This window comes from Camelus bactrianus, chromosome 7 (genome assembly GCF_048773025.1).
Source record: "Camelus bactrianus isolate YW-2024 breed Bactrian camel chromosome 7, ASM4877302v1, whole genome shotgun sequence".
In the NCBI taxonomy this organism is placed as follows: domain Eukaryota; kingdom Metazoa; phylum Chordata; class Mammalia; order Artiodactyla; family Camelidae; genus Camelus; species Camelus bactrianus.
This window is the reverse complement of record NC_133545.1, coordinates 61956083-62244440: the sequence shown is the minus strand read 5'-3', so window position 1 is coordinate 62244440 and position 288358 is coordinate 61956083. Positions and strand designations below refer to the sequence as shown.

General features: G+C 35.8%; 3 protein-coding genes across 15 annotated transcripts; 1 reads left to right on the top strand and 2 right to left on the bottom strand.

The window, feature by feature from the left end:
- Positions 1-84127: 84127 nt before the first annotated feature.
- Positions 84128-124257, bottom strand: LOC105082993 (sterile alpha motif domain-containing protein 9-like). Of its 3 annotated transcripts, XM_074367486.1 has the most exons (5): positions 118163-124257; positions 116055-116314; positions 113790-113922; positions 105007-105101; positions 84128-89158 (listed from the first exon to the last, which is right to left on the bottom strand). In XM_074367486.1, the coding sequence occupies exon 5, from the start codon at positions 89148-89150 to the stop codon at positions 84420-84422; it is 4731 nt and encodes a 1576-aa protein (XP_074223587.1). In that variant the 5' UTR covers positions 89151-89158; positions 105007-105101; positions 113790-113922; positions 116055-116314; positions 118163-124257; the 3' UTR covers positions 84128-84419. The 3 variants fall into 3 exon arrangements, with proteins under 3 accessions (XP_074223587.1, XP_010971009.2, XP_045364786.2); XM_010972707.3 differs by lacking the exon at positions 116055-116314; XM_045508830.2 differs by lacking the exon at positions 116055-116314 and having other exon boundaries at positions 105007-105098.
- Positions 124258-134438: 10181 nt separating this feature from the next.
- On the bottom strand, positions 134439-180591 carry HEPACAM2 (HEPACAM family member 2). 10 transcript variants are annotated; one of them, XM_045508819.2, is made up of 10 exons: positions 180459-180591; positions 167597-167947; positions 163543-163827; positions 153175-153471; positions 142647-142772; positions 142536-142560; positions 142406-142443; positions 140810-140883; positions 137738-137847; positions 134439-134720 (listed from the first exon to the last, which is right to left on the bottom strand). In XM_045508819.2, exons 2-10 carry the CDS (start codon positions 167799-167801, stop codon positions 134705-134707), a joined length of 1176 nt encoding a protein of 391 aa, XP_045364775.2. In that variant the 5' UTR covers positions 167802-167947; positions 180459-180591; the 3' UTR covers positions 134439-134704. The 10 variants fall into 10 exon arrangements, with proteins under 10 accessions (XP_045364775.2, XP_045364773.2, XP_045364768.2 ...); XM_045508817.2 differs by having other exon boundaries at positions 167597-167950; positions 180459-180584; XM_045508812.2 differs by lacking the exon at positions 180459-180591 and adding an exon at positions 174825-175029 and having other exon boundaries at positions 134439-136246; positions 167597-167950.
- A 17-nt stretch (positions 180592-180608) lies between these two features.
- Positions 180609-286415, top strand: VPS50 (VPS50 subunit of EARP/GARPII complex). Of its 2 annotated transcripts, XM_010972686.3 has the most exons (28): positions 180609-180795; positions 188264-188332; positions 202098-202220; positions 203315-203386; positions 205493-205546; positions 206351-206421; positions 207186-207303; positions 207385-207420; positions 208563-208645; positions 218041-218083; positions 219710-219808; positions 221214-221354; positions 235144-235276; positions 238097-238188; positions 242988-243082; positions 243387-243485; positions 254849-254939; positions 257413-257589; positions 258681-258799; positions 260755-260861; positions 265371-265492; positions 270122-270202; positions 275588-275736; positions 276791-276887; positions 277951-278109; positions 281036-281157; positions 282998-283187; positions 285707-286415. In XM_010972686.3, the coding sequence occupies exons 1-28, from the start codon at positions 180763-180765 to the stop codon at positions 285824-285826; spliced, it is 2895 nt and encodes a 964-aa protein (XP_010970988.2). In that variant the 5' UTR covers positions 180609-180762; the 3' UTR covers positions 285827-286415. The 2 variants fall into 2 exon arrangements, with proteins under 2 accessions (XP_010970988.2, XP_074223582.1); XM_074367481.1 differs by lacking the exons at positions 180609-180795; positions 188264-188332; positions 202098-202220; ... (1 more) ...; positions 205493-205546; positions 207186-207303 and having other exon boundaries at positions 206400-206421.
- Positions 286416-288358: the final 1943 nt, after the last annotated feature.

The window sequence follows — 288358 nt, the reverse complement described above, 5'->3', positions numbered from 1 at the left end:
CTAGATATACCCATACAAAAAAATGAAATCGGACCTCTATCTTACACCACTCACAAAAATTAACTTGAAATGTTAAAGATTTAAATGTAAGACTGTAAAACTCCTAGGAGGAATCATAGGGAAAAAGCTCTTTAACATTGCTCTTGGCTATGAATTTTTGATAAATACACCAAAAGCACAAGCAACAAAAGCAAAAGGGTAGGGCTATATCACACTAAAAAGCTTCTGCACAGCAAAAGAAAATATCAACAAAATGAAAAGGCAACCTATGGAATGGCAAAGCATCTATCTGATAAGGGGTTAATATCTAAAATATGTAAGGAACTCTTACAGCTTAATAGCAAAAAAACCCCAAATAACCCAATTACATTATGAGCAGAGGATCTGAACAGATATTTTTCCACAGAAGGCAACCAGATGACCAACAGGTACATGAAAAGATGCTCAACATCACTAAACATCAGGGAAATGCAAATCAAAACCCCAATGATATTTACTATAAAAAAAAAAAAGAGATCTCCCTCACATACAAAAATAAACTCAAAATGATTTAAAGACCTAAATATAAAACATGACACCACAAAACGCCTGGTAGAGAACATAGGCAAAATATTCTCAGACATAAATCATAGCAATATTTTCTTAGATCAGTCTCCCAAGGCAAAAGAAATAAAAGCAAAAATAAACAAATGGGACCTAATCAAACTTAAAAGCTTTGGCACAAGGGAAACCATCAAAAAATAAAAGATAACATACAGAATGAGAGAAAATGTTTGCAAATGATGCGACTAACAAGGGGCTAGTATTTATACAAATAGCTCATACAATTCAAGAATATCAAAATATCAAATAATATCAAAATATCAAAAAATATTTTTTAAAAACCCAACAAACAACCCAATCAAAAATCAGTGAAGACCTGAATGGACGTTTCTCCAAAGAAGACATCCAGATAGCCAACAGGCACTTGAAAAGATACTCAACATTGCTAATTACTGGAGAAACACAAATCAAAACTACAATGAGGTGTCACTTCACACAGGTCAGAATGCCTATTATTAAAAAGTCAACAAATAATAAATGCTGGAGTGGGTGTGGAAAAAAGGGAACCCTCCTATACTGTTGGTGGCAATATAAATTGGTGCAACCGCTGTGGAAAACAGTATGGAGTTTCCTTAAAAAACTAAAGATAGAGATAGCATATGATCCAGCAATCCCACTCCTGGGCATAAATCTGGAAAAGACGAAAACTCTAATTCAAAAAGATACATGCACCTCAATGTTCATAGTAGCACTATGTACAATAGCTAAGATGTGGAAGCAACTGAAATGTCATCGACAGACGAATGGATAAAGATGTGGTATATGTATACAATGGAATATTACTCAGCCATAAAAAAGAATGAAATATTGCCATTTGCAGCAACATGGATGGACCTAGAGACTATTATACTAAGTGAAGTAAGTCAGACAGTGAAAGACAAATATTACATGATATCATATAAATATGGAATCTAAAATATAACAAATTAGCAAACATTTAGCTAATATTTGCCACAGACGCCCATCCTTTGAAATCTGTTGAGACTAATTTTGTGGCTTAGACAAGGACAGTATTTAACAATCTTTTATGTTTAATTGGAAATGATATATATTCTGCAATTGTTGGATACAGTGTTCTATAAATCTCTGTCAGATTTCAAAGAAAAAACCAAAAACCCAAAAAACAAGAGATAAGAGTTGGCAAGAATGTGGGGGAAAGGGTACTCTGTATACTGTTGGTGGGAATGTAAACAGGTAGAGAACTCTAAAAAACAGTATGGAGGTTCCTCAAAAACTTAAAAAAGACATAACTAGCATGTGATCTAGCAATCCCACTTGTGGGTGTATGTCTGAAAAAAATGAAACCAGGCTCTCAAAGAGGTATCTACACCCCTGTGTTCACTGCAGCATTATTCACAATAACTAAGACATGGAAACAGCCTAACTGTATATCAGTGTATGAATGGATAAAGAAAATGTGGGATGAAGGAATGGATATGGAAAATTGAAAAAAGAAGCCATAAAAAATAAGGAAATCCTGCCTTTTGTGACAACATGGATGGACCTTGAGACCATTATGCTAGGTGAGGTAAGTCAGAGAAAAATATCGTGTTTTCACTTATATGTTGAATCTGAAAAAGCCAAACACATAGAAATAGAGAGTAGAATGATGGTTATGGGAAAATATTGGGCAAAGGATACAAACTTCCAGTTATAAGATGAATAAATTCTGAGGATCTACTGTACATCATGGTGACTATATACTTGAAAGTTGTTGAGAGTAAATCTTAAATATTATCATCACAAAAAAGAAAAAATGGTAATTATACGAGGTAATGGATACGTTAACTAATCTTAATGAGGTAATCATTTCACAATTGCATTGTCATCAATTTGCACACCTTAAATTTACGTGTTATATGTCAATATTTCAATAAAGCTGGAAAAAAATGAATGTTATGAGTAATGCTCCAGTAGCTAAACATTTAATGTCTTCTTTATTTAATTAAGAAACTTTCTGAAAGTATAATTATTAGCATAAAAAGTCCGCATGGTTTTCTGATTTCCAATACATATTGCCAAACTCTTGCAGAAGGACTGAACAAGTCACACTTTGACATGAAGTACAGAAGGATGACTATTTCTTCAAATCCTTGTCAAGACTGAGAATTTCTATTCTTCCTATCTTTATCAGTTTGGTAGATTGAGGAATTACTGTTTTAATTTGAATTTCTTTGAATAATAATGAGGATAAACAGTTTTGTTTATAATCATGTATTTCTTCTTTGTATGGCTGTCAGTTCAAGCCAGTTCAAGCCTGACTCTTTAAAACACACACACACACACACACACACACACAGTTCCATGCCTCTCCCATCCTGTATTTGTACACAGTGTTTTGTATTTTTTTTTTTATGTGCCAGAGTGCAGGAACTTACATTTTCCCCTTTGTAATCATCTTGTTAAATTCAGCCAAATGTTTCAGCTTTTTGGCTCCTGATTCTCTCATCCTGTGTTTGCTGTCCTTTCTGGTTTGTTTTTAACTGCAAATATGATAAACTTGTAAAATACCTTTTTATTCTCTTTTAAAAAACGGTTAGCAGGACAGGGCTCTGCCCAGATTCTGTGGTGCTCCCTCAGGAACTGGCCCTGTCTAACATCAATCGGTTAATTAGATGGGTCTACAGGATCACCTCCCACTAGACAGAGCTGCCACCAACACCATGGATGATGTTGGAATCTCATCCAACAACAGAACATTCAAATGTTCTGTCAGCCTTAGGGCTGATCACTGCAACTGTGTGTTGAGGTCCACTGAAGCAGCAGGATTACAAAGTTTCGATTTCTTCTTTGGCTATAAACTTCTAAGAAGTTGGTGACAGTAGCTCACTCATCTCTTTATGTGTCTCCCGATCCCTCCCCCAGTTTCCTGTCCATAGTAGTCATTCAATGAAAGTGTATAAAATTGAATACAAACTTTCCCAGCTGCTTTGCGCATAGGGACAGATGATTCACCTCCTCTTCATACGTCCCTCTCCACACCCTAGTTAGGCCTATCAATCTGACATCAAAGCAGCAACATGTACACAGTAAAACTTAAATTGACTGAATTCCACCAAGAGAAACTTCTCTTGCTGAAAAAGGAGAGAAACTGCATTTTAAAAAATCCTTATACCTTATATTTTAAAAGTAATTTCTTTCTTGTTTTCCACAATTATGGATCTATAGAAAGAATTTATTACTGAAAGATGAACCTGAGGTACTGTCAGATTCTAGATCATAAAATAAAGATAAAATTGTACCAATACACTTAAAAAATATTTTCAAGGAGGCTTGAAACTTAAAAATAAATTTCTGGTTATTCAAAACAGCAGTCTCGGGGGGAGGGTATAGCTCAGTGGTAGAGTGCGTGCTTAGCAGGCTACAAGTCCTGGGTTCAATCCCCAGTACCTCCGTTAAAAATAAATAAGTAAGTAAATAAACCTAATTAACCCCTCCTGCAATAAAACCAGCAAAACAAAACACAGCAGCCTCAAACATTCTAGTCACTGGAGGCTTACTATGTTCTCTCCTCTCTGAAGTCCAGCTTCACTACAGTTTCTGATCATGAGCATTTTGATCATTAGTTATTTGCCCAAGTCTAAAATCTGCATTGCTTGCCTGAGCACTTTCCAAATGATCTCACTGAATCCTTACAACAAAGAAATGCACAGGACCTTTTTAGAGGAAAATAATTTACATAGGCTTCTAACGCTGAGGTCAACTATTTTTAATTCTATATTTATTTAATATGTATAGTGATAAAACAAGATTTACACTTATAATACTTAGAGCTCTGATGAAAATAAAGACAAATTTAGGAATCTAATACAAATATAATGGCAAAACAATGTAATTCAGATGAACAACATATGCTTGATGTGATGGATGGTCTTGTTTGAACTTTGGGTTAGATATGCGAAAAAATACTTTAAACTGATTTTAAGCATGATAAATCATGGATTGACCAACATTAGTTTCCCCCTTAATCAGTTGTCTTGTTTCTAATAGTGACCCAATCATTTGAATAATGCACTCCCAAAACAATACTAAAAAGTTTAAAAAGTTGTTTTATAACAAATCCTTCACTGTGGGTTTGCTATTACTCTTTCTGCTAATACCATACAAGACAGTAAGAACAAACCAGGACCCACAGTATAACCAGTGTTTTTAAGGTGGTCCTGATTGCTGTGGATCAGTTCTTTGAGTCTTGTTTTCCTTTATTACCAGACACTGTGTGATGGGTGGGTTTTCCCGCCACTTTTCTCTACTTATATGGCTCTGAACCTCCAATCTGTGCGATTAGCCTCGAGGCCTGTTGGCTTTTCATGTGGTGAGAATGAGGCTGTAAACATGAACAGAGCATGGGCACTAATATTATCTGGTGGTGGCTGATTATCTAGATAATCTCATCAAATATTTATATTACACTTAAAATTTTCATTGAAGTGAAAGTTCCACATTAAAAATTTCTAAGAAAATTTTACAGGGGTTTAACTTTTAAGAAATATTTTTACCAGCTTCATTAAGAAGTATAATTCATATATCATACTATTCCCCAATTTAAAATGTAAAATTCAGCGATTTTAGTATATTCACAGATACGTGCAATCACCACAATTTTAGAATATTTTAATCAGCTCCAAAAGAAACCCTGGACCCTTTAGTGATCACCATTTGATACCTCCATCTTCCCTCTGCCCCCTCCACCAGATGTAAGCAAACACTAATTTTCTTCCCGTCTCCATGGATTTCTCTAGCCTAGACTTTCATATGTGAGCAGAATCGTACAAAATGTGGTCTCTTGTGACTGGCTTTTTTCACTTAGTATAATGTTTTCAAGACACATCCATGTTGTAGCATGTATCAATCAGTACTTCATTCCCTTTTATGGCCAAATAATATCCCATTGCATGGGTATTCCACATTTTGTTTATCTGTTCATCAGCTGATGAACATTTGGGTTGGTTCCACTTTTTGGCTGGTATGAACAACGCTGCTGTAAACATTCTTGTACAAGTTTCTGTGTGGACATATGTTTTCATTTCTCTTAGGTACAGTCCTAGGAGTAGAATTACTGGCTCAAATGGTAACTCTATGTTTCATTGTTTGAGCAAGTGCCATACTATTCTCCAAAGTGTTGCACCATTTCACCTTACCACCAGCAGTGTACAAAGCCACCAATTTCTCCATGACCTTGCCAACACTTATTATCTGACTTTTTGATTTTAGTCATGTTTATTGGTTAAAAAGAATCTCATTGTGTGTGGTTCTATTTCTCTCTTAAACTGTGTTCAGTCCTAACTCTCTATGTCTATTTTTATTTCATCATTTCTTGCTCTTTTTTTTTTTAAAGGAAACCACTGTTTTTTGTTTGAACATTTTAAATTTACTTAAGTTTTCATCAGACTATTTCATAAATTATTTTCATCTGGAGTAAATTAACGGTCTAATTATTTAGTCATTCCTAGAATTATATTTCCTCAACTATTTTGTAATTTCAGTGTGTAGGCTCATTTTCAGTTGGAGATATTGTGCTCACAACCTATCCAACAGTTTGGTGGTGGCTTCACCTGGCTCATCATGTACCTCTATCCAGAATCAAAATTTATAATGGCATTTTGAGGACTCACCCTAAAAGGTGATACTGGGGATATTCCATATCCAGCTAGTGAGCCAGCCAGAGACTTCATCAGGAAGCTGTAATTGGTCTGTAGAGTTTCAACTTGTTAAAGGCATAGCCCTAAGTTGTTAATAAGTTTTTTCCAGTCCTCTTTCACAGGGCATAGGTCTTACAATCAGAGAGGCTGATAATTCAGAGGATTAAGAATGGAGTGGGAAGTGAGGAGAGAACCCAACTTACTCTTAACTTTACATACTGAAACTGTCATATGTCCACCAACGTCAGCTATGCTCAGATCTTTACATCTTTTGTTGTTTTTGGTCTACAAAGGTGTTTATATTTATATTCATTTTTTCCTATCTTATCTTTCCCTTTTTTTTTTTTTGAAACAGAAGGACTATATTAAAGCATGGACTCCCTGCATCATCTTGACTAGAAGTCTTGCTTTATTTAAGGAAAGAAAGCCAGGGGCTAGGATAATATTACAGCAGAAGCTAACAATTCTCCAGGTAAGGAAGGCGAATATTTTTTTCTTGCCTTCCCAGCATCCTTTCTCATATGAGATGAGAACCTTTGGGAACACCCCTCCCCTCTGATATTGGTCAGTATGATTTGAAGTTTGGCTCATCCTACCCCCAGAGCATCAGTATGTGACTCAAATCCTGGACCACAGTAACTGGCTCAGGGATCAGCAAATTACCCACGTTGCCCAATGAGATCTTCCCTGTTATTTTCCTACCAGGAAAGAAATCTACTTTTCTTATCTCTGGTTTCTAGAATCCTTACCTATTAAATGGGGGGGGGGTGCTGAATAATAATAATATCTGTTTCATAATGGAGTCAGGGACTAGGAATAAATGAAACAAGGCAAATAAGGCATTTAGCACAAAGCCCAGCACATGCTGGCTAGAATCATCATTGTTGTTATGATTCCATGCGAAATTTAGAGGAGGGAGAAATCACCTTGGACCAGTCTGGTCTAGGAGGGATTCATACAAAAGGTGGGATTTTAAGTGGATCTTTAAAGGATAAGTATGGGTTTGATGAGAGGCACAGAGAAAAAACACTACACAGAGGGAGAAGAGGACAATATGGCAGTGGGCTCCAAGGGACTGTGAGGAGGAGGGTGGGGTGAAAGCTGCAGGTGCATATGCAGAGGAGCCCACGTGGGGAGCTCGGGAGGCCTGGACCAATGAGCTGGGACTCTACTTCATAGGTAGCGGGAAACCAGGGAAGATTTCGGGTTGAAAAATAATATGACTGATGTGGGATGGCTAATAATGAAATACCTCTTCTATAGGCAGACAAGAAGTGAGCAATCACCCCACGTGCTCCTTCCCTGTAACCTCTTGAGGACTTAAAGCCCAAACACAAAGCCAAAGACACACATAGGAGATGGTCCAAGAGCATAAAGGAAGAAGGTGAAGCAGGCAAACATCCTCCCCCTCCTCCACTGGACTCAGAGCCCATGCTTCACTATTTCGTGTATTAACCAAGTCAGCTTTCCTTTCTCTCTTGGCCATGTACCAAGTGTGTGTGCATTTGTATGCCTATGGACATACATATGTATTTTCAGCAGTGTATACATCTGTACAAAATCACACTTTTCATACAAATTTGTGATTTGTACAAAATTACACAGCAACTTTAATGATTTATGAATTTATTATAGTGGTTGTGTCCACACCTTTTACTATTCTCTCCTTAAATAAATAGATCTTTGTGGGGACTCCAGCAAGATACAGGCAAACGAAACCTCACTTCCTTTGAAATATCTGAAGACACGGGATCAAACAACTAGAGTGGAGCAGTGATTGTTCCCTTTTAGGAAGAAATGTTCCTCCCTTTGCTACCGTTGTCATTTCTCCCTGTTATTTCCCAACCCTGAGCCTGTGTGTCAGAGGTGTTTATCATCACAATAGTGCTACTGTTTTGCTTCTACTTAGTTCCATACATTGATTTCCCCTCTCTACTTGGCCTCTGTGGGCATTTTAGCTTGTGACTCATGGACAAAACCAATTTTGATTTTTCCTGTCTGAAGTTGAATTTGTATAGGTATTTCTTCTAAGTAGTCTAAGACAAACTAAAAGCAGCATTAATTATCCTAAACAGTGAACAGCTGAGGTCAGGCCAATCCTTCAGTCTAGCTCATGTAAACCACCTTTCTTAGCCTGGCTAATTTTGAGCATTCAGTGAGAAAGAGGATCTGCCAGGAGTTGTTTTCTACCCGACAGCAGGCCAAGAGATGCTGTGAAATGCCAGCATATGCCAAGCTGTCACCTCAGCATCCCTGTTTACCAGGGACTTCATGGCACAAATCTCCTGTCTACTGTTATGTCATATTTACTTGCTCAGATAGATAATGGTCCACACCCAGATGGACACATTCTTGGGAAGGTGTTATTTTTACCCAATTCCCTAAACCCACACTTATTTCCATAGGATTAATGAATAGGTGTTTCAGTCTCCTCTGCCCTTATTAAATACTAGCTTTTTCTTTAATACTTGGAACTCTGTTGAATTTGTGGATGAGAAACATTTTCCATATATAATGAATCCAAAGACTTTTCAACCTATTAGATTTCATTGCATATATTGGTCACTCTTTTAAGAAACTATTTCTAATCTAACCAAGAAGCAAATAACCCAAGAACTTGGTACTTCTTCATTTAGAATATTTTCATATTTCTGAGTAACGTACATAGAGAATATTTCTTGATAAGATCAAGAATTGACCACGGGAATCATGTAGCTTTAGCCGTCATTGTTTTTATCATTTGCCAAAAAATTTCCTTAGCTCCATAGAAACCACATAGTAACCAAATGACTTGGTTTTCTTTCCACTTCTCTAGGCAACAAACCAATTTTTTTAGTTTCCATGGACACCCAGTTGAGCAACAGTAGTCAGATCTGTAAAAACTGCTATCTGACTTGGAGTCTGATGGTGACCTACCCATCAGCACTGATAGCAATTCAGGATTGGCTCTCTAAGGGACAAATACATACGAGATCGCACATGAGTGCCTGTGACATTGCCAAGTTACTGTCCCTGGTGCTTTTCCAGTTTCTTAATTTGTGGCAGCTCACAAATCATTACAAATCTTGTCTTGATATCTGGGTAGCTAGAAAGCTCCAAAATAAGGCAGTGGGAAATGGTAATAAAACAGGTCTAGCTGAAATAGATTTACTTTCCACTTGGTTAAGCAGGAGGCCTCAGATACTGATGGCTATGTTAACTCAGTTAAGAAATAGTACTTATTTGGAAATCTTTGTGGGAAGCCCAAAATATACTTGAAATGAGACAAGTCATAAACTTATTTAGTACATATGAAAAATGGCTTTGAATCTAGTTAGTAATTGAAAGTCTCCCCATTCAGGCTCAGCAGAAATATTAAAAAAATTGAACTGAATTGTCTTGTATCATTTACTAAACCCTTGAGGGAACCCTGTTCCCTCCTAGCCTAGGAGAGAACGAATAATTATTTGAAACGATTTATCTGGTTGTTCTTTGCTTTTGCTTGCATTGTGTAAAATCCTCCATTTCCCAGTGACTCCAAAATTAACCCTTTTAAAACTTAATCTTGCAGACCATTGATCAGTGTTGGAAATGTTGAAAAAGAAAGGCACTGAAAAATAGTGAAAACGATACTTTAATTGGCATTAGGGGACACAACTTTGCCATAAATATGCTGGACCATTAGAGGCATGTTATTTCTCTTTTCTTGGTCCCTGTTTCTTCATCCATAAAGGAAGGATATTCCTTCTAGCACAATGTTCTACTAAACAGTGAAAAATCAATGAATGGGAGATGAGGAAGAGGGAGGGGGTACTCTGTGATTTCTAGGAGGTTGGCTCAGAAGGGAAGGAAAGCTTTATCTGAAGAAAAACACAAAATGGAGAGAGATTTTGATCTTAAGCTGTAAGAATCTTAAACAGGTTTGGATGCAGAAAGAAAGGAGTCATTGGTTAGACAAGAACTGAAGATACAGGAAAGAGATAGATACTAGATGTCTACAGATTTAGAGGAGAAAGATGCAGCATCAAGGAGGCAGTGCTAGCCTCAGATAAGAAGAGGATTATGTGTTTCTTTTTACACAAGGCAGAGGGCGAGAGCATAGGTGAAGACGTAGATGTGTCTGTAAATTGGGGAAAAGAAGGCAGTAGAAATCACAACCGACAGATTGTTTTCTTGATGACATAAGAGGTAGATCATGTGCTGAGAGAAAGGAGAATGGGATGGGGGTGAAACAGGGTGGGGTAGAAAGTTTGAGGGAGAAAAGGCTTGAGGAAAAGAGCTAGAAGTGATCAAAGACCCGTGTCAGAATTGACATTTAAATCATCATCATCATCATCTGTTAACCATCTATTAATACAATTAATCTTTTATTTCTGAGGTGATCTTGAGTGCTTTGAATTGGAATGAGACAAAAAGGCAGAAATGTATCATTAAAGAAAGAATTTTTTAAGAACAAGCATTCTGAAGTACTCATCTGTGACTGAGAATCATCACTTTAGGTTAAACTTGATTGAAGATTTGAGAAATATACCAACCAGATTGAGCAAGGATATGAAAAGATGCTTAAAATTTTAGTCATTAGGGATGTAAAATAAAACCACAATGAGATACCACCATATACCTGTTAGAATATCTTAAAAAAAAAAAAAAAGGAACATACCAGGTGTTGGCAAGGATGTAGAGCAATTGGAACTCTTATGAACGGCTCATGGGAATGAAAATAGTTCAACCACTTTGGAAAACAGTTTGGCAGTTTCTTGGAAACACACACATTCGTGTCATATGACCAGAACTTTTTATCTTCAGAATCAAAACCATTTGTGTCTTTGTATAAACTATTCAAGAGAAAAAGAAATATATGGCTATACAAAGACACGCACAATGTTCATAGCAGTTGTATCTGTAACAGTCAAAAAACGGAAATAACAAAAATGCCCATCAACACGTGAATGGATAGATAAATGGTGGTATATCCATATAATGGAAGACTACTCAGCACTAAAAGTAAACTACTGATTGCATGGCCACACAGATGAATCTCAAAATCATGATGATGAGTGAAAGAAGTCAGACAAAAGGGAGTACATCATGTATTGTTCCATTCATGGAATGGTCTAGAAAATCCCAATGAATCTATGGTGACAGAAAATAGAACAGAAGTTACCAGGAGATGGGGGTGGGGTTATGGAAGGGCAGGAGGGAGAGATTACAAAAGAGCACAAGAAAACTCTCATGGGTGATGCACATGTTCATTATCTTGACTGTGATGATGTTTCACAGGTACAGTCATAGGTCATAACTCAGCAACTGAACACTTTAAATATGTGCAGTTTATTATTCTCTAATACAGCCATTACAACAAAAGAAATAAGCATATGTTCAAAAATTGGAGGATGATTTAGTTATGTTGTGTAACATTTACATTTTTTTGAACACCATCTTTTAAAAATCATGTTTTTGAAGAGTATTTAACATCATCAGAAAATACTCATGATATTGAGAGACAAGCACAGTTCTGATTTATAATGGTCCATAAACATTTGTTGAATGTCAAATAAATGATGCAGTGTTAAATGAAAAAATAAAGACACACAAAATGCATATAAATTTATTGTGATCCCAATTGTGGTAATTCTCTTGTCTCTCATGGTTGAAAGAAAATGCTTCAAAATGGGAACTTCAGGTATCTCTGTGAGGTAGAAGGACAGATGATTTTTATTTTCCTTCTTATGCTTTTGGGGCTTTTCTATAGTTGATCTTCCATTACTTTCACAAGCAGACAAAGACCCAATCTTCGCTCTCTTAAAAGATTCTTTCCCACATGGGGAACTCACTGGTGCAAATATTTTTAGAAAATGTATCAATCTAACCAGGGCTCATAGCATCTCTTCCCACCCTTCCTGCACGGGAACCTGCTCCCCATGCTGAGGGTGTTTGGTGTGCAACAGTGGTGGTCTGGAAAGAAAAGGAGTTAGACCAGCTCCAGCCTGCAGTTAGCTTGTGATGAGATACAGCCCAGAAACACCTACTTATAAATATGTTTCATGTAGACTCAGGAGTTCACATACCTTTTATCACTTCACTGTTAGCAGTCCCTTAATAAAACAAGGTCAAAGAAGGGGAGAATAAATACCATGGGCCACCCCCAGCACAGCTCCTTCAGGAAATGTTCACCAAGGATGTCCTGCTGAGAAAGAGGGAGCAGCTGTACATAGGTGTTCCTAGGAAATGTACCTAATTCTTCAGTCTTTTATCTTATCAATGGTGAGTCTTATGCATCTTTGACTTCTCTCTTCCTTGCGTCAAAAAGAAAAGAGCGCTAGGCTTAGGGGTGGGGGCAAAGGAGGAAGGCTTGTGAAAGTAAGGGCCCAAGATGGGGAGGAGCTGGGAGAACTCTCATGCACAAGATGTGTCTTTATTACCGGCCCCCACACCTGAGGCACATCTGCCCTGTGAGACTTCCACTTTGCTGCTTCTGCCCTGTGGAGAGGCGCACAACAGAGGGATGCTGTCTGCACTGAGGAGTGCTGTGCCGGGATGGGGTGGGGCTGGAATCTGAGGGAGAGATGTCAGTAAGGCTCAGGGGAGCCCTCACACCCCACTCTGCCAGGATGCTGGGACTGTACCCGCAGCGTGAAACATGAAAATTAAAAATAAAAGGGAGCTGGCACTTGAGGTGTGCAGGGCCAGAGACATGGCACACCTGGGGGCAGCTTAAAGGCCAGGAATAATACCTCTTCAAGTTGGCAATAAAAATGGCCTCCAAGAAAACTGCATTGCCAAACATGGGGAAGAAACAGGATGGAAAGGGGAAAACAGGAGAGGCAGAGCCAGAAGAACTGGCGGTGGAAGAAGCAAAAAACAGACAGGCAGTGAAGAGGAAGGTAGAGTGTTCCCGCAAGTGGAAGGGAGTACAGGTGCTGAGAATATTGAGAACCTGGAGACGTCTTAATTCTCAAACAGCTAGTAAAGAAAAAAGGCAGTACAAAAATAAAATCTTTATCTGGCAATGAATCTGATGAGAGCAAATCAAAGAAGAAGAGATGCTGCTGACAAACCAAGAGGCTTTGCCAGAGGACCCCATCCTGAACAAACACCTGGGGCCATGGACAGCAGGGGAGAACTGGTGTTTCTCATGAAATGGAAAGAGTCACATCAGGCAGGCTTGGTGCTGGCAAAGGAGACAAATATGAAGTGTTCTCAAATTGTATTTGCTTTTTATGAAGAGAGACTAACTTGGCATTCTTGACCAGAAAATGAAGCTCAACAATTGTGTGCATCACCATAGAGTATACACATATATAATATGATGTCTATAATAAAGTCTGGTCTTGGTGTTTGGTTTATTAGCGTGAAGAAAGCTCTAGATTCTAATGAAAATCAAGTTTGATATGTTCGTTTTGAAGTAGCAGTACGGGAGCTGGGGTATTTGTTTTTGTTTTTGTTTTGTTTTTGTTTTGAGTCTACAGTACTGGTTATATTGAACAAATAAATAAAGCTTTCTTCATTGCTTCCTTTATCAGAAAAGAACACTTGACACCATGATACATGATTTCCTCTGCATTAGAGAACAGCTTTTCTAAAATAGGGGACATCTCTATAGTCATTAATCAGATTTCGTATTTAACTCATATGTGCCTAAGGATCTTTCTGGTTTTTTGTTTGTTTGTTTGTGTGTGTGTGTGTGTGTGTGTGTGTGTGTATACATTAACTACATATGTTTTCTTTTCCTTCTTTGTTTTCTCTTTCTTTTCTTAAAACATTTACTGAGACAAAAATGCCATTTTACAACCATGGATAAGCATGTGTTTCTGGGATGCTATCACTCTGAGAAATTTAGGATATACATCACTTCAAGTTAAATTGAAAATTGTCCTGAAGTCTTAACTTTTAAGTTAAGAAGATGCTTCTGTAATTGGATAATTTAAATATAAACAACTTAAACTGGACAATAAAATCTATATAACTACAGTCATATAAATGTAAGTTTCTTTGCCAAACACCTGCTAGGAAAATGTTATCACTACCAACAACCTCCCCACCCAGATGAGAAAACTAAAAAAATTCTGGTGTGTTTTAATTAGCCACGCAAGACTTAGCTAAGTGGACATTTAAAGGTTCCTTCTAGTGAACCCTTTCTTTACTAGAAGTTGAAATCCCTGTGATGTGTTAACTAAGAGGTCAATGGGTAAGACTTTGCTCATGGAAATCTAATCAGTTGGTTAGAGATGTTGTCAATTTAGGACCTGCTGGAATAAATGGGTGAACAAACTTTTGAAACCTGAAGTATTGATCTGCATGTTTTTTATTTACCCCAACTCATTCCTTACATGTAGACATAATCTTTTCAGTCTCTGGGTTACCAGTTTAGCGGAAGCCTGGAAAAACAATAACTGCAGTAATCAGAATGCTATCCAACTGTATATTGTTTACTTTATTATAATTACTGGTGAACAATGGCCAATAAATCATTTTATATTAAGAAAAATAATAAAGTAGGTATGCAGACTTTCACTTTTGCAAATTATCAGCAGTTAAAACATTTTAGCTAATTTCTTCCTGTGTTAATTATTTAAAGAGTTATAAAGCAAGTGTGAAAATGTGTTTCTGCAAATACCTGGGACCTTTATGCTGTCTGAATAATCTCACCTTTTAATTTATCAGTTTGAAAATTTATCTTCAGGTACTTAGCTTAAGTATTCCATCCTCCCCCACCCCAGATTGCCCTAGAATTTTAAGCCGGACCGCTGGTCACTCCATCACAGCTCTTCAGCCTTCTGGAGTTTACCCTCAGCCTCTGCACCTCCTCGCCTGGATCATCAGGCCACAAAGGCTACATCACTGGGTAAAAACTATGGGAATCCAGGCCCTATTGCCAGCTTCCGGTCAGGGTTGGCAAGTGGAACAGGTAGTAAGGAGAGTCCTCTATGTAGGAGCAAAGTTCTAGGTATCACAGGCAAGAATTATACAAGCTTTTTTCCTTAGAAACATTGTCATACATGGGAATTAAGTTCTAGAATGTGATGGCAATGGTGTGTAACCACTTATTTGTGGTTAAATAAGTTTTAGTGGCTCACCTAGGCATAGAAATTCTTTGAAAGTTGATATGCAAGTGTGTGTATATATACGTTACAACCTATGATGTATTTATATATTTCTATATAAAAATTTTAAACCATTTATTTAACTTGAACCTTTGATTAAGCAGAACATGTTCCCCAATTACGCTTGATAATGGGATTTATCACATTTCAACTCGAAAAAATGAAATGATGTAGAAGAGTTATATGGTCACAGATTCCTTTTTTTATTTTATTTTTAAATTTTATTTTTAATTTTTTTTGTGGGATGAGGTAATTAGGTTTATTTATTTTTAATAGAGGTACTGGGGATTGAACCCAGGACCTTGTGCATGCTAAGCACACACTCTACCACTGAGCTCTACCCTCCCCCTCCATTGATTTCTTTTTAATCATGTCACCATTGTATACAATCTGGTCATGGATCTGAACTATCTCATTTTACAAATTGTTCCCTAACACTTAGTTGAACAATAGCTAACTCACAGTTCTCTCTACCACACTATTACAGAATCATTCAATTTTGTATGGGCAATAGTTATTTCATAAATAATTTAAGTCCATTCATTATTTTTAAAAAATGTTTTTGTACCCCAAGTGAATTCTACACATTTCTGAATAATCAGTGAAATTCTGAATGTGGTATTGATTAAAATATTGAGAGAATTTGAAGAATGATCTTGGTATATATCAGCATTCAAAAATGAGATATCCATAATTATTTTGAAGAGAGAATCTTTAAAAAGTCTGCGGTAAAAGCATTTAGGAACTCTGGAATGAAACCTGGCAATTTAGGTCTTGGGAATCAACTTTAGATTACATTTAAAATGCCATTTTCAACATGTAAGCCCCCAGATTTACTCTTCAAACTAAGGTATGCTTGTCAATAGGTCACTGTTCTTTTTAAACATAGTTTTAACTCAGGTGAGAAGTTGATTGTTGCACTAGTTTTTGAGTTCTGAGGATTACAGATATGTGACATTTACACTCTCTTGCACAGAGAAAAAAAGTCATTTTGAAACAGAAAAGTGCTTCATTCCATAAGCATGCCATTAATGCATGATTCAAGATGTCATGGTTTGGATGAGATAATCAAATTCCTTAGATGAATCAACTGAAAGCAGCTGCTTCATTTAGAAATGATTTAGAGATATGTAAATTATAAGACAGTAGATTGAAAAGGAGAGAAAAAGAGATAAGCGTCAACATATTACTAAAAATACGAAATGATTAAAAATTGTCATTATGACTTTTGGGCCAGTTAAAAAAAATTTTATGTTCATTCGTCTTTCAAGGAACTACCTCCAAATGAAAATACAGCTCTAGTGCTACTATTAACTAGTACATATTTGATACTGACAGACATACACACCATCATTTTGAGACTATGATTTGAAACCCTTGAGAATTATCATAGAACAAATGAACAAATATTCTTTGAAAATCCCAATCCAAGCAAGTTTATTCTTGATAATAATAAGAATTCATGTTTATAAGGTGCCTTTCATTCAACTTTTAAGACTCTGTGCATAGATGTGGTTAAATATGCATGGTCATATATCACTGTCTCCATACATCATAACCCAAATGTTTCAATTCCTTGGGCATAAAGTAACTCTTTATTTCATATATGAAAATACAATCTCTACCCTTGCCACACAAATTCTCTACAAATAGCACCTTCTCGTTTATGCTCCCATACTGCTTGTGCTGAAGGATTGTTAATGCAATCTTTTCTTAAAGCAATGTTTTAAAAATTCTTTAAAAACAAAACACCTGTGTTTTCTGGCAGGACAACAATGTATCAGCCAAAATAGCTTTATTTAATGACTGACTGTGGTTAGCTAGCGCCCCATAATTCATTTCATAATTGGAAAAAAATGTAACATTTGCTGACATCATCTGAGTGCTGATCTGGACCCACTGAACAGGGAGTTTTCCAACAAAAACGATTTAACTTTCCACTTCACAATTCAGGAAGAATTTCGAATTAGGGCATTTATGGAGCCTAGAAATGGTTTTCATTTTCAACATTTTAGCTCAAAATTTGAACAGGAAAGAAGACTGGACATAGTTTAATGTCCAAGACAAAATTTCATCTGTAAAATCTCACTTCTTATGCATATTGATACCAGTCCGAGATCAAAAATATTAATCTCTGAAGAGAAAATAGCCTTAGAAAGAAATCTAATGAGTGAAGACAGGTAGAGTTACCATCTGAAAGAGTTTCTTGAACAAATACGTATTCACCCGATTCTTGCCTACCTAGACCTCCAGTCTATTTGAAAGTCTGCAGGGCAAAATACATATGGATTGCATCAATGATTATTTAAAAGTAATGCACTACCAGTTGTAGCAGTATTGTTTGACAATGATACAATAATTGGTTCAAAAATTTATACACTTTACTGCAAAGATGGTTAAAGACTATCTACCCTAATCTTTCTTAAGAAAGCTCATCTTTATATATGATAGGAGACAGAGAAACTTATTTTTAAAGTTGCCATCATCAATATTTTTGCCTTTTCTCTTTTGTGCATACCCTTCATTCTCTATCTACTTCTCTTGGCTAGACTTGCCTCCAAAGTCATAACCTGGGTTAAATCCACCTGTCTGCTCACCTTGTGCCCACATCTGAGCAGCTGAAGGGACTCAGAAACAAAACAAAACAAAACAAAACAAAACAAAACAAAACAAAACAAAACAAAACAAAACAAAACAAAACACATGACCCATGTCCTGGTTTCTCTTTAAGTTCCACAGCTACAAATCTCAGGTGGGCACCCAACGTGTCTGGAATCTTACTAAACTATAATATTTTCACCATCCTTCTTACCTATCTTAGTCTGCTCAAGCTGCCATAACAAAATACCATAGACTGGGCGACTTATTAAACAGCAGAAATTTATTCCGCACAGTTTCATAGGTAGGGTAGTCCAAGATCATCAATGCTGTCCAATTCCACTTTCTGGTAAGGACCCTCTTCGTGACTTGCAGATGGCTGTGTTTTCACAATACAGAGGTATTTCTCTCCATCTTCTCCTTCCCCTCGCTCTCTCCCTCACTCCCTCGTTCTCTCCTTCTTCTAAGGCTACAGTCCTATCAGGGTAGGGCCCCACCTTTATGGCTTCATTTAACCCTTATTACCTCCTAAAGACTCTATCTCTAGATATAACACATTGGGAATTAGGGCTTCAACACACACATCTTAGGAAGACCACAGAAGTCCCCAAGTGATCATTTCACTTGCCTTTGAAACTCCTATTACTCAGCTTTTCCCCTACTCTCACTGCTTACTACAAGCAGATTATTTTATATTTATCAGGAAAGTAGCAGCAATTAGACAAGAACTCTGTCACCTTCCCCCATGAAAACTACCAGCCTATTCACATCACTCCTCCTCCTCTTCAACCTCCTTCTCATTACTACAGATGACGTGGCTTGGCCCAGGTCAGAAGACAATCTGATCAGGGCCTCCACTGTGTTCCCGCTCTTTCCCAGTGACTTGTTTCTAAAATTATCCCCAGTCTCTCAGATCCATATGTCCTTTGAATTGTTGTTCCTTTTCTCTGTTCCTCCTCATAAAAACCATCTTCAGAGTTATCTAGAGTTCCTGCCCTTCCTTTTTCAATTCACATTCTCTCCTAACCTACCTCAATCAAACATCGGTCCCTGAAATTCCATTGCCCCTGTTGTTCCTCTCTTGCTTAGCTTCTCAGCAGTATTCAAGAAAGTTGGTCACCTCTTCCTTCTTTTAAAAAATATTTATTAATTTTTTAAACTCTGGTAAGAACACTTAACATGAAATACACTTTCTTAAAAGATTTTCAAGTGTACAATATAGAATTATTATCTGTAGGCACAACGTTGCAGAGCAGATCCCTAGAACTTAACTCATCTTCTGTCTTGAAACAGTTCCTTTTCTTGAAGTCCACCGCACCATACTCTCCTGGTTTCCTTCTATTTCACTTGCTTCTGCTGGTTAGTCTGCCTCATGGGCTTTATCTTCTCCTCTGCCTGAATGAGGCAGGTATGAGACCTCCAGGGCTCTGACGTCTCCTCTGAGCTCCAAACTATATATCCAGGTCCCTATTTGACATCTTCACATTGACTTTAAATAGTATAGGGATCTCTAATTTAATGTGCCCAAAATACAACTTCTGTTTGTCATTCCCAAGTCCAGCCTTTATGGATTTTTCTCTCATCCATCCGGTCGCTTAAGCCAAAAACCTAGCAGTCAACATTAATTCCTCTTCCTTATTCATGCTTACATCTAAACCCTTAGTAAGTCCTGCTGACCTTGCCTCTAAAAGCATTCTGAAAACGTCTACTTTTCTGTTTCCACTACTATCTTTTAGTCTGAGCCACTGGAGATTCTCTTCCATAGTCAGCTAAGGATAGCAGGGTTCCCTCCAGTTCCCCACCCCCAGTACAAATGGAATCGCAATGGGATGGGTATGTGGTACCCAGAGACCTTTTTAAAAATAAAAATCAAATCATGACCCTCTCTTGCTTGAAATTCCTCTCATAACTTTTTGTCAAGATCAGAATAAAATCCAAAGTCTTGACCTAGAAAACTATAGGGCTTGCAGCATTTTCAACGTATTCTGTGAGGAAATTGAGCTCTGCAGAATAATTTCACCACTAAGTATAATGTTCGCTATGGGGTTTTCATAGATGTCCCTTATCAGGTTGGGGAAGTTCCCTTCTATTCTTAGTTTTATCCTGAAAGTGTTGAATTTTGCCAAATACTTTTTCTGCATCATTTGAGATAATCATGTGATTTTGTCCTTTATTCTATTAATTTGGTGTATTATATTGATTTTCATATGTTGAACCAAGCTGACTTTACTGGGATACATTCCAGTTGGTTGTGGTGTATACTCTTTTTTATATGTTGCTGGATTTGGTTTGCTGGTATTTTGTTGAGAAATTTTTTGTTTTCTCATGATGTCTTTGTCTAGTATTGGTAGTAGCATAATATTGACCTCATAGAATGAGTTTGGAAGTGTTTCCTCCTTTTCAATTTTTTTAAGTTTGTGAAAGACTGGTGATAATTCTTCTTAATGTTTGGTAGAACTCACCAGTGAAGCCATCTGGGCATGAGCTTATCTTTGTGAGATGTTTTTATTTATTATTAATTTAATCTCTTCCTTTGTTATAGGCCTAATCAGATTTTCTATTTCTTCTTGAGTCAATTTTGGCAGTTTGTATCCTTCCAGGTATTGGTCCATTTCAACTGGGTTATCTAATTTGTTGATATACACAATACTCCCTTACAATCTTTCTTATTTCTGTTAGATCAGAAGCTTATTACTTATTTTAAAATATTACTTATTTTCATCATTTGAGTCTTCTCTCTCTATTCTTGGTAGTTGAGCTAAAGGTTTGTCAATTTTGGTGATGTTTTCAAAGAACCAACTTTCATTGATTTTGTTTTCCTATTCTCTATTTCATTTATTTTTGACCTAATCATTATGATTTCCCTCTTTCTGCTTTCTTTGCATTTAGTTTTATCTTCTTTTTCTAGTTTCTTAAGGTGGAAAGTTAGATTACTAATCTGAGATTTTTCTTTTTCAATGGGCATTTATTGCTATAAGTTTCTCTCAAAGCACTACTTCAGCTGCATTTCATAAATTTTAGTACATTGTTTTCATTTTCATTCATCTTAAAGTATTTAATTTTGCTTTTCATTTAGTCTTTAACCTATTGATCATATAGGAGTGTGTTGTTCAATTTCCATATATTTGTGAATTTCCCAAATTTCCTTCTATTATGGATTTCTAATTTTAATCCATTGTGGTTAGAGATTATACTTTGTATTATTTCAATCTTTTTAAATTTATTTAGACTTGTCTTATGGCCTAACGTATGGTCTATTCTAGACAATGTTCCATGGGTCTTGAGAAGAATGTGTATTCTTTTGCTGTATAGAATGTTCTATAGATGTCTATTAGGTTTACTTGGTTTATAGTGTTGAGTCTTCTGTTTCCTTGTTGATCTTCTATCTAGTTGTTTTATCTATTATTTAAAGTAGGGTATTAAATTCTTTAATTATTATTGTCATCTTCAATTCTGTTTTGCTTCATGCATTCAGGGGCTCCGTTATTAGGTACATATATATTTTTAACATAGTTAAAAGTTATACCTGAAATGTGCCATTTTAGGTCAAGATAATAAGTCATTTCATATTAAATGCAATTATTTATAAAGTTTGAAAAAACACTATAAAAATTACAATACACCTTATTCTGTATAGCTGATCACCATAGTTTCCTATGGTTCACTTAATAAACTCTCAGAAAACAGTTATTAGTGGGTCATACAGCTTAAGTCTTACATTTCTATCCAAATTTGTAAACTTTGAGTTATTTTTCCATCTTATTTATTTTATTGTTGTCATTATGGGTTGTATTCTTCCTGAAAATAAACAACTAAAAAGTCACCTGGATCTAGGAATCTGAACAGGGTCATTTAGATTCATGCTCTTTCTTTCTCTTCTTTTTCCACTTATTCCATCTCTGTGCTAGCTTCTTTTTCAGGTGGATAGTTTCCTAAACCCAGAAGAGAGAGAGTTCCTCTTTCCAATGATTTCAACATTCCAGGATTGAGTTTCACACTATCTCTGAACCAGTCAGTGTGAGCAGAAGTATTGAATGTTTGATTACAATGATTGAACAGGCCTGCGACCTACACCCCCTATAATGCTGGTAGTAGAATCAGCCCCAACCACCCACAGGATCTGATAGTTGGGAAAGAGTACTTTCTCAAAAGAAAACCGAGGTGCTCTTATCAGAAGAAGGAAGAAATGTTGGGTAGCAAAAACAAGAGATGACTCATGTTCCTGATGTATCAGATCATAAGAATCACCAGAATGAGTGTTAAAAATAGAGATTCCTGGACCCTTCCCCATTCTTTTTGAATCAGAATCACTTAGAGGAGCTGTCCTAGAATTGGTGTCTTTAACAGAATTAATGACTGCTCCACTTAAGTCACTGATTCTGCTAAAATGTAAAGAAGTACTTGGAATATTCTTTCTCTATCCATCTCAAGATATACTTCCCACTTAAGTTATACATCCAAGCTAAAGAGAAATGAACAATCATTGACTACATTTAAGTTGTATAGATATGTACTTCAAATTGGTATGGGGATGATCTGAAATAGATACTAATATTTCTCTTAATCTTCAGGGAATTATTTACCCCTTTGACTTGTGCAGTGTAAAATCAATGACAAGTTTTATTCTAAATTAAAAAAAAAGGAAAAATGAAAACACAAACGTTTCAAATTCAACTTTTTTTCCTCCCAAAAGGCAAAAATAGATAATATGGCTTCACTCTGGATTTGTTAAAAGACCATCTTTTTCATGTCTTGAATTATATTCACACTCCTCATTACTAAATATCCATTTAGGCTTTATTGCTGGAAGAGAAGACATCCTCAGTATATTGAAAAGTGACAGTGAGCACCAACGAGTTACTTGCTGGTTATATGTTAGCTGTGTTGGCTGATTTAAATGTGTGATATGTGAAGTGGCTGTGAGAATGAAGGTTTACTGCCTGTTTGTGCTTTCACAAAGTTGTGTTGGCTTTTTTGGACTCTGTACCTTGTGGATCTGAGTTTTAAAGCCAATATGTACCACTGACAAAGGAATTTAAGCTGTAACCCATACATGTGTACAATTAGCACCATAAAACTCATTGTGCTTTGAAATATTGTTCAATAGCAATAACAATAACAGCAAAAAATGAAATTAAAAATAATCTTTATCTTTCTCACATATTTACTGTTGTATTAAACACATTAGATGAATAATCTCATTAAATCTTTACAGCAATCCTATGAGGTAGTTACTATTATTATCCCTATTTTATGATGAGGAAATGGAAGCACCAAATAATCCCTTTGAGTTCACACAGGCTATGAAATGGCTGAGACAAGTTTTAAATACAGTCTGTCTCCATCCACATCCACCTATCTTTTCCTCTTATTGACTAATGGATTTACAATGCCACTGGGATGTGTGCAGTGGCAATGTGTTCAGTGGACACAAAGGAGGACAAGATTAGCAGGTTCATCTTAGGTATGACTGAATCAATGACCTTGATGTCTTTAACTTGGTATTCCACTCAGAAAAATGAACTTATTTAGCACAAACTTGGGTGTTTTGAAATACTTGGAAGTGATTAAAGCCTTGCATCTGGATTGAAGGCTCTTGGGCCGAGAAAGAACAGGCATCAGAAGACCCTGCTGTCTGTTGCTATGGAATAAACAGATTAGATTCACAGAATAAAGACAAATGAACATGAAAGTAGAAACCCACAGCGTCTAAATTCAATGACAGCACGACCTGAACTCATTCATTTATGGCCACCACTAAGAAGTCCTCATTTATTCAACCCTTGTCTCTAAGGAAAATTTTAATTTTTTTTCATAAAAAATTCATCTATGTATTACTTCTTTAAAAATGAGGTGGACTGTTCAAAAGCTTTTCTTGTTTTTGTTTTTTTTTTTAAATTATCCTCTTGGAAAGTCAGAAGTCACCATGTGGTCTTCAAAATTGGTTTGAATTAGGTGTGTGATTATGAGTCCATCAGGTGGGAGAAACTCTCCAACAGCACTTTATCATCTTTTCTATAAAACAGTCAATCAATAAAAGAAAAAGGGGATGCCTGCCTCAACAGTCCTATGCAAAGAGCCTCCTTGTTTGTTTTTTCTTTCAATATTGTCAGTCCTTCAGAAATGTACATATCTGTTGCAATAAGCAGGAGTTGTGGCATGCTCTGTGAAGATGGGCCAAACCTCCTGCAGGACTGTGTGAATGGAATTCAGTATACATTGCAGCCTAAAAATATTGTAAGAGCATTCCATTCTTCTCATGTGACTTTTCTTTCTTTCTTGTTCAGCTGTAGTCAGAGCTCTGTGGGGAGCAAGTGAGAGTCTGTGGATTCAATGAAATGTAAAAGCAGTGGAAACTTCCAGAGAGCCTTCTTTCCATCCTTTAAGGCCTTCATTTGTTTACAATGCTTGATAGATCAGTTTAGTCCAGAATTCACTGGTATAGGAGAGATATTGACTTGCCCTATTGTGTAAACATAGAAAGCCCCAAATCAAAACCCCTGCCAGTGACCCCCAAGCCCCAAGCTCTAGGAACTCTGGGATTGAGACAAGAAATTGTGAGAGTCAACAATGGCACTGACAACCATACGTTATTGACTCAGACTGATTGGAAATTAAAGCACCAACCCCAGAGGAAAATCTGCAAAGAAATCAGGGAGTGCTCGGTGCTCTGTATTCTCAACCTCTTATCTTATTCTTTCCTTGACTGGATCATTATTAGCAAAGACAAGTAGAAAAAGTTCAAGATATTTTGTAAGCTCTTTTCCCTTTAAAAAAGTAGTCACTGACTAAGGTTCCATGTTTTCACATGGGATGGGGCTTGCGCAATTTTGTATATTAAATTTTCCCTCTACCTCTGAAGTGATGTCACTTTAAGGAATTCATAAAGTTGGCATAAAGACACTGGATGCCTCTATTTTTAAAACTTACCAAAAAATGAAATAATCATATCTTCTTCCTTCCTAATCCCCCAAGACAGCTATCAATCAGGCTATGGACAATGATATGTTTAATTTGGAGCGAAAAAGGCTCTGATGAAACTCAGGAGAATATTTTTTCCCTTACTGCTGTACTTTCCCTTTGTTAAGAATCAGTGTCGTTCTTTTGCATCCAACAGACAAGAGTCACACAGATATGTCCTGTCTTGTTCTTGTTATCTTCTCTCCAAAACATTATCAAGGATTTCACCAATAGGAAAGCGAAGTATGGGAGACTGGATTTGTCAGTTAACTGGTACTCCCTCTGCTGGTTGGATGGCTGGTATTTCTTTTTCCATAACTCCCAGGCTTTCAGATTAATTACTTAATAATTAACTTATTTATTTATTTTTCAGTAAAGTTGGAAATTATGTCTATTTTTTGGAGAGTGATCAATTTAGAATGAATTTGTGACGTTGTACGTTTTTCAGTATTTGGAAGAGCTGCTACTTTACTTAGCATAAATATAAAGGCCAGGTTACAAAACTAGGTTTTATCAAGGTGGTGTTATCAAGGGTGAGCAAATCTATCCAGCTCCAATTTTTTGATGATACATACAAATAAAGGCATAAGAAATACATACTTATCTGGTATCAGGTATCAACTATTGCCCTTAAAACACTGTAGGGTTAGTTCAGTGCACATGGCTGATAAAAGCAGCCAGAACCACTGAATACGTTTAAATTCATGGGTTCATAATAATATGGAAAAACCCCCAATCAGCCACCTTCAAATGACAATAAAGAATCAATTCAATATTTTGAACACTGGTTAATAAAAGGAAAGAATCAAGCAATTATTCTCTCTTCAGATGAATTATACTACTGAGTAATCTAAAGTAGACAAAAGAAGTCTTTATGTAAGTATTTCAGCTAATGAACGTTAAGGAAATGACAGAATTAGGATATCACCGTTTTGCAATGAATGAATGTATCTAGGCATCATTCATCAAAGGCTACAAATATCACATAAAGAGCTACATCATGTGCCTCCTGGTGAAAGAACACACCACCACTTAGACACTTGCCAAACGTGAGTCTGATCAAGGCTCTGGCTCCAGCTGCCAATTTGCTGGAAATACACAGAACAGAAGAAATGCAAAACTGCATCATGAATGTGCAATCAGCAAAATCCAGACTCTGGGAATCTCTACAGGTCAAACGCCCTAGGTTCTTAAACAGATAAATTGCAAAGTAAAGAAACAGAGAGGAAATCTCTAGAATAAAAATGACTTAAAAGAGATACTAATTTTTTTTTAATGGGGAAGTCTTAACCAGAGTGTCACAGGTGCTCCGTGGGGTGAGAAAACTAAGAAGAAACAGAAGGGATGATTACAATGCTCGTCAGGTTGGTGCTTACTTCTAGGAAGAGGGAAGGTGTTGAATTTGGAACGGTATGGATGGAGGTACTTCAAGGTCATTAGCAAAGTTCCACTTCTTGACTTAGGTGGTGGTTATAGGGTGCTCCCCTTATAATAATTTATTAAAGCTATGAATTTGTGTGTTTTTTGGTTTCTACAGTTTATTTTACCATAACCAGGAGGCTTTTAGCTGCCTTAGTCATCCCCCGACCCCGCCCCAACCCTGTTTCCTACATTTCTCTGCCCCTCTTCCCTGTCTCTCTCCTGCCATCAGAATTACTCTGCCTAGTTACCAGCCCTCAGCCACTCTTTGGACTGTAGCTTTTGGCACCTCCGTCATGTGGCTCTTTCAGATCCAAGTTGAAACTCTTGTCTGCTTGTTGGTTTTGGTGACTGCCTGTGCCTAGTCTCGTGTCCCAGCCAAGTGGGACAGCTGGGAAGGAAAAAGAGTCCAGAAATCTGCTTTTTTGGTGGTTTCCAAGCTGCTGCTAACCCGAATTTCATCAGAGCTCATGTCGTGTTGTTTCCTACTGTATATTTTTGTACATTTACATGATTTTATATTACTTTTAATCTGATTTATCTTCTCAGTTACTTATACATTTAACAGATTTAAATGGCAGACTTAAAAAGGATGAGTAAATATTTTAGACAAATGTGTTTAAGAAACAACTAATTAACTTTGTTGAGTACCTTCTAGAGGCCATTTGCCAGGTTACTTTGTCTTTACACGATTGGTAAAAATAAATAATAGCTACCATTCATTGAGCATCAACTGTATACTAGGCAGTTTACATATTTTAACTCTAATCCTGCAAAGGGTATATTATCCCTACAAAGCAGATATCATTATCTTTATTTTACAGATTAGGAATGTGAGGTCCTGAAGGGTAAAATGATTTGCTCAAAGTCACACAGATAGTTACTTGTGAAAATGAAACTGAATCTATGTACTTCTGGCTCCAGAGTTTGCTCTTTTCACCATGTATGGTGACTGAATATTGACATACAACATGGAAGTTTTCATTATACAGTTAAAGTGTCATATTTTTTGAGATTAACCTCATGATGAGGTACATACAGCCTTGGACCTGAGCTTCAGGATGAGCTATAAGATTTACTGTGGATTATGATGCTTTGGGGGTGGGGTCCTTTCTGTCACGAGTGTAAAGCAGAACTGTCATGGCAAATAGACAAAGTCAGATTTGAGTACTACCAATTAAAGCTAATTTTAGAGAAGAGCTCCTGACTGCCCTGCTGACTGCTGTCCTTCCTTTTCTACCTCTGGCATTGCCTCACTTCAGTTTTCCTCATTTCATTCATGATTTGCTTTTCTCTTGGTACAGTGTCATGGAGGCTTGACATGTGGCTAGAACACGGCTGATTTCTTGGTAAATCAATAGAAAATGACTTTTCTTCTGGACTACTAGATATTGATAAAGAACTGGAATCCTTATAAGGAGAACTGACTTCATATCATATTCAGTCTCAGAACTCTTTTACATTTGGACACACAGGAAACAAGATACAAGATCAGACTAAGAGAGAACATACTCACTTTATTACAAAATCGTTCTTCGTATGACTTAATCCTCACCTTGAAAAAAGCCATTTGATGTTGGGAGTTTTCCTATTTCGAGGATTTGCACACTCCAGTTTATTTATTGCATGGGAATAAATATGCATTGACAAGGTGGTAAGAACTTGACTGGCTTTCTTGATTAGTAGCAATCTTATGAGAAAAAACCTTTCATTTCATTAAGAAATTTTGACTTTAAAATTTCTCAAAATTTTTCAAATGGAATTTGAAATAGATTATAATTTTTTGAGGAGGGAGAGAATTGCTTTCTGGTTTGTTTAAGCATTAATGCAATCCCACTTCTGGGTATATATCCAGAGGGAACTCTAATTCAGAAACATAACATGCACCCCAATGTTCATGGCAGCACTATTTACAGTAGCCAAGACATGGAAGCAACCTAAATATCCATCAACAGATGACTGGATAAAGTTGTGGTATATTCATACAATGGAATACTACTCAATCATAAAAAAAGAATAAAATAATGCCATTTGCAGCAACATGGATAGACCTAGAAATTGTCATTCTAAGTGAAATAAGCCAGAAAGTGAAAGAAAAATACCATATGATATTACTTATATATGGAATCTAAAAAAAGGTTGGGGGGGGAAGGACACTAATGAACTCATCTACAAAACAGAAACAGACTTGCAGACAGTAAATAATTTTATGGTTACCAGGGAAAGGGGTGGGAAGGGATAAATTTGGGAGCTTGAGATTTGCAAATGTTAGCCACTATATATAAAAATAGATTAAAAAAAAAACAAGCTTCTTCTGTATAGCACAGGGAACTATATTCAATATCTTGTAATAACCTTCAATGAAAGGGAATATGAAAACAAATATATGTATATATATGCATGACTGGGACACTGGGCTATACCAGAAATTAACACATTGTAACTGACTGTACTTCAATCAAAAAAAAATTTTTTAAAGAAAGAAAAAACAGCAGAAAAGAAAAAGCATTAATGTATTGGCAGAATTTATTTAACTGATCTGCCACAATGCAGCAGAAGAAGCATTAACACATACTATACTTGTATGATTCTTACATTCATAAGGCTACATATTTTTCATATTTATAAAAGCATGAATATTGCTGATACTGTTTTTTTTAAAGAATCAATCTCTCTCTCTCACACACACACACACACAAACACACACAAATCAAACTAAAGCCTGGGTTTTTCTTTTTGAGTTTCTTCAAGAGGAAAAAACCCTCTAAAACCTGGGAATGAGGCTTTGGCTATTTTTTGTTTTTCATGCAACTAATGATAAATTTTTAAAGTGCTAAACATGGTCCTGAGAACTATTTGTATGTTAACACCTGGACTTACTGAATATTTTCAGAGCAATCTAGTTAAGTATCTTTCTTTTAAAGAACCTGGCTACCATCAGAGAAACTCAGAACCTTCCACAGACAAAGTAATGATATGTATACCTAAAGATCACTTAAAAAACAAGGAGTCTCAGGTTTCTGACCCTGCCACAAGAAGTCAAAGTTATTTGGCCAAGTAAGATGCTTACATTAGTGGGCTACAATAAAGAAAATCCTAAACAATTTTAGCAAAACTTTCTAAAAATCAGTCATCCCTCAATAGCCAGTGGCTCCTGACCCAGGAGGGAGTGTGTGAATGCTTTCAATAAAGGCTAGGCTTTCGATGTCTAGTCCTTTCCCTGGTCTCTAGGTGTGGATTACAGGCAGTGGTGTTTTTAAAAGCTCCCCAGATAATCTCAGTGTGAAGCCAGTGCTGAGAACCATACTCTACACGATAATTCCCAAGTACAATGCAAATTCTGGGGAAATGTGAAATTATTTAGTCCTTGATCAGGAGTCTGATTTAAACGTGGAAGACAATTAGCAGAATTTGCTCACTGGCAAATCCTTTATTTCATTTAGAAGGCACTGCTGCATGGGGGAATGGTGTGAATATTCCAAAGCTATTCTGCCAGACATTTGTGGCACCAAAGGGTGTGGGAACTTTCCAAAATGATACATTTCCAGGCTGAAGGTTTATTCACTCAGGACAGTGTGAAACAAGTGCTTTTAGGGGTCTGGGAGAGCTTTTTCCATAAGGGCATTTAAGGAAAGTGGGCCAGAAAAGCTTTCTCTCGTCTTCATTTTTATTTTCTCTAATGTGTCAGTGGTCCTGGATTAATCAAGGTGTAATGACAGTCATCTGAATGGCCCAGAGCGATGCTTCCTCTAATGAAGGGCAGTTTGGTAGAAGCCCAAAGATCAAACTGCACTGAAATCCTGATTTTCACGTTCTGCAAAGCTATCCTCATCGATGACAACTTTTAATTTCTTCTATACAGTGGGCCTTTTGCTACATTGGGAGGAATTTTTGTTTGCTCAGTTTATCTGATCTGAAAACAAAGGTGTTGTGTGAGATGGATTTGCTTTCTGGACACTGTGGCATTTCAAAAGACCAGCCTGGGTGGCTCATTCTAATTTATCAAAAGCTGCCAGGCTTGGCCTCACTGCAGCTCTAGCAATCTACTTCAATGTAAACATTTTAATTACTATTTCTAACATTTGGCTTTCATTAAAAGTTAGAGAAAAACTTAAAATTTTTTTCATAAAGTAAATACTGGAAAACCCCTTTAAAGAGCCATTCTCTCTCCATCTTATTTTCTCTCTCTTTCTCTCTCTCTCTCTCACACACACACACAGTTTTGATTTAAAAACAAAAAGAAAAAATCTATAAACAAAAGAGGAAAACCAAGAAGAACACGAAGAAGAATAGGAGAGGGAGAGAAGAAGGGAAGAAAGAAGGAGAAAAAGAAGGAAGGATGGATGATAGAAAGAAAAATAAGAAAGAAAAGAATGAATCCCTATCTTACACCACTCACAAAAATTACATATCTGATGAGGGGTTAACATCCAAAATATATAAAGAACTCATACAACTCAATAACAAAAAAACAAACAATGCAATTAAAAAGGGACAGAGGACCTAAACAGACATTTTTTCAAAGGCATCCACGTGGCCAACAGGTACATAAAAAGATGATCAATATCACTAATTATCTAGGAAATGCAAATCAAAACTACAATGAAATATACCTAACATCTGTTAGAATGGCTATCATCAAAAAACAGGAGATAACTAGTGTTAGCTAGGATATGAAGAAAATGGAACCCCTGCGCACTGCTGGTGGAGGTGAAAATTGGTTCAGCCATTATGAAAAACAGTGTGGAGATTCCACAAAAAAATTAAAAATACAACTACCACCTGATCCTGCAATCCCACTTCTGAGTATAGACCCAAAGGAAATGAAGACGGGAAATTGAAAAGAGATCTGCACTTCCATATTCATTGCAGCATTATTCACAATAGCCAAGATATGGAAACAACCTAAATTTCTGAAAGGAATAAACAGGTAAAGAAAATGTTGTATATATACAATGAAATATTATTCAGCCATGAGAAAGAAGGCTGAAAGAAATCCCGCCATTACTGACAATATGGATGGACCTTGAGGGTATTATATTTGGTGAGATAAGCCCATCAGAGAAGGACAAATACTGTATTGTATCACTTACACATGGAATCTAAAAAAGCTGAACGCATAGAAACAGAATAGAATGGTGATTGCCAGGGGTTGAGGGTGAAGGAATTGAGGTGATGTTAAAGGGTACAAATTTGTAAGTAGATGAATAAACTGGGAGCTCTAATGCACAGTAAAAACATTGTACTATATACTTCAAAATCGCTGAGACTAGATCTTAAATGTTCTTACCCCAAATGAAATTATAATTATGTGATGTGATAGAGATGTGAGTTAAAGCTACCATGGTAATCATACTGAAACATAAAAGTGCATCAAATCAACAAGTTGTATACTTTAAACTTGCACGCAGTTATATGTAAATTATATCTCAAAAAATGAAAAGTAAAATAAATAGAAAAAAAAAACCCCCAGCAACTCAATAACCTAAACTTGAAGGCAAAGTCTGGATCCTAAGAACATGAATAGAAAACAAGAAACCCTGAATTGGTTAGGAAATTCAGAAATATCTTTGGTAAAGGACTTTAAAATACATGATGCACGGTGAAGTTTCAAAATGTTTTGGAGCTGTATCTTCCTGCCCACTTTCACAAAGATTTATGATAGTTTATAAGGTGTACTACGGTGTAAACAGTACAATTAGCATTGAAAACAGTTACTTTTACAGCATCTTGTATCTGATACCTTTGAAGCCACGAGAGTCAGAAGGAAGATGGATCTTGAAGGAAAACAGAAAGAGTGTAACTTCACCACTTGGATTCTGGCTTTCTGTGCACAATTTCACTCAGCAATGGTTTACTAAACACCTACTCTGTGTTGGGAGCTGTGACTTGTGAATTGGGTTTTGTTATTGTTTTTGTTAAGTACAGTATATGAATTTCTTAAAATTAGAAAATAATTCTTTATTACTGCTACAATCAAGAATTCAAAGCAGCCACCATCAACAACAGAACTTCAGTAGAATTTAACTACAGGCAGATTTTTCACAGTGAAGTAAAATTATTCACTGAAATAGGATGTTAAAAGACAATCAACATGTTTGAAGAAAAGTCTTGCCCCCATATCTGACAAACAAATGGGTCTTCCTTACAGCAAAATACTTATGCATTACTTCTAAAAAATACTATAAAAATAGAAAAATAGATAAAATTTAAGAATTATTTAAATAAGAAATAAAAGTGGCTGATAAACATGAAAAACCCTGAATGTTATTAGTAATAAAAATTTTTACAATTGTAAATGATGACAAAATATTAATTTTTCCCATTAATTTTTCATAAACTGGGCTTTGAAACTTGCATAAGAGTTTTATCTACCCATCTATGAGATGAGTTGAATGTAAATTAACCAAGTGGACAAGAGGGTAAGTAAGGGCCTAAGAGGCAGGCACTCTGGAGGTCTGAAGCAGTACCCTGTGCTCAGAGACAAGTGAAAAGTTCAGCACTGCTAGAGATTATTATGAAAGAGGGAGAAGAGTACAGCGAGGCAAGGTGAGTAGGAAGGGTTAGGATTATGGAGCACACTGGGTAGGAAATGTTGAAGACCTGGGGCTGTCTTCTGAGGATGATCAGGAGTGAGTGAAGGACTTTCTACGGGGGAAATTCCAATTGAATTTGAGTTTTAATAAAAGTACTTTGACCCTGCAGGGAGAGTAAGGCTGAAGACATGATGACCACCCAAGCACTAAAGCAAGCCCAGAGATGGGAGAGTTTGAACCCAGCCAAGAAAGGCACTGGAGAGGAGAGCAATAGGCAGCTTCTGCGGCACCCCTCCCAGAGTTTATAGGGTTTAACTTCTGATAGACACTGACATCCAAAGGAAAACACCACCAAGGACACATTTAGCTTCTTTTCAATTTTAGCATAGCTTCATCTTCAAAGTTAAGATGCCCCTCCTTTTTGTTTCCAGGGGCGTATCTCTGGGGGGCGGGGAGAGGCTGTTAGCCTAGAGCTGGGTGTAGCCTGTGGTCAGTAAATTTGTGGGCTGCTTTCCGCATGTCACTGTGGTTAGCTGGTCCTCACCCTGGCTGGAGGTATGTGATAATGCAAGGATTTGGACCCAAGTTGGAGGTAACTCCTATCTTAAAGCTCCTGCCCAGACCCTTAGGGGAGTTTCCTGGAACCCTGAGATCAATTGCTAATACTCTAACTAGCTCTACTCAAAATGGCAACCAGGGAGAGACTTAGGCTCTGAGGAGAAAAGAACCCTACAAGTTTCAAGAAAGATGCAGAGGGTCTCCAAATTCTCACTTGGAATTGATTTTTTGCCTTTCCAGGAGCATAATACATCTGGTTGTTGCTCTTTTAATTTGTTCTGCAAATAGAGTGAGGGCAACAAACACAGCTTATAGCTAACCCTCCTCCATCAACTCACTTTTTTTTTTAAGAAAAAGAGTAGACAACTTCACAAGTTGACTAAAAAAAGTACAATTTCACATTTAAATTATAAATATACTTTTATGACTTAGGGAAAATTTATATGACTAAAATTTGTAAATTACAGAGAATAGTCAGTGGTTCTAAGTACAGTTAGGTTAGTGGATCTTTGTCAAATGTTCAGAAATGATATGAATATATCGCTGAAGTACTTTCTGTGGGGTTTAAGGTGAGCCTCTTGGAGTTAGTAAATGAGCAGATGAGTAGTAATTTAGCAAAAACTAAGAATCAAATACTGAAATGAAGTAAAAAGCAGTTCTTTGCTGGATGGTCGGGAACAAATGGGAAAACCCAAAGGCGGCAGGGTGGGCACTTCAGAGGCGAAGGTGTACGAAGTACAGACCTGAAGGGCAGGATGTGTTCTCTAGATATTTTACAGATAAAGAATCTGAAACCCAATGCAGTTAACTGCCTTGGCCAAGTCACACAGCTAGTTTGTGCAGAGCCTGGATGAACACTTACCTCTCTGAACTCAAAGTCCATTCTTTTTTCCAGTATCTCATGTTATTCTGTGATGAACTATGGAACTGGAGGTTTCCATGAATAAGGGTCCACTGGAGGACACAAGAATAGGAAGAGTGGGAAAACTACATGAGAAAATAGCAAAAACAGAGCTGCAGAACGACAATACTAAGTCCCATGAATCTTTCCAGGTTGTAAGAAGCAACAGTTGTCTCTCCAAGCATGGAGAAAGGAGGAAGGGGTGTTACTGGCAAAAAGGCACTCTGCGCCCTCATTTGGTGTTTAGCTCAAGACACTATGTAAGAACCCAACTTTAAGGAAAACCTTCAAGTGCTATTTTTCACACACACACACACACACACACACACAAATGGCAAAGGATGAAAAGGTCCAATTAAGGAGCTTATTCGATAGAAGACACATTGTTAAATAATTATATTGCCCTTCTAATTGCCAGGGAAGAGGGTGGAGAGCTGTTAGAAGGGCACAATAGACAAGGCACTGCAAGGGGTCCAGATAACAGCCAACAGAACTGGTTATAAAAAGATTAGAAGCACTTGAAGCCGACTAAACAGAAGGAGCAGATAACGCACATCTGCAGGTTCTAAAGGCGTCAGCGAGGGAACTGGTGAACCTTAGAAGTGAAAGGCTGAGTAAGAATCTGACTCACTCAGGTGTCAACCAAGATATTTTGGTAAAACAATTTTCTAAACAAAATTGGTCTGAATGACTGGTCCTCAATTTTGGGCAGTCTTCTGAAACTGAGTCACCAGACTTTTGTGACAGGTATAAAAAAGAACACTCTGGGGTTTTATGATTCATAAAACTTAAGTGTAGTGTTGTAAGTGGAAAATAAAAATGCAGATATTGAGCATCTCCTGTAACCAGGCACTCTGCCAGAGCCTTGATTCTCAGCCCCTACCAGCTTAGGTGACATTATCCCTATTGTATAGACCATGGAAAGGACTGATTAATTTGGAGGCCATTCCACTAATAAATAAATGATGAAGCAGGAATTATTCCTGATTGTGCCTGGTGCCTGCCCATGTCTCATGCCCCACAAAGTAGATCAATGGGAAGAGCTACAACTTCTCATTTTCTTTTCTGTCAAGGTTGGACCTGAGGGAATTGAAGGAGATGCTCAGAGGAGGTAGACTAGTTCATTCTGTGTTGGTTAATGTGTCCTTGACCCTAAAGGGAAATGATAAGCTACAGAATTTCCCAGGTAGTTTTTAGGGGAACTTAGAAATAGGCTGCCTGACTGTAAGCCCCAAATACTGTGTAGACAGCAATGGTTCTCCTCTAACTACAGGATAAAATTTAGATTTAGCATCCAAACTCTACACTCTGGCATTCAAGACCCTCACTAGGCTACCTCCAATCTAGCAATTTTGCTTAAACAGCTTTTATTGTGAACTATATCAAATACATAGAAAAGCATGTATAAGCATGTATGTACAGCTTAGGAAATAATTGCTAAGAGTAGCTGTTATATTCCAGGCACAGTGATTAGTGCTTTCTTCCTAATTATCATATTTTATCTTCACAAAAAGTTAAGGTGCTCTTAATGTAAGAAAAAAAAAAGGCAGAATTCAAAGCTAGGTGGGCGTGGAGGAGGTTGAGTATTTTACTCAAAGTCATACAGCCACAAGCTAGGGAGAGAGAGAGACTTGAATTTCAGCCCCTCCGACCAGAACTGTGCACTTCCTGTTTGGCAAAACGTGTCCTGACAAAGCTGTTTAGGCCCACCATCCTCATGAGCCTCAGGCTTGGCCACAGAGGCTGTTCCCAACAGCTGTCCTGATCTCAAGTGAGGAAAAATGTTCATGGGGAAGAAACGGTCTACACAATAGTGATAATGTCACCTATGCTGGTAGGGTCTTAGAATCAAGACCTCACAGGTTATCTTGTCCAATGTTTCAATTTTACAAATAAGAAACCTGGGTCCAAGGAGACTGAGTGTTTTGCTCAAGCTCACACAGGCAGAGTTGAAGTCCAACTTCTAGTTCACGGAGCTCTTTCTCCTAAAGTGCCTGCCCTCAGCTGGGAAGCCCCCAGAGCAGAGCCTGAGGGAGATGTGAGGGGGAGGAGAATTTTACTCTACACATTTAGGGCTCCCCGGACTCTTTGGCTTCTGGCTCTGTATTTGCTTTACCTATTTTCATTTGTTTTTGTACTTCAAGAATGAAAGGCAATGAGAAGCCTTTCTCTTTAGAGACTATGATTGCCAGATCTCACAGATAAAGTAACAGGGCACACATTTAGATTTGAATTTCAGATAAACGCACAAGTTTTTAGTCCCATGAAAGATATGAAACAGGCTTACACTGGCACCTTATCTGTCAACCCAGTCAGGGCCCAAACAATATGTGGTTCCCAACTACAAAGACTTCTTTTCGCCCTAAACCAAGTAAGCAGTGGCAAGCTGGTCACCATCTCGGCCTAAATCTTGGCTTCCTGACCATTTCTTCCCCATGATCGTTTTTCCTCACCTGAGATCAGGACAGCTGCTGGGAACAGCCTCTGTGGCCAAGCCTGAGGCTCATGAGGATGGTATCACCAAGAGCTATCTTTCAAGCACTGAAATCTGATGGCAGAAAGTTTCTGGCTCACTTTCAAGAGAAGTTCTTTAACTTCCATTGATAAGTAGTTCAGTTAAGGGGAGAAAAAAACTACAAATTTAACCAAATAGGAAATGTACATGAAAATTTTGTATGCAATACGCCTGTGTTGTGCTTCAATCCTACTTGTATTAAAGAGGCTAAATTCGGGCACATGAAATCATACAGTAGCAGGAAGCTGTTTGAACCTGGCTTCTTTCAGCCGTTACAATGCTCTTGAGGTTCACCTACACCTTTGTGTGTATCTGCAGTTTGCTCCTGGTTATTACTGAGTAGTAGTCTACTGCATGTGCCACAACTTGTTTATCCATTCAACAGCTACTGAGGTTGTTTCCAGCTTTTGGTGACGATGAATAAAGCTGTTATAAACATTTGTATTTTTGTATAGAGGTATGTCTCTATTTCCCTTGGGTAAATTCCTAGAAACAGAATTGCTACATTGTTTGGTAAGTTTATGTTTGATGTTTAACTGCTAAACTCTCTTAAATGTGGTTGTGCCATTTTACAATTCCACCAGCAATGTATGAGAGCCTGAAGGTACTCCACCTTCTCATCGATACTTGTTATTTTAAAATTTTAGCCTCTCTGATGAGTGTGTAATTGTATCATATCAGGATTCCAATTTGTATTTCCACAATGACTAGTTAATATTGAGCATCTTTTCTTGTGCTTATTTGCTATCTGTATATCTTCTTTAGTGAATTGTCTATTTAAATCTTTTGCCTATCTTTTTAAAAATTGGGTGGTTTGCTTTCTTACAAGTTTTGAGATTTCTTCTATCTATCTTGGATGTAAAATCTTTATCACATATGTGATTTGCAAGCATTTTCCCCAGTCAATGTCCTCCTCTTTATTTTTATTAACACTGACTTCTAAAGAACAGACATTTTTAATTTAAAGAAGTCCAATTTACCAATTTTTTCTTTCATGGTTTGTGATTTTCTATGTCCTAAGAAATCTTTGCCTAACCCAAGGTAATAAATATTACCTCCTATTCTTTATTTTTCCTAGAAGCTTTATAGTTCTAGCACTTATGTTTTATTCTGTGAGCCATTTTGAGTAAATTTTTGCATATGGTGGGAGAGACCAAGGTTTGTACTTTTTACAGAAGGATATTCATTTTTTCAGTACCATTTATTGAAAAGACTATTTTCCCCCACTGAACAAGCTTGGCATCTCTGTCAAAAATTAATCAGCTAAATATGTGTGAATCTATTTCTGACTCTCTTCCATGTTTATCCTATGCAAATACCACATTGCCTTAATTACTGTAGCTTTATACAAAATCTTGAAATCAGATGGTAGAGGACCTCCAACTTTCACTACATGCTTTATAAAGTGCTCAAATTTGGAAATACGGGGAAGGGATATTTCTTTCTCTCACATAAGCACTCTGACCACTTGTATATATTTTCGAAGCATCCCTTTGCTTCCTGTAATAATTTACATCAGTTGCTACTAAGCCTTAAGTATTCTAAGAGTTCATTATAAATTCTTGTGAATGAACCCCTTGAATGGATCACTTTATGTCCCTGATGTGTGTAATTTGTCATGGAGGTCACTAATATCAGGTCTCCAATACCAAGCACCGTGGGAGGCAAGGAGGGTGCCATTACTGAACAGCTCTACTTTTCAGACTGTCAAGTTATGCTGCTCCCTCCGGGTGTACAGGATGCACTTGAAATGGCAAAGGGCTAGCTTTTAAGTCGGGAATTTCAGGAAAAGTAGAATCTTTCACCAATTCAGTCCATGGAAATGAGGAATCAAAAACATTAGTCATGCAAACTCTTATGTCACAAATCAAGAGGATTTACACTGAAGACCGAGCCCAATCCTTGTCTTCTGAGTGCAGACACCCTCTCCTCTGTCACCAGAGGGAATCTGGGGACAGAAACATTCATTTGCTCTTTTCACAGTGGAAGAAGTGTGTATTATATCTCACTTACCCTTCTATAATTACTTCTCTATCTGTAATTTTCTCTCCCCAAACTAGTGGGGGACAAAACTTAGTAAATATGAGTTTAATGGTGAGAGACAAGTGTCTGCATAATAGTAGCTCATTTTTTTTAGCAATATTATTGAAGAAATGTAACAAAGTATCATCTAAAAAACTAAACCTTTTTTTTCTGAAATGAATTGTGTATTTCTTGTCTTTCATAATGAAATATGCTGAACAAATTTAATCTCACCAGTTAACTCAGGGACTACTCAGGATGTAGTGTTGTTTGCCCTGTATGAAATGGTTCTAAATTATTGCACTTTTTACTTCCTGTGTTCATTTAATAGCTTCCCTCCTCTCCTGTTGGTATGCTTTTTATTTTGCAATGAGATTACTGAACTGCTGTATTAGAAATGATAATTGAGCTTCCTGGAATTGTGAGAAAAGTAAGAGCATATGGGACCCAAGGGCTTCTCCTGGGGTTAAGAGAGAGTGTGTGTGTGTGTGTGTGAGGTGGGGGGTCTGGTGTGGTGTCTGTGTGCTAAATATGTGAGAGGTAACTACATGGATATATATATATATATAATATGTATTTTAAGTTCCAAAAGGGCTTCTCTATACATCTATATCTGCTATAATTAAAGCCCTCAATAACTGTTTGTTGAATGAATGAAAAAAATATAGACTTTGCTGCAATGTGGGAAATGTGTTATGTCCACAGGAATGATGCCCCAATTCCTTTTGGAAGAGATGGTTATTCTGATAGCACTGTTACCACTACTGGCCACACCAGCTTTGGGAACTAAACTTATAGGCAGCCAGCTGTGTGTAGAAGGGTGTTAATTGCTGTGTCCACCCAACTCAAAACCCCTTTCTAGGGATTAAGGACACCTTCAGTCTAATTTTCCTCAAAAAAGAAAGAGCAAATTTGCCACTTTCTAGTTAATGAAATGTTATCTTGAATATTGGTATCACCAAGATATTCATACTGGTTTTGGGTGAAGCGGAGTGAATTCTTTAACTGCTAAAGCTTAAAGAATCAAGTAAATAAAGCAGAATTTAATGATTTAGAAGGATTAACTGTATTTCCCTCTTGGAATCAACCCGTAAAACAGTTGTTCTGAGAGTGCAAAAACAGATATCAGACTCAACATCCCACAAATTTCATCTGATATAAATTAAAAATTTAGGACTAATAAGGGTTGGGCTGTCTCTACCATGAAGTAATGTATTTGATTTGACAGTCTTGCTTTAAAAATTGTTTTATTTTTTAAATGTTTTTAATGACATTTGGGGTTTACATCCAGGAAGGACCAGTTATTTCTAATGGTATCTTAATAATGTTCCTTTTAACGTTTATTAGATTGGTTTTACATTCATATCCTCTTCTAAATAATTCTAATATATCTTGATGCTTAAATGACTAGTTTAGATCTTTAAATTGCTTAAAGTTGACTTTGACTTTGAATCTACTTTACTTTACCCAACGACAGCAAGTCTTATCAGTAGGAAGTGAACATTTAGATCATACTGTAATCCCTAATGTAAAGATTACAGACAAGGAGAATGCAAAAGAATCTAGAATCTGATGAAAGACTCCAATGCAAAACCTCAATCTCTTTGTTCACTCAGGGGATCTGGTCTAGCACTCAAAAGCCCAAATCTGTATGCCCTTCTAATTGAGATAATCCTGAGATTATATCTGCTAGGGCTCAAATTCAAGATTAAGTTACCCACCCTGTCAGCTGGAAAGACATGATGAAGAGCTAACCTTATGATATGGAAATGTAAACATAAAATGAATCTCTGTAAAACTGTAATAGACATTCTCACCGCAGAGACAAAACCCTTCATTGGTTTGGGTATTGCACAACTGACAGAACTATACTCATACAGCCTTTATTTTGTAGGAAAAGGTACTGTTACCAGTGGTGGATGTATTGGGAAGCCAATGAAGCTTAAACTTCACTGCTCTTCACCCAAATGAATGCCTTAATAGATCTTCATATCCATGCACAAGTTTTTATTTGTTATTTTAAAGAAGTTTTCTTAAAGAAGGCCCCCAATAACATGTAAGTATCTGGCCCATAAGACCTGGCTTTGCCCAGTTATTAGGTTTCTACCTGTAGATGATGTGATGGAAAATGCTGATTTGTGAACAATGGTCTTTTCCATGGTGCACACATCTCAACATCATCCTCTTGTTTCTGCTGCTAATCCAGCTTGGTTTTGTTTTTAATTCTACCATGTTGCCTCACAGCTTGCATGAAGAGTCTGTCCAAAGAGCACTTTCCTAAATTTGAATTTCCCTTATTAGGCTGGTCTATCTGCCTCTTGTATTTTAGGGTAAGCCATGAATCCCTGCTGCAATCATGCTGCAGCCAGCAACTACTCAGGCATTCTGCACACATCTGGTCTGGTGCAGATAGGCAATAGTCAGCCTTGCTTGGGGTTTGGTAGGGGGCTGTTAAACGTGGGAGATGCGTGTGTATCTGCAAATCTCAGGTGCTTTTCATCCCTGAAGTTGTGTGTACCTGCTGCATGGGATTTGCAACTATTTTCTCTCCAGTTAACTGTCCCTCCAAATATTATCAAGTACATTGTTGGAAGCATTCTGTGTTTGAGTGTCATAGAATCTCTAGCACTATGGGATTTCTAGGGAAGGCAAAAGCTTGAAAATTCAGGGCACATTGTTTCATGATTACAGAAAGTCAAGATTTTTTTTTTTAAAATGAACATGTTCTTTCCTGGACTTGCCAAACCACCTTTCTTGGATAATTTTAAAAAGCTTGGGAGGTACTGATAGCTGTGCAAATATCTGAAAACTGTATCACCTTGTCTGAATTAAGGGAATTGTAACACGGTCCAGGTTGTATGAGCACTGATAAGATCGTAATTGCAGTGCTGTGATGCTGCCTGCAGCTTACAACCGTATTTTCCTACCTACCTGTTGGCCAGTTTCTGCACGGAGGCAAGGACTCGCTTCCACATCGCTTGGGCTCAGCACTCCCACAGTTGGCTTTTCAGTGTGCAGCTGAACGGAACACACTGTGGGAAAACCACAATCCCATGCTGAATTTCAAAGCCATTAGAAATGGTTGGAGTCCCTCTCCCTGCTTGGGAGGCTGTACAACAACATCCTTCTCACCAAAGCCACTGGCTTTGAAATACAGCCCTCTGGTTACAAGCTACAGGAAGTTTCTTGGAAATCCTAAATATGCTTTGTAGTTAGAGGGTCTGATGCTGCTGTCCCTTCTTAGACATAATGTCCCTTGACTTCAGTGGATATCCTGCATGTGGGAGGACTCTGGGATTTGCTCTGAAAGGAGTTTAACGTTTTAAGTTGTTAAGACTGGGGACTATCTATACATTCACTGAAAGGCTTCTTTTCTTTTCAGGCTCCTATGGAAATGTGAACGTCTATTATGGCCTAAGGATGGGGCAGCAAGTAATTATTAAAATAAACAATTTTATACAGGGAAGAATGATTATTTTTCCCCTCCATGCTCATGTATAGAGAACTCTTTCTGAGCCTCCATGGAACATCCTAATGCTCTTCTCTAAGAAAGACTAAGAATTTTAAGTTCCTTACCCTTCCCATCTGCTGCTTCTTCTTAAAAATGTTCTCAGGCTCTCTTTTTGTCACTTTTCCTGAGATCATGGCACAGACAAAAACTGACTTCAAAATAAGCATGTCAGTGCAAAGAAGTGAATAAAGAAAAAAGAATGGCGGCCTAAAAGAATGCAGAGGTTTACAGAAATGATGTACCTCCTGTAAAAATCTTAGCTGCTCAGAGAGTCTCGGTTTCATGGAATGCCTCTTTGGAATGATTTTTTTTTTTTTTTTCAGTGGCTGCAATACATAAAGGCCACCGAAACTTGCTGTTACCCTCCCCCTGCTTTTTATAACCCCTGAAGTTCGGGTCAGTTTTCATGCATCTAAGCCCGGGTGGCAACTCTGGTTTAAATGCCATTTCATGCCTGATAAAATTTCATTAGGCATTTTAACTTTTAATTTCTTTTATTGACTTATCGGGCAGATGGAGAGAAATGTTTAGAAAGGGAAAAAAAATTTAAACAGGGATTTACTGAAGTCATGTTTCAGTAAGGAAGGAAATACCATCGACTTTATTACAGCTGCCTAATGTTTTCCACAAACTGTAGAAATAATGCGTTGTATCTTGGTGACCTACAATAGCAGCTGACTGCTTGCACATGATGGAAATGCAATTTGGGTTTGCTAAAAATTAACTATTTAATGCCCTGGTGTCCAAGTCTCACTGTTTTCTTGTGTCTGGCTTGTTCTATATGCTCTTTTCAAGTTGTGGACCATCATCTGCTACAGGTCTGAATGCAGGTAGGCAGCTTCCTGAGAAGAAGCTGGGGTCCGACCGGGAGAGGCTACATTACATACCCATGTGCCTGTGTCTGCTGTCGGTACATGTCCTAAAAGTTGATGTGAAGATTTCTTCTGCCTTCTTCCTGTGCCCCCTTAACCTGCCCCACCACCCCCTAATAGCCCAACCCAGCCCAGAACCTACCCCTTCCTCCCTTCGCTGAGCCTTATCTGGTATGTTCAGTGATGCGATAAAACAAAAAGGGAAGTTTTTGATTGCACGAACACACCCTTTGGAGAGATTCCAGCTAGAGAAGAGTCTGTTAAGGAAAGTGAGAGCCGTGGAGGGAGGCCTAGGTGCCAGGAGCGAGGAAAATGCAAACTTAGGAGGAAAAAATAATAACATGCCAGAATGGCGGTGGTGGTTTTGAGAGGTCTGGTGGGTGGAGGGAGTTCAAAAAGGAACTTGCCTAATGAGGCCTGAAGATTTACTGCTGTGGCTGCTGCTGAGAAGAGGATCCGGAGAAAAGATGTTCTGCCTTGACTAGCTTCACAGGAAGTCAGGCAGGGCTTGTCTCCTCTGGCAGGCAGAGGAGAGCGACTGCTCAGCCAGCAGCATCGAGGGCCTGTCAGTTTAACTGTTTTTAAAGAGCCCCCTTCCACACACCATCTGTGACCCTTATACATATAGTTCTCCAGGCAGAAAACCAAATAGAGAAGCCATTCTGGACAAGAGCCATTCCTTAGTTTGTCCTGAGAATGACCACATCAGTTCCCGGGGGTACTATTTCCTTCCCTAACTGTACCTCTCCTGGAGTCCAGGGCTCATCCTGCAGTCATCAGCTTCTTGGCTGAGAAGATGCACCAGACAGACCATCCACGGAGTCTGGAACAATGTGTCTGTCCTTTACCCAGTGGAGTGGGGCCTGGCCTCTCCCCAGTTCCCCCTGCCGGACCTAAAGTCCCTCTTACTTCCAGGGACTGGAAGAGAAACTCTGCAGTGCAAATACCAGCGTGGAGGGTGGCCTGCACTCAAATAGTAATGCTCTCTTTTCTCTGAACGAGTTATGAGGATAAAATCACTGGTGGAAAATACGACCTTTCAGGTGCAAGAACTTCATCTCTCCATGTCTGAGGCAGATACAATCACTGCCATCTGACTTACGGGGAATTGAGGGTTTAGTGAGCAGAAGTGATTTGTCCACGGACACAGAAAGACACGGCCTTAGAACACTATGCCATCTGACCACTGGAGGACACATGCACCCGGCTCCTGCGGACCAGCTGATGTCATTTTGAGAGCTCATTCTGAGTAATAAACCAGAGGCCTTCAAGGGGAAGGAAAAAAATGGGGTTCTGGGTGTTTTCTCACTGAAGATAGGAAAGCAGCCCACCTGGTTCACCATGTAAATCACAGAAAGTGAGGCAGAAGACGGAAAAAGATCCAAAGTTCGGGATTCCGACCCCTTATCCTACAAACAGGCGAACTGGACTTGAATAAAGCGAATTCAACTCACCGGGAAGGCACAGGTAGATCCAAGAAAGGGCTGGGCGTAGCCTTGGCATGGGGAGAAGAGCAAAGGAATTCTGTATGGCGGAGCCTGGTTCTGTGCTCATTTACCTCAGACTGAGAGAAGAGCAGTGGGAGGAGTTGGGTTCCCCTTGCTCTCTCAGAGGTGTGTGCCGGCAGGTAGAACGCCGAGCCAGGGGAAGGCTGCTTGGGACAGCCGCAAGGGCACGTCGCGCGGGGACGTCGCGCGGGAGCCTGTCGCCAGCTTTTCAGTCAGCTTCAAGTGCCTTGGCTGCGTATGCGCGTGCGTGCACGTGCGCGTGCCCCTGCGTGCTTGCGTGCGCGCGCGGGCGCGACGGAGCCAGCGAGATTCAAGAACAGGCCGAACAGGGTGTTTCATAGCCATGCTTCTGCGTTCTGAGATGGGTAGGTGTTACAAAGATCTTGTCCCCGAGGAAACTTAAGCAGAAAATAACTTCATTAACATTTGTTTTTATAAAAAGATGGAGAGGACTTCTAGTTGCCTACTGGATATTTCCCCCTTTTCCTTCGTAACAAAACCCTAATTTTGGCGGGTAGGGGTGAGGCAGGTAGGTTGCCTATCTAAAGCTTTTATTTCTTTTCAACCTCCCTTGCTGCTAAGTTCTGGCCAGGAGGATGTAAAATAAATTTATTTGATGGAACATCTAGGAAAGTTCCTTAAAAGAAAAGCAGGGCAGCTCTCTTGTCATAGTAAAGTGCAAAGCTAGGTGCTGAGGATGTCATCAGAGCAGAAAGATTGAAGTAGCCTGTGTGTCTAATGTCGTCTTATTGGCTACATAAAGACCCTGGATTTTCTTTGCCAGATTTCTTTTACAAGAAAGAATAAATCCCTAATTTGTTTAAGCCACTGTGACAGGGTCTGTGTTACTAGCAGGCAAAGCCAGTTCCTAACTGATGCAGAAGGCAAGCTGCTTACTTTTTTTCTCAATACATGGGTAGTCCACATGACACAAAGAAGTGAATGCTCAAACTATAAGTCAGTAAATACAAGGAGTAGATTCTAACCCACCTTCAAATGTCAATGTCATAATCTTTAATGTCACAGACCCTTTTGAGAAACCATAGGAAGCTACAGACAATCTCCTTAGGGAAATGCATATATACATTTACATAGAAAATCTTCACATACCATCCCAAGCATTTTATGGAATCAGTGAAGCCCATCCACAGAACCCTTGTTAAGGATTTGTTTGGTTACAATTACTTCAAAAGTCAGAGAAGAAGGGACTAGATCTGGCTTGGCTAGTGGTCTGTGCACTTAGAGTCTTTTTCTGAGGAAAGCCCAGGACTGGCTTGGGTTACCTGGGTAGTCATATGTCTTTCCAGGAAACTTTTAGGAGAGCAACCTTTCAAGTTGGAGTTGTCTGGTGAGACCATTTAGTGAGGTAGAAATCAGATACCACTCCGAGGCCTGGCAGACCCAGAGACGGGACAGGCCATCACAGGAGCTTCAGGAGGCTTCTGAGGCTAGCTGTAGCCCACGGTGAAAACAAATAAACAAAGAAATCAGACAATTCACTCTGCAACTCTGAGCAAAAGATGCTGGGAAGGGCTTTGTGACTGAATGTAAACCATCTTTGGAGAAGTGTCTATTCTTGTTCATTGGATTTTAGTAGACTTTGAATAGTTTTACAGGACTGTGTATGTTTGTGTGATAACACTGACAAGACATTCTGAAGAGCTGGTTGGTTAATGAAAATGTAACAAGATACTTTACTTATAGAGCAGCTGTTCCAGTGTTTGGGCATTTCATTTCAAGCTATGAGCCGATCTAGTCCAAAGAGGCTTTAATGAAAGTATGTTGTAATAAACAGTGTCCATTGGGTGAATTTGCCTAAATAGTTTTTTGTGCATGATGTCTGTGGGAAAAGACATATGATATTTGGGAAGCTGTTTCGCTTTGACTTCCCAGCAAAGTAATCCTTCTCTCAAAGATTCTAATTGTATGACGCCACAGGACAGGCTTAATCCAGGTTGTAAAAATGTGAAGGTTCGACTGTCTTAATTCCCCTTTGGAAGACACGTGTAATTCACTTCCTTAGGTCTTTATCATGCATGCCTCCTCTTGAACTATCTGCGTATCTTTCACTCCTTTTAAACTAAACCTCACAAACAAAACAACAAATATTCTGATTCTATATATTTCAACTTCTGAGATTGCACGGAGAACATAACATAGTGTTTATGGAGCATTTTCTTATATTTTTATGGCAAACTAGAATATTCTAGGGCAGTTCTCAAATTTCAGTGTATAAAACTACCTGTGAGGTATATTAAAATGCAGGCTCCAAGGCCCCTCATGGCTCTCATTCAGGGGCCCGTGGCACGGTTGGCAGCTGTAGTGCTTTCAGACAGTGCATTAGAGAGACAAAGTCTCTTGATAAAAGGGTAAGATTATTGGTTTCTTTTATTTGACTCTTTCTATTTGAAGACCTTGGAAAGCTATGCCAAAATTTAAAAACACTCTTGTGCTAAGACAATAATGGGAATAGTGACATCAGGGAGGAACTAGGGGGAAAAAAGGAAGTTTGGTTCTCATAGCTGTTTTGCCCTGGGTAGGATAAAGGGTTACACTGAACAACATATGAGATGATGTCTATGCCAGGAACATAGTTGACGCTCAATCACTGGGGTGAATTCTGATGCACCCATCATTTCTATTCCTAAAAACTGTGTCATTTTAATATTTGAAAACAGCCTTCTCAGACTATTCAGTCACGACTGAATTGATGACAATATCAGGAAGAGAGACTTTTAAGCACTCCCTCAGATGCTGTTCCATCTGCTTCGTGTCATAAACCCACAGATGTTCTCTTCTCTCTTTAGGGGACTTCTAACATTCTTGTTTTACAATGTTAGGAATTATAATATATACAATATGCTTCTCTGAAAGTGTCATTTATGTTTGTAATATATTGTCCTTTAACCTAGAAGTATATATCATGTAAACCACAGATGTCTCTTTTTTTTGCATTTATGTAGAGAGTCTCAATTACCTGCTGTCTGCTTTCACTAAACCTTAGTGCTCAAAGAGTTTTTCTCTGTATGTTTGGCTCCACGTGTAAGACATAGGGCCAAGAAGTGGGGCTCCTCCTGAGAGGATCCTCCACTGAGTAGGGGTGGGGTAACTGTGGCAAGCAGAGGTCAGGAAAGAGAAAGGTCAAGTCAGGGGAAGCTCAATGCATCTATCATCAAAGAGAGTGGAGTGTGGATGGCCAGGAATGAGAGGAAGGCCAGGATGATAGGAGGGGGTGGGAGCTGATAAGAAAGGTAAGGAAGGAGTGAGAGGGTTCAGGCCATTGTTCCATGAGTAGGTCTGGAATTCTCAAAACTCATCTTTAGTGGCATAACATTCCATTTTCCAGACAATTGAAGCCTTTGTGTGTCACATATTAAGTAGTTATTCAAGGCATGTAGCTCTTTCATCTACCTCCAAACACAGAATCTATAGCAGCTTTGGAATCATACCTATTTATTCACAGAAGGCCTTGGGGTGTCTGGAGGCAACTCACACCCAGTTTACTGAAGTGATTTTGCTACAGCTTCTCTGTTGGCTTCAGGCACCCTTGACGGCATTAAATGGTACCACCATCCCACAGTGGGCACTGATGCCTTTGTCTGGTATGAAGGTCCCTTGATACCTTTCAAGCTGCCAATCCTTAACGCACCAGGGCACGACAGTATCTCCCAGAGCCTTCAAGGTGAGAATGCTACTGTGTCCAACTTCAGCACAACAGGGGAGCGTAGTTCTTTCTACCTGGCTGTCATACTTGGTCTCCAGGCCCCAAGCAGTGGGGCTCATACATCCTGCCTCCCAGAGTTCCTCAGGAAAACTCTTCCTTCAGTTTCTGTCTCCACAGGGCTTAGACATGACACCATGGGGCTGAGGTGAGAAACTAGAACACACAACACAAAGCACATTATTCTCTGCAATCTCCTTCTCAAAGCCCACTCCCTCTTCTGGTTCTTCAGACACAAACCCTTATGCAAACCAGTTCCTGGGACCAGCTCCCTGCATTCATTAGACATGCCTGGTGTGTCTACATCCCAGGGCACACAGTCACACCTCTCTGCTTCTGGGGTCCACTTCCCCATGTAGGCATTGGTTATCTTGGTTTGAAGCCTCAGAATCTCTGCAGACAGCATGGGACATACTGCACTCACTGCCCTACATACAAGTAGCTGGCCGGCATCTGTCACTGCTTTCTCAGAAGACGTGGCAGTAGCTGAGGTCTGAAGCTGAGTTAACTTCAGAGGTAGGGAACATAAGCATCTCATATCTTGGCTAAAATAGTTTTACATCTCAGGACCTGTGGCATTTTCTGCACATATTCCAGGATTTAGTTATGAGCCACCAAGGATGAACATGTTGTCTAATACCCTGGGTTACTCCAAGTGACTTTCAGTCGGAAAGAGTAAAGTTGGATAATTAAACTCTATGAGTATTAATTACCTTCTTGCCTGAGCAAAGCCTACGTTAAACAACCTTATGATGTAGATGAGATTGTTCTGGTAGCAATGCCACCTCACACTTCACTCTGCTTATACCCCCACCTCACTCTTTCCCCGGAACCCTCTGGACCACAGGGCAGTAAAGGCCAGAAGCATGGTGACCAGAGACAAGGCTTTGGGGTCAGAAGACTGTTTCAAAGCTTAACCTTGCCACCTATTAGCTGCATGACCTTGGGGAAGTTCCTTATTGTCCATAAACCTCAGTTTCTTTATCTGTCAATGGAAATAACCTCATGGTGCTGGTGTGAAGGTTAAATGTCTGTCCATAGTTAGGACTCAGTAAATGAAAGTCATTCTTATTAGTGGTTTTCCCTTTTATGAATCTCCCTCCCAAATGCCCTGTGTCACTGGACACATCTTTTCCCTCCCCTCAAACGAAACCTGCTCTCAGAAAAACATCAGAAAAATGATTTTTAAAAAATCATAGCTGCCAAATGCATAGTGCAGAAGGGACAAGCATGGTGTGGCACATAAAGGAGGTCTAAATACCTTGAATCAGTTATAGTTCTAGCAATGGCTGTGCAGACTATGTTATTACTGAGGTATTTGCATTATTAAATCATGATAAGAAACTTAAAAGATTTTCATTCACTCAACAAACTGTTACTGAGCACTGTTTCTGAGTTTCAGGCACTGTGCTATGTACATGCTACGTGTATAGTAACATTCCAAGTTGATAATGTACTACATTTGTACAACTTTGAATCTAACAAAGTTGATTGTTAGAATAATAAAATAAAATAAAAGATAATAGTGGGATTTCACATACTGGTGACTGTGTAAGGTGGGAAGTAAACTTCAGGCATCTTCCTACTCAAAAATTGCTGTATTTTATTTAATAGTTTGGTGGGAGCAATGGAGGAGAGAGTTTTAGGGGGATTAAGAGATTAGGAGGAATGGTGGGAAATAATGGGTTAAACAAGGAGAAACTTAAATGGACAATTTAAATTCTAACTAAAAGATAATTCTAACAGGATGAAAATAATCACCCAAACGGCCCTAATTTTAAATGGTCTGTTGATTGAGATTCAAGATTGCAGAATAGCTCCCCAAAATAGTTGGGAGTTGAATTCAGTAAAACATGCCTTTACAGCCTGAATCAAGACTGGAGTCATTCCATAAAAATGGATAATCTGGAAAAATGGAAATTGGCAGTTGTATTAGGACTTTTATTGAGAAAAATTATCTTCTCCAGCAACCAAATACATGTACTTCCTTTCCCTCTGTTAATAAATTAGGATATGCAAAGACCTAGTAAAATTACATAAACACAAAATTATTTAAATCTTTATTGGGTAATTTGCATAAAACCACCACATTTCACCTAAAATGGGACTATGTAAGAACAAAATCTTTTATTGTAAATAAAACAAAATCTTGGAAATTTGGAAGGCTAATAAATTTTGTGCAATATGTAGTTTTATTTTTCTCTAAATGCAATTTTTAAATAGGATTTAGAACTCATAAACACTAAGTGCCCCTCCTACAGGGGACCAGGCACATTCATAGAGATTTTCTTTGTTAATCTCATTTAATCACTGACATCACCATGTGAGGTGGGTTTTATGCTCATTTTACTGGCAGGAAACTGAGACTTAAGAGAGTTTAAGAGTGGCCCAAGGTTATCTATCCGGTAGGTGGGAGAACCAGCATTTGTACCTCCAGCCTAGAGCTTTTCCCAGTAACACAAGTCTCTATGGAGGACAATTGTGAAAGTTTAGATTTTGCCTTTTATCTGAAAATGGCTTATAGTTTATTCTCTGATTTATAATCTGCAAAGGATTGAGTTATTCCATGGAAGTGGTTTGTCTGGTCTTGAAGGGACTTTGAATCACCTTTGCATGACAAAACCACAAAATCCCTTAATGATCTGACTCCTGGGGTAGAAAAGAGGGGAAAGGTGGGCAAAGAGCTGCAAGGAAAGGGGAAAATAATAAGCTTTTGTTATAGGAGCAAGGAATAAGAGACTCTGATTCCCATGAGAAATTCCCAAATGAATGACAGACCCATGCTCAGTCCCTCAGGACCTGGTTACCTGCTTATTGTAGGCTCCTGAAGGCCCCATACATTTTTAAACTGAGAATGCTACTGGGATGGTATCAGGGCTGTTTACGCTGGGAAGAGACTGGGCATTAGAAGTCAGATACGTTTTAAAGAAGAAGGTTCACTGAAACTAACTTAATACTTTATATTCAGACTCATACACAAACTAAAATAGCTAAACACTGTAAAATTTTGGATGATTCCTGGAAATACATGACATTTGGTTTCAAGTATGTGCAGACAATAATCTGTTAATTTCCATTTCTATCCAGTACAGAAACAAATGTGATGGACCAGTTATATCTTAGATATATATATGTTCAAGACCTGTGTTGCATTCTAATAATGCCAAACATAATAAGAACCAGGAATAACTTAAGTTAAAACTTATTAAAGAGGTATTTGAAATCTGGAATCAGTATTTACAGTATAGATACAGTTCAGGCTCCTGCATGACAGGTGATGGACAGTTCAGTTTTAAAGACAGTACCCATTTTGGGCATATACACCTTCAAAGGAAAATATGGAATATAAATTTGAATTTGCTATGTTTAAATTATTAAAATTTCTAACAAAATCATTTAAACTATCCTTTTACTTCTGTAAATTTTTTGTAAAATGACTTAAAATATAAAAAATAAATGAATACAAAGGATTCATTGGCCCAGATGGTACGTGGTGATGACTTTGTCCTGGTATACTGAAGATTATTGAGCTCTAATATCTCTTGATGTATATCAGTCATTGAATGGGTAAAGGAATGACTCTATACCCAATTAATAAAGATGTGAGGGGATCTTCAGAAAGAATATACAATAAAAGAAGGTAAAATGGAGAGGAAATCAAACTGAAGGAAAAATAAATTTTAATTTTAATTCCAAGCCTTGAGAAATAAGGGGAAAATGGCCAGAGGCTGTAGTAACCTCTAAAATCTTTTTAGGTGCACAGAACTTTATGACAATTCTGTCCTCATTATTATTTCAAAGGTATATGGGAGATCTGATTCCACTCCCAGTTTAGTTACAAAGTTGGAGACAGAGCTTTACATATCTACAGGTGTGGTATCTGAAAGAAGATTTTGTGAGAGCAGAGTCTCATGACTGTGAAAAATAATACTTTACCCACCCAAATGCAACTTTTAATGAGTCTACTTTCTGTTTCTATAAGCCACTTGCAAACTCACTGTTTTGCAACTTGCAGCTTTATACTTGATGTGACACTGCTACTTCAATTCTTGCTGCCTCTGGCTGCTCAACTGATAGCTTCAGTTTCCACAGGGGGAACTGCATCTAACTACAATATGCTTAAAATTTATGATGTATATGCAAGGATGCTTATGGTAGCATTAGTTGTATTACTGAAAAATTGGGGATAAATCAAATGACCATAAATATAGGAAGGACTAAATAAACCACCATACATTGATATTCTGGAATATTATATACCCTGAGAAAGAATGTATATACTGGCATGAATGGTTGTCAATGATACATATTTTTGAATAAAAAGAAGGAAGTTATGGAACAATATATTTAACAAGATCTCATTACAAAGAATAAATCCTCTCTATATAGATATATTAATACATATTTCATTTATACATGCATATGTAATACATGCATACATATTACATATACACATATTTATTATAAATGTGTGTGTATAAAAAGCCTCAAAGGATACTCAAAGATTTGTAAGAGATCATTCCTGGGGAGTGGGAATGGGGTAATGTGTACTTTTTATTTTAAATATCCCTGTATTATATATTCTCTTTCTTTTTTACAAGAAAGTAATACATTTATAATTATTATTTTTTTATGTTAGAGCATATCTGCTATCAAGATTGTACTTCATAAGTGGATGCCCACTTTTTGGGTCTTTTCCAAAAATGAATTGTATTTAAAACTGGGTCTATAGTACCTGACTTTTAGTTCTTGGCTCAAATATATTTCCTTGAATATATTTCAAGGCTCTTGAATCTGCCATTATCATTTTCTATTTGAAGCACAGAAAAGATAGAGAAGCAAAATGATTTTTTTATCATCATCCAAGCTCTTGGTGCTGGAAGGTCTCATACTTTTTTTTTTTGTCATTCCAAGGACTACATCGGCCAGCAGGAGAACCTCTAGATCATCTTACCATTGAAACAAATGAACAAATCAAAAAGGAAGAATAACTCCCCCTGGACAACACAACCCCTCAACAAATAAATCAGAATCAATATTTTGATTAGCCACAGTGAAGTAATACCAAATTTTATTCTATGTGACAAATTGAAACTTCATGTCTGAGACAAACACAAATCAGGGACTGCTTGCAAGACTTCGCAGTCACTTCTGAGAAGTGCGGCTCTAAGACTGACTTGGGTTTTTCCATTCCCACTCTCATCCCCCAGACAACAGAGTTGTTGGGGAAAACGCAGAGCTGAATTTCAAAGTATTTTAGGGGACACTTTTTCTTTTTCCCTCCACCCACCTTCAACACAATCAAGGAGTGCTTTCTGGTTTGCTGGTTGCCTGACTGTAAGATATCTTCATGTAAATTCCCCAATAATGGAATCATGGATAGATATGTTATGACAACACACACGGGCCAGCCTGCTGCACTTTCTCAGACACTGGCTTTTTTCCTGAAATGCATCAGTTCTTCTACACTCTTTAAAAAAAACTCATTCATTTATGCATTCATGCATCCATTCATTCGTTTCTGCAAAGAGTGACCGCCTTTACGTAAGAACACACACATGACCGCGCGCACACATGGAAATACCCGGGACTCAGATGGTACAGCAGGCCCACGCAGTCAGCCATCTACTACTAAACAAATCTAGGCGGAAGGGAACTGTGGTCCTGTGCCCTACAAGGGAGCTCAGTGTGTGCATCCTGCAAGGAATTAGTGCAGGCAAACCGCTCCTGGAAGGGTGAAGGCTCATCTGTAAACTGATCGCACATCAGCTCCCCTGCTGCCGCAGCCGGCCAGGCAGAGACTCGGGAACATAAAACACATACCAGTGGTTGGCATCTGGGCGCGCAGCTCCCAAGCGCAGCCAGTGTGTGGCCTGGGGGGCCGCGGGGGCAGCGGGGCGGGCGGAGGCAGAGCAGGTCCCTCGCCAGGGCCTGTGGAAAGCGGCCCGCGGGCCAGTTTGGCTCTGCAGCCTCAGGCCTGGTTACTGAGAGCAGACAGTTTTATCTAGAAAGTGTGCTGCTGTGGGAGGTTGGAATCCCCCTGTGGGGCAAGGGGTGGGGAGTAATTCTGGCACTCCGGAGGCTATGCGGTGGGGGAGTACTCCCTGTACCTTTATGCTCCTGACTCAGGCCAGAGGGAAACCCCAGAATCACCACAAAGCCACCCCAATCCTGGCTTGGCATCACCCATCAACTGAAAGCCATTTTTGGAAGATGTTTTCATTTAGCACTTTGGAGTACGTGTTTGTGTCCAGTGTGCCTGCATACATAGGCATATTTTAAAGAATGAATTCTTCTCTCAATTGTCATCTCTGCATGTAGATGGGGGTGGGCGGGTGATGCCTATTAGAACTTCAAGGAGTTGGTTTTCACAAGAGCGAGCTTCAGAAAAGAGAAATGGTTGAAATTATCTGGTAGCAGTTTCTGAGGGACATTTACCACGGATTCACTTTTAAAATTTCAGTTCATTTGAAAGTCAGTATGGTTAAATTAACCAAAATCAAAAAAAAAAAAAAATTCCTCAATTCTTCCAGGCCTACTTCACATCATCAAACTAGACCCCGCTGGAGGCCCCATTAAAGTGGCAGCTCCCACTGAGACAGAGACAAAAGCTCCCTCTCTGAATGGGGATGCTGAAACAGTGATGGACTCTCAGAACTGCTTTTTTTTTTTAATCCATTAAAAAAAAAAAAAAGTTACCTCTGCATTGACTGTGAGAGAGTATTTATTTAGCTCTCCACACTGTGGGAAACAGAGGAGTTCTCCCTTATAAGGACACCCAGACCTCCTTGGGAGAGGAGAGAAATATGAATCCATAACATGGCTGAACAAATTCCTCCTCGCAACTGAGTTCATGGAATGTTTCGGACGTGAACAGCTTAATTTTGGTGTAGTCTGGGACAAATTACTATGACTCAAATCCCACCTCACACAGGAAGCTATTCCTGATGAAATGAGTGGGGGGAATACATTCACTTTCCTCAGAATTCTCTCAACAGTCATCTCTATCACATTTAAATGTGTCGCCCCAACCAGGGAGAAAAACTTTAAAAAGGAATAGAGAAAACAAGAACAAACTAAAAATATATCTAAAAAACCTAACTGTGCAAAGTGTTCAGCATATGTTTTTATGCAACAAAATAAAAACTCCTAGAGGGCAGTCCAGCACTTTGTATTTGGGGAGTAAATATAATAAACCCAATAATTACTCTTCCAGTGTTCCTCATGATGCCCGAGAACAGTTATTCCAACCACATAGGCTTAGGAACTCACAAGGAAATCTCATCCTCTTCTTCCAGAAGATGGACAAAGCTTTCCCCTTAATAACTAGTCAGACACTTCTGTTCCCTCACAGAAAGCTCAGTCTCTGTAGCAGTGAAGGACAATTACCTACAACTTAAAATGAACTTTGATGTCATCCTCTCCAGGATTAAATTTCTTTGCTTTTGCAAAGGGGGATTAATTACCACCACATATAGGAGTAGGTTCTAGAGGGAAAGCTACTGTAAGTATCAGATATGTGCTTTGGATTTAGGAACCCACTTGCAGACGGTTTGCACACATTACCTGTTTAGTTACCTCGTATGTCTAGAAGGGAGTAGTGAGAAAGACTACTTCTCGATGATCAATAATAGAAATCAGTTGTATTTGGCTTTGAATGCATCCTATGTTTATTCTGTCTGTAGATTTATGCATGTAATTATGTTCAGGTTCAGTTAGCGTTAGATTACTTTCCCTGAACAACTGATAATTGGGCTAGGTTCTGCAGGAAGGAATTTGGATTGTTAAGACGCTTAAGGGTAGAATGCCAGGCAAGATGTCATTTTCCAGATGCCCTTAGACTGATGTAACCAGATGAGGGTGGGAGGACTTAGGGACCATAAAATGTGGGCAACCAGCTGACACTACTACTCTGGGGGGGGGGGGGGGGACAGTGATAGTATGCAATCTAGGACAGCATTTCCATTCCAGATGATGCATCTGTAGTACATTGTTTCTCTATCAGAATAGTATTTTCATCAAGAATCAATAGGAGAGATATGTCATTTAGTGTCACTGATAAAAGCCTCTGAAAAATGTTTATCAGTAAGAGGTACAAATTTATGCATTCCTTTTTCATTACAAGAATTATAAGCCTTTGGAAGTAGAAGGAACATCCTTAAGAATGGGTTTTCAAGTACTTTTTCCTCCTAGTAATGGACCCTAAAATTTTTTTTTAGTAAAAAATAAAATAAAAATAAACACAAGCCTACATGTAATTCTAATATGTAAAATAATAGTAGGATATCTTATTGAACTGAGGGAACATTTAGGGTTCCAGGAACTTACTTTGAAAATCACTGTGCTTGTATGGTTTTTAAACTTCCTGAACAAGAAGCTGCACAAATCATCTGAGAATGCAAAGGGACAGTAACAAACATAGATGTCCTAAGACACCAGGGAAATGGGATCACTGTATCAGGAGAGCACCTACTTGATACACAGATAGAGAATAGGGTTTGCAGCAAGTAGCTAAAGGCTATGTATAGCTACTTTGTGACAAACTCAGGACCCAAATTCAAAAATTTTTTCCCACTTGCAAGTCACTATGTGATGATGTCTCTGAAGTCTGGAATCTTTTTGAAATCAGGCTGTATGACACTATAATCAATTTTAATGATCTAAATAAAGCTTTTAGAACTTGTTGAAAATTTTTACAGCAAAGAGCAACTTTTTACATTGTTCTGTGCCTCCATAAAACTGATCATGATTCTCAGGGACATTTTTATGTAGATAATAATCATTCCTTATATTTATTCAGTCTGAACCATTGCTTGCATTCTGGAGTTGGACGTAGGACATGACATCCCTGACCAGTAAATCCCTTGAATGAGTGCATTTTCCCCCTCTATGCATGTCTCCTTCTCGTCCATTGTCTGTCTCCTTTTCATGCCTGTCAGGCGGTGGCCATGACTGTGCACTTATAAAGGTCAGTGACCCAGCAGAGAGGGCAGGCCCTGCAGAAGGCGTGTTGATGAAGCATTTCAATGCACACTGAATTTGTTAGCTCTCTGGCTTACTCCCAGGGGCAGGCCACAATTGTTTCCTGTGTGGCATGGCACCCACCCGGAACTCTCATGGTATGGGCCATTCCAACCAGGAACTTCTAAACCTACAAAATAAACACTACATTCCCCAAAGCACCAAATTCTTTTTCCTTGCTCTCCTTCACTTAATTTATCCACGGTACTCAGTAAAACAAATTAAAACAGAGGTTTCCCTTATTTCCATAAATGATCAGTCCTGAGGATGTTTCAGGAGATGATTTGTAAAACTGGGAGGCCACATAGACAGTAAAATCACATCTTTCAAGCTGAAGCGTTTTAGAAGGCTGAGTCTCTCTCTGTTATAGATACTAAATTATACAAAAGCAGACGTGGCACTTCATTTGAAGTTGTCTCAAGAAACTACCTTTTAGTAAAGCATGATGATCTAGAAATAGAAGCCAGTGATTCAAAAAGGAAAGGCCTGCCCCCAAATTTCAAACAACCTTTGCTGCAAGTGTAGAAAGCAGCTATCACTTAGGTGAAATCAAATGAAAAAGTTAACTGTATATGTTGTGGTTCTAGTCATGATCGAGTAGCTTCTATCAGACTATGCTTCTTATAGATAGCAATTATAAACTCTGGGTAAAATATTACAAGACAGCTATTTAAATGTATTAGACAGATACCAAAGCAGGCAGAAACTGGAGGGAATTTGATCCTTGAAATAAGAAAACACACTGGGTAAGATCAATATGTTTATGAATTTTCCTGAGGGTACTCTATAGTCCACCTGTTACCAGAACTCAAGCAGAAAGCCACACACATTCTCACTGGCCTGAGAATTCAGAGGATGGAGTTTGGGGGTTATCACAGTGACTGGACATTCAGGGGTAAAAAATCCCAGAAGGAGAGATTACAGAGTAATCTGAAGTAGGCACTAAAATCTGCTTATATTATCCTCCCAAATCCCTGGCTGATTACTGAGCTGCACATGTGAAAGGGAGACCCAGAGGACTCAGTGGAAAACTGCAGGTGGGAGAATGAAAGAACAGAATAGAGATTTTAGCTCCTGTTCACTGCATGGAGACAGAGTTAGATTTTGAGTCCTGCCGTGTTTGGTAATTTTTTAAGATTTCCACTTAAACTCTAGAAGTCATGCCTTAGGAATAAAAACTAGATATTAAAAGATTTGTCTTAGGACTAATGACAAAACTGAAATAGACCCCCCCCAAAGCAACAAACCAAGACTCTATAATTTCAAGGTGATTAGTCAGTAACTTAACTGGCAGATAGAACAAAATTAAATACTGTTCAGAGGAAAATAACAGAAACTAGAACCTATAATATATTCTCTACAATGTCCAGTATACAATAAAGAATTACTAGACATGTGAAGAAACAGGAAAATGTGACCAAACAGTAAATGACCTGAGATAACTCAGATGCTACAAAGACTTTAATGAGGCCATAATATACTTGTGTAACGATGAAAGGATAAGATAATCATAATAAGCAGACAGATGGAGAATTGCAGCAAAGAAATGGAAACTATAAAAATGAGCCAAATGGAGATTCTAGAACTGAAAAGTACAATATTTAAAATAAAACTCACCAGGCTTAACAGCAGTATAAAGGGTCAGGAAATTTGAAGACATCAACAGAAACTAATCTGAAGAACGGGGACAAAAGTTTTACAAGTATGTGAAAAGAACTTCAGGTCCTGTGGGAAAATATCAAACACTCTAACATACATGTGATTCGCTTCCCAGAAGAAGAGAAGAGAAAAAATGAAAGAGAAAAAAAAAAAAATACATGAAAAATCCTCAAATTTGATGGAAACAATCAAATTACAGATTTAAGTAGATCAGCAAACCCCATGCAAAGAATGAACAAAGAAAACCACACCTTGGCACAGTTTAGCCAAATTTCTGAAAACCAATGATAAAGGGAAAATCCTGCAAAGTCTTCAGAGGAAAAGACATATAAAGGATCAATGATACAGATAACTAACTTTTCAACAAAAATATTGGAGACAGAGACAATGAAACAACATCATTAAAGTTGTTCAGTCCATCCAGAATTCTACATCCAGCAAAAATATTCTTTAAAAATGAAGGTAAAGGCTGACTTGCTAAAGATATGTTTAAGAAAAGTTTTCATGCTGAAAGGAAATTATAGCAGATGCAAACTCAGATCAACAGAAGGAATAAAAGTACCAGAAATGAGTATTTTTTTAAGTGGATAAATAAAAAAAATTTTGTCTTCCAATTAAAAAAAATCCATTCATTGATTGATAAATGGATAAAGAAGATGTGATACACACACAGAGAGAAATATTACTTAACCATAAAAAGGAATGAAATCTTGCCATTTGTGACAACATAATGGACCTGGAGGGTATTATTCTTAGTGAAATAAGTCAGACAGAGAAAGAGAAATACTATATGATTCCACTTATATGTGGAATCTAAAAACAAAACAAGTGAACAAACATAACTAAACAGAAACAGAGTCAGAGATACAGAGGAAAAACAGGTGATTGCCAAAGGGGAAAAGGGTTGGGAGAGGAGAAAAGTAGGTGAGGGAGAGTAAGAGGTATAAATTTTCAGTTACCGAATAAGTGAGTCCCTGGTATGAAGTGTACAGTGTGGGAATATAGTTAATAATTATGTAACATCTTTGTATGGTGACAAATTTAGGTAACTAGATTAACCATGATGATTGAAATGTAGAGAAATATCAAATCACTATGTTACATACCAGGCACTAACATAGTTTTGTAGGTCAATTATACTTCAAAAACAAAGAGAGACAGACAAACAAACTCAGAGAAAGAGATCAGATTTGTGGTTACCAGAGGTGAGGGTGGGGGTGAGGGGAGGGAGTGTTGGAGGAAGGTAGCCAAAAGGTAAAACTTATAGTTCTGAGATAAGTAAGTACTAGGGATGTAATACACAACATGATAAATAGAATTAACACTGCTGTATGTTATATATGAAAGTTGTTAAGAGAGTAACTCCTAAGAGTTCTCATCATAAGGAAAATTTTTTTTCTGTTTCTTTAATTTTATATCTATATGAGATAATGGATGTTCACTAAACTTAATGTGGTAATCATTTTATGATGTATATGAATCTTTCACAATACACCTTAAACTTATACAGTGATGTATGCCAATTACATCTCAATAAAACTGCAAGAAAAAAGAACTCACTGTTTAAAGTGAAATTTATAAAGCATTTTGGTATTTATAATATAGTGATATGTAATATGACTGGGTATTAATGGAATTTTGCTGTTGCTGGAGTTTTACATTTTACTTGAAGGGGCAAAATATCCAATGTAAGTAGGCTGTGGTAAGTTAAGGATGCATATTATAATACCTAGAGGAATTACTTAAATAATACAAAAAGATAGAGTTAAATCCACATGGAAATTAAGATGAATATTTCTAAAATGTGATTAACCCCAAAATAATGTCAGGAAGGAGAAACAGAGGAAAAAGATGAGGGAAACAGAAAAAAAAAATAGTAAAATGGGAAACCTAAATTTAACTGTATCAATGTTAAATGTAAATAAACTAAACACTAACTACAAGATAGATATTTCCAAATAGCATTTAAAAAGCAAGATTAAAACCTATGCAGTCTTTAACAAATGTATTTTAAATATAAAGAGACAGGTTGAAAATAGAAAGTTATACCATGCAAACAGTGAGCATAAGAAATATGGTGTGGCCATGTTAACCCAAGACAAATATGGACTTCAAGCAAAGGAACATTACTAGAATTTAAAGGCATTTCATATTGATAAAAAAAAAAGTTCCACTCAACAGAAAGACATAATCATAAATATGTATGGAGTTAATAACAGAGTTTCCAAATACGTGAAGCAGAAACTGGCAGAACTAAAAAGAGAATTAAATAAATTTATAATTATTGTCACACTTTAATATTACTCTTAGTAACTGATAGACTAACTAGATGAAAAATCAAGAATACAGAGGATTTGAACATTATTAGACATCTAGTTGACATTTATAGAATGCTATACCTAACAACTTTGGGATATATATTCTTTTTAAGTATACACAGAGTATGCATCAAGGTAGACCATATGCTGGGTAATAAAATGTCTCAAATTTCAAATGACTGAACAATTGTTTTCTTACATGGTTGAGTTAAATTAGGAATTAACAACAACAATATATCTTAAAGACTACTAAATAAACTATGAGTCAAAGAAGAAGTCACAAGGGAAATTAGAAACTACTTCAAAATGAATGATAATGAACATACAACATACCAAACTTTGTGGAATGTGGCTAAAGTCAGTACTTGGAATAAACTTTAAAAGCTTATATTTTATTTTATTATTTTTTAAGGTTTTTTTGGGGGGGGCAGGGTAATTAGGTTTATTTATTTATTTTTAGAGAAGGTACTGGGGATTGAACTCTGGACCTTGTGCATGCTAAGCATGTGCTCTGCCTCTTGAGCTATACCCTTCCCTAATGCTCATATTTTAACAAAAGAAAGATATAAAATTAATTATTTAAGTTTTCATTTTAAATTGTTATAAAAAATGAGTGGGGAAATTAAACCATATGCATATATATGGGCCAAAAAATAGTACTCAGAAAGTACAGATTCAGTGAATGAGCCTCAGCTCCTACCTCACACCAGACACAGAAATTAATTGAGATGAATTTTATATCTGAACCTAAAAGCTAAAACTGGAAAGTTTCTAGAAGAAAGCATAGGAGAATATCTTTAAGACCAGGGGTTGGCAAAGATTTCTTATGAGGAGACAAAAACACTAAACATAAAAGGAACATTTATAAAGTGGGCTTATCAAAATTTTAAAACTTCCACTTATTGAAAGGACCCATTAATAAAATAAAATGATAAGCCACAGACCATGAGAAAATATAATACACATATCTGAGAAAAGACTTATGTAGAGAATACATAAAGAACTCCTACAAATCAACAATTAAAAACCAAACAAGAATTTAAAAGTGGACAAAACATTTGAACAGATGCTTCACAAAAGAAAAGATATGTATAAGAATAAAAGCTCAAACATCACTGTCAGAAAACTGCAAATTAAAACCATGATAATATGTCATTTCATACCAAATGGCAAGACTCATCAATTGGTGAGACTGGGGACACCTAAAAATCTCATACAATGCTAGTGGGAATATAAAATAGTACCACCTGTGTGGTAATTTCTTCTGAAGTTAAATATACAACTATGCTATCACTCAGTAATTCTACTCCTAGGTATTTCCCTAAAGAAACTAAAAATATATCCACAAAAAGATGTGTGAATATTCACATGAGAATATTCATGGAATTTGGGATTTACTGGAAGAGGGTATAAGGGAGCTTCTGAGGTGATATAGTCTTAATTACATTTACTGAAACTCATTGACTTACACACTTTAGATATGTGAGCTTCACTGTATATGAATTTTACCTCAAAAAAAAAAAGCCAACATTATTAAGATGTCAGTTCTTCCCAAATTATCAATGCAATCCCACTCAAAGTTCCAGCAAGTTATTTTGTGGATATTGACAAACTAATTCTAAAGTATACATGGAGAGATAAAAGACCCAGATTAGCCAACACAATCCTAAAGAAGGAAAAATTGGAGGACAGATACTTCCTGACTTCAAGATTTACCATAAAGCTACAGTAATCAAGACACCATGGTTGCAGGGAGAGGGTATAGCTCAAGTGGTAGAGCACATGCTTAGCATACACAAGGTCCTAGGTTCAATCCCCAGTACCAACTCTAAAAATAAATAAATAAGTAAACCTAATTACCCCCCCCCAAATAAAAAATAAAAAGCCCTATTGGGGAAAAAAAAAAAGGACGATGTGGTACTGGCAACAAAATAGACAGATCAGTGTAACAGAATAGACAGCTCAGAATTAGACAACATAGAGAGTCAACTGATCTTTGACAAAGTAGCAAAGGCAATACAATGGAGAAAAGACAGTCTCTTTAACAAATGGTACTGGAACAACTGGACATCAACATGCAAAAAAATGAATCTAGACACAGACTTAAACCTTTGCAAAAATTAACTCAAAATGGATCATAGCCCTAAATGTAAAATACAAAACTATAAAACTAGAAGACAACATAGGAGAAAACTTAGATAACTTTGGGTATGGCAATGACTTTTTCCATACAACATCAAAAGCATGATCCTTAAAAAAAAAAAACTGATAAGCTAGACTTCATTAAAGTTAAAAACTTGTGCTCTGTAAAAAATAAAGTCAAGAGAATGAGAAAACCAGCCACAGAGTGGGAGAAAATACTTGGAAAAGACACATCAGATAAAGACTGATATCCTAAATATACAAAGAACCCTTAAAACTCAACAATAAGAAACCAACCTGAGTATAAAATGGGCCAAAGACTTTAACAGACATCTCAGCAAAGAAGATATACAGATGGCAAATAAGCATATGAAAAGATGCTCCACATCATATGTCATCAGAGAATTGCAAACTAAAATAACAGAGAGATACCTGTACATACCTATTAGAACCACCAAAATCCAGAACACTGACAACACCAAATGCTGATGAGGATGTGGAACAACAGGAACTTTCATTCATTGCTGGTGCAAATGCAAAATGGTACAGCCACTTCAGAAGACACTGTGGTGGTTTTTTACAAAATTTAACCTATTCTTACCATAAAATCTAGCAACCAGTCTCCTTGGTATTTATCCCAAAGAGCTGAAAACTTATGTCCACATAAAAACCTGCACAGAGATGTTTATAGAAGCTTTATTCATAACTTCCAAAACTTGGAAGCAACCGAGGTGTCTTTAAGCAGGTGAATGGATTAATAAACTATGGTACATCCATTTAATGAAATATTATTCAGCACTAATAATAGGGTAGGGAGGTCTTTCAAGCCATGAAAAGACATGGAGGAACCTTAAACGTATATTACTAAGTGAAAGAAATTAGTCTGAAATGGCTACACTGTATGATTCCAACTATATGATATTCAGGAAAAGGCAAAACCATAGTTTTTACCACAGTAAAACGATTAGTGGTTGCCAGGGTTGGGGAAGGGGGACAAATCAGTAGAGTACAGAGGATTTTCAGGGCAGTGAAAATGCTCTTCTAGTACAGTCTGATACTATAATGATGGACACAGGTCATTTTATACATTTTACCAATGTATCACACCAGGAGAGAACCCTACTGTAAACTGTGGTCTTTGGATGATTAGTGTGTTGATGAAGGTTCATCCATTGTAACAATTGTACTGCTGTGGTAGGGGATGTTGATAATGGGGGAGTTGTGGTGGGGAGGGGAAGGTAGATGATAGATTTCTGTACCTTTACTTCAATTTTGCTTTGAACCTAAAACTGCTCTTTAAAAAGTCTTAAAAAGGCCAAGAAATAAACCAACCTCATGCTTTCCACTTTTCCTCCTAAAATAAAGCAACAATTTCACAAAATATTGATAGAAGAATGTGGAAAGTATCCTTAAATGGTGATCCTGAAGCCTCCGTATATTCTCTATTCATCATTCCTATTATTTGCCTGTGTTGTGGAAGTTAAGAATGGTTTCTAATTTATGTGAAGAGTTTAAAAAAAAAAGGCTAAACATAATAACTGGCACACATGTAACTTCCTAGAGACTCTGAAGGACAATTTGAGAGGGCCTATCAAAACTCTTCTAATAGCTGAACCTTTGACTCAGCAAACCCTCTTGTAGAAACCTGTCCCTAGAAATATTCACATTAAGTGCATAGAGACACACAGGCAACGATTTCAGTGTAGCAAGGTTTGGAATAGGAACAAATTTAAGACACCTTGGCTATGGACAGGGGAATGGTTAACCAATTAAGGCAGATCTATGTTAACAAACACTGTGCAGCTGTTGAAAGAAAGTATACAATTAGATGTCTGTGAGATAGTTGTGTAAGAAGCAAGCAGCAGAACAATATGAACAATATTATCCTAGTTCTGTAAAAATAACTCCCTCCCTTCTCTTCCTTCTCTCTCTGCTTCTCTCCTTCCCTTCCCTTTGTAAATGCATAGAAAATGCCCTGATGGATAAACATCAAACTGTTACCAGTGGTTACCACCTGGAAAGAGGGGGTGGAGAGATGGCAAGTGAGAATTTTCAACTTTTAAACTTTCTATATGTCTATACTGTTTAATTTTTCTTCCTAATGAATGTATGCTGCAATGTAATTAAAATTTTCCCCCAGTTTTATTGAGATGGTATTGACATATACCATTGTATTAGTTAAGGTGTACAGTACTTGATGTATATCTCTGCAGCAAAATGATCATCACCACAGTAAGTTTGTTAACATCCATTACCTCATATAGTTGCAAATTTTTTCCTTGTGTTGAGAACTTTTAAGATACTCTCTTAGTAACTTTTAAGTATACAATAGAGTATTATTAACTATGGTCCATGCCGTACCTTACATCCCCAGGACTTATAATTGGAAGTTCGAACTCTGTCACCCATTTCCCCGATCCCCACACTGCCCCTCCCCCACCGCTGGCTGTTTCAAAAAGAAAGACAAAAAGATAGGGAGGAAAAGGGAAAGAAAGAAGGAAGAGAAGAGGAAAAGGGAAAGGAAGGGAAGGAGGGAAAGGGAAGGAGGGAGGGAGAAAACAGGTGTCTGCACCGCACAACCTAATCATCAACATTCAGGATTGGCCAGGACTTACTCGGAGGAATGATCTCCTCTGGCCCATTCCCTGATGTCAGTTAGGGCCAGATGTGACACTCTAGATGATTGTGAATATGTCTTATTTTTAAAGGCAGAGTAAAAGACTCCTCAGCTTCCCTTGGTTGAGAATCTCTGGCCCTAGTGTAGAAACAGAATAGCTGATCATCACCTGTTAATCACACAATGTTAACTTCCAATTACCTATGTTAAGGTTAAGAGAGGAGCAGTGACCTGGATGAGGACACTCCTTGCCCCGCCAACACTCCTGTTTTTGTTTCCATTTCTTAGAGCCCATCACTGTAAAGTCTGAAGAATTTGGAGAACAGAGATGTACTATTTAGCCACAGCCACGGAGTCTGACAGAACCAAAAGCCCAGCTCTGTCTCCTACCAGCTGTGTGCTCTTGTGCAAAATAATTAACCTTCCTGAGCCTCAGTTTCCTTATTTGGAAACGGTTATTATCATAATAATAATGATGTTAATAATCATCCTACCTTGCCGGGCTGTGGTAAGAATTTTAAGAATAGATTAAACCTTAAGAATTCATTAAAAACCTTGCTCACAGTAGGTGCTCAATCATGATTATATTAAATTTAACCTAAAGCAACCCAGAATGCTAGTGGAGTGGAGATAAAAACACAAACCTCTTTACTTCAAGGTCACGTCTCTTTACATTACAAATGGCTTTCATTAGTTTCTTTTAACACAATAACTTCGGAGCTATTATTACCTTACCTGACTTCACCATGTTGAGTTCTACTTAGTAGTTTCCAAGAGCTTTATACACACATATTCCAGGATGTGAAGGGTTATTCTCTACATGAGAATGGTGGTCAGTTTATTCCTTCATCCTCACTGGAAAGTTTCACGCTAGAGGAAACGGGATTAAATTTCACCAGGAGGGATTTAGATTAGACGGGAAGAAGAACTTCCTGACTGATGATTTCCTTCCCTGCAGTCTAAAAATAGAATAGTCCCCCATTTGTCAGTTTTTAGCATGCAGGCAGTTAGACTGCATGGTTTCTCAAAATCCCTTTCAATATTAGTATTACTTTTGTCACAGGGCTGTATTTCTAAGACGAACAAACAAACACGATTGAAAACAATTTAGAAGGATTTTTCCCCCCAAGCAATGGGAAATGCTTTTTGCTTTACCTTTGTCTCTTAAAAGGCTTATAAAATCATACAAAATTGCTTTAGCAAGCTAAATAATAATTCATGGAATACATACAGAAAGATTCAGGAAACTATTGTGTGATAAAAATTTAATTTGTATATAGCATATTAAAATTATTCACTATAGGTATTGTTACTTCCTCATTATTAGATATCTGAGTCAAACCTAAAGGAGGTAGAACTGGATTTGAATTCTAATTCTGTGGACTGGGAAGTCTTCAGTGTAATTTGACTTTAACATGCTGGCAAATGAGGATGAATATAAAGTAACACTGACATCCAGTGGATCCTTTGTGTTATTGCCATTGTTTGAAGTGGTGGTTAAACTCAGATCTAACTTCAATATTTTACAAATGAGAGTGGATGGGACCTGAGAGTTCCTTCTCTTTATTTTGAGTGTATTTTTTACAAAAGTTTTCAAATATACGTTAGAATTTAAAATTTATCATTTTATTGCTTTCTAATTTAATTTTATTGTGGTAATGGAATGAGATCTGTGTGATGATTTGGAATTTATTGAGACTTCTTTTGAAAGCTCACCTGTGCTAGCTTTTTGTCATTGTTCTATGTGCACTTGAATGAATAGATACTTTCCTTTTTTGTGTTGTTTTGTTTCTGGGGTGTGTGTGTGTGTGTGTGTGTGTGGGATTCTATATATACCTGTGAAATCTACATACTGACTTGGTTGTTCAAGTTTTCTGTATCCTAAGGTTTGGGGAGTGGGGAAGTTACTTGATTTATCATATTCTGATATAGATGAGATAAAATCTTCCTCCATGATCGTGGTCTGTCAACATCTCATGAGACTTTTGTTAGTTTTTTCCTTTTTTGTATATACCTTAAATGCGCACAAATTCATGACTTGTTGAATCTTAGTGACATTTTTTTTTAATTATGTAATTCCTCTCTTATCATTGTTCCTTTTGTCTTAAATTTTATTTTATCTAACATTAATATTGCTATAATCACTTTCCTTAGGAAAAAAATTTGCCTTGTATTTTTAAAATGTCTTCTAAAATCTTTAGCCTTTCCATGTCCTTTTGTTTGAGGTGTGTCTCTTTTAAACCATACATGGCCAACTTAAAAAAAAAATCTGAAGACCATTGTCTTTTAATAGTGAGTTTATTCTCTTAACGTATATTGTGACTACTGATCTATTTAAACTTACTTCTACCACCTTATATTGTATTTTTTATTTACTGTTTTAATTTTTGTATTTTATTGTTCTTTTTTCCTATGATCTGTTAGATTGATAATTATGTTATTCTTCTCTCTGCCATTTTAGGGTGCATTTGTATCACTGTTTTTCTTTATATATTGTCTTTCACTTTTACCTATTTTTATAAAGAAATCATTCAAGTATATAGATAAATATATGATGACCTATATGCCCACCTCCCAGCTTTAAGAAGTTTTAACAACCCTAACATTCTGCTGGAATTGCTTCAGATTTGTTAAATAAGGAAAAAAATTACAGATTTATTTGAAGCCCCCATGTTCCCTTCAATCTCATTTTTTCCTCCCTCCCTCGCAACAGTCAACCTCTATCATGAATTTGATATTTATTAATTCTACGTATGTTTTAAATTTTTATTCTATATTTTCTGGTTAAACAATGTTAATTTAATTTTAATTTAAATTTAAATAATTTTAAATGTTTTGCTGGTTAAAACATTATATAAATTTCTTATCAGCATTATACTTTTACATTCATTCATGTTCATTCATACACATCTGGTTCATCATTTTAATTCCTGTATCGTATAGTATTCCATTGAGATATATTTTTTCCTTTTCCTATCCATTCTCCTGTTGATGGATATTTAGTTTTTCCCCAAGCTTTCCTTATTTCAAGCAATGTTAGAATGATGTTCTTTTACATTCCTCCATGTGCACGTGTAAGAATTTCTTTAAAGTAACTCTTTTGTTTTTGTATCCCGGAAAATAATCTTGACAAACTATGTCATTCCTTGCATATTTTAAAGACAATATTTAAGATCTTTCATTTCAAATTTGAATAGTGGCAAATGATGTGATTTTTGGTTTATTTTAAAAATTGACATTTTAAAATACAACTGTTCAGCCTAAGTAAAGAGGGGAATTCCAGAAAGAAGCTGCTTGATGTTTCTTTTCAGATTAAGCCTAACATTCAAGTCAATTTCTGTAGGTTGAAATTATTGAAGAAAGAAGATAAAATTGCCTGGAGCAAAAGACCAAAAAGCAGTAAATACAGAGATCACACACTGCACTCCAGATAGTGCAGAGTTTACAAGTAAATAAATAAAACTATTTCTGGACAGGAAGAAAGCTCCTTGTGAGAACCTCATTCTAAATAACAATGAGCTTGGAATCTTGGGGAAATAAAACAAAATCAAAGGGCTTCTACCCTCCTACGCAGAAGGTTCCCCACTCACAATGGGATAGAAGCTGAAGGAAAGGAAATGATCATGGAGATTCATCTTATGGCAAAGTGGGTGCCTTTATTTACAGATACCCTGCCGTTCTTGAAGCTGAACCGTTTACTTCTGGACAAGACATATTTAGGATCATCATTTGCTCAAATTTACTAGCAGACATTATGCAGTAAATTATTTCTGGCTATAAAAAAGTGCCTGATTTATATGCATAGCATAACCCCATAAGTATGACTATTCCAATGGCATTAGACAGTGTTTATGTTGTAATAGTCACCTTATGAGCATTTATGATCATTCTTTTTTTTATTAAAGTATAGCTGATTTACAGTGTTGTGTTAGTTTCAGGTGTGCAGCAAAGTGATTCAGTTATATATACATTTTTTCAGATTCTTTTTCCATTATAGGTTATTATAAGATATTGAATATAGTTCCCTGTGCTATACAGTAAATCCTTATTGTTTATCTATTTTATATATGGTAGCATGTATCTGATAATCCCAAACTCCTAATTTATCCCTCCTCCCACTCTTTCCCCTTTGGTAACCATAAGATTGTTTTCTATGTCTGTGAGTCTATTTCTGTTTTAGAAATAAGTTCATTTATATCTTTTTTTTTAGATTCCACATATAAGTGATTATTATATGATATTTATCTTTCTCTGTCTGACTTACTTTACTTAATATTGATGATCTCTAGGTTCACCCATGTTGCTGCAAATGGCATTATTTCGTTCTTTCTTTATGGCTGAGTTTATATATATATATATTTATATATATAATATATATAAAATCTTCTTTATCCATTTATCATGTCTGATGGACATTTAGGTTGCTTCCATGTCTTGGCTGTTTGTAAATAGTGCGGCTATTGGGGTGCATGTATCTTTTTGAATTAGAGATTTCTCTGGATATATGCCCAGGAGTGGGATTGCTGGATCACATGGTAAGTCTATTTTTAGTTTTTTAAGGAAACTCTGTACAGTCTTCCATAGTGGCTGCACCAATTTACATTTCTATCAGCAGTGTAGAGTGGTTCACTTTTCTCCACACTCTCTCCAGCATTTATTATTTGTAGACTTTTTAATAATGGCCATTCTGACCAGTGTGAGGTGAGACCTCACCGTAGTTTTGATTTGCATTTCTCTGAGAATTAGCGATGCTGAGCATCTTTTCACATGCCAATTGGCCATCTGTATGTCTTCCTTGGAGAAATGTCTATTTAGGTCTTCTGCCCATTTTTTGATTGGGTTGTTGTTGTTCGTTCTTTCTTTTCTTTTCTTTTCTTTCTTTCTTTCTTTCTTTCTTTCTTTCTTTCTTTCTTTCTTTCTTTCTTTTCTTTCTTTCTTTCTTCCTTCCTTCCTTCCTTCCTTCCTTCCTTCCTTCCTTCCTTCCTTCCTTCCTTCCTTTCTCTCTCTTTCTTTCTTTCTTTCTTTCTTTCTTTCTTTCTTTCTTTCTTTCTTTCTTTCTTTCTTTCTTTCTTTCTTTCTTTCTTTCTTTCTGATACTAAGCTATGTGAGCCATTTGTATATTTTGGAAATTAATCCCTTAAGTGTATGGATTTATTGCTGGGCTTTTTATCCTGTTCCATTGATCTATATATCTGTTTTTGTGCCAGCACCATACTGTTTTGATTACTATACATTTGCAGTATAGTCTGAAGTCACAGAGTGTGATTCCTCCAGCTCCATTCGTCTTTCTCAAGATTTGAGATCTTCTGTATTTCCGTGCAAATTAAAAATTTTTTTTGTTCCAGTTCTGTGAAAAATGCCACTGGTAATTTGATAAGAATTGCACTAAATCTGTATATTGCCTTGGGTAGTATGGCCATTTTTAACAATATTGATTCTTCCAGTCCAAGAACAGGGTATATCATTCCATCTGTTTGTGAACATCATTCATTTTTAAAGAGAAGAGTTAGTGCATTAGCAGATATCAGACAGAAGAAGAATTTTTAATTTTGCTTTCCATTTCAAATAGTCTGCTTACAACAAATTCCATCAAACATTTTGGAATGGGAGGTGGAAAAGCTGTGGCTTAGTGGCATTTGGAGTCCAGTGGATTTGAGTGGGCACTCGTTTTTGCATCTTCTTTGTCATGGGGACAACTCTTTCTCAGAGTCCCAGTGTTTTCACCAGAAAAATGTGGATGCTATTTTAAGGCTCAACTAAGATATTTTGGGTTGTGCTTTGTAAAAAGTAAAGTACTAGAAAAAATGAAAATAAAATAAAATTTAGCTGTTCAAATGTCAAAGCAGGTTGATAGACACCACCATCAATATAAAGAAATATAAGAAGTTCTATCATATAATGGTCTGAAATTGTACTTTGTTCTTTTTCCTTCTTGAACTCACATTTCCATTCTACTCCACAGAGATTTATCCTAATGCATTTTTTTGATATTTGAAAAATATTTTCTCAATCTCAATTTCAAAAATATTTTCTGAGTCTCAATGATATTATATAATCATATTTCTCAACAACAAAATATGAATCAAGATTTTAAATCATTTTTTTCTCTGAGACTAGAAGACTCTGAAAGTTGAAACATTTTATTGTAAATTGAGTTATTAGCACTATCGTTAATAATACAAAATTGGCCAAGGCACATAATAATTATTTTGGTGAATACTTATTAAACATAAATATTAAAATTTTATTAGAAACATATTTGATAAGATACACTTGAGTGTTTTTCCAATCAGTTTGCAGCTATAAAAATAAGTTACTGCTAGAAATTAATTCATCAATTCTGTTCCTGCTTTTTATTATTATAGCTGAGGCTGCTGAAAATCTTGTTCACATAGAAAAGTGAATGGAATGGAGTATTTTGCTAAAACTATGTCAATTATTTGAACTTATGATGAGTTATACTATAAAAATAATGTTATCTTCCATCATAAAAGTTAATGATCTGGCAATTTAATTATGTCTGCATTCAATTTAATTGAATACAAAGATTTGGAAATAACTAGACTTGCAAAATATTCTGTTATGTGGATATTATAGTTATTCTTTTTCTCAGTTTCTGGGAGATATACCAAAAAGGTTAGCAGTCCAGTGGAAAAACTATTAATTGTATTTGTTGTCCTTTGACTTGTTTAACTCAATATAATCAGAAAGTTTTGGGAAAATAAATATAGTGTGAATTTCAACACAGCTTTGCTAATGGTAAATTTTGATAAAATGCTCTAATCTCATGTTTTAAAGATCTTCATCAAAATCTTAGAACTATCGATTTATCTAATTCAATTCATTGAAAATGACAATCTGAAATTTAATTTGCAAACCTATCAGCCAAATTAAACTCTATCAGAAAGTGTGACTTTTAATTTTAAAATCAAATGTATGTTAATACACATTACAAAGTATATTATAAAAGCTAATGAAAAATAAAAATGCAAATATAAATCAGACTGATAAAAGAGATTAATGTGAGGCGGCTCTAATTTATCCTTTTTATGTCATAATATAATGTAGGACAATAATGAAGTTTTTCATTCCTTAATCTGAACTAACACAATATAATATGCAGCTAAAATTACATACTATGTGTGAAGCAAGTAATAAACACATGGGGTTTCTTTTGGTAAGAAAGTGTGCATGCATGTGTGTGTATATATTGAATCTGGTTTTTACCTTTTGGAAATAATTAAGAATCATGTAAAAAAATAGAAATAACTTTAATAATCTCAACAGACCTCATATCTAAACTTTGCCTCTTGGTTGAATGAAAAATAAGGGTATATTTGTTGTAAATACATTGGACCACATTTTAACAGGACTAAAAACAAACATTTTATAAAGTGGTATCAGATCATCTAATGTAATCTTATACAATTTTTATTATATAATTATGGAAGTGATATAAATAATTCATATTATAATTTGCCAAATATGCTTTAACTACATCTTGGGATATTTATTTACTAGTTTATTTATTGTTTAATAGAATATAGCATTCACACTGGTACAAGTGGTCTACAAGTCTTCACTGACCCATTTCTCATAACAACCCTATGAGGTAGCGAATATAATTATCTCCATTTTATAGCCAAGGAAACTAAGGCCTGGAGAAATATGTTGAAAAACCACACAGGTAGTGAGAGGCAGAGTAAGTATACCAAAAACTGTACACCGATCTGAAGGACAGCCATAAAATTGTCATCCCTAAATTTCATGTAGTATATTTTGAAACGATAGGTGGTTTTGAATATTTTCCAGTTTCTTTTAAATGAAGCAGCATTATTAACTTGTCGTCCTTCAGCTGTTCAAAGACTCATTTATTTTCAGATGAGGGCACTTCCTAGGACTGGGCCGATGAAGAGTTAACTGCATTTAAATATGTGGAAAAAGCTTTTTAGGCATTCATTATTTCCTACTAATGTTCTCGTTGCACTGCTCTTATGGGTCTTTTCTGCAAGAAGAATTGTTTGGCAATAGAAGAGAGACTGAAGAAATGAAATCATTACATGAATGTTATCTCGCCCATCTTTCTACACCACAATTTAAATTCACAACATCCCAAACAGGGGCCAAAATATCCTGTTCCTAACTCTTGGCTTCTCTACCGTAAAAGAAAAAAAGGCTGGTATATGGTACATTGGTCAATCATTAAAGAAGAAACCAACATTTTAAATTGCTTCTTTGTTTGGTGCCCTGGAGGTTTGTACACCAGGGGCAAGTCACAAAGTTTAGAATGGGAAGGGCCATGTCTTTGTATCAGTCAGGATAGGAAATTTATGCTATAGTAACAAACAACCTGCACATTTCAGTGGTTTAAAATCATGAGGTTTAATGGTCTCTCATCCTACATGCTGTCTTTAGATTAGCTGGGGCTATGCTGCACTTTATCCCCATGCTAGTACCCAGGTTGTTATAGCTGTTTCCACTGGGGTGTTGCCAGTTATTGCCACAAAGGGAAAAGAGCTCTGGTGTGGTTTGCTCTAGCAAGTCAATGTTCTGTGTTTTAAGTGCAAAAGGTGTTTGTAAACAGGGAGGATGAGCCTGGGACTGAGTGGAATGGACATTCTCTTAGGTAGAATTCTTTTCTGATAAAAATTCCAAGTTAATATCAGTCAGGATAATGGTGTGTAGTGACAGCCAAAAAGGAAGGCAGATATAGTCTTGGTAACATTATCAGTTTAATGTCTTTAACAAAGTAGCCAGTGGACTCAACTTGTCAGAACATGTCTCCTGAATTGTGTTCTATAACTGAGAATAGATTTTAAGAATGAAGTGAAAACTGGAGCACAGCCAGAAAAGGGCTACAAATGTGGTGAGGGGTCTGGAAACTATCAAAAGTCTTCTGGAATAGTTTTAGATCTGGTGGTGATGGATGACTTTTGTGGGGAAACTAAGTAAAGACATGATTACTGTTGGCTAATATATGAAGAACTTTCCTGTAAGTACGGAGGGGAACTATTCTTTGCTCTAGAAGGAATGCTTGGCACTAGTTGGTGCCATGTACAGGGACATACACTTTGACTTATCATAGGTTCTTACAGGTTGACTGCCTGATAAGATAGGGCCTTATCTGTTACCTGAAAGCATTCAGGTGATTTGTCAGGGAAATTAGAGCAGGGCTTCTAGCAGGGGAGGGATATGGGGCCAGGTGACCTTGACAGCCCTTTCAACTCCAACTTTCTGTGTTTCTGTCACTCATAAATTGGATGCCACTAAATAATACCAGATGGTAACTGCTGAAGGCTGATTACTACTTAGCCTGGGACAGGTTTCTGGAGGAAGATAAAAATAATTAAAGATTGACTCAGCTGGAGATTTGGATTTGTAAATAACCAAGGAGGCATCCATGTTGACAAAGAATCAGATCATCAGACATTTGATTGGCTAACAAACAGCCCTTATGGGGCATAATTTGAAGTACATTGGACTGGAATAACTTGACCCTAAATCTGTACACCGTTACCAGTTCTGCTTCTGCTGTTACCAGAATTCTACCACTAGAGGTTGCTTTTTGAATCTTAAGAGTCTTGATTTGTCAGTGATTAATCTATTAAAGCGAATTAAACCAGTGGTTAAAAAGCTTTTTATTTGTTGGAATGAAATTACTTTTCAAATAAAATTTTATATGGGATCACAGTATATAAATTAAAAAAATTAAATCTTCTGGATGAAATGGGCATCAGAAAGCTCTACCTGCTGATGCTTCATTTCTGCTATATTTTCTTCCCCAAAGAACCTCCCAAAGATCCTTCATCGAACTTTTTGAGTTCTGCAGGGCAAAGTTTAGAAAGCAATCCATAAAATTGCTATCAGCAGTCAGTTAAGGGAGGGTTATAAAGAGTATCTGAACTGAGGGGGTAGGGGGACAAGGAACAGGGCCAGATGCAAATTTTTCTGTTTTCTCATTTTGGCAAGGCTGAGACTCTGGACTTTCTAGCACCAAGAATGAGACTTTTCTTCAAAGTTTGCATCCCCTCTGGAACTGGCTAAGATCATTCCAAGTTAATCACATCCAGCCACTAGGAGGTGCTTCAGACCAAAGCACAGAACAGACATGCATCAGTCAGATCCCAGAAGGAAATGGACAACACATGCAAACTAGGATAATTTGAGGAAGATTATTAAAAGGAATGCATACAAAGGTGTGAGTAATGGGGAAACCATAAGCACTGTCCTGGAGTTTGTGGCAGTAGAGAAATGAAGACAGGGAGAAGTTTTGGAAACTGAAAGGAGGAAGAGTCATTTTCAGGAGGCTCTCCCTAGAAAGAAGCAGTTACCTCTAGTTAGGAACACAGAAAGGTGCACTGCAAAGAAGCAGTCAGGGTGATAAATAGCTTTACTTTTCTCCTTCCCTTTAGTTTCTCATTGAGGCATCCTTGATGGCCACCCCCAACTGGAAGCCACCGTGCAAGAGAAGGCCTATCGATATGGTCCAAATAGGTGATCATCTTGGGCAGAAAGCAGGGTGGGAAAGGTTGAAGAACAGACCTATTGGGCAAGTGGAAGCTATCAGAAAAATAAAGACCTTTGGAGAATAAAATTTAACAATCAATAAACATGTTTTAAAGCTGGTTAGAAGAGGAGATGATTCTTCATTTTTCTAAAACTTTCAGCAATGATTCAGATTAGAGAACTGCTGAGCCATGGGATGTTGGACAATGGAGTCCGGCTTCTATGACCCTACTATGACTTGAACATGTCATTCTCTGTCTTCATTAATCAGTTGAGCCTAGCAACCACCAAATAATCCCACAGGTTTCATAGTTAACTATTTTCCCTGTAAGTCTCAAATGCGAGAAGTATTACACAGATGAGTGTGCCTCCTTCTGCTGTATCCCATCCAAATCTACCACAGATGAAAGTCTTAGTAACTGCAGTGCTACAGCATGCCGTTAACAGGTTATTTTAACTCACATATATTATTAAGCATATACTTCATATATATGATATTATTTATGTTATATTTATCCATCTACTTAAGTTATAGAAAACTTGCAAAATTGACTAAAAAATAGTAAGTTTGAAACTCCTATTACTATTATGGAAATCGAAACCATGGTTTTAAATCGTCTCACAAAGACAACGTAAGGCAAACAGATTTATGTATAATTTCAGGAAACTATATTATTTATTGCTTTATTGCATCAGTTTGAACTTCCAGTACAATGTTGAGTAAAAGTGATAAAAGCAGACATCTTAGCCTTGTTCTCATTCTTGAGGGAAAAACATGTATTCTTTTACCATTAAGTATGATGTTAACTGTATGGTTTTTGTACATGCACTTTATTAAGTTGAGGCAGTCCCCCTCTATTCCTAGTTTTCTATGAAATTTTATCACAAATTGTTGTTCAATATTGTCACATGGTTTTTCTCTATAAGTTGATATGATTATGTAATTTTCTACCTTAGCTTGTAATATGGTAGTTGATTAATTTTGAATCACCATTGTATTTTGGTATAAATTCCACTTGCCATGGTATGTAATTCTTTTACATATTGCTGAATTCTATTTGTTTATATTTTGTTAAGGATCTTTTGTACTTATGTTTATGAGGGATATTGCTTTTTACTTTGTTAGGTGAGTCATTCTCTTTGGTTTGGCATCAGGGTAATTCTAGGTTTATAAAATGAATTAGAAATAGTTCTTCTATTTTCTGGAAGAGATTGTATGAAATTGTCATTAATTCTTCTTTGTTTGGTAGAATTCTTCAGTGAAACTATCTGGGCCTGGAGACTTCATTTTGGGGAGTTTTAAAATTATATATTCAATTTCCCTAGGGGTTATACAGGTACTCAAATGATCTATTTCACATTGGATGAGATAACGGTAGTTTGTGCTTTTCTGAGAATTGGTCAACTTCATCTGTAAAATGTATGTGTGTAGAGTTGTTCATAGTATTCCCTATTATCCTTTTAATGTTTTCAGAGTCTGTAATGATATCCCTGTTTCACTCCTGATACTGGTAATTTGTTTCTTTTCCTTTTTTCCCCCCCTTTTCAGTCTTGCTAGAGGTTTGCCAATTTTATTGTTCTTTTCTAATTACCATCTTTTTAAAAGTTGATTTTCTTTACTGGTGTTCTGAATTCAATTTCACTGAATTCTGCTCTTATCTTTGACTGTAGTATGTGTTGGTGTCGTTTTCCTTGGGTTGATTCAGTTTAACCTTGCCCAGCTTTTTGAATTTGTAGATTTATGTATTTTGCCAAATTTGGGAAGTGCTGCCATTATTTCTTCCAGTAATTTTTCAGCCCCACACTCTTTCTCCACCTCCACTCCTAGGATTACCATTAAATGAATAATAGACTTTTTTTTTTTTTTTTTTTTATGGTCCCACAGGTCCTGAATCTCTCTGCATTTTTTCAGGCTGATGATTTCTATTGTTCTATCTTCAAGTTAACCAATTCTTTCCTGTCTCCTGAATTCTATTGTTGAGTCCATCCTTTGCATTTTATACTTTAATTATTGTGTTTTTAGTTCTAAAATTTCCATATGGGTTCTTCTTTACATCTTCTGTTTGTTAATTCAACCTATTTTTTTGCTGAAACTATTTTTTCATTTGTTTCAAGTAACTTTATAGTTACTCACTGAAGCATTTTTACCTTAATTGCTTTAAAGTCTTTATTAGACAATTTAAATCTCCCCATCATCTTGTTGTTGGCATCAATCAATTGTATTTTTTCATTCATTCTGAGATTTGTTGTTGTTGTTGTTCCTGGTATGATGAGTAACTTTAATTGAAACCTGGACATTTTGGGTGGTCTGTTATGAGGATCTAAATCTTATTTAAACCTCCCATTTTAATTGACTTTTTGTGATACCACTCTGTCAGGGAAAATGGGGGTGCCCTTTACCTTGTTCCTCCCAGGTGAGGATAAAAATCCAGCTTTCCCACTGGTTTCCATTGACACCTGAGTGGGGCATCACTACTGAGCAAGAGTGAGAGTTACGCTTTCCCATTTGGTACTGATAACACCCTGAATCATGTTCCTTTTGATCTCTAGGTCCCTAATTAGTTTACCTTTCATTCCCTATCATTCAGAGCCATCTTTTGTACATTTTTTTGCACTTAGTGAAAGAAATAGGGACAAGTATGTTTACTCCATCTTCATAAAAGTTGAAATCTGTATTTTCAGTTTTATCTGCAATTATGTTTCTTTTTAAAAAATTATTTTATGATCAATCATGCCAAAAGTTTGCCTATTTTATTAGTTTTTTCAAAGAATCAATTTTTGGTTTATTGAGCTCTTCTGCTTTCTTCTTTTCTATATCACTAATTTCTGCCTTTATCTTTATTATAATATATTTTAAAATTTTCTTTGAGATATTCTATTCTTTAATTTTTTAAGTTTTTACCTAATTGATTCATTTTCCTTCTTTTTTTATTATCTGGAATAAGTAATTAAGTCCATACCTTTCTCTCTTTTGCCGCATCTCACACATTTTGAAATGTAATGTGTTAATATTTATTGTTATAAGCACTTTAAAATTTCCTTTCTAGTGGGGGAGGGTATAGGCAGAGGTAGAGTACATGCTTAGCATGCACAAGATCCCAGATTTAATACCCAGTACCTCTATAAAAAAAAAAAAATCATGCCTAAAATTTCCTTTCTGATTTTCTTATTAGCTTATGAGTTTTTTGGTTTGTTTTTTAATTTCCAAATATATAGGAGTGTTTCCATTTAGTCATTTTTATTTTCCACTTCAGAATCCTTCCATTGTAGTCTGAGAATTGGAGTCTCTATTATGCTTGTTGTTTAAAGTTGATAAAAACTCCTCTCTAGACAATAAATTACCACAAACTCAACCAAACAGCAGCCCTAATTGCAGCTTCACTGGCAGTCTGGCATCTTCCCTAGAGAAGACTAGAACGACATCAGGTATATGATACAAAGCCAATGTTTTAGCCAATGCCTTATGTTCTAGCCCTATCAGAAAAAAGGATCAGAAATGGAGAGCAGTATACAGTCAATAGTTTTGCCCAAAGACTACATAAACTCTTGGTCCCTCTGTCATACCAACTGCACTTATGTGGGCATCCTGCTGAACATCACTGTGATCTCTTACATTGATGACATCATGCTAATCAAGTCAGATGAGCAAAAAGTGGCTATCCCATTAGAAGGCTTGGTAAGAAACAAGTGCCCCAGAAGATGAGAGATAAATACTGTGAAGATTCAAGGACTGGTTACATCAGTAAAAAGTGTCTGAGTCTGCTTTCAGGAGAATGTGAACTGCAACAGATTTTCTAATTAATTCTAAAGATGCTTGAACTATTGATGTAGTATTAAATGAAGGCTAAAATAAATTAAAAGAACATTATTGCTACCTTTCTGTTCATCATTTCTCTATTGCTGATCCTGTGTTTGTATTTGTTCAAAGAACCAATGAAATCCTAAAGCCCTACTTCAGACTGTAGAATATACTCCTGTATGAAACACACTACAACTATGAAGTAAACAGTCCATTTCTGTGAATGACTAATTTTTCTTGATTTATATGATACCTGACACTATATTTCTAGTTATTACCATGGGCTAGTGAATCTGAACCAGGTGCAGATCAACTTCTTTCTTACCTAGTAAACTACCTATATTACTTTTTTTCTGTATCATTATTTTGAATTAGTAATAAATTGTTTTTAAACACTTAGCTTACTTGGAGCTTTCTTTAGAGATATTTATAGAAACATCTCTTCATATAGACATTCAGAAATCAGATTGTCTTAGTTTAGCTAATGTGATCCAGTTTTATATAGGACTTGTAAATGCTTTAATTTTGTTTTATTTGTGTTTGGTGTTTGTGATAGTTGTGGGAATGCATTTTGCAGATCTTTAACTGCAGGGAGCTTAACTGGACCTAAGGCCCTCACTGCTAGGCTTGGAAATCCATTCCTGCATTTGCACAAAGGCAAATTCCATGGGCTTCTTGTATCCAATGACTGATCACAGCAAGGATATCAAGGAAGGCTATTTTCTGGGTGATACAAGACTCCTCTGATGGCTGACTTTTGGTTTAAGGACTGTGACAGTCACAGTTCTTCAGAGAAACAGAACCAATAGAATGTGTGTGTGTATGTGTATATATATATACACAGACATGTACACACGCACAATCCACACTCACATACAGTCTGAAGCTGGAGTCTGAAGGCAGACTAGAGGCTGAATTTCTTCTTCCTTGGAAGACTTCAGTCTTTTTTCTCTCAAGGCCTCAACTGATTAGATGAGGCTCACCTATATTATGAAGGATAATCTGCTTTACTCAAAGTCTACTTATTTAAATGTTAGTACCATCTTAAAAAATACCTTCATAGCTATATCTAGATGGCTGCTTGATATAATATGTGGGTGAACAAATATCTGGGTACTCGCGCCTAACCAAGTGACACGCATCTTAAGTAAATCACTAAAATATGGGCTTAAACTGTATTTCCTGCAACTAGGATGTGATGATGACAGCATCTCATGAAGGAGTAAATTTATGGATTTCGAACTGAGTGGTTTCCTCCTTCCACTAATGAAAGAAAGTGCATTTTTTGACTTGGAATGTATTCAGTGGTGATACAGGACTCTCAGGCTATAAAGCCTGCCTTAGAATTGGAAACTTGCCTACAATGTTATGATGATGATACACATACATATTTAAGTTTTAAAAATACAGAAAAGAACAGAGAACAATAGTACACATACGTTAACTGGAGCTGGGCTTCTTGACAGTAGAGGTGAAAAATCTGTAAATATTTTAGTGCATATGAATTCTTTTCTAGTATGTTCCAAGTTGTACAACAGGAAAACCTTTGGAGAAGCAAGAAATATAAAAGTCAGTGAGGGAGGAAATAAAGTAAACTTAAGAGAAATAACTTAGTCTAATTAAGTGATCTTGCCTTTGGTATTACTTTCTAAGAGCTTTTTGCGCTAATCCACATTCCAAATATCCAGAAGCAGAATATCATACAGTTTCCAAAGCTCATTTGTTCTGGCTACCATTTGTTTTGAGAGTGTTGATAAACATACCTTTTTGAACACTGAGTTGGGAAACTGCTGTATTATGACCTAATCAATGATTATCAAGGGGCAGTTAAAAAAAACCCCATGCCTTCTCACTCCAGATACGTTCTATCTGAATTGGGAGATAGAATAGGCAATTTGGAAAGACTTCTTGGTGGGTTCTGTTCAGTTGAGAACTGCTGGCTTATGGAAGAGTACATTATTAATATCTAAATCTCACATTCCAAATTTCTATCTTTCAAGATCAAATTCCATGGACTTAAGGAAAATATAAAGCTAAATAGGTTAAGAGAATTATTATAGATCAATGTGTTTATCAAGTTTATCCAGCATAATTTAGCTAATTTTTTATTTGCAAAAGAAAAACTCACACATTTATTAATCTGCTGTTCCTTGAAAAAGTGGACCTTGATTATTACAATGTGAAATCCAGATTTTGTAAGTTAAAATGTTGTTAAATTTTAACTTTGGCCCTAAAATGATAGAAATCAGATTCTAAAATTAGGTGATAAACCAAAATGTATTTTTTCAAAGTAAATGCCCAAGAACCAATTAGACAACTGAACTACAATAAAGATATAAAATAACTGACAGCATAGAGCAGGGATCTGCAACCTCTTTCTGTAAAAGAGCCAGGTGGTAAACATTTTAGGTTTGTGGGCTATATGATCTCTGTTGAAACTACTGAATTCTGTTGCAATGCAAAAGCAGTCAAAGCCAATACTTAAACAAATGAGTGTGGCTGTGTTCAAATAAAACGCTATTTATAAAAAGTAAAAGACAGGCTGGATTTGGCCCACAAGCTGTAGTTTGTCTACTGCTGCATTGAGGGAGGGTTTCTGAAAAGGTTCTTTTGGCAAAAGTTCTCCCAACCACCATAAGAATTTCATCTTGAACCAAGACAGAAGGGGAGCTTCAAGAGGACCATGTGGGGTGCTCCATGTGTCCTCTTGATTTTATGGGGAATGTTGTTCCCAAGACTGGAAATGAGCTGCACTCCTATGAATGGTAGAACAAATATCCATGAGTGTTTCTCATGCACCCAAGGTAGGTCATGGGGGAGACAGCAACTGCCTAAGCTGGTTTAATTTGAGTTCAAAAGGATCACCTGGGAAGGCAAGAGGACTACAACAGAGACTGTTCTCTGTAGAGTAGAATGAAACCTGAATGAAGCAGGGTGGGAAGTGGCCTCAGAGAAACACTAATTGGACATTATATCTATAAACTGAGACTGTATTTGAATAGAGGATTTTTTTTTTAAACCAAAAGTGTGCTGACAGGTTCTGAAGCTGAACTTTCATGTAGGAGCAGAGGAAAAACTTTCTCCAGTGAAAAAAATCGAATGGGACTGTAAAGACAAAAATAAACAGCATTTTTGTTTGTTTTGCAAGTATTTTATAACAGAAAACTTTAAAAGCACAGTCCAAAGGAGACAGAAGAGTATGATGAAGTCCCGTGTACTCATAATGCATCCACTGTTAACTCTGGTCCAATCTTGTTGCAGCTACTCTCCTTTCACCATCCCTATACCCTATACACGAAGTTACACTGAAGCATATGCAGTGTCTGTATTTCCTTTAAATTGGAAGATCCAGAGGCTTGATCAGATTCAGGCTCAGTTATTTGGCAAGACTATCTCGTGGGTGATGTGTGCACTCCTACAGCACTTCTACGCCTGTAATGTCTGGTTCTCTTTCTGCAGTGTTAACACTGATCAGGATTTAGGACAGTCTGATTCATCTGTATAGTTCTTTATCAACTTTTTGTCAGTCTTAGCAACCATTGATGATTTCCCATATCCATCATTTTATTAGGGAAAATTACATTTTGATGACCTCTTACTAGTTGTGCTTGTTCAATGCCTAGATTATATATATACCTGCTAGACTACTGGGATCCCCTGGATTGGGACTCTTTAGTCTTCTCACAAGAGTCCATTTTATTCATTAGTCTTGGAATTTTGGTGTATTTTTGTTGTTTCTAGGTCTGTGTGAGACTCATAACATGCTTAAGAGGAAATATAAACATTGTATACCCAGGGCTGAAAAGCCAGAGTCTGTATCTATAAATCTGCCAATTTAAAGTATAGATCTTGGAACTAAAAGAAGTTAAGTGCTATTGCATCCACATTACTGGAGGGAGAAGATCAAACTCTTAAATAATCTCAATGTCATAAGCAAGTGGGCCTCCAATGGAAAATCCCAGGTAAAAAGACACTTTTTCTATGCTTCTGCCACTTCTAAGTTGACCCAAAAAAGCAGGTAAGATGGGTATTGTGATTTTTTCATTGATTCCATATTCTATGTATAAACAATTATTTTCAGCTCGTCCCTTTAACCGAAGCAAAAGTTCTTGGACTTTTTCCTCCTTCCATACATCTCCACTATGCCATAAGGAATTAATATCAGCTGTCTTTCTAAAACATTGATCAATTTTTCCTTTGTGAACAAGTCTGTTCATACTGTTACTTTTCCCAAGAAAGAAATAGGCAATTGGTTGCTTGGTACGATACATATGCTTATACTGCCCCCTGAAGGAATTTTCCAGTGACCGGGCATATTTTTCCATTTGTTTAGAATCTTGATCTAGTTGTTGGTTTTCTGGCCAGAATAAGAGGGAAGCTAGGAAATAAGGTTCTGAGTATCGGTAAGTTGGTCCTATTTGTTGCAAGACTTCTCGAAGCTGATCTTTCAGTTTTTTAATTGGCTTTACTATTTTGGAGGAAGGTTTAATGCAGTAGAGGATGATGTTAGCCAAGATGAAATTTTGCTTTTCCTTTGGCAGGATTTGGACAGTGCATTGCTCAAAGAGTAAAGTGTATTTGTTCACTATATCTTCCATGGTGCTTACAGCAACTTCTTGACTTTTGATAAGATATTCCAAGAGCCCAGAAAACTTGTCTGCTTTTAAAACTTCTAGACTTCTCCGGTACATCTCTACTTGAAGTGGCAAACTAAGCTTTGATCCAAGATCTTTGTTCTGTGATTCTTCTGAGGGACCAAATATATCTGCATACTTCTTAAAATTTACAGCCACCTTTCTCCGAATTTTGGCCTCTTCATTTTGCTTTATGTTGTTCCTGGGTTTTAGAAGGACAAAGTAATCATCAAAAAAATCAAAGGATTTTTTCAAAGAAAGTTGCAAATTAGTTAGATAAGGAATAAAATTCTTGAGGACTAATCTAAATTCACTGTTTGGATCCCCAGGAATATCAGTACTTCCTGATATAAAATTGATCATATCTTTTTTAGACAGTTCATTTTTATTGTTAAAAAAAGGAATGAGCTGGAGAATCTGGATTGTGTAGAGCGCAACTTCTATCTCCCCTTGATAGCCAGCTGTATTGTAAGTATCATACCGCCTCTTTGACTTCTGAGAAAATCTTTCCTTCGCTTCATACTCTCTATCCTCACTTTGCTGCTGAGATTCTTTGAATGCATTTGAGGCATGTACTGCTAAATCCAAAAGAGCATATAGATCACCAGCTGAAATGTTCCCCTTTTTGCCATTATCCTCTATCCACCATCTTATTTTACTTTTGTAGACTTGACCCAGTGTATCTGAGATATAAGAATTGTCAGGTTCTATCTTTTTTGCTTTATTTGCCCAATGTAAAGCACTTTCAAAGTCTTTCTCTTTAATGTAGAAATGTCTTGTCAAGGCTTGGCAAATGAATGCATTTGGGTTGAACCGATGAATACCTTCAAGCAATACCTTTTTAACTGCTACATTCCCTTCATCTTTGTGTAATTCTTCAATGAACGGGGAAAACCAAGTTCCCGTTTCACCTTCATGTTCATTGCGCTGTCTTGTGAGCAGCAGTGTTTGCATATCTTCTAAAAATTTGCTTCTTCCTATACCAGTATCATAGAACAAATTTTCCGTTAGCATATCCAGCATAATCTGACTTTTATCCAAGTTATAGGTTATCTTCAGTTCTTCCAATGAGCGAATGGCAATCAGACGGTGAATAATGCGTACTCCACAGTACTTCCCACATTCTACCACATCTGTTTTTATCAGAATTGTAGAGTAGGTGCCCATCTTGTCCTCAAGTTTTTCTGTTCCCCAGAAAGCCTTCTTGTTTGTGATTCCTAAGAACTTTTCACACTGTGATAGTGAAATTGTGGTATCAGGCACATATGAATTAAGAAGAGCCAGAAAAGAAAAGAGCTTTGCTTCCTTGGTGCAAATATTTTGTCCTTTCAGGATATTCCTGACCACCTTTTCTATGTACTTTTTATCAAAATTGGTTTTCATAATCATGAAGGAATAAAAATCTTTAAAGTTTTTATGTTGCTCTTCAATTTCTTTCAATTTAAGCTCAAAAGCTCTCTGTTCTTTGGGAGATAGTTTTTGTACTAAGGCAATACTGTCTGAGACCTTTGCACTTTTTTCAGGATTCTGGGATCTCCTGCAGTTTAGGATGATCACTAGAGGTTTCTCATACCGAATATACTTATTAGCTACAGCTGTTTGAATAGAGGCCTGCAGAAGATAGACATTATCTTGTTCTTCAAAATCATCAACAAGCAGCAGTACAGGTAAGTATTCCTGATTGCTTGTTGACCCGTAGGTGATTAAATTAGTCACTTGTTCTCCAATTTCAGAAAAATCCACTGTCTTGTTTTTCAGCACAGCACATCTGAATTTCCTCCTTAATTCCCAGAGAATATGCATGGCCAAGGTAGTCCCACCACAGCCTGGATGATGATACAAATGAATAATTTTGACACATGTTGGCTTAGAGCAGTCTGCCCAGTTTTGAATCATTGCTTCAAGTTTTTCATATTTATCCCTTTTGACAAAAGGTGAAGAATAGTTTTCAGAAGAAAAGTAGAAGTTCCACCATGATACTTTGCCACCTCTGTAGAAGTCTTCCTCTTTTGTTGCCTTGAATTCAAGAAATTTTTTTCGGTCCTTCTCTAAGAGTGTACCTTCACATTCATTTTCACAGAGAATTTCCAGAGCAGTCATGATATCTTCTTCTTTTTTCAGAAGGACAGTAGATGAACCAATAGATGGCAAAAATCTCTTTGACGATTGAGTCACAGATTTTAGCTTAAGAATAGTTCCATTTATCTCTTCAAGACTTAAAGCAGAAATACACTGGCTTGATAATTCATCTTGCTGTTTTATTAGTCTTGCTTGAAGTAGATCCTTCCATCTCTGACATACGTGTGAATGAACGCAAATACACAATATATTTTCCATTCCTTTCAGATCTTGGTAGAAAGCACAGAAGGTCTCAATGAGGGGGTCCCTTGGGTCTTCGACAGAGGAGAGTAATAGAAATACCACCAAAAACTTCCCTGTTGGCATTATGTCTTCATGTGTAAGAAATGAAATCAGTTTCCGGACTTCAGATGCTTTTTCTCTTTGCCAGGAACTTGGATCTAAGGGTGTGTATCTTTCAGTGTCAAGGTCTAACCTGCCATTGCAGAAAATCCAGCTGAGTTGTTGATAAAGATTCAGACTAGTAATCTTCTCATCTGTGGTCTTTGCCTCCATATACAAACTTGGGGAGTGAAGGTTTGCTACTCGGCTTTCTTTGTAAGCTTTGACCACACCCTTGCTCACAGATTCAGGATCAAACTCTAATACAGCAAACCATTTAATTTCCTTTAGGAAATCTAAGTGTTTTATTTGAGTCGGATGGCATTTATTTGTTACAAGAATGTACCATTCATAGTATGAATTATCTAACAAATCCTGACCTCCCGTCAACAATTTAACAAGCTTTGGTCCCTCACTCTCTTTTTTATGTGTTTTTACTCTGCATTTTTCTTCTGCCTCTTTCCTAGCTTCTCCCAGTCTTTTTAAATCTAATTTAAATGCTTTGAAATCTGTTTTATTTTTCATGATGTCCTTAGAACTGGCCCCATCTCGCACAAAGACTGAGAAGTTTGGACTTTGTTTCCATGTCTCATTGCTACAATTTTGTATTTTAATCTGAAAATACTCATGTTCACATTCAGAATATTTTGGAACAACATCCACTTCAATAACAAATCTGTCAGATGGAGTACTGTTTGGCAGTAAAACTTCTACAAATCTTGGCTCTCGAATGCAATTCTTTGCTTTTTGGACCTGATGGTCTTCAAAATACTGGTGGATCATCAGATTGAAGTGGTCAATGAGGGCTTCCTTGGTGACAGTGGTGACTTCCACACCAACAATTTTTCCATGGGGTTTGTCCAAGACTCCAAAATGAATGGTGCCATTGGTACGTGAATTCATACAAGCTGAAGCAAATCGGAAAACCTCATTGCTAAATTTCATCTTAACATCCTCTTCTGTGGCTGTTTCTCTATTTGTGAAGGCTTTGAATTCATGTACTGGGTCAATGAGATTGAGTGGTCCTGTTTCAGGCTGTAGACTAAAATTCAATTTGTAACGATATGGATCACTGAATTCATCAAAAGGGTATGACACACATGTCAGTTCTATGGATGGCTGCTTTCCCTTCGTGCCATCTATTTCATCTTCTATGTCCTCATTTTTTAGTGACTTAGAAACTTTGGGAACTGTACTCACTGCAGAGTCATTAACCATATCTGATTTCTCTTTATCCTTTTGTTTTTGCTTTGAAGCTTCTCCAACATTTTTATTGGCTTTCCCCCTCTTACATGGGTGAGGGGGATCTCCAGAGGATTTTTCCAGCAACTCTTTGAATAGATGTTCTATTTGGATAGCTGGTCCAAATGTTATGCCCAGATCAACGAGGTCATTTCTAGTTAAGTACTTGAGGTTTGCGCCATTCACATCTTGCGCAGTCAAAATTTCTCTGTGTTTTTGCTCAATTTTATGACTCTCTAACCACCAATTTACATCCTGTATTGTCCAGTCATCTGTATTTTCTGGCAAGTTAAGTTTTGCTGCCATTCTGATACCTGTATATAGAAAAAGAAAAATTATTTAGTATTTTTATAAGTAAATTAAAAAATAATTAGTTAATTTTTCAATAGACAATATATACATGTCTTACAAAATTTTAAAAACTCAAAAGGATATACATGTCATCTAATTATCCTCCTGAGATGAAATTACCATTATCAGTTTCTTCTATATCCTTTCAGAGAAATACTACCAAATACAAATGCAGAAGCACTTTTTTTCTCATTCAAATGGCAACATACTATATACACTTCTCTTTGCCTTGCTTTATTCACTAACTGTATGTTCGGAATACTTCCAGTAAATATATATAAAGATTTTCATCCTTCTTAATGGTTGTTTTCTATAATATGCATTAGCTGTATTATTTTAAAATACTCAATTATGCTACAGAAAATAAGAGAAACAAAGAAGGCTCTATGAAACTAAATAGAGAAGGTTGTGTGATATGAGGAAGATATATGAAATGAGGTATAGAAGCAAGTAGTTTGTGAAAAATGTTATGATAGACATAGATAAAGTAAATACTGCATATGAGTGTTAAAAAAACATAGTTAGGAAGAGCTGGAAGGACCAAATAGATATTAAGTATTCACGAGGTACACTTGAAGCACTTTATATTTTTGAAATCTTAGTTGGGTCACCTAATGTTGACACCCATTCTGATCCTTTGTGTCCTCTACTTAAGAAATATAAAAAAATCCAGAGTAGCTTATCAGGCTAGTTGATGAGTTATAACTGTGGGCAGGCATACATGCCCCTCTGCATCTCTCTGATTAGAGCAAGTGTATGTCACTGACCCAGGGTACCTTCTATCTGTTGATCCCCTTGGAGATAGACCTCAACTCTGGTTCTCAAAATTACACAATCAGTGCAGAATGCTGATATTGCAGAGAGGGAGAGACAGGATATATGACCTTGTACAACTCAGGTAATGAGATCCTTTTATCTCTTGTACCTTATCCAAAGTGTGTTACCCATCTCTTTCCCCCTACTTTTTGTTATGTATTTTGATTGATTTAATAAGGCATGTGCCTCAAACATCTTAAGTTGATCTGTGACCCATTCTGATTCATGACTTCTGGGATAACTTGCTGGGTAGTAAACTTGGAGGCTATTATTATATCATGTAAATTTTCATATAACTTTTGATTATAGCTGATTCCTGGGCAGTAACAGATGGCATTTCAATTTGGCATGCAAATTGGCAGACTACTATTTGGAAAATTAATGTCAATTTGGGTTACAGAAATACAGCAGTGGTTAGGAAAAAAACAGAATCAAAATAATAATAGTCAGCTTTAAGTGCAATACAAAAATGGCTTCAAAAATGTGAGCCATTCCAAAAAAAAAAAAATGTGAGCCATTCCAATGAAACTGTCATGGGAGAAATCGAATTAACAAAGGAGGTAAGCCCCAGGAATTGTGGACAGACCCACTTCCATGAAATAATACACAGGAATATTGCCTACCAGTGGTAAATACAAATTCAAGATTCGGATTTATTTTCCCTTCCAGACATAAAGCTGAGCACTGGTCCAAGGTTAAAGCTCTTATTTTTTGGTTAATAACTTCTGTATGTCTAGAAAGTGAATAAAAAATATACCTTACAGCTATATTAATATAAAACTAGGCAAAGATATGCAAAATTGATGGAGATTTTACTCTCCTACGATACTATGTCAATCAGAAACATAGAAAATATATTGCCTTCTAAAAAAAGTGAAGTAGGTGAAGTTTCTTTCAGTAATTTGGCCTATAGATATTAAGAAGCTCAAACTTAAAATAACCTGGGGAGAGGAAAAAGGGTGGAAGTGGGAAATTATTTTAGATGTACTAACTTTTAAAGTAAGCCCCTTTTGTAGGACTATATCAAACTTAAAAACTGTATTAAAGGACACAATGAACAGAATGAAAAGACAACTTATGGGATGAGAGAAAATATTTGCAAATCATGGATCTGATAAGGGGTTAATATCCAGAATATATTAAAAAAAAAACAAAACCTCCAACTCAACAACAAAACAAATAATCCAATTAAAAGTGAGCAAAGGACTTAAACAGACATTTCTCCAAAGAGGATGTACAATGACCAACAGGCATATGAAAAGATGCTCAACATCACTAACCATTACAGAAATGCAAACCTAGCACACAATGACACATCATTTCACATCTACTATAATGACCACTATTTTAAAAAAAAAATAATAGGTATTAGTGAGGATGTGGAGAAATGGAGGTACCCTTGTGCACTATTGATGGGAATGTAAAATAATACAACCTACACAACCTACCCTAAGAGAATGGTTAAAGGAAATTATCACAAAACAAAATGACAACCTACAGAATGAGAGAAAATATTTTCAAAGGATGAAACTGACAAAGGCTTGATTTCCAGAATATATAAACAGCTCATATGACTTAATAAGAAAAAAACCAAACAACTCAATCTGAACATGGGCAGAAGACCTAAACAAGCAATTCTCCAGTGAAGACATACGAATGACTAATAGGCACATGAAAAAATGCTCAGTGTCACTAATCAGAGAAATGCAAATCAAAACTACAATGAGGTATATCACCTCACACCAGTCGGAATGGCCATCATTCAAAAGTCTACAAATGATAAATTCTGGAGAGGGTGTGGAGAAAAGGGAACTCTCCTACAATGTTGGTGGGAATGCAGTTTGGTGCGGCCATTCTGGAAAACAGTGTGGAGATTCCTCAAAAGACTAAAAATAGACTTACCATTTGACCCAGCAATCCCACTCCTGGGCATATATCCAGAAGGAACCCTACTTCAGGATGACACCTGCATCCCAATGTTCATAGCAGCACAATTTAAAATAGCCAAGACATGGAAATAACCTAAATGTCCATCAACAGATGACTGGATAAAGAAGTTGTGGTATATTTATACAATGGAATACTATTCAGCCATAAAAATGACAACTTAATGCCATTTGCAGCAACATGGATGTCCCTGGAGAATGTTATTCTAAGTGAAATAAGCCAGAAAGAGAAAGAAAAATACCATATGATATCATTCATAAGTGGAATCTAAAAAAAAAGAAGAAGACAAATGAACTTAAATATAAAACAGAAACAAACTCATTGACATAGAATACAAACTTGTTGTTGACGGGGGGAGGAGGGTGGGAAGGGATAGACTGGGAGTTCGAGATTTGTAGATATTGACAGGTATATATAGGATAGATAAACTAGTTTATATTATATAGCACAGGGAAATATATTCAAGATCTTGTAGTAGCTCATGGTGAAAAAGAATATGAAAATGAATATATGTATATTCATGTATGACTGAAAAATTGTGCTGTACACCAGAAATTGACACAACATTGTAAACTGACTATAACACAATAAAAAATAAATAAATAAAGGAAATTATCTAACAAAATAAGAGAAAGAACCTTGGTAAATTAGGAAAAAAAGAACACAGTAAGTAAAAATATTGGTAAATATAATGGACTTCTCTTTGGTTTTCAAAATTATGTTTGGTTTTTGAAGCACTGTCTAATATGGTTATATAAATGAATGTAGTGGAAATATTTAAGATCATTATAAGTGGATAGAGTAAGGGGATATAAAAGGAAGTAAGATTTCTATGCTTCATTCAAATTGGTAAAAAAAAATTGTTGGACTATCATAAGTTATGTAACATCTAGAGCAAACAATAAAAAAGCTATACAAAGTGATACACTCAAAAACACTGTAGATGAAAGTGGAACTGTAAAAAGTTTTCATGTAACCTTCAGGAAGTGAGATATAGAAGAACTCAACACCACCAACCAACAGGTACCAAACCAAATTTATAGAGCACTCCATTCAACAATAGCAGAAAACTTTTCTTTTTAAGTGTCCAAGATAAACCATAACCTAAATGATAGAGCAAATTTCAACAAATTTAAAATAACTGAAATCATACAGAATATGTTTGCAACCACAATGGTATCTTTTTTGGTTTGGTATGGTTTGGTTTGGTTTGGTTTGGTTTTTTAGTGAAGTATAGTCAGTTTACAATGTTGTGTCAATTTCTGGTGTACAGCATAATGTTTCAGTCATACATACACATACATATATTCATTTTCATATGATTTTCATTATAGGTTACTACAAGATCACAATGGAATCTTATTAGGAACTGGTAACAGAAAGATAAGAGGAAATTCACTAAATACTACAGCTACACTTCTAAATAATTCATGGGACAAAGAAAAGTCTCAAGTAAAAATTTTAAAAAATACATAGCAATGAATGGAAATGAAAATATACCAAAATTTATGGGACACAGTTAAAGCAGTATTTTTTAAATTTCTGCAATAAAACCATATATTAGAGGAGAAAAGTCTCAAATTGATAATCTAAGGTCTTACCTCAAAAACTTAGAAAAGCTTGATAAAGAAAAGCAAAATAACTGAAAGCAAGCAGAAGAAAGGAAATAAAAAAGATAAGAGCAGAAATCAAATAAACTGAAAACAGAAAACAATGGAGAAGATCAATGAAACAAAGATCTGCTTCCTGAAAAAATCATTAAAATTGATAAGCCTCTGGCAAAACTGACAAAGAATAAAAAAGAGAAGACACAATTTATCAATATCAGAAGTGAAACAGTAGACATCATTTTGAACTCTATAGACATCAAAAGGAGAAGAAGGGAGTAGTATGAATAATTTCAAACACACAAATTTGACAACTCAAATGAAATGGAAAAATTCCTCAAAAAACACAAACTTCCACAGTCCATTCACTATGAAATAGAGTATTTAAATAGTCCTATAACTTCAAAGAAAACTGGATTTTTAATTTTAAAGATCTCCCCACAAAGAAAAATTTTCAGGCCTAGACAGATTCACTGAAAAATTCTATCAAACATTTAAAGAACTAACACTGATTCTACACAATCTCTTCTAGAATACAGTAAAAGGGGAATACTTCCTAATTCACTTTATGAAGTTGGTATTACCCTGGCAGCAAAGTTTCTGCAAATCTAGCCTTCAGATGAGCTCCCATGGACCAAGATTCCTGTCGCACCCCAATGTCAAGGCAGTCCCTGCGGCCCCAAGGTCAAGGCAGTCTCCTATAGACACAGGCTTCTGCCTCAGACCCAGGCTAGGCCAGCTCCCACAGACCCAGGCTCTCTGCTTGTCCTAGTGCTGGGTTGGGCATCATGGACCCAGACTCCAGATAGGTTCCTGTGGACTCGGGCTCCCAATCTGCCCCAGCCTCCAGACTGGCTCCCACAGACCCTGGCACATGGCCAGCCCCAGCAGCAGGCTGAACTCCATGGACCCAACCTTCAGGCCAGCACCTGTGGCCTCAGGCTACAGGCCAACTTGTGCGGCATCAGAACCCAGGCCTGCCACCAGGACTTCAAGGGCCAGGGCCACCACATGGACCCAAATGCCAGCCCACCCCTGTAGACCTAAGCACTAGGCCAGTCTACCTGCTGATGCAGGCACCAGATCTGCCCACCTGAGGATTCCAGCATTAAGCCCACCCACAGAATCTACCAGACAATTCACCCACAATCTCTGGATAAACTGGTGAAGGGCTTTCCCTGACTAAGCCAGTCTGTAAAGACTGGAAGAGGTGCCTACTCCTTCAAATGTGCAGACAACAATGCAAGGCCACAAGAATTACGAATAATCAGTAAAACATAATGCCAAAGGAAAATGAAATAAAATAAATAACAAAATAATAAAATTCCAATAGATGGATCTAAAAAAATGAAGATCTATGAACTACCTGACAAGTAATTCAGAATAATCTTCGTAAAGAATTCTGTGAACAACCAGAAAACACAGATAGACAATTAAACAAAATTAGGAAAACAATGAATGAACAAAATTGAACAAAGTAATAGAAAGCATTAAAATAAAATAAACAGAAATCTTAGCATTGCAGAACACAATGACTGAACTGAAGAATTCAACAGAAAGCTTCAATGGCAGACTCATCCAAGCAAAAGAATCAATGAACTTGAAGACAGTACATTTGAAATTCTCCCTTCAGAGGAGCAAAAGGAAAAAAGAATGAAAAAGAGTGAAGAAAGCCCACATGAATTATGGGATACCGTTAAAAGTAACAATCTACTTGTATACTCCTACAGAAGGAGAAGAGAGAAAGAGAAAGGCAAAAGGCTTATTTAAAGAAAACATGGCTGCAAAATTCCCAAATGTCGGGAGAGATTTGAACATCCAACTTCGTGAAGCTCATAGGTTCCCCAAAAGTTTCAACACAAAAACCTCTTCTCTAAGACACATTATAATAAAGCTGTCTAAAATCAAAGACAAAGAAGTTTAAAAGCAGCAAGAGAAAAAAAAATTCCTCACGTACAAGGAAACCCTCATAAAACTATCAACAGATTTCAAAGCAGAAAACTTATAGGCCGGTAGAGAGGGGGATGATATATTTAAAGTGCTGAAAGACAACTGTCAACTGTGAATACTTAAGAACCTTGCAAAGTTGTCCTTCAGAAATGAAGGAGACATAAGGACTTTCTCAGACCCCCTCCCCCAAGAAAAGCTGTAGAGTTCTTTACCACCAAACCTGTTTTATAAGAAATTCTAAAGGGAGGTCTTTGAGTAACAAAAGTATGCTGACAACATGAAAGAAATATGAAAGCATAAAACTTACTTTGAAGGTAAGAATATAGTCAAATTCAGAACACTCTAATACTGTAATGGTGGTAGATAAATCACTTTTAATTCTGACATAAAAGTAAAAGACAAAAGTATTAAAAAATAACTATAGGTAAAATAATCTGTTAATGGATACATTACATATAAAAGATGTAAACTATGCCAATAATAACACAAAATGTGGAGGGAGAAGTTAAGTGTAGAGTTTTTGTATGTAGTTGAATTTTGTATGTGGTTGAAGAGAAATTGTTACCTACTTAAAATAGACTATTATATCTATAAGATGATTAATACAAGCTTCATGGTAACCACAAATAAAAAACCTGTAGTAGACATACAAAGAATAAAGAGAAAAGAGTCAAAGCATACTATAAAAAGTTGCCAAATCACAAGGGAAGACATCAAGAAAGGAAAAAAGGAACAGAGGAACTAAAAATAGCCAGAAAACAATTAACAAAATGTCAATAGTAAATCCTCTCCTATCAATAATTACTTTAAATGTAAAAGGATTAAATTAACAAATCAAAAGATATAACATGTCTGAATGGATTAAAAAATCAAATACAACAATAATATGCTGCCTGTAAGAGACTCATTTTAGATTTAAGGACATTCATGCACTGAAAGTGAAGGGATGGAAACAGATAATCCATGCAAATGGTAACCAAAAGACAGCAGGGAGTGGCTACTCTTAGACAAAATAGGCTTGAATTCAAAAACTGTCAAAGAGAAAAAGGAGATGATTATATAATAATAAAGAGGTCAATTCATCAAGATGATGTAAAACTGTAAACATATAATGCACCCAAATTTAGGTACTATGGAACACTTAAAATATAGCAAATATTAGCAGTACTAATGGGAGAAAGAGACACTACAATAATAGTAGATGACTTCAATATCCCAGTTTTAACAATGGATATATCATTCAAATAGAAATTCAATAAGGAAACAGCAGACCTAAACAATATAATAGATCAAAGGGACCTAACAGACACAGTCAGAACATTCTATCCAATAGCAACAGAGTACACATTCTTTCAAAGTGCACATGGAACATTTCCCTGGATAGATTATATATTTGGCCACAAAAGAAGCCTTAACAAATTTAAGAAGCTTGAAAACATATCAAGTATCTTTTCTGACCACAATGATATTAAACTAGAAATCAATAATAAAATGAAAACTGGAAAACTCATATATATGTGGAAATTAAATGACATATTTCCGACCAACAAACAGGTTAACAAGAAACCAAAAGGGATATCAAAAAATATCTTGAGACAAGTGAAAATGGAAACACAACATGTCAAAACTCATGAGCTGCAGCACAAACAGTCCTAAGAAGAAAGTTTGTAATGATAAATACCTACATTAAGAAAAAAGAATGATCTCAAATAACCAACCTAATGTTATACCTCAAGGAGCCAGAAAAAGAACAAACTCAACCTAAAGTTCACAGAAGGAATGAAATAATAAAGATAAGAGCAGAAATAAATGAAATAAAAACTAGACAAATAGAAAAGATCAATGAAACTAAGAGCTGTTTTTTTGGAAAGCAACAAAATTGACAAACCTTTAGCTAGACTAAGGAACAAAGAAGACTCAGATAAATAGAATATAAATAAAAGACTCAAATAAATAGAATATAAATAAAAGAGAGATGTTATAACTGATACTACAGAAATGCAAAGGATTATAAGAGACTACTATAAACATTTATATAACCCCAAGTTGGACAATCTAGAATAAATAAATAAATTCCTAGAAGCATACAAATTACCAAGACTGAATCATGAATAAAGAATCTGAATAGACCAATATCAAGTAAGGACAATGAATCAGTAACTGAAACCTCTCAAGATGGAAAAGTCCTGACCTCGTGGCTTTACCAATGAATTCTGCCAAATATATAAAGCAGAATTATTGCCAATCCTTCTCAAACTCTTTGTCCAAAAATAGAAGAGGAGAGAACACTTATAAACACATTTAATGAGGCCAGCATCACCCTGATACCAAAACCAGACAAGGACACAAGAAAAAGAAAGTCACAGACCAATATCACTGATGAATATTAATGCAAGAATCCTCAACAGAATACTAGCAAACCAAATTCTACAGCATATTATAAGGATCATGTACCATGATAAAATGGGATTTATATCTGGGATGCAAGGAGGGTTCAACATATGCACATCAATAAATGTGATATACCACATTAAAAGAATGAAGGATAAAAATCATATGGTCATCTCAATAGATCCAGAAAAGGTATGTGATGAAACTCAACACCATTACATGACAAAAACTCTCAACAAATTAAGTATAGAAGGAATGTACCTAAATATAATAAAGAACATATATGACAAGCTCACAGCTAACATCATACTCAGTGGTGAAAAGCTGAATGCTTTTCCTCTAAGATCAAGAACAAGACAAAGATTCCCGCTCCAACCACTTACATTCTATATAATACTGAAAGTCCTAGCCAGAGCAATTAGAAGAAAAAGAAATAAAAGGCCTCCAAACAGGAAAAAGAAGAAATAAAACTGTCTCTGTTTGCAATGATATTATACACGTAAAACCTTAGAGACCACCAAAAAAAACTGTTAGAATTAATAAACAAATTTAGTAAAGGTACAGGTACAAAGTCAATACAAAAAGTTGGATTTCTATAAAATAACAGTAAATCATCTGAAAAATAAATTAAGAAAACCATTTTATTTACAATAGCATAAAAACTACTCAGGAATAAATTAAGGCAAGGAGGTAAAAGATCTGTACACTGAATACTGTAAAACACTGATTAAAGAAATTGAAGAAGACACAAATAAATGGAAAGATATCTTGTGTTCATGAATTAGAATATTATTAAAATGTCCACATCACCCAAATCAATCTGGAGATTCAATACAGTATCTATCAAAACTCCAATGATATTGTTCACAGAAACAGGAAAAATAAGCCTAGAATTCATATGGAATCATAAAATACCAGAAACAACCAAAGTGATCTTGAATAGAAAAACAAACTTGCAGGCATCACACTTCCTTATTTCAAAACATACTATAAAGCTATAGTTCAAACAGTATGATACTGGCAAAAAAAAAAAAAAAAAAAAAAAAAGACATATAGACCAGTGGAACAAAACAGTTAGTCCAGAAATAAAACTAAGCTTTATGATCAATTAATCTTCAAAAAAGGTGCCAAGAACACACAATGGGAAAAAGAGAGTCTCTTCTTTAGATAGTTTGCGGAAAACTGGTTTTCCACAAGCAGAAGAATGAAACTGGACCTTTATCTCCCTCCATATACAAAAATCAACTCAAAATGGATTATAGACTTACATCTAAGACCTGAAACCATAAAACTATTAAATGAAAACATAGAGAAAAATTTTGTGATGTTGGTCTGAGCAAGTGATTTTTGGACATGACCCCAAAAGCACATGCAATAAAAGTAAAATGGACAAATAATACTGCATCAAACTAAAAATATTCTGCACAGCCAAAGAAACAATCCATAGAATGAAAAGGCAATCTATAGAATGAGAGAAAATACCGGCAATCTATATCTAATAAGGGGTTAATATCCAAAATACACAAGGAACTCAAACTACTTAATGGCAAGAAAACAAATAACCTTATTTTTTTTTAAATGAGCAAAGGACCTCAATAGACATTTCTCAAAAGAAGACAAACAAATGGCCAACAGATACAGGGAAAAGTGCTTAACGTCACTAATCATCCAGGAAATACAAATCAAAACCACAATGAAATATCACCTCACACATCTTAGATGGATTTTATCCAAACTAAAACTGAAAACAAGAGTTGGCAAGGCTGTGGAGAAAAGGGAACCCTTGTACAACGTTAGTGGGAATGTAAATTGTTGCAGCCATTATGGAAAACAGTATGGAGATTCTTCAAAAGACTAAAAACAGAACTACTATATGATCCAGCAATCTCGCTTTTCAGTATATGTCAGAAGGAAATGAAATAAGTATCTTGAAGAGATAGCTGCACTCCCATGTTTATTGTAGCATTATTTATGATAGCCAAGATATGGAAATCTAAACCTAAATGCCCATCCAGTGGATGACTGGATAAGGAAGATGTGATACACACATACATACACACACAGGAGTATTATTCAGAAAGACAAAAAGGAACATTACATTAAGATAAAGGGATCAATCCAACAAGAAGATATAACAATTGAAAAAATATACGTACCCAACATAGGAGCACCTAAATATGTACAGCAAATATTAACAAACATAAAGAAAGAAGTTGACACAGAATAATAGTATGAATTTTAACATCTCACTTACATCAATGAACAGATCATCCAGACAGAATATCAGGAAAGAAACACTGGTCTTAGACAACATCTTAGATGAGGTGGATTATATATATATATAAAATATATATATAGAGAGATTTTATATAAATATATATAGAGGGGGGGAGAGGGAGAGAGGATATATATAAAGAGAGAACATTCCATCCAATAGCAGCAGAATACACATTCTTTTCAAATGCACATAAAATTTTATCCAGGATAGATCACATTCTATGCCACAAAGCAAGGCTCAATAAATTTAAGAGGACTGCAATCATATTAAGCATCTTGTTGACTACAATACTATGAGACTAGAAATCAACTAGAAGATAAAAACTGCAGAAATACAAACATCTGGAAGCTAAAGGGTATGTTACTAAACATCTAATGGATCATTGGAGAAATCAGAGGAAATTTAAAAAAATCTCTAGAGACAAATGAAAATGGGAACTCAACAATACAAAACCTATGGGATGCAGCAAAAGAAGTTCTGAGAGGGAAGTTTATAGTAATGCAAGCCTACATCAGAAAGCAAGAAAAATCACAAATGAACATTACCTTATGCCTAAAGGAACTAGAAAAAAGAACAAACATAACCCAGAGTTAATAGAAGGAAGGGAATCATAAAGATCAGAGCAGAAATAAATGAAATGGAGACTTAAAAAAAATGGAAAAGATCAATGAAACTAAGAGCTGGTTCTTTGAAAAGATAAACAAAATTGATAAACCTTTAGCCAAACTCATCAAGAAAAAAAGAGAGAGGACCCAAATATATGAAATCAGGATGAAAAAGGAAACAGCCCAGAAATATAAATGATCATAATAGAGTACTATAAACAATTATATGCCAATAAAATGGACAAGCTAAAAGAAATGTATAAATTCCTAGAAACATACAATCTCCCAAGACTGAATCAGGAATAAATAAAACCATATGGACACACTGATTACCAGTAGTGAAACTGAGCCAGTAACACCACCACCAACAACAAAAAACTATTGCAGCATGTTATTGATGAGAAAGGAATACTTCTGAATTACAAGGTCATCATCATCCTGATAACAAACCAGACAAACATACCTCAAAAAAGAAAACTATAGGCCAGTATTACCAAGGAACATAGATGCAAAAATCCTCAACAAAATATTAGCAAAGCAAATTCATCAATAAAGTAAAAGGATCATACACCATAACCAAGTGGGATTTATCCCAGGGATGCAAGGATGGTTCAGTATCTATCAATCAATGTGATACACCACATTAACAAATTGAAGAATAAAAATGATATTATCAACTCAATAGATTCAGAAAAAGCTTTTGACAATCCATTTATGACAAAAACTCTCAACACAATGGGTATAGAGGGAACATACCTCAACATAATAAAAACCATATATAACAAACCCACAACCAACATCATGCTCAATGGTGAAAAGCTGAAAACATTTCCTCTAAGATTAGGAACGAAACAAGGATGCTCTCTCTTGCCACTTTTATTTAATATACTATTGGAAGTCCTAGTGACAGCAACTAGATAAGAAAAAGAAATAAAAGTCATCCAAACTGGATAGGAAAAAGTAAAACTGTCACTGTTTGCAGATAAGATAATATTACATATAAAGGTCCTAAAATGTCACCAAAAAACTATTAGAGCTAATAAATGAATTCAATAAAGTTGCAGGATATAAAATTAATATACAGAAATCTGTTGTGTTTCTATACACTAACAATAAAAAATCAGAAAGAAAAATTAAGAAAACAATCTCATTTACAATTGAATCAAAAATAATACATACCTAGGAATAAATTTAAGGAGTTAAAAAACCTGTACTCTGGAAACTATATGACATAATGAACGAAATTGGAGATGACACAAACAGATGTAAAGATATACCATGCTCATGTATTGGAAGAACTAATATTAAAATGCTTACATTATCCAAGGGAATCTACAGATTCAGTCCAAGCTCTATCAAAATACCAATGGCATTTTTCACAGAACTAGAACAAATGATTCTAAAATTTATGTGGAATCATGAAAGACCCCAAATAGCCAAAACAATCTTGAGAAATAAGAACAAACCTGGAGGTATCATGCTCTCTGATTTCAAACTACACTCAAAACTTCAGTAATAAAAATAGTATGGTACTGGCACAAAAACAGGCATATAGGTCAATGGAACAGAATGGAGAGCCCAGAAGTGAATCCATGCTTACATAGTCAATTAATCTACAACAAAGGAAATAATAATACACAATGGGGAAAAGACAGCCTCTTCAATAAGTGGTGTTGGGAAAACTAGACAGTTCCATGCAAAAGAATGAAATTGGACTACTTTCTCATATTACATATAAAAATAAACGTGAAATGGATTAAAGACTTACAGGTAAGACTTGAAACCATAAAACTCTTAGAAGAAAACATATGTAGTACTGTCTTTGACAGCGGTCTTAGCAATATTATTTTGGATATGCCTCCTCAGGCAAGCGCAACAAAAACAAAAATAAACAAATGGGAATCAAACTAAAATGCTTTTGTACAGTGAAGGAAAGAATTAATAAAATGAAAAGTCTGCCTACTGAATAGGAGAAGATATTTGCAAATGGAATATCTGATAAGGGGTTAATATCCAAAATATACAAAGAACTCATACAACTCAATATCCAAAACCAAACAACCCAAACAAAAAACGGCAGAGGACCTTAACAGACATTTTCTCAAAGACATACAGATGGCCCAAAGACATACAAAAAAACACTCAACATCACTACTGACGGAAGTGCGAATCAAAACCACAGTGAGAAACCATTGCACACCTATTAGCATGGCTATGAAATATTCAAGAAATAACAAGTGTTGAAGAGGATGTGAAGAAAAGGGAACCCTTGTACACTACTGGTGGGAATGTAAATTGGTACCAGCCACTATGGAAAACAGTATGGAGGTTCCTCAAACAATTAAAAATAGAACTACCACATTATCTAGCAATTCTTCTTCTGGGTATTCTTCCAAAGAAAACAAAAACACTAATTTGAAAAGATAATCACCCCTATGTTCATTGCAGCATTATATATAATACCTAAGATATGGAAGCAACCTAAGTGTCTATCAATAGATAAATGTATAAAGAAGACAATGGAATGTTACTTAGCCATAAAAAAGAATGAAATCTTGCTTTTGGGACAAATGGATGAACCTAGAGGGTATTATGCTAAATGAAATAAGTCAGACAGAGAAAGACAAATACCATATGATTTCACTTACATATGCAATCTAAAAAACAAAATAAATGAATAAACAGAAACAGAAACAGAGTCATATATACAGAGAACAAATCGGTGATTGCCAGATGGGAGGAGGGCAGTGGGGTGAGTGTAATAGGTTAGGGAGATTAAGAGGTACAATCTTCCAGTTACAAAATAAATGAGTGTTGGGCATGAAATGTACAGTGTGGGTAATATAGGCAATACTAATATAATATATTTGGTGACAAGACTTATGGTGGTGATATTTTAAAATGTATAGAAATAATGAATCACTATGTTGTGCATCAGGAGCTAACACAGTGTTGTAGATCAATTATATTTCAAAAACAAACTCATAGAAAAAAAATCAGATTTGTAGTTACCAGAGGTAGGGGGCAGTAGAGAGAAGAAGAATCGTATGAAGGCAATCCAAAGGTACAAACTTCTAGGTATAAGATAAATAAGTTCTAGGGATGTAACGTACAACATGACTGATACAATTAAACCTGCTGTATGCTACATGTAAAATATGTTTAGAGAGTAAATCCAGAGAGTTCTCATCACAAGAAAAACAATACTGTTTTCTTTTTCTTTTATTTTGTATCTATATGAGATGATGGATGTCACTAAACTTACTGTAGTAACCATTTCATGATGTATATAAGTCAAATCATTATGTTGTGCACCTTAAACTTATACAGCATTCTACGTCAATTATATGTTAATAAAACTGGAAGAAACTGTAAAAGCCAGAAAAAAAAAAAATCAGGGAGGCTAAATATGGGTAGAAGTGAAAAGGTGAAGCCATGGAATAAAAGTTAGTGCCTAAAATAACTGTTATCAATTCTATTTACCTTACTAGAAGTGGCCTGAAAATTTGGTTCTGAGTTTCTTAGCAACCAGTAAAAGAAAGGAAACATAATGTTACATGATCCATCAAACCCACATATATTTATTAACTGTAGGGTAACTGTAGGGCTTGTTAGCTTTTCTAAAGGAAGTTGAAGAGCAGGCCTTTAAATCAGAAATGTATTTCCATCACCCCCTTGTATTACCTTGTTCCTTACTTTGGGGGGAAATCAGATATAAACCTGGATTTTTACCAGGAAATAAAGAAGCTGTCATAATTTCAATTACTTCCTGTAGTAGTCTGTCGTTGTCTCTATCACTGTCTCTCTGCGTCTCTGTCTCTTATACATATCATCTGACACTAATATCTGAGAATTATTGGGTAGTTTTATTTTTTTGCAACACCTTAGAGTAGATGGTGGAAGGGATCTTTGATTAATGTAAAGTATATCTTTAAATTTTCATTATATGTTCTTTCTGATGCTGCTGCTAATGCCTTGGGGGATTTCACCAATAAAAGTGCCTCTAGTTTTCAACTGCATCGTTTATGAAATGTTATGACTTCTTTTTCAAATTACAGAAGGCAGATTCCTGTCATAGCGGTGAACAGTCTAGCCTTAAAATATTATTATTTTTTGGAGTATACTTCACTTTCTAAGTGAGAAGTAGATTCCTTTCTAGTCAATAACACGCTGTAATAGATAGTAATAATAATATTAATAACAGATACTGTACTTACCCAGATTTTTCTTGCAAATTTCTTCTACGTAAATGAGGGGTAACCCCGTATTTTGGTGGAGGAAACAGCCTAAGTTCTGTCTTCTCTTCTTCCTGCTATGACAGAGGAAAATATTTTTTTCATTCAGGAAAGTTTCTCCTTGGCTGCTTCTTCAGTCTGAGTTCAGGCTCAGAAATGGCAGGGCGTTTCTCAGTAATGGGTGTGTCAAAACTGGAAGGCAGGGAGAAGGAAGTCTGCAGATTTGATTTCAGTTTCATTTTCCTAGATCTGAACTTAGTGACGTGACTTTTCTTGAAATGACTTTTTTTGGTAAGCCATTACTCTTCCGCCTTCTGCTCTGTCTGGTTAGAATCCAAAGGTTTAAAATCTATTCTTTGCTTGAGAGTTTGAGGGCTGCAGAGAGCCTAGTTGCTTAGCCACAAACAAACGTGGGATATTCCGAATGGACCCCTTGGGGAGCACGGGTTTTCATTGCTGTCAGGGGCCTTGTGGAACTCCGGTAGGGAAGAGCTTATGTTGGCATTTCACTGGCCTTCCTGGCTGAACTAACTATCCATCTCTGTTTTCCTAAAGTGTAAAGAAATGGCTTTCAGGGAGTTTCTGGAGCTCCCTATAAATGCTAAAGGCATCTGAGTTAGTTCTGCAGCCCAGACGAGGGTTAGAGGCCCCAGTGGCCACATTACAGAGATGTATCTTTTCTAAGGTCAGGCTCAGGGACAGGCAGAGAACTGCCTCAGCAAGAATGACAAAAATAGTCAGCATTTAAAAACTGTAAGTAAATGTTAAATTAAAAACATCTACCATGTGTACTCAATTAGCTTTCCATTTTCACATTCCACTGCTGATCCATACCAGCTTTATGTTTTTTAAAACTTTACTGGGCACTTCCTATGTAGCAGGTACTGTTCTAAGTGCTGTATATTAACTTATTTATTCTTCACAACAATCTTCTGATGTAGATGTGATTATTATTTCCATTTTACAGCTGAAGAAACTGAGGCACAGAGTTGTTAAATAATCTCTCTCTCTCCCCCCTCCCCCTGCCCAATATATACTACTGGTTCTGTTTCTCTGGAGAACCCTCCTTAACACAAACAGGCTATAAAGAATTAACTTCTGCTCTGCTTTCCATACTTGATTTTATTCCACTAGCTTATTTCACTGCTCAGATCCTCTGCGAGGCCAGGATCCAGACCTTCAGTGTGAGCAACCTTTCTCTTTTATCCTGTGTTGCTCTCCTCATGCTGCCTCTTTGACTGCCCAGACAGTGCTTCTCCATTTCTTTATTTCACTATGCCCTCTTAAGGAGGGGCATGTTAACCTAGTTGTCTCCCTCCTTGAAATTTTAGTACTACACATATACTGTATATCTGTTTACATATATCTGTGCTTTATACCTAAAAAAGGGCATCATGTGACACTGGGGAATTGCAAAATTAAAACGAGATACTACTACACGCCTATTAGGATGGCCAAAATGCAGAACACTGACACCACCAAAGGCTGGTGAGGATGTGGAGCAACAGAAACTCTCATTTATTGCTGGTGGGAATGCAAAATGTAATGTACAACCACTTTAGAAGACAGTTTGGTGATTTCTTATAAAACTAAACCTACTCTTACCATATGACCCACACTCACACTCCTTGGTATTTCCCCAAAGGAGCTGAAAACTTATGTCCACAAAAAAAAACCCTGCACACAGAAGCTTATAGCAGCTTTATTCATAAATGCCAAAACTTGGAAGCAACCAAATCTCCTTTGGTAGGTGAATGGATAAATAAACTACGGTACATCAAGACAATGGAATCTTTATTCAGGGCTGAAAAGAATTGGGCTGTTAGGCTACAAAAAGACACGGAGGAATCTTAAACGCACTTACTAACTGAAATAAGTCAATCTGAAAAGGTTATACACTATTTTATTCCAATTGTATGACACTTTGGAAAAGGCAAAACTTTGGCGACAGCAAAAGAATCAGCAGTTGTCAGGAGTTAGGGAAGCGGGGGGTACAACTTAGTGGAGAATAGAGGATTTTTAAGACAATGAAATTATTCTGTATGACACTATAATGGTGGATACACGTCACTGAATGTATATTTGCCAAAACCCATAGAATATACTACACCAAGAGTGAACTGTAATGTAAACTACGGACTTTGGGCAATGATATGTTAATGTAAATTCATTGATTGTAACAAATGTGCTACTCTGGTGAGGGGTGTTGATAGTGGGGGAGACTGTGTATATGTGGGGGCAGAGGGTATATAGGAAATCTCTGTACCTTCCTCTCAATTTTGGTGTGAACCTAAAACTGCTCTAAAGAATTAAGTGTATTTTTCAAAAAAGGTTTTTTTTTTTTTTTTGCTTCCAACAACCAGTTTTTACTCCCTTGGACATAGCAGTGCCCCAGTTGAGAATACATGATCTAGACTTGCATATACTGTTCGTGTGGATTTCTCATTACTTCACCCACCCTATTGGCTCAGTTACACTATTGCACATGAACTTGTTGGGCCAATAGTTTCCTGAAACAGTCCTGTAGAAAACGGAAACCAGTTATGCCTTGCCACCTGAGGGGATGGATTCTGGTGGTGAACTCTGCTGTTGTCCAGCTCCCCTTCTCCTCCTGCCCTCTAGGACCCCAGTTTGGTTCTTCGCGCATCAGCCCTCTCCTGCTTCGAGTAAGCCTCTGAATAATCCTGGGATGTGGCTTGTCTCACTAGAGGACATGCTTTGTTTGAGAGGAAATCTCTGCTAAAGATCAGAGGAAGTTCCTTTTCCTTTCCAGGCTTTTCTTTTAAGCTCTTTGTTGGAGTGAGGTTTTGTTACCTTTTAAAAATTATTTCAATAACCCAAAGAGTGAGGATCCCTTTCTTAAGAGAAGAGTGTTCAGAGTTATGCACCCTAGATGCCATCTGATCCATATTTCTCTTTTAACTCATTTGGGTTCTTTATTCTCTAATAAAATTCTTATAATGTAGCAAGCACAGAAAACTTTGTCATGACCTAGAAAGGCTTTGTGGAATATCTCATACTTTCATATCTTTCTCCTGTTTTTATTTAAAATTTCTCTTAGGAACAAAACCACCAAAAGTTTTATATTTTATCATGTTCCTCTTTCAGATAAAGGAAGTAATGCCATATTACAATACCAAGAAGCCTCTTAGCCCATGAGACAGGATTTTTGCAAGTTTCCTGAGCAAATTTTCCTTGTTATTATCAGTTCAGAGTAATTATGACCAAGAGTCCTTTTTTTTTTTTTTGGTTATTATTCTTGGTTTTTTTTTAAAGTAACATTTATGGTATATATTTCTAATTAAAAAAACTAATATGTGTTCAATTTTGAAAAATCAGAAACTAGAAAAAAAGAAAAACAAGACATACTTGAATCCCATGCCCCATTTACAATTGTTAACATTTTTGGTATATAATCTCCCAGTCTTTTAAGGACAGATAAATATTTGCCCAACAATAGAAGCACAAGCTTTATAATATTTTGTTCTTTTACTTAGCAAAATATACCTTCTGTTTTTTTATGTCATTAGATAAACTTGCAGCATAATTTCTTTGGAAATTTTTAAATATAAACAAATTAAAAACAGAACAGCATAAGGTACCCCCTTGTACTCACCATTCAGCTTCAAAGTCATTTTTGTTATTCTCTCTTTTTTACATTCTTCTTGTTTTAGCTATACCTGCCCTGAGGTAAAATTGGAGTGCACACATATTGAATGTAAAATTTTGACCCCAATCTAGATATAGAACATTTCTATATCCCTATGTCCCTTGTCAGTCACTCCTAACTCCCTCCAGAGAAACCACTCTTCTGATTTTTTTCACCTTATATTATATATTAGTTTTATCTGATCTAAGTGTTCATATACATGGAATCATTTATATTACAGTACATACCCATCTGTGACTGGCTTCTCTTATTCAATGTAATGCCATTGAGATTGGTCTAAATATCCGTAGTTTTGTTCCTTTTTATTGCTGAATAGTATTGTTTTATCAATATACCCCACTTTTATTTATCCAATTTCCTTTAAATAGACATCTGAGTTATTTCCATTTTTGACTATTTTTGTTCAAGTCCTGTGCAGACACAGATCTTCATTTCTCTTAGATAAATAATTTGTCATGGAACTGCTGGCTCAAACAAGTGTGTGCTTAACTTTATAAGAAACTGTCAAGTCTTTGTCCAAATTCATACTAGAAGCAATATTCTCTAAGGCATGGCGAGTTTTTTGTCAGTTTTTAACTCATTCCATAAGTTAAAGTGAAATAAGGAACTGGTGTAATCCCACTTGGCAAGTTAAGAAATAAAAAAATAATGATACTCAGCACATCATTATCAAGAGTCTGAGGTTGCCAGACATCACAGCTTTACTCCACCACATCTGTGAGTAACAGGTGTTTTAGTTTGATACCTCTAATACCTGGCCTGATGTTAGAACTGTCTTATCTGTTCTCACCATAGGACTGGTCAGATGTGGCAGCCATTAGTGAATGTCTGTATTTTTACAATAGATGTAATGAACGTCATTTCAGAGCTCCCAAGATGAGCCAGGAAAGGGAATCAGCTTTATACATATTTTGGGGACAGATGGAAAGTTAATACAACTGGTTGAAAGAACATGGAAAAGTGACATTATGAGGGTCACACGTGGATATTGTGTCCTAGTAGGCAGTTTTTTCTCCTTTGCACATGAAAGATATCTTTTAAATAATAGCAATCCACATGGATATTTCCTATTAATTATCTATTACTAATTTTTTCTTTCTGGATGGACCCAAAAAATGTATGCCATGACTCATTTGAATGCTACTTTCCACTCCTCTAAGACTTTAAGAACAAGTTGAATCTTTTGGACATATGAAGCTCCTTGAAGAGCTGACGCCATTCAGGAACTGGCTTATGCCTTAGGAGCATTAGATACAACACTGCCAATGGGCCACCATGGAAGGTCCAATTTTCCCAGAGTGACAAGGCCTGTTTGGACAACAGAGTCTCTATTCCACAGAATGTTTTTATAAAAAAATTGGTTAGATTCAAAGCATATATGCTCTATTTACTCAAGCGTGACTCAGCTTTAAGTAGAGACCTTTGACTTTTGACTTCCTCGAAAAATTTCTTCCTTCTTTGTTAAGAGACTGTTTGGTAACTTTAAATACTATTTATATGATTTAAAATCCCACATTGGGTGTGTATTCTCTATCATAGGTATTTCCAAACTAATATACCAGTTATCTCTTCAGAGTGATACCAAGCTTACTGTAAGTTTAATTTTCTCTAAACCAGTCTCTTTGTTTATCTAGTCATGTGTTTTGAGGAAATATTGGGAGTATTGTTAATATTGGAAAATAGAATGACTGCTCTAATGGGTTTGCTGATCTGAAGGGTCCATATTTATCCTCTTCTCAGGAGATATTGTAATGTGGCTTCACAGTGTTTAGTGGAAGCTGACCATGTTTAACGATATTCTGGCTCTCAGATCACCCATGCATATTTGATATTCAGGAATGATATTTATCTTCTCAAATAAAAATGAAAAAATAAAACATTTCAAATTGTTTGAAGAAACATTCTGGGTATATATATATATATATATTTTCAGATCATACTTAATCTGGGCGTGAGTAATAGACTAAAAAAAAAACCTATGGGTTTGTTTTTTGTTTTGTTTTCAACCAATTGTTCATTTCCCTATTTCCAAGGTGATAATTAGTTTTTCTACTTTTGAGGAAATGTTGTTTTTATTTGAAATCATATAACCTGATATACTGTAATGTACCTACATGTGAAAATGAGTACTGGAAAAGGGGTAAACAATATAGTTTGAGAAAACTAAGGTTGTATGTTTAGAAGAAGGGGCTTGAAATAGAGTATCAGTGAAAAAGTCTCCTTAACCAAAGACTGAAATGGAGTGACAAAGACAGCTACTATTTAAATTTTAAAAAGGCCTCAGCAAACTTGGTAAAACACATACATTTAGATCAATAAAGCAATATTCATTTAGTGCTTCATAAAAATAAAATGCCTTTCAAGACTGAATAAACAAAATGTGGTATATCTAAACAATGGAATTTTAGTCCACAATAAAAAATGAAGTAATGATACATGATAAAACATGGAGGAACCTTGAAAACATTATGCAAAGTGAAAGAAGCCGGTCACAAACAACCACATATTTGTGATTCCATTTATATGAAATGTCCAGAATAGGCAAATCCATAGAGACAGAGAGCAGATCAGTGGTTACCAGCGGCTGGAGGAAGGTGTAAATGGTGACTGACTGCTAATGGGTACAGTAGTGTTTCTTCTGGGGTGATGACAATGTTCAAAAATTGTGCTGATGGTTGCACAATTCTGTGGGTATACTAACCACTGAACTCTACACCTTAAATAGGGGAATTTTATGTTTTGTGAATTATCTCAAGAAATTTGCCTCCTAATAAGAGCCTACTTATGGCCACATATGCAACTTACGCTATCAAATTTAATCCTCATCAGGTGCTTGTAAAGTTTATTTTCATCCAACGAATGAGGAGACGGGGTTCTGGCTTACCTGTGTACACCCACGGGATGTGTAAGATTTTCCCACTGGCTGCCTTGGTCCATCCTGCTTCCAGGGTCTTCTACTCTAGGTCCTCAGTGAGCCGGACTCACGGGGCCTCAGTGTCACCCTCTACTGTTTTAACAGCTCTGGCCGCTCTAGGCAAAGGGGCTCTGCTCTGGAGACGCTCTTACCATTCTCCTCAGACTTGCTCCGACCGAGTCTGAGGGGTTATCTTCTCTTAGCCAGAGTCTACCTACCGGCTCCTCTGGGCACCCCAAAGATTATAAAGAAAAGCTCTACGTTTTCTCTTCTGTTTGAGCCAGTGATTACAGAAATTGCCCCCGAGCCCAGCACTCCACAAGCAGCATCACCTGAAGGATTTCCAGCTTATCTGCTACTGCTCGTCCAGAGACACTACCTGAGAACGCGGGCAGGGCGCGCGCATGCGCCCGTATGTAATATGGGGGTGGTGGGAGGGTTTGTCTTGGCGCCACCTCACAGGGCGACAAATCCCCCCTCGCTTTCTCCTTTACAGTTTGCATTCTCCCAGGAATTCTATCCAGGGAGATAGAAGCACCCTTCTCAAATAGGCTGACTGACATCTTTCGCCCCCAAACCTGTCTTTTTATCTCTGCCTTATCCCAGAGTTTCTCCCGTTGTTCGAAGATAAAGACCTTTTATAACTTCAAAAAATTTCTCAGCTGCCCACTCCTATGATGGGAGCTGAGAAGATACGCGCAGGAATTTTGTACTCTGTCAATTATATGAGCATCTTATATGGTCTATGATCCATATTTGGCTGGAGCTATGTATTAAATTCAAGGTGAAAATGATTTGGGCAAAAAATTTTTAAATAATGTTTCGAAATAACTCCTTGGCCCATCAGTGTCTTCAACCTTGTTTTCAGTGATGGTGTGTTATGTGTGTGTGTGTGTGTGTGTGTGCGTGTGCGTGCGCGTGCGTGTGCGTGTGCGTGTGTGTGTGTAACTTTAATATGCTTCACTGTTCTGAGGCTTACGAAGTCGTTTTATAAGCTTTATCTGATCAGATGTACATCCTGGAGCGTTGGTGTATCTTTTTAAACACGAGGGACGTTTATGTTTGGCAAGAAGCTACGTAGTGTAAATAAAGAGGGAGGAGTTGTGATAAGGAAAACTATGTCATAATTAAATTAGATCTCTTCTCAGCCAACCTGTTTTCCAATTCATTGTGCATATAGGGAAATTGGACCAGAACCAGTGTTGGTTGTTATTTGTTTTTGTTTTGCTTCTGCAAAAGAAATGCATATGAAATTTCTATGTCTAAAATGGGTAAAGGTGGAGCTGCTCTGATTGGAGCTGGGGAGAACTCCACCTTATCTTCTTTCTTCTGGGAAAATTTTGAACCCAGAGTTCTTTTCCTGAGTACTAAATTTCAGGATCCATTCCCTACGGACTTCCATTTTCTCTCTTTGGGTTGGGGAAGGGGTGAGCAGGAAGGCTCAAACTAAAAGCTTTCAGGGTGAGAACTGGTGACCACCCCCATCTCTAGGAGGCTGGGTCTCAGCAGCCTGCAGGTATTTATGCCTCTAGGAAAGGTTGCTCGCAGTCCCCGCTGGACCCCAGCAGGCTTATGCCCTGCTCTGATGTTCTACAGGACTGAAACTACAAAGCTAGCGAATTTCATTTTCTGGAACTATGTTTAGGTGCATTAAAGTTACATAATTTTCCCCATAGTCTCTGTACAACTGTAAAGGAAAGCCTTAAATAAAATGTTGATTAAACTTTGGAGGGTTTCATTTTTAGCTAGATGTAAAGTTTTGATATCTTTAGTTACATAGGACAGAGTTTTGCATAGCTGCAAATGGCCACAATTTTCTATACAGTTAGGTTCACTTGAATTCCTAATCTGCATTTTACTTAGGTCTTCTTGCCCCCTCTCCAGAGCCTTCCACTGCAAGAAACACTCTGCATCTTGCTTGCTGGAAGGTTTCTTTTTAAAAAACAAACAAACAAACAAAAAACAACTTCTGCAGTCAGCACAAGTGGCATCTGGTGATATGTATTTGAAAGCAGTAGGATTCTCATTCCTTTTAGAACTGTTTCATTAGAAATGGCTTATGTACACTTGAAACTATATTCATTTCAAAGTTCTATGTTAGTATTTAGAATTAGTTTTTAAAGATAACTTTTAAGGAAAGTTGATGAAACAGATATCTTTAATGATTATAAACTTACTTACCAGGACTTTGCTGAAAACCTCTACTTTTTATATCAGCAACTTGAAATAAGTCTTCAAGAGGTTCTTTGATCTCAAGCTGTTAGATTAGTTGCCTTTTCTTGTAAATTTGCAAGAGTCACATCCTGGAAGGTATCTATGAGGAAGTAGAGATGTGGGAAGAACAAACCTGGTCATTTCCTAGTTTTGCCTGAGGATATATTTGTTGAGAATCTATTACATAAAAAAAGATAACGTGTTGCTGCAAATGGCATTATTTTATTCTTTTTATGGCCGAGTAGTATTCCATTGTATAAATATACCACAACTTCTTTATCTAGTCATCTGTTCTGGAGATTGTCATATTAAGTGAAGTAAACCAGAAAGAGAAAGAAAAAATGCCATATGATATCACTTCTTTGTGGAATCTAAAAAAAAAGTCACACAAATGCACTTATTTACGGAACAGAAACAGACTCACAGACATAGAAAACAAACATGGTTACCAGGGAGAAAGGAATAGGGTGGAGGGATAAATTGGGAGTTCAGGATTTGCAGATACTAACTACTATATATAAAATAGATAAATGACAATGATCTCCTGTACAGCCCAGGGGACTATATTCAACATCTTTCATATTTCATAACCTATAATGAAAAAGAATATGAAAAGGTATATATATATATACACACACACACATATGTGTATATATATATATATATACATACATACTGAAACATTATGCTGTACACCAGAAATTAACACAACATTGTAAACCAACTATACTTCAATCAAAAAAAAGATATAGCAAAATTCAGATGTAACTGATTGGACTGTTGTTTAGGAACTGTTTATGGGATAGATTTCTCCCCTAACTTTCTACTGTAAAAATCTTCAAACATAGAAGATTTGAAAAAATAGTGAAAGGAACATCCTTCAGCTTGACAGCATCTCTTCCTATATTTAAATATTTTAAATAAAATAAACATTCAAAATATACTGCAGGCATACTTTCTCTTTCTCATCACCCACATTCCACATACGGTGTAGAATAAATCCTATAAGTTGTATCTTTGAAATAAGTCCAGCATTTGATTACCAGACACCACCTGACCCAAGTCCTTATCAGCTCTCTCCTGAATTATAGGAGTGGCTCCCCTCTCAAAACAGGAGCCAGAGTGATCCCATTCAAATGTAAATAACATACCAATATTCTGTTCAATCCCTCCAGGGGCTTTCCCTTTGACTTGGAGTGAAAGCCAAGCTTCTTATTATGAACTGCAAAACGTCACGTGCCCTGGCACATCACCTCTCTGATATTACATCTTTTTTGGGGGGTAATTAGGTTTATTTATTTATTTCTAGAGGAGGTACTGGGGATTGAACCCAGGACCTTGTTTATGCTAAGCATGAGCTCTACCACTACAGCTATACCCTCCCTCTGATACTACATCTTACGTTTACTTTCTCTCTCTAAATCTGGTGCAGATCCCTGACTTCCCTGTTGCTCCTTATAGGTGGCACCTGTTCTGCTACCAGCACCACACTTGTTTCTTCTCCTTGGAATGTCCTTGGACACCTGCACAGCTCACTCCCTCCCTTCAGGCCTTTTACCAAATGTCACTTTCTCACAAGGCACTGCTTGGTCAGCTTACTGAAAGCTATCCCATCTCCCAACATTTGCTATCCCTCTTCTGGCTTTTAAAAAATATAGATATTTAACTAGAGTTAGGACTTATCCCAGTCAAGTATTCCATATATTTTTAACCTATTCACCTTGTTTGTTTTCTGTCCCACTCATTATTCTGTGTGTTTCATGAGGATAAGAATTTTTTGTGTTTTGCTCACTATTTTACAGTGCCTGGTGCACAGTAGTTTAACAAAAATTTGTTGTATGAGTAACATATTTTCTTAAAGGAGTTAAAAATAATGAATTTTTGAAAACCCTTGAGTTAGCAATATCTGTGGGTCAAGGGATTTTGGTCATTTCACCCAGGTAACTATTTTACTTGGCTTGGATCCCAGTCTGAAATCTGGGGAACTCTCTTTACTGTGCTGCCTATTAGGCCAGAACTCACTCTAGCTTCAATAATCTGGTCACAAAAGATGAAAAAAAGTTTTATCAAAAGGAAAATAAAATTAATATGTTTTCTCCTCCAGACCTTCTAGGTACCCCAGTTTATAATACCCCATATCAATTTCCTGCTGTGTCACTCCCAGTCCCCAAAGGAGGCCATTTCTCATACCAGGTTTTCCCCAGAATGGGTCCTTTTACTTCAAGTCCTCACCTCAACGAAGGTGAGAGCTTCGGCACCTCCGTTGTTTTCATCTGCCTCCGCTCTGGGAAGCTGATCTCCAGGTGAGGGGCTTCCCTTTTCTACAGACACATTCTGTTCAGGTCTGATGCAATACCTTCTCTTAGCCAGTAACTTTCAGTAATCTAACCATCCATTCTCTCTCTGGGTATCCTAAAGATTGAGAGGACAGACTCCAGATTTTCTTTCTTGGTTTAGCCAGTGATAACAAAATTTCAGTAGGGCCCAGCATTCTGGAAATGAAGCAGCACATCAAGATGCTAATATATATAAAATAGATAAACAAGTTCCTACTGTATAGCACAGGAAACTAAACTCAATATCTTGTAGTACCTTATGGTGAAAAAGAATATGAAAACAAATATGTATGTCTATGTATGACTGAAGGATTATGCTGTACACCAGAAATTGACACAACATTGTAAACTGACTATACTTCAATAAAAAAATATATATATACAGAAAAAAAGAATTTCCCTCTGCAGTCCATCCCTTGTTCTTAAGATTTTTTGGCCTTGATACAGCCAGTGACTCACCGTGTACGGTGTTTAATGTAGGGGATGCTGCAAAGGGAACTTTGTGATAGCTTTCTCTTCCTTTTATTCAGAGTCTGCCAATAGATACTAGGGAGATAGAAATACTCTTCTCAAGTAAGGCCACTCACATTTATTCCTTAAATATGGAGTCTTTTCTCCATAATGATGTTAAATGGAAGCATCAACAATACCCAGTCTCAATATAATACACTAAACTCTTTAATAATGTCCTTGGACTGATTTATAAAGTCAAAAGTTTCTTAACTCCCCTCCCCCTACATGATAGCCATCGTGAACATACAATGACCTGAACCTATTATACTCAGTAGTGCTTTTAAATTAGTTACTACTTTATCAATTTGAACTGAAAATTAATTCTGCATATATACTGTTGGGGCTAAGCAAAGATCGAAATGACTGGTGTGGACAAGTTTTGAGAATGCCTTGATGTAACTCTTGGCTTCCTAAGGGGCCCTTGTTTTCCTGTTTTTAAATAATGGTGACGACAAATCTTATTAATAGTAACGTTAATTATTAGCAAAGGAGCTACAGGATGCCATTCTCGAGTGACTACTCCAGTTTTCTCTCTTGAGGTATTAAACAAGTACCAAATCAGCAGAGGTCTTAGGGACAAGTTCTGGTGTCCACCCACCCCCATCTCAGAGTGGGGTTCCTCAGTAGCACTGCAGATAGCCATACCTTAATTGTTCAGTTCTATAGGGCTCTTAGAGCTGATAGTGGGGGTGAGACAATTCAGAATCTTGGCTCTTACCCAGGAAGGCTATACACACTCTCCTATGATGGTCTGATAACTGAAACCACACACAAGCCAAGGTAAGTTTTGTTTTTCTCAGGGTAAGTTTTTGTTTTTTGGTTTTTGGTTTTTTTGGTTTGTTTGTTTTTATGAGGGAGAAGTAATTAGGTTTATTTATTTATTTATATTTGGAGGAGGTACTGGGGATTGAACCTAGGACCTCGTGCATGCTAAGCATGCGTTCTAACAGTTTAGCTATACCCTCCCCTCTGAGGGTACATTTTCTTTGTAGTTTTTAAACCAGATTGTTGTATGAAATGGATGTGAAAGAAACACTTAGAAAAAGAGTTAGCCTCTGGAGGATGTTATCTTTTACTAAATGTAAAACTTCTAATAACATCTCAAGTGAAGGAAGACCAAATTTTGCATAATCGCACATGACCACAGGTTCCTTTGCAATCTTTTATACTTAATTTCCTGAACTTCTTTGCATTGTTTGTCATTTTTCTCACTGCCCTCACTGTCATTTTTCAGTTATCAGAAACACTCTCACCACCTTAAGTATACTTACCGGTCTGTTTCTTTTTAGAAGCGCATTTACAAAGTTAACCTCAGTTAAATGTACTGATATATATTTAATCCATTGATATTTCTAGTTTCACTATTTTTACAAGTAATGGTTTATGTACAAACATATGTTTTATTATAAAAAGAAGTACAGCTGGAGTTTATGAAAATAGCTATCTCCTCATAAGCATAAAAAATAAAAGTGTAATGATTCAGAAACTTACCAGGATTTTTCTGAAAACTTTCTCTTTTTATATCAAAAACTTGAAACAGCTGATTTTTAACCTTTGCTTTCTTATTCCTCTTCTAATGGGTAGAAGACATATGATTGTAAGAATCCTTTTTAAAAACTAAGCTTTTAAGCTGGGACGTTTTTTGGTCTTCTAATGCCCTGCCCTGTGTAGAAATAGAATGAGGAAGTAGAAATGCAGATAGTTTCAGTTTTGCTTCAGAAGGTGTTTATTTGCGTTTGTAAAATATTAAACATATTTATAAAATGCTTGTAAAACATTAAAAGATTAACATCACAAAAAATTACCAATAAAGTTGAACCATTGCTAAGAAACTGTTCACCAGAGTTTAGAGTCATAAAAGTTAAGAAATTGGGGCCCAAAAAAAAAAACCTACAGAAAAACATTAAAATCTCAGTGTGATCCAAGTGCCTGCTATGTGCTGAATTGTGATGTATTTCAAGTTAATTTTTGCATTAAGTGTGAGTTTTAGGTTTAAGTTCGTTAATATCATTATATATGCAAAGAAAATTAGGTGTCTGTGGTGGGACAGTGTGGAAGTCAAGGTGGCCCAGAGTAGGAAGTCAGGGTGCAGGAAGGTGGCCCTTCAGAGGGGTGACCTGGAGTAGGGGGTCAGAATCTGGACAGTGTGAAGAGAGTATCCACCTACAGGGGTGACCCACCCTGAAGGAGGTGAGGAGGGCATACAGGGGCAGCCCTGTGTGGGATGTCAGAGCCCAAGCACAGTGAGCAAAGGGTCTAAATGGACGGCTGGCCTGCTGGGGGATATCAGAGTCCAAGCAGAGCTAAGAAAGTGTCCTTCTGGAAAAATAGCCTGAAATGAAGTGTCAAATCAAAGATTGCACTGAACAAAGTTAAACAGGCAAGGAAGAATTTATTCAAGAATTTATTCCTTAGATTGCAAATATTTTTCTCTGTGATTAGGCCACACAGGTTTGCTAGTTGACATGCATTTAAGTTTCCACCCTTCCACAGGTAGTGGGAGACAGGGGTGCTATCTTTGATGTTCACATTTCAAAGACATGGTTAACTGGTGCTTGAGAAAGATAATACTGGGTTAGAAAACTGGACACAGGCTGGGAGAAGATTTGTTTACATTTTAAAGGGGCAGAGAAAGAATTTGCAATTACAAATTATCTAAAGTAAATGCTCTAGCAAAAGGGAGGCCTTTAGTCAGGAGCCTGTAATCAAGAAGAAGCTTGTCCAAAGTTTAGTCAATCTTAAGGAATCATTAAAGGCCATTTCAGTCAACAGTTAGAGCTGAGTTTGGAGAGGGCACCTGTGCTGTGCAGCGGATGGCAGCATTGAGATAGAAGATTGATTAAACAGAAGGATTGCTCAAATAAGGAAATATACAAGGAAATGAAAGCCAGATTTCTCACTGTTGAAGTGGGTTACAGATATGAAAAGAGAGTAACTTGTGATGTAGAACTACAACTGGAGATACCTGTGTGAACTCATGGTTTTCAATATATTTAGATACATAAATAAATATAGCTGTAAATGTATGGTCTAGGATTGTTCACTGAGAGGGAGGACAGACGCCTCAGCGGCAATGAACACAAGTAGCACACATACCTTGGCTTCTAAATGCCATTTTTCTCTATAAAGAACTAGAGCACCTTGGAAAGATGGCTGGTTCCAGGGATGGGACAGAGAAAGTATAAGATAAGTTTGGAGCATCTTTTGTCCAGAAAGCAAAAAAGAGATAAAAACGATAAGAACAACAATCACAAGGCTCCTACTAGTCAAATCTAGGACAATTGAAGCATCAAAATAAACAGTGTAGTAACAGATTATCCACTAAATAACCAAATAATTCACTAAATGAAATGGAAAACCATAAATCCATACAGATATAAAGAAGGAAATGATGAATAAATGGAAAGTTTGGTGAGAAACAGTATATTTACAAAGTTTCAAATTACCTCCCCACAAAGTACTAATGACAAAGGGGGAAAGACCAACTTTACAGTAGTGAAGCTTGGCCTGTACATACTGAAGAGTGTGAGACGCAGAGAGTTTCTCATTAAGTATCTTTTCACACACAGTTCAGATCAGTAATTATAACCTAGAGGTCTCACCTTCTTTTCCCTCTTTGTGAAGAGAATGAGAACAGTTGCTGAAGAGGCAAGTGAAAAAGAAAGGCACTTTAAAGGTGATCTACTTCCCTGAAGAAAAGAAATGTACATACACCTGAAAGACAATAACTATGGGATCTATCTCAGGGTACATGGGGACTTGTGGTCTCTCGGAATCAAGAGAGAAACTGAGCTTAACATGATTAAGAGAATGATGCTAATGTTATCCCTTCCACATGGTGTGCATTACAAAGCATGCTCCCCGATACAGGACCAAATAAAATAAGATTACTTAAGCCTTTTTACATTAAATTAAATTGCAGATGACTCAATGACTTAAACATAATAAATAAATTCATTAATACACTCCCAGAAAACATGATGAAGTTTTAAAAATTTCAAAGTGGGGAAGGCATAATATAGGTATACAGAGAAAAAGCTAATACATTCGAATTGCATAAACATGTAAATCACTTTGCAAAATATATCATAAAATAAACCAAAAGAGCACCAATCAATCAGGAAAACTGTAACACCTGTAGTACCTGTAAAGACTTAGTTTTCTAATTTATAAAGAATCTGCACAAATAAGTAAGGAAAAACCCAAGACCTCAATAAAAAAAAAAAAATAAGCAAAGGATAGGAAGAGGATTTCCAAGAAAAAAAAATAAACATAGTATTTTCAACCTCACTCATAATCAAGTGTATTAAAACAAAACACTATAACATACCATTTTTTCTCATATCCTGTTACTAGAATGAAAAAATTTAATAATACCTGGTGTTAGGGAAAGTATAGGGATACAAGAGAACTCATATACTGTAGATAGAAATGTAAATGAGAATAATCTTGAGAGAAATTCAGCAATATGTGTCAAAACTATACACATTCAAAGCCAAAAAAACTCTTGAAGAAAAAAAGGAGAATTTGAAGGTAGGCAAAGATTCCTTAAGCAGAATATGAAAAGTGCTAACAATGAAGGGAAAACTGATAAATTAGACTATATATATGTATGTATATTAAGGATCAAACAGCTGGAACTCTCACACAGTTATTGTGGGAGTATAATTGTATACATCCACTTTGGAAAACTATTTGGCTTTGTCTACTCAAGCTGAACATTCTAGGTATATCCAGGGAAGAAGAATGCATGTGTCCACGAAAAGACATGTTCAAGAATGTTCACAGCAGCTTTATTCACACTTGTCCACTATGTGGATAATATCATGGCCATTGGACTCAGTGTACAGAAAATACTCTGGATTCCTTAGTAAGTCATACACATGCCAGAGGGTGAAGATACACCATGCAAGTTCAGGGATCTGTCACATCGATGAAGTTTTCATGGATCTCATGGTCTATAGAGTCTAGAGGAAGAAAGAGCTCTGTAGAAGAGCTGAACCATGGTGCAAAGTGCTCCTCTCTCCAGGCCATGTGGCTCAGCAGATCTCATGATGCTAGAGGTGTCCGCTGTGGATAATAATGCTCCAAAGACCTACTATGAGAGGCACATTGAGATTCTCCAGGATTTTTGTAATGGCAGGACATCTGTGGCAGAGAACTACTTGATGTTTGAAAAAAAAAAAAACAAAAAAACCCTAGAAGGGACTGAGCAACATCAAGTGATTTTATGACTAGAGTTTCACAACACAAGCTATATATATGATCAGATCCAGTGAGTCATGAGGTCAATGGGACTCTATTTTCCAATAAGACCACATTCCTAAATACTAGGAATTACTAGGGATTAGGACTTCAACATATGAATAAGGGCCCAATTCAACCTATAATGCAGACTAACAAAGGGAGAAAAAAGCATAAATTGATATTAGAAATGAAAGAGAGGGCATCACTACTTATCCCATTGACATTAGAAAAGATAAAAGAGAAATACCATAAACAACTCTATAATCACAAATTTGGTATCTTTGATGAAGTGGACCAATTCCTTGCAATAAACAATTTATTAAAGCTTGCACAAGGAGAAATAGATATGAAGAGGCCTATATTTTTAAGATATCAAATCAAGAATTTCTTTTCCAAAAAAAATAAAGTGCATGCCTAGATGGTTTCACTGGTGATTTCTATCAGACATTTAAAAAAGAAACAATACTAGTTGTAGGTAATCTTTCCCGGAGAATATAAGCTGAGGGAACATATCCTAATTCATTTTATGAGGCTTGCAATACCCCAGTACCAAAACCAGACCAAGACATCTTAAGAAAGGAAAAGTTATAGACCGATATCTTTCATGAACACAGATGCAAAAATCCTCAAAAAGGCATTAGCAAATAAATTCCAATACTGTTTAAAAAGAATTGTACATCACAGCCAAGTAAGATTATTTCAGTTAGGGAAGGCTCTTTCAACATTTGAAAATTAATTAATATAATCCACCATTTCAATGGATTAGAGAAAAAAATTGAACGATCTTGTCAACTGATAGAGTAAAGGCATTTGGCAAAATCCAACACCTATTCATAATTAAAACTCTCAGCAAACTAGGGGTAGTGGAGAAATTTCTCTGCTTGATGAAAAAACATCTGCAAAACACCTACAGCTAACATATATTTAATAGTGAGAAAAGGAATGCTTTTCCCCTAAGATCAAGAACAAGGCAAAGTTGTTCTCTCACCAGTCCTATCCAATAGTGTATGAAAGTTCTAGCTAGTGAATTTAGACAAAAACAAACAAACAAGCAAACAAATAAAGGTATACAACTTGGGTAAAAAGAAATAAAGCTATTAAGACTACTAAAACTAATACGACATTATTACATTACTGCAGAGAAGAGATAACAGTTACCTGGATTTATATGGTGGTGGAGACGGAGAGAAGACGGATTTAAGAGGTAGGAAGTAGAAGCGACAGGGCTTGGAAATGGATTAAACCTGGAAGGTGAAGGAGAGGGAAACATTGAGGATGACTTTAGCATTTGGCTTGTAAAACAAGATTGGTGGTGGGGCCATTTATAGAACTGAAAGAGGGCACTGAAAGAATAAATTTGGAAGGAAAAATCTTGAGTTAGGTTTTGGTTAAATAGACATTGAGACAATTTAGAGATCTCTAAGAAGTGAAGAAATATATATTTCTTACATATATTCCTGGAGCTTAGAGGAAAATACTGGGCTGGAAAATTAGAAGTTTGTGAATCATTTGCTTATAGATGGTAATTAGAATCATGGCTAAAAAGAATTGCCTAGGAAGAGATTAAGGAGTTAAGGAGGGGGGCAAAGATTGAACTTTGATATTTAGTGGCCAAAACAAGGAGGATGAGGAGCAAAAGAACCAGAGAAGTGTCTAGAGAAGGGCAGGAGGTGTATGTCAGGAAGGAGGCATTGGTCAAGAGTGTAGACTACTGTTGAGACACTACACTGAATACTGAAAAAATTCCATGAATTCAGTAACACGGAGATCATTACTGATTTTACTGAGCTGTTTTAATGGAGTGATGAGGGTACATACCAGACTGGAGTGAGTTCAGACTGAGCAGGAGGTATGAAAATCGTGAAAACAAATACAGAAGTTAAGAAACTTGACTGTAAAGTGAGAGATGGAGATAGGACTGTAGTTTGCAAGAAGTGAGGAGGTAGAGGATGTGGGTTTGAGTGAAGAATTTTTTTTTTGAGTAATAGATATTAGTATATTTTATAGCTGGTGGAATACATTCCATTGACAGAAAAGATCGAGTAAATTGAAGAGAAGAAAAGAATAATGGATGGTGTAAAGTTCCTGAGTCGATAACGGGGGTAGATGCCAAAGGAAAGGTGAAGAGATTAGGTCCCTCTGTGATAATTAGTGAAATGCAGACCAGGATGGAAGCACAGGGGAGATGTGTATGTTTTATTTTAGAAAGATGAAGGAGTTTCCATCTGGAGACTTCTGTTTTCTCTGCAAAGTAGGGACTTTATCTCATTTATCTTGACTGGTATTCATGCAAATACAACAATCTCAGCATAGTTATAAATTTTATCTTCTAGGCACATAGCTGTTCAGTTTTGTGAGTTATGGATTTTATTTTTGGTGTGCTATTGCACACTGCAGTTATATTATCTCTTTAGGGTTTTGACTGTTTCTGAAAGACCTGAAATCTTTCTGTAAGGATAAAAATTGTAATAATTACAACTAAAGGTGATTTTCTTTTTTTGACATTTTAAAAATGGCTGCATCATATTCCATCCCATAGGTGTGTTATGATCATTTGAACATTGAGTTATTTTAAATAATACTCTAATAAATATTCTTTTTTTAATTGATTCTTTTTATATATATGTATTTTTTAATTAATTTAATTTTTTTTTTGGTGGGGAAGGTGGTAAGGTGGTTAGGTTTTACTCATTTATTTATTTTTAGAGGAGGTACTGGGTATTGAACCCAGGACCTTGTGCATGCACTCTACCACTTGAGCTATCCCCTCCTCCTACTCTAATAAATATTCTTATGCACGTGTCTTTATCTCTCATCACTTTATAAACATGGATTACTGGGTTAAAGAGTTTAAACATTTTAAAATCTCCTAATGCAGATTGTCAAATTGCTCCTGAAAGATATTCCTTTCATTCAGCTAAACACAAAAGGCAACATATAATAGAGTGATAAATATGCTAATTTAAATACAGATTACTGTTCACAATACCTAGATTTCATACTTTAACACTTTCTAATTTGGAACCATAGGTGGCACTAAAGGATCAAGGAATGGAACCACTTCCAGCATTCTAGGTTGGAAGAGATTTTGAATGGACATCTCAGTCAGTCTTTTATAGCAGACAAGTTATAAACAATTTTAGAAAAATAATCCTATCTTAACATTACCTGTAAAGCAACTTGGTCCAGCATCCTAATCTTATACTTTACTATTAACTGTCTTATTTGAGACTGTGTAACAATGCAAGCCTATACCAATTGTCTTATGCAGAACCTTTCATTCTTCTGCTTCTATAACGTCTGTTTTTTCAAGAAAAAAACATAGAGTCATGAGCCAGAAAGGCAAAGAACTCTGGCATGATCTGATCATAAGGATTAGCACTGTAACATTCTGGATAAGAGTTTAAAGTGACATACTTAATTTGCCAAGTTGTATGGTGACTTTCTAAATTTGCAGTGTGAAAACTGTGTTTAAAATATATATATATATATATATATATATATATATATATATATATATATATATATATATATATATATATATGCCAAACAAACTTGTCCTGGTGGTAGAGATGGTTTTGCATACCCCCACTGTCCACTGTTTACACTGTTAGTGGGAGTTGCTCAGTTATTCTTGCCGTTCATGTGACTCCTTCCCCAGCACTTCTAGATGTCAAAGGGCCAGTGACTGAGAAGCATACAGGCTTGTAGAGGGCCTGCTTTTTTTAGAAGATGGAATATCTCCTGCTGGTCTGGGTAAAACAGACATTAAATACTGCTTGCCTTGACTTAGCTTGAAATGAAAATCTGGGAGTTGACTTTCCCTCTGCAACTTCCTTCAGCAATGGCAATAGAGAATGTTTTCATTGCCCCTAATTTATAGTTGGGAGACAGGAAGGGGAGAGAAGGGATGGGAAACATACATGTTAATGCCTTTAAGACATTGCAAAATGCTAACCCTTACCCCTTGTCACTCACAATAAAAATGCATTAGATGCTGAGGACATGAGAATTGAGTCTACTCATTAAAACTAGCTTATACTAGTTTAAACAAGTACCTACTGCTTCAGAGAACTTTCAGAGCCACATAAAACACACACACACACACACACACACACACACCTCCTTCATCTGGACTTTCTTGTTTCTATATAAATAAAGGTTTCACTAACAACATTCTGGGAGCAGCTTGGTATTAGAGATATGAGTCGAAATTCTGGGTACCCAATTCTAGAAATGTCAGGAAAATTACCTTATCTTTATCTCTCTGCATATAAAGAAGTTTGGAAACGGAAACATTGCCTGAATATATACAAATATGTGTATAGATGTTTCTGTATATAAATAAATATAATTATATGTACATATGTTTACATATTATATACACACATATTGAGAGATGCATACTTCTTTTGATTATAAATGGTTGACTCTGCTTTTTAAAAATTCCCCATTTTTCTAGTTTTTAATCTGTAAAGTAGAAGCCACCTGAACACTGAACAAATTAAATAGTTGATGTTATACAGCTATTTAAGTCAAGTTAAATTGTCTTAGAGGCATTAGCTGGGGACATTGTAAGTAAACACATGGCCTCATGAAGCCTCCTGTGTAATTTCACAAAGCAGTCTTTGCTGAACTGGGCCAGGAGGTAGCTGGGAGCAACACAGACATTTACTTATTAGTTAATGATGTTGTGGGGGGCGACCAGACTTCTCTGAAGCTGTTTCCTCATCTATAAAGTAGAGGTAGTGCTTCATGTAGTTATTCTGAGAGGTAAGGGAGAATATATTTTAAACATCCAGCAGAGGTTGGTATATTGCACAATACACTGAACAATAAATTGATTAAGTGAATCCATGAGAGGCCTCTGCCTCGGGTTAGACTTTTGTGTTCCGATGCAATGTGTTTCAATTCAATTTCAACTCAATTCAATTCAGTTCGATGACATAGACTTTTAGCCATAAGAAGCAACACCCTAAATACATTATATCTTTCACTAACCTTTCTGACGCACCTGGAAGTTGTCATAGTAACCGATAGCTCTGTCTGCTCTTGGTGATAAGGCTCCTTTACTCCAGGTTTCACCCTTCCTTCTTTGACAGTCCAGCTGGAGAAATAGGCAGACCATTAAAGTCAAATCTCTACACACTTTGGTGAAGAAAGAAAATTCTGGGTTTCAGCAATAGAATTTTGATTTAAACGTCTCTATTGCCGGCCCCTGAATCTTGATGTCCTTCCACCTTGGCCACAGTTCTTCTTAGGTGGCCAGCACCCACAGTCCAGAATTCTCTATTTGGGGAGCATTGGGTCATGCTCACAGCCACTCCTCAGTACAGAATATCACCTGTTCACATTCTCTGACTTTTACCTTTCAGGGATCTGGCTTGGGGGGAGGGACAAAGAAAATGAAAGGCAGAAAGATATAAAATCCAAGGAGAAATGAAATCAGAACAAAAGAAGGAAAACCAGGAGAAAAGGAATAAGAAAAATGAAAAGAAAGAAAAAGAGTGTAAATTAAAAAGACAGAACAATGTTGAACAAATGGAATTTCAGTCAGATATGTGATTAAAATGTAAGGTTCTCTTATGTAAATTTTTTTTAATTTTAGTATTTAAACATATATATCAAGCAGTACAAATTTCTGTAAAGTAAAAAATAAAAATGTAAGCCTTTCTTTCGACTATTCTTTTCTTCAGGGGTTGCTACCATTGCCATTATAGTATTTCTTACTGAATATTTTCTTTATATAAAAATTTTCTATCCATATAAGGAATCATATCATAAAACTGATCTGTGACATACTGTTTTTCAGCCAGTAACATGTGCAGGATTTACCTCCACATTATTATATTTAGATCTCTCTCTTACTTTTTAATAGCTATAGAGTGCCTGAACCTGATGTAACCAGTATTTCTTGTTGGTTAGTGTTTAGGCTGGTTCCTTCCTCCCTTCCTTTAACTAGATAACTTGAAAAAAAATCAAAAATAACAACTGGAAAAACTGTGAACATTCCACTGACATAAAACCACACTGTGTGAGTAATTACTTATCGGTGCTTACACTAAGCAGTGCTGCATAAAAGTGATAAAGGTACAAGTGAGATGCATGTGGGTTCTCAAATGAAAAAACAAAACCTTTATGACTAGTTCTTGGTTCAGTTATTTTACCAAAGGCAGAAGCTTGGTTAAAAAATTTTGACCTTACAATATGTTTGCTAAGAAGATATAGATATTTTTTGTAAATTAATAAAATAAGATGCCATGGAATATAAAGAAATTAAAGACCTCTCTCTCTCTCTCATATTGCAGATTAAACAACTGGGACTGGGCAAAAAAACCCAGTGTTTGGTTTTGTATGACATACACACTAGTATTTTGCTAAATATTTCTACACTTATAACCTAGTAACTGAATGTTATTTTATTTATTTACAATTATTTCAAGAGCTTCCCCAAGATGGTGGAGTAGAAAGACCCTAAATCACCTCGTATCACAGATACACCAAAATTACAACTAGAGAGCAACTATCTATAAGGACTGGCAGAAACTATTTTCCACAACTAAACAACTGAAGACACAAAGAAGGAGTCACAAAAAGAGGAGTAGAAGGGGCAGAGATGGGGTATAGTTAGGACTCATATCCCCCAGTAGATGACCTCCAGTGGGATGAATATCACAATCACAAAGTTCCTCCCCAAGGAGTGAGGGGGCCACGCCCCACACTGGGCTTCCCAATCCAGGAGTCCTGAACTGGGAAGATGAGCCCCCAGAACATCTGGTTTTGAAAATTAGCGGGGCTAACGTTCAGGAGAGCTGGAGGGCTATAGGAAACAAAGACACCATTTTTAAAGGCCATGCACAAAATCTCACATGCTCTGAGTCCCAGCACACAGCAGCAGTTTGAAAGGAACCTGGGTCAGACCCACTTGCTGATCTTTGAGAACCTCCCAGGGAGCAGGAGGTAAGTGGGACTCCCATGAGGGACAGAAGCACTGGTGGCAGCCACTTTCTGGAGCTTGTTTTACTGTGATGATACTTGCAATGGCAAGCACCATTTCGGAATCTTCCCTCTGTCCTATAGGCGCCAAGATCTTGCCCCACCCACCAGCAGCCCGGCTGCACAGCAAACTCACAGGAAGCCTACCTTGCCCTCCAGTGGGCCCACAGCCACTACACAAGGCAGGGCCTCACAGACAACTGGGCCAGGGACGAGCCCTGCTTACCAGTGTGCCCAGAGTAGTTGTCCCTACCACACAGAAGAGCCACGCAGCGCACATAGGGGCACCCCTAGTGCATATAGCTCTGGTGACCAGAGGGGAGCCTGCTGCTGAGCCCCAAAGGATGTCTCCTACAGAAGACCACCTCTCCGAGATTAGGAAATGTAACTGGACTATTTAATACATACAAATAGACACAGAGACTTAGGCAAAGTGAGGAGACAAATGAATATGTTCCAAACAAAGAAACAAGATAAAAACCCAGAAGAATAATTGAGAGAAGTGGAGATTAGCAAACTATCTGATAAAGAGTTCAAGGTAATGATGATAAAGAAGCTAGATGGAGGAGAATGGATGAACACTCTGAGAAGTCTGACAAAGAGTTAGAAAATATGAAGAAAATCTAAACAGACCTGAAGAATACAATAATCAAAACAACAACAACAAAAAACTAGAAGGAATCAACTGTAGATTATATGACACAGGGAAATGAATCAATGAACTAGAAGACTGATAGCAGAAATCACCCAAGTTGAACAGAAAAAAGAAAAAAGAATTTTAAAAAATGAGGACAGTTTAAGAGACCTCTAGAACAATATCAAGAGTACTAATACTAGTGTTACAGGAGTCCCAGAAGGAGAAGAGACAGGAAAGTGGGCAGAAAACTTATTTGAAGCGATAATAGCTGAAAACTTCCTTAACTTGGGAAAAGAAATGGATGTCCCAGTTCAGGAAGCAAGGAAAAATAACTCCCAAAGTCATCAAGTGTCCTGAGAGTCAATTTCAAAGGATTGGAAGATTATTGGAAACAGTAATTTATCTGCCTCCTATCCATGGTGTCTTCTTTAAATATACAAAGTGCAGGTAATCCAATTTATTACAATTCAAAAACCATTTATTGTCTGTGCTCTAAACAGTGTATGGGATGGGATGGGATAGATGCCACCATATGGGACACTCAGAAGATTTGGCTATCGTGGGGGTGCGGTCTCTGAAGTCCCCACTTCCTGGGATAACTGGTTTTTGTAGATTTAAGGAACTGACCGCTCTTAAGCTTCAGAAAACCTCTCTCATAAATCTAAAGTGGAATTCTCCTGCAGGGAAGACCAATCTGCCAGTTTATGGCCTGTTGTGTGATGAGCAATAGAGCTGTCATCTTCCCTGGGAGCATATTCAAATGAGAACGTTTTCAAACAGAAACAAAAACAGATAAATAGTCAGCTCTCCATATCTGCGGGTTTTGCATCCATGGATTCAACCAGCAGTAGACCGAAAATACTAAAAAAATATTCCGGAAATTTCCCCAAAGCAAAACTTGAATTTGCTGTTCAGGCAACTATTTACATAGCACTAACATTGTATTTGCAACAATTTACATAGCATTTATGTTTTGTTAGGTATTATGAGTAATCAAAAGATGATTTAAAGTATATGGGAGGATTGTGTAGATTATATGCAAATACTACACATTTTATATAAGGGACTTGAGCATCCACAGATTTTGTATCCATTGGGGATCCTGGAATTTATCTTCTTTGGACATTGAGGGACGACTGTAAATTGCTTTCTAGGGACCCAATGGTATATGAAACTAATGAAGCTCCCAAGGTAAGGCTTACTGGAGAAATACTGGTGTGCACGCCACTCCCAAAGGCCATGTCCTGAGAAATCACGCGGTGCGTTGGAGTAGATCCTGGACTTGGAGACAGGTCAGGTTTCAAGATCAGCTCTGCCACTCACTGGTTTGGTGACTTTAGGAAAGTCTTTTAACTTCCTGAATATTTGTTCCTTCATCTGTAAAGCAGGTATGCTTGTTCTAGTCCACAAGTTTCTTGTGAAGATCAATGAGGGTAATGGATCGAAAAGTATTTGTAAATTTCACAGTTAACACGGTAATTCCAATAAAGAGTGTATCTGGGAGATGAGAAGGCAGGAGAGTGTGCTAAATCCAAGTGCTGGGTCTGATTTCTGTGTCGGCTTATGTGAAAGAAATTGCTTTCTTCCTCATGAAACTAAAACATATACATTCAAGTATATTTGAACATGAACTTTAGAGGAGTATATAAGAATCACATAGGATTTCACAGGGATGCATAGAAGTAGAAGCATACAGAAGCAGAAAATTAAAACTTTCTAAAAATAAATCTTTAAGAACATACGATAAAATGGCTACTTATATGCCATGTACTGCATTATCACTCAATTTTACTAAACAGGACCTTATAAGGTGCACAATCTTGTAGAACTGAGGGATCACATGAACCTTCTTGGAGTGTGTATGTGTGCAGTTTATTTTAAGTGAAATTGTCTTATTAAATGGAAGTGCACAAATGTTAGAAAAACAAGGAAAAGTATTTTATTCATAAGTATTTTAATTTTTTGCTTAAAAGTCAATCAGTAGGATATACTCTTTAAAAATAATAAGCAAGAGGAATGATTCTATTCCAAGTTAGAAGAAGTAACAAAGGTAAAAAATTTTAACAACAGCTAAGATTATGTTTAGTAATGAGGAAAGAACTTGAAGCTGGTTTTTAAAGATTAATTTGTTAATTAGGTGAACATCTGGGTTTGGTTCATCCCTTCCCTTGGAAACCGTGATTAATTTATGAGATTTTCATCCCCATTTACTAAAAAAGCAGTGAGTCATCCAGTGTTACACACCAGTGACAGCAAAAGTTAATTGGATTCTAGATCCTTTCACATTTCTCCCTTCAGCAATTCCTTGCTGCTTTGAGTGGAACCATGCGCTAAGAGAGTCTGTGTGTTTTTGTGTGTTAGAGAGAGATACAGAAATGAAAGGAATTACAAGTGATTGAAAAGTGAGTTTGAAAATGTAAGTGTATTTCCTTTGGTTTGTGGTAAGAAACTCTGGAGGGAGGCACAGAAGTAGCCAAATCAAAAACCAAACTAAAAACTAGTAAGAACAGCTATGTTAGTGCAGACATTTTATAGAATGTTGATTTGTGAATAATGTGAATGTATTATTACCTATTCCAGAAATAGGTAATAACGTATTATTACCTATTTAAGACTGTCAATGGTTTGAAGTGTCCCAGACTTGGGGCTAGGAAAGGGAACACAGAGATGGAGCATAGCTCATTATAATTAGTATTTGCTCTCTAAGAGATACAGGGCTTTTTGAGGGAGGGGATTCAGTTTGGGAAAGGAGGGAGAGGCCGATGGACCCTTAGTGAGTGGGTGACCGGAAAGTTGATCTGCTCTCTCCTAACCCTGCAGTGAGATTGCAATGTTTCTTTGCCTCTGACAACTACAAATCACATTCAGTTTAGAGGCCCCTCCTTAGATATCCACCTGTATATGCTGCATGATCTCAGTGCATAAAGCAATACTCCCAGATTAAAGAGAATTCATCATACAGGTTATTAACCTCATTTCTAATTTCGCTTTGCCTTTGTAAACTCTCATTGTTTCTTCATCTTGTTTTATAACCTTTATTTTGGGGGGTTTATTTTATCTTGACATATTATGCATTTACATGAGCTACCATAAATCCTTTCTGGAACTGGAAGGAGTAGAAATAAATGTATGCATAACTAGCCTGGGAAAATGCTAACAGGTTATTTCTGAGAGGTGAGATTACAAGTGATTTTGTATTATTTTTTCACATTTATTGAGATATAATTGACATATAACAGTTTGTAAGTTTAAGGTGTGGTGATTTGGTGCATATATATATTGTGAAATAATTACCATAATAAAGTTAGTGACACCTCCATCACCGCACATAATTACAATTTTTTTGTCATGAGAACATTTCAGATCTACTCTCTACAGGTAATTTTAATTATCTTATGGTTAGTCTTCTGCACTTTCAAGTATGTGTGTGTGTGTGTGTGTGTATACACACATATACATAAATATATAAAAATATATTCCAAGTATATCTATAAATACATATTTATATATTTAACAATGGGCAAAAAGATATGTAAGAGTGGTAGAGAAAGAAGACCGGGAAAGAAGAAAGGGTAGGTTGTAGGATTTCTATAAAATATGTGATTCTACAAAAACATGGGAGGTACAGTATAAATATAGTGGTTCACTTGAAATACTTTCAAAAAGGAACGTTGTTATTTTGATTTCTTTCTTCTGTATAAAATAATAGACCATGAGATATGGTTTCAAGTAAAAAAAATGTAGTCATATTTGTTCTTTTTTAATAGTTGCAAGGTAGGCCATTGAATGGACCTTATGTCATTTTAAAATCTCTCATTGTTGTATATTTGGGCTGTTTCTACCTTTATTTGGCCAGAATAAAATCCCAAAGAGTAGTACTGCCAGGTCAGTGTCTGTAGCCAATGTCAATAAACATAAATATTTGTCTTTCGTCTTCAAGATCTAGAAGACAGATGAGCATTCTGTCCCCACTTCTTGGGCTTCACTGCACCCTGAACAGTTGCCTTGTGCCATTTTGTGTACCTGCTTCTCTCTAGGCCTCAGACCACCTTCCCCTCACAGAGTTTCTGCAACCTGAACCTTGGATCTCGTAGTTTTATCTGGTACCTTTACCTCACAAGCTTACCTAATGATAATTGTTATCTGAATCAGTTACTCCATTTGGGGGTTATAAAGTGGTGGTTTTTAGCTCTACTACTTAGTTTCTAACTGATGTTTTAAAAAAATATAGCAAAATACAAGGAGGGAGGCCTTTCCCAGAATCTACAAATCAATAAAGTAAAAGTTTCAAGCCTGAAAATTAAATAGCCATGTCAAAGCAAAGTCTTATTTTAGTAGTTCTCTTTGATGCACACTGTGAAATAAGGATTACAAAATCTAATTCTATAATCTGACTTTTATGTAAAATTTACTCTACAAGACAAAGAATCAAGGCCATATAAAAGTAAAAACAGAATAATTTATTTGAACCCATCTTTCCTTGAACAAAAATAAAAATGAGACTTTAATAAGTCATTTCCTTCAGTGTTTTACAAGCCTTTTCAACAATGCCATTGGTGATTGACAATCTAAGAGAAGGCGCAGTCTTGCATTTGTGACAATTATCTTTATTATTCTGTGGTACAAATAGCAAGAAGGAAGTTTGGGAATAAATTTAAAAAATAAATACAGCAATCTTAACAGTAATAGGAATTTTGTAATACAAAGGCTGATGAAACTTTTACAAATATAAGGTTTCCACTGTTACAGGTTAGAGGGGATAGAATCAGTGTTGATGAAAGGGAAAATATAGATTAGAATTAATTGAGCTTTGTAGAGAATTTGATAAAAAAAAAGTAATTGGAAAGTCTCGTCTGTCCTTTTCTTCCTCCCCATTGAGAGGAAGACTGTCCATTGAGAACTCTCTCCACCATGCTCCTCCATAGCACAATGCATAGTGTGTAGGAGGGAAAACCTGCAGTCTGATTTTTATAAATGACTCTTCTGCATTAAAAGGCGTGATGAGTAAAAGGTATTGGGCTTGATTTCTTCAGTGACTCCGGATAAGTATATATTTCCACTGCTTTTCTTCAAAATGTGCTTTCATTACTTAACTCCGATGCATTACTTTGCCCATGAATGCTCACCTGGTGAAGAGAGACGTAAAATGCTCTCTATAGATGTCCAGTTCTACGGGTTGAAGAAATTTAAATTCTTTTATTCCTTTCCATAGCTGCAAACAATATGAGTGTTTTGAACTAGTTCAAGAAAATCACATTTACAAACCAGTAAGTATAAAAGAATAAGCAATCACTAAATTCTGTAGAAAAATTCCTTTTGAAACTAAAAGATCTACTTACTTGAATATCGTGTGAACAAGTCGGGTTCAAAGCAAACCGCACCAGAGCATTTAATGAGGTCAACAGACAGGATTCAAAGAAATGCAGTTCAATAAACAAGCAGCTGGGCTGAGTACTAGAATATGAACCCAGGCCAACTTACCAATTTGTTAAACACCACTCCAGTTAGGTAATAGACACATGCAGTAATGAAAAGAACAGTCTAAGAGCCAAATAAAAAATACTTCGGCTGTCTTTCCTACCTCAGAACCAACTGTCAAATAGAGGTACAAGAAAGCAGTAAGTTACAGTTCCTTACCCAGAGCTGCATATTTACTTTGGGGGTTGAGGGTGGGGACAGCCACTAACCACCTGTAATACTGCATTATTCATGAAATTGATCTTTAAATTTAATTGAACTTAGAGGAAAAAAAAACCCATAGGCAATCAGTAAAGAAAAATGGTTTCTGCATGTTTAGGGAATGTTTGCTCTATTGAATATTTATTCTACTAAGGACCACCGATCTTTAGTTAAAATAAGCAAACAGGAGTCTACAAAACTATGAAATCCTTAAGAGACTGAGTCTTAGTTGGTCTCTATCCCTCGCATGTAGTTACTGACCTGGAAATGTTTGTGGATTGATTGTAAATTAAATAAGTACAAAACAGTTTCTGATGAAATAAAAAGAAAATAGTCTACTTGTTTGTTTGTAAAAATGTAGAATAGGTATTATATATTCATATTCAAGGAAAACAACACTTTTTAAAGTTATGAGTTGGAGGAGAGAAAGAGGAGGAAAATTTAAAAGAGATATTAGAGAGAAGGGAGACGGTCTTACAGAGGAAGAGAAGGCAGATTTAGAGAGGGAAGAAATCTCAGGATGGAGGTAAAGTCATTGGAAGACAAAGACATGCAAAGGGCAACTTCCTCAGAAGGTGGGGAAGATGGAGGTGACAAGAGAGTGGCCACAGAGATGAGAGGGGAGGCACTGGGGCTGGGAGTGTGAGTTGGTGTTCTGGGGTGGACACCCCTGGGAGAAGCAGGTCCTCAATAGCTGGTGTCCTTTCTGTGCATAAAAAGAGATTTTCTGCTTTATTTCCAACTTAGAAGATTTATTTCTGAGATCAAGTTTTATATTCCCAAGAAATTCAAAAGATATTGCTCATGTCTGAAAGCAGTGTAGTTTCAGAGGATGATTTTTTTTTTTAATTTAGGGAATCATTTTTTTTTCCACATGCAAAATCCACCAAATCACTTTCTTTTGTGCTCTGAAACAGTAGCTGTCATATTCCACAGTTTAATATCAACATTTATTTTATTATTGGGAGCCTTAAAAGATAAATCTCAAGTTTTCATCTGGTTTGTCCTCAGTCTAACTGAAAAAAAAAAAAGATACATAGAATAAAGGACAGATAGAAAAAACAAATGAATTTAAATAGGGTAAAATTTTTTAACTGGATACAATCTTAAAATCAGGAAGCAGACATACTCTGAAAATTCTTTCTATTTCTTCTTTTTAACAGTAAAAATATCCCTTCATATTCTATTCCAGAAAGTAATGAGTGTTAGGTATCATTTTAGAGAGTTTTTTAAACTCTCATGCAATACTATTCCACTATTGTGTTCTACTAGATTAATAATATAATGCTGTAAAGCAATTTTCTTTTCTTTTCAAACCAAAAGCTCCCAGCTCTGTCAGGGTCTGCTCCTAAATTACCTGCCTCCTTTTCTCCAGACTCCCTGCGACAAAAGGAATGCACTGAAGGGGTCCCCTGAGGCGCTCTGGCCACTTACTCAGCCCGCAAATGACTGCATCATCCCCATCCCCCCCGGGAATGAGTCTCCTCCCATAAGACGATTTCTCATGCATTCATCCACTGCTAGCTGTTATTTTTGGTATTTACCCAGAGGTGTGCATGAATTACTTTGCTAGAACTGTTTCTTTTGCCAAAGGGGAAGTTCCTGTGTGTGGTTATTGATGTTCTTTTCAAAGTCAATAAATGACAAATACAGAAATGATGGAAGATGATTTGTGGCAGTTACACCTGCAGGCAGCTACAGCCAACAAAAAAGGGAAGTTCATTTAATTATTTCAAAAGGCTGTAGGCTTAGTTTTTCCACGGCTGGGGAGGGAAGGCGACTCCTTGGTGTCAGCCCTGACGTTAACTGGATAAGTAGTTTCCTGGCTTTGGCCTCAGCTTAGGTTTTACTTCTCTGGCTGTGAGGCCAGTCCTCACCATGGTTCTAATGACCTGGGAGTAGACTGCTTTGAATCTATTTATGAGCAGTGGGCATTTAATGGTGACAGTGTTGTGCACATTTTGCAGGTTTGTTTTTTTCCTGGTCCTATTTATAGTGACAGATCATTGGCTCTAAAACCACTGTAGCCACTGGAAAATCATCATCAGCCACTGAAAACATTATCTTGATGATAATGATTGAGAGCCAGCCTGAAGATTCCTTTCATTCCTAGATGTGGATTCATTGGGGGAAATGCTGAATTCTAGAGCTCTGCATCTAGTCCACTGGCCAGATGTGGACTGCCACATGTGCATGGCCCCAGAAGATACTTCTGTGTTAGCCTGTTTTAATTCATAAAATTATTTTCAGGTGGGGAAGTGTGTTCAAATGTACAGAAGCTATAATTTGTTATTTTAATATTTTTTATTCTGAGTCTTTCAAACTCTGGGGATAGTGGGGGCTGAAGGCTGAGCCCTTTCAAAGCAGCATCATCAAATGCAAGTTCATACATATGAAAATGAATATATGTATGTATATGCATGACTGGGACATTATGTTATACACTAGGGATTGACACATTGTAATTGACTGTACTTCTATTTAAAAAAATGCAAGTTCATACTTACTCTGGACGGTCTAGCTGTTGGGCAGGGATGTGCTGAATAACTTCGTAAATTGTACTGTGCAAATCTTGCCCTGGTACACCGTCAGAGGCTGGAACAGACCTAGCTGGCACCTAGAAAATGGGGCACATTAAAAAAAATTGGCCGAATAGTAATAGTATTTCCATTATGCTGCACAGTTGAAAACACTGGAAGTTGTGAAGATTAGAGAATTAGAATTGTTGAACTTCCCTTCAATGTCCATCTCCTCCTTGCTACAGTTCCCTGCACTTACCCTATGGTAGTCTGTGCAATGGCATAGCTATGAGGTCAGCACAAGACAAACTATCACTTTTTTCCCCTCCATTTAAGAAAAAAGCTGGCAGTATTGTAAAGGAAATATAACACAAATTAAAAAATAGCAAAAAAAGAAGATATCAGGACAGTTTGGGTCAGACACCATATATATTAGCTTTTATATTACATCTCAGTTAACTTTTTGACACTATTTGCCAATCATATGTGCAAGGAAGGTTTGGAAGAAAGAATAAACAAAAGTCCTTATCATGCTGCACATTAGTAAAGACAGTACCAAGAAACACAAACACACAAAGGAAGATGTTTTGGTTTGAATGCAGTAACGGGCTCTAAAAACTAAAGGCTTCGATGAATGTGGAAAGTATAGTGGTGTATTTATCTGGTTAAGACCAACATGTATTTTATTGAAATTTGTATTTGTGTTTTATTAACTCCTATTCCCTATACTTGATACTGTTCTTCTTGTAAACACAGCTTTCCAATTACTTACCTGAAGTCTGGTTCCCCTCTTCATCCCAAACTCATCCTATTTTCATCATACTTTTGACCACTTTCAGTCCTTTATATTTATACAGATACACTTAGAAGACATTTTGCCCTTGATAAATCATCTGAAGAGTTGTTTATCTCACTCCAATTTTACCTGCTAGGTTACAATGGAACATCTTAGCTTTAGGTTTTGCTGGAAACTGCCTTGTTTCCATTCCACTTGTTAAAGTGCTTATGGCAGTCCTAGGCTATGTGACTCATCCTATCATTTTTGTGTCAAGGGGATTTTGGTTTAGACTTTGTGTTTAAGGTCAACTCTTGATTTTCTTTGGTACAGAGGTATTCAGGGGCTATGATAAAAGCAATCTATGGATAATGACTGACTTACACATCTAACCTACTATTCGAGCTGATAGCAAGTAATAAATGTGTTCATTTCATGCCATTGCTTTCTGTCCAACTCCCAAAAAGAAGTGCTAAATGGACAATGAAATGTACAGCAAATAGAGAGAGGAGGCGTAGTCATCTGTACATGTACCACAAGCTTAAAGAGGATTCTGGGTTTTAAAAACTCATAAAGTTAGTAATTCAATTTATTTCCCTTGTTAAGTTCCATTTTGAGATCTTGACATTATTTTTATTACTCCTTTTCTTCTCAAAGCCATTGCATTTGGCTGCTGATCTTCACACATAACTGCCCTTCTGGCTGTTTCTCACACAGATCCTCCTACTCATGTTTGGTCCTCCACCTCCTCCTTGGGTTGCTGGTGTTGTTTTCCCACATCTCCTCAAAGCACCTGGAACTGTTACTGAAGGACCTCAGCTGATTTCTCAGGAGTTTTCAGCTTTGAAGATGGGCCTGGTTCCAAATCTACTTATGACAGAAATAAACGGGGCTTGATATGCAATCAAGCGCTCATTTCTCTGCCTCAGTTCTTTAGAACTGTGAATTTTGTGCAAATAGAGGGCCTCTCAACAAAATCCTTAAACTGAGTACTGATTAATTGTAAGGCTAAGTTTAAAGTTTCTTACACAGATCTCACTCTTTTCTAATGTATTCCTAAGAATAAAAACTATGCATTATTTTAAGTGAAGAAACTTTTGAGTTTAGAAATTCAATTCTCAGGCTTATTAGCTCTCTAGTTTCCTGCTCTCCCATTTAAAAGACACACCTGAGAGGAGTGCTTTCTGTCATGGTGAGAAGCTGTCTGAAATAACTGATCCACCAAATATTTATTTTTGTCTTTTTGTTGTAGAAGTGAAGGGTGAGCCAATCCTCCCTATCTGAGACTGAACAGGACATTGAAAGATTTTGCAATGCAGTTCTGCCCTTCACTTGTGATGAGGGGGGCACTGGTGCTATGACCCACCCACAGGAGGGTGAAATCAATCAATCCTCCGTTACTTGCATGGCACTTGAGAAATAAAGCCTGTGGCTAAGTAACTTACTGGATGAACCTTACACATTGATAGAATTCTCTGATCAAGTTGGGATAACCAATCCCTAACGACAAATAGTTCTTTTTAAAAAAAGAAATGAGAACGCCCAGAAGCAACTAGTCCATTTCTGGCCCCTTCCTTAAGTGAACAATCATAGGGGAATAAGAAAGCAGAGGAAAGGTCGGTTATGCACAAATCTATAAAAATGTCAATGAGCTGATTAACTCAGAGAAACATTCTGCATGTCTGTTAAACCAAACTGATTGCTTTAAAAGACCTTGTCTGTGCAAACTGAAAAAAATGGTATTGACTGTTCTCCCTTTCATATCTCATGCACCTTTAGGATAAAAATACAGATATGTACCTGCATACTCTGGCTTTATATGGTAACTTTCTTCTGAAGAGCATAAGGTACTTTCAATGGTATAATCAATTGTCTTTGCAGTATCCTCAGGAGATATGAAGGGGAAATGAAGGGGAAACTGAATAAGAGAGTCAGTCAAGCAAAAGGCTGCAGTCATCAAAATGGTGTAGAATGATTTAAACCAGGGTCTCTCTGTCCCCTATTTATTCAGTTCTCTTGATTTTCAACCTATTTAATTCTCTCTTCACTGAGCTGTTTATCAGTCAATGTAACTTCCTTATTTGTGTTAGCGTTACAGATAGAGGCTGAGAAAGACGATTTAGCCCCTCAGATCCGGCAATGTCATTCATTACAGAGTGAATAAACACTGCTCAGGGTAATGCAGCTATCTGACCACACCGCCCATGTGTTTAAATAAAGGCTGCTTACACCTCTGGTGAAGCAGAATGCTACTTCTGGGCTAATCAGCCACTAGGAAAACCAACCCTGGGAACACCAGAAGCATCTGGAAAAGCAACAAATTCATATATTCCAAAGTCATCCAAAGCATCTTCATGGCCTGAAATGGAAAACAAATACTACTTACAAACCAAATGCCTTGAATTGCTATTTTTTTTTAAAATGTTATAAAACTTACCTTTATCGTTTGCTTCAAGTGGTAGGTGTATAAAACCAATTGAACATTTCCTAATCCCCTGTAGTCATGTTGCCACTAAGTAGTGTTGGAAATCACTCCTTTTGAAGTTGAAAATTGAAACTGAACTGGGACAATTATTTTTCAAGTCTGATGTGGGAACAGTGTATCGTATATTCAAATAAACACACGTGGGCAGGCTTGTCCTTTGTAACACTCAGGTACCAGAGACTTGGGACGCTAAAGCTTCAGTCTGGCAGTCACAGCAGCTCTTACTCTACCCATAGTATCTACAGTTCTCTGCTACATCTATCAGACACCACCAGGACTCATAAGAATAGATAAAAACTATAGCTGCCCGTACATACAAAATATAATACAAGTGCAATATCACCTAAACTATCATCTGTAAAATGACAGAAGTGGGTGGTTGGCAGGAACCAGATGGTCTCTGGGGCCTCCCTGAAACCTGACATTCTGTCATTTGTGAGAAAGGAGTGGATAAGAGGAAGAAGACCCACATTGACTAAGCATCTGGGCATCATATTAGACACTCCATCTACGTCATTGCATTTAATTCTCAGAGCAACACTGGGCTGAAGTTATGATCTCTATTGTATAGATGAGTAGAGGTCAGGAAAAATAATCAATTTTCCCAAGGCAATATTAGGGGCAAGTGGTATATATAGGACAGAAACTCAGTTCCTGTGACCCTGAGGTCTGAGCAGAAGCCCCGTCGTTAACTTATCACTGTGACTCAGTGGGGAGTCAGAAGTCAGCAGTGAGGGGCACCGCTGGGGACAAAGCAGCAGCACACCTGTCAAACCTTTCTTCTTCTCCCTGGGATGGAGCTCCAGCCTTAGGAATTGACACAGTGAGAGAATTGCTGGGCATTTTCAAAATAATAATAAGATCAATGGAACAGGATTCTAACTACTACATATAAAAGAGATAAACAACAAGGGCCTACTCTATAGCACAGGGACCTATATTCAATTTCTTGTAAGGAGCTGTAATGGTAAAGAAACTGAAAATATATACATGTATGTATATGTATAACTGAATTGCTTTACTGTACACCTAAAACTAAAATTGTAAATCGACCACAGTTTAATAAAAAATAAGAATTAAAAAAATGGAACAGGATTCAGCAGAACTCAGTGATGGTGGGCAAGTGACAACCTCTCTGAGCCTTGGTTCTCCTGTCTGTAGAATGGAGTTGAAAGTGCCTTTCAGGCTTATCTTACAGACTTCTATGACTTAGATAAAACAAATACAAGGGATAGCACTTGGTGAAGTGAAGGCAGAAATCCCACCAAGGGATTGCCAGTATTACCTCATGTGAATTCTGTTATATCAACAGTACATTATATGAAATAATTGATATCAACAATATTAATTAATACACATTAACATTGATAAAAGCCCTTTTCAGCCTGACCATTACCTGAAAATGTCTGCGCTTTCCTGTATTCTGTTTCTGGCCTGAAAAGACAAATTGGCATTTCTGTCAGTCTTAATCATTGAGGGAAAAGCATTTAAGAAAAACATTATTTTCATAGAAACATATGCATTACCTGCCTTCTAGCTTCTGTTTTATAACTATAATCAAGAAAGAAAAAAACACAGTAAGATACTTTTGAGTACACATATAAAACTATTTAATTTTTTTTCTAATTTTAACGTACCTTTGTAGGGTTGATACTTTTTCCATAAGAGGAGAAGACACATGGATAAAATCAAAAAGAGTGATATTCCAGTTATACTTGCTAAAGGGGACAATGATTTCCCTTTTTGTGCAAGCTTCTCTATTCCTAAATAAAGAGACAAATATACTGTTAATATTTTTATTAAAGATCAATAATAAATTATATAGTTTGATTTGTTTATGCTTTATCCTTTATGGTACACTACTGCCAATATATATATACATATAAGGTTATAACTACATACACATACATAATTATAGGTATGTATATATGTATGTATTTATATAGAGAGAGAGAGAGAGAGAAAGAAAGAGTGAGTGAGAGAAAGGAAGAGAGAGACAGAAAGAGAGAATGAATCTGAGAAGAGACCAAATGACCAAACAGAAGGAGTGCACTTCTTTTAGAATATACACTAAACTCTCCAAGGATATTTGTGATCAGAAATGTGGTGAGCTGTCCAGGATAATACCCAGCTGCTGTACTAAATGTAGCAAACAGCTCACATCATGCTTTTCAATAGTATTCGCCAGCATTTAATTTAGATCTCTGATCTCATTGCATAAAACATCCCAAGATGCTAGGTTGATCTCTCTCTCTCTCCTTCCACCTCACTCTTTCAGCATTATTCAGGTATGTGGATTTTCTAGGGAAGTGGTATATGATTAAAGGTGTGAGAGGGGAGGTGTTAATTTCAAATATACTTTACTATCTTTTGACCTGTAAAGAAATTTTAATCTCTAAAATAGAATGTGTGTGATTGTAATAAAATATTTAAATTTCCACCTTGTGAATAAATTCACTTTGTTTTGCAAGCCATTCCTTTTGTTAATATTCCTATATAAAATACAGGGCTAATTGCTAACACCTGCTAAGTGCTTATACTATGTCAGGCTCTGTTCTAAGAGTACATGACACATATTAACCCATGTTCACAACAACGTTATTAGAAAGGTACTATTATTATCATCCCTGCTTATAGATGGGAAAGCTGAAGCTTGCCCAAGGTCACTCAGGTAGGAAGAGGCAGAGTCCAGATGGGACCCCAGGATCTTGACACTTTGTGCTGGCTCACTTGATGTTGTTTTAACACAACTTACTAAGTGTGGCAATGTTAACACGAGTTCCAGACTATAACATGTTTTAGTCAGAGTTAATCTGTAAAGTGGGAAGTTGTTATGATCTTCAACAAAATTGAGTAACAGATGTCTTCCATTTTATCATGTGAATCAGATATTGATGTGGAAATGGACTGTGACAACTGTCTGTCTCTGTCCAGCTTAATGGGGAATGAAACTCATGGGATGCCACTTCTCTTCTGCCATGGTGGAGAAGAGCTTGGAGCATCTGGGTGTGGTGACGAACATGGTGGCCACCCAGCTCTGCAATAAATATCCAGCCTGCATCCTGTCATCTTCCACCACAAAGCCTCTGCTGAGGTCTCCAGCAGCCAAGATAAGGATGAAAGCTTAATCTTTCTGTTCTTTCATTGTGGACCTATATATACTTGCTCGGTTTTTCTACCTACAACACTTTCACTTTTTAATCTTCCCAGAATCTTTTCATAATGTAGTGTAGATCATATATGTTAAATTTCAGTTTAAAAAGTCCTGTAAATTATTATACCTCCTCTAATTTTCCCATACAATGCTGTTCTGGAGTTCCCTTTTTAAGTCCTTATGAGTTTAAGCAGGTTGCTTTTCATTGCCAAAAATCTTTATCATCTCAGATGGGATGTTTATAAATTTTGGATATGCATTCAGAGAACTGTGTTCTTAAAATGTTCTTTTTGTGGGATTATAGTAGCTGTGCAATATTTATTGCTTTTAGACAGATTTTAAATTAAACTTTTCAACTTCAGAGGGAAGAAATAAATGCAAGGTGTTATAAAATGGATTACAATGGCAATTTATTGGTTTTGATTTAGACCAGAACATCACAAAACTTATTAGAAATAGGATTTGTTCCTCCTTTTCTCTCTGCTAATAATTTGTAGAAAAATTTATATTCCCTACCGTTAGAAAGCCAACTTTTTAGTTTGAAATTACTTTAGCACTTAGGTCACCTCTTTGTGAAGTCTTAGACTTTCTTTCCTACTTCACAGCTTTGTTCTCTCTAAAGAGTTGGGCAATTTTGAGTGAGCCACTTGACTCTAAGCGTCTGGATTTTCACATTAGCAAAATGAGGAGTGATTGGCCTTTCGGTTCCCTTACTGCTATGATCTTATATGATTTGAGATGGCCAGAGAGTTTTACATAAAGTTTATTATGTAAATAGAACACTATATCCAATGGCATGCTAGAAACTGAGTATCAAAAAATTGTATGCATATATACACATACAAAAGTTATAAATTTTACTGATATGAAGGATATGTAGCACATAATTCAGAATTAATAATAAAATATGCATTACTCTTTATTGTTAATTCCATGTAGCTAATTGATTCTTGTGGAATACTTTTGTTGATTTTTGCTGAACTCTTGCATTTTTAACTTATAGGTGAGATTCAACCATGTTTTGAAAAAATTAGACTCCAAATAAATGCTTAGTTACTAACCAATTCAGCAAAGAAATAGCTTACATCATAGATGAACAAGTGTAGTTTCAACATGAATGTTGGTTGATATTTAATAAACCGAAAGTGAAACAACGACATACACCATTTAACAATGACATGAATGACTTCTTTGATGAACTGGATAATAGTTTTTGAATCCTGGAAGAACATTTCCTCAATTTTTTTTTGCCCATATATAATGTAATGGCTGCAAACACAATGCACATTTAAATTTAATCTGTATTATCTCCAACACTTTCTTAAGTGTAACTATCAACAATTTCTCTATCACTCTCTTGTAGACAATCTTATTAATAGAACAACACCCCCTGAGTTTTGAAAAGTATTTTCATTAAGTTCAAAATATTTTATAATTTTCATTGAGATTTCTTATTTATCCTAGGGATTATTTAGAAGCATATTGTTTAATTTCCTTATGTTTGGGAGTTTTCTAGTTTTCTTTCTTTTATTGATTTTTAGTTGAATTCAACTCTAGTTACAGTGCACACCCTGCTTGATATACAGTCTTTTGAAGATTGTTGAGATTAAAAAATACAACCATATATATGGTCACATGAAAACATGGTGTGTTCTGCAGTTGTTGTGTATAGTAGTCTGTATTATTTCAATTGGGTCAAGTTGTTTTTCTCTATTTTTACTAAATTTTTGTTTGCTTGTTCTATCAGATATGCTAAAGTCTCCTACTCTGTGAAATTTTCTATTTCTTTGTCAATTTTTGGTACTTATTAGATGCACTTGGAAGCTATGCTAGTAGATGCACACAATTTAGAATTTTTACATCTTGCTGAATAGACCACTTTTATGAAATGTCCATTTTTAATCTAAAGTAATATTTCTTGTATTAATAAATTTATCCAATTTCTCTGAGATTAGTATGGCTACACCAGCTTTCTTCTGACTGTCTGTAGGGTTGATTTGTTCATCCTTTTACTTTTCGACCTTTCAGTATCCTTATATATAAGGTGTACCTCTTGTAAGTAATAGATTCAAAAAATTCAGTTGGACAATATTTGTCTTTTAGTTGGAATATTTAGAACTTCAATATTTAATGTAATTACTAATATATTTCAGTTTAGATCTTATTTTTTTCTACATTTCCCACATTTTTAGTCTCTCCTTTGTCTAAATTTGGTTTTATCAGAATTTTATTTTATTCTTCTTTTCCTCTCTCTTTGCTTTTTATTTGTCTCTTAGACTTTAGAGATTAAGAAAATTTAACCCAAACTAATACTTTTACCTCTTACCACTTCCACTGGCTTCCACAATGCAGTAATAACTTCCATATTAAATATGGGAAAGCTAAGACTCCAGTACAGAATTCAGATTTAACTTAGTGCTGACTACAAATGTATGCTCTTTCCACCACTCCTGCCTGACCGTTATATACGAAATATAACTCCTTCAAATTATTAAGCCCAAATCTACTCAGTTCTACCAACTGGAACTACAACAAATAAATCAGGTCCTTTCTCTGCATGATGCCATCCCAATTCTTTGATAAAATTCTTACTTCTCCCATTAGAATTCTCTTCTTCAGATTCAGCATCCCAAATGGTTTTGTTGTTCTTTGTGTGACTGATTTTCACATTCCCTACCGTCCTAAAGGTACAATTTTTGAAGCTCAAGAAAAGCTAGTCAGTTTTACTTCTACAGTGCAAATTCAGAAGGACCCATACTCTGGTGTGGTTGTCAATCAGATAAAGAGAATGCCTTCTTGAGACACCAGCAATGATACAAAAGCAGAGTAATAAAGAATAAAAAATTGATAAGAAGTACTAAGTAATAAAATGGCATGATTTAAGATACAGCATAAGATTCTGATACCACTTTTAGCAAGTGAATTCTATATTTCTTCATTTTAGAACCAATATTGAAATCAAAACCAGCCAATGTTCAGATATGCATAATTAAATGCATATGCATTATATGTATATAAAACCAAATGTACACTTGTTTCCCTTTTACTTGGTGAACATGTGTCATATCAGTAATGATGAAAATAATAAAGAAATTTAAAGAGCCATTTATAGGTACAGATAAAGAAATAGTCTCAGAGAAATGAAAATATGTGCCACAGTCAGTAAGTCTTAAAACTGAGACAAGAACATAGGTTTTTTTCCCCCGATTGCAAATTTAATTTTTGCTGTCAATCCATGGTCAAAGAATGGTTTTCATAATTGGCAGGTAGGCTCCTATATATCCAGTTTTCCCTCCAACCTTTTCTAATGCCAGATCTAATATGCTCTCACTCTCTCTTCTTGATAGCCTTTACCAAAATTCAATAACTCCTAATCCCTAAAAAAAGTATTCAGTGCTAATTTAGTCGAGTTTCTACAGTGCACTCTGTAATGAAAAATATTTTAGCGTAGTCTCCGCGGTTTTTCTTCCCCTAAACTTGAAAATATGCTAATAATGATAATTTCAAGAGTATTTCTCATTCTAATGCTGAAGTTACAGTATGGCATACACCAGCTCTTTCCCAAGCACTTCCGTGATTCTGATGCCTGGTAGTAGGTTTAACATACAATGACTGGATGACCTACACTAGGATTACTTTTTTTTGTCCCTTTTAATTTGTGTTTCCTGAAATGACCAAATTCGTACATTCTGTCCTACAGAGGATCCAACTCATTCCTTTTACTGTTACTTCCTTATTTCTTCAGACTCTTTCCTTATTGCCCTCTTGCCTCTCTCTCCCTTGGCCTCTGTTATCCCTCCACCAGAGAACCCCCCTGCAGTGACCAGCACCTGTCAGCCCAAAACCCTGACTATGGCAAAGGTCAAGTGTCCTTTCCCTGGAGAATGAAGAATAGGGATGGTCCTTTTCTTAGAAGAAACAATCTTCCTTGTCAGGCCCTGTTCTCTAGCGCATCCTGGTTTTCTACTCTCAACACAGCTTCTCTGTCCCAAAACGTCCAAGATTTACCAAGTCCAGAATATGAAATTCACAGAATAAAAAATACCAAATACGTCCAGGATCAAATAAAGGAGCACAGTTGCTGTGATCTCAGCTCCAGGCAAGTGTGTTTTAGAGGAATGGACTTCCAGAGAGAAGAAAATAAGACAACAGGGAAATCCTGACCCTATTGCGACAGAAAATGTAGAGGGATCTCAAGCGCAGCTGTGGATTCATGCAGGAGCCCCATTCTTTCTCCTCTCAGAGACTCTTCTACTCTTTAGCACATAGCATGCCATTCTCCCCATTATTTAAACATTATCGACTCATTTACCAAAGCCTTAGTGCAAATGCTATTTGCCCCCTCCTTAGGCAAACAAATAAAATGAAATAACATATTAAGTGCAAATATGGGCAAGAGGTGTGGTATCCATGGTATCGCAGCCCTGCTGTTTGAGAGGCTGCACCTAAAACAGGACAGCCATATGCTCCCAGAAAGCGTGTCTATTTCTTGATCATAATGGAGTCCTGAGATCTCTCTCATCCAGGCTGTTAGCTGATTATGGCCACTGATACATGTCCCTATGAAAATGAAAGTGCTGTCCTGGGGGCCGTGTAATTTCCACACTCTACCATGGCTCCACCTGACAGACACAATTACTCTGTGCTAGATGCTCATGGAATGTCACCTAAGGTTTCAGGGTCTGGATGTCAGAGCTCTGGTTTTTCTCAGTTGTTTTCTCCCGTGGTCCAAAGTGAAATACCTCTCCTGGAGATCTTCATATGAGAAATTTCTAGGTAGACTGAAGAAATTAGAAAATTCATTTTCCTGCCTAGCAGTAGGGTCATTTCCCCCCTTCTCTTCTTCATGAAAAGGTGTGTAATAGAAATAAATATTAAAGAATTACAAATTTCTTAGGATCATGTACAAATTCAAAATATTTCTATTATGGCTAAATCTCAAACTATGGCCATGTGACCCTTGAGAATTGTAATAATTTATACATTGGAGTGTTTTCATTAAATGTGAATATTTGAATTATGATCATAAACATTTTCATTTTATATATATATTGCATGTCACAATAGTGATTTAGGCCTAGTTACATTTTAAAGTAGGGACACCTGCATTCAAAGAAGTCTTCAATTGAGGTGATAATATCATTGTTTTTTCAAAATATGAATGCTAATTTATTACTTTAATTGCTATTCTTTCCTTGAAATTTATATACTAGATATTATTTTTAGTTACACATATTTCATACTTTCTCACTGATATAGACACATATCTAGACAAACCAGAGTATCTAACTATATATAGCAAAAAATTAGTTAAGGTGATAAGAAAATACACACTATCTTGTACATAAATGTTACATATCTTGTATATAAGTGACATGGGTATCTTTTACATATCTTATTGGTAGTCTCAGATAAGAACATCAAGGGAGACAGTTTGTACAGTGGTTTAAAAAAGGGTTTTGAATTCAGATTTTTTTTTTTATCACTTACTAGCCATGTGACTTTGCCTACTTGCCTTGTTTTCTTTAGGATAGCTCCACTAAGATACAGAGATAACTGATATCTCAAATTAGATGTGAATCATAGCTTGCAGAGGTGGAAGGCACCATCTGGTCCAGTCCCACACAGGCAGGAAAACACAGAGCTAATTGTTGCATTCGCCAGTCTTCCTCTCCCCAGCTGAAAGTCCCTAATAAAACTTTTGATTATTTCCGGACCTTGTTATTTTCTTTCCATATTTGTGACCTTGGAGTCATCTTTGACTTCGTTTTCCTCTGCCTCCCATATCTTATGGCTGAAACTTTTTAGTTGGCCATATTCTTTATCTCATTAAAAACAAAGATGTTAATCTATTTCTCACAACTAGACTCTGGTTATACCAAATGTGCTTTGGTTTTGAAAATATCTCAAAGGCAGGTATCTTATCCCTCTAAATTATTTCAAATTCTCCACAGATATTAATATAGGTAGACCATCAGAATGGATGGTCAGAAAATGCTCAGTTGATAGTTACAAGTGATGTCTGTTTTTCTCACTGTAGGTTGGTGTGCTCTTAATCTGCATGGCAGAGATTCATTCATTTGGAAAACTTTAAAAAAATAAAATACTTATAACACATTATTACTACTCACTTTATTTGCCATTTGCCACTGTTTGAGTTAAAGTTCTGTGGCCATTTGGGGGTTGGAAAATAGCTCTAAAAACCACAAAGAGGTTATGAATGTTGACAACCCTGAATCCCTCTGAAAAATAAGCACCTGCTTTTCTTATTTACAATAATAACAAATGCCTGGTCTTTGTACAGGTCAAACAGGTTTTTCAGATTTTACAAAAGGCAATTATTTGATATTAAGACTGTAGCTGTCTTTGGACCTTGGTAATTAGATCTTAATCAAATATTGGGGGCTTCTGATATTATGAAAATACCTTGGCTAAATATTAATAGAGGAAGTTTAGGTAATGGGAATGGCTTCACTGCATTATACATCTACATATTATAGCCATGTTTTCACTTGCAGTGAGCATGAGGAACAAGTTTAAGATGACATCCAGATTGCCACAAAATTATTTTATATGCTTAATTACGGTGTGTTTCAAAATTATGTTTCAGCCAGCCACTGAGATAAAATGCTGCTTAAGCCTATTAAAAATTCAGTAAAATAGAAAGCAAAAGATACATCTTGGTGTTTACATATATGCCTCCCACTTATATTAGGTTGTGAGTGTTCTGTTAATAGGAATTATTTGTTTTCAAATGGCATTCTCAATGCATACCTCAGCATTTGGACCATAACAGGTACTAAATAATGAATGGAGAGTATTTTATTTATATAACTGCAAACACACATATACTTTTGGGACCTATTAGGGAAATACATTCTTATCTGCTGCCCAAATGAAGCATAATTCAGGTAAAAATTCTAGGGCTGTATTGCCCAATATGGCAGCCACGTATGTGACTATGTAGATTTAAATTAAAATTAAGAGATGAGATAAAATAAAAGCTTCAGTTCCTCAGTTAAAATAACCATATTGTAAGTGTTCAAAATTCAAATGAGGGTAGTGGCTACCATAATGGATAGAGCAGATTTCACTTCCTTCAGTGCAGAAAGTTCCACTGGATAGCACTCTTCTAGAGAGTGTGGTATTTTCTTCATATGATAAAAAATAAAAATCCACCATGAAGTATATAAATTTCAATATACTCATGATTTTGTAAAGATGACTACCCTCAATTTTAAGGAGTCAGGGGAATATCCTACCTACCATACATTTCTTTATCAATCTATAGATTTATGATAGTCTTGTAATTCTTAATGGCCCTTTAACGGTTTTTAAATAAATTCAAAAGACTGTGGAGGAAAAATAAAAACACCTGAAACAAATAAGTGTCACACTTGTGCTTGCTAAATATTCAGATCCCAGGTTCTAGTTGCCTCATTTGATAAGTCTGAGGTGTCTTAATGAAAATACATTATTAGACCTCCCCAGATAATTTTGATGCACATGGCCCAAGGGCCAAGTACTGAAAAAGTTAGCCTAAGAAATATAAGGATTATATTCTTGCTTTATTAATTAAAAATAAACAATGCATTGACTCTATGTAATGGGCCCTATTCTAGGCACCAGAGATATAAAGACAGAGGAAGAGAAGACATCAACGGAGAAGATATTAATGGGTGGTACCTTTTGCAAACTTGTTCATCCACCAATCATAGGCATGCTGACCACCACTTCCTGTCCAAATCTGTCCCCAGGTTTTCTGGCTTGACTTTGTCTGCATGCAAATGTGAGTCCAAGAAGGATTTGATAGTAGCAGTAGAAGTAGTAGCTGTAGAGGACAGAGCAAAAGAAGAAAAAGGTGGAAGAGGAGCAGAAAGCAGAAGGAGAGGAAGGAGAAGAAGAGGAGGAGTAGAAGGAGGAAGAGGAGGAGTAAGGGAGAGAGAAGAAAGAGAGAAGAAGAAAAGAAAGAAAGAAGGAAGAAGGAGAGAAGAGAATGGGCTTGAGAGATAGGAAGAAAGGAAAATAGACAAACTTGATGACTGGAAGTTGGGCAGAGTAATAAGCAAGAGAGAAGACTCTGAGGTGGCATTTTGCTTTCTGGCTCCGGTTGGTAGATATTAGGGCCGTACACTTAAACAGGGAATACAGAAAGAATAGCAATTTAGGGGGAAAGAAGATGGCTCACTTTTGATATACTGGACCTGTATGCTGCGTCTGGCACTTCAGAGTAGAGACGTTTAGAAGCTAACTGGGTATACAAACTTTAGACCTTTAAAGATAAAGATTTGGGATGTGTCAGTGTCACATAAAACCATGGGAGGGAGTGAAACCACACAGGACAATGAAATCATACTGAAGAGAGAGAGAGAAGCCTCAGAAAGTTAAGAATTTGGTGGACATAAATATTTTAGGCAGTGATTCTTAACCATCTGTGGAATGATGACCTTTCTGAAAATCAGATGATTTCTAGAAAATGCCAAATTTCACAGACTTACAAAATTTTGTAGTTTCCAAGGTGTTGAGACCCCTGTTGAGGACTTTCATAGATTTCAGGTTTTAAATGGTGAAAGAAGAAGGGGAGCCCATGATGGACAGTGAGAAGGGAGCCAGATAATAGGAAAACCAGATTTCTTACTCATGAAGTATATTTATTTATCTGCCCTAATGCAACTCTAGATATAAACCTTTTAAATGAGTAGCCTGCTTCTCTTATATTCCTGTTTGTAAAATCAAGAAAGCAAAAATGCACATTTAGCAGTAATATATTAAATTTCCTTTTTCTTTATAGCCCCTCAGAGATAGCAATTGAATTCTCTCTCCATCATTCTTTGGATTTTCTATCTTTGACTCTTAGAAACCATGGCTTAGTTAACTCAGGATAGGGTTTCTTAAAGTATGTGAAGACTTCCAAAATGATACTTTCTTCCACATAGGTATAAAAGAGGGTAGAGCAAGGCTAGTGTGCATTTGTGTTTCACTGGAATCCCTGCCTTTTATGTTACACTTACCTACAGAAGTGATGATGACTGTGAAATGAGTTTCATCTCGCCTTCCAGTTATGTTGTTGTAAGCACAACACACATAGTCAGCTGTCTTCTGGGCTATTTTCTCAGATGCAACTTCCAAGCGAGGCCCGTGCTTAATGACATATGTTGTATTGTCAGTCCTCTGGATCCAGGAGTAGGTGTTGGGAGGATAAGAATCAGCAGAACAATCAAACAAGATGGCTTCTCCAATATCAACAGTAAACACTTCCCCTACTTTTAGCCCTTTATCAGAATTAACTCGAAGTCCATAAGGTCCATCTGCATTAATTGAAAAAAGAAATAAAGGGGTGATATAAATAGTAACAATACAGTTTCTGAGTTTGGGAAAGCTTAGCAGCATTTTATTTTCCATCAAGTCTTTATGTTAAACTTGGGCAAATGGGTCCTCATTTAGACTCCCAATAAATGATAAGGACCTAAAAGTGTTTTATTCTGATATCCATGGAACTGGAAACTATTTGAGATGTGATTGAACTTATTTGCAATAGTGAAAGCCTTGAAACTTAGGGTATAATTTTATAGACACTGTCATTATGATTGTGGTACTAAGCTTTTGAGTCATGTATTGATAAATCTGCAACCTGGTTAGACAAATTCCACCTTTCTGAAAATGAAATTGCACTTGAAAGCATTTTAAAAATATATTATGGCCACTATTTTCTCTCCGACAACCTTTCTTTGAGTATTATCTATTTTTCTTCTCAGTGCTAGGATAGGTCATGCAAATATGTATAAAATACATTGTTTTACATGGAGCACAAATTTGTACAAATAGAGGAATGTTTCATATTTTCATAACACTTTAACAGTCAAAGAATTTTTAAAAATTTCTCCCCACAACCTAGTTCCATTTGGAAAAAATAAGTCTTCATTATCATTAACAAATCTTCATCGATCACCAATAAACTACTTAATCATGGATATCTCATGATGTTTTCCTCACACTCCGGTATTTCTGTAGCATTTTACTATTTCTATGGCACCAGACTGCCTGCAGATGAAGACACATTGCCCACTGATTTCTTCAGAGGATAAATAAAAAGAGAGATTTAAAAAAACATCCCCCAGTAGATAGATTTTTCTCATCCGGTCTATTTCCTGACTTATATTCTAAAAACCTTAAGGTTTAGGCACTATTGTGCTCATTTTTTCAGCTGCTCATAGCCAACATTTGTTGGATATTCACCATCTGAAGGCATTTTAAGCACTTATGCAGACAACCACATTTAATCTTTAAAGCAACCACATGATGTTATTTCCACGATAAAATGAAAGAGATATTTTAAAAGTTATTTTTCCCATGGTCACATAGTTATTAAATAGCAGATCTGGAATTCTAAAATATATGCATTTAATCATTCATACTACCTCTCTAAAAAATGTTAAGTAGTATATCCTATCTCAAAATGGTTTCTGGTTTTCTAATTGTATTATGAGTTATACAATAAATTATTATCTAATTATATATTAATTCTGTATTCAGTTAATCAAGTAATCAAAAAATACTTGTGTTGAGAGATACTAAGTATTAGATAATATATTTAATATGTGACAGATAAAAAATGTATAACAGTTCCTACTATTAAGGAACTTATAAACTGGTTAAGGCTATGGATGGTTTGCTCAGAAATAATCCACACAATGGTTCTGATTTAAAAAAAAAATGACTGCTCACCTCTCATTGTGTGGAATGATACAATGCAGTGATTAGATTAAATCCCGATTTTGTTGATAACTAACTAAGTGTTCTTCAAAAGTCACTTAAACTTTTGGGGTCTCAATTTCTTCACCTTTACTATGGAAAGATTGACTAGATTGCCAACCCTGCTGCCTTTGAAACACCATGATTCATGCCATGCTAAAGTTATTTTGGATACTGGCAAGCCAACATTTAATCTGCAGATTCCCACAGTGGTTCTCTATTATGTCAGCATTTTCTGACCAATCTACCAATGGGGAAACAAATTTCCTAAGATACAACAGAAAGTGAAGATGCAAAACAATCAATCATATTTAGCTATGGAACATACACTTTACACATATTTGCTTCCTTAAGACACAGAGGCATCTGAAGGAAACCTATGAATTGATTTTAAGATGTATACATGAGATGACCCTGCTTTCAGTAAGCAAACATAGCAGTTAGTACCTTCAAATAGGATCCAAAGTAATCAGGAACTGGAGATGGGGGACAAAAGTGAAGAGAAATGAATGCCTCTTTCCTGTGACTGCACTAGAACCCTGTCATACTGTTCTCTCATTTCAGACTGCGATACAATCTCAGGGGAAAACCACTATTTTAGAATTGTGTGTTGTAAAATGGAACACTCTTATTCTGAATTCCACTGAATAGTCAGTTGTGTAATGGGAATGAAAAGTTGTTTTTACTCATTCAACCAAAATCAATACTGAGGTGCTACTAGGTGCACAATACTTTTCAAGGCACAGTGGGGAATCTGAGGTGTCATAGACTTGGTTCCTGTGGCTATTATCTCAGGTCCAGTGTAGCAGCAGGGTCCCTTCAAATTTTCAGCATTGATAGAACATTAGGGAAGCAAAGGCCACCAATCGGTGGGCACTGGTTATGGTTCACATAGCAGGAAACCAATAGGATGAATCAACAGAGGTTTGGAGCAGGAAGAGGCCTGAGTCTGTCACAAAAGCTAAAGTCTGAGAGCATTTCTGAGAGCAGAGCAAGACAGGCTTGATAAAGAAGAGAAGTGTGGTCATTCAGTTTAAGTTTCTGCCTTCCCACTGGTTTCCAGGGTTTCCAGAATGAATGTAAAAACAAATTGCTTGATAATTTAACACACATAAAAATGAGAAATACTGTTTCAAAGTGTGCTGACGTTACTCAAAACTTTTTGGGGAACTCTCCATTTGGAATTGCCTTAGGACCTTGCAACATAATAGAGTATTCTTAAAATTAGTAATTCTTCCATTTTGGAGAGTGGGTTCCATTGCAGAGGAAGCCCACAGTAATTTAGAGCCAAGGCTGTTGAATAAGGTTAATAATCTAATTTAATAACATCACTCTAGCTTAAAAGAAAACATGTTTCTAATGAAAGGAATCTGATAGTCTTAGTTCATCTTCCTTACATTCATGTTTATTTTGATTTTGCTACTTCTCATTTGTTGGGTTTCATGATTGGTATAATCTTGTCTCTTCTGTCTGTCTTAATTATATACTATAGCTGGCTCTTCTCTTCGGTCACCGTCAAGTACCTCAAACTCCCCCAGCCCCCACACAAGCACCTATTCTAGTTCTTGGTACCTAATACTTTGAAGAATTTAAGTTCCTTGCTTCTGATAGGATTTCTTAAAATGTAGCAAATTTTATGTGATTAAGTAAGAAATACACGTCATTGCAGAAAATCCAAAATTCAGAGAAGCATCAAGATGAAAACTCATTTGTTTTCATTTCAGAGAATGAACATCTATATTTCACCAGAGAACAAATATCCATATTTCAGTGTATGATCTTTAAATCTTTCTTCTATACCTTCTTCTCCCCCTCCATGCACAAACACATACACACACACAGATTGATAGAATTATGTCTGTCTATCTACCATCACACCCTACACACTGCTAACAATCTATTTTCTTCTTACTACACTATAATATTTCCTTTTCCATTAGCACTTCAGGCTGACCACTCTTCACTTTGAAGTGCAGCCTCGTATATTATTCATGGGAATGAGCAATCCAGTTGAAGACATTTGGAATGATTCAACCAGTGTGGCCTCTGACACTGAAGATAAAAGCAAAAGGATAATTCTATTTTGACTTTGGATTATGGTTCAGGTTCTTGCCCTTGGCAGAAAACTCCCAATAGAAATGAAACCTTTGCCTCAGGAATGGCTGTTTACTAAGTGACTTGTAAAATCACATATCATCTGTTCCCTTTAACAATTTATGGCTGGGCGGGAACAGTACCTAAATTTCCATCATGATGCTGTTTGCCACCCTGCTTGGGAACAGATGGTAAGTATTTACTGTGAATGACCTTTTTTCTTTAATTTTTATTACTTAGAACACTTCCCTGCAGCAGTGCCATATGTTGCACACAAAATGCAGCGGTTAACTGGGTTATTATTTACAACAGAGCTGGAAGGCATTTACATTTCATGAACTGCATGTAGATATTTGCCTGAATTACTGGCTTGACATTGTATTCCACCAAGGCCAATACCAGATTATGACATCATAACCTCATTAATACATGGTCAATATTTATAGATTTTATGACACTTTTTTCTGCCAAAATAAAAAATAATTCCTGCTTTTGTTAAGGAAATTGTCATAGAAACAGTGCTTTAAGAAAACAGAAGAGGTGATTCATGCTGAAATTCTGAATAATGTGGCCCTCTATAGGGGAATATTGGAATATGACATTTACTACATTATTACTACTTTGCTAAATACCAGAAAAAACAAAAACAAAACAAAACAACAAAAGGCCAAAGCACTATAACTAAGAGGTTACTATAATGGGAATTTAGCCTTTCTACAGCTTCATCAAGTAACACTGAAATCTGAAAGGGATATGAAGAAAGATAATCTGGTCCATTTTAGTCAAGTTCAAGAAATCTCTATTGCATCAAGAAATCTCTTAATCTGTGCCAAGTATCGCCCTAAGGATACAAAAGTGAGTAACACAGAGCTCCTATTTTGGCCTCGGGTACTTATGAGTGGAAGAGGCTCAAGGAAAACATAATACAATGAGTACCAGGGGATAGATGTACATGGGGTGCTGCAGGGGCACAGCATACCTCTGGGTGACACTGAAGAGGTGAGACAAGGTAAAGGGCAGGTGAGCCTTTTGGAGAAGACGATATTGTGACGCAAGAGGAGGATGTAACCAAGTGAAGAAAGAGAAGTGTGGACAACACTAGCCAAGGCACATATTTCCAGTTTGTGTGGAATGACAGATTGCAAACATGTTGATGCCAAATCAACAAGATAAATGACAAATCTTCAGATTTTATATTTTATTTAATTCTTGTAACCCCAAACCAACAAACAAAAACAATAAAAAAGGGTTAAAATGGTGATAGTAAGAAAAAAATAGTAAATTTATGAATCTGGGTTGTGTTTCTAAATGTTATATGATAGGTAGTAATTGCTTAGCATAAACAGGACCATGATGTTTGATTTCTGAGTCAAATCAAACCATGAATGAATGAGTGAATAAATGTCTGAATGAGTGAATGAATGAAAATCAGTAAGATGAGATGTTGACCAAGTGAAGGTTTTTACATTTGAGTGCCAAAATAATCTAGAAAACAAATTATTAATATTCTAGTCACAATTACCACTTAGTAAGAGTAAAAAAATCTTTTTAAAATCATCTAGATAATTCATCTTTACGATGTGTAAATGGAACCCACATTTAAAATTTTTCTGTTCTTCTTTCTACTACCTGCCATTAGTTTTTACTCATGACAGACATTTCTCTGTAAGATCCTTTAGACATAGTCTAAAGGAATGTAAAGAAGAAAGTTCAGTCTCTAAACGTATTATATGTTCTCTGAAATCTGAATTTACTCAGATGGGGATATTTTAATTCTTTCAAATAACACAGGTAAGGAAAGAAGATTTAGGAGTTGTAAAGCGCAATATCTAACACTTACAGTGTGACTATGGTTCCCCCCATTTCAGCACTTTACACACTGTGCATCACCATGTTCTGTGTTAATAATAAGACTGGGGCATGACCTTGCACATGCTGAAAGAAAGACCTTATTTTCACTTTGCCAGATTAAACTGAACTGTACAGCAAAACAAAAGTGCATTTTGAGATGCAAGTGATATTTTCATGTTCCTGTAATTGTTTATGCAATTTCCCCCAGGAATTTTTCAATTATGGCTAAAGTTTGAAGATAGGTAGATACACAGTGAGATAAATAGCTATAAGAAAGAAGTGATGTAAAGAAAATATTTTCATGTAGAAAAAGAAAATGTGTTAAATAATGGCAACATCTGAGGAAGAACGAAGTTCTTTTCAATGTATTCTTTCAGTTTTCTCTTTGCAGGTATGTTCTAAATCACCCAGGCTCTCCTGTCATGTTAAGTCAGTATAGTTTTGGCTTTAAGGGAAAAAAAAACAAGAAAGAAAAGAGAAGAGGAAAAGCAAAAGAGCAAACATTATTGAGTTCTTCTTATGTGCCACTCACTGCCTTCTTTACACACAAAATTTCACTTAATCCTTCCCATCCCTCCAGAGATAGGTATTAGCTTTACACTGGGACAATGTAGATAAGGAGATGAGGAAACTGACACACAGAGTGATAATGGCAGAACCAAGGCTTTAACTCAGGCGGTCTGAATTGACAGCTGAGGCTCATAGCACTGTGCTATCTGCTGCACTCTCCAAAGGACACGACATTTACTAGAGCAAGTGATTGAAACAAAATATGATCAGGTTTTTTTCAGTTAACAAAGACTGCTCCAACACAATCTTACTTCCTGCTGTCTCTTACCACACTGAATAATGGTTCCTACAGATAAATATTCAGTAGATAAATCTGGCTGGTTTAATAATTTGTTTTGCATTTTGTACCTTTTCTATGTGAAAGTAAACCATTTAGACCAAACAGTCAAGAATAATAGAAAGATGTATTTACATAGCCCTGGATTTGATTTGCTTTGTCTGCTCACATTTTCTTTCACTGTGTTTAAGTAACTTGAATGGTTAGGCCTGTGCTACTTGGAATTGAATGGAAGTTTTAATTCATGTCAGAATAACCTTATTCTGTCAAGAATATGACTACATGTATAAATGGACCATGCCAAATCTAAATTTTTCACTCCAATTCAATGCTGGTTGTGCAGATAGTCACAGTTTATACTTTGTAAATCTATTTCTCAGCTGGTGCTTTAAGGCAGCACAATGTTATCTGAATATAAGTTTATGTAAAACTACTGCAAAAATATAGCTAAAAGTTAAGCTATAAAAACAGTACCATTGTGAAACACAGTATAACTAATGATTGTAATAAATCTTATACAATTTGCTTGCAGTGAGTGGTGTTTTGTTGTTTTTCAGTGAAAACCTACAATTTCCTTCTTCTTTGGCACTTTTTAATATAATTTCTTCTGTTTATGCGTGAAGGGAAGGGCTCATCTTTGAGACACTGAATTCTGAACTAGGTTGGACTAGCAGTTAATCATCTTTGGGTTCCCCTACACCAAAGGGGAATTACACAATCAATGCATGAAGTTTTTTCTATTTCTATGTGAACAATATTTTTCAGAAAAAAAATGCTTTAAAATTGCTTTTAGACATGTTTAATCACTGTATGTAGTTAAAAATTGGTGACTTTTTTCTCTATACTATGAGCTAATAAAATATATCCTACCTCCCTTTTTTTCCTTCCTATACATACTCTTTCTATAATTGTATGACATTTGTGATCTATCTTGAAAAAGTGCTCTCTTGACAAATATTTCTTGATTTACTCTAGAATACGTGTGTATTTATTTACAAAACATTCTCTACTGTTTTTAAAATTTGGACCTTTGTTTAAAAAATAATTTTCCTCATTGTTTGCCAAATAACGCCTGACATTCAAAGCTCTCTGTAATCTGACTCAAGTATACAAGTATTCCCTGCTTTTCAAAACTTTGCTTTACATCACTTCACTTTTATGAAAGACCTACAGTAGTTTCTGTTTTAGCTGACCAAAAGAAATCAGGAGAGGGTTTTTGCTTTCATGAAAAAAGGTGAAAAGCAAAAAATAGCATTCGGTGTTTGTTCTGCAAGAGCCCTTATAGAGGCAGCACACAACCCAGCAGCAGAAGTGGCACCACCAGGCTCCTTCCCAGGAAACTACACTCACATCTCAGCATCCAGCCTCCATAGCTTTGAACTGTCTCTGTGAGCACCTGTGCTTCATCTCCATTTATTTTGTATATCCGTTAGCAAGACACGTCCTAAGGTAACTGCTTATTCACTTTACATCATTTCAGTTTACACAAGGTTTCATAGGAATGCTCTACTTTTTGGGGGGGGGTGGGGGCAGAGAACCTGTTATCTATTTAATCATCTAGTCTACCTGCTGTATCCTACAATCTAGCCAAACTAGTCCATTCACTGCTGTCCCTATTGCCTGAAATGGTTTTTCAAGACATTGCCACTTGCCCCAATCATACCCATAGTTCAAGGTTCATCTCAAATGTCAGTTTCTGCAATAAGCCTTCTCTCCAGCTAGAAGTAGTTTTCTTTCTCTGAATTCCCATAAACTCATCATATTATAGTGATAAAAATGGCCAACAGTTATATAGTATTTACTATGGGCCGGTCACTGTTCTTAGCAATTTACATACAGTAACAGGTTTAATCCTCACAATAACTCTATGAAGTAAGGACTATCAATATCACCATTATATGGAAGAAGAAACTGAGGTGCAAGAGAGGTAAGGTAGTAGAGCCAGGTCTCCTGGCTCCAGAGTTCTTGTGTCTAGAGATTATGCTCCTTCGAGAGCTTCCCTATGGTATCTATGACATCTTACCTCATATGTTTTATTGTGCACATTTTCTTGCTTCTGCTAAAATATAGGAGAGCTTTATTTCAAGATTTAATAGTTCCATTTTTCTTAGCTTAACTTTGCTGGTTCAAGCAGACCTTACTGTATACCTGTCTCATACCATTGTTCTCCACTTCCCAGAAGTTGCTTTTTCTGCCCCATTTCTGGGGTTTATTGTTAGGCTTTATCTAGTTGAAAAAAACCTACATTTTGTACATATGCAGGTGATTTTTTCCCCCCAAAGAATTAATAACACACTTCCTCAAGAAGACTATCAATTTTCTACTGAAGAAAACAGAATACAGATGCATTGATAATACAGATACCTTCATTTACTGAACGCTTGTTTGGTGTCAGTCACTGGTTATTTTTCAGACAGTACTTCATTTAACCACAGCAGTGTGGTGAAGGAGTTTTAATGATCTCCACTTTACAGATGAGGCTCAGAAAGGCCAAGGGATTTCTTACGGTCACATGGGTAATGATAGAACCTGCTTCACACTTAGGTCTGTCTACCTCCTAAGCACTTAAACACAAGGCTTTAGGGCCTTTCTGAACATTACGTAGACATATTTGGTGAGTGAGCGGATATATTTACAAGCCTTAATTCCACCCTTGTGGTTCAACTAGCTGAAACCTCCACCCTCTCACCACAGGGTAGGAAGTTGGTTTTCCTCTGCTATGCCTTACTTGTTTTGTTACGCTGCCATTGTGGCTGTGCTCTCAGCGACAATGGTAACCGATTAAATGACTTCCAATGTGATAAGCCATCAGTTCAACTCTGGGAGATTTTGCACACAATACTCTCCCTCCCTCCCACTCAGGGGAACTCTGGCAATGTCAGAGACATTCTTGGTTGTCACACTTGAAGAAGAGGGTGCTACTGGTATATAGTGGGTAGAGGCCAGGGATGCTATTAAATATCCTATAATGAATGCATAGGACAAGTCCCCACACCGAACAGTTGTCAAAATGTCACGAGTGTGGAGGTTCAGAAACTCTGTTTGAAGCTGAAATTAGAATGCAATGTTGAACATATTAGAAGTGGTGCTTTGGAGTAGAGGGGACTGAGAAAAACAATACAATAAAGAAAGAGAGCTCTTGCTTGGGTTGGTGACGATAATATGACATGAACTGAAAAGTCTGGTGGACTTAACTTTGTATGTGAGATTAAACAACCACAATTACAATAGCAACTACAGCCACAGAAAAAAGAACCAAAGAATACTGAAATCTGAAATAATTACTGATTCTCTGGGAACGTGAATACCTTACTGCAGAATAGTTACATTTTCTCTGTGATCCTCTCTGCACCTGCTTCTAAAAACAGAGCTGAGAAAATAGGCAGAGAAAACAGTCATGCCCTGGGCCACACTAACCACACATAACCCGGGGACATTCTTTCTCCCTGTGGTCAGCCACAGAGCACATCCCTCTCCCCGTTCATGAAGAACAACTCTTCCTCCTTGAAGGCAAGAAATTAGTGCCTTCTGCATGGTTTTGGGTCCTTGAAATTGAGGTTCCTACTTTCCACTGGAAATAAGGTCACACAATGGACTAAGTCAGAAAATATATCGTAAGAGGTCAGCATCTCAACTTGATCTTCAAGAAACAGAGTTGTACAAGTGACTATACTTCATGACAAGCCAGCACCTAGGAAGTGTAGTTACAGCTAGGACTGCATTACAGTAATGGTGACAACCAAATGACATCTGGTGTTGATATTCTCTGTGACTACTCCCGTGAAAACTTCCTGGAAGAAAATTCATGCACACATGTATTTTTAAAAACACTTACAATATATGGTAGGTGTAATGATGTCACTTTCCATCTCACTGACAGGGTTCTTCACCAGGCAACTGTAATTCCCAATGTCTTCTTTGGTCACTGGAGCAATACGAAGGGTGTTGTTTTGGGGAGAAAAGGAGTTGGTGGAACTGGTGTGAACAGGTCTCCGATTTTTTAGCCACTGGTAACCCAGCCGGGTGCCCCCTTCCACGAGGCATGTCAGGGTCATGTTTCCCACATACTCCACAACCCCAGAGGAAGGCTGAGTCTGCACCACTGGTTTTGTGACAGGATCTGCAACATCAAAATGCACAGAAATGATTTTTACCACCACAGAATTACAGTAAAAGTCTACGAGGTCTTTCAAATATTAAATTCAAGGGAAATAATTCCAAAGTTCTACACTTTATAAATGGAGACAGTTCAGGAAATAATAAGAGAATAAAAAAGTCATGGTAAATGCAAATGATAAAATATATAAAAAATCATGTATAAAAGAGAGAACTGATTCCAGAACTTACTCTTCAAGGATTTTCTAATGAAAACCTTTACTTTTTAGATAATGCAGTTAGTGGTAGAGAACGTCTGCTTCCTTATCTCCTGTTCATTGTGCTCTCCCCCAACACCATAAAGGCAGACTCTCCCAGGCAAAGTTTACATAGTTACTCCCCTTTCTTGATTTGTCCTAATGTCCCAAGAGCAGCTGGTTGCGATAGATATGGTGAACCCAAATTTCTACCCACCACCTGAAAAATATAAAGCTCATGTATATTGTACTTTGGGGCGATTGAGAGAAAGTTTTAGAGAATCACATTTGCCCCATTTACTTTTCCTTCTGTGTAAGTGAACTAGTTATACGTTTTAATTGCTGTGCATTTGTATTGTAACACTGTCAGTCACTGTACCATGTTAGTCACTCTAACAAGTCAAAGCCTCTAGTAATCTCCTATGCATGATTACAGGGCACACAGAGAGTGAGATGATATGTAAGTAATAGACAATTGGCTCCAATGTTTAGCTTTCAATTTCTTATCAAGCTTTTAATTGGGGTTGACGCATCTTCTCAAGTAAATTTGTCTTGACTCATGCTTACATTTTTTCTGCACTGGAAAATGTGCATTAGGGCACAAATGGACCCAATCCTTCAGCCCAGAGAAGATTGGAGAAAATGAAAGATAAGGACAAAGGAGGTTGAAAGGCAACTTCCAGGGGAGATGAGTGATTTTGAAGCCTCCAGCCTTTCGCAAGATGGGTACAATCAAGTTGTCCACTCAATTTAATCCTTTATATTCCCTGGCAAGAATAAAGGATTTGGAATAGCTTTCATTTACAATATTATGATTTTAAAAGAAAAATGAGTTGGTACACTTGTTACGTAGAAAAGGCTTATGTTTCAAATATGCCCTCGTGTGAAAATACATGTGGTATGGGATAAGTCAAATAGGTCATGTGAAGGTCTTGTATGGGGAGAACCAGTCATTAGAGTAGACATTGGTACTATGCTCATACACTTGCATTTAACAGTGTAACTCAGATGTGAAAGTTTTCCGAGAAGATTTTTTACACAGGCCCTACACTCCTATTAAGACCTTTTGGTTGTGGGGGGAGGAGCAACATAAGAGTAGGTTATTAAGAGGTACAAACTACTATCTATAAAATAAATAAGCTACAAGTATATATTGTACAGCACAGGGAATACAGCCAATATTTTATAACTATAAATGGAGCATAATCTATAAAAAAATTTGAATCACCATATTTTATACTAAAACTAATATAATATTGTAAATCAACTATACCTCAATACAATTTTTTTTTTTAAAAAAGACCTTTGGATGCACTTCCCTAAACAGATCCAATTTTACTACAAATTAACAAGTAATGGATGTTCTCCTACTTCAGGATGACACCTGCACCCCAATGTTCATAGCAGCATTATTTACAATAGCCAAGACATGGAAACAGCCTAAATGTCCATCAACAGATGACTGGAAAAAGAAGATGTGGTATATTTATACAATGGAATACTACTCAGCCATAAAAACCGACAACATAACACCATTTGCAGCAACATGGATGTCCCTGGAGAATGTCATTCTAAGTGAAGTAAGCCAGAAAGAGAAAGAAAAATACCATATGAGATCACTCATATGTGGAATCTAAAACAAACAAACAAAGCATAAATACAAAACAGAAATAGACTCACAGACATAGAACACAAACTTGTGGCTGCCGAGGAGGGGTGTGGGAAGGGATAGACTGGGATTTCAAAATTGTAGAATAGATAAACAAGCTTATGCTGTATAGCACAGGGAAATATGTACAAGATCTTATGGTAGCTCACAGAGAAAAAAATGTGACAATGAATATATATGTTCAGGTATAACTGAAAAATTGTGCTCTACACTGGAATTTGACACAACATTGTAAAATGATTATAAATCAATAAAAAATGTTTAAAATAAAACAAGAAATGGATGTCCTATTAAAAGTCTGAGGGCAAGAGTGGCTACTACTCAGGGGAATTTCATGAAAATGTCCTCCTTTTCTCTCCCTAAAATTGTTTTCGAGGCATCTGCTGCCACATCCTGTGTCTCTGTTCTCCTGCAGTCAGTCTCTCCAGTTCCCACTCAATTACTGCACACATATTTACTGAGTGCTTATGAATGCCAGCATCAGGGTTTAGGCAGTGAGGACACAGCAGTGAACAACACAAAGCACCGCTCCCATGGATCTTGTCTTCCAGGCAGGGAAGAGAAACAATGAACAAGTAAAAATATATAATACATTCAGGTGGAAATATGTGTTATGAAAAGAATAAAACAGAACACAAGATAAATAGTAACTCTCCTTCTCTCTGTCTGTTTGGGGTAGTGAGATTATACTTTACAGCAGGTGATCAGGAAAGCCTTCACAGATAGAGTGACACTTCGGCTGAGACTGAAGAGAAATTGGGGAGGGAATCATGCTATTGTTTAGGAGAAGAGCAACCTAGGTAGAGCGAATAGTCAAGTACAAAGGCCTGCGGTGGGAGTGAGTTCAGCCTGTTCCAGGGAGAGCAAGGAGGCCAGTGAGGTCAGAACAGAGGGAGTGAGGGGAAAAGAGGTAGGAAATGGGGTCACGGAGGTACTGGGTGTATTGGGGGATCATGTTGGGCCTTGCGGGACACTGTTAGCACTTTGGCTTTTATTGTGAATGAGAGAGGAAGCTATGGGAGGATTTTAAGCTGCAGGAGGCAGAGTAGACGCAGGGAGAGTAGGCAGCAGGCTGTTAGGACAGTAGGGGCCAGAGCTGATGGTAGGGCTGAGCTGGGTGGTAGTGCGGGTGGTGAGAAGTGACTCAACTCTGGCCATGTTTTGAAGGTAAAGCTGACAGGGTTAACTTATAGACTGGATTAGTCAAGGGTGATGGCAAGGTTCTGGCCTGAGCAATTGACAGAATGAAGTTGGTATTTGCTAAAATGGAGAAATACTGTTAAACAGATAGGTTTAGAGGGAAAAATCAGAAGTTGGGCTTTGGACACAGTATATTTAAGGTATGCCACTTACATACCACAATAAGGAAAATAAATGTCTGAGTTAGCTGAGCCCCACTCTCCCTGAGAGGACATTCACAGCAACTTCTATTATTTTTTAACTATGATCATCGAGCAAGTCTCATTCTCCCCCAAACAGAGTACCAAAATTAAAGAAAAAAATCTTTATGTGACAAAAATAAGGCTCTTCCCAGGGTGCATTCTTCTAATGAGAATTAAAATTTTCCCCATCTCATTATATCACCAACTTCATACTTGACAGCTTCCAGGCAAACAAATAACAAGTTCTACTTCTTGCTTACCTTTAGCTGGGCACTATGCATATCCTTTACGTACATGTCTTACTTAATCCTCAGGAAGTCTCATGAGGTAGAAAATGTCATTCATGCCATGAGACACTGAGGCTTTGATGGTGAATTAATTTGCCCCAAGATGCAGAGTTAGGACCTGAAGCCCAGGTAGTCTAATCTCCTGAGCCACTGCTAACTGCTGTGCCCTCAGCTGCCCATGCACATACAGTGGACTTACCATCAACAGTGACTTGAATCTTCTGACTAGCTGATAGAGTTCCATTTCCCTGAATGTTGACCTTCACGATGTAATTGCCTTCATCAGTGAACTGCAGTGGGTTGATGAGCAGAGAGGCGTTGGGTGGCATCATGGTGAATTTGTGTTGGAATTCCAAGTCGGGAACCACAGACTTGTTCACGGAGCCCAGTAAATATTTGGGCATCGTGTGGAGTCTCTCAAACAGCCATATGATCTGGATGTCTGATGCTGGAGTGTGGAATCCATAGTGCACAGGGAGGTAGAGGGCTTGACCCCTGATGCCATGGATGGTGTGTGATGGCACCGTCACCTTCAGCCCCAAGCAAGCACCTGCTGAGAAGAAAAGGAAAGCTGTAAAGACCCTGAGCCACATTTCACAAGCTAAAGGGGCAATACAGAGAGAACCTGATCAGGTGATAATCCTTTACAAAGAAGAGAGGTTTCTAGGTACTGGCAATTCCAGTACTGGTTACCTGTAGAAGTAAATATTTGTCTCTGAAACTTGCATTTTATAAACTCCACCCAAAGTCGATGTTGATTGCATGACCTCTTTAAAGGCAAGGTGAAAAGGAAAAGCAGAAGTTATTATCTATGACTGTTAAAGAATAATGGGAAAAGGAGAACTGGGAAAGGTGATTAGTTCTAAAGTCCAATGAAACATTTTAACACAGTCACAATTTTGAAATTTTTAATGTCTGAGTCATATCATATCCTAATCAAACTATGTGGTTGAGGGGCTACTTCCTCCTGAGAATCTTTCTGCATAGTCTCCTGAAATGCTTAATGGTCCATGATTAGAAGTTTTCCCATTTAGCCAAAGCCTTGCCAAATGCAAACATCCTAAGGAGAGTGGCATTAAACCATTATCAGTCATGATTGGTTATTCCTGCTCAGAAGTAGGGATCTGGTTGGTGTGTTTGAGTAACAGCAAGAGGGAGGAGCATATGGAGCAGACTGGAGGAGGAGGAGCGTGGTAAGACATGAGGTCAGCAAGGTGGCCGTGGCCAGATCAGGCAGTGCTTTTGGGTCATGGCAAACACTTGGGCAATTTTACTTTGAGTGAGAAGGGGTCACAACAGGAGTTTTGTGAACGGAGAGGAATATGATCTTCACTTCTTCAATTCATTCTTTCTTTCTCTTCTTTCCTCCCTCCCTCCTGTCTTTCTTTCTTTCTCTTTCTTTTCTTTCTTTCTGTCCTCCTTCCTTCCTTCTTTCCCTCCCTCCCTTTCTTTTTTTCAGGTGTACTCTAACTGCCGTGAGAACAGACTAAAATATGAGCAGGAGTAGGGAGACCATTTAGGAGGTGACTGCAATAACGTAGGCAAGAGATGATTGTACTGTAAATAAGAGTGGTAATAAAAAATATTGTGAGAAAAGGCGGTGGTGCTAACAGGACTTGATGACACATTGAGGGTGGGATACAAGAAACGAAGAAGAGTCAAGAATGATTCTAAGGTTGTTAACCTGATCAACTTGAAGAATGGAGTCATCATTTACTAATGGGCAACTAATAAATTAATCATAGTGAAGAGTGTGAGAAGACAGATTTTTGGGGAAAGATTGGGAGTTGTTTTTGGAAATGTTCATTTTAGATGCCCATTTGACATCTAAAAGGCAATATTAAAAGGATGTGCTGGGCATGAAAGCCTGCTTAGGGTGGGTTTAGGAGAGAATGTGGGCCTGGAGGGTCTCAGGGCATGGAGCTCTGCCAAATGTATAGCCCTGGCTCCAGGCCTCCTGCCTGCCTGGGCTGTCTGGGCCATTGCACTCACTGCTACATCTGCAGGTTTCTTCCTAGTATCTTGTTCTGGGAGATTTCCCCATCTTTACCTTGAGACATATATTGTTCTATTTTAGCTAACATTTCTATGTATTTGCAATTGAGAAGAGAATACTCCTTAGCTGAGGCTACCATGTAGCTTAAATCCTAATCAAAAGCTCTTTGCTTCAAAATTCTCATTTTAAAAGGGAGCAATATGGTACCTACATCATATGAACATCATATGAAACAGTGGGGGAGAGAATGGGAGGAATTTAAATGTGAAGGCTTTTGAACAGTGAGGGAAAAGGGAAAGAATGGAAAGAAAATTGGAGACAGTTGGTATTGCAACACTTCTGGAGAGTGTTGCTGTGAAAGGGAGTAGAAAAATGTTTTTTAAAAAATGTCTTCTTTTCTTCCTTTGGATAGATGCTGAACAGCATGTTTGTAGCTATTGGAATGATCACTAGGAAGATAAATTTTGATGAAGAATACAGATGGGTGAGGGTGGAATAAAATCCTGGGTGAGGAGAGATGGAAATTTGGGCACAAATAGAGGTATCTTACAATTTCAATTCTGTCATATACAAAACATTTACCTTATTTGATTGCTTCCCCTTTTCATCCTTACTAGGGAAGGGATCTTTACGATTTACCTGAATCATGTTATGAAAGGCCATCACAAGGCATTGGTAGAAAGGTCCTTTTGTGTGATGATTTATTTGGAGAAACTGAAAGACGCAGGTCTATTCCTATGAGATATCAAGTTCTAACAACAGTAAAATTCTCTCTTTGTTTCCCAGAGTGAAATTTAGAGCAAAGGTTTCCATGGCTTCAGTCTCTGGGTAGCTGTTAGCAGACAGTGAGACCCTGGGGACAGCAGGGAAGTCAGAGCAAAGAGGTGAAGAGGAAAAAGGACAAAGAGGAGGATCACAGGAAGTTAGAGGGAGAAGGGATGCCTAGATGCTTAACTGAAATGGACACTATGGACTGAAAATCAAGTTAACTCTATGGGAAAAATAAATATGTATCTTATAGACTCTGGGCTCTGTGTGTATTTGTGATTGGCCTATAATTTTTTATTTTCTGATAATGGATTGTACCCGCACATTCATTTTAGTGATTTGGTCCATAACACAGGAGTCATAAAGGCATGAGGATTTGCTCCTGTTTTCTTTCCTGGCAAGTGCAAGAATGTTAAATTTGTAGTTGTTCCTAATTTGAATCATTAGAAAAAGCAGGAACCAGTGGCTGGGAATTCTAAAGAGGAGAGAAAGTAGATTGCAGAAAAAGAGTAGTGGTTTCCACAAGGAAATAATAAAAGAGATAAAAGAGGATGAGAAATATATCTAGGACTTAAAACTAGTGATGCCTGAGATATATAAAGCAGAGGCCGACAGAAGGGAGTGAAGCTCTTAAAGTCACAGATATCCAAAGACACTGGGCATTATGATGGGGGACCCGTACAGGAAAACATTCCTCTTAGTACATGTATTATCTGCATGAAATGACGTGCAGTTACGTGTCTTTCATTGAAATTGGTGATAGAAAGCTCCTGACAAGTTCCTGGTAAGTAATAAATAAAAACTAGTTTCTTAGTACCCATTAGTACTAACTTAAGATATGTAAAATGTAATTTTCACTGTATTTATTAATTGTATTGCTGTTTCCTTTTTTACTTCAGTGAATACAAAAATATTTCTGAGGGTTTCATGGTTCATTCTTGATCTTGGATTCCCTTGTCCTAATTCTACCATATACCCTAAATTCATCAATTGCAAGTTGCCTGGACATAAGAGATTTCAGGAACCTATTCTTTAAACCTGCAGAGAGATTTCAGTGTTTGATACTCTGATAAAGTTAAAAATCCACTGAAAGGAGAGGTCTTAGTAAAGAACACATACTTGGAATAAAATGGTGATTGATCAGTTAAGTGACCTTAGATAAGTCATTTTAATTCTCTGGACCTCATTGCTTTTGTTTTGCATATGTGAAAGGGAGTACTCTTGGCTGAGATCTAACGCTTCTCGCCACTCTATGTTCTTGACGTTTGAAGGGGAAAGACCCATTTTACTTGATTGAGGGCCTAAAGAATTTTGAAGTATTGAGTCTCAGGTTTTAATTCATTTACTAAGTTGTCAATTTCTGGATATCTTTTAATAAAGTGGGAGTTCTCTGATTTTTTTTTGCCAAGGAATCAAGGGGAATAATGAAAATCACATCATTGCCTTGAAATTGTACTGGAAAAAGCTGCATGGCTGCTGACATAAAACCTGGTAGCTGCCTCTGACAGTGAGCAATTTGGTCAGTGACTTATTGGTCCATGAAGTACATTTCACAGCTCAATCTAGAAACCACCACTAGACTGAGATGGGGATATAGATAGCCTGAATGCAATTCTGGCCAGTCTGTTCTTGGTGTTTGGGGAAGTCATTGCAGAAGTTCTTGTTTACTTTTTACTTTTTTTTTTTGAAAAGGGGAAGAACCTTTTTATCTACATTTTTTTTGTGGCTGAGTTGAAAAAGATTAACTGAGATTGTAATATTCTGAAAATGGTTGGGAGGGACTTTATTACTATGGAGTGTGAGCATGACTAGAATAAAAATGTTGGTGACTTTTGGATCTTGAATCAGAATGTTGAATCTTAAGTAAGAAAAGACTGATTGGAGAGTCTATGAGTGAAATAATAGGAAGAAATTTTATTTAATAAAATATTAAACACAATACAAATGTTGTAGCCCACGGAAAATGAAACTACTTTAGTAGAAAATAGCATTTTATATGGCACTTAAAATAATTATTAAGGGGAATGAACTAGTTCTTTGGTCTATTTTAGAAACTGCATCATGTAATAATACCTTAAATAATATATTACCATCAATAATACCTCTAAATATATTCAATGCTTATCATATCAAATGATATAAAATCATGTCATTTAAATTCTTTTCAAATACGTGTGCTTTTTCAAATACATGTATGACAGTGAGAGATAGCACAGCTGTTACAGTAGCTGTTTGCTTAGATTGCCTACACCATTTTTATCAGATAAATTATAGGTAGCAAGTTATAACAGTATCAGCAAGGAATGAAATTTTATTTATAGGTTTTTTCATTCTCAACCACTAAAATCTTTTTATTTTGCAGGAAAGACATGAACGTATTGATATGATGCAACCCTTACTTGTAGTGAATAAAAAGATAACTGGCTTCTTCCTTTACATTTTAGAACACATGTTCTTTTGCCATTGCTGTATTTCCCACTACAGATGTGATGAATCCATGCTGTCAAAACAGTAGTTTATTAACTTAAAAAAATTAGGTTCATTTTGAGAATTTTTCAAGCGCTCTTTTCTAACTGAATGAGAAAACCTAAAAGACTAAACTATTGATTTTAAGAAGTCAACCTCTATAAGAAAAAATAAACTTTAAAAAAATAAATGATATAAATAGTGATGAAATTTTAGTTTTCTTTTGATAGTCCAAATATTCGGACTTAAATGAAAGTCCAATTTTATTATTAGAGTCATTAATACTTTTTGGGTATAAAAAAGGAAAACTTTTAGACTTTTTGCATATAATGTACTATACTAATTTGGAGAACAATGATAACACCATTAGTAATCTGACATATAAAATTATAGCAATACTCTCCCTTTTAGAGATTCCCTTAAACTATAAAACAATGGCATTATAAAGGAATGTCTCATGTTAAGGAACACTTGATGTCATATTGTGAATTTATCTATATTCCAGCAACAAGACTCCCTAGGCCAGTTTCAGTGTATTGAGTATAAACATCAGACTTCACAAAGTGACCTCTAGCTGTAGCTCAAAATAGTTGGCATTTACTTCCCCACTATCATGTCTGATGTTAACAAGCACAACACAGCTATTGTTGACAGAAAATAAACTCTTGTATCTTTAGAGAAAATAGAAATCATAATGTTGTACTTTGAATAGACTTTAGAAACTAAATTTGGGGCTTCATTATTTTTAAGATTTTTTAAAAAGAAAAAACAAACTGATACTCAATACTCCAACAAAACACACAAAAAATTCCAAATTACCTATGGTTTTTTATAATACACTGCTAATGGAGAAAAGTAAATTTGTGTAAGAAAGTCTGAAGGGGTAAAAACTGCTTTAACTACTTATGAACATGCTACTATTTCTCTAGAGTATTTTTCATTTTATTTTAGTAGAAATCTTCAAATGAATTGCCTCCCAGTCTTAAAGCCAATTACAAAGAGATTACTTAGGAAATGACAGCAGTCCTATTGTCATAAAATTGAGTGGGGCACTGACACATAGTATAGTTTCAAAGCCCAGAAAAAAGCACAAAGATAAAAGGCCAGTTATGGTAGTGACTTTTCCTAAAAAGTTCAAAAACTAAAAATCTATATAGACTTGAATTTGACAACATAAGCACTGGAACAGCAATCCCAACTGTGGGAAGCTCAAACATTTAAAACATTTACAAACTTTACATTTTAAATATGCAGAATATGAATAACCTTAGGTACAAATTTAAGTGACAATCACATTTACTATGAAAACCATACCACAAGATACCAGTGAGTGCAGGGCTCTAAGCTACTGAAGAAGGCCAAAGCTTAAGTTTGTTATTTAGCAAATTTGTTCTTAAAATTTAAGGAATAAAGTCTTTTTAAAATTATCTGTTGAGTATAAACAAGACACTAACTCGACTTTTAAAACTGATAAATAGGAAGAATGGAAAGAGAACATCTGGTGAAAATAACAGTGACATAAAACCAGTGGGAATGTTGGAGAAATATCTCTTTAAACTCTAAAGATAAAGAGGAGAATGAGTGAAAAATAGTAAGGTGGGGGAAAAAATGTAACTGAACTAGCCATTGGGCAAAGAGAAAAGCTAAAAGCATTTTAGAGAAATAATACTTTTAAACACATTTCTCCCTATTGTGTATAAAATATTTTTTGTCAGTTTGGAATCTCACCTTTTCCCACATTTGATAAGATGGGTGAAAAATAGGTAGAGAGAAGTTTGCCACGTATCTTTAATTAAAACATCTGAAAACTATTTTCATAAATTGTTTTAAGTTTCACTATAAGCCGTCACAAATTCATGACCTATAAGGATATTTGCTAAAATAAAATGCATTGAAGACTATTCAACGTGTATACATAAATTCTGTAAAAAGAAGAAATTCATTAAGTTTTTAGAATGCCTTAACTTTCTTATTGAGTGCTATTGACAATAATTGTTCTGAGAATACAATAACCATCTATTTATTGAACCTCATTTCTCCTAAAGGTTTCTGCTTTGCTGGAACAGTGTGTTATTGTTTAAAAGGTTCTGAGCTGTTCTTCAATTATCTGAGTGAATCTACAGCCTAAAGCAAATATTTACGTTCTGCCCACAATTTAAAAAAAAGTAGCTAAAATATACTTCATGCAGTGCCTTACCTAAGAGAAGGAGGTATATTTTGCACTGAAGGATCCCACGCGTCCTGCCGAAGGGCTCCATGAAAGCATCCTGTCCCATGCATACAGCCCCCCGTTCCTGGTGGCAACTTGGTTCATGGACCAGCAGCTGCTGGTTTATTTGCCAGGGAAATTAGCAGTGAGGTAACAGACCCTAGCCTGCCTCTTGCTCCTGTGATTTGAATACAGAATGAATGTGTATACAAAGGACACAGGGAGTGGGAACACCTGTTAGAGGCTCTGCACTAACAGAGGCTTCTGACTCCTAGAACAGCTTCTTAGTGATTATCAGTAATGGTCAGCATATTTCATGAATTATTCTGAGTTATTAATAATCACATGAAGGAAAACATTCTTTGGGGTGACCAATGAAAAACAGTATGCTTTCATAATGAGAGCATATTGGGAAATTTCCTGAAAAAACAAAACCTGGTTTCCTACCATACAAAACTATGGCACAATTTGAAATTAAAATATTTTTCTATGAAAACTGCAGTATTTCACATATCGGCTAAGCAGTTATAAACCCTCATGAAGCCACCAAGTAACATATAAAAGTTACACCAAAGGAAATAGGGCACCTGAATATCTTTAAAAAATGTATTTTTTCCATGTAGTATTTCCTGTTGCAAATGTCTGCCATGGTTTTATTGAATCTATGGATTCATGTTATTTTTAAAAGCAAACCACAGGTGTGTTTCCAAGTGACACAGAACCATGGACTGTGCACAATTATAACAAAAAGCCTGTGCCAACAGATAATTATCTGAGGCCACATTTTCACAGCTGAAGCACACAGTAAGCGAACCAATAGCTCAGAGATGATCTTGCCTTTACTGTGGTGTCTGGGCTACAGATTTTCAGCCTGGCCTTTTCACTGACAAGGCAGCAGGTGGTCTGAGCACTTCTGCTTAATTTACTAAGTTGTAAGTTAACCCCTATTTCATTTCATTTCACTTCCTCTGTTGCAAGTAGGTTCTAGTCCAAGCCTACACTATATAAAATAAAAATGTATAACTGAACCTGCATAAAATCAAGCAAAATCTCTTGCATAAACCATTTTTAACAGAAAAGGCTCACCAAGAAGTTCAATGATAATAGAGGAAGGAAGAATATCCCTCCAGCTTAATTAAAGGTAAAAAAAAGGAATGATAAGTTATTTTGGAATTCAGATTTGGAAACCCTTTTTGCATTAAGGCTTTGAACTCTTCCAGGAGTGCTCCTATAGGCAAAGAAAATGTGACTGTTGAAAAACCTGAGGTCTCTTCAGGGGTCACTTTATGACCTTGCCAAGCTTCAGAAAAATAAGAGCTCCCCCCTGTCCCCCCGCCCCAGGTAATGATTATACCACAACTTTCTCTGTGGTATCTCTATATATTTTATGGGCAATTTAGAGATAGTAGCACTACTGTAGCACTTATTAACATCAATTAATTTTATTGCATGTTTACTTTCCCTCTGGGCTCCTTGAATATAAAGACTATCTTATTCATTTATGGATCTAGCATAGTGGTTAACTAGTATTTTTGTTAAGTTGTTCCCCAAGAAATAAGCCAAAATGTTCGTTGGCCCATGTTTTCTTATTCTCAGTTGATGCTTAAGAAATGCATATACATTTAAAAATTGGATTGCACAGATTACAATTTGGAAAGTAATATGGATAGTACACAGACTTCCCCTCACATCTTTAAATCAGTATTAATCTCTAATTGCTTTTATTACCTGAGCGCTTTTTGGTGTTTTTCAAACTCAGTGTTGGCTTGTAATAAAGTTTTTTGGGTTCTAGGGAGAGAAATAAGGATAACGGAGTAAGTTTTTCCTAATGTTAGACTTACTCAATTTAAAGGACTAATCTTTATTCTGAGGGCTTTTTTCTGTTTGTTTCTTTTGTATTATATTAAAAACTCCTTACTTTATGCCATAAGTGATAACAGAGTTACATAAATAAATTAAATGCCTAAATGAATTAGGTGATCTTTTCATATCATAGTGCACAGTAAAAAAATGACCGTCCCTAATTGGTACATCGTAAGTGCTGTGACAGAACCAGGACAATACGCCCTCTAGTGGCAGGAAGTAGGCATAAACTCTTCCTGCTGATATTTCTGAATTCAGGACGTTTACGCAAGAATACAAGATAATGTGAAAAGAGAACTTCGATGGTTTTCAATTTCTACGTAATTATTAAAGATGGTTTAAGGTGTTTATACCACACTGTTCAAGAGCCTGTTTAGTGATCTTAGTTATATTTGCATTTAAAGTAAAAAAGCCGATTAATTTAAGCGATCTATATTCATGTGATTAAGTTTCAAACAACGCCAAGTGTGTCAGGGAAAGGAGCGGGAGGATGGGTGCAAGGCTTTTTGTCATTGCTCAAGTCACACTATAGTTTACTGTTGAGTTTGTTTAAATTTTATGTAAAGCTGGTCTTGCTTTATAAAGCAATCTGCCACTGCATTTCAAACATCCACACTCATTATTTACCAGTAGCATATGAGTGTTTTGGAATGGCAGAAAGAATTGATAAGAAGAGGTGGTACAATGCCAATGCCAAGGTCAACATAGAACAGTGGAGATTAAAAAGAACCGGGAAAAGAAAGCCCTGTCTTATGTTATAATTAGATAGATTTTAGGAAAGATTACAGTTTACAGTGAAGAGCTGACTGCTAGAGAAGCCATCACAATTCCCTATGCCTGTGCTCGTGTCACTCCCATACAGCTATGTCTACAGTGCTAACTCCCAGAAGCCTCCTTCTACTGATACGGTCACTAAATGACTATGCAGCAATGTCTTCTTCCTGGGCCCCTATCTGGGTTACCGCTTTACTTTCAGCAAGTGTCCTCTTTTTCTACTACTGCTTGAGGTGTAGTTACATTGTCCTGGGGAGGTCACATCTTCTCCCTGCTTTGATATTTATAGGATGACTAGAAATGTATCTTCCTAATCAACCCAGGATCTCAGCTTTAATTTTAAGCTTCCAGAGGCTCTTCCTGTTTGGGCCATCAGAAATATACCCTTATCCTACTTTACTGCTAATGCTACTGTCTTGAATCACATCAACTTACTTAACTCTTAGCCTGGATGCTCCAATCTGCTAAAATGGGGTAGCGTTCCTTTACCAGGGGACTATTGACCAACAAGCTTTCCTTAAGACTTGCTGGCAGGCCATCCACACTTTGCACTAGTTTGCTCTGGCCTACCACTAATGACCCTCAGGCAAGTGTGAGTCCTAAATAAGTCTTAAATATGTATTTTTGAAAAATGGAAATGAAATAACATGCTTCCCCTTTAAAAAAGTGTGCTTTGGGGCTCTAGCCTTATTTTTTGTTTTTGCTTCAATTTAGGGGGTTAATACTGTTTTCATGTATGGCTCACTTATTTTCTACAGTGTTAGAGTATGCTGAATTAGAAAATATATTTTATTTAGGTAACAGCACTGATTTACTTTACAATTTCCAATATTTACAGTTTCCAGTGTTACAGTTACAGTCTATGAACTTTTAGAAGCCTGGAATTTCCATTTCTTTTTAGTCAACAAGAAATAAACTAAAATGTAGAGTATCAGAGTAAAACAAAGTTTTAATGCTTTCTTGCCTTTTCAGGGTCAAATAGATAAACACTCATTTCTCCAATCTGGCTGATTAAAAAACTCCAAATATGTGGAATAAGATATACCTATGTGTTGATAGGTAGGTAGATAGATAGATAGAGATAGATAGAGATATATCTTGTCATTTGCAACTTTGTGTATTGAGTGTATGAAGGAAAATTCTGGGTTTGGATCTGGGTTCTAGTCCTGTGACCTCGAAGCCTTAAATAAATTTCCTCTTTTGTAAAGAATGGATTTGAAATGCTAGAGCTGGCCACCATCTATAAGAATTACTGAAGATCTTAAACAAAGAACCCAAAAGAAAAGGATAACAATTATTATGGTACCCACCTCAGGTGAATCTGAATAGCAGGTCTGAGAACTACTGGACTTGGATAACTAAACTGTAAACTCCTTGAGGGCCAAAACTGTATTTTATTTATCTAAAGTGCTTAGGATAGTGTAGCCTAGTGCCTAACAGTCATTTACAGAATTGAGTTTCATTTTATCTGCTAATATGGTTGGCAGTTTCTATTTCTTTGATGCTTTCAGAGACTTCTAAATATTGAAGATCTTCACACAGTAAGAACTGTTTGGCAATTAAGATTAGAGCAGGTAAAGAATGAACCAAACTATGGTTGCCCAAAAGGCCCTGAAATTTCTTTATGGGGTTAGAAATAACAGAGGGAGAAAAGCATATAGGTAAACACATAATTTAAAAAGGAATTGTTAAGCACAATAATAGAAGCCTAATTGGATGGCTCTGTTGGAGCAGAGAACTTGGCAGAATTATGACTATAAGACTTCACAATTATAAGGTGCTTTAGAGTTTATATTCACTTGTATCCTCTCACTTACATCACTCTGGATCAAATATTTTAATCTCATTTGTAAAAATTAGTAAGACAAGACTCTGAAAGGTCAAATTATAGAATTTCAGAGTTGCAAATGACCTCAAACTTCAGTCATTTGCAAACTACTTTTATGACTTTTGCTATATCTATCTACCACCCACACTATCGTTTATCTAATATTTTTCATTAGTTTGGCACACTTTAACATTTCTTTAATTGTCCTAAGAAATACTGAAAACCTGGCTCTGTGTTTTATATTTTTTCCTAATAAACATTAATTAAAATAAATGTAAACTTTAAAAAATCATTGTATCACCCTTTAGGACTCGCTCTTCAACACCATACATGAAACCCTTACTTAAAACAGCATTTGGATAATCAGTCCTTCAGTTTCTGCTTGCACATCTGCAGTAATCTTAGGCAAGTTACTTAATTCTCCATACCTGTTTCCTCATCTTTAAAATGGGGATAACAGTACCAACCCCACAAGATGCTTATGAGATACTACATGTAAAGCTATTAGCAGGGCTTCTGACATGCTGTAAGCTCTCAATAAATGTCAGCTATTACGTGCTAGCTCTCGGTCGCTTTTTTTTTCTGGTAGTCTCATACAAAGTTCTCATGGAAAGTTCTTTCTTAAATTGAGCTCGATGCAATTCCGCTGTTGCTTCCCCCAATTTAACTAAACTGCTAACAACTGAAAGAGGACGTTAAAATGACAGGTGTACCTACTATAGTTTTATTTTCCATCGACATGACTTAAATTACACAGGTGATAATAGGTGGAGGGTAAATCTTTTGGTTTTCGTTTTCTGCAGTGGATGCCAAGACTTAGGAAAGAACAGCCCTAAGCCTGGACACCGCCTACTGGACAACCAGGACCACACTTTTCCTCAGCGCAAGCCCAGTGCCACCCGGGGAGTGCCAAGTTCTCAGGTCACTCTCCTCGGAGCGTGCCTACCCTGGCGTTCCCGCCCTTAGCGTCAGCCTGTGCTCCTCCCACCCCGCCTCTCTACACCCGGTGGGGTTTCCTCCACTACACTCCTAGGGGGCATTAAGTCAGCCTGGTTTAAATACTGCCTTCTCAGTGCTTGTTCCTGTCGCTCCGTGCTTCGTCACTTACGAATTAGACTTTCGCCTCACCAAAACGTAACTACCGAGAGAGCAAGTACCTCAGTAAAAACCGTCGACGGCCGCGGTCACTCAGCGAAACCGGATTTGTGGGCTTAACTGAAGCGTAAGCTGTTTTGCTTGCCGGGAAATGTAGTACCTGAGCCCTCATCTCTCCTCCATTGCTGGTGCCGGGGCAGCCGGAAGACTACAGTTCCCAGCATGCTCGGGGAAAGGAAGAGGACCCCACGTCGGCAGCTCCACGTGACCACTCACTATGGCTTCCTTGTATCGGGGCCAGCTGTCTGCTGGTTCTGTGTGATTTATTAGTTTTTTTGCGGCAGAATACTGCCTCACGATCTCGACATGCAAAAAATTAAGTCTCTTATGACCCGACAGGTAAGTCGCAGAGGTTGAAGCAAAAGCCTCCTTCATCTCCGCTGGGAAAGGGGCCGAGATGTTCTATCCCTGGGCCGCGGGGGACAGAGAGCTAAGTTTTGGGTTGTGGTGGGTGTCAGGAGCATTGGGAAGCCGGAACACACCCTGGAAAACTCACCTGAGCCGCCGGGTTCGGAGCCCCGTTCAGGCGGGTCGCAGCGACCCAGAAACATTCATTTAGATAAGGTTAATGAGGGAGTCATAGGCTATCTTTGTTTCCCTTCTTCTCCCTTTTGCCATCTTTCCAGTGACACCTGCAGGCTTCCCTTTATCCAGGCTGCCTGTCTGTGAGCGGTGGCTTGGGCAGGGAAGTGAGGTCTGTGCAATACAGATGACTGGAAAAAATTTAAAAAGCGGATAGTTTGAAGACAGCGTTGGTAGCTTCATGACTTTGGTCAAATCCCTAACCTGGTAGCTTGTTTCCGGATGTGAAAATGAGAATAATAATTATTTTTTGTTCATTTCTCACAGTTGTCATGGGAGTCATCATTCAGTGTATGTGACATGATACTTAAAAAAAAATCATTGTCATGGCAAAATAATGGCTTTTTTTTTTTTTTTACCGGAGTGATAATGAATAGAGACTTTGTTTTCTACCTCATCTAATAAATAATAGGGACTTCCTAAAAATGTGTTAGCCTCCTTCAAGTAAGAAGTGGCAGAACTTTACTTTTATGTATTTATTGATTATGGTTTGGTTTTAGATACCTTTATTTCAGATTCTAATATTTCAGTAGAATTGGCCATTCTTTATTATTTTAGTGTGAGAGAAGCATAATTTAGATTAGAGTTTTGAATCAGTGGAGAATGTGGAGGTTAATCTTTTAGTGAAAGGTTCATTTGTGAAGTTTTTTTTTTTTTTGAGTTTTTTGTCGTTGTTGATTTTAAAAAGATTACAAATTCCAGATTAAGTTCTGTGCGATTCATGGGTTTATAGATGTAATTCTTGATGTATTTGTGGGAGAGGGTATGAGTCTCTACTCTGCCATCTTGGCACCTCCCTCCCCTTCCCCAGATTAAGTTCTTTGATGATTCAGTATCTGAATAGGTTACAAATTGTAGATTGCTGATGAAGAATACATGAGTCCTATGTGATTGTTTTAGTTCTGTCAAATTATATTATTAATGTCATAAAAAAAGTTAAAGTGTTCTGTAAATAATAAAAGATTTGAGTAGGTGGGTATTAACATTTGGCAGTCCCTCACATTTGTTGAGCACTGGTGTTACGCTTAGTACTACTTTCCTGAGGATGGGTTTGGGTCCTGCTCCATCCTTTAGTACCTGTGTGATTTGAGCAAGTTATCTAACTTTTTTGAGCATCTGTTTTGCACTTTTGAACGTTACATCACCAACACCCCGAGACTGCCTTTGGAATGCTGAATTTGGACTTGTGCGCATCACCTAGGTTTGGTGCTCTCTCCTGTTGCCTGCCATGCAGTTCAGTGTAGTCAGCATTGCCCTCGTCATGCAGTGACTTTGGTTGGTTTGTTTTTTAACTGTATTTTGTAATAGTAAGTGGGAGAGAGAAAATACAAAAGTCCACATGCCAGTGGTAAGTTTATTTCTCCTAAATATAGTGAAACTGTTCTGAAAATAGTAACTTCAGTCTCAATCAGTTGCTTATTGAATTAAGCAGGTAAAGTCTGTGCTTAGTTGGAATGGGAAAAAAACCCCTCAAACTGAAAAACATACAAAAACCTGGAACTATATTGTGTAAAACGTGAGGTAAAATTAGGAGTTTTACACAGATTTTTAAAGTCATCATAATTATATTTATTTATGAGTTGACCTCCGTATATTAAATCATTATTCTTATTTCATGAATCTGTGAGGTATGAAAGTAGGATGCTACCTGGAGTTACATTGGGGATTTTATTTAGTACTGCTTATTATTAGGTTAAATGTAGTAATGCTAAAAGTAAATATAAATAAAGATTTTTCTTTCCTGTGAGGCCAAAGAATATGCTCATAATATCTTGTTGTTAATGTGGAGAGATGTGAAATTAAGGTCTCAGAAAGTTAGATTTTTTTTGACACTTCAGTTCTCCAAGGATCTTGGTTTGGAGGAGAGTGGGTGAGCAGGCGTTTTTAGCTCTCTATTTCGATGAGATCTGTTGTTCAACTTTCTCTGTTAGGCTGGCCTCTGTTCTTTCAGTTCATTCAGCAAATGCTTATTGAACACTCTGTGTCAGGCACTGTTTTAAGTTTGGGGAATGCAGCAGTGAACGAAACAGACAAGTATTAAGGCAGACATGGTGATACATGCTTTGGAGGAGTAGAGGGTAGAGAGTCCTGGGAGTTGTTGGCGATTTGGGATTTGAAGGTGACATTTGTGTGAAAACCTGAAGGAGCTGAGGGAGTGAGCTATAAGGATATCTGGCAAGGAGCATTCTGGGTGGAAGGAAAAGTGAATGTAGAGGCCTTGAGGCGGGGCTATGTTTGAGGAATAGTAAGAGGCCAGTGTGGGTGGAGTGACGTGAGTGAGGAGAGAGGTTAAGGTAGTGAGAGATGAGGTCCGGAAGCCAGATCACACAGAACCTCATCCTCACCTCCTCTCTCTTACTTTTCTCCTCACTCTTAGCAGGGCCAGGGAGACGATGAGAATGCTATAGCAGGAATCCAAGCGAGAGAGGGTGTGGGCCTTAACCAGTGTGCTAGTGGGGGAGGTGTCGAGAAGAGGTCAGATTGTGGATACACTGTAAATGTGGAGTTGACAGGATTTCTTGACAGATTGGATTTTGGCTGTGAGAGAAAGAAGCTTCAAGGTTGACTCCAAGTAGTTTGGTCTCAGCAGTTGGAAGAATGGAATTGCCATTTAAAGAAGTGGGAGGAACAGATTGAAGGAAGGGAGAAAGTTTTTAGACTTGTTGACGTGAACACCACTTAGATACTTGAGTGGAGAAAGAAAGTAGACAATTGGCTAAAAGAGCCTGAATTTCTGAGGAGAAATCCAGGATGTAGATAAAAATGTAGGCATTATGCACGTAGAGAGGGTATATAAACTAAGATCGCCAATAGAGTGCGTGTAGAAGTGAAACAGGAGTCCACAATTGGGGCTTTTGAGGATTCAGTGTTCTGAGGCCGGAGAAAGAGGTGGGTCTAGCAAGGCAGATGGAGAAGGAACAGCCAGTGAGGTAAGCAGTCTGCTGCACCCCGAAGAGCACCCATCCTGTAGCAGATGCTTAATAAATATTTGTTGCATAAAGAGAACAGCCAAATCAAGTGGGTCCTGGAAACCAAGTAAAGAATGTAAAAGAGGAGGGAGTGATCAGCTGTGTTAAATGCTGCAGATGGGTCCCGGAAGGTGAGAATGAGCCTCTGGACCGAGCAGCAGAAAGGTCACTGGTGACCCTATGACAGCACTGTTTTGAAGTGGCGGGGAGGAAAGCCTAAGTAGGGTGGGTTCGAGAGGAACTGAGTGCTGAGGATAAACCCTCCACTGAGTTTTGCTGAAAAGAGAAGGAATCACAAATCCTCACACATGCTTCTTTTGATCATTGGAACATAAGTTACTGGTCTGGTAAATGGGAATTGAGGATTCGTGTACACAGTACAGAAGTCATCTGAAGTGTAATCTGATTCGGGCAAAGAAATAAAGTTGCAGAGGCAGGTATTATTCGTGATGAATTCTGTATAAATTTAAACGGGAAATTATCAAAACCAAAACCAAGTACAAAAGAAAATCAAATAATGGTTAATGATTACAGTGCAAGTTCCAATTTGATAAAGGCAGAGTACTATGGTTGTAACCATGGCTTCCTGCTTTAAAGAGGTGAAGATAAAATGATGACTTCATATTTGTTACTAGAAATTTATAAAATTGCTAATCAAAGTGTTCAAGATGTGTAATCCTAAAATGCAAGTGTTAGATATTGTGCTTTGAGACATTTATGTAATTCTTCATTTCTGTTTTGATAAGATAAAAGCATTTCTCTGTGATATTCTGAATAATGGCTAGCACTTAAAAAGAATGCTTACGATATACCAGACAGTGTTTTTGGCCTCTCACGTATGTTATCTCCTTTATTCCTTACAACAGCCTCTGACTTACTGTCACCATCATTAGACTATGAGGACAGGCAGGGTAGGTAAGTTGTTCAAGGCTGCAGAACTCATTCTTTGAGTCCTCTGCTTCCTGACATGTCCATGTGAAGGAAAAGCCGGGCTGGACTAACAAGCTAACTCACAAATCTAAATGAAACAAGTGTCAGATTACGGATTTTAGTTCTTCTGGGCTAACTTGTAAATCTAAGTTAATTAGTGTTGGTTTGCTGATTCCCTGTTCATGTTTTTTTTGCTAGCCAGCTGGATTTTCAAAGAGACATATCTGGCCTTGAAATGTTGGCTTGCTGCCTCCCTGCCTCTACTTTTGTGATAATGATGCTGCTAAAGCTGTTCCATGCCTATTGGCCAAATACCCCAAGCTTGTAATTAACCCTATAAAACCTCATGCACACATCTTGCAGGTGTTCAGAGCTTCGGAGCAAAAGCCCCTCAGAGCCTGCCGGCGTAATAAATCTGAGAGCTCCAACCCTCTGAGTGGTGCTTGTTTCTTGGCTGGCCTGTCATTTCCGTAACATCCACAGGGTTTCCAATTTTTATTACTTTTGTACATTTGGTGGGAAGTTGCCATGTGTTAATAGCAAATTATTGTGTGTGGTAACTAATTTGGAAGTAAGGCCTTTTTCTAGACACTGGTATATATATCACCTGTTTACTTGCTTCAGGCATTGGTTTCTTTACTGACTAATTCTGGGGAAAGAAAACTATACCTGATATGTTTCTCCAAGAATTTCTGTTAGATTAGTTAAACAAATAAATACTTTTAAAAGGCATGGCAATTGTATTTTTAAGAAAGATATTTTAGGGGTGGTCATGATTTTGAATCAAATTATGAACTTTTAGTCTCATGTATGTGTATATATTTGAATGTATGTAAGCATGTGCATATAATGTGTGGAGGAGTTTAGTTGCGTAACCCAACCGTGCCTTCTTTACCACTTTTGGTGCTGTGCTTTCATTATGACTGTTGGGGAGAAATTGGGACAAGGAAGAACAGAAAAACAAGAGTAATTACATACTTTTCTTCCCTCACTCTGTGTAAGACCTTAAGCCTCCATATGCTTTTCTTATTCCAGCAGTCTTCCCTAGAAACGTCATTTTAAAGGCAACTGCATGTTCCCATGGAAACAATGTTATAATTAGTTGGAGGTTGGAGCCTGTCTGAGGCTCCAAATAATTTACTAATTTCTTTGGTGTTTACTCTGTTCCTGGAACTTTGCTAGCCCCTGGCTATAGAGGCAGATAGGACTTGTTCTTTCCCTTCTCTTGGGTCTGAGAGAGATATATATTTGATATTTAAAACTTCACTACTTTGGCAGAGGTATTGTGCTGGGAAATGTCTAGTGGGTTTTCTAAAACATTAGAGATCAGTTACCTGGGTTGCTTGTTGAACTGCAATTTCTGGTTCTAATTCTGAAATACTTTTTTATTAGGTCTGTGTTGGGACCTAGGAATTGTATGTTTGAGAACTTCCCTGGGTGATGTTGATGGAGATGATCCATGGGCAATACTGAGAGATAGTGTGTTGGTTTGAAACATAGGGATTTAGGAAAACTTCAGAGAGGAGTTGTGAAAGTGGGGAATTGGTTTGGTTTCGTTAGAGGGGTGTGTGTGTGTGTGTGTGTGTGTGTGTGTGTGTGTGTGTGTGTGTGTGTGTGTGTGTGTGTGTGTGGTTTCTTTAGAGGGTGTGTGTGTGTGTGTGTGTGTGTGTGTGTGTGGTTTCTTTAGAGGGTGTGTGTGTGTGTGTGTGTGTGTGTGTGTTGCAGGAAAACAGATGTGGCGCGTGAGAAGGGCTGTGTCCCAGGCTTCGGCTGAGCCCCTGGGACGTACCCTGCCAAGTGTGGGTCCTTGGCTTCGCGCAGGAAAGAATTCAAGAGCGAGCCACAGTTGAGTGAGTGAAAGATTTGTTCAGAGGGATACATTGAAAGGCAAGAGAAAGGCCATGAGGTGTGGGGGTTCGGTGCTCAGATTAAAAGTAGGTACACATTCCATAGACAGAATGCGGACTGTCTCCAAAGAGGGAGAGGAGGGTGGCCGCGAAGGCACCGTGTTGCTAGTTTTTATGGGCTTGGTGGCTTCATATGCTAATAAGTGGAAGGACCAGTCTAAGTAGCCTGGAGAAGGGACTGGGATTCCCAGGAAGTTGGCCATTTCCCAGTCTGACCTTTTGTGGCTAGCCCTGGGACTGCCATGGTGCCTGTGGGCGTTTTATTCACCCTGTTAATGTATTATAATGAGCGTATAATGAAGCTCAAGATCTACTAGAAGTTAAGTCTCTTATAATCCTGAGCCTCAAGGCCTACTGGGGGTTGAATCTTTCACCATTTTGATGTTAATTGCTGTAGCATTCCTTGAATGGTTGTGCCCTGCCCCCTTCCATCCTGTCTCAGTATTCTGGAAGTAATGGCACACTTGGGGGTGAGGCAGAACACTATGTCATAAAAAATCGTAGATTTGACCGGTGATGATAAGATAAAATACACACCTCCTTAATTTAAAAATAAGCAAGTTCTACTCTAAGTCTCAAATAATCAACCTAAATGTACCACGTATTTGGGTTACAAAGGACACCAAAGGGCCAATATAGTGTTTCTAAAGGGCAAAAATTTGACAGCATAAATCTCTCAAGTTCATATACCAGCTAATTTTGTTTACAGGCTAATATTACAAGGACTTCAGGTGTCTGCTTTGAATAGCCTGTTTTTAAAAGGAAGCTTTTAAAGAAAACTTAAATTGCTAACTTCTATCCGTCTTGATAACTTTCCCCGATACAAATAAGACCTTTAGAATCCCTCATTTGGAGTGAGTAAACCAAAGAGCTAAAGAACAGGTAGAAAGCAGTGAGATGTGAGATTTAAGTCTCAATTATGTAGTATAAATTGGGTACATTGGTGAGAAATGATAAGGTAAAATCTAGGGATTACTTACGTATTAATTAAGCAATTATCATTATTTAAAAATCTTTGGTTAGCTCAGTCAGGTCGTATATTATATCTGTGGATCATAATGCTTGGACCTTTTTACCACATTAATTTGGTAATGATTAGTTCATAGGTGCTCTTATAAAATGCTCTTTGTCACCCAAGTTTCTTTTGTTTTTTTTTTAAATCATGGTTAAGTTCAATCATTAGTTATGAAGGTCCCATATAGTAATTTTATTTTAAATTCCCATAAGTACATCTTTACTTGATTTAATGGTAATATTATATATATTGTGACAATTATTTTTATATATATGTTCTATGTATTTTAAAGAAGGAAAATTTCTGTTTGTTTAAAGTGGTGATTTCTACGTCAGTACATATGTTCTATTATGTTACAATTCTGCAGCGCAATTAAAACTCTTTTCATCTTATTTTTTTTTAAGGGTCTGAAAAGCCCTCCTGAGAGCCTCAGTGATCTTGGTGCCATTGAGAGTCTCCGGGTCCCTGGAAAGGTATTGATCTATATGAGTGAGCGTGACTTTTAACTTCCTTAAGAAAATGTTATTGCCTTTGGATGCTATTGATACACAGAAGCTTTTCCTTCCCACAGGCAGATAGTTGTTATGATAAGCTAGGTAAAGTTTTATAATGCAGTAAGCTTGGGGCTTGTTTTTGCTTTCATTACTCATTGGGATGCAGTATGATTCATTATAATGAAGCAGAAAACGCGAAATTAATAAATTTAGAGTTTATTATTGTACCAAATTCTTCAACAGAAAGCAGTTATATATATAGAGGAACCTTATTGATTCATCTCCTGTAATTCAGATAAATAAAATGAAATGATTTACTTTTTATGCTGTAACACTGAGGCAAAAATCATAGTAAATTATGTTTTTGTTATGGAGCAGAGATTTTTGAATAAATAGCTAAAGCATAGTTTACACTAAATTGTAGATATCTTGGATTTTAATCCCCTGATATTCATGTGAACTTTGCAGTCTACAAATTTAATAGGTGTTATTTGAAAGCTAGCTGGCTTCCCCTCAGGAGAAATATTAACCATTGTTAAATAAATAAATCCCTGCTGTTTCTCCCTCTGGGGCGTTTCCTCTTGGAGCTGCCTCCCTGAATAGCAGCGCCATCATACATCAAAGCCTGTTTTGAATGTCTGCTCTTGTGATTTTCAATTTGAAGATCATATTTGAAACTACTGTTTGTTTTCTGTGTCCGGCATCTTAATCCATAGGGCTTGTTTCTCTTGATCAGCAAAGATTAGGCCTCTCATCACACCTCAGTGTTGGCTGTTTGGAGAATGATTTCCCACCTTTCTGAGGTGCCTTACCCCCTAAGGTGAATTTTGTATTTACTGCTTAGCTTTTATTTTAAGTCATATCCAAATACGATAAAATTCTACCCAACCCTTTTGCATGCAATAGCTCAGACAAAAACCTTAAAGAGGCATTTTGAATAGTTTTATATGTTACAATGACTACTGGATGTGATAAAATTGGGAACTGAGAGAGAACCATAAATCCTAACTGATACATTATTTTCTTTACTACTTTGACTTAAGAAAAGATAATCAGGCATTATGAACATGCCTTGAATTAGATTGCATTAGCTGTTTCAGAACCAGAGTAAAATTGGTGAGTCTCTTTTAAAACTACATGAATGCATTACTTAAGAACTTTCTATTGTCTCTAAACCATGAGCCTGTAATGTTTTTCCAGTAGTTGTAGGAGGTGAATTTATAATGATCTCATTACAGTCTTACTGCCTTCTCACTCTCTCCTCATCAGTGATCAGCGGTGTCTACTTTTGAGATGATGGGCTCTAGGTAGAGAGGCCAATCTGAAATCACAAGGTCAGCAGATGTAAATATTTTCGGGTGATGATTAAGCCTGGGGCCGTGGTCTGATTGACACACACTAAGAAGCTAATTTAGTTAAATTGGGAAACATTTAAGGGTAAAATCACTTTCAATGCTCTCAGCTTAAACAGCCTTGCTCTGAGAGAACCTTACAGGCTTCTTGTGCTGTTCCCTCGGTGCTCGCTCTTGAAACCACACAGGCGTGGCGGGGCTGAGCTACTATGGATGGGTTTGAGGATTGAAGAGTTGCTGGGTTCAGAGAGTGGTAAAGCTCCAGTCGGTAGACTGAGTTTGATGTGGGTGAAGTTTGCAGTCAGTACTGAAATTAAGGGTTAAGAAGTCTCCTTTTCAGAAGTTCCGTATACAGCACAGCTAAGTATATTATGCTGAAATATAATGCTGTTTCACAACTTAGATGTTACTTTGTAGTTAGGTAGTACATATAAATTTAATTTTCCCTAATTTTTTTTATTATTCCCCAGAACTTTTTCAACTTACAATTAGAAGGGTGTACTCTTTGACCAACATCTCATAATTTTTCCCACCCCCAGCCTCTGGTAGCCACCATTCTGGTCGCTGTTTCTGTGAGTTTGGCTTTTTTAGATTACACATTTTAGTGATATCATACAGTATTTGTCTTTGCCTGGCTTATTTCATTTAGCATAAATCCCTCAGGGTTCATCTGTGTTATCATACATGGCAAGATTTGCTTCTTTCTCATGGCTGAATTATATTCCATTATGTGTATGTGTGTGTATTTATATTTATGTATCTGTATATCTGTATCTCTCACATCTTTATCTGTTCATCTGTTGACTGACACTTAGGTTGTTTCCATGTCTTGGCTATTGTGAATAGTGCTGCGATGAACATGGGAGTGCTGACATCTCTTTGAGAGTCTTTTTTTCATTTCTTTCGGGTGTATACCCAGAAGTCAGATTGCTGGATTATATGGTATTTGTATTTTTAATTTTTTGAGGAACCTCCATGCTGTTTTCCATAGTAGCTGCACCCATTTACATTCCCACCAATGGTACACAGAGATTCTCATTTCTTCACATCCTCTCCCACACTAGTATCTCATTGTGGTTTTGATTTGCATTTCCCTGATGATTAGTGATGTCAGTGTATGTTTTTACATGATTTATTTTTATACAATTGCTTTAAAATTAATGTTGCAGCTAGTTCTTATGACTTGAATTTTGATGCCCTCAGAATGATTTATTTAAGTTTTTCAAATTACTAAAAGCATTTCAACAAAATGTTAAATAGTAATTTGAAACTATTATTTTAAAATAACCAAAAAAAAAAAAATCTCAAAAATCATCAACATAGTCAAAGTTAACATTGCCTTCTAGCCTTTTTCCTTCACATAGTCAACAAATTTATACTGAGCATTGACCATGTGCTAGATATTCTTAAGGGTTTGGCAGTACAGCAGTGGAAAAGACAAAGGTCTTTTTCAAAAGACAAAACTCCTCTTGTCAGGGAGCTTACTTAGGTTCAGTGGAGGGAAGACAGACAGTAAACAAGGTGATTGCAAATTATGATGGCTACTATGAAGGAAATAGGGTGAAGAGATCAACTCTGTGGAGGTGGGGGTGGTTTTACATGGAGTAGTTCATGTTGGCTCCTCCCTTCTTTTTTTCTCTTATGAAAATGGTAGTATACTCTATGAATTATTTGAAAGCTCAGGTCTTAAACTGAGTAAGCTGTATTGCATAGATATACTTTGGTTGAGATAGATATTTTTTGAACTTGGTAATGATACCTGTGATGGCTATTATCAAAGAGACAACAAATAATAAATGTTGGTGAGGATATGGAGAAAAGGGAACTTTAGTACACTGTTGGTGGGAGTGTAAATTGTTGCAGCCCCTATGGAAAACAGTATGGAGATTTCTCAAAAAAATTGAAAATAGAACTACCAAATGATCCAGCAATTCCACTTATTGGTATTTATCTGAAGAAAATGAAAATACTACCTTGAAAAGATATGCACACTCCCATGTTCATTGCAGCATTATTTAGAATTGCCAAGACATGGAAACAACCTCAAGGTCTATTGAAGGATTTATGGATAAAGAAAATGTGATATAAATCTATATATGTGTATGTATTACATATGTATGTGTATGATATATTTAATATATATAGTGTAGTATACACACACGGTGGAATATTATTCAGCCACGAAAAAGGAAATCCTGCCATTTGTGCCAACATGGATAGACCTTGGTGATGTTATGCTAAGTGAAATAAGTCAGACAGAGAAAGACAAATGCCATATGACCTTTTATATGTGGAATCTGAAGGGAAAAAGCTCATATATACAGAGAACAGATTGGTAGTTGTTAAAGGTGGGGGTTTTGGGGGGCTGGGTGAAATGGAAAATGGGTGAAGGGAGTCAAAAGGTGCAGACTTCCAGTTATAGATTAGTCATGGAGGTGTAGAGTACAGCAAGGTGACTCTAGTTAATAATACTGTATAGCATATTCAAAAGTTGCTAAGAGAGTAGATCTTAAAAGCTCTTATCACAAGAGAAAAATTCTGTAACCATGTATGGTGATCATTGACTTAATGTGGTGATCATTTTGCAGTATATACAAATATCATTATTTTGTTGTACACTTGAAATTAATATAATGTTGTATGTCAGTTATACCTCAGTTGGAAAAAAAGGTTGGGTTCCTCTGATACTCTAGTGCAAGAAGTAAAAAACAAAAAAATCAATTTATACTGTTTAAGTAGTCAATATAAATACTTGTATGGAGAAGCTTCATGTAATGTAATAGCTCTACCCCACTCAAGTATAGGTAGAACATTAAAAAAAAAGATATCTTTCATATTCAAGTATGGGCCCATTTGGGCCCATTCTTTTTCCTTTTCTTGTCATCATGTCTTTTAAAGTTAGAACAAGGAATTGAGATTTCATTGAGTTTTCAAGAAAGAAAGTTTAGCTTGGGTGTGTTACGTTAAAGAGTCTTGTACAAAGGATAAGTAGGAAGAAAATATTAGGATGAATCATATGAAATGGCTATTTGTTGGGATTAAAAATGGTCTAATATTGGCAAATTTCATATGGTTCACTCATTAGAAAAAGGAGGGTAGTTAAGGAGAACTAAAGAAGGCCAGTAGGTGTGCTTGATAATCCAGAAAGTACTATTGATTTGTTTTTGTGTTTTTGTTTTTTTTTTTTGAGAACTAAATAAATTCTGAGTGGGAAGAAACCTTAGAAATCATCTGGTACAATTCTGCATTTTATAGTCAAGGTGACCCTGTATCCCATTTTAAGAGGAGATGTGAGTCAAATAAAATAATCCATATACTGGAAATTTGGAATTTTGATGGACAAAATAGTATAGACAGTAAAAAAAAAAAAAGTTTCTTTTCAGAACTTGGTATAGGAAAGGAAACTGAGCAGATTAAGAAAATCTTAGTTTAAATAGTTCAGAACCAAGGTCAGTGGTGCCCAGACTTTGCTGGTAATTAGAATTAACCAGTATCGAGGCCACACCCCATTCCAATTAAATCACGGTGTGTTGGGTGGAGCCAAGTGTCGGTAGAGTTTAAAGATCCCCAGCTGATTCCCGTGTGGAGTCAAGTTTGAGAACTATTGGCCAAGCTGCGTACCTGGTGAGAAGAATGGAGAAAGGAAATACAGGAACTGTTCTAGATAAGAGTTTGGAAGTTTTACTGACAATTTTTGTGGTAAAAAGTGGAATGAAGAGTTAGTGATGATCTAAAATTTCATTCCTGGGAAATGAATTCTTTTTTTTTTTTCAAATTATTGGGATTTTCATGCAGAGGTAAGGATATAAGAAATTAATCTATATAGTATTTACTGACTAAATTTGTTATCCATTTAAGGAAATTTATACTGTTTGAATTATGTGAAAGGTTTTTACTTAGTTTAATTGGTTACAAGAAATCTGAAGAATTAAGACCAAAATTTTTTATAATATGTAATAATTGCAGTGGCCACATGGTGAGTAGTTATAAAACTTACTAGGACTGTGGTTGAGAGTATTTGTTGAATCTTCATTAAAAAAATATCAGTATTCAGAACCTTATGAATCTGCATCTAGACCTTAAGTAAACTTCCCATAGTGCTTCCATAATGTTTACATATCATAAACCTGAGAAAGAAGACTAATATGAATATTGTTTTATTAATTTTTAAGGAAATATTTCCTCCCTATATTGTTCTGTAAAGCTAAAGAGTTTTTGTTGTTTTTAAGGCCTTGATTTTACTAACACATAAATTAGTAGCTCAGCTGTGTTTACTCTTACATGATTGATTTAGTTATGCCTTTGAGTTTTTTTCACTAAAGAAAAATACAGGGAGAGGAGACAAAAGAAATCTGCTGCAGTCAAAACCTGAAAATGTATTTGTCTAAATATAAGAAAATATTTTTGTTTGCATACTTAATTTATTCCACAAATATTTACTGAGTAGCTGCCCTAGCATTTCTATTCCGTAACACTCTGGGACTTTGGGCAGAATGTTTTCTAGCATTTAGAATACTTCTGTGAAGTAAGATAAACGGCTTTGATTTGACTTCTTAGTATCCTTGAAAGGAATCCTAAAACCGCAGTAACTACAGAGCTTTATTTTTAGAGCTTTACCAGGATAAGAGGAAAGGGCTGGACTAAGAGTCAAGAGGGCTAGGTTCGAAGTATTGACTTAAACATTCAGTTTATTAAGAAGTCCTTTTAATAGCTTTGTACTTCAGTTTGCTCATCTGTGAAAAGATGTGATTAGACTAGATGATATTTAAGAGCCCTTTTAGCTTGGGTATTTTATACTCTCTATATTGTAATATTTGTGGAGAGAGATGACATACAAAGACTGTACTGAGCAGTTTTTTAGAAGATGAGTACTTTGCTCTCTGTGTTACTGAAGTTTATGACTAGGAGACTTTTAGCTTTAGTGATTGGGATAAAAACTTTCAAATTAGGATCATGTTTCATTTAAGACAGGTGTCTTCTGCAGGTGGTACCAAGAGGGACTCTAACCACGAATCTGCAAAATCATTTAGAGTTTTTCTTAGGCATTCATGGCTAACAATATTTAACTATTCTTTTTAACCATTAGTAAAATTATACTTCTCTTGGCTTCAGATGTTTTGAGATTATTAACCCTTGTTTCATAGCAAATCATAAAAGATCATTTATGCAGTGCATTTGGCAGTCATTTATTGAGCCAGGCAATTAAGGTGTTTTTTTTTGGAGGGGGGAGGGTATGGGGAGGTAATTAGGTTTATTTATTTGTTTATTTCTTAATGGAGGAACTGGGGATTGACCTTCTAAGACCTCGTGCATGCTAGACACACACTCTAACACTGAGCTATACCTTCCCTCCAATTACTAAGTTCTGATAATGCAAAGTTGTACAAGACTGTTCCTCCCTCAACCTGAGTAGGAGAGACAAGCAAAAATAGGTAATTGCAGAGGAGTATGCAGAGGTCTATACCAAGGTATATATAGTGTTAGCACAGCCAGGAGAGGAGATGGGTGGCTAGAGAAGTGAGTGTTGGGTCTTCTAGAATTGGTGATTAATTTGTTTTAAATTTAAGGATAGTTAGTGTAAAGGTGGATTTGAGTGGAAATCCTGGACTATGATTCTGATTAAGAAGGAGATAAGAATATGACATTTACGAAATGGAAAAGGGTTAAATTTGAGAGACATTTTAAAAGCAAGATTTCAGACTGCGGGTTTTATTGGATGTTGAAGGTGAAGGAATTGGAAAGACTGAGGTTATTAGACACTGGGATTGAAGGTGCTGTGATGCTTTTCTCAGAATAGGTAGTATTTCTTCTTTTGAGTAGAGGGTCTGCTGAGGTGTTTGAAAACTAAAAACCAAAAACCCCCTAAATTAAGACTTATGCACTGAATTTTTCTCTCTATACTTCAGTTTATGTGTCTTTTCTTTACCTTTAGCTGGACAGGCATGTGGCAAACAGCTTGATGTTTATGAATGAAGTTGAGAAGTTTTTAGAGATAGCTTTAAATATATATATATTTGATGTCTCCAGATCGATTATCTTTAATAGATAATAAATAAATTGCAGAAATAAATTGAGGAAAATACTTGTTAAAAATATCGTAACTGTTAAATAAGAAAAGTAATAATATATTTGGCAGAGTATCAGATATCAGCATTTTGCTTTCTAATTTTGTGATTTTTAGTACATGTTTAATAATTCAGTACAGTTCTGTGAATAAAATCAGTTTTTCTTTAAGATCTGTTTCCTTAAAAATGTGTATATTTGGAATGCTGTTATTTTGAAGAAAGGATTAAAAGTACATTACTTTGATCACTTAATATGTTATAAAGCTGGATTAATTTATCAAATCTTCTATAAATTGTTTTCCTGAAACCTCCTTTCATATTGTAACCTCAGTAATATTCCACTAGATGGCACTGAAAGGCTGAAGAAAAACAGTGTAGACTTGAAAAACTATGTTTTATTTAAAACACAAACACAAACTGATGAACCTACTGCTTTGATGGATTATTGTTGTTTTACTGAGATTTTAAGAAAAATGTGCCATTTCCCCACTTAATCAGACATCTGGCAATTCATTATAGTTTTAGGTTATCTGTGATCTTGAATCCAATTTCATTTGGAAACTGAAATCCTATTTTTGTTCAGTGAGTTATGATTTTTATAATACTGATTGAATATTGCAGACTTCCTGTTTTTGTTCTTTCTTAAAGCTTTGTATAGATTTTGATGGATAAACATTTTTTGCTCTCAATTAGAGCTCTAATGTGATGTATACTTCGGTGAGACCGTGATTTCTGGTTTTAGAATTTATTGTAACGGAATAGCTCTTTTTATGTTGACTGATGAAAAGATGCACATAGAAAAAGAGAAGCATTTGTCTTGGCAAACCCAAATTCATGCTTTATAAGAGCAAACTTTCTTCTTTTACTCCCTCCCTCACTCCCGCCACAATGCATTCTTCATTTATGCAGGTATATGATGTGAACTGTGGTCTAATATAGCTAACTACAGAAATGGAAGTTGATTTGAATTTCTTTTTTTTTATTCTATAATACATTTTTTGCAGGGTTTTGAAACCTGACCTGTCAAATGAAGATTTTTATATTTATCTTTTTGTTTGGGTAAAAACCTGCTACTGACAATTGTAAGCTTCTAGGCTGCTCTGTGGGTTTAAAAATTAGATTAAAATACTTTTCAAAATTTTAGAGACCTGTTTACAGCTTAACAGGTAAGGAGACCTGTAAAGTTGTCGTAACTAACTGTTCACACTTATAAAAGTGAATAGAATTGAAAGTCCTGAACTTGAGTTGATATTTTTAATTAGTGTGGTAATTTTGGATAATTTGAAAGTAGTCATTAAATGTAAAATTTTGTAGTTTTTCTTTTCCCTCTTGAACTTGAATACATTCCCGTAAGAGAGGAACTCATGTGGGAAATTGCTTTGTAAAGTTATAGCCTGGTTCTTTTGAAACCATAAGTATATTGGAAATGTTTTATAACATCTTATGCTTGAGGGCTCCAGTTGTTTTATAGACTTGAATCCCCAGTTCTTATATGACCTTTTGTTGTTATGTTGACAGGAAAAATGGCTTGGCTAAAATCAAACATGTTCACTTTAATGTCTACTATGATTGTTTTTCTTTATTTTTCATAAAGTTACATTTGCTATATGTATTTTTTATGTGTGTGTTCATGTAGCTTTATCTCAGATGATCAAAATAGAAAATATGCAATCTTACAGTGTTTTGTGACTGCTGGAAAAGACTGCCTCTAAAATATTGAATAACTTCTTCGTTATACACCACTTTCCTAGAATAACCCTGCTTGGTTTATTTTGTTAAGAAAATATTGAATATTTATGTTTACTTTTGGAATATAGCATCTGGCACAGTGATATGTGCTAAGATGCTTTATTTTTAGTGAAGGAAAAATATGGTTCCAGTATATATAAAAATATATTGGATTTTAAAAGCATCACAATTGTTGCATTTTATTACCTTTTGGTGTGCATGCTGTCTCCCCCTATGACATTTTTCTGCCCTGTGGGAAGCCATCCTATGCTGGTTAACCTGTTGTATGCATTCCCACTTCACTGTTTTTACTTTTGCTTTGCTTTATGTTTGTAGCCTTATTCCCCCCAGTTTGTAAAACTTGAAATTTTACCTTTCCTCGTATTCTCTAAATGCCACCTCTTCCATCAGATGTGAGCTCACTATCCTTTGATGCCCTTCATTTTGTGTGTGTTCCTTTGTGTTCTGCCTGGCATCATCATTGTTTATTCCTCTGACTCCCCCCCCCCCCATTACTTAAGTAACTGTTTGAGGAAAGAGCTGTGTTTTACTCATCTTTGTTTCTGTGTGACTTAGTGTGGAGAATTTTTACCTGGTGGGAATTGAAAAAAATTGTTAAATTGAAATACATGACTTGACCAGGAAAGATAGGGTAATAGAGCTTTGCTAGTAGGCAGGTTACTTCCTCATGACAGGGAGAGAGGTTTAATTTATTCTTTTTTGATGCTTGTACTTTTGTTTTTATCCCCTTTACAATTAAATTCATGACTGTAATTGTAGTTTTTCTCTAGCTTTAATTCCAGGGTGACATTGATGTACTTTATTTTAGATATAGTAGATTACATACCATTAGAAGGCAAGTTGTGGCATATTTGGTGGTCTGTAGTTGTTGACAAATCATTTTTGAATTTTCAAAGTTTACAGAGCATTTATACCACTTTTAAAGATAATATGTGTGTATTAGTTACTATGTAAAACAAACTTCACTATAAATTTTTTTTAATTTTATTGATAACATAATAGCAGTTTGTTAAGACTGAAATATTTTATTCCCAAACAATAGTTTAAGTATCTAATATTATTGTAACTTTAAAAAATATTACATATTTCAGTGTGGTATGAGGAGTTTCATTTGTTACTCTCTTCCCCTAATTTTACCTTTCAAATTTTTTGTAGGAAATCTTTTGTTCATTTTGTTTATGTAAAATTTTGTCTCATATATAGTGGGTCACAAAACTGGTTGTTTTTAGGTGACGAATTATGCTATTTTCAGATATCTCCAATCCTAGGGAACCAGTTATATAATGGCAAAATTATGGAGTAATGTGTTAAGAATATGCAGTCCAGCTGTTTGTTAATTTTTCTAATTTACATACATAAAATATCCCTAAAATCACCTAACATTTATTGTTACTTCTAGTTAGAAGAAAGAAATCCTTTCTTAAGAATTGGTGGAAGATTTTGACCATCAAAACAAGAACGTATTGTGTCTTCCTTTTGTTGTTGTTTTCCTTTTTTTTTGTACAGTTCACTGTTTAAATTAGTTTGATCAGTGATTTTTATCTACAGTGTGCCTTGGCACTTCGGAGCATAATGATGGAGAATAAGGAGAAACCTCAGTTCTCAAGAAGTGTGTAATCTGATCGAGCCAGCAGCACTAACAGCGATGAAACATTTAGAGAATGATTGGATAGGAGCAGAGTCTTATAGACAAGCAGCACAGTAGGATTAAAAGGGAAAACAGTGATCTGGATTCTAGGCAGAATGGAATTTGAGTTCAGATATGTATTTTCACACAGGAGCCACTAAGTTGTCTGTAAGGAGAGGGTATTTTAAAGGATATGGTTTTGGGCATTTGTTTTGGATTGAAATCTACTTTGCTATGTTTCTTTTTCTGCCTTTTCTTCGTTTTATCCCTCTCCTTAGTCCAGGTTACTTAGAGTGTCAAGTGTTAGATGCAATGTCTTTGGAATTGTATGCGTTTCTCTGCTCTCTGTGATAATTGCTGAGTTCTCTAGGAAGGAATGGCATTTGACCTTTTATATACATATACAGATTGTACTCTTTTTACAGATTCATCACATTTGTGAAATGTACACTTGTGAAATATTTATAAATGAAATCATGTTTTCCCTCTGACATTTTTAATAACTTTGGATATTTGTTTCTGTGTCATTTTGAGCATGTGTGTGTATGTGAGTGTCCTTTACAGGTGAAAAAAAAGCATGCATGAAGAGACTCAGTTGCCCAAGGTTGATAGCAGAGTTGCAGCTAAAACCTTTAGATCAATCAATTAGGTTGTGTAGAAAGAACCTCTGCATGGAGTTGTATGCCGTTGGCATTTATGCATTTGAGATGAAAATGTTCATTCGTTGCAGTCTGTTTGAATTTCTGGCTTGTTCCGTATCTGATGTTTTTCATTCTTAGCAATTTTTGTAATCTTCTTTTTTTTTTTTTTTTTGAATAGTACCAAGTACATCTATGGTGCTGCGGAATTCCTAGGGAGGCAGCATTGCTATATCCCCACTTGGGTCTTATTCGTTCCCTTAGCTTGTAGCATCTGAAGCTGTGAACTTTTAGGGAGGAACATCGCCAGGAATTTCTGATCTCTTTTTCCATTTCGTGTCTCACTGTCAATTTAGATTTCCACTGGATGCAGGGAGGTTGCCTGTGGATAGGCTAACTAGTTGGGAATCCTTCCACGAGTTGTGTGGGTTTAGCCCAGGTCTGTTAAACCTCCTCAGCGCCGTTGTCCAAGGTGCTACACAGATTAGTGTGTTGTAGATAAATCCCCACCGGAATAGAGCTCCCACTGTTAAGATGCTGGATTTCTTGCTGTACTCAGAATATCTAATTGCATGCTAAATCAGTGATGGCTGTATCTTTAACATTTTTGTTTGTTTGTTTGTATATTTTATAAGTTGAGTTTTGGTACCGAAGAAGCTTTTTTTCCCCTGTACTTTTAGTTACACAGGTTTAGTTTTTATAGGACTTTGCCTTCTCTTTTCAATTTAATGGAATTTTAAATTTGAACAGTTAGCTATTCTCTTGAGTTTCAGATTTATTGCTGTAATATTTTCTTTCAGCTTGACTCTACTAAGAGGGGATAATTTTATAATTAATAATTTTATAAATTTAAAATATAAATTCAAGTCTAAAAGATATATAAACCAGGCTCTCTTTTTTGCGTGATTTTTGTTTTTCTTTTTTTTTTTTTAACATTTTTTACTGAGTTATAGTCATTTTACAATGTTGTGTCAAGTTCCAGTGTAGAGCACAATTTTTCTGTTATACGTGAACATACATATATTCATGTCATATTTTTTTTTTCACTGTGAGCTACCACAAGATCTTGTATATATTTCCCTGTGCTATACTGTATAATCTTGTTTATGTATTCTACATATACCTGTCAGTATCTACAAATTTTGAACTCCCGGTCTATCCTTTCCTACCTCACCCCGGCTCTTTTTTTAATCAATAGAAATTATACCCTGCAATAAAATAATTTTGAATATCTCTATTTGGAAAATATTATCCTCTAATTGACCCTATAATTTTTGTGTATTTAATTAATGGTGATTTATTAAGAAGTTTTGGTAAGTATTATTTTGACTGTAAAATGCTTTTAAATGCTGGTTTCTTTTGTGTGCTTAAATGTATTTGAGATTAATTTGAATAAAATTGACTAAATTGTTATATGTCTATAATTATATGTTGATTGATTAGTGTGGCAGAGAGTGGGTATCTGAATTACTGAAATTTCCCGGTTAGCTGAAGGTTTATCCAGTTATGCACTGAAGCTGTGTGGGATAAGTATGCTGACATTAGGGGTAGGATTTTTGTTAAGCTCTTTTTTGTTGTGTAAATCCAGCAGAGCCCTATGCCGTATCATTAGAAAGAAAATATTTTCTCAAAGTCAGAGCTTTAGGTTCATAATCAGTTCGTTAATTGTAGTATCAGTACACCTTGAAGGAGGCTGCTTAGAATTACAGAGCTAAACTTGTAAACCTTTTCTGGACATAGAATTACAGAACTAATCTTGTGAACCTTTTTTGGAACCAAGTGTTTCTTAGCTAAGCAGTGAGATTTTCAGCAGAAGAAAGGATTTCTTGAATTTATATTTTAAATTTGTAAAATTATTAACTATAAACCTGAATTCCAATGCTGTTTGTGACCTGAAAGTCATTGAGATGTTGTTCCCTGCTTATCTGTGGTGAGACAGATTTTAGAATGTTGTTAAATGATGAAAATGTGTATATGTGTGGTATGTATGTATGATAGATATTAGGTACTCACTGCTTTTTTCCTTTTGTTTATACCTAAATTCTCTCAACTACTAGTTGGCACACAAGGAATTGAAAATAAAATCTGAATCCTCAAACTGGCTAGTTTTTTTTTCTCCAATAGATGGGTAGTTTTTAGTGTTTGGCTTTTTTCCTAATTTTTTGTGAACTCTAATGTTTTCTGTTAGTCTGTCTCCTTGGTCAGAATGTTTCCCAGGAGATTTGCAAGTGTTATGACAGATGATTATTTATTTCCATGCAGATAGAAATATAATAGCTACAGGTGCTATAACTGATTTTTTTTTCCATAAAGGAGGAATTCCGAGAACTTCGAGAACAGCCTAGTGACCCTCAAGCTGAACAAGAACTAATTAACAGTATCGAACAAGTGTATTTTTCTACGGACTCATTTGATATTGTTAAGTATGAGCTGGAGGTAAAAAAAAAAAAACAACCTTCATTAAAACCTATCTAAAGCCTGTTGTGTTCAGTGATTGAATTTGTGAATGAGCTATGAATGATTTTTAGGGTTTTTTTTTTTTAAATACCAGGACTGGTCTGTGATGAGCATATTGTGATTAAAAATAATCTCATCTTTCAACAATGCTGATAATTCATTTAAAGATGTAAAATTAAGTGCAGCTATAGACTATTGATCCAGGAAACATTTGTGTATTTTTGGTTTTTAACTGTTAGCATACCATATGTTAGTATGTTGCCTCTATCTTATTTTATATTGGTTAAATATATTTAGGAAAGCTCTGAGACTTTCAGTCATGAAAATTTATTTACATAATTGTTTAGTCGTGATAATTACCCCTGTGCCATAATGTTTAGAACAATGGTGTTTTAAGTTTACAGGAACTTAAAAAAAAAAAATTTACGGGAACTTCAAAAAAAGTCCAAATAGTAAAATTAAGATTTTAGATAAAGGCAATACCCAGCTCATTCTGAAGTTTCATTATGAGTTGACTGAGGCTTGAAGTCTAACCTGGCAGTTTCCTGTCTATACAATTGTATGCATTTTTGTTGGTTTCCCTTATTGTCCTCTGAAATATGTGTACTCTAGAATGTACTCCAACAACTGTCACTATTGCACTGTGGTGCTTAGTTACCATTCATATTATTTCAGAGGGGACATAAATTTTGAGTTCTGTCATAGGTAGGTAGGGATGTACTGGTGGCTGAGGTTAGGGACTTGCACTCATTCGGTTACAGGTTGTGGAGGCAGTGTTTCCCTGCTCAAGGTCCAGAAGTCCCAGGGGTGGCAGGGTTTCCTGGAGGTTAGAGGCTGCAGCAGTGGAGATAGGAGGGCTGGGTGAGGGATGGAACTTGAGCACCAGAAGGTTGGGTAACAGAGATACAGGCTTTTGTGACTGGAGTCTAGAGGGGAACTTGGGGAGGACAGGGGAAACGGGATGTGACACTGTTTTGTATGCACAGATTGTAGTACATAAGGGAGAGGTGTGAAGGTAAATGAAACCAAATTAAACTATTTTTCACCCTTCATTTATGGATTCTTTGTTTTAGAAGCTTCCTCCTGTTCTCAATTTGCAAGAGTTAGAGGAGTACAGAGATAAATTGAAACAACAGCAAGCTGCAGTGAGTAAAAAACATTTCTTTCTGACAACTGTAAATGAAACACAACAGAGAGGTGTAATGTTTGCAGATTTTATGGTTTAACTAATATATTAACATATTAAATATTATTTAACATGACTTTGACTCAAGTGATGTATTTATACATAGAAATTCATTGCCTATTCAGTTTCCCTTGTGTTACCTTGATAGATTTGCTTCTAGAATTGGAGTTCTTTCTCTGGAATACTAAACATAATCAAAGAATTTTGATTTTTTTTTCAGATTACTAGGAGTCCTTTGCATGACTTCTCTGCACAGTTTTTTTTTCAATTTTTTCAATTTCTTTTTTTCCAAATTTTATTAACTTAAAATTTTTTTTTCAGTTTTATTAGATAGAATTGTTACAGTTTGACTACACATATGCATTATATTGCATCCCTATCTATAGTTTTGTGGTGGAGTTTTTTTATCCAGAGTAAAGGCCCCCACATCTAGTTGAAATTGGTCTAAAGGGAATACAGGGTTAAGATTCAGAAAGTCTGAATTGTAATCATTGTTAATTGTGTGATGTTGGGCAAGTCACTTAGCCTTGCTAAGTCCCTTTTTGTTTCATCCGTGAAGTAATGGATTAGGCATATATTTTCTCTAATGCTGTACGATTCTGTGATTTTGTATTTTCCTCGTGTTAGGCTGAATTCCTAAAAGAGCAATAGTAATAATTTAGCTATTTTTATTTAAAATACGATTTTTAATAATACATCTGACAAAGAAAGGAAGATGTACTTCTCTTTCTTTTGTATTATACCTGGAGGTCTTGGTGGGTGCTGGCATCTCCCTGGGGGCAGCAGCAGTGGTGTGGGAAGGGCACTTGAGCACTAGAGGGCTGTGTAGTAAAGCTATGCTGTGCTTTTGGAAACTTAGAATTCAGTGGATGGTGGCACCTTTTGCCTTCTCTTGGTTTCAGCATATTTAAATATGTCCTCCTCCTCCTCTGTACTTCATGTGGTGGCATTCTTTTGGGAACGAGCCCCACCACAAGGGCCATGTAGTATAGTGCCCTTTGGGATTTGATAAATCTGGGCTTGAATCCCGGCCTAGCAGCTTAATAACTGTATGAGCATGGGTGAGTTACTGTTACCTATTTTAAGATGACTCATCTGGAAAATGAGGAAGCAAGTAACTATTTCAATAGGTTATATAGGAAAAGCACACTGCCTGGCACAGTGCAGACTAACAATAACTACATTATCTATTTAAAAAAAAATAAGCCCAATTTGGTAAAATTACGTGGGGTTTCTGTCTGTACATTTATACAGATTCATATCTATCAAATCTATACTTATCTGCACAAATTCTGAGTGGATTAAAAAACCATGAAAGAGTTAATGCCATAGCTGAATGGGTGTGTAGTGTTTTAGTTCGTTCCCAGTTGACTGGGGAAAGGAGAGCAGACACTCACCAGATACCTTTGGTGTGCCGTGCTTTGTGCTAGACGTGGTCCTGCTTCAGTGTCCTCCTGCAGGGGCCCCTGAAATTGTGAAGTAAGAGCCTCATGTTCTAAACCATTATAATTCTAACTTGCAGACATTAACATTATTCATAGAGGTGACCAAGAAGGCTTTAGACATCTTCATAGCACTCCAAAAAAATGTGTTTCCAATTTTTCAGAAATGGAGGACCAAATTTTATTGTTTGTCTTCCTGTGTGGTACAAAGGATCTGAAGGGTACAAGGATGTTCTCCGTTTCCCAGACGTTGTTTCTGTAAATACAGTTGGTTAAACATTTATTTATCTCATCAAGTTTATCTTTTTAAAACAAATCCTGTGCCCTTAAAGATGGTTACACTTTTGTGTATGTTAATTAAATCTGATAATGATACTCATTATTAATGGTAATAATGACCATTTATTGAGCTTCTGTTAAGGACCAAGCACTGTGCTATATGCTCTACCTCTTTACTAATTTCATAGCCAGAGAAATACGTGTGGCCATAGCATGCCAATATCTGTTGTAGAAGTTATTGGGAAGACTTGTGGAATGTTCTGGAAAATTTTTAAATGTAAAATGTAATAGAAAGCATGAGGCTTTTTCTTTTATTTCCTGTGTTTGATTGCATGTTCTTGTAGGTCTCTAGAAAAGTAGCAGATTTAATCCTTGAAAAACAGCCTGCTTATGTAAAGGTAGGATAATATTTGTTATTTTTAATAGTAACATATTAAACATGTGTAAGTGACTTATATTTGAAATTTGAAATATTTTAATTTATTCTTTTGTCTGTAGTTTTATAGCAACATATTAACTCTATGTGGGTTGTGTCTGTATGTTTTTTCTCTCATTTGGGGGGGAATATACCAAACCGAAGAATTGAAGTAATTTTTATACCTGATTCTAAAGTAATCTATTTGGTTTTCCTAACTTCGGAAAGGCCATTGAAAATTGCTTTTATTTATTTTGTAACTCATAGCTCATCAATGACTGCTCAATCTTTCTTTAAAATATGATAAATATAGAACTGTCTAGCTGAATCTGCCTTTTCATTGGAAAATCAGAGACTTCAAAATCCACTGAAATATCTAACAATGATCAAATGAAGATATTCATTGTCACAGCTTCTTAGCAAACAGAAATCATATTTGTCATATCCTTGGTTACCTCGTGAAGGTCTATTGGGTAGAAACATTGAAATGGATGTATTAGTATTTGTTTACACCCATCTAAAAGAAGTTGGGTCTAGATTTTTTTCACAAGCAATACTGCCTGAATATTTTGTTACATGCTTTTATGAAAATCATTGAAAGTAGTTATTTAAAATAATTTTGTGAAAAATACACCAACAGTATTCAAGTTCAGGTATTCTTGTTGCTACTTTGTTTTCCAAGCAGTCTTTTCTTTGAAACCCACTAAAGTTTTTGTTAGAGAACTACACCAATAAGAAAGAAAAATAAAATGCTTCAAACAGTAACTTACACCGAATCTTTCCATAGGAACTTGAAAGAGTTACCTCATTACAGACGGGTCTTCAGTTAGCTGCCGTTATCTGCACAAACGGGAGGAGGTATTGCATTTGATGTTTTATTCTTTAAGCTGAATAACATTTGAGCAAAACTGGGAAATTATCATTGAATATTGATTTTTCTTTTATTATTATGGCTGTAGTTTCTACAATACCATTCATTGACTGAATTTATATTATGATCTAAAAACTGCCCTAAGAAGGTATGTGGGAAATGTCCGCAAATCTAGTTAGGGGATAAAAATAATACTGTTCTTTTGTATTGCATCAGTGCTTCTCAAACTGTGGTGAAGGACCTGTCTTTTTTTTTAAATCTCCAACTTGTTACAGACTATTATTTTTATAAAATGCAATAAAAAGAAATTACAAGGAAAGTGAATTTTTAAAAAACCAACCAAACACATACAAAACACAGTCTTGTATTTTTCATTATCAGACTCATCAAGCATAAAATTATCATGTTAACTTTTGCTCTGCGTGGTAAAAAACTTTTTTTGTTATTAAGTTCATCAAGCATAAAATTATCTTGTCAGCTTTTGCTTTACATGTTTTAAATGCTTATTGTCAATTTCTGTACTTTCTTGTGACGGACCACTAACAGTTTGAGGATTGGTACCAGTCCACCCACCTTGCTTCAGGTTATGCTGGTTTAGATTGAGCTGTTGAATAAATTTGTTAAATAGTGCTCATAATCCTTAATTTTAAGAGTAATTCAGGATAGTGTCTTATTAATTGCCTAATTGTTCTGGTTGGATAGTGTTCTTTTATATTAGAAAAATTTAACTGTTTATTGTTCACTTTTGCAGACATTTGAATATTGCAAAGGAAGGTTTTACTCAGGCTAGTTTAGGCCTTCTTGCCAATCAAAGGAAACGTCAGTTGCTGATTGGACTTCTGAAATCTCTGAGAACTATAAAAACATTGGTATATATGGGTTACTTTTTAAAAATTAAAGTTTAATTTTATGATTGAAGCAGATTTTACCTTTGATTTTTGTGTTTTCAGCAAAGAACAGATGTTCGCTTAAGTGAAATGCTGGAGGTAAGTTAACAAGGCTTGGAAATTTGGTGACCCTAATGATATTAAATGGAGAATTATTATGAAAAAAATTCAGATGTGCATTTTTCCCAAATCAGTGTATGGTACAAAGAACATTTTTACACATGTAAAGGAACTTGCTCTGGAGCATTTTTCTATTGACATATTTCATTGAGAAAAATTTCTTGGGGAAAGTGTTCGGTTTGTAGCAATGTGGGAAACTTCAGTATCTTTTGATTATATCTGCGCCCAAACAGCAATGAAATTATCTTTTGTATCTAACAAAGTAGTGATTTGAGGAATATGTCATATATTAGTTATGCTTGGTGTCTCATAGACAAGTTGACTTCCTGAGTGAGCCATCTGTTTTCTCTTTGATGCTTTCTTGGCATTCTTTACATACTTCTGTTATAAGATTCACCGAAGCCTAAGGTATTATGTGTGTTTCCCCATAATTCTGGAGCACCTTCGGGTAGGTACTTTGTCATCATCTCAGCATCTGTGGTTTGAATTGCCTTTGTTGAATTTAGATACAGACTTAAGGAACATTTTTTGATGGTTTTCTATATAATCACTCATTACTTCTAAACTATTACTGCTAAACTAGGATTTGAGAATTCCATATGGAAAATTCATTTGGCATCAAATTACTGTTTGGGTGATAAAAATATTGTGAGGCTATTAATGAATATTTCACTTTTCCCCAACTTATTTGTTTAAGAATATTTATGGATTTCTTGGTGGTAGAACTGTTGAATGTTGATTACAAGTAGAATGCATACTGTTTTGGAACATTTTATATAAACACAACTGGAAGAAGATAGCTTAACAGTTAGAGAACTCCTTCCCTCTGAAGCAGCTTACACTTTTAATAGGCTTTATCCACATGTTATGGTCTCAGAGGGCTATTACTGTGTATTTAAGAGAACAGAGTGTTTTTTTCTGTGCATACATTTTAGGCTGGGAGCTAGTTGCTTCGTTATATTTTATTTATCTTACTGTTGACATTATACTCCTCATTTGAGAGGAATTAAAATTTTCTGGTACTGTAACTTTTGGATAGAGTATGAACAGAGATTTATCTTTCTCAGGGGCTTTAATAAAAATGTGTCCAGTTTAATGACTTCTGTCGTTGCTGTCTTAAGGAGGAAGACTACCCAGGAGCTATTCAGCTGTGCCTGGAATGTCAGAAAGCTGCCAGCACTTTTAAACATTACAGTTGTATAAGGTAAGGTCATGTACAACTTTTAAAGCAGACTCTTTTGTCAGTTTTTATATAGGAGTTGTGTAACGTACAATGTTAACAAACATTGCAAGTTAATGTTAAGTGCTGTGTTCTAGCTTGGCGTTCTTGTTTGTAAATGGACAGTACAATAAAATTATAAATAATAATTTTTATAAGGTATGAATGATTGGATACTTTTTAATCCTGCTTCCTGTCACCTCATTGAAACTTTTTTCCATATTTTTTCCCAGTCTTACTGATTTCATTTTTATAGAATAGTTGAGAATAAGTTCATCTGTTCTTGTCTCCATTGCAACTCTTGGGAATTCTTCTGCCTTAACTTTGCCCAGCTTATAAATATTGAGAGTGCTGTTGCAGTTTGTTTTTCAGATCCAGATGGTTCAACTGTTTGGCTCATCATGATAAGGATTCTTTTGGAAAATTTAAATGTGATTTCACTTTCTGTAACAGTCATCTTTGTAATGTTTAAGTGATTGTGCTTTAATGTGTTGTATCTTTTGTTTAAGTATTTATAAAACTTACAATGTAAAAATAGTTGCTGCATCCTTTGCTCTTAGGTCTAATTTCTATTAATGAATTTTGGTCTGCTTAAAATGAAGGTTTTGCATTAGTGGTAACAGTACCTTGGGGTGGCTCTAATCCTGGTGTAATATCCATCGTTCCTCTAAAACCATCAAAAATAATCATACAAACTAAGTAAAATAGTGAACTTGCCAAGTAAACGCAGTTTCATATTAAATTCCTACTTATCCCAGAATGTAGCCCCATAGTCTCTCCTGTATGGTCGGTAAGCAGGATGCACTGATGGTGTAGATGTTGATTGCTAGTATCTGAAAAATAAAAGAATTATGATAGAGTGAAACAGTAATAATAGTTTTGAATGAAACTTGTTCTTTAAGTTGTGCTTAAGTTGTGCTTTAAGTCTGTGCTCTCACATCGTAGGTCTCTGCTGGTATAGGATAAGGGCTAGATATTTTTCCCCTGGGGATGGAATTTTTTTCCATTAGGATCATGCACATTGAAGCAAAACACTTTTTATTTGATTAGGAACACATAGTTGGGTAGTACCAGTGATATTTTGGTTTTATCCATTTTGACAGTGATTAACCGTCACTGTTAAAAACATGATTGTGTCATTTATACTTAATAGGTTGAGAGAATAGAGAATTAGCTCTAGTGTGTTGAATCTATTTGAAAATTTCTAGCCAGGCCTTCTGGATCTGGAAGAAACATAGTGCTGATTTAGTTCATTTTGTGGTGATAAATCTGTTGAATGAGAAAAGCTTATTTATGATTGGCTGAAAATAATTTGGGGAGTTATGCATTTACTAAGTGTTTATTATATGTCGAGTGCTTTGCTTTGGAATTGGCTGTACAGTGATGAGCTGTATGTAATGCAATCAGTATAATCCATGGTTTTCTATAGTGCATAGTCTATCAAGATGGACTCGGGCTGGAGTAGGCACAAGTGGGAGAGGGCTTTAGAGAGGAGGAAGTTGAGCATACAGTGGAAGCATTGGGATCTAATTCTCCTTAGGGGGCCAATACTAAGGAGGCCCTTCGGGAGGAGTTAGCTAAACTAAGATATGAGGGGTTGTGGATATGAGATTACTGGTATCATGGTGAAGTCTTTGTTGCAGAGATGCCAAGCAAAATGATTAAGACCAAAAATGTCCATTGTATTTATAGCAACACAGAAATCAAAGTTGACCTTCTTGAGGACAGATTTGTTTGATGTGTAAGTGCAGGATGAGGAAATTTTATGAAGAGAGAAGTGGAATTGAGGGGGAGAAACCTGAATGTTTGAAAATCGATGGGAAAGAGTACATAATAAAATAGAGAACATAATAATAAATTAAGGTTTTGTAGTGATAATAGCAGAGATTGACTTTGAAAAGGACACCATTCTATTGTAATAGGGAAGAATGAGTCTGGAAATTTGGTGGTTGAAAATTGAGGCAGCAGGTGACATGAGTTGATACTTTATTATTTCCATTAATTAAAATTTTTATTATAGCTTTGCTAAAGTAAATATCTAATTTGATGAGAGTTAATTATAAAAATTATTTTGAAAGAAATTCTTATTTAGGCTTTTTCAAGTTAGCATAAGTTGCCTTCCTAGCACTTTTTAATTTTTATGTATATAGTGGTATGTGGAGGAAGTGTGACTATAGTTATCTGACCTGGTGAGAAGTTTTGAAATGGGAAAGATCTGCAATAATGATTTAAATTAATTATTGTTTTATTTTAGGTCATACAGTATATAAGAGGCATGCTATGTTTACATATTTGAGTCATGCATACAATAAAGAGAAAAGTTTGTTTTATTTTCTGAAAAGAGGTAAAAATACATGCAAAGAATACACACATGAAAATAGGTTAAAAAAAATGTCCCAAGGAATTCATTGTAATGGGATTTTATCTTAGGCTTCCTGGGAAATCTGTTAGAGTTGTGTTTTTAACTTCACGATTTAGTAACTAGGCGGGGTGGCTCAGAGAGCAGAGCTGTTAGTTGGAATTGCTTGGTGGTGATGACAGTCCCTCCACCAGCGATTTCTTCACCCCCATGGACAGCAGTTTCCTTTGTAAGCCACCATTCGTCCTGCCTGACCTAACTCCCTTTTCCCTTCACCTCTTTCTTACTTCATCTGTTTGCTCCTGTTTGGGAGAACACAGGATTGTTCACTTGATTGAAAAATGAAAGAAAACTGGTACCTCTTCAAGTACCTTGTATCTTCCTTGAGATGTGCTGTATTTCAGCATCTTTACTGTAACATCAGTTTTGTTCACTTTTATAACTGACAGGGAACATTTTTGCATTATTTCACCTTTCTTGAGTTGATTGATAGAGTCCTATAGTTGGGATTTACTGAGAGTAAGAATCAGAGTGTGTTTATGTTAAAGTACATCCAATGAAGCATTTAATTTCTTTTTCACTTAAAATTTATCTAAATTAGTTTCAAGAAAAGTTATTTTTAAAAGTCAAAACTGCTTTATTATTTTTTAATTTCATTTGAAAGAAACTACTTGATTGAACCTGAGAGCATGCTGGATTATGCACCGAAAAGTTTGCATACCGTCTGAACTAGTGGGTTGAATACTGTGCTTTAACATAGACACAGGTATTTAATTTCTCATAACCTTTAAAATATCCTGTTATTTTTTTCTCAGAAGGTGATTTTGACAGTTGAATGGAAATTATAGGTTGTAGATCTTCTTCGTCATAGAGCAGTGAGCACAGCTTTTAGGTACAAGTATAGCGGTACCAGGGACTATCCTTCCCCTGTTGACCTTAATTCCTTTCTAGCAAGCTGTGCCTGCTCTCTTTCTCTTTAGACTCACACCAGGGGAACCCAGCAGCCCTGCCTGGAGTAGTGTTGAGCAAGGAGTGTTTCTGCAGGATCGCCAGGCCCTCTTAGCTGGACCCATGTGTTGATCTGGAGTCCCTGTTGCTCCTTCTGCTTGGGCTGAGTTACTGATACCGTGCTGTTCGGCCATGGCGCCATTTCTGACACCGTCTGCATTCCTTATCTTTTATCTCGTTTTCCACTGCCTCCTTCCCCCCACACAGTGCCATTTAAAAATATTGTAAAGTAAAATCTACACAAAACACAGTATTTGAACAAAAGAGTCTTAAACAAAACGTGGAAGTTTTTTTTTCTGCCCCACTCACCATTTCCTTTCCTACTCCCTGGAATAAACCGCTTTTACAGCTTATTAATTTTTTCCTAGTAGATTTCATTGTAATTTAAAATACCACACTACAGTATCTTTATCCTGACTGATCACTGTAGATAGTTGTTGATGCTCTAGTTGTTTACTCCCCATAATAAAAATCAATGAGTTAGGACTTTGATATACTTCTTTTTACTTCTCTTCCTTTCTCCATCTTCCAGGTTTTGTTAGCGAGACTGTTATTTTCACTTGGTCAAGTTTATAACATCTATATTCTTTTCAGAACTATAATTAAATCTTCTCTGTTCTTTCTGATAGGTTAATTTTTTTAGAAGTAACCTAACAGAAGTCATATTTATTATTCTGATTATGTAAATATTATCTGCAGAACTAAGTAGAGTGATTTGACATATTAAAAAAAAGGAAAAATAATCCTTTGTCTCTAAATGAAAATCAGAATCCATTAGTATTTTTTTTAATTTCTCTTCATCATTTTTCACTTTTTTAGGTTCTTCTCAGCTACTGTCATTTCTTTATAATGTTCCTTTTTTGTATATTCCTTTGTCCTGATTTGTTAGTTACTGCCTTGAAACTTTTTGACATGGCGTGCATGGGGGGTAAATTTTCAGATTTTGAAATGATTTAATTTTTTTTCAACCGTGTATGTACTAAATAATTTTTTTTTCATAGAAGATGGAAGGTGTTCCTCAGCTGTCTATTTTGGCCTCCTGTGTCATTGGACCGAGTCTGATGCTATTCTTGTTCTCATTCCACCATAAGTGGTGTCTTTCCTTTAGAAATTTTTAGGATTTTTCTTTTTTGTTTCCTTGATGTTCTAAAATTTCACCAGTCTAGAAAAGTCTTCTGTGTCAGACTTTGACTCCTAGATGCTGAGACAAGAATGGAGTATTGTTTAAGGCTTCGCTGCGTGAGCCGCTGAGTTGCTTGGTATACCAAGAGCTTTTGAAATTTACTTGTTCTCTAGGAGTTTGTAATAACAGGCAATTAATAGGCAGGAATGGGGGATAATACGCCAGTTAAGAGCACAGAATACACAAACAAAAGACCATCAGAGATGTTCAAGCTGTGAATGGCTCACTTCCCATGCCCCTGCAGGAGTGGGAAATAACTGACATTTATAGGAGTGAGAGTAGAAGTGGGACTCTATTAGCTAAGGCAGCACTGACTATACAATAATTCTAAATTAGATTTTAATAAGGTTTTCTCACTAAAGCTTGATTTTTCAGCATTTAAAAATTGAATCATGATGATGGTGATAGTGATTATAGTATAATATTTTAAAAGTTTTGGCCTTTACTGTGTGTCAAACACTGTTCTTGTCATTTTTCTTTCCTTTTCTTATTTAGAAATCACAAAATATTCCCTGGAGGTGTTGTTATTGTCTCTCTTATGGATAAGGACATTGATGCTTTGTAAACTAATTGGCAAAGTCAAGATTTAAACTTAGATCTGTTGGAATGGAGAGCTTGTTCTTAACCACAACTACACTAGACTGTCTGTAGCTATTATGCGCAGTGGAAGCTTGTGGCTAGTAGGCCCATTTTTATTATTCTGCTCTAGTATCTGAGTTATATTCTTACTAGAATTAATTCTATTTTTTCCTAAACCTCTTTCTGCCAGTTGTCTTTGTTTGTTTGTTTATTTTTACTGTATTTATTTGTTTAAGTAAATAAACTAATGAAGTGAAACAAGATTTTAAAAGTAAGTTGAATGCATTAAAAAAATCATAATGTTAAAAATAAATTTCCTTTTGAATTTTTTGTAGATGAGACAACTCAAAAAATTGGGGGATATAAGGTAGCAATGTGATTTGACATTCGGATTGTTTTGCATTTGTTTTTGAGTTTCTGCTTCACTTTTGAGAAAATGAAACTTCAAATTATAATTTATTTGTGATTTGGCTCAATGAGACTAAGAAGTTAAAAAAGCCAGTCAAATGAAAAGATGTTGGCTCTAAATCAGAAATGGGTGAATGAAGTACATTTATACAGTTTTAGTTAAAATAGTCAACTGTAAACACACACATAAATATCCCTCTTTTAATTTTGTTCGGTTGACCAACTAAAATGTCTTCTACTGAACTGTAGCACAGGGTCGGCACAGGGCCTTTGTCTTTAAAGGGCCAGATGATAAATACTTTAAACTTCGCAGGCTGTAAGTTCTCAGGTGCAGCTGTTCGGCTCTGCCCTTCAAGACTGAAAGCAGCCTTGAACGATATGTGAACAAAGGCATGTGGCTGTGTTCCAATAAAGCTTTGTGTAGAAACATACCCTGTTGACTAGATTTGTCTCTTGAGCCTGATCTCTGTTCTGGAAGTACAATTTACAAAGTTTGGAGATGATTTGAACATTTTTAGTATCCTTAGTAATGGACTGTGGGCTTTCTCTGTGATGAACAGTTATGTTCTGGGTTAGGTTGGGGATTTCTGAACAGAGAGAGGACAGAGGTCCGGGTAGATCCAAAGTGACCTTAGGAGTTTGTTTATGGTCTGTAAGAGGTTTGAAGGATCATGTGGACACTTCATGGTACCTCAGGGTTGTTGGTTTAGCTTCAAAGTGTTTGAAAATCAGGTTTTCTCTGAGGTCTGTTGATAAATTATCTGCCAGCAGTGAGTAGATCGAAATCATTGGAATAGACTTCTGATCTAAATTGACTGGAGTTTCCAGGGACCTTGGACATACAGTGTAAACTTAGAAGTATAAATTTTGCTTAAGTATATTCTAGAATTTTTACCACTCTATTGAATCATATACAGAGATGTGGTAGTTGGGTAACTGGTGTTCAGTATATAATAGAATCTTGAAACTTTAGAGCCAGAAGCAGCACTTTAGATCCAGCCTGCTTTGGTGTAGGAACCTAATGCCCAAGGCTATTAAGAGACTTGTCCTAAATCACGTGGCTCATTAATAACAGACCAGGGAAAGAACTTTAAGAGGCTAATTACCTCTGAACCATCTTGTCTTTCATTATGGTCAAATTTGTACAAAATTTTGATTTATATGCAACTTTCTAGGACTTACTTTGCCAGCGTGTATGTCCTAGATCAGCTATTGAAAAGAAAACTTTTAATTATTTATGGATATGTTATCTTTAATATTTTCTGTAGTGACTATAAAAATGACCCCCAAATTGTTTGATTCATTCTGTTCACTTGCAAATAGACTTTAATAGCTTTTAGCCTTTCATCTTAGAACTAGTAGTTTTTTTGACCATAATGTAGCTTCTTTTTAATCCAAATGTTTGTGAATAGGTTCTTTTTATATACTTTGGTTAATGGACTGAAATAACTTGAATTCATGTTTCTAAATGATGGCTGAGGGTTTCTTTAAAGGCTGTATATTTAACATATCCACTCCTTAATCACATTTTTATGTATGTATTTTTAATTAGTAGTAAACTGTTATCAAACTACAGTTTAGATTTTGAAAGCATTTTTAATAAACCAAAATGTTTGATTTCTAGATTTTGTATGTAGAATCTTCTACATACTATTTACATTACCACATTTACATTAATTCTGGATAGGCTCTAGAATCATTTTAACCATAAGTAGATGAAATAGAAACATCTAGATTTATGATAATATTGTAAATAAAAGCTAAGCCCATTTTTTTCTATTAAGAACCTGAAGAAATCATTACTCTCACCAATGAATGAGTTTAGATACATTCCTTTTTTTCCAAACTCAAAATACTCCCTGAAACTCCCAGATAACAGTTGTTAAAAAACTACAAAACCTTGTATATTTTTGGTGTATTAAACTGCATCTTTCACTTGTTCTTACTGTTTTATTTTACTTTTGCCATAAGTTCTTTTGTTAAAATGTTTTTTTCTATGATATTATTTATTTTGTTAGGTATCACAGATCTTTTTTAGTAATGGAATATTACAATTCAAATAATACCAGTTTCTTTTAAACTGACCTAGGGAGAATTAAAGGGGAAAAAATCAGATTCAATTACATATCTTAAGTGTATAACTCAATACATTTTTACAAGGTGAACATAATAGTGTGATTACCTCCCAGAAGTAGAAATAGAACATTTCTAGTGCTCCGGAAACTTCCTTCATGCCCTATTCCGATCATTATTCTCTCACGGTAACTAACCACTTTTCTGGCTTCTGTCACTACAGTTAGTTTTGCCTATTTGAACTTTATGTAAATGGAATCATACAGTATGTACTTTTTAAACTGACTTCTTCTGTCCAGTATTATGTTTTTGAGATTCAGGTGATGCATTCTCATTGCTATAGTATTTCATCATGTAAAATACATAACACTTTATTAATCCATTTAATTGTTCATAGACAGTTGGGTTCTTTCAAGTTTTTGCCTGTTACAAATAATACTTTAAGGATTGTGTATGCATTTCTGATAGGTCCATGTCTAGGAATACTGGGACATAGAGTTAGCATGTGTTGAGTTTCAGTAGATGTTAGTTTCCAGTGAGATTGTCAGTTTCCCCTTCCTCCAGCACTGAATTGAGTCTTCCATTTACTCTGCATCCTTGCCAACATTTTTTTGATGTCATTTGAAATTTTTTAAGAAATTTGTTATGGTGTCTTATTGTAGTTTTAATTTGCATTTCCTGATTGCATACTGGAGTGTTTTGGCCAATTGGATATCTCCTCTGTTGAGAATCTTCTCAAGGCTTTTAACCTTTGTTCTTTCTTGGCTCTGTTGATTAGTTTTATGTATCCATATGTTGGTACCAGTGTCTTATTGCTATAACTTTATACCTATTTTAGTTCTCCAACATTGTTCTTCAAAGTATTCTTGACGAGTCTTAGCCCTTTGAGTTTCCAGATAAATTTTAGAAGCAGCTTGTCCGTTTCTACATTAAAAAAGCCTGCAGGAATTTCAATTCATTTTTTTCTATTTTCAATTCATTTTATTCTAGGAGATCATTTTGTTGAGAAATGATACCAACTGTATTGAAGGTTTTAGTTTGTTTTCATGGTATATACCTCTTTTGTTAAGTCTTTATTTTAGCTTAATTTTGTATTGTATATTTTTTATTAGATTTGTTCCCAGCTATTTTTTTTTGCATTGTCATTTTAAAAAATTCATTGTCTAATTCTTTGTTCCTGTTATATAGAGCTTAGTTTTATTTTTGACATTTTACTTTTCAGCTGTATTACATTATTATTTCTAAAACTTGCTATCAGTATTTAATTTTTGAATTCTTAGTTTATCTGTAGATTCTTCAGGATTTTTTCCCCTTGCAATCCTGTTTTTGCTAGTAATCCATCCTTCTCTTCTCTTTTCTCTTCTCTTCTCTTCTCTTCTCTTCTCTTCTCTTCTCTTCTCTTTCTTTCTCTCTCTCTTTCTTTCTTTCTTTCTGAGCAATGTAGGCTTTACTGAAGATTTTTGTGGGGAGTTACAAGAGGTAGTTTACATTACACACACCATGGCAAATATTTTAGATTTTTCTATTCCCTATTTCATTAATATTTCTATCCTTTCTAAAGTCCTTCCTCGATATTTCTTTCTTTTTAATTCTTTTCGTTTTATTTATATTTCTTTCCTTATTGCACTGTCTGTAGAATCAGCAGTACAACTTACTGCTCATACTGTTGATCTGTCAATTTATTAATTATTTATTCAACTAGTATGTATTTGTTTAACACTTGGTCTTTTTTAAAGATATATACACCTCATTCTCTGTTTTATTTAACAGTGAACTGAATTCAAAGCTGCAAGATACTTTAGAACAAATTGAGGTAAGAGATTATATCATAAATTAAATGACTTTTTAGAAGTTTTTGAATAGCATAGACGCACCCTATGTTTTCACTTTGATTTTATAACCAGTGTTTCTAGATCACTATACTCTGTGCTTTTCATTTGGAATATCTGTGCATGGTCAAGTTAATGTTAATTTACTTGTACTCTCAATAATACTTTTAGAATTATGGGATCTGAAAAGAGAGCTTGAAACTATTTCCATATCTAGAAAGATTCCAAAACTTCTAGTCATCAGTATGTTCTCATGTAAATTATAGCCAGAATACTTACCACGTATTCATTATTTTTAAATTGTTAACTACTTCTTTTTAATTTACTGAATGTAAGAATAATTCATTTAAGAATAATTACTTAACACAGAGAAAAAAATGTGACAATGAGTGTGTATATGTCCATGAATGACTGAAAAATTGTGCTGAACACTGGAATCTGACACAACATTGTAAAATGATTATAAATCAATAAAAAATGTTAAAAAAAAGAATAATTACTTAAGTTCCTAAACCTCATAATAATATCTCATATAGTTCATCAAAAATGTAGAAACTGGAAAGGAAAAGATATGTCATTATCAGCATAAAGTCTTGCTTTTCCTCCAACATTTATTCAGAGTTCATCTCTTTCCTTGTCAATCTTTGCAAGCAGGGTGTTCATTTTGATGTATTTAGTAAGAATTATTTGGTTTCTTCTGGTATTTCACTCTATTATTTTCCTGATAAGAGTACTGATAAAAATTGAGGATGGACTTTCAAATGACCTTTTGTGAAAGAAGTTTTTGATCATAAATGCCGTTATTTCTTAATTGTAAAAATGACAATTTATTTGATAAACATAAATATAGCCTCTTTGGAAATCTCTTTGGTAAATAATTATCTGAATATTTAATGAGCTTTCTTTTGAAACCTCGGTTTTCTTTACTTAATATTCAATATTATTTTGTACTTAGGTAGAAAATTATTATTTTAAAATGAAATCATTGGAGTAGAAACCCATAAACAAAGTTGATACATTTAAATGTAATTGATACAGGGTGGGAATGTGTATAGCTCAGTGGTAGAGTGCATGGTTAGTATGCATGAGGTCTGGGGTTCAATCCCTAGTACCTCTATTAAAAAAATAAATTTAAAAAAGTAAATATAAATGATACACCTTGAGGTACATACTTTTAAGGTCAATGTGGTTTTGTTGAGAATTAATTTTCAGTGGTTACAGAGGAATTATTTTATTATTTTTCAATAGTTACGCAAATTCAGTTTATATAATTGTAAGATTTTAGCAGATGCTTGAGGAAATAGAGTTAAGTAAAAATGAAACAAAATCCCTTTAAATGCTATTATAATTGTGTCCCTTGAAACACTAGGCATGGTTTTTTAAAAAAAACTCACATATTAATAACAGCAGTAAACTTGAGTATAGTTGTGTTAAGAATGATAATTTATTTATATTTTTCTTTAAATTTATTTTTGACTGTTAAATCCAGTGTGATAGTAAATGTGTTTAGGTATTGATTAAAAGTAAGACATTGGTCTTAATATTTTCTTCTTATTACCTTGAAAACATAATTCCTTAACCACCTCTTGCCTCCTCTTTTAATTACATAGGAACAGTTGGATGTTGCTCTGTCCAAAATCTGTAAGAATTTTGATATTAATCATTACACTAAGGTTCAACAAGCTTATCGACTTCTTGGGAAAACACAGGTTAGTTTTGAAAGGATGTTTTCTTTTTTATTAATCTGGAATCTCTTGATCTTCACGATTGCTTTAGTTTGAATATTATCAATGTAATGTGTTTAAAAAGTTTCATTTAACAAACAAATTTTGTGTTATATTAACAGTAGTAACATTGTTCACATAGGCTCGTAGTGTGTGTAATGTGATTAAAATATTATAGTTTGTTTTGAACTATGAGGGACTTGTAAGGTTTAATATTTTCACTATTTTATGTAGGTTTTAGAAAGTATAAGATAATTCAGTGGGAGAGGATTGTAGTCTCTTTAACCTCAGCTCTTGGTCCTGAATGAGAACTTCTTAATTTGGAGCCTCATGGTTCCTAGATGGCCTAGCATGACTCCCTCAAAGTAGTATGTGAACTTTTGTGCAGTGTGTACATTTGTTGTAAAACAGGTTTGTTGCATTTATCAGATTTTTCAAAGGATCGTGTTATCCCTAGAAGGTTCTCACTACTCCCATGATGCATGCTTTACATACTCTTACTACTTGAGGGGTTCCTTGGAAAACTTGAAGTAATGGTCATAGTTTGAAAGTTAACTATACCTTCTGCATGTACAGGATTATACATTTTTTTATAGAACATCTAAACATGATAGAGTAAATGTTTACTTCTCTTAAATAGTCTCCTGTTTTAGAAGGAAATTTAAGACTTTACCAAGCCATTTAAACTCCATTTACATTTTATAATATGAATAAGGAAATCTGATTGTTTATTGTACTTTATTAATTTTTATATCTTAAGCTATACTTAGGGCAAAATACGAGAAGGAAGACACTTGATAATTTTGAGGGACATGTTTGAAAATGCTTGAAAATACAATTATAACTTCTAATTTCCTTCATTAGATGAACTCTTTTCACTCATTAAATATTTATTGCACCTACTGTGTGCATTGCTCCAGGCACCTGGATATTGGCCCCTGTGTATCTTACCTTCTAATTAGGGAGGCAGACATTAAAGAAATAAATAAGTGTAGGTGGACAGAATGATGAAAATTACTGATTTATATAGGATAGTCAGGAAAGACTTCTGCAGTGACCATTGAGAATCCTGAGCAATGTAAGGTAATGATGGCAGGGGATCCCAAGATGTGATTATGCATAACATATTTGTGAAAGGGCAGGTTGGGTACCAGTCATAATACAGAGCAACAGAATAATATTTGCCATTCAGATTGATCTTCTGTGGTATGATGTTGTGATTATCTGAAGGGTTATTTGTAAATAACACTTCAATTAGAATTCTGTGAATAATAGTGATCTTTGTTCTGTTGCTAACATTGGTAAAGATTTTTCCTGTGCTTTTCAAATCTCTTGAAATTCAGTTATTTTACTAATATGAGATTATGTTGTATGTTTTTTCTTTCCATAGACTGCAATGGATCAACTTCATATGCACTTCACCCAAGCCATTCATAATACCGTGTTTCAGGTTGTTCTCGGTTATGTGGAGCTATGTGCGGGAAACACAGACACAAAATTCCAAAAGCTGCAGTACAAGGACCTCTGTACAGTATGTTATAACTTAATTACTGTTCATATGAATCTTATTTAGTTTTTAAATTCACATTCCTTTTTTCCTAGCACCTGCTATTTGAAGATGCTGCTAAAGTAAAAACAAATATATTTGCCAAAAGTTTTTTTTCTCCCGTATTATTCTTTTCCTCAAAGAGAAACTGGAAGATTCAGTCACACAAATGGTAAAGGTTGATGAGATAGTACAGACTTGTGAAGTTGCTTCTAAATGGACTCTACCCTCTTACAGCTTCTTTTACCCTTTTCCCTCAGGCTCTTAACTCTTCTATGATAGCATTTATGGTGCTTTTAAGCAATCACCTTGGTTGATTTACCATATATACTTTCAATCAGTCTTTTTCTTGTGTATAAATTCTATTTCTGTCAGCCTCTGTAACCAGTTTTTCTATGTCATTCTTAAAGAAACAGGTCTATAGATAATATAATCCACAGATGGGAAGTGAACTGAGTTGGGTTCTGTTTTAGAATTGTTCTGCTGGTGGATTGATGTAGAGTGTGAGGAAAAGAGAAGGATGAACAGCTGGGAGAATGGTGGCGTTGTCTGCTTTTACAAGGAAGACTGGTCTGCTGTGGAAAATCATGAATTCTGGTTGATGCCTAATAACATTCAAGTGGACTTATTGAGAAGGAGGTTGGATAAAAAGCATAAGGAGAACAGAACTAAAGTTATAGATTTGGGGATCTTCAGTATCTAAGTGGGTTTTAAGCCATGACACTGGATAAGAAAATTGGGGAAAAGGGTGTAGGTAAGACAGGAGGGCCTTAGGCTTTGTAATATTCAGGGATTGTGTAGGGGAGGAGGGACCAACAGAAAAGTCTCAGAAAGAGCAGCTAACTGGGTAGGAAGAAATCTAGGAAATGATGGTGTCACAGCAATTTACAGAAGGAAGTGTTTCCAGAAGAATCAACTGTAAACCTATGTCAGATGTTTCTGAGAGTCTGAATAAGGTGAGATCATTGAACTGACCACTTGATTTGACAATATGGAAGTTATTGTTGAACTTGGTCTCTTTAATTCTAACCCAAGAATGTCCTGTGTCTCTCACTAGAGACTTTCTTGAGTTGTCTCTAATGTCAACTCAGAAAACAACAGTTCCAGGAAGTAGATACCTATTCTCTGCTGTACTTATGTCCAGGAATTAGTGTGAAAATAAGCTAATGTTCATTCTTCAGTGAGTTTGTCAAAAGTGCAGGTTATATGGCCCTTGGGAACTGGAGAAATATTCTTACTTGAGCTCCAATATTCCAGAAGGATGTGATTATAATGATAGATTAAGGATTAAGTTAATGATGACAGTGGATGGTTGTTAATATAGCTAAAAAATGTCTTTTTAAACTCACTTCATAAATCATAAGGACTGTTTCATAAATTTTATGATTATTTGTGTGATAAAATTGCATAATTACATTTTAAATACCCAGTTTTAAGAACAGCCATCATTTGATAAATTTCAGTGATTTTGAAATATATTGTTTATTTTCTTATTCATATGTTTGCTTAAGTTGATAGTGTATATTTGTACATTAAATATCCAAACAACAAATTTTTTTTGATTCTATTAGTGTTGCTGTCACTAATAGGTAATTTAAATGTTAAAGCAGTTTATTACAAGTTAGTGATTTTTCTGTTAAAAGCAGAAAATAATGTTTAATAATTAAAATGAACGTTTTAAACAAATTAGGCTTTTGTTCTTCACTCTTTTTACTTTGGTTAAATCTGATGTTTGTGTATGCCTGTAGTGCATTTTGTTACCATTAAACTTTTATATGCTATTAAAAGTCAAAGACATATTTGTGGTCATGCTTCTTTTTTTTTTTTTTTAATTATTTATTTATTTATTTATTTTTTAACATTTTTTATTGATTTATAATCATTTTACAATGTTGTGTCAAATTCCAGTGTTCAGCACAATTTTTCAGTTATTCATGGACATATACACACTCATTGTCACATTTTTTTCTCTGTGAGTTATCATAACATTTTGTGTATATTTCCCTGTGCTATACAGTGTAGACTGTTCTACAATTTTGAAATCCCAGTCTATCCCTTCCCACCCTCCACCCCCCTGGTAACCACAAGTCTGTATTCTCTGTCTGTGAGTCTATTTCTGTCCTTTATTTACGCTTTGTTTTTGTTTGTTTGTTTGTTTTTGTTTTTGTTTTTTAGATTCCACATATGAGCGATCTCATATGGTATTTTTCTTTCTCTTTCTGGCTTAGTTCACTTAGAATGACATTGTCCAGGAGCATCCATGTTGCTGCACGGTCATGCTTCTTAAAAAAGTCCTTTGTACTTTTACATAATACAAAGCTGAAAGTTGTACTTAGCTTATACATTTTTACGAACAAAAATTTGTGCTTAAGATACTTACCATACCTTTTAAGAAATTTTTTACTTTTTTCCTAAAACTGACTATAAAATAACCTTTTGAAGTAGCTGTGTATATTTAAAGTATCAGATCACAAGGGACTTATCTTTCTTGATTTCATCTTGAGTAAATGCTTGTTAAAATTACTCCGAAGAAACATCTGATACTTCTTCATAAAATTATCCATGTATGTGTGATAATAGGTGAAGTGTGTATAATTAAATTAAAGAAACATGATTTATTAGCACACTGGCGCTTAGTCGTAGGAAACATCTCTACACACCCATAGACATACAAAGAACAGCAGGCCTGTGTATTATTATTCATCCAATGTAGTTGTACATTTCTGGTTTATATTCCAGCTGTGCTATAAAAACATTAGTTGAAGTAGTTTTGATTTGAAGTGGTGAGAACAGTAGCAAATGTTAACTGTGGATTTATGGAGGAATTTGTTTTGCAGAACGGGCTTAACAGAATTAGGTGTGATAGGTTCTTTAATGTTGAAAGAACAGAATTAGAGGACCTGAATAATGAGGTGAAGAATATGGTGCATTTTAAGGTGGCCCACTTTCTTTGGTACAACTCTTGATAAAAAAATCAAGAAAGTTTAGAAGTACCTCAGGCCTCTTGTAAGTATTTAAGTCAGTGCTGCTGCAGGCTGACAGGGATGTGAACATCTCTTATAAGCCTAACAAAGTTTTAATTTATTTTATAATATTGAGTCATATTTGACCTGTTTAAACCAGGTAAGATTAGGAAGAAATTATCTCTCATCAGATTTATTTATTTAGTTTGATGAAAAGATGTGTACTTTCAGTAACTGAGTTCTATAAATGGAAGTGGTTAGCTCAGGAGAGGAAAACTAGGAGCCTTTAGAAGTTCAATCAATAAGCTGATGAAAGGAAACTTAAATATATTTTCCTGGTGAAAACACGTAACAAGGATTTGGAGTGGCACAGCTCAGGCAAGGGAGGGAATTTGTGAAGGAGCCTTGTATTAGAATGGAGAGTCGTAATTTTTTCAGTATATGGCAATTGGGAATCATTTTGGCCTGGATTAAAATTAACTGATAATTATTGAGGATGTATATATGAGTCCAGGAACATATGTGGCAATGGAACGTCAGTAAGGAAGACGCAACAGAGCCTTCAGGATGTATGTATTGGGTGTTGACTAGCAGATTTTGGAAGTGAGATGAGCCCAGCCATTTGAGCAGTTGGTTTTCTCTGTATAGTAGCAATATTTTGAAGGAAGTCCTTAACCATAGATAGAGTGGTAGAGTTCAATGTAAGATTAAAAAATGAAATGAAATGGTACAGTGATCAGAGTTGAGAGTGGGATAGAGTTCCTGTAAACAGGGAGCCATTTTGTTTCCTTTAGATGGAAAGAGACTGGAAATGAAAAGAAATAATCGTTTGCTTGTTTTTATTCATAGTATTTAAACCACTTGCAGATACCAGTCTGTTACTGAATGGGCTAGAATGAAATAGAACTTTTTTTTTTTTTTAATATTCCTTTACAAAGAAACCTGGGGCAAAATTAGTGTTCTGTTTTTATTTACTCTGAGAACTTCAAAATTCTTAAGACCGGCAACATACTATACCATTGTGAAGTTTCTTCCATTTGTGTCCTGTCCCTATTGCTCTAAGTTTAAGTTTAGTTGGCTTTGAACTTTCTGAAGTCGTTTTGCAGCTGGATGTACTTAATTTTCTGTTTTTACTAAACCATATTTTTCTCAATGATTGAATTAAAAGCACAGTTTTTCTTTTTATAGTTTATTTTTCAGTCTGGTTTCTGGATTTCTCTTGACTATATTGGCTTATAGTTTTTAGATCAGTAATTTAGGCTCTTTTAGAAAAAAGTGTACATTAACTTGAAGCACAAATAAAGGACTGCTACTTAGAAGCAAAAGTTTCAAATGAAAATTAAATCTCATTCATTTCTGGAAAGGGTCAGTATAAAGAGAAGGGGTGTAGAGATTGTTTTATTTAAAAAGTTAAGTCCTTTTTGTGATTGCAGTTACATTGATATACCCTACATGTTAATACCAATTTGTGGAGAGATTTAAAGACACCAAGTGGAAGCTCTTTATTTAGTGATGTTGTAGAGAAACCCTTTGTAGGTTATTTGAAAGTTTATGAAGTATACATCAGTTAAAAAAATGTTTTTTAACATTTCTTTGAGCAGGCTTACGATTTTCTCTGGGGAGCTTATTTCATGATGTTAATTAGGATGTTATTGATTAATTTTATGATAATACAGCTGGCTAAGCTGGCTGAAGTTTTCCCAGCCATTTTCAGTTGTTCATTTCCAAATGATCTTTAATGAGTTTTGAGTGCTGTTTTTGAAATGACCTTGATAATGTAATAATACTTTGGGGAAAACTGTCATGTTTCTGAAAAAGAAACAAAAGCTTTCTGAAATCATTTCAATATGTGTTTTCTCAGCATCTGGTACATTGGAGGTGTTTAATAAATGTTTCTTTAGTATATTGAATTGCTCTCTGTCTCTGACTTATGAGGTGTTGACTTAATCAGATTACAGATTTGATTAAGCGGGAGGGAAAGAAAACCAACACTGAGCACTTTCTCTGTGCCATATACTTTTACAGGTTCTTTATATGCATACATCATAGAAAGACCAACTAACGGCTAGTCTAATGTTCCATTCTTCTAGGTTTTAAATTTTTCATTCCTATAAATTGTATCTCTTGATACTGTATTGTAATTCAGTGGCAGTTTGAGAGTCACAAATATTTTTAGTAAGCTTTCTGTTGAAAATACAGTTTATTTTGATGTTCATATAGAAGCCTAAAGAAATTTGCTCTTTTGAGTCAAATTTGCTCTGTTTCTGTTCTTAAATTCTCAGGGTGCTTTCTGTTGTGAAGAATTAATATATTTTCTCTTAGCAAATAGTATGAGAGTATACAGACTCTACTATAGATGTTAGGCTGCTGGCAAGTTCAGAGCTAAATTTAATGTTCATGTGTAATCATCTTGTTTTGGGTTTTCTATAAAATTAACTGACTCTTTATCCCTTTTCTGTTTTCTCAACTAGTCTGCTTATATGTTTTTATATCACTTTTCATGGAGTTAGAATATTGATTATATGAGTAGTTACTCAAATTAAGCAATTATTAATATGTTTATATTTTAAAATGTGTATTTTTAAAAATTATACAACTAAAACATTGTAGGAAAATACAGATAAGCAAAATAAGAAAATAAAAACTAATATTTTTTCGTGCAGAGCTGGTTATTTTAATGTGTATATAAGCAAGTAGCTTTTAAAAGTAGGATTATATGTACACACAGTTTTATAACTTTTTCCATTTGCTATGTTATAAACAATTTTCTGTTTCAGTAAGTATGCTACCTACGTAACTTTTAGTGGCTTGACGGTACTTCAGTGTAAGAGATCCTGTGGATTAATTAACCAGTTTTTTTATTGTTCGATATGTATGTTATTTCCAACTTTTGTCATTACGAACACCACTGTAGTAAATAGTTGGGAAGCTAAATCTTTGCACACATCTTTATTTCTTTAGGATAAATGATGAGAAATGAAATTGCATTGTCAAGGCTTTGCATTTTTAAGGCTTTAATGTATATTTACAGAATTGCCCTCTAGAAAGTGTGTTTCAGTTTACACTCCTCATCAGTAGTGTCTGCTTTTATCCCTACCCCTGTGCACATGAATGCTGATTATTTTGTATTTAATAGCTTAATTGTCAGATACCAGAAGGTAGCATATCAGGAATAATTTATGTTGTCTGTGACTCAGGCATATTGAGGACGTGAAGAAAATTAAATTGGAGCATTTCATTGATTGTGGAGGTTAATTTGGTTGATTGGGTTGGATAGGTGAGTGGACCTTTCCTTTCTTACTACAAATTTCTTAGCTACAAATTTGAACATGTGGTCAAAAGAGAAACCTTTTCAGTTAGAGGAATAATATTATTTACTTAAGTGCTTTTTGAGGTCGGTTTTAGATAACTCTTAAGAATTCAGCTATCTGATTTACTCTTGTCATGTATATGTAGCACCCACCTAATTTTTTTATATAAGAATTCTATATTGGTTTCTAAATATTTAAGTTAAAATAAAAAGTAAGTTTTGGTAATTTTTTAAATTCAAAACTTAATGATTAAAGGAAGGTAAGGAAAGTTTATGCATCTCTTCCTTTTTGCCCGCCATTTTCTCTCTGGATTGTCAAGAACTGTGATGGGTCTGAAATTTTATCCTGATTGCAGCCTAACAAGACAGTCTGTCACCGTTTCATGGATGCTGGTAGAAGATGCAGGATTCCATTTTCTTAGCACTCTGCCTTACTAAGTATAAACCTTGCCATTACTCAGCTTTTGTTAAACAGGTAATCTGTTCAGCTCAGCAAGGGTAAATAAGGTTATAAAGAGTAGGTAACCTACTAAGGTCACATTAATTACGACCAGAGGTGGAATCAGAAAAGTTGAAACATATAGAGTCAGTGGGGTCAACACAGGTCTTGAAGGGTTTAAGAAAGCAAAACTGTGTCCTATTAAGAGGAGGCTACAGCTTTTAAATAGGTTTTGGGTTTCAGCAAGCACAATGTATGTGGCTGGGTCCAGGGATACAGAGGTCTGAACAATGGCATGAAAGGAGAGCATAGTGCAGGTGAATGGGAACAGTAGGTTGTCTGGCCTAGTGTAACTGGATTAAACCAAGTACAATGATTTGGTGGTTTCTGCTGTACCACTGGGACTAACCAGTGCCCTTGGAGTTCAGGCTAGGGGCTGATGTTATCTGGGTAACCAACTTTGCCTCTTTTGGCTGGAAGTGGAGGGTTTTCTAGTCACTTGAAACCAACTCAGGTGTGGTGAGGTCCTTCTGCTGCCCAAGTCTATGAACCCTTAAAACTGCCTGTGTAATTTTGACTGCTGGGTGATTGTTGTTGTTGTTGGGAGGTTGTGGGTAAATGTTAAAGAGCCAGCCTCTTTTTAAGGGTGTGACACTCAGCAGCCAGCAGAACAGAAATAATTTATTGGTAAAAGCCATTCTTGAAACTGCCAAGAAACCCTAGTCTTAATTTGATAGTGTTTTTTTATATTTAAATACTGCCCCTTTTTTGGTGATAAAATGCTGTGAACCCCCATGCTAAGATTATCACTTCAAACTTTGAAAGATAAATTATATATTCTGGTGACACATGCTTTGCTTGCCTTAGGGTGTTAAACTTTCCATTTGATTAAGGCCATGTAGCAACAATTAGGAAAATTTGGTAATGAAAGGAGCCTCTTCTGTGTATTTCACAATTTAGAGGGTGCTAGTTACTTAGTTCCAAATTGGCGTCATTCATATCATACATTTTGCATATGTCTTCATGTTTATTTACATATTTAGTATTAATGATATAATGCCTGGGAGATGAGAATGACTAGTTTTCCCACCATATGTTTGTGTTTTTAAATCACAAATGAATCTAGTTGGGTATAAGGAAAGTTCTGCTACAGGATATGCATATTTTATCTGTGGAGAGTCATAGTTTTTAAAGCTTCAGAGAAACTAGGTTATTTGATTCATCCCTTGGGGTTTAGATACGTGAAATGACATGCTGGAGTCATGACCAAGTTAAGTCACAGAGTTAGGCCCCAAGTCCAAATGTGCACCATCCAGTCCACTATACCAAGCACCACTGTCTGATTTTTTTCAGTGATTAGAAGGTATTAAAAAGTTCATATTTTGTACAGCTCGGCCCTTACAGAAGTAATTAGAAGTTGGAGAGATCTTACAATTGCTTGGCCCAGCCACTTATTTAGGTCCAGAGTTCAGCCTCATGAGAGATGGTTTTCCATTTCTGGGCCTAGTGCTGTTTTGACCTGCAGCATGTTTCCAGAAACCCCCCAGGTAAGCAGTTGGCCTCTTTAGCAGCTTCTCCTGATGTGAGCTCACAGTGCTAACAGCATGCATCTAAAGATACTGATAACCCTTTGTTGTTTTTTGAAATCCACCTGTGAGTATGTGTATGTGTTTGGATAGGGGTAGGGATGGCCGTGCTAGGAGGTTTAAATGAGGATGCCAGAACATCTGCTCCTTTATGTGTGTCAGCATGTGATTAGAGTGCTAAACCAGAGTGAAACAAGAGCACGATGATACTTTAAGGATACTCCCAAGAATTTTTATTTTGATACTTTAATATAAAAAAATCTTCCTGAAATTTTTGTAGGTAATTGGTAATAAAGATTTCTAATAGGTATAAAATTAAATTAATAAGAATTAAAAGAAGAAATTTAGCAGCCTCCTTTTCATTTACCACAACTTTACACGGAAGCAACTTGCAAAAGGTGATCTGTTTTCATTGTGTGCTTCAGATTTGGAAAGGCTGCATGTATTCATTTCTAGATTTATGCTGTTCTGTGAAAATGGCCTCTAGATTCTTACTAAATTTACTGTTTATAATTGAGGCTGGGCTGTTGCTGGTTTTAATAAGCTAGTTTTATCATTTTAATTTTGACCAGATAGGTTGGTTAGGATGGTTAATAGTAGAGATGAAAGGTACAGAGTTTTATTCTTGACTGGTAGTGATGAGATCGGAAATCAGATCTGTGGATTCTGTCAAAATGTTCATTAAGATTTGATTAAGAAGTGAATTTTGATGTTTGAATAGTGAAGCATGGTGGAAATGCTCTGAGCTTCTTGCATTGTAACATCTGGATTTGTGAATCTTCTCCAAATCTTGCCTGCTAGGATATTTGTTACCTTTACGATCACCAGAGTTACTATACATGCATGTTATCTGTATAGAGGTTATGGATTAAAAAAAAAGATTAGGTTATTTAAAATATTCCTCCTCTTCTGCATGATTTTTGAGATAGTTCTGAAATACTGTACCTTTTTTCTTTTTCCTCACCTCTCAACCTTCCCTGAATCAATTGTTGCTACTAGCTTTCAGAGAATGGCAATGGAAAATAACCCTAGAACAAAGAGAAATATTTGATGAGTGAATTTCTGTTCCCATATATTCTTAAGAAAAAAATTTCAAGACATGCTGTTTTGTTCTTTGGGTGTCTCATTGTGTGAATATCTTCTAAATTGATTAATTCAAGGCTTTCATGGCTATTATTGCTATGTGATAAGAACATAGAACTGAAATTGCAGTAAGGTGCTCCTCTGCCTTGGTATTGCTGGTCTTATACTAAGTGAAACACCCAATAATTGGTACTTGAACTAAGTTGCAGTGTTAGATATTTAGTAATCAGTGAATGGATTAGACCAATGATGAGGTAGCAGATTCTGGAATCTCTAACACTGTTTTATGAAGGTGAAACTGAGATCCAGAGTGGTTTAATATCTAAGGATATGTGACTAAGTAAGTTGTGAACTGGTGCTGGCTGGGACCCAGGGCTTCCAGTTCCTTGTCTAGTCCTCTCTGTTATGCTCTGCTGCTGTGATGTCTGAGTGGAAGTTGCATGGGCTGTTACTTTAGAAATTTAGATTGTCTTCTTGACCTGCCTTTTATTTTTGATTACTTTATACGTTCTTTGCTTATTTGTTGGTTTCTTTGACTCTCTCTTGTTACGGTTATGGTTCACACATGTCTGTGTAATAAGATTCTCTATTTGAAATTTGGAGGTGATTTTTATAAATTAATGAGAGAACACTAGTTGCAGGTGATTTTAGTAATAAAGTGCTAAAAGCATGAGAAGCATTTGTTGCTATGAGAGTTGATGTCAGTTGGTTGCACAGTATAGTGAAAGTGGTTTCTGGAGTCCAGTTTTAGAATGAAATGAATCTTAACTTATTGCCAGCATTGTCTTCAGGTACAGAGATGAACACATTTGGGCTTAAAATCTGTTAAAAACAATATTTTTTGTCTATCCCACCTTGTACTTTTTTTCCTTAAACTATTTACTGTATATGTATTTAGTACAATGACTCTATACATTTGTTTCTATTTTAGAATATAAATCATAGCAAGAACCATTTTGTTTAGTACATCATAACCATGTTTATACATATGAACATATTTGAAGATAATGAAGTTGGTGTTCTTTTGAGAGACTTTTAGGCATGGGCATTGATCTAGCATAGATCTGTGAATTATTTACACCTAAATAAATTTGGTGAGAAAGACCTTGCTATTTCAACTAAATAATTTCAACTTTTTCTGAAAAAAATTTTGCACATGCATTTCTGTGTGTATAAGCTCATCTGGATCTGTTATATTTCAGCAAATCATCAAGAGGTGACATAGTAAAAAAATCTCCTTTTCCTTGAATAAATAGGCAAATAATGTAGCTAGACAGTGGTTGGGTGGAGAATAGAAGGTAGTAGTGCTAAGTTTCAGTTTTCTGGTTTGTTACACTGTGACAAGTATAATAAAAGATGATTGGTAGACTATAACACAGTTTGTATAGTTATAATTTTTCTTTGGGACAAATAAGACTATCACCGCCTTCCTTTTATCTATCAGAAAGAAATGTTGGGTTATAATTAGACTAAATTTATTTACATGATACAAACAGAAATGTATAGTAAAGATGAGTTTATGAAAGTTTAAAAAATTGACTTGTAGAAGAGTACCTTTTTTCCAGGGAATAATTATTAAGTTGCAGCCCAGAACGTGTTTGTAATTTTTGTGTTTGTTTGCCCTCTGCTTTTAGCTTTTCCCTGACCTCCTGAAACAGTGTCAGTTTTTTATTACATGAGTGGAGTATGAGAGATAAGTCACTTGTAAGATGTGGTAAAAATAAACCAAGGAAAAAAGCAAGACTGGTTCATTGTAAAGGTAGTAATTATAAAAGTAAACATGAAAAGTCAACATAAAAAAATCCCCCAAATTATGGCTTAAGTATGTAAAAATATTTGTGTTGATCTCTGCAGGCCATGTGTAAATCTGGATAGCCATTCTAATTTTCTGAGAATAGGTACATATAGCCAATTTGGTATACTCAGAGAAGTTTCACTCCCTCCTGTGTTCCTTCCATTTCATCCCCCACAACATTTCTTACAGGTAACAAAATTCAGTGTTTTCTTCTTTTATAGTCACTATGTTTATTCTTTTGATAATAGGCAGATATATATATTAAATTTTTTCTATTTCTTACAACATATATATATATAAAGTTAAAAAAATTTCCCTTTCTCATACATATATCATGTGAAAGGAAAAAAATTTTTAATTAAATAAATTTTTAAATGCAAATGTCTGCTTATCATTATTTTTCACCGTTGCAGAGTGCTCTTTATGTGAAGATAGTTTATTCAACCAATCTCCTGTGTTTGGACATTTAGATAGATTCCATTATTTTGCAATTACAGATAATACAGATAATCCTTCAATGAATAACTTTGTGCATATGTATTTGGAGTTTATTCTTCTGCATCGTGTGAGGAGTAGGTCTAATTTTTGTCTTTTTCTGACTGACTATCCAGTTGTCCTAAGTAACGCTATTTATGAAAAAGACTGTCTTCATCTAAGTGATATGAGACACTATCTTTATCATATACTGTATTTTATGAGGCTGGATCTATTTCTGGATTTTTTTTATTGGTATCTCAGTAAATTAAAAAATTAACTTAGGGAAAACTGACATCTTGATGATGTTGACACATTCTAACCAAGAATAAAGGATGTCTTTCCATTTTTTTAAGTCTACTTTTAAGTCTTTCAGTTTTCTTTGTAGACTTTTAGATCATTTTTGTTAAGTTTATTCCTAAAAATTCGATCTTTTTTGTTGTTACTATAAATGGAGGTTTCTCATCCTATCTTCTAAGTGGTTATTATTTGTGTATATGAATACTATTGTTTTTTATATGTTAATTTTATAACCTGCTACCTTGTTGGATTCTTTTATTGTTTGAGTTAGTTTTATCATTGATTCTCTAGGAATTATATTTTAGGTATATTATTATGTCATTAGCAGAAATAGTTTTATTTCTTCTTTTCCTATTCTTTTGCTTTTTATTGTTTTCTCTAGTCTAATTGCATCGGCTAGTACCTCAAGAACATTGTTAAGTAATAGTGGAGATAGTGAATGTTCTCCCTGACCACAGTGGGCATGTGTTAAAATTTCCTCATCTTAGGAAAATATCTATCCATTTTTATTTTCTTGTAAATTATTGTTAGGAATGACTGTTGAATTTTGTCAAGGGGTTTTCAGCATCTTTGAGGGACAATCATTTGGTTTTTCTCCATGGACCTATTAATATGACAGTTTACATTAATAGATTTTATAAGATTGAACCATCTTACCATTCTTGGCATAACCCTACTTGGGCAGTCATACTCCAGAGCTTAACAACTCCTTTATTTTACAACTACTTAGTTGCGTTTCAGAGATTGAATGTGCTTACACAAGAGTGTACCAAATACTGAGTCATAGAAGTTAGTATTTTTATGAATTGCTTAATGAATGCTTTAGTAAATGAGGAATTTAGAGGAGAGAGAGATCATTATGGAGAGGAAAAAACATTTTGAAAGAGAGAGGATCACTCCCACCTGTGATATCAGGCATCAGTAACACCATACTTCTACTTTCTATATAACTTCTTTCTACCAGCTGTTTTATCTTAGAGAGCTTACACCATAGTCTTATTGGCCTTTCAGTGTTTTATCAGCATGATCAGTGTGGTACGTTGATTACGAACTGAAGAAATGCCAGGAAATTTCAAATGATGGGGCAGATGCTCCATTGGGACAGAAAGCTGGCAAAATAGAATCGAAGCATCACTCTTACCTGCAGAAAAAAAGGACGGAATGACAAACTGATAGTTTTTACAAAGGACAGAGGGAGAGAAGCCCATGCGTTTCCATTGGGAAGAAGATTTGGGACCACATATTGTTTCACAGCCATGTTATATAAAACATTATTTTAAACTGTTACTGTCACATATGAAATATCTGTATCCATGTAGTTTAAGGAATTTACTGATTATTAAAGGTACTTAATTTACACAAATGAAATGATTGAATTATAAAATATGACCTCCTTTTTGCAAGTTGTGACTTCAGTCCAAGAATGAATATAAAGCTGTGTTTACATGCTAAGAAACACGGCTTTGAAAAAACGCATTTGTGGAAGTTTGCACTACTGTTTATGAGAACACTTGTCAATTCAGTAGTAGATGAATTCAGAGTATATGGACTGATATTCCTAATGAATACTAAAAACCCATGGTGAAATAGAAATTACTTGAACAAAATTTTCTTGCCATTGAATTTCTTTTTAGATATGGTAGTAGAAGTTTTCTCACCTAATTCTTTATTTTTTAAATTATTTTTTATTTTTTACTGAAGTGCAGTCAATTACAATATGTCGTCTAATTCTTGAATGAATTTGATTGACAGCATTTTATTTTGATTAGCTTTGTGTTAAAGTAAATATGATCATTGAAAGTTGGCTCTTCTCATTTCCTTCAGCACGTCACACCAGACAGCTACATTCCATGCCTTGCCGACCTATGCAAAGCACTGTGGGAGGTTATGCTCAGCTACTACAGGACTATGGAATGGCATGAAAAGCATGACAATGAGGATGCTACTTCTGCTTCTGGTAAGAAATTATTTTGATTTTATTTTAAAAACTAAACTATAAATATGCCGTATTTATGGAGTAAGGAGAAAGAAAAGGGACAGCCATGCTTTTAGAATTTCGGGGACCATAGTGACCATCGGTTAAGTGTTCACCAGAGAAAGTGATTCAGCTGCTATACAAGCTCTATTACCTTTGGGAATTAACTGGACTGAAGGACTTCTTATGTGACAGGTATTAACAGTTTCTGGCAATATGTGGTGATGGCCTCAGGGCTAAATTTTTAAGAAAGAGCTTTCTTAAAAAAAAAATCAGCTTTAAACTAAGTAAGACATCGATCTGTTCAAGTTTACTGTAAAATTAATGCTAATGTTCAATATTAATTCCATTTTGCTAATTTTCAAGTTACACTAATAAAGCTAGATTCTAAGAATTAATAATTACACTGATACTTCCTGAAAATAGACAGGACTTAAAATTTCATGAAAAATAATGTTTTTAAATACTCATCTTTGAAAACAAGGTACAACTTTAAATGATGATGGTATAGACAGGCAAATAACAAATCTTTGAGAAATTGTACTAACTGGGCATTATGTTTAAGTTATTTCATTCATATATATCTTAAGTGATTATCCTTGAACAGTAGCTAAGATTAAGTATTCGAAATACTTTTTAAAGTAATAAATGATTCTGCCAGTATTTAGTAGGGATGAAATAAATTACACTGTACATGTTTTTTTTTTCCTGTTTCTAGCTACATACAGTTTAATGTAGCTAGTCAATTAAGTTATTTTGGTAACCTCTAATTTCTGAGGTGTTTGATTTCTCTGGTTGGATGGATGGAGGAACGCTTGTATCTCACTGTTTGAAGACATGTTGAATATTTATCTTGACTCATAAGAAGCTCGTAAATATAGATATCAAAAAATAAGAAAGGTAAATTCTATGGAAGGATTTTCATTCTTTCAGAAACGTTGTTGGGGGATGGAGGCCTTAAAGGAAGGGAGAGAAAGAGGAAAAAGCAGAGAAAAGGGGTGGGTACTGAGCCAGGATTCTCAGCCAGACTATTTTTACTGGACTCCTCTACTACTTCTGGGAATATGGGCTTTGCAATCAGAGATACCTGGCCTCAAATTCTGACTGCCATTTACCTTTGTGAGAACATGAAGTTAACTATATCTTCTCCAGGCCTCAGTTTGCTCCTTGAAATGGTAGGTTAAAAAAACAAAACAAAATAAAAAGTTCCATAGGGGTAACACATCTATCTGTAGGATTGCTGTAAAGTTTAAGAAAAAAATGTAAAAAGGGCTTACACTGGTTGTGGTTAATATCATCAAAGGAAATGGATCAAGAGAGTAATTATAATAATAATGAAATGTCTATAGGCCTTTTCTTTTTTTTAAATTTCAGGTTAGTTAGGAAATTTCTGGGTTTAAGGGATTCCAATTTTCCACAAAGTTTACCTTGTTTTGGCAGCCTTTATTTTTTTCTAGCTATGGAAACTTTAGATGTTTTAGTATCTCTTTTTCCTTTTCTAGTGCATTATTTAAGGAGAAACCAAAGGAAAAGTTTGGAACAAAATTAACACATACTTTAGATATAAGAGTTTAGAAGACAATATGTATTCATCATGATGAAGCTTGCTTTTTGCTTTAGGCTAATAGCTTACATGTATGTATGTATGTTTATATATACGTATTTTCACTGGGGTATAGATTCAAACTTAAAACTCTATTTGAGCCTTCTATGCTGAGTCCTCTTTGCAAAATTTCCTTCTCTCTAGTCTGTGTATTTTAGGGATATTAAGGACTCTGATTAGTATAGCAGTCAGTTGATAATATCTAGGACTGTAAAAAATCATTCGTTCACCTGAGATTAGTCATTTCATTTTCACATTAAGAACTAAAATAGTAGGAATCAATAATTTGAAAATTATTCTTCATAGAACTTCATAAAGCTGAAAAGTATGCTAGAGATCTGCTGTAGCTCTCTAGTGATACTCCTGGTACCCTAACACTTTCTCATTCTACAAAAAACTAAAGCTGTAGTTCAGGTGCACTGCTCTGAGTTGCTGGGTTCCTAATAGCCAGGGCATCCAGATGATACGGCGTAAGCTGTGAGAGTTGTCAGAGGTACAGAGGCGTGTATCTGGGGCCTGGCCTATGCAAGGGCCTTTTGCTGGTTACCAGTGGACACCCTGCTAGCCTAAGATGGGATAATAGTCTCAGTTGTTCTGCACAGTTTATTTGCACAAAGGCATGATCTTTTTAATATAATGTGTATGTGTATTTTCAATTGCTTTTGGGAGAGATTTGTTTTAAGGCAGGTCACTGATCTCACCTGCTGAGCTGGACATTGTTAGATTTACCTGGGATGGATAAAATTATTCTGGATCATGGAAAATATAAAATGTATATATCATTACCTCACTGCATGAGCAGTTTTGCACCCTGAACTCTTGTTAACGTGCATATGAATTGATAATTGAGTTAATTGGTCCTGTGATGCCCTGGCAGTAGGCAGTATATGGGTCATTGAAAACCTGGTCTCTGGGATCACATTATCCAAATTGGAATCCCAACTCCAATCACATATGAACTGAGTGGTCTTAGGTGTAAGGTGCTTAACATTTCAGAGTCTGAGTTTACTCATCTTATCAAATGGGTTTAATCCTGATTTCTATTTTTTGACATCGTTTTGGTTGTATAAATCTTGAGAATATTTTCTAAATATTACATATGCTTACAATATATGAGAGTCCAAATGTGTTTTTTTTTTTTTGAAAACAAAAACATTATGAAGCAAATTTGAAAACCGATACCATTCTTTTATTTTCAGAAGGGAGTAATATGATGGGTACTGAAGAAGCAAATTTTGATCGTGGCTACATAAAAAAGAAATTAGAACATGGACTTACACGAATATGGCAGGTTTGGTTTTTTTAATTATTTTTTTACAATGGCAATAGAAACCATGTCAAAGTTGTTTTAGAAATTCAGTTTTTAAATTTTCTGTATTCATTTGTATTCCTTGCAAATATACTCATATGTTAGTTTGTCTTTGGAATAAGTCTATCATCTGAGTTCTGTAATTTAATTGATAATTATACTTGACTGTAAGTGGCAGGAGAAAAAGTATTTTAATTTGAAAATCTTTTGTTTTAATTTGAAAATATTCTTTGGTTATATTTTGCTTTTAGTGTCCTAGCAGATTTGTGCTTTCCTAAAGAAGTTGTTTTCTTACTGAGATACTCTTTATTTTTTGTGTGTTTTCTTTCATTTTCTATTAATTTTAGGAAAAGGACAACTATATATTAGGTAACATGCATGGATTAGAGTCTAGAATAGAATGAGTAATTGTTTTCTAAGCCAATGATTTTTGTGCCTTCAGTGAATTTTTCATGTTTATTGGCTGAATGTGTTTTCCTAAGCTTTACTTTTGCAGTTTAGTAGCTCAGTTGTTGTTACCAGATAATTAAATTTATTGTTAAAATTTTTTTTATCTAGTTAGCGGTGTAATTTTTTTGACAATAACTATGTTTTGTTCTTTTGGACTTTTTTGAGGTTTAGAAGACAATAGACCCTTTGACTGTATGATGGTCTCTTAAAGTGTATTTTTGATGTTTCTAATGAGGCTGATTTTTGACAATCTATTATAGGATTTCTTTTGAAAAAAATTGTTTTGGAAAATACATGCTGAAAACAAATTTCCTCAAGAATCACATAGCAGTTATAATTTAATGCACTTCTAACTTCTGGTAACCTTATATTGGATATGCTATTTGAATTTATACTTTAGTATATAAATATGTTTATGTGATAGTTGTAAGACCTTCATCTTTTGTATTCTCATATGACTGTATTAAACTAATTTTTAGTTTACCATTAATTATGGGTTTGGGCTGACTTTTATCTGGATGTTTTGTATTATGGGTTTGGGCTGACTTTTTTCTGAATGTTATGTATAATAGGGAAATCTCATCCTCAATGAATGTACATCTATGGCCAAATATGAGTTGTCCCCGATTTAGTCTCCTAATAGAGTCTCATTGTACTTAGTTGAAATTGTGGAATCCATGGTAGAATTTCTGGTAATTCAGTGTACTTTGAAATATTGCCCTGGCACTTTATATAGCTAGTTTCTATTCAGTCTGGCAACCGGATGTCATTCCTGATACAGGAAAATCTGTTAAATGTTAAGATTTAGTAAACCTGTTCTCACTTAAGCATTTGGCCAGTTTAATGGAAGTCATCATGCTTTTGAGTATAGATAATTGTGTTGTAGGTTTCAAGTCTTAGAATATCTTCATCTCTACCACTTCCAAGTTCCTTTTGCACCTCCAACTCCGATTCTCAACCAGTTCTAAAACAGGACTTTGTATACTTGAGGAACTCACTGAGTGTTTGTTAAATTGAAATTACAAGGCTTAATGCAATTGAAAAAGGCAAAAACTCTGAAAAATAAATTTTTTTTAACACATTTAGCAGACAAAACCTGACCAGAATTGAATTCATTTGGTAGCAGAACCTGACCAGTATTGTCATTTGGCTTTTTACAGTGTTTATTTATCCCATTAAAGTTATTCCATTAAAGTGAACATTTATTCACTACAGAAATATTAGTGTGTTTTATTTTTGGATATCCTAGACCTGACTAGGGCATTACATATATTATGCTATAACATCTGAAATGCTAAATTCTAAAGCACAAATAAGTATGTGACAGTTTATAGACATTTATCATTAATTTATTATAGAGATAATGACAAATGATGATTGAAAAGCATAAGAAGATATTTAACATTTTTGACATACAACTAAACTGAGAATCGTAATCATCTTGATTTTTGATATGAAAAATTTTTAGAATATTGTGGCAATTTTCCATGTGTTTTGACTCAGAACCTTTAAGGAAAAATACTGATCAATCATAATACATGTATCACACTGTGGATTTAAGGACACAGTGGTGAGGCCATGGTCTTTGATTGACCTCATGGAGCTTACACATCTAACTGTATGAAAGTCTTGGTCTTCTAAGATTTTTTTTTTCATCTCTAAATATTTGATATGTGAAAAATGACAGTTTAAAAATGCTTATTACTGATTTCTTTTTTAGTATGGAAAATTTGGGTTGCAATGTTTCTACTTTTTGTGAATTTGAGATTGTTTTACAACCTAGTATGCCACCTGCTTTAAAAATTCTTCCCTGGGCATCTGAAAAATAATTACATATTTCCTCTTTGTGTTGGGAATTAGATTCTATATGTATATAAAAGCAAGCTTATTATTTATATGTACTGGTCTCTTCTATATCATTATTTGGTTTGGTTTTTAGGTCTGTGAAATTCTGAGGGAAGAGTGTTAATCTTCCAGAACAATTGTTTTCAGATTTTTCTTTTATTTGTAACAGCTTTTGCTTTTTATAGTTGGATGCTATGTTGGTTGATGCTGCAATGCTAATAACCACTTTACTTACCTTCTTTGTACATAATTCTTTATTAATTAAAAAAAAATAGCTCTTTTCTCCTGAGGCATTTTGTCGTGAGTTTTAGTTTGCTTTATTATTACCATTGTTGTATTTATTTTGTTCATATTTTCCTGCTAAAGCCTTGACCATTCCTTTATTTAAAATGTTTTTATATTTTGTTTTAGTTATGTCTCCTATAAATGTAAAACAAAAATTTTTTTCAAGAGAGACTTTGTCTTTTAATAGGGCAGTTGAATCTGCTTGTATTTTTATTAGTGTGTTAAATATACTTCAATTATTAGAGAAGTTGAACATTTAAAAATCTATTAATTATTGATTTGTGAATTATTTGCTCATAGGTTCTAAGTGATTCATGTGATAATGAATAATCCTTTGTATAACCTTTGGCTCTTTTCGTTTATTTTATATTTTTGATATACAGATGGTTAACACTTTTATGAGGTCAAACTATTGACCTTTGTCCTTTGTGACGTTACATTTATTCTTAAAATGTTCTTTTCTATGTAAAGCTGTACTGCCTAGAACATTTAATAAGTACTCAGAAAATATTTTTGCTTTACTGAATTAATTTTTAATCTTTTGAGAGTAATAAAAACATTTTTTTAATCTGTTTTATATTTCTTTTGATATATGATGTAAAGAGAGGATTCTGCCCCTGCCTCCTCTCAGTTCTAGTCAGTTTTCCCTTCACTGCTTTTTGGATAATCTTTTTTCTTTTCTCTTTATTTGTAACACCTCCTTGTTACAAAAGAGGAGATTCTGAAGGCAGGCAGACCTAGATTCAAGTCTCAGTTTTGTCATTGACTGGACATGTGAATTTAGGCAATCACTTGATCTGTTTTCAGTTTTTCTTCTTCAGGGAGGATAATAAAGCCTGGTCAACAGTGCTGTTTTAGGATTAAAGATAATATGTTAAGTTCTGAGTGTAATGCTTGACAATAAGTAAATAATCAGAAAATAATAGTTTTTACTGCTGTTTGTTAAGTTCTTATATATATTATCACTTTTCTGATATACTTCTCCTATTCCATTGATTTTTTCTCTATATTGCTAGCATTTTTAATGGTTTTTAATATATTTAAAACAAGTGGTACAAGTCCTCTAGTATCATTCATAACTTTTACTTCATCTTTCCAAAGCACTATTTTTTAAAAAGTGGCTACTGCCTGTTTATTATTTCTGGTGAATTTTAGAATAATTGTTTAGAGGAAAAGTTTTGTGTGTGTGTGTGTGTGATTTTTGATTAGAGTTTCATTGTATCTCTATGTTAATTTGGAAAAATTGACAGTTTTACAATATTTAGTCACCTTTTCAGTCCCTTGACTCTCAATTTATGGAAATTTCTTTTGTATCCTGTTAACAGTTGTTAGTTTTTTCTTTTAGGTCTGATGGTTCTTATTCAAGTTATTCCTAAATATATTGTATTTTTAATATTTGTTTTAAATGGAATCTCTCCACTTTAAGGTGCTGTAACATGTACACATGAAAACTATTAACTTTTTTATGAATTTTAATTTTATTTTTAATGAAATGTAGTTGATTTACAATGTTAGTTTCAGGTTACAGCAAAGCGATTCAGTTATACATATAGATACATATATGTTTAGATTATTTTCCATTATAGCTTGTTACAAGAAATTGAATATAGTTCCCTGTGCTATACAATAGATACTTGTTTTATCTATTTTGTGTATTGTAGTATGTGTCTGTTAATCCAAAACTCCTAATTTGTTCCTTCCCCAAACTTTCCCCTTTGGCAATCATAGTTTGTTTTATATGTTGGTGAGTCTATTTCTGGTTTGTAAATAAAATTTGTATCTTTTTTTAGATTCCATGAAAACTATTAATTTTTATGTATTATATATACACACTTCACATAGTTACCTTATTAATCCCAATTGTTTTTGAATTGATTATTTGGGGTTTCTAGCCTACCGACCCATGTACAAATAATGATGATTTTTATCTGCATATGAAGATACAATTCTTATCTAGCATACGTGTGTGTATCAATAGTGATGACTGTGGCCAGTACTATTTTTTTATCTGATGTTCATGGAATTGTCTTTATGATATCATGCTAAGATTGTTGGCTCTTGGCCTAAATAGAAATTCTTTATTGGTTAAGAATATATTCTCGTCTCATTTTAATGTGTAACTATAGAAGAAGATGGTTCTGAGAACTTACTTTCTATATTTTAGGTTTATTGAAAAATTTTTGTTTTGTTTTGATTTACAGGATGTTCAGCTAAAAGTAAAAACCTACTTGCTTGGAACTGATTTATCTATCTTCAAATATGATGATTTCATCTTTGTTTTGGATATAATCAGCAGGTAGTGTTTGAGATCTTGTCTTATTCTTTAGTTTGGTTCATTGAACCATGATAATCAATGAAATCATGAATCAGTGAGGTATAGCGTATAACTTCATGGAAGTGAAGATAACTGAACATTCGTAGTCTAATTTCTGCTGGGTTTATGTGTGACTGTGTTTAAATATTTCTACTTTTTGGATGTTTGTAAATCATAATGAATTTATCATCTTTGAAGAAAGATGACCTAGACTTCTTTTTTTTTTCTTTCTATAATTAAGATGTTGCTGAGATTTTTATAAATTTTTATAAATTTTTCCAACTAGGTTGATGCAAGTTGGAGAAGAATTTTGTGGTAGCAAATCTGAAGTTTTGCAAGAGTCTATTAGAAAACAAAGTGTCAATTATTTTAAGAACTACCATAGGTAAGAACTCTAATGAAATATGAATAGACTTATTTATGTAGTGGGAATACCTTAACCTCATAGTATGAATTGGTTTAAAATAATTACTTTTAAACTTGCAAGACTGTGTTCTTTGTAGCTGTTTTTAGGATGCTTAAGGATGTTTTTTAACCAAAAAGATCAAAATATTCTCATTATTTATTCATTGTAAATTTCAATGTATGCTTTGTCTTGAGGGGATTAAAATATGAACTAAATATTGAATTGGTTTCTTTATGAATGAAAGATGACTCGGGGTTCCTGAGAAGAATTTGGCCACTGTTCTGTGCCTGCATATATGGTGAGAGTTAGTAAGGAAATTAAATGAGTAGAGGCAGTGCTCAGTGAGGGAGTATTTGAAAGTATCTGCCTTTTAGGGGTAAAAAGACTTCCAGAGAAGAGGGCATGATGTTTAGAATGTAGCCACAAGGCTAAGATTATGTGTTACATTGCTTTGCAGAACAATCAGCACTAACTTGAAAAGGGTGTCTAAGAATGGTTTTGGGAATAGAGGAAAGTGGGAAAGAATGTTTACATAGCAATGTGTTTCTATGCTTAAGGCAGCATTAAATTGACAGAGCGAGCATTTATTAGACCTTTCTTGATATATGCTGTACCCTGTGCTGTATCCCTTTTATACATTTTATCACTTGTATTGAATTATATCTCACTTTTTATTCTGCTTTTTTACTTTTTAAAATTAAGTTTTGATTTGATTGTTATTTGGTGCCTGGGAGAGTCGGGATTTGAGATTCTTCTTTCTCTCCTTGTACGGAGTTAACACCTGGTCACAGTGATAAAGGCCATGTCAGAAGAGAGATTGCTGGACATGAAGACACTGATTAATTTATTGTTAAATATATTTTAAGTTCACTGTTTCTGTCTTAACTGCAAACATTAAGTACTTACTTTGAAAGAGTGTTTAAATTGATTCTGTACCAAAGTAGAGCTTTTAGGGTTTACAATTGAATGAAGAGAATGCTTAAAAAAATTTTTTTTAAATTATTAAACCTCAGGAAAACAGTGGTAGGGGAACAACATGAAACCCTAATACCGCTTTATTTATAACTCCCTTTTCTGTTAAAACTTAGCCCTGCTAAAACAGAAGACCTGGCCTGTACACACTGCAGTACAAAATGAGGGGGGGGGGCCCTTTAATCACAGGTGGGAAAGGGTGAAGAACAATTTAGGAGCCGGAAGCCTCACCTGCCGTGTCACAATGAAGACATGCCAGATGTTCATTTCCCAAAGATAGCTTTCTTTTCTCTCCTGTCCTCTCCTCTCCTCTCTTCTTTTCTCCTCTTCTCTCTTCTTTTCTCTTCTTTTTTTTTTCTAAGGATTGCTTTCTGTCCAATACAATACCTGGAAGGTCTTTTCGTGTTGTGACTGCAAGATGCATGCAATGCAAAAACATGGATTTATTTAATGGCCTCTGTTCTGCACTCCATTTTAATTATTGTCAAAAGATGTCTGTCATCTGTGGCAACCAGGCATGCACATTTCTAGACTCTGACTATGATGGAGAGTCTTCACGAAAGTTCAGTTTGATGAAATTGGAGAATATAGAAGTGAATTATTAAATATTTCCAAAACATTCAACATTGTAAAAGTCAACATGGACTTCTCTTAGAAACATTTGGAAACTTATCCAATTGAAGAGGCTGTACAGTACTGTTAGAAGGAGAGCAGGACTGGGAGATGGTAGACTGAGACTTTTATCCCCTTTTTCCTGCTTGCCATCTCTCTGACATTGGACAAATCACTTAACCTCTCTGGGCTGTGATTCTAGAAATCATAAAATGACATGGCTGAACTAGAAGGTCTACTTATGTATTACCTACAGATCTTTCCCTTTTTTTCTTGCTGCATTGTGCATTATAAAAATTAGAATAGGTTAAAAAAGTAAAGATTTGATTTTTTAAAAGTATTCTTCTCCTTACCTGATGTTTAAACTAATCTAGCTTATATACTGGTTGTACTCATTATCTCTCCTATAGCTGCCATTTGGAAAATTATAGTGGAAGTCACTTGGTGAAGTTCGTGACAACCATCAGTGTGTTCTGAAGTGTATCTATTTTTTTTATAAAGCAAGATAAACTTGACAGGCAGTTTAGAAATGACACCAGTGTACACATCTTGAATTGATGAAAGTCATTACATTAACCAGTGATGAACCTAAATCTACTAAATTCCAATTTAATATCTCCTTCACTAAATCATACTACATAGATAGTAAAAATGCTATGAAATGTGGTGAAATATAAATCAAGTCTGTCATAATTCTGTTAAACTGTTTAAATATGTTTATAACTTGTTTCATGGTCCTCTACTGCCAAATAGAGCTCTTGAGAAAAAAAAATTCTTGAACTAAATTATTCTGACTTGCAGTCCATTTTGGCTATTGGTTTGAAGATACAGGCATAATAAAAAGGTGAAAATAGAAGAATTTTACTCTTTGGCAGAATGTCTATTTATAAAATGTACCCCTGTTGCCTGTGGAAGTTGTATTAAAGCTTGCATGCCGTTACCTTTTTCTAGGGCAAAGTTATATGAGTGTGTGAGGGAGCACATTCTCTATCGTCTGTCAGTATTAATTGTCAGCCTTCAAAAGTATGTTTTATTCCCCAGATTTATGTTCAGGTTCTAAGTTTGCATATATTCAAAGCTGTCATTCTTCTGCCAGATGTTGCAGAATTCCCAAAAGCACGTGTAGTCTAATTCAAACATAGAAATTACGCAGCAGTCTACAATTAACAAAACATTCTGTTTAACACATTTTATTTTTGATGACTTTAATAATCAAAGCTTATAAAATGTTTTCACTGATCCTAAAGGTGCATTGACTGATGTTAGAAGAGGGGAAAGTTCACTTATCCTTTTAGGGAGAAAAACTCTCTCCTTGCTTGAGTAAAAAAAAAGGTTTATTCCCTGAGTACCTTTAAAATGTGTGTTTCTAGGATCAGTTTTATTGTCCATGTACTTATTTTTGTTTTCTGTCTGGATCAAGTGATTTGATCATCTCTTCTTTTTTGAATATTGGTCCTGATGTCATCTAAAATTGACCTGCCTGTGTGTGTCACAGCAACCCCCCTCCCCAACCCAAACACACACACCAGCCCATATATCCTCTGTGAAACAAACTGTTTTCATTAAGGCTTCAGAGAGTGTAGTAAATAAGTTATAAATAATTTAAGTTGTTTTATAAGAGATCTCAGAAGATTTTTTTTTAAAGGAGAGACTTAACCAATATAATAGCTTTGATTTGCAAGTGTCCAAGCATGTGTTCTCCTAGTATTGTTTTATTACATACTATTTTGAAATGTACAGGCTTAAAACAGCCACTATCTTACCATTATTTCATGTATTCTGTGAGTCAGGAATAATTTAGGCAGAGATCAGCTGATTCTTCTGCTTCTTGTAGCACTGACTGAGGTGACCAATCAGTTTACAGCTGGTGGTAAGCTTTTTGTAGAGGATCTAGGATGGCTTCACTTGGACCTTGGTGGAGGTGGCTGGAAGGATGTGCACAGTGCTTGCATGTGGCCTTGCCAGTGTGATGACCTCAGGGTGGTTGGATTTCTTACATGGCGGCTGGCTTTCCACAGAACTAGTGTTCGAAGAGAACCTCGCAGAGGCTGTATTACCCCTTCTGGCATAGGCTTAGGAGTCATGCAGTCCTTTCACCATGTTCCATTGAATGCAGGCGTGTCATAAGACTGGTCCAGATTCAAGAGGACGGAAATTAGACTTTCTCTTTGATTGGGGAGTGGTAGGTAAGGTCAGGTCGTAGAAGAGCATGTGTGTGAGGTAGGAGCTATTGCAGCTCTTTGCTATATTCCTTGGGAGAAATGTTTTTAGAAAACAAGTTTTTTTGGACTTAGGAATAAAGGTGCCAATAAATTTGTTAAATTTATTTTTAATACGTAAAATATTTTACAGAAAAGTAAACTACATAAAAGTAAAACTTTTCCACCTCTAAACTGTACAGGAGGGCTTAAATTTTGGAGTTAAAATGAGAACAAAAGAAACAGTATCTTCATAGTATACATCTTTTATGTTAGGCTATTCTCTTTATTCTATGTGTATACATACACATACAAGATACACGATAATAGTGGGTAGACAGCTGTTAAATTCTTCTTAGTAAATATCGTTGTTACTGATTTCCAGTTTTCTTCCTGCTGGTACAGAGTTTGGGGCAGTGTGGTGTCATCAGTGGCAATGGGTTCCCACCTTTACTGTTACTCACTAGTTTACTACCTGTATGATTTTAACCAAATTTATTTCACTTCTCTGAGCTTCAAGTTCCTTCTCTTAAAAATGTGAAAGGCATATGGGATAATATACCCTCTTTAAACTCTGCTTTTATCATTTGTTTTGGACCCTATCTTTTATTGCTTCAAGTCTCTTATTAGATTAAGTAAAAGATCTGTTTCACACAGTTCTAATTTATTGATATTTTTCCTTTAACTTATAGGTCAACATATTTGAGACACCTTCAAGACCAGTTACTAACTTCTTCACTAACTCTTTAAAATCTCTTTAATTTTATACCAAAGAAGGTTCTTTGTATCCTGCTTGTATCTTGTTTCTTAAAGACACAGGTGGCACCTGAAGTGCTTAAAAAGTAATAATCAAGATTGCTTTTCACATAATTTCATGATTGTAGTCAGTTCTGTTATTCAACATCTGATTATAGTTTGTTCTTTATATACTCATTGCTTTTTCATAATAACTGCTATCCTTTGGTTTATTAGTAGAGTAAAATCGAAGAAAAGAAACAAAATGCAAATCTTTTAATTTGTGTCAAATGTTCTTAGAGAAAGAGATGCAAAGGAAGTTTTCCTTGACTCTAATGAATCAGTTTGGATATTAACCAACTTATCATTTACAGTCCAAAAATGAGTTAAGTTTTTACCTTTGATTATTGTTTCCTGTCATGTTGCAGTGAAGAGAACAAGATTTAGGAATCAGGGCTCTGTCTCTGCTATCTTTGAGTTGTGACCTTGTGGCACTTCACAAGTCTTTTAATGTTTCCTTGGGCTTCTGTGCCTTATCTTTAAATTAGACCTGCCCAATTTGGGAGGGAGGTGAGAAGATTATTATGGTTTTTCCTTTTGAAAAAACTTGATTAAAACACAACTCCTATAAAAGTATCCATATCTTATTGTACAACTCCATGAATTTTTACATATATGCATACTATATATACTGCCCAAATTAAGATATGGAACTTTTCCAGTACCCCAGAAGGATCTCTTGTACCCTTTCTTAGTCAGTAGCCTCCTCAGAAGTAACCAGTATTTCTCACTTGTGTCACCATTGATTAGTCTTGCCGGTTTTGAACATTATATATTTTGACTTTATAAATGCTATTCTGAGTTGTATTAGTTTTTATTTTAAATTACCAACTGCTTCTTACACACATACACATACATATACGTGTGTGTGTGTGTGTGTATGTATGATGGTTTAGCATATTAATCTTGGATTCCTGTGATCTTGTGGTTAAATTAGCATTTTATTAAATCTAATACTTTGGAAATTCTTTTGAATTTTCTATGTATACAACATGTCATTTATGAATAATTATGGTTTTATGTATTCCTTTCTAATCTTTGTATTGTTTAGGCCCTCTGGTATAATGTTAAATAGAAGTGCTGACAAGGGACATCCTTTAATGCAGTACCCTGTCATTAAGTGTGATATTTGTGGGAGTTGTTTGTAGATACTCTATATCAGATTAAGGAAATTCCTAAATGACAAAGTAGACTTTAGGGCAAGAAGTATTACTTAAAGTTAAGGGGATACTTCATAATGATAAGAGACTATTCATTGGGAAGATAAAACAATTCTAAATGTGTATGCTCCTGTTAAAATAAATTCAAAACATATAAAGCAAAAATATTCTGATTAAATGGAGAAATACATGAATCCATAATCATAGTAAGAAATTTTTCTGTGCCATCTTTAGTAATTGATAATATAAGGAGACAAAAAAATCAGTATGTATATTTGAGCAACATATTAATAAAATTTGCCTAATATACATACACACATATGTGTATGTGTATAATTACAACACTTGACAGCTGAAGAAGTCATATTTTTTTTTCAAGAGGTAATTTTGTACAAAATTGATTATCTGCTGGGCCATAAAGCAAGTTCTTAAAAAAAAAAGTCAAAGGATTGAAATCGTAGGGAGCATATTCTCTGAACACAGTGGAATTTAGCTAGAAATAATAGATAACTAGAAAATCTGCTATTTTTTGAAATTAAATAACCTATTCCAGTGGTTAAAGAAGAAATCATACTGGAAATAAGAAAACTTTTTTAAAATAATCAAACCATGACATAAAAATTGTGGATTGTAGCTAAAGCAGAAGGGGGAATTTTTAGCTTTAAATGCATATTTTGGTAAAGAAGAAAGTTTGAAAATCAGTGCACTAAACTTCCATTTCAAGAAGTTATAAAAATGGAAGCAAATTAAGCCAAAAGAGATAGAAGTAAATTATAAGAGCAGAAATCAATGAAAGAAAAAGCAAATGTGTAATAGAGAGAAATCTGCAATGCATGCCGCCATCAAGACTGACCAAGAAAAAGAAAACACAAATTCTCCATATTGGCAGTTAAAAAGAAAGTATCTGTAGATACTCAGACATTAAAAGTAAAATAAAATAATATAAACAACTTCAGCTAATGAAGTTGATAATTTAGAATGAAATGAATGAATTTCTTGTAAAATCAGATTTAATAAGCTGATAAAATAAAATATAGTATAAAATAAAATAAAATAAAATATAGAAAATCTGAATAGTCCTGTATCTTTAAAGAAATTGAATCTGCTTCAAAGTGTTTCCACAAAGAAATCTCCAGGCCTGCTATCAGTGATAAATTCTGCTTAACATTTAAGGGGGAAGTAATATCAATAGACTGAAAGAATAGAAGAAATGCTTCACAACAACTTATCTTATGAGGCCATTGTAGCAAATGATGATACCAAAACATAACAAATACATTACAAAGAAAGGAGAATGACAGGCTAGTAGCTGATGAGAAGATAGATGCAAAAATCCCAAACCAAAAGATTGGCAAATTAGATCTTGTGATATCTAAAAACGAGAATACATCGTGAAGAGGCAGGGTTTATTGCAGGAAAACAAGATTGGCTAAGCATTTTAGAAATTAATAAATTTAGTTTACTAATTAACAACTACAAGAAAATACCATAATGATCATTTTAATAGATAAAACAGTTTTGATAAAAATTCCACCCTAGGTCATGATTTTAAGAGATCATGTTTGTTTGTAGTTTTCACTTTCAGTCTAGTTTTACTTTCAACCCAATTTTAATTTCAATCTTGAATTTAAAAGTGTGCCTCCTGTAAACAGTGTATAGTCTTGTTATGTTTTCTTATTTTAATATCCAGTCTGACATTTTTTGTATTTTGATTGAAATGTTTTTTTTTCATTTCTACTTAATGTATTTGTTGGTGTAGTTGGGTTTAAACCCATCATATTTCTGTTTGATTTCTGCAAGTGTAGATAATTCTGTTTTCATTCAATTTTTTCTGTTTCTACTTTCTTTTGGATTAATCATGTATATTTTTAATTTTCATATTTTTTCTAACCTTTTTTTTGTTTGTTTAATTTTGTGTGTGTGTGTGTGTGCGAGATGGATTACGTTTATTTACTTATTTTTTAATGGAGGTACTGGGGATTAAACCAAGGAACTTGCACATGCTAAGCATACACTTTACCACTGAGCTGTACCTTCCCCACCTTTTTCTAACCTTTAAAATGTGTATTCTTATAGTGGTTACCATCAGCATTCCAGTTTGCATTCCTACTCTGTCACGGTTGACCTTGGATTAATACACTTCTAGTAAGGCGAGAACCAACTTGGTAATTCTCTTACCCTTTTAGTATTTTTGTCATATGCTTTTACTTTCTGTGTTATTTTCTCTGTAATTTTATGGATAGGATTAACTAAGCTTCTTCAGTCTGTGAGGTGGTGTCTTTTATCCGTATAATAGTTTTATATTATTACGTGATAGATTGTGGTGATGTTAGCAGCTTAAACCTCCACTCATTTATTAGCTCTCAGCTTTGTAGGTGAGAAGCCTAGAACAGCTTGTCTGGGTTCTCACGGGGCCGGAATCAAGGCATTGGGTAAGCTCTCATCTGAAGACTTCCAGGAAGAATCCGCATCTCAGCGCGTTCAGGATGTGTGGAGAATTCAGCTCTTGTGGTTTGGGGACTGAGGTTGCTATTTTATTGTTAACTGTCAACTACGGAGTGTTCTCAGCTTCTAGAAGCTGCTCTCCAGTCCTTGGACCTGACGCCTTCATTTAAAAGGGCGCAGTTCTCTCTGACTTCCCCTTCTGCTGTCAAGAGAGAAAAAGCTGCTTCAAAGGGCGTATTCAACTAGATTAGTTCCACCTAGATAATTTCTGTTGTGATTAACTCAGAGTCAAGTGGATTAGTAATCTTCCTACATCTGCAAAGTCCTTTTTTGCCACACTTGGTAACATAATCACGGGGTGGGCTTTCATCATACTTAGTCCTGGGGATTAGAGCAGACAATATTGCCAGGTGCAGGGAGGGCCATTTTAGAGTCCTGCCTACCGCAATAATTATTTTAATAATAGCTTTATTGAGATATGCCACATAACTAAAAATTCCAAAAATTGACTCCTTTAAAGTATGTAATTCAGCAACAACCACCACCACTATCTAATTTCAGAATATTTTTATCACTCCAAAAGAAACCTTGTACCAGTGAATTGTCACTTTTCTCCTGATGCAGCCCCTGACAATCACTAATATACTTTCTGTCTCTATGTACTGCATGTACATTTTATATAAATGGAACCATATACTATATGGCCTTTTGTGTTTGACTTTCACTTAGCATAGTATTTCCAGAGTTCATCCATGCTGTAGCATGTAACAGAACCTTTTTTCTTTTTTATGGCTATAATATTGTATTGTATAAATATACCACATTTTATTTATTCCTCAGTTGATGGATTTTTAGGTTTTTAGCTTTTTAGCTATTTTGAATAGCTTTTTAGCTATTATGAATAATGCTGCTGTGAACATTTGTGTATAAGCTTTTGTATAGACATATATCGGCAGTTCTTTGGGTATGTACCTGGGAGTGTATGATAGGCTGAAAATTGATTTCCCCAGCCATCCCACCCCAAGCAAAAAAAAAAGAAAGAAAGAACGAAATGAGTTCTGAATACCTGGTAACTGAATGTTAATTTATTTGGAAAAAATGTAGATGTGAACAATTTAATGATCTTGTGATAAGATTATCTGGATTATTTGGATGGACCCTAAATGACATGACAGTTGAAGGGAAACGGGGATTTGACACAGAGGAAAACACACACACGAGAAAGTTATGTGAAGACAGAGGCAGAGATTGCAGTGCCATGGCCATTAGCCAAGGAATGGCAGCAACCAGTGTAAGCTGGAAGATGCAACAAACAGATTCTCCTCTAGAGCTTCTGGAGAGAGTGTAGCCCTGCTGACAACTTGATCTCACCCTAGTAATTTCAGACTTTGGGCCTCCAGAACTGTGAGATAATAAATTCTGTTGTTTAAGTCACCTGGTTTTTGGTAATTTGTGACAGCAGCCACAGGAAACCAATACAGAGTGGAATTGTTGGGTTATGTGGTAATTCTGTGTTTAATATTTTGGGAAACTACCAAACTGTTTTCCAGAGTGGTTGCACTATTTTATATTTCCACCAGCACTATTTGAGGGTCCTGATTTCTCTAAGTCATTGCTGGCACTTGTTATTGTCTGTCTCTTTGAACATAGCCATCCTAGTGATTGTGAAGTGGTACCTCATTATGGTTTGGGTTTATACTTTCGTAATGAGTGATGATGTCAGCATCCTTTTACATGCTTATTGGTCATTTATATTTTTTCTTTGCAAAAATGTCTTTTCAAAGCCTTTGCCCATTTTTTAATGGGGTTGTCTTTTTGTTGAATTTTAAGAGTTGTAGACTTACATAGTTTTAGTTCTTACGTTAGGTCTGTGATCCATTTTAGATGATTTTTGTATATGGTGAGAGGTGTGCGCACAATCACTTTTACCAAATGCTCAATCATTACCTCTTCAGATACTGCTTCTGCTCCTTCTGTCTCTCCTTTCCATCCAGTTGCATGCATACTAGAGGTTTTGACTATGTCTCACATCTCTCTTATGATCTTTGCTGTTTCTTCCTTTTTTTTTTTTTCACAATTTGTGCTTCAGTTTGGATATTTTCTATTGAACTGTCTTCACATTCGCTAAACCTGTCTTCTGCTGTTTTACTTATCCAATTTTTAATTTGAGGTATTGTATTTGTCAGTTATAGAATGCTTGCTTGATTCTTTTTTGTTTTTATTAAAGTTCTTTGAAATTCTCCTTTCTGTCCATTTTGTGCATCTTTTTCTCTTTTATTTATTCTTAGTAGTTATCTTTAAGTTCTTGTCTATTAACTATAATATTTGGGACAATTTCTGCTTTTTACAGATTTTACCATTTATCCTCTATCTTACAACCTGGGGATTAAAAAAAAAATCTAGATTTCGTTTTCAGCAAGATAGTAACAGCAGGGAGGCTTGTTGCAGGAAGGGAAAGAATAGGACTGGCACTGCCCTTTGGTTCTCGGGTTAACGGGAAGGAAGTATTTGTTTTCCTGCAGTTGCCCCTATAATGTACTGATTACTCAGGAGAGACAGTAAGAGCAGTAGCTCTGTGTCTAGTGCAGAGTTGGGTATATAAATGGTATACTTGCTAATTAAATTGATAAATTTATTTAATTGGTTTAATTGTGTGGAAGTAGATAGGCACCGAGCTAAAATATATTTGGAGAGTGATAATCATCTTGCTACTGTCACTTAGTAAGAATGATTAAGAGCTGTTTCTTAGCATAAAACATTTATTAGTATTTATGGTTTCATAAACCCTATTAATTATTTCTCTGTTTTTTGGCACTGATATATGCTTTTAGTTAAGGATATTTTAAGTACATGAATTGGTGAATAGCCTTTAGTTTATTAGTTCCTTAATAAAAATGTCATTTTCTATGCATTCATTTTTTTATCCATGTTTTTGCAATATAGTAAAAATATTCTGAGTTTAGTAGATATTTGAGCTTTTTCTCTAATGGATGATACACTGTTAATAAGTATATAAAAGTAAATGTTTGTGTTTACTCTGTTGGTCTGAATGGATTTTCAAAATTGATTTATGATAATTCTATTTGTTGTATTTTCTTAATTCTTACATGCACTATACTTCTCTTCTTACTTTTTGAAGTATTTGTTTTCTTTTTTTAAGAACGCGTCTTGATGAACTGAGAATGTTTCTAGAAAATGAAACCTGGGAACTTTGTCCTGTTAAGTCAAATTTCAGCATCTTGCAACTTCATGTAAGTTTATTAAGAACAAATAGATCAGTATTTTATTTAGTCATCTTTAAAAACAAGCCAGGTATATGAAAACATCTGTAAAATTATTAAATTAAGGAATAGTACCTTTCCTTCCTTCCTTAAAAGTGACTAATAAGAAGCCTCTTTTAAAAGGGTGATCTTTTATGGATGTCAAAGTCTGTCTCTTTTTACAAATTTAGTTTATACACTTCAGGAAAACTCTTTTGCCTGAAAAGAGTCAGAATTAAAATAATGTGTTTTCTCTAGATTTCAGAAGATGGTTTATTGCTTTATTTAAATTTTGCTGAAAAATAATGTTACATTTTGATGATCTTTAATGAAAATGGTTATGTTTGTAGAATATTGTCATTTCTTAAAGGGACTAATAGGTTCTTAATTTATGCTGCAACTCATAAATTTGTCTATAATGAGAAAATGTCTCAAAAATAAGAGGCACTTATAAAAAAAACTCAAGTAATTTTTATTAGTTAATTGACTCCTTGAATCTTGTAACCTGTGAAAATATCTTTAATTGATTTGACTTTTCTCTTGGTTGAAACACATTGTAGATAAATATTTCTTGTGTGATAGACTGTGTCCTACAAATCCCAAATGTCAGAATACAATATGTAAACTTAAATCCTGGTTTAGAAGGCCTAGTGTGTTTAGTTTTTGCCTTTGGAAGAAATGACTTTCTAGAAGCAATTTTCATATTCTAGATAAATGTAAAAACTACATAATTAAAAGTTTGGGTTTTTTTGTAGGGGTAGTCTTTATGCTTTTATTTTATAATAGCTTACTTATCCAGTTTTATCGTATTGCTTTGCTAATGTGGAAATATTAAATACAGTAAAACATTTTGATTAGTAAATAATTTTAAAACAGCAAAATTAACATTAATTTTAATATTATTTTCAAATTCTTAAATTAGGATGATGCCTTAACATTATTTAGAAGTCTAGCATTGATTTTAGAATCTCTAAATAGTTTTACTTGAATTGGCATTTAACCATCAACTGTGAGTGTGTGCAAATATAGTTGATATAATTTTAAAACAATTTTTTTCACAAGTTATGTTGAAATATTTCTATGCAAGGGAGCATTATCTTCTTTAAAGTGGTTATCTTGAAGTTTCAGTTGTGTAAGATAGGTAAGTCGTAGAGATCTATGGTACAAGATTTTGCCTATAGTTAATGATTCTGTATCATGCACTTTGTTAAAAAAATTTTAAGAGTAGATCTCATGTTGTAACCACAATGAAGAAAAAAGTAGTTACTTTGAAAACTAACAACTGAGGTAATGTTCACTTGGCATGTGTATTCCTGTAGATTTGGTTTTAAAAAATTTTTGTCTTACTAATTTATAGTCATTTGTTGTTACAATTATAAAAATAATGGCACCGTTTTTAACCATTATGATGATCTGATTTAATGTATAGTTGCAATTTAAAAAGAAAATTAGCACATCATTTAAAATGTAACAAACCAGTATAACTTAAGAAGATTTTCACTGAATGTGAAAAATTTTAAATTTTGGAATAATATTGCAAAGATTGAAAGGTGTAAGAAAAATGTGTACAAAATTTTTGTGAAAAATCATTAAATCAAGAGTTTTGTAATTCAAAAGAACTTTAGTGATTATTTCATCTCTCCTCTAATTAGCTGTGTGGTCTTGAACTTGGCACTGAAACTCTCTGGACTGCTTCAGGGTCCTCATCTGAGAAATGTGTGATTTGATCTGGACACTACCACTCTTCAGCTTTAGCATTTGTAATTCTCTCATCTAGATTGGCCCCCTCATTTTACAGATGAGGAAATGGAGGCACAGAGAATCCATGTGACATTCCCAATATTATATAGGAAGTTAATGGAGCATGATGGATTAATAATGTCAGGCTAGGACTAGAAAATGTGTCATCTGAACTCAGCATGTATTTGTGTTGTCTGCTTCTTGTTATATTAAGAAATATAAATGAAAGCTTATAGACAACAGTATAAGAAAGGTATATCTTTCATGCTTAGTTTTTGATGTATTCATATAAAATATCTTAAATGGTGCAAGCTGTTTGACCTGACAACAGTTAGTTTTTATAAGTGACTTTATTGATGAAAACTGTGCCCTACTAGGACTTTTGCTGCTATTTAAAAAATTTTAGAATTGTTTTCAAACTGAAGTTATTTAAAAAATTTTTCTGTGCAGTTCTGTAAAGTAAGCCAGAAGTGGCTTGATGCAGACAACACTTTTAAGTGATATCAACAGCTGAGTTGTCTTTAGGAAAACCTTTGAACATGTATGTCCAAGTTTGTGCTTTAAGACAATTTGCAAGATTGTAAATGTGAATAACCTGAAGAATCAGGATTGTTTTCTTCATTAACTCTACATTTGTATTGATGAAATATGTTTATGTACTTGAATTTTATTGTTGTTGCTAAAAGGGATCTGGCTCTTTTTTTTTTTTTTTTTTAATGTCTAGGAATTTAAATTCATGGAACAGTCTCGTTCCCCATCAGTTTCACCTAGTAAGCAGCCATCCTCAACTTCCTCAAAAACAGTAACCTTGTTTGAGCAGTACTGTAGTGGTGGGAATCCGTTTGAAATTCAGGCCAACCACAAGGATGAAGAAACAGAAGATGTCCTGGCTTCTAATGGGGTACGTGGTGTCTTTAAAACATACTGTGGAACATAAGTCAGATTTTCTTAATGGAAGTGTTCTACCCAGTGTTTTAGTTATTAAGGTGTGATCTAATCTTTCCAGGGACAGCATTAGTCCTTGAGAGTCAGGGTCCACATGTTAAGATGGCCTGTTAAAATGCTTTAGACTCAAAAACTAGTTGTTCAGTCAGGGGAGTAACTTCTTCCCATGTCGTCATCATACTGGTCTCTTCAGCTGGCATATGGGGTAAAACTTTCTCATAGAGTTGTTTTGAAGATCCAGTGAGATGGTTTATGAACGCACTGAACCAGGTGCTTGGTTAAACATAAAATAATGTTAGCCATTGTTTAATCATATTAATTTATAATATTAATAATGATAATGGTGATACTAGCACTGCTTCCTTCCTTGGTGGTGCGTGGACTCCGCTGTCCTCATCCATGTGGCACTGGGCCATAAAGCTATAAAGATGATGAGAATGTCAGGAAGGCACTCTTACTCTCAAGAGTAAACCCACCATTTTTGTCCTGGCTCTCAGGAGTCCCTAGGTGCTAAGCCTGATTTTCTAAGCTGCCCTTGAAATTAAATCTCATCATAATGAATTAAAACATTAGCATGCGTGTTGTATGTTGATTAAGCTGCGTAAGTACATCCAGAGTGCCAGAATTGTATTCTCAAGCTTTTTATAATGAATTAGCAAAATGGAAATATGTATAATGAAACCACTTGGAGGAAGAGATTTTTTTAAATCAACTTCGCTTACCTTCTTTTCTCTTCCTAAGGTCTGGCAGGGTATGTGTTTGTTTTTGTTTGTTTTCTTTACACAGAGAATTTTTTTTCCTTTGGGCATTTACAAGCTTTTGTTAAGTTATAATGTTTGTATTTTCTTTTTCTTTTGAGCTAATTAAGGTAGGATGATGAAGAAGAAAATGGAAGGTTAATAAGATTCTTGATAGCAAAATTAAAACTATTAAGAACTTTCTTTTATAAGCTACTTCTTATGAAATTGGATACTTTTATTGTGTTGAAAGACTCCAAGAAAGGTTGGCTTTTCATATTCATTGTTGAATACACTGTATTCTCTTCAGTATGAATCTGATGAACAAGAAAAAAGTGCCTATCAGGAGTATGACAGTGACAGTGATGTTCCTGAGGAACTAAAACGAGATTATGTTGATGAGCAGACAGGCGATGCTCCTGTGAAAAGGTAATTGTTCTTAGATTGGATGGTATTTCACATTTTATGTTGCACACCTACAGGATTTCCTTTGAAGGCTAAGAAAAAACAAAAATCAAAAATTAAGTTTTTCTTTTGGTTATAATTTCATGTGACAGAAGTTAATATATTTTAAAAATGATTCCTGAAAGGCTGGAAATGTAGTTCTTTTGATATGGGGCATAATCAAAGAGCTCTTAATTTAGACATCAGTGTTTTAGATAGAGAAACTTTCGATTTATAGAATCATTGCTGCCTTTGGAGGCAGTGTATGCTTCACATAGATAAATTTATGTTTCATGTCGATTTCCTTTTCCTCAAGAAGGAAAACACTCATTTGCTTGGATGTGGAGTGCCTCAGTCGGGTAAATACAGAAAACTCTTCCCAGTGTCGTTTATACTTAGTATTTGAACCTCCTATTAAGTTTCCTTTTTTGTACTTGTGTATTGTTTTATGATAAACTGTCATCTTCAAAAGCTATGATAATTATATAAGAATTTTTGTCCCTCTTCCAGTTAAATTGGGCCTGGTTCTCATTTGTGAGTGAGTTAATTTCATCACTATCAGTTATTGAGTGACCACAAATATACTTTATTTTTAATGATAAAGTATACTCTTCCCTATCTTTTACCCCCAAAGTGCCTAGTTAATACTTGATTGATTTGAAACCCTGATTGTTGCAATCTCTCTCCTCAAAAGTGAACGATGCATGTAATTGTGGATATTTCAGTTGGGAAAATTTTGTTTCCATTGTTTTTCACACATGTATGAGATTTAATTATCTACATCTGTGATCCAATGTGAACTGAATTGAACTATTTTGTTGGACTTCTTCATTAGATATTTTGGGTATTTTTCGGCTAAAAGGAAAGCTCTAATCAAATTGAAATGAACAAGTATGTCTGCTGTTATATGTGTATCTATGTACTTGCATTCTTGGTAAGGGTGTGCATCCTCCTAAACAGTCTTAACTTGCCTCTAGGAAATGTGCACAGTGTGAACTACTAATTGCTGCCAGTCAGTTGACAGTTACTATCAACTCCAAACTCTGACTGCCTCTTGAATTTATCAATATTTCTTTGTATTTCACTGTAACCATCCCTAGTTCATGTGGAAATCTCTGGGCCAGGTTGTTGAATCAGCCCCCTTACCTTGGTTTCCCATCACCGGTCTTAACCTTTTCTAATCCATTCCTGGATACAAATTTAGATTTTTCTCTTATACACACAAATTTGATGATATCATTTTCCTCGTTAAAATTTTAAATGGCTCACCACTGCATTTAAGATAAGGTTCATACTCCTTAGGATTATGAGGTTTGATTGCTTTCAGTAATCTGACCTTTGCGTACCTCCTTTCTTGTCACGTTTCCCTCTGCCCACTCATTCTCTAAGCTACCATTGTGAATCCTTATGTTTTGCTGAGCACACTCTGTTTTCTCTTGCCTCTGACCTTATTACTTGTTGTCCCCTTTTTTTCTGCACTTACCATATAACTTCTGCTTTTTCTTTGACTCGAGCACTGTCCCCAAACCCCAGGCTTTGCTCTCAATATTGAATGCTTAATTCAGATTTTAAGAAAGGTTTTTTTTCATCTTTGTAGGTCTGAAATCAGGGTGCTTGGCACAGTTAATGCATAATTTCCCTAAATATTAGAACATTTTTTCTTTAAGTGACATAGCTTTTTTTAATGGTTGATAATTAATGTCTAAGAATCAAAGGAATACATTATAGTACTTTATTTCTCTGTTTACTAATTTCTCTTCCCCTCTGGACTATAAGCTTTGTAAGGACAGGAAGATAATCTCTATATCCCCACCTAATACATGGTAAGATTTTCAGTAACTAATTAGTGAATGAACTATAGATAGATCCTAAGCTGAATAATTTATGATTTACTACTTGACAACCCTAATTGCAAATCTGTTTTGTTTTTCCATATTAAGCATTTCTCGAGAGACCCTAAAAAGCAGGAAGAAATCAGATTACAGTCTAAATAAAGTGAATGCACCCATCTTAACAAATACAACATTAAATGTAATAAGACTTGTTGGTAAGTAGCTACACCTTTAAAAAAATTATTATAGCAGTTAAATTAGCCTGCTTTTGTTATCATATGATTTTTACTTGGGATTTTGTTGTGCACTCCAGTGCTCACTGCAGTGAGGGATTTAAGATCATCATATGTATGTCAGTACTCTCTCAATTGTTCCAGACAGTATAATACTAGTATTAATATCAGTTTTGCCTTTTTAGTTAACTACTTAGTATTTGTGTCTTTCACTTTTTCTAAAATATTCCAATGAATAGACATGTAATGGAAAAATTCTCTGTGTGAGTCACAGGTACATGTAGGGTTATGATAGTGCCAGTTATATATTTACACAATATTTTGTACTTAATTGTTTCATTGATCTTCATAATTTTTCTTGTCAGATAGGCAGAGTGAAAAGTGATTCTCTGGCATTTTCAGCCACAGGAGTTCTACAAGCTAAATGTTCACACTGTAGGAAGTGCTGTTCTTATTACAGATAAGACCTTTATTGATGATTTTGTAGAAGGCAGATAACATGAAGAAATGCCATATGAAGTATTTAGGTTTGAAGATGATGTGAATTTTTTTAATATCAGTATTTCCACATTTTATATGCTATCTCAACCTTTATAGCTCACAAACAGGTGTGTACCTTAGACAAGTAAGTTACAGAGATGTCTTCTCACGTTAATTGAGTCATTTTCTATAAAAATCCCTGTTTTCTGTTTATGGAGATGGTAATATCCCATTGGCTAGTTTAATTACTCTTAGCTTTGTTGAAACAGTCTTTGTTCTTGAAGATAATTTCTAAATTTCACTAATAAATAGGATAAAGATGACAAAATGTTTTTTAGTAGTCCCATTTCTTTAGGGAAAATAGTGTGAAAAAGTAATAATGAATTGAGCAGAAAAGAAAAAGTATACATTTTTATGACACACAGAAAAATGATATTTTCTTAAAAGCAATTGTATGGCTGATTGCCAGTGAAATTAGCTTTTCTTCTTTATCCGTGACAGCTAACTGAATCTAGCTAGCATCAAGAGTTATTCGAATTTATAAAATCAAAATTAGACCAGTTCTGAAGAGGTCATCTGGTATCATTTCTCATACAATAAGGAAGTCTCTCTCTGTTGCTTCTAATGTGTGGTGGTCATCTAGCGGGTTTCATGTCTCACAATTGCTGGAAGCCCATTGTTTTGCAAAACTACTTGTTTTACTATTAGACAGATTTAATTGGTAGAAATTTCTTCTTTATGGTAAACCAGAATCTCTCTTTCTGTAATTCTATCTTTTGATCTTAGTCCTGCCCTTACGAGCAAAAAGAGTAAGTCTATACTTTTTTCTCCTGTTTTTCCATGTGGTAACTTTTCAGATATGTTGTGGTAGTCTCACTGCCTGTCCATTCCTTATACTTCAACTCCTCCAAACCACTCGTCAGAGTCAAGGTGCTCAGTTCCCTTACGTGGTCCTCACTGATGGATATTCCAAAATCCTTGTCATCCTCCTCAGCCTTCCGGACTCACTGTTTTCAGTGTCTGAACACACTGTTTGAGATGTAGTTAAACGAAGCCAGCTTTTGCTTGGTTATGTTGAAGTAGCAAACCACCCTAACACATCAGTGGCTTTCCACCCAAAGGTTTATCGTGATGCATGTGGACTCCTGATCATCTTAGTTTTGCCCCATTTGTGTCTTCATTCTGAGATGCAGGCTGAAAAAGTAGCTCCAATGTGGGGAGAAGAACAAGAGCCGAACCATGTTATGACTCACTCTGATGTGGTACCCTGACTACTTCTGATGTATCATTGGTCATAGCAAGTCATGCTTGACTGTGGGAGAGAGAAGTGTAATTCTGCCACAGGAAGGCACTACCAGTCTGGGGCAATGGACGAGGATGCATAATTCTCTTACAGGGAGTGGAGGCGAGGAAGACCAGATTATTGGGGAAAATAATACAATCAACCTCATTTCAGTGGTTGTTTATATTTTTTACCTTACCTCATTGAAAAAAGACTAGAGATCATCATGTGGCTTTTTACTCTGCAAGGCATATAGTCACTCAAATCAAATCAAATTTAAAGCCACAGCAAAATTGAGGGGGAAATCATGTTTTATTCAGTTAAATGTAAATCTTCACTTCTTGTTAGGCATATGAAATGAAGAAACAGTGCCTTCTGCTATTCTCATTATCTAAGAAAGGGATATGGTAATGATAGAAATGTGTTGCTGGTGCAAAATTCAGAAGACAGTAACAACAAATTCTTAATAAAGATTATTGACCAACACAGTGTACGTTGTTTTCTGACAGTGGATTGTAGAAACAGGAAGACTGCTTTTTTGTGGGCCTATAAAGCCAGAGCAGTCCTGAGTAAAACCTTCTTCACGGAAGAGAATCTGACCGTTGTAATTTCAGTCTTCTTTACCACTAGATCTTTTACGAGATTAGGAAACAATACTTAGTATGATAATTTAGCTTCCCTGTCCTTCGATTTAGGGCGAGATTTGGTGCTGTTATTATTCCTCTCAGTAGACTTTCATGCCTACCACTTTCTCTCTCCCTGGGATGTCTTTATCTTCATTTTGTACATATTCATTAAATAGAACTCTAAGGGAACCACTCACTAAGGGGTCTTCAACTTGTAAATGCACTATTCCACCCCCTGTTGTTATTGCATAGAGGTGCTTGAAGATTATAAACTGGCAAAGGTAGTGTCTCTTCTTAGAAATCCAGAAGTATGGTTGTATAAATAAGATAGATTAATTTTTGGTACCTGGGAAAATGAAGGAACTAACTATTCACTAGATAAGAGACACTAGAACATTAAAGGCATATTCAGAATGTCTTTTTAAAGTGGCATTTATTTGACAGATAATTAGCAGAGATTAAACAAAAAAGAGTGTTAATGGGGCTTCCTAGCCCCAAGTGGTACCTAAATCTGTTAGAACGGCTTAGGGAGCCTCTCACAAGTGCACAGGACTAATCAAAACACTTGCTTATGAGAAGAGAGAAGCCTGTCAGCCTGACCATTTCTTGCAGACTGAGGTGGAGAAATTTTAGGGAATGTGTCTCATCACTGAAGTAGCTTTGGTATCCAAGATTCTCTCTGTTGAGGCAACTCTCATTTGAGCAGGTATGATATGTTTCCAAAAAATCCATGCTTGTAAAAACTATAGATCGTACAACAAACGTATTACTTTAGCAGCTGGAAAAAATACACACCAGCACAGGCATCAGGATTTAACATTAAACCAGAATATGTACATCTAAAGGGACATTTAGTCATAGTGTGGTGAAAAGCAGCAGTCTCCTACCCACTGCTCCCGACCAGTAGCGTGGAGGCAATTTCCTGGTCTGTTTCTGTTTGTCTCTCTTCTAGTTGTAATTTCCCAGAAAAAAGGTGATGAGAAGTAAATGTTTTGAATCCTTGTCAGTCTAAATATGTCCTTATTCTGTTCTTTTACTGAATGACAATTTAGTTGTGTATAGAATTGCCAGTTAAAAATCACTTTTCTTCAGAAAGTTGAAATCTTTAATGTTCTATTAATTTTGTCCTCAGTGGTACCAATTTAAACTTTATAGCAGTTACATGAAGTAGAGTCAGCATCTGAGTTATTTGCTCATGTGGAAATTAAGCAAATGGCCTATTTTAACATCTTCTGCAGAAAAGCATTTTTTGATAGATATGCTTCGTTCCTTATTATTTCCTGTAAAAACAAAACACAGTTAGGGACTTGTTATTGTTTGTTATTTGATTCAGCCCATTTCCCATGCACCCTTCAAACACATTAACAAGTTTGTTAATGCAGAAATGTTTGTTTTTACATTATTTTTTCTGTAACTGTATCATGTGTTTAGAGAAAAAAGAATGGAATATCGGCATCTCCCAAAGGAAGGTGTGAGGAGGACGTGTTCTTGGCGCTTTGAGAGAATTGAGCTCTTGAGTGATGTAGTGATAAAGACATGTTCTTAGCCTCTGACACAAGATTTCACAGGGCTGGGATTCAGGGGAATGGAAAGTGTCTTCCACGTGTCCTTTTTCTTCTTGTAATTTTACTTTTGCTATGTGCGTATAAGCTTATTAAAAAAAAACAATTTTTCTCAAGTACATTGTCTTTATTTTATTACACCTAAACATTTTTGAAGAAACTGTTTTAAGTGGACTCTCCAAGAAATGAGGAACTGTGTTGTGTGTTCGTATAGTGCCATTTGTAGAAGAGTATAGGAGTTCCATAAATATAAAACAAACAGTAAATAATGATAGGAAAAGTCTTTGCAGCTGTTATTTATATCAGTGGGGTCCAGTTGTACTTTCCAAGATATTATACCTGCTCTAGATCAGTGCTGTCCAGGACAGTAGGCACTAGCCACAGACAACTATTGAGTACTTGAAGCATGGGTGATGTGACTGAGGAATGTAATATTTTATTTAAAAAAATATTTTGGTAAAGTATTTTTATGGTTTCTTTGTAATTATAGACTAACAGATTTTGATTTTGTTCTACTTAATTTTATTTGTTTTCTTTTCAGGTAAATATATGCAGATGATGAACATTCTTAAACCAATTGCTTTTGATGTTATCCATTTCATGTCTCAGCTATTTGATTACTACTTGTATGCAATATATACCTTTTTTGGTCGGAATGATTCAGTAAGTCAACCTTTTGGGGGGGAAAGTCTGTTTCTTTTAAAATGTATTTTTTTTTAATGTAAAGTTTATTCTCTGTGTATAAAATATACAAATAACATTATTTTGGAAATTTTCCATCAAAAGTCCAACAAAATTATCAATAGCAGCTTTATGTCTGCCCAATTGCCTTCTTTATATATTAATTTTAAGCTTTGTTATGATAAACATATTGTATGTTATTCACATTTTTGGCAGAAAAAGTGCGGCGTCCGCTTCTAACCTTGGCATATTTGCAGTGAAAAGCGTGCAGGTTGCCTTGTTTAAATCTGGCCCAGTGTGTAATTATTACACGATAAATGAGCCATTTTACATATTGGCTAACAACCTTAGCAGGCACTACTACGTTCAGAAGATAATGGCAAATATTTATTAAAATAATTGAAAACCGTTAACTGAACCATCTGCCTGCCACAGAATTAATATTTCCTGTACTTCCTTTTTGTGTTTCCAAAGCTCTTGTTGAGTTTATCTTTTTCAACTCCTAAGGAGAACAACACAGTATTAAGCGGATAACTGTTCTGATATTTGGGAATTATTATATAGTCCACCTAGATATTTGACAGTTTTTGTATAAAAGCATACTGTTGCATCCTACGAATATATCATATACTAACTTTTTGTATACTATATTTTGTACCCTTTCAAAAATATGTGAATTTTAATGGATAACTATATTCATCATCTGGATGTTCATGTTCATGCTGTGATTACAAGTGTATCAAAGACACGATCTTTTAATGTGGGATCTGAATGTCCTGTCTTAATTCTGCAAAATTAGAGAGTACTAATACAATCAGAGAGTGCGTTGCTGTAGGATTTTTGTTGCTCTAAAATATGTATTAATTCTTTGCTCTTAATTTGGAAACTCAATAAATAAATATATATTTACATAGAAGCAGACATTCTAGAGTTGTAGCTAATTGTCAGAATCTTTTAGTCTTCTAGGTGAGCCTTACTGTGTCTCCCTGAGCTGTGCCTCTAGAACAGTGCTGTTCAATAGAAGTTTTGCCAGTAATGGAAATGTTCTATATTTGCTCTGCCCAATATAGTAGTCACAAGAAACATGTGGCTGTTGAGTACTTGAAATGTGACTGGTATGTTTGGGGACTAAGTTTTTCATTGTATTTGATTTTAGCTAATTTATCTTTAAATATAAATAGCCACGTATGACTTGTGACTATCATGTTGGTTAAAAGGGTTCTGGACCACAATTTTGATAAAATGGCTTAAGATAGAGTCCTTTGAAAACTTTTGGGAACTTTATGCTTTTGGATGTGATTTTCCAGCTGATTAGATACTAACACAGATTTGTTTACAGTGAGGGTTCCTGGAACCCGAGGAAGTTAGATAAGGGCCAATAAGTGCTCATGGTAAAAGGTGCTGCATATTTTATTTAGAATCTGTTATGTTTTCAAGAACACATTAATCTAATATTTTATACTAAAAGTATTTTCAATCCTGTAAGACTCAGTAAAAGGTATTTCATTGTATTCGGACAATTAATTATCAGTTATAAGGGTTTTTTTCTATCCTTAACCCGAGTGTCCACTCGTATATTGTATTAGAAACAGTTTGTATTATATGAACCAAAACAAAATGTGCACATAAGTGAGTATGTATGAATAAATACAGAATTTACTCTGCCTCTTACTTAAACTTTTTAACATGGGTACTCCTGCTTCCTTCCCAGAAGAGATAATTGTATGAGTGAATTTAGACAGATGCTGCTCGTGGACCAATAAGCATCCGTGCCCCAGGGGGTCTAGAAAGTCATTGGCTTGTATGTGAGATTCCTTCTGTTTATACTGATTACTCCAGAAGCTCCTGCTCTTCACTGAAGTGGTTATAGCCTACTACATTATGCCCTGTTATATAGCCAATCCATGTGATTCTATTATAAAAATGGTACTTATAGTATTGCTTTATGGAGGTACCAATCTTCCATTGTTCAGCTCTTGAGTTATGTTTTCCTTGGTCCTTCCTGTTCTTTTTCTTTTGTGAAGACCATTCTGTAGCTTACCTTAATGCAGTAGTAAGCACATAGCATATTCTTAGGATACATGGATTAATGTGCTGGTTATTTCTTATCCAAGTAAATCTTACTAGGGTCCTTACTTGACAACAGTTTGTGAGCCTCATTTGAAGTTAACTTTTGTTAATGGAACTGTTTCTTTGTAGGGAGATTTGTTATCTAAACTTTTAAGAATGAATTAACTCCACTTCTGGGTATGAGGGACTGAGACCTTACTAGATGGTATTTCCTGCAGAAAGTAATTATAAAACCTGGATGTTATCCAAAAGGCAGCTTCCTGAAGATATTGGAGAGTGAGCAGAAGCATGTAGACTCTGGTGGGGGTTCATGCCAGTGGCTGGAGAAAAGGAAGCTAGAAAAATAAATTCCATCTCCATGGTTTTTAGCCCAGAAATAAGTGCAACCACGAGGCACACAAATGGAGGCAACCATAGGAAACCCTGCAGTCTTTCTGGCTGGGGAACCAGAAAAGTGAAGCCAGGAAACTGGGAACACTGAAAAGAGTAGGGGCAAGTTCAGAAGGGAGATAGTCAGAGAAGGGATCCCCAATTTCTGTCTACCCCCATGTCTGACTAACCCATGAACCATGTTTATGTGGAACAGACTGACTGTGGTCAATCAAAGAAAAAAGATCTGAACAGAGACTGAAGCTGCTGCGTAAGAGATAGTTTGTAGTTCAACCTGGCCAAGCAAATTGCATACTGAGAACAAAGCAGTAGTTATCAGAGAAAAATAACAGAATCCAAAATTTCCAGAATCAAATTGATGATGCATTCCAACTTTACCTAAATACATGGAACCAAAAAAGTAGAATACACCCTTAAGTAAAAGGAAAAGCAATGTAGTCTTACCTCAAGATGTTGGAACTAAAGGATAGGATTTTAAATGGACTATTATAACTGTCTTCGATAAAGTAAAACAAAACATTTTAAATGCAGGAATATCTCAGTAGAGATATAAAAAGTTCTAGTAGAAACGGTATTGAAAAAACCAAAGATAATTCCTAAAACTGAAAAAAAAGATAATTTTTAGCAATTAAAAAAATTACTGAATGTACTTAATTCATACAGAATGAATTCTAATGAATTTAAACATTGAAATCATACAGAATATATTTTCTGATGACAGTGTTATTAAATTAGGAACCATGAACAATAAGATAACTAGGAAAACCTAAATATTTGGAAATTAAAGAACACGTCTAAGTAAAGATTGGGTTAAACAAGAAAGCACAAGAGAAATTAAAAGATATTTTGAACTGAATCATAATGAAAACACAACATATCAAAAGTTGTGAGATGCAGCTGTATCAGTGCTTAGAGGGAAGTATCCTGGTGTCCAGTATTTAGCTTCACTTCTTCTTTTGCAGTCTTTATGCCTTATATTTCTTGTCTTTCCTGTAAAGGCTAGGACCTCCAGTACAATGTAAAATTAAAGTGGTGAGAGTTGATATCCTTGTCCTGTTCCTCATCCCTCATCTATCCTAGACAGAAAGCATTGTGCCTTTCACCATTGGGTATGATGTTAGCTGTTTCATAGGTGCCCATAATCATGTTGAAGAAAGTGTCTTGTTACTAGTTTTTTGAATTTTTATCATGAAAGAATAAATTTAGTCAAATGCTTTTTCTCAATCTATTTAAATGATTATAACTTTCATTCCTAAAGAGAAATATATTAATATGGTGAGGTACATTGGTTAATTTCAAAATAGGATTTTAGGCTGTTAACCAACCTTGCATTCTCAAGACAGACACCACTAAGTCATGAATCAATTTGCTAATGGTTTCTTAAGGATTTAAGAAAATCTGTGTCCATGAAATTTATGAGTCTGTAGTTATATTTTCTTGTGGTATCTTTGGTTTAGGAGTCAGAGTAATAGTAGTCTCATAAAACAATTGGGAAACATTCTCCTTTCTTCTGTTTTCTGAGAGTCTACATAGGATTAATACTTTTTGAAGGTTTTTATTAAATTTAATCTAATAGCTGCTCAAGTTTTCTGTTTCTTCTTAGGTCAGTTTTTATAAGTCTGTCAAAGAATTTGACCATTTCATCTGGTTTGGTAGATTTATTAGCATAAAATTTTTCATAATATTCCCTTATTTTCCTTTTAATGTCTGAAGGATCTGTAGTGATAACCACTCTCTAATTCTTGATATTGAAAATATGTATCATCTCTGCTTTGTTTTTTCTGTATCAGTATGGCCCTTTGTATCCTTGGGCTCTTTAAGTATCTAAAAATCTTAAGTTTTGTAATTAAAAATAGTAACTTGTGGAAAGGAAATTCTGGTGAACTCTCTCCTGATAAATTCATTAGATTGATGTATGTTGGTATGACCTGTCAGTGCACATGTGTAAATAGTTCTCTTGTTCACTTGAGGCCTCAAGTTTGACTTCTCTTTTTGATGTTTTGGAATTTTTAAATGCATTTTGGAAACCCTCTGAAGGCTAAGTATCTGAGTGAAAACTCGGCACATACTTAATTTTGGCTACTTTGAAGTTATAACATTTGCAGGATTATCTCCAGAGCGATTTTACATGCCTTTCTTTTTCTTTTTCAGTTGGAATCAACAGGATTAGGCCTAAGTAGTAGTAGACTAAGAACAACTCTAAACAGAATACAGGAAAGCCTCATTGATCTGGTAAGTAATCAGTTGGAATCAATTCTTTTGGGTTACTTAAAATAGAAATTAGCCATCTAATCAGTTACATGTGAATGTATGTTATGTGTACATTGAGTACACTAACTGCCTATAGGACGTCACATGGAGATTTCTTATAGTCTGAAAGAGAAAGCTAGTACACATGAAAGAGTATGATATTTGCTCTACCTTCAGTGCATGCTCAAAGAGAAGAAAGGTTTATGCAAAATTAATGTCATAGAATGACTAATCAAGGAGGTGAGACTTATGCTAAACTTGGAAGAGCAGGTACAGGATTAATGGGGAAGGAGAGAAAGAATAGCAGTCAAATTAAGGTTCAGAGGCTGAGCAAGGGTCTTTAGGTGAGAGCAAGCTTGGCCCAAATTTTGGTAGGTCTTTGTGATGGGACACTGGTATATGCCAAAGAGTTGTGTTGCAAAGAGTGTTTAGGACCACTTTATAAATGGCCTTAACATTCAAGAAGTTTGTGATGAGTTGGCTGTGCAGTAGGGAGTCTGAATTCTTAAATGTGTCACATGATGAAATGCATATTTTAAAAAGATAGGTAGCAAAACAGAACTGACTCTCAGTAGTGGTTAAGCCAACGTAAACATTTAAAATAAAAAAATGTTCCCTAAGCTTGGCCACTATAGCCAGAGATTTTTGTTATTCAGTGCATTTCTCTGCATCTATGAGTTTTCCTTTATTCCTTCATCTACCCAAACAAGCGATTATTTTCCTTTTTTTTTCTAATAAGCTCTACATTATGAGCCTATTTTTTTTTATTGAAGTTTTCATAAAGTAATGTAATCATTAATCCTTTTAAGAACTACTTTTTAGAATAATTAGTATGGGATGAGCATTTTTTTTTTTTAGTGCTGGAAAGTCATCAGTGCACAAAAGAGAGGTACTTCTCATCTTCTTGGAGCCTGTATTTTACTGGGGCAGAGAGACATATAAATGTATAATAGCGTCAGATAATAAGTGCTAGGAAGAAAATGAAGCAGAGTGATAGGACAGTGACTTTTGAGCAGAGATACGAGTAAAGTAAAAGAAGCATGTGTTGATATTTCAGGTGAGCACTGTTTATGCAGAAGAAACAAACTGTATACATCTTACCCATCTCCCTTACCATTTGGACATCTTTTTGCCGAGCACTTACATTTTTGATATATATTCATATTCATAGCACTTACCTTGGCACACAGCATCTCTTCAACAAATATTTATAGAGTAAATGAATAAACTCTAGTCCTTGAGTTTGGTGTCTCCTGGTTTGTTTTCTTGGTTTTGTTGTCCACTTAATCCTGATCTTCTTTTTCAGAGTCAAGTCTCCTCGTTTGACACAGCCATCTATTTCCCTTTTTTTTTTAGGGGGAGGAGCGTCTCTGTTGTGTAAAATCCACTGGCTTTCAGTCCCATTGGCAGTTTATCTGTGTTTGGATTTTGCACTTCCTTTTTTGATACTTGTATAACCTTGACCTGTAGATCTTGTTTTCCAGATCTTAGTCCACAGCTGAAAATTTTCTTGTTTCTGGCTGAATGCCTCAAGATTGATGGGCTGAAATTTACCAGTAGAGTCATTGACTCTAGTGCTTCTCTGCCATTTCTGCTAGTTACTAGCTTATGATTGTCAAAACACAATTCCAGATCTGACCCTTAAGGCATGAATTTAATGCTGCAGATTTTGTCATATGGTGTGTAATGAACTAGCATGACCAAGTAAACAGTGGGGGCAAATTAGCTGTTCTTTGAGACAAGCTGCCACCCATCTACTGATAAATTGTATCTGTAGCATCTGTCAGACCAGTTCTGTGTTCACTGGATAAATTTTTTTCCCAAACTGGTGTAGTAGTCAGGTTTAGAAATGTGTTTATTAAAACCAACTATACACCTCTTCCCAAAAATGAGTAGATAGGTATACCTGTTTTTTTCTGTGGCGCCTTGTCTTTTCAAGGTATCTTTTCTTTAAGTCCCTATTCTCACCATCTGTTAAATCAAAGACTGCACCTTGGAACTGAAAACTATGGGAGCAGTCTTTCCTCCTTCAGTTTGTAAGGAACGCTGACCTTTGACAGAGCCTCTCCAGGGTCCTTACTCCTCTAATGGATAAGACTCTACAGCAATACAGTAGAAGTTTTTCTGAAAATTTCCATCAGTTTCCAATGTTAATACATGTTAAATTATTACTAATACTGATAAGCATTGTTTTATTATTTTTAAAAATATTTTTTCATAAGCTGCTATATAAGTATTCTTCACTTCATTAATTTGCATCTACATTGGCAGAGAACATTAATTGGTTTCTTGCTATTCAATGCATTCTTTGGCTATTAAAATAATTTATAGCCGAATCAATATGGAACCACTGAATGCAAGTAGTATTTTTCCTTATATTTCTCCTATGTGTTAGTTAAAACTTTAGTAAGAACTTTTTTGGTAATTTTATTATCTCTCTCTCTATATATCTTCTAAGTTGTGCTTCTCTTTAAGTTGTAAAAGGCTCAAAATGGGATCATTATATTCTTAAAAATGCGACCTGAAATTCTTTGATATAAATTCACTGTAAACTAAAAAACTTTGACACATCAAATAAAAGTCTAAGAAAAGTAGTCTTATAGTAGATGAATAGGAAAGGATGTTAGTGTAGGGTGATAATGGTACCAGAAATGTGAATTTTTAGTTATGTACTTGATGACGCCAAATTGTTAGCTTTAAGACCTTTGGCCAACTTTAATCTTTGACAATAAAAATATATTTTAAATTGATCCAGAAATGTCCATAAATAGGAATTCTCTTTGTATTGGTGCATTAGTGGCAGGAAAGGCTGAAAATGTTAACTTTTCACTGTGACAATAAAGGCTGATTAGGGTTTCATTTCTTAAAGTCTTTCCTGTACTGGTATAAGCTGAAACACAGATCCTATCTTGGAGCTTTTCTGTTTAAGTACACAATAAGCACATACCATTACTTATGTCAGCTTCACATTTTGGTGACTCTCTTGCTCTCTTCAAGCGTATTTCCCTAAATGGATCTGTTTTTGAAGGTAGACCCATCAAGACTTGTTGATGGATTATAAGAGGGGTTTGACACTGAGAAGAGTCAAGGATGGCACCTAACTTCTGGAGAATGGAGGTGCCGTTACTGGGGATGGTTGAGACTTTTAGGAGGGGCACATCTGAGGAGGACATCAAGAATTCAGTTTCAGATACATTAAATGCACTACTGGTGAGAGAGGCCAGGGCTCATATATAAATCTTGAGGTATTGCCATGTGGATGGGATTTAAGCTGTGGGGCTAGATGAAGTCATCTAGGGAGTAGAATGTAAGTCTCAGGACTGAACTCTGGGGACATTCCCATATTTAAAAGTCAGGGGGAGTTTTCAGAGATGGATATTCAGAGTTGATTGTTGGATTTGGCCATAAGGAGGCCAATGGGAACCTTGAAAACTCTTTCTTTGGCATGGGGCAGACAAAAGCCTGATTGGAATAGGCTTGAAGAACAATAGGAGAGAAAGAGAAGATTCTTACCATCACCTCCTAATTGAGGGCCTGTTGATGCCAAGAGGCATGCCAAGGACTTGAAATGCAAAGAGGGTGAAATTGGTTCCTACCCTCCAAGAACTCATAGTGAGGTAGGGGGAGTCAGAAAACAACAACTGATAAAGTACACTTTATGATGCCTCATACAGGTATACGTGTATGTATAGGTAATGTTAACACACGTAAGATACTTATTCTTCTTGGGAGACTGAGAAAGTTACAGAAAGGAGGCAATAATATGAGCTCAGACTTAAAAAATGAGGTAAGAGCTAGGCAGACAAGAGAGAACTGGTAAGATGGGAATGTCAGTAGGACAGGTGTAGCAAACAGTCCAGAGGGTCTAGACCTTAGCAGGTAGAGAGATTATCTTGAAATGAGGCTGGCAAGGTAGCCATTTGTAAAGGAGTATTATCTTGGCAACAAGTTTAGGCTTTTTTCCTGTAAGAAAGGGATTGTCAATTGAAACTTTTAAATTAGGGAGTGGTATGATCACATCTCCATTTTAGAAAGATCACCTAGGTATTATTGAAAGATAAACCAGTTGACTGTGTGGAATGTGGAGTAAAAGCAGGAGAAGCTAGAGGGACTACTGGGGACATTTAGAATAGTCCAGTCAAGGATGCTGTGGGGCCTTGGTCTTGATGAAGTAGTGACATGAGGAACAAACCACAGAGGTGTCTGTTTAGGCATGATGGAGGTGAGAAAGGGTTGCCAAGGATGATCCTAAAGTTCTTCACTTGGACAGCCTAGATGTGGTTAAATAGCCACCAAAGTAAATTAAATAGCATAGGCAACCAACTGGTACCAAACAGTATGTAATTTTATGATTTTTTTTTTTTTTTTGGCAGAAGTTGGGTGATTATTTTCCTTTTTAGTTGAAGGAAATGAATAATGGAGCTGTGACATTGATTAATTTGCATTGTTCCCTTATCTGGATTCTCCTTAGAGAAAGCATAGTTGTTTCCACTTTTAAATGCGAATTGAGTAATTCGAGATTGAAGAGAGACAATACCTTTCGTAGAAAATAAGGTATAAGAAAGAACTAAAGAAGAATAAAACCATTTTCTAACTTGAAAGATTTTATAATGTTTTATGTCCATTTTGCTAAATTTATAAACCTAATTACACTACCAGCCTCCTATGCATGTGATGTGTCTTTTGTTCGTAAGGAAAATGTTAGAGATTTGTGACTATTGGTAATTGATTTAAAAAGTAATGTAGATTTATATTTTGTACACTTTTAGACTTGTTTGTATTCAATTTTTGTGCTATAATTTTCTTTGAGGATCTTTTAAGGTTCAGTCCATTCTGCTTTTTGGACATCCCTTCCTTTTATTTCCATTGACCATCTTCAGATCAATAGTCTGTCCCTAGACATTTACAATACAGTTGATTCTGTTTCAGTTTAGAACTATATTTCAGTCCTGCCTTCTTGGGATTATACCGAAGTTATACTTCAGTGTGGAAATGGTTAATCACAATATAATTTTATCAGCTTGGTTCTGGAGGGGCAGCCTCCTTTCCCTCATTCACAAGCTGCTGAAGGGCGTCTCACTACTGTCTCTGTGAAATGTCTGACAAGTCATGAGGATTCTTTGTATTGGTCTACTTCAGGTCCTGTGCAGATAATAGCGTATGGAGTTTTGGATCATTTCCTTAGTATAAAAAGGAAAGTTTTAGTAGTTAGAGAATATAAAAGAAGGAAGAAAAGAACTGAAACTAAGTGTAATTAGTGTATGCCTAAGTGTATTTTAATTACAGTTCCAGTTTGTAAAGTCACGTGGTTTATTGCTGTTAGATTTGCTACTTCAGTCTGCGTGTGTATGTATGTTCTATTTTTAGGAAGTTTTAACTGATCCTACTGCCACACTCACAGCAGCAGAAGAGAGAAAGGAGAAGGTGCCGAGCCCTCACCTCAGTCACCTGGTGGTTTTGACATCTGGGGATACACTGTATGGGTTGGCGGAAAGAGTGGTAGCCACAGAATCCTTGTAAGTTGTCAAAAACAGTTGTTTGCCATTAAATATTTAAGAAAGGTTGTAAGAGTAAGCATGGTATAATTATCCTGCTAGCTTACATACATCTTCTACTTCTAAATATCACTTATGTTTTTCTGAGAAGTATATCCTAAGATAGATTACCAATCGAGTTTTAAAACTGCATGGCTGATTTTCAGGTATATAAATGGAAGGAAGGAAACCTTTTAAGTTTCAATCTTTAGCAACGTGATCCTTGCTTTAAGTAAGACTTTAGAAAAGCATGTTATACTGTAGTACTTTATGTTTCCCCATTGAATTATGATTCCAGAGAAACAGTAGTTACATTGTCACTTTAGTGTTAATGTAGTCAACCCTTGACATCAGCAGGAGTGCCTCCTGACCTTTGTAAATCCCCAAATTCTTTAATAAAATTAAAGCATGTAACTTCTTCCATAAAATGTAGTCCAGTGTAATTCAAGAGTTTCTGTGTGCATAACTAAAAGTAGAGAGAAGTAGTATGGCTGCCCGCAGCCTTCCAGCCAGATGACTCCCCCTTGTGTACACCAGCCTCCTAGCCTGAAGTTCACGTGCGTGTCTCAACCCAGTCCCAGTGTGTTGCCTGTTAGGAATGTTTGGCTAAGTTCTGAAAAGTGTCAGGTGTTAAATCTGTGAATTCACAGATCTGTTGTGTGTAATTACATGGCATCTTTAAAAGAAATCCTTTCAAAAAATACTGTTGTATTCTTTCTTCAGTCTTTTGTGTTATCTGTGCTCATATCTTACATGCAAAGCAGCATAATTCTGCACCTTTTGGTAACCAGATTAACTCCTTTGAAAGTTGGCTGCCTTTCACATCAGATCACGTTCAGTGATAAACTTAGCATCAATTTTTGTGTGAATTGTAAATGAGTATGTCAGGTAGTAATGCAAGATAGTTCTTTAAAATGGAAAATAATGTTAATTGTTAAACTTTTGCTCAGGGATCTTAAAGATTCGTTATAGAGAAATATTGACAGGCTCTAAAACCTGTGTTTTGTTTACACGGCGGGTTATTTATTCCCTTTAGAGTATTCTTGGCTGAACAGTTCGAGTTCCTTCAGCCGCATCTGGATGCTGTGATGCCAGCGGTCAAAAAACCCTTTCTTCAGCAGTTTTATTCCCAGGTCAGACATGTATTGTATATCATTTCAACTGTGAGCAAGATGGGGCTGTCACACATTATTCAGGGGTTTTTTTTATTAGTGGTCAGTCTCCCAACCCGAGGAGAGCTTGATTAGAGTGTTCTTTTATTCAGTCATGAATTCCTGTATTAAATAATTACTTATTGAGCACCTCATATAGCTTTTAGTCTAGTGGAAGAGCAATTAAAGCTGTATTTACAATAAAGTAAAATTGGGGGAAAGAAACAGTGTCAGGGTATTTAACCTTGACTGGAGGAAGGGCGGGGTGTGGTTGGAAGAAGGTTGTCCAGGAAGGCTGTCATGAGGAAATAATGTTTAAGCTGGACCAACAAGAAAGAGGGTGAATCAGGAGAATGTTGTGCACTAAAGGGAGTAGCTTACATGAAGATCTGCAGATGAGAGGGAGCATGGTGCATGTGAGCAGCTGAGGAAAACTCAAATTGCCAGAACAAGAAAGAGGGCTAGTGATGAGGAAAATGGCTGGGGTGATTCAGCAGAAACAGCATGATGTACGGCGCTCCAGGCCAGGAGTTGGACTTTGTGTCGAGGGTGCTGGGAAGCTGCTAGAGAATTTGGAACAGGTGGTGAGTAGCATGGTCAGGTGTATATTTTGTTTAGAAAGAGGAGCTCGGGGGCAGTTGGAAGAACGGACTTTAGATGGCAACCCTTGAGGCTGGAGACCAGCTCAAAGGCTGTCAGACTAATGCAAGTGAGAGATGGTGGAATCTTGAGGTGTGGTTTGGAGGCGGGAGTGGAAATGAAGAGAAACGAAAGAACTTGAGAAGTATTTGCTAGTCTCCATGAAAGTCTGTAGTTCTTTTATAGTTGTATTGTCAGTGGACTAAAGTTTATTGAATGTCTCAAAATATGTTTTGAGTCTGACCTTTGTGCATGAGTTAAAAGTATTTTCATAATTTAAAACTTCAAGTATATATATATAGTTTTATTTTCAGATGTGATGTGTACAAGAAATAGGAACAAAGTATTCTTTATAAATTTGATACTTTGGGAAACTTTGTTTTCATTTCTGTGAAATTTATTTCAGACAGTCTCAACGGCCAGTGAACTACGCAAACCAATTTACTGGATTGTAGCTGGTAAAGCCATTGATTATGAACAGATGTTGCTCCTCATGGCTAATGTGAAATGGGATATAAAAGAAATTATGTCACAGCACAACATATACGTAGATGCGTTGTTGAAGGCAAGTACTCTGGGAAACATCTTTGTTAAAGACAGTTCTGCTAAGGAGACTGTTCCTGTAATTGTGATAGCTCTGAAGTTACAGCTGAGATTATAGCTATTACCACATGCCAGCATTCCCGTGATATTAACGTCCCTGAGATGGATTAGGCTTTCTTTCCGAATTGTGTGTTCTTTTAGAGCCAAGAATACTTCGTAGGTGTTTTGTTTCTGCTCACTAATTTCCCGTTTTGAGTTAGAGTTTGATTAGCGTGTCTTGACTGGCTTTCATATTATGTGATCTCAATAGCCATGACTGAAGTGACAAGAAGATATTTCTGTTTAATTAGAAGAATTTCTATAGTTGAGTGGGTGTATTCACTAGTAAGAGACTACCTTCATGATTATTCTAAGTTGTTTTTTTCCAGCAGTCATATTACTTTTGCAGTGTGTCATGCAAACACTTTTGTGTTTAATGATTTACATTTATAAGTTTTCTGGAAAGAATTGTGGGGTTTTTTTCATTATGCATTAAGAGATATTTCTAAATCAACTGGCACGTGCCATGCACTGATCTAGGTGCTGGCAATATAGTTGTGAATTGAGGAACTTACACGTCATCAAGGAATTTACATGCCAGTGAGGGGACAGCAGTAAAGAGATATGTTAATATATAATATGTCAGGTGATGAATAGTCCTGTGAAAAAATAACCAGCCAAACAGGGATAGACAGTGGCAAAGTATGGTGAGTCATAAAGTGAGAATTGAGGAGCGGCCTGAAGGAAGTGAGGAAATGGACCGTGTGCATGTCTGAGGTGAGGAAAGAGCATCTGAGAAAATGAAAACAGCTTTCAGAAAAGTTTTGCTTTTCATATTTGTCAGTGAAAAGAAAATTGGCCCTTCATACCTCCTGACTTATCTCATTTACACAAACATTCTTACCTGCTTAGTCCAAGTCGATAAATAATAGCCTGGGACTCTTGAGAACCAGTAAACAAAGTCGGAGATCAAAACAGATAGCAGCAGAATTCATCGGGTTTGCCAACTCCCAGCGACCTAGGGGACCCTCCTGGAGGGCTGGGTTGAGGACTGTGGGGCTGTCCCCAGACTCAAGGAACCACAGGTACGGGTGCTAATCATAATCAGTTAGCAGGATCTAGGCATTAGCATGAGATCTAAGGGTGCTCTGTAATTGCCAACCTGAAAGAACTTGATTGATTTCTAGGCACCCAGGAGATGTCAGCTGGGAATTTTAATTTGGAATGTAGAAGATGAATGGTGTTTATAAATAATCACACCTCTTTTTTTTTTTTTTAAACAATTCTACTTTTGAAAAGTTGATTCTATTTTTTATAACTTGCTGATTATAGTACTTATGGGGATGCAAGAAGAAAGAGACTTGTGCCCTCAGTGAACATGCATACAAGAAGGAGGCTACTTGCGTCAGTCATTCTTAATTCCAAGAAACAATATATAAAAAAGAACCAATGTTACTTTCTTTCATAAAGGAACTTTTATGATAACTTTTGTTCTTTCTGTTACTTTTCCAAGTCCAAACCTTTAGGTAAAAGCAGACTGCATTTGTTGCCCCAAAAGAATCAAAAGTAAAATGAAGTGGTTTTATTATTCATTTAACAACAAGCATTCTTGAACATTGAATTTAGCAATGAGTAGAATGACATTTTATATAGTAAGCATATGCATTTATCTTTTAACTATTAATGAAAATAACTGAATTCTGACTCTTGAAATCTAAAGCAGAGTTTAGTGAATAATAAATACAGTAGCAGATACTGCTGTTCTACTGGATTCATGAAATGAAAAAAAGAGCACTATTTGCTTCCTTTGATTTTCTAAAGTAAGCTGAATGGATTGAAGGTCCACTTCTTTTTCATAAAAGTTGAGAGCAGTTAACTGTCAAAAATAAATCATGAAAAAATTGTGATTTAGGAAGACTCAGATAAGCAAAGGATAACCCACCAATTATGTGATAACTTGACTGGTGATGATCAGATTAGATTTTTTTCCACCTGTATGTTACTAGGAAATTGGAACGCATGCCAGTCTCGACTTGATAAGCATTCTGTAGCTTCTCTATCAAGGAAACGAAAGAAAAAAAATATCATTTTAGGTCTTGTTAAGTTTATTTCAACTACGTTGTCAAGGAAGGATTAACGGCATTTACGTTTGTAAATGAACATATTTAGATGATGGTAGTCCAGAGAAATCAGAAATAAATTTATTGAAGAGTGAACCATCTGCTGCTTCCATGTAATTGTTGGAAATGTGTAAATTAGTTACATATATTATAATTTTTAGTAGAGTGGTATTATAAAAGTTACTAATAAGTAGTAAAAGTGGTTGTATTTTTTCTATAGTTCAGTTTTTCTATAGTTAATGAGACAATATGGGGGTTTTTTTGTGCTAAAATTTACAGCTATTACATGACTTTTGAATCACTCAGTATGTAATAGTTTTACTTTAAAAATGTTTAGGAAAGAGAATAATTTATCAGATTGCTCTCTAAGGAGTATAGTTACAAATTACAAATAGTTTACTCTGAGTCGAAAGCTCATTAAAACACTTGTAAAATCTGGGTTTCTTGAAGATATTTTTAAAGACCTATTATGTTATTAAGCCTTTTTAATCCATACTGACAGAAAAATTTGAAATGTAGAAACATTTGAACATTGTTATTTAATCAGTTAATGACACTTACTTCCTTTGAAAAGAAATGTCATGTACACTGTATTACAACATAATTTATTCAATTTGATACACTTGAAAAAAAGACTTCACACTAAGTCCAAATTATCTTTGGCATTATCTCTTTTTGTTTTACTTGACTTCATTCTGAGTCTTTTTAAATCTTTTTTGCCACTAAGATAGGAGAGCAATGTAGCATTATAATTATATTCACATATGGCCATGATCTTTGTCTTCTTAGGAATTTGAGCAGTTTAACATGAGGTTAAATGAAGTTTCTAAGAGAGTTCGGATACCCTTGCCCGTGTCTAATATACTTTGGGAACATTGTATACGCCTGGCTAATAGAACTATTGTGGAAGGGTAAGTTCTTCAGGAAAGCATTATCCGATTCTTCAGTGATAAATCATAATATATGAATAACATTATATGTCATCACTAATGGATGGAGAGAACAGGTAGAGATAGTGATAAGTAGCAGACAGTCCCATAATAATTCAGGTTTGATTTTGGAATATAATTTGGGAAGAAACCTTCAGCCCCACTGTGTCCTCCCTTTTTCTTTTCTTGCTTAGAAACAGCTAGTAGAACAGTGAGGAATGCAGCATCTAATGGATGTCTGAAAGTAATCATTATTATAACCTAATAATACAATTATGATGATGATTATACGTAACATTCATTGAACACTATATGTCATTTACTGAACTAAGGACTTTGTAAGATTCTGTTATCAATCTTAACATAAATTGTCAATAATGGTATTTTTCTCTGTGTTTTATCAACAGAGAGAGAGCCTAGCCTCAGAAAATCAAGGCTTAATGAGGTTAAGTCACTTATCCAAGTTCACAGTTTTTAAATGTAGAGAATGCTTATGAGTGCCTGAGTTTCTAATGGCAAAATCAGTCCTCGTAACCACTATGTCATTGTTAATGATATCATTATTATAACACTGTAAACTATAGAAATCTTTCATTTTTTTTTAGTTTACAGATCTAAAGTAATTTTCCCATTCACTCAGAGACCCTGCCCACGACATCTGGAACGCAGTTAAGAATCAGTAATACATTTAAAATATTCCTGGAAAGCAGATCGCTATTTCAAAGATGATTCACAGTGATCTAGAACTGCACATCAGTTGAATGTTCACACTATCATTCTCTATATCATTTCTCTTCAGTTCTTATTTGTTCTATAAAAAGAAAAAAGAAAAAAAAAAAGAATGTGTTAGAAGTTAGAAAGTGGAAGGTGACCGTGACAAGCTGACAACAGCCTTGGCATTTTGTATTGAAACCGAAAGTGCTGTAAATCCCACAGAGGCTCTGTGTCAGCAGTCATGACTGGAAAGTACTCCTAATAAACTTGTTTAATAGTAGAAACATGAATTACAAATGTTATATTTCTGTATAAAACACTTTTTATTAAAAAAAAGAAAGAGAGATGGGTAACTTCAAATGATATAAACAACTATTCTTGCAGATTTCCTTAGGGGAGGTACCTTGTTTCCTATGGTTGGATTCTCCACATATTGTCTGATTGAAGAAATATTACTTATGAATAATAAAATGTTGTACTGTTAGGGTTAGCGTATTTACTCGTATTACTAGTCCACCTTTGAACACACAGTTTTTCAGTGTTGTGGGGTGTCAGAATAAGTTTCTAAAGTGTCTTATTATGAAAACTGTGTAAATAATTTCTACGTTTATATGCTCCTGTGTTTCTTGGGTTTGCTGAATGTTTATGGGAGAGTTATTTCATTTTTTTCTTTGCTTTAAGTGGTTAAAATATTGAAGAGTTTTATGATGCTAAGATTACTTGGGAATATTCATAGCTTAGTTTTATACATAATTCTTGGCAGCCAGATTAACTGGAATACCAGCGTTAACTGTCTTACAGAGGATTATGTTAATTGAACGTGCACAACTATAGTCTGCAGTGCAGCAGCAAAGAGCCTTATAGGTCATTTGATCTCTTTGCTTTGCAAGTGAGGAGCCTGAGGCCCAGGCAGGAAAAATGACTACTGAGTGACAGGGCCTGAACACAACCCCATCCTTCTGACTCAAGGCTCATGTGTTCTTTTTCCTGTAATCCTCTTGTGGAATGTCACCAAATGTGGGTTAGAGAAAAGTTTAAGTACCTGAACGCTTCTTTTTCTAACCATTCCATCATTTATGTTTTTTAAAATTATTATTGTGTATCTTAGATATGCCAACGTCAAGAAGTGTAGTAATGAGGGTCGTGCCTTGATGCAATTGGACTTTCAACAGTTTTTAATGAAACTTGAAAAACTAACAGATATTAGACCCATTCCCGATAAAGAATTTGTGGAGACCTATATTAAAGCCTACTACCTAACTGAGAATGACATGGAACGCTGGATCAAAGAGCACAGGGTGAGAGCTGCGAAGCAGTTAATTCCATTTTTACTCCTTTTCCTTTGTGCTGTTCTTGTCTGGTGTATGATATAATTCAAAATCGTGAGGGTGAAATAGAAAATTTGCTTTTTTAGCATGAGCTCCTTAGAGCTGGTCTTTACGATACTCACAGTCTGTGCAGTGTGCCCTTTGCCTAATCAGATCCTTTTGAGACTTTGTGAACTGTAACAGTAATTACCTGGAGAGATAGCCCCAGTTTGAACTTTAGCTGTGTTTATCCTTAGGCTGTGTTGTAGGAAAAGGCTGCAGATGGTTAACATCAAGACAGATTGAATATAACAACATTGAAAAGATTCACAGGCTAAAGTCTTACAGGGCTCAAACTGTCTTGCAGCCCTCAACACTGAATGGGCGACAGCCTCAACACACTGACATGTAGTAGTGATGATTAGATTTATTAGTATTTAAATAGTTGAGTTTTAACTTCATCCTACCTTAGATCTTACATTTTACCATAAGTATAGATGAGATTATTTTTCTTTTGTGTAGATATAAATAAGTAGAGAAAATTACTATTTATAACAAGTGCTATTTAGGATGCTGAATTTTTGACACAGTTCGACTCAAGTATCACCAGAGCATGCTCAATACAGGAATCTTTTCTGTACAATTGTATCATTTGTCTAGATAGACAGTATGTGAAGACAGATTTAACGAAAATATGAGAAGTGTTAAAATTATCATCAAATCTGATTCCATCACTTACTCTAGTGTTCACATTTATTTATGCTATAAACATCATGGGTAAAAGCTAAGTAAATTTTTATTTCGTTTTACTGGGTAAGAAAGTGAGGAATTACTTACATTTACTTTATCAGGCTCATTCTTTCTAGTTTCAACAGTCTAGAAAAATGAAATGAGTTTTAGCCAGAAACATTAGCCTGAGTGTTGCATAAATGTGCCTACTGTACGTACAGCAGTTTCAGATCTTTGAGAGCAAAGTAGAAACATATGTGCTATTTTCAGTGACTGATCAGTGCACCAGAATTGAGCAAAATGTCACCACTTTAGTCCCACTGATCTCTGTCGTTTGAGAACCACAGTGCTAAACCAGATGCAGATGGACTGCTGAATGTTGCTAGAATCCATTTACTGTAGTGAGCTGTAAACACTTTGGGGCTGGTACTGAGGAAGGCGTTGGGTAGGAGGACAAGTAGCTGAGAAGAAAAGGCACAGCTCTTAGGGATCCAATTTGATGTGAGGACAATGCCTGTTGGCGAGTTTCTTTTAATACAGTGGGCTAAAAATTTTAGGTTAGTATTTTAGAAGAACCCTAACTAACTGATACTTGTAATTGATTGAAATTTGCCCAGCCGCAGGGATTGTCCTGTTTTCCAGAGAATTTGCCACAGTGTCTACTGCAGTGCTTGGGTGGTGCTTTCTAAATGTTGAGTGATGACTTGAGAGAATTCCCCGGGTACTTACAGGTACTCTCAGAGATCACATACACAAACTGAGCAGTTTGCTAATTTTTTTAAATGAACTCTTCCTCTTATTTTGAAATTGCACTGTCTTTATTGGTTACCTCCAGTGAAGACCTGTTCTTTTCTCATTAGATGATAGTTCACAACTCTCTTCCCCTAGCTGAACTCTTGCTATTCATCCTCCAGTAACAAGTCAAGTTGTAAAACTTTCTGATGAGTTCCATTCATCCTCATCCTAATAACTTATCTGAAATTCAGGAACCAAATAGGTTTGTGCAGCACAAAATGCTTATACAGTTGACCCTTGGGCAACATGGACTTGAACTTTACAGGTCCACTTATATGCGAATTTTTTTCAGTAGTAAATGCCACAGTACTCCACAGTCCTCAGTTGGTTGAATCCTTGGATAGGATGGCCAACTATAAATTATGTGCAGTTTTGACTGTGTGGAAGATTGGCACCCCTAACTCCTGCGTTGTTCAAGGGTCAGCTGTAGTCTTAATTTTACTTTCTAGCTGCCAATTACAATACAAGGGTTTAAAAACCAGTAACTTTCTGATCTTTGTTACCTTATTCATTTATTGTATCTCAGAAGAGTTGTTCTGTGCTTGGAGATTTTTTTTCTTTTACCTAAAATGTTGGCAAAATGTACCACGCCAGAAACTACTTAGTAGCATTTTAAAAATTTGAGATGTCAGTGTATTTTGATAACTTAATAACAAAGACTCTCACAGAAACAAGCATAGAGTGTGAACTTAAAAGTAGCAAGAAGCATAGGCATGTTATCTGCCATATCACTTCAAGACTCTAGTGCTTCTTGTTTCAAATGTGTACTAAGGTGTCCTTACTCCCTGCTCTTACAGCTCTGTACCTAGTTTCTCTTCCATGTTTCAACTACAGTTTCCATTGCTTTTCACTGGTTTGTAGTGCTCAGTAACTAGCTACCAAGACTCGAATAGCTCTCTGCCTGTTCTTTTTTTTTTTTTTTTTTTCGCATTGATCACATACGTGTGTTTTAGTGTACTAAATCTGAATCTTCTTTTTCCGAGCAGGAGTATTCAACGAAGCAGCTGACCAATCTGGTAAATGTTTGCCTGGGATCCCATATCAATAAGAAAGCAAGACAAAAACTTCTGTCTGCTATAGATGATATAGACAGACCCAAAAGATAAGGAACACAGTTCTGTTTCCTCAGTGGCATTGATCTTCTCTCAACATATATGACACGAAAGCCAATTTTTCATGCACTCGTGACAACTGTCTTAAGAAAACTCTGTGCGTGTTCTTTCCAACTAGGAAGTGGGAAACATCAAAGTTTGTGTGGTGTTCTCAAATGACTTTTATATGCCCTGCTCTCTCCTCTCCAATTTTCAGTCTCATTTGTTGTATTCCTTTCTTGTAATATTGCCTCATCATAACTATTGTTATGTGACTACAGCTACACATTTTACTAAAGAATGTACCATAAGTATATTATTAGAAGAAACAGTGACAGCACAGCACATTCATGGGCAGTTTTGGAGAATGAATTTATGTTGGCATTTTTCTACCCTCTGAATTTGGTTCATATGAGAGGGCTAATGTACAGTATCTCCTAATTATGAACACTGCATGACAATTGAAAAGTACATGTAAGTGAAGTAGTTGAAAAATCAGTATGCTGTCTGTGTTTTAAAATGTCAAAGTTGTGCTGCAGTTAATTTGGTTATGGCACAGTGATCATAAATGATGAAATTAAATAAATATTATAATCTAACATGATCAACCTATGTGAGACTGCATTTTGATATTTTTCCACAGCAGGCAGATTTCATGAAACTATAATGGAATTTTTTTTAGCATGTTCTAATTTTAATGGTCTTATATCCTGAAACCAGTGGTGAAAAGTAATTTCATTGGGCACACCTATTCATTGCCTGAGTAGCATGCAGAATGGTGATTGTGGGAGTTCCGTCTTTTCCTTCCTTCTTTCCTTCCTCCCTTCCTTTTTTAAATATGGGATACTTTTTCATAGAAGCTTTGCTCTCTTTGAATTCAGCTTTTGTCTTAGAACAGCAGAACCTGGCTTAGCTGACTCAGGAAAAGAACTGCTGGTTAGTCAGTAACCATAAGTATAGGGTCTTACGTTCGCCATTTTTAAGTATCTGCTTTGTATCACAAATGCGATATGAGTTTAGCCAATGATAAACTTTGGAACTCAGTCTATGATAACAGTGTACTATTACTCTAAACTTTGCTTTGAAGCCAGGAATCTTCTGCCGACATCTGTGACGTAAAAATCAGTTTCCCGTGCACTCCTGCCAGCTGTCTGATAAGGAATTTTGTGTGTGTTCTTTCTGACTGGGAGTAGAAGAAGCTTGTGTGGTGTTGGTCCAGGATTCCTGGGCATGACTATAACAGCAGCAGCTCACAGAGTCCTGAAGCATCTCGTGAGGAACAGGCCTTGTGTCCTGTGAGTCTTCTGAGAGCTGAAGTGCTGAAGTGAACGGCACAGTGTGGCATGTGATCAAGCGCAGAGGTGACAAGGAGATGATTGCCACTCAGTGTCCATCGGTCCCTGCAGGTACCCATAACTGGCACAGGATAGTGTGAAGCACTTTGAGAATGCGTCTGTGTTAGTGTGTGTCTGTGTGATGAGTTTTTGGTTTTCAGCCTCTCATTTCCCTGTCCATTTGCTGTCAGTTTAATACTGACAGTAAATCTTCCCTCTTGCAAAAAGATATGAATTTGGTGCCATTATGATCTGCTTGTGGAGCTGGACCATGTGCTTGTAAGGTAGCCTCTGCTTGTAGCCACTTGAAAACAGCAGACATGAGATAAACTTGGGCCTGGTGTTTAAATGTCATATTCATCTGGGCACATAAAGAGCTGATTCAGTCTCGTTTATTTCTCAATTGATTAGGAGCTGCTTAGTTATAGTTTTTCACATAGATTTTTATAGTCGGTTTTCTTTAATTTCTACTTCAGTTCACTCTAGATAGTATGAACAGCAGTTATCTGCCTGGTATGGTGTTTTCCTGGGTAATAGGAATTGAGACAGAAGATGGACTTACCTTGTTAAGAGACTCAGTCTCTTGCAGTTGGAGAGAACTTTTAGTTTACCCATACTTGGCTTTCACCATCTTCAAAATAAAAATGGTACGTCTTTTTGATGCTTTTTTGAGAAAGGTTTTTGTGTGTATTTTCATTAAAAGGTAGCTTAAGTGCAAATAACATCAAAACAGTAACAGGATATTTGAATCATGAAATTGCCTAGTAACAAAAGAGTTACCAGATATTTCTCAAAATATTACGCAGTGATATTGAATTATAATCAATAACATTTTATGAAACTAATTTTAAGATAAATAGAATTGAAAAGCTTGAGAATGTAAATGGAATTATACATGTTCTAAAAACGTTACTATTATAAAAAATTTCTTTTAGTGTCTAAGTGTTCCTTAACTTTGACATTTTATATGAACATGTCCTGTGTGGAATTCAGGATTTTAAGTTGATATGAGAGTCTGGTACATTATCCCCTGAGAAGGAATGATGATTTCTACAAATACATTGTCTTGCTTTGAAAAATGCTAGAGAGGTACATAGCAATTCAAATGAACTAGTTTGCCTCAGTTTATAAAACCTATGGAAATCTTGTAAGTTCAGTTTGACTAATAAGCACATTTACTCAACTTACAAAATGAAATAGAATTTCTCTAGAA

Bases quoted from the DNA above. Each gene is read 5' to 3' on its own strand.
- LOC105082993 (XM_074367486.1), bottom strand. From the start codon at position 89,150: ATGGCAGCAAAACTTAACTTGCCAGAAAATACAGATGACTGGACAATA.
- VPS50 (XM_010972686.3), top strand. From the start codon at position 180,763: ATGCAAAAAATTAAGTCTCTTATGACCCGACAG. The intron at 238,189-242,987 runs GTTTGGTTTTTT...TTTGATTTACAG, and splicing joins GACTTACACGAATATGGCAG to GATGTTCAGCTAAAAGTAAA. The intron at 257,590-258,680 runs GTACGTGGTGTC...TATTCTCTTCAG, and splicing joins ATGTCCTGGCTTCTAATGGG to TATGAATCTGATGAACAAGA.
- HEPACAM2 (XM_045508799.2), bottom strand. From the start codon at position 174,903: ATGGGACAGGATGCTTTCATGGAGCCCTTCGGCAGGACGCGTGGGATC. The intron at 163,828-167,596 runs GTAAGTCCACTG...TTGATGTTGCAG, and splicing joins GATTCAAGTCACTGTTGATG to ATCCTGTCACAAAACCAGTG. The intron at 142,561-142,646 runs GTACGTTAAAAT...TCTTGATTATAG, and splicing joins AAAGTATCAACCCTACAAAG to TTATAAAACAGAAGCTAGAA.